Source organism: Silurus aristotelis (assembly GCF_946808225.1).
Source record: "Silurus aristotelis genome assembly, chromosome: 19".
NCBI lineage: Eukaryota > Metazoa > Chordata > Actinopteri > Siluriformes > Siluridae > Silurus > Silurus aristotelis.
The window spans coordinates 17974673-18263030 of NC_139592.1; the positions used below are offsets into that span (position 1 = coordinate 17974673).

At 36.9% G+C, this 288358-nt stretch overlaps 10 protein-coding genes and 1 long non-coding RNA gene across 24 annotated transcripts in view; 3 read left to right on the plus strand and 8 right to left on the minus strand.

The window, feature by feature from the left end:
* Nucleotides 1-21972, plus strand: part of plxna2 (plexin A2) — a 213387-nt gene extending 191415 nt beyond the window's left edge. Inside the window, exons 23-32 of the mRNA XM_083570462.1 lie at nt 560-626; nt 1252-1398; nt 1721-1880; nt 2832-2935; nt 10582-10681; nt 13950-14140; nt 14639-14808; nt 14954-15166; nt 15457-15607; nt 17681-21972. Coding sequence (XP_083426588.1) covers nt 560-626; nt 1252-1398; nt 1721-1880; nt 2832-2935; nt 10582-10681; nt 13950-14140; nt 14639-14808; nt 14954-15166; nt 15457-15607; nt 17681-17776 — 1399 coding nt within the window. The 3' untranslated portion in view covers nt 17777-21972. The remainder of the gene's footprint in view (nt 1-559; nt 627-1251; nt 1399-1720; nt 1881-2831; nt 2936-10581; nt 10682-13949; nt 14141-14638; nt 14809-14953; nt 15167-15456; nt 15608-17680) is intronic.
* A 25821-nt stretch (nt 21973-47793) lies between these two features.
* cd34 (CD34 molecule) lies at nt 47794-66437 on the plus strand. Its single transcript, XM_083570589.1, has 5 exons — nt 47794-48056; nt 57207-57347; nt 57666-57832; nt 60930-61073; nt 64193-66437. Exons 1-5 carry the CDS (start codon nt 47966-47968, stop codon nt 64379-64381), a joined length of 732 nt encoding a protein of 243 aa, XP_083426715.1. The 5' UTR covers nt 47794-47965; the 3' UTR covers nt 64382-66437.
* Nucleotides 66438-98341: 31904 nt separating this feature from the next.
* On the minus strand, nt 98342-113882 carry LOC310742042 (uncharacterized protein). 3 transcript variants are annotated; one of them, XM_083570597.1, is made up of 5 exons: nt 113275-113882; nt 112696-112784; nt 101829-101931; nt 99775-99840; nt 98342-98930 (listed from the first exon to the last, which is right to left on the minus strand). In XM_083570597.1, exons 2-5 carry the CDS (start codon nt 112760-112762, stop codon nt 98813-98815), a joined length of 354 nt encoding a protein of 117 aa, XP_083426723.1. In that variant the 5' UTR covers nt 112763-112784; nt 113275-113882; the 3' UTR covers nt 98342-98812. The 3 variants fall into 3 exon arrangements, 1 of the variants encoding a protein (XP_083426723.1); XR_014538121.1 differs by lacking the exon at nt 112696-112784; XR_014538122.1 differs by lacking the exon at nt 99775-99840 and having other exon boundaries at nt 112696-113882.
* Nucleotides 100530-141847, plus strand: LOC310742039 (ciliary microtubule-associated protein 3). Of its 4 annotated transcripts, XM_083570592.1 has the most exons (8): nt 100530-100924; nt 102528-102566; nt 103651-103682; nt 133826-133962; nt 134117-134215; nt 136037-136170; nt 141470-141587; nt 141712-141847. In XM_083570592.1, the coding sequence occupies exons 4-8, from the start codon at nt 133894-133896 to the stop codon at nt 141778-141780; spliced, it is 489 nt and encodes a 162-aa protein (XP_083426718.1). In that variant the 5' UTR covers nt 100530-100924; nt 102528-102566; nt 103651-103682; nt 133826-133893; the 3' UTR covers nt 141781-141847. The 4 variants fall into 4 exon arrangements, with proteins under 4 accessions (XP_083426718.1, XP_083426719.1, XP_083426720.1 ...); XM_083570591.1 differs by lacking the exons at nt 100530-100924; nt 102528-102566; nt 103651-103682 and adding exons at nt 131936-131964; nt 132931-133028; XM_083570593.1 differs by lacking the exons at nt 100530-100924; nt 102528-102566; nt 103651-103682 and adding an exon at nt 131920-131964.
* On the minus strand, nt 126674-130084 carry LOC310742052. Its single transcript, XR_014538132.1, has 2 exons — nt 129354-130084; nt 126674-129296 (listed from the first exon to the last, which is right to left on the minus strand). It is a non-coding gene; the product is annotated as an uncharacterized lncRNA (long non-coding RNA).
* A 381-nt stretch (nt 141848-142228) lies between the features above and the next one.
* On the minus strand, nt 142229-149765 carry taf8 (TAF8 RNA polymerase II, TATA box binding protein (TBP)-associated factor). The gene is made up of 8 exons (XM_083570579.1): nt 149551-149765; nt 146328-146487; nt 145673-145771; nt 145364-145426; nt 143854-143978; nt 143499-143646; nt 142930-143069; nt 142229-142708 (listed from the first exon to the last, which is right to left on the minus strand). Exons 1-8 carry the CDS (start codon nt 149596-149598, stop codon nt 142571-142573), a joined length of 921 nt encoding a protein of 306 aa, XP_083426705.1. The 5' UTR covers nt 149599-149765; the 3' UTR covers nt 142229-142570.
* Nucleotides 149766-151041: 1276 nt separating this feature from the next.
* Nucleotides 151042-151946, minus strand: g0s2 (G0/G1 switch 2). The gene is made up of 2 exons (XM_083570308.1): nt 151871-151946; nt 151042-151664 (listed from the first exon to the last, which is right to left on the minus strand). The coding sequence occupies exon 2, from the start codon at nt 151641-151643 to the stop codon at nt 151308-151310; it is 336 nt and encodes a 111-aa protein (XP_083426434.1). The 5' UTR covers nt 151644-151664; nt 151871-151946; the 3' UTR covers nt 151042-151307.
* Nucleotides 151947-158750: 6804 nt separating this feature from the next.
* camk1gb (calcium/calmodulin-dependent protein kinase IGb) lies at nt 158751-175550 on the minus strand. 3 transcript variants are annotated; one of them, XM_083570309.1, is made up of 14 exons: nt 171979-172041; nt 171577-171734; nt 169573-169684; nt 165811-165936; nt 165629-165703; nt 164777-164915; nt 164552-164675; nt 164387-164462; nt 163753-163865; nt 163595-163673; nt 163177-163264; nt 162635-162963; nt 160570-160671; nt 158751-159629 (listed from the first exon to the last, which is right to left on the minus strand). In XM_083570309.1, exons 2-13 carry the CDS (start codon nt 171698-171700, stop codon nt 160605-160607), a joined length of 1452 nt encoding a protein of 483 aa, XP_083426435.1. In that variant the 5' UTR covers nt 171701-171734; nt 171979-172041; the 3' UTR covers nt 158751-159629; nt 160570-160604. The 3 variants fall into 3 exon arrangements, with proteins under 3 accessions (XP_083426435.1, XP_083426437.1, XP_083426436.1); XM_083570311.1 differs by lacking the exons at nt 171577-171734; nt 171979-172041 and adding an exon at nt 175532-175550; XM_083570310.1 differs by lacking the exon at nt 171577-171734 and having other exon boundaries at nt 171979-172068.
* Nucleotides 175551-186813: 11263 nt separating this feature from the next.
* Nucleotides 186814-220911, minus strand: mical1 (microtubule associated monooxygenase, calponin and LIM domain containing 1). Its single transcript, XM_083570467.1, has 24 exons — nt 220764-220911; nt 210452-210725; nt 210129-210336; nt 207488-207598; nt 207295-207390; nt 206598-206753; nt 205840-205940; nt 204377-204634; nt 202789-202904; nt 202480-202606; nt 202238-202325; nt 201790-201937; nt 200706-200902; nt 197990-198087; nt 197767-197832; nt 196543-196726; nt 196184-196275; nt 194601-195498; nt 192708-192817; nt 192356-192463; nt 190194-190287; nt 189541-189634; nt 188993-189066; nt 186814-188080 (listed from the first exon to the last, which is right to left on the minus strand). Exons 2-24 carry the CDS (start codon nt 210710-210712, stop codon nt 187881-187883), a joined length of 3885 nt encoding a protein of 1294 aa, XP_083426593.1. The 5' UTR covers nt 210713-210725; nt 220764-220911; the 3' UTR covers nt 186814-187880.
* The window catches only part of kcng1 (potassium voltage-gated channel, subfamily G, member 1), a 106468-nt gene continuing 11155 nt past the window's right edge, over nt 193046-288358 (minus strand). Inside the window, exons 2-4 of one of the 2 annotated variants that reach the window (XR_014538120.1) lie at nt 278640-279507; nt 270975-272287; nt 193046-193055 (exon numbers count right to left, since the gene is read on the minus strand). Coding sequence is in view for 1 of the 2 variants with exons in the window: in XM_083570538.1 (XP_083426664.1) it covers nt 271523-272287; nt 278640-279434 (1560 nt within the window). In the remaining variant the exon portion in view is untranslated. Of the gene's footprint in view, nt 193056-269556; nt 272288-278639; nt 279508-288358 lie in introns of those variants that run through there. The other variant, XM_083570538.1, reaches the window with a different exon arrangement.
* Nucleotides 222019-261286, minus strand: src (v-src avian sarcoma (Schmidt-Ruppin A-2) viral oncogene homolog). 6 transcript variants are annotated; one of them, XM_083570533.1, is made up of 14 exons: nt 260890-261286; nt 260815-260851; nt 237522-237770; nt 235299-235398; nt 234286-234303; nt 232291-232389; nt 230713-230816; nt 228997-229146; nt 228075-228233; nt 227184-227363; nt 226816-226892; nt 225761-225914; nt 225480-225611; nt 222019-224763 (listed from the first exon to the last, which is right to left on the minus strand). In XM_083570533.1, the coding sequence occupies exons 3-14, from the start codon at nt 237760-237762 to the stop codon at nt 224555-224557; spliced, it is 1623 nt and encodes a 540-aa protein (XP_083426659.1). In that variant the 5' UTR covers nt 237763-237770; nt 260815-260851; nt 260890-261286; the 3' UTR covers nt 222019-224554. The 6 variants fall into 6 exon arrangements, with proteins under 6 accessions (XP_083426659.1, XP_083426661.1, XP_083426660.1 ...); XM_083570535.1 differs by having other exon boundaries at nt 260886-261286; XM_083570534.1 differs by having other exon boundaries at nt 237522-237765; nt 260810-260851; nt 260884-261286.

Below are 288358 nucleotides of genomic sequence, written 5' to 3' on the forward strand. Positions count from 1 at the left end.
TGATCCAAAACGCACTGCCAACACAACAAAGGACTCCATCAAGGGGAAAAATTGGGAGGTTTTAGACTGGCCAAGTCAATCACCAGATGTTAATACAATTGAGCATGCATTTCACCTCCTAAAGAGGAGACTGATGGGAGGAACCCCACAAAACAAAGGAAGAATGCAACAGTTTGATGTCAGTGGGCTGCCAGTTTTATTTTCTTGGCAGTTATTGCAAGCAAGGGAGATATAACAAACTATTAAGTGGTATTTACTTTCAATTACCTGTTCTGATACTGATCTTTGTTTATGTACTGCATTTTGCAAAGAAGATATTTTTGATTGACCTGAAAAACCATTCACATTTTTTAATCTTTGACACAACTTTCAATATATAGTTTTGAAACAAAAGGCTTTCAGCATGCATATGCTTCTCAATAAGATCATTGCCCACTGATGTTGATTGTCATTACTAGAAAACTTTGCACCTTTGTTAGCATATTTATTTTCCAGTCTGTGACTATCTCTCTTAAAAAAAATCACTTGTAAAAGTTTGCTTTTTTGACTTTTTTTTTAGGACTGAGTCTGTGGCTGAGAAGATGCTCACCAACTGGTTTGCGTTCCTGCTTCACAAGTTCCTTAAGGTAGTATCAGTAGCAGATTGATGCTGTTCTACACTTACATGAAGCAATATCATTACACACATACACTCTATGTTTAAAAATAATTGATTTAATAAATAAATAATGTTTATTAAATATTCAGTATATGACGTGGATCAATGTGCATGTATAAGTAAGATGGCGAATGAAATACGCATCTCGTATTGGAGTTCCTCTGGACACCAGTGGCCATGATATGCAAAGTTGTGGGTACAAATAACTTATCCAAACCTTAAACAATATATTATTGAATAATTTTGTATATGATTGAGATCATTGCGACATACTGTAGATCCTATATACACACCATTTGCTTCAGTGTCATGAGATGTAATAATATAGTAACAAAAAGTTTACAAAATATTGAATTAAGTGTTGTTGCTTCATAGGAACCTCCTCAGTAAGACGTGAATAAATGATGCATAAGGGTATTTTCAAACAAGATTTCATTTGGGTGTGGTACTAAATGCTGTAGACATACAGCCATGTGGACAGACCAAAGAAAGACCTGTCTAATCCTCATAAAGTAAACATATTGTTCCATGCACTTTCTCTCTAATATTACTCTCTCCTGCTTTTTTCTCTCTCTCTTTCTTTTCCACTGTAGGAGTGCGCTGGAGAGCCCTTGTTTATGCTCTATTGTGCTATAAAGCAGCAGATGGAAAAAGGGCCTATAGATGCCATCACAGGAGAAGCTCGCTACTCACTCAGTGAAGACAAGCTCATACGGCAGCAAATAGAGTACAAAACGTTGGTTAGTAGTCTAACACACTGTCCTATACATGGACTTTTATTCTTTGTGGCGAGTTGTTTTGACACGTATGTGCACGTGCCACATGTGTGCTTTCCCGTGTGTGTTTTTGTGCTCGGGCAGACTGTTCATTAAGCCCTAATACCCTGCTGAAGCTGAAATTGGGCTCCTGCAGTGGGTGTGAAATTAGATTTCTGGGCCCAGCAAATGGCCTTTCTCTCAACCTTGCCATGTACCCAAAGCTCAGCTCCATCAGAGCACTCCAACTGTGGATTACTCTTCATCCACATCAACCTCCTCCTCATTTGTTATCTCCCTCTTTCAGATTTTGAACTGTGTGAATCCGGATAACGAGAACAGTCCGGAGATTGCGGTGAAGGTGCTGAACTGTGATACCATTACGCAGGTGAAGGAAAAGATACTGGATGCCATCTACAAGAATATGCCCTACTCTCAGAGACCAAGAGCTGTAGACATGGACCTGGGTGAGCACTTATCGCAGCGCATTAAAGTGTACAGATGTGTGATTGGCAGATCTGCAGCAAGCCTCATTCGGCATTAACTAGGCATACAAAAAAAAACAAAAAACCTGCATGCACAGAAATGAACACGTGTGCACACATACACACACACACACACACACACACACACACACACACACACACACACACACACACACACACCTCAGCAAGCTGTCGTCGTTGTGGTAATCATAGTTATTTGTCACGGGCATTAAGAGGATAATTTTCCCCACATGCCATTGAGTAAATTGGCGGTCAGCTACCCCACCCACACTATAGGAGCTGAGAGGTGTCTGTGTGTGTTCCCCTTGGTAAAATATACAAGTGATTTCACATTGTTTAGTCATGGAGCCAGATTTCAACAATGACGTTTGCCTTTTAAACAAAAAAACTGACCAAATCTCACCTACTGAGTTGATCAGATTAAGACCCATATTTTCACCAAGCACCTGACGAAGCACTCATTTAAAATAAACCCTTAAATAATTTCCTCTATAATAGGATTTTTAGCTAGTTGTTAGACCCTGGCTTATGTTTTTCAGCATACAGGTGTGATTTTGATTAGGGAAAATTTAATCATTCCCAATTCCCTGCCTCATTTCTGGCACACATAATTTGCACATAAATATGGCACAAAAGCTGCCCATCAGTGGTTCAAACCAGCTTTCAAGCACCTTGGCCTGAACAACTGCTTCCATTCCAAGCTTTTTGGTGCCTGGAACTAGCACAGCTCTGCATTTTTTTTTCCTTTCACTCCCATCATCTGTGCATCTGGCAAGCACATGGCCTAATGAGGACCATTCAGTGGATGGGAAAATCGATGATAATTTTTTTTCTCCCCTGAACCTGTCTAATTCTCTCCATCAACACACTCTGTAGTATTTCTTCATTTATGCTTGTGTGGGTGTTTTCCAGAGTGGCGTCAAGGCCGGATGGCACGAGTGGTCTTGCAGGACGAAGATATCACCACCAAGATTGAGAATGACTGGAAGAGGCTCAACACACTCGTGCACTATCAGGTTTGTTTTTAAATCTAAAAGAGCTTATTGCTAGCTAACATATAACAAAACCATCATTATTGGTAAGATCATAATACAAACCTTTTTTTTTAGCTGGCACATCAAGCATCACAGTGGTAAAGACATTCTGTAACAGAAACGTTTGACTTTTTTACACAAATAATTTTATCCTTTTAGTCAGAATGGTCTTCTTGAACTGTAAAGCTTTGCTTTGTCCAAGAATACACCTGCTAGCACATACACCCTGCTAAGTTCTATGGATTCTATTAACTGATTTTATAGATAGAATGGGAACCTCACAGACCAGCAGGATCTGCCATTTAAAAGATTTTTGTTGTGACTGTTTTTCTGCCCAATAAAAACTTGTTCGGCAGTGAGATCATAATTCCCAAAGTTCTGAGTTGTGGCCTACTAAAGTGTAGATCAGACGGCCCACAAGCGACTGTCTGAGTGGCCTGCAGTAAGCAGCTTTGGAGAAAACCGATCAAAGCTTTTTTTTTCCTGCATCCTGTCTAAGTACTTCTCTCTCATTCACCTTCAGTAATGGATTTTATTAGTTGATGGAGCGAAGAGGTCTGTGTGAATGTGTGTGAATGAGACAGAGTGTGTGTGGGTTTTGACTAGCCTCTTGTCCGTCATGCTCATTTAACTGTGTCCTCCTGCCCTTTATTTTCAAAGTACTGAAGTACTGGAGTGTATCGTTCGCCCACCTTCAGTTCTAGACAGTGCCAAATGCAGCACATTACACAAATAAGGAAGTTGACGCAATGAAAGAAAAAGTGATTTTCAATCAATGTTCACTCCTGCTCATCTGTTTGTGCATCTCTCTACTTATCTCTCTCTCTCTCTCTCTCTCTCTCTCTCTCTCTCTCTCTTTCCCTCTCTCTTTCTCACTCTTTCATGACAGAGTAGTTGATTGTAGACTCATGTTTCTCTGTCTCAGCGTGCTTCATTTTGCTCGTCACCTTTTTATCGCAGTCATTATCAAGAATGAAAGCCGCATGGCAGAGAAACACAACTTGTCCCCGAGCAAAAATAATCCCTGTCTGCGGCATTAATGACGGATCTGAGGTGATTTGTGTTTGTGATGGTCTAAACTCTTAATACAGCATGAAAGGCTGTACAGAGAGGAGAACAAGGAAAAAGGAAAGGCACAGGAGATGAGAAAGTACGAGAAGGCTTTTGGCATCTTTTTTGAGCTACATGATCAAATTAAGTGTGATAAGTAGAACGGCTGTGCTGAACATCTGATTATGAGCCCACTTATACAGAATAACGATTACTTAAGGTTCTTAAAATACATTGCAGGTGAAACATAAGCAGGTGTAACAGATGCATTTAACAAAAAGCTTAGCTGCTAAGTTTCATGAAGAAAAAGCTGTTTTTGTTGTTGTTTTTTTATGTCATGGGTGAATATAGCACGTCCCCTCCACCCATCGCATTCACAGAAGCAACAAGTGCATATCTCTCTGTAGACTAAAGAAACACTATACTTTCCCTTACTATTTATCATCTATTTATTGACACTTGGATGTATCTTTCAAGAACATGGTATTCATTTCCATTGTTATGCTGATGACACCCAGCTCTATCTCTTTTCTAAACCTACTTTTGACCTTCCTGCATCTTCTTGGTTCTCAAATAATTTTCTTAAACTCAACAGTAGCAAAACTGAAATACTCCATGTGAGCACAAAAAATAATCTATCTAAGACCAGTAGTTTCTCTATGTGTATTGACAGTTCTACTATTTTTCCTTCGACACAGGTTAAGAGCTCAGGTGTTATCCTTGACAACACCTAGCATGTAACAAATACACATTACTATCACATCCGAAATATAAATGGCTTCAGCCCGGCCCTCTCAATGAGAAGCACTGCTATTATGGTTAATGCTCTTGTCATCTCATTCATGGACTATTGCAGTGCTCTTTTTTTTTCGTGTTCCCTATAAACTCCTACACAAGTTACAGTTGTTGCAGAACTCAGCTGCACGTATACTCAGTAGAACTCCTACAATGGACCACAACATTTGCACTGGCTTCCTGTTAAACAGCGCATTGAATTTAAAATCCTGCCTTTTGTTTATAAGACATTACATAACCTGGCTCCTTCATATTTATCTGACTTACTTCTGACATATACTCCTTCTCGAACTCTTAGATCAATGTCCTTATCGAACCTAGTTCTTCTACATATGCGTTTGGCAACTATTTTCAAATCTCATTTGAAAACTCATCTTTTCAGGCAGACATATCAATGTCTTCGGATCTCTTTTATTAACAATGTGTTTCAGCCTGCAGTAGCTCTGCACACAGGGTGGCGGTAGCTTATTGGTTAAGGCATTAGGCTTTGGATCCAAAGGTCATGAGTTTGAATCCCAATTACACCAAGCTGCCACTCAACCACATAGCTGCTTAGTTGTATAAATGAGATAAATGTAAGTTGCTTTGGACATGGGCTACCATAGTATTAGTCACAATGATGACACTTTTTCTTCATTCTGATGAGTTTGATGCGCACATTAACATCAAACTCTTGATCTGCATCTGCTTGATTTTTTGCACTGTGCTGCCGCCACATGATTGGCTAATTAGTTAACCGCATGGATGTGCAGGTGTACTGGTGTTCCTAATAAAGTGGACGTTGAGTGTCATAAAGTAAACACCTTCAAAAGGCGAAGAATAGCTTAAAATGTTAATGTGATGACATGAAGCGCTTCTGCTGATTACTTGACTAGAATTGCACACTGGTGATTAGTCTGTTAGGTCATCAAATAAGGATTTCATTAGCCTAGATAGCATTGCTCTCAATTTACATCTTTCTATTAATCTCTGTATCTCTGTCTTTCTTTCCAATCAGTTCGGTGAAATTCACTTATGTTCTGGCTAAACAGAAAACCAAATGAGTTCAAAAGTTTACGTTTAAAAGTTTATTTTTTTTTATGTGAAAAATCAGTCATTCAGTCTTTCTCACTCCAATCAGCAGAGGTGAGATTGTTAACCTTGCACAGGTTAAATATCATTTGCAGGCTTCAAGTGTGTCCCTGGGGGGCTGCTGTACTCTTGGGGCAACATATGAATTTCCAATTTCAAGGTTTTGAGTGGCATGAGAGATAAGAAATTAACAATTCAAATGTGCTGAGTGTAAGCTAAGTAGTGTGCCCAAGAGTGTGTGTTTGTTTTTGTGTGTGTGTGTGTGTGTGTGTGTGTGTGTGTGTGTGTGTGTGTGTGTGTGTGTGTTTGTGTGTGTGTGTGTGTGTGTGTGTGTGTGTGTGTAATGTGCTGAAGTGTACATCTGTTTCTTTGAGTGTCAATAGCAATGGATTCACGCCTAGAATATCTCTTACAGTATGCCACTTGGTTGTTGAAGAAGCAATTAAAAACGTGTTTTAAAACAGAGCACGGGGAATGAAATTAGTCATGAAGCATTCCGACACGTATTAAGCAATCGGGCTTAATCATGTCTCTGGAAGTTCTCTTTGAGTAACAGATGATAATGCACATCGATAACAGTGCTGATGGAAAATATGGCATATCATTGCAATTATCAGCCCCACTGATTCATGATTCTTAAATCTATTAAATGTTTTCTTGACACCTAGAGCACAGCTTCAGCTGTTTCTCAGGAAGAATGAACCTCTAACAGATTTGAATTTGCATGTGTTCATTTGGCAGACTCTTATTCTACGTGAATTACAGTTAAAGGTTAAGAGCCCAACAGTGGAAGCTTGGCAATTCTGGGATTCAAACCTTCTCAGCTGTAATCCAGGGTCCCAACCCCTTAGGGGGTTTAATACTGGTAGATTAGTCTGGAACAGAAATGGTTTGCATGTGGTACTGAACCCAAGAATAATTGCAGGAAGTTGCACTGGAAATGTGCCACAATTTGTGTGAATGTGAACGCAACTCTGATTCCAACATTAGATTCCACAACGCATATGTACTATATGAAGAATGAGATGAGGTGGGAAAAAAAATACAGGAACAATTCATCAAAACTTGCAAGAATGCAGACATACCTGCATTGTTAAGCACAAAAGTCTGGGTTCAGCAGAACCTATGAGCAAAAGTTCAAAAAACTTTTGGATGACAAGTGCCGTTCACCAAAATAAATATCTAAATAAATATAGTGAGTCACATTGTGTTCTCGATTGCTGTTTGCGTTTATTGTAGATGGACATAAATGCTTCGTGTTTTTATTGAATCAAAAAAAAATTTTTATATAATAACTATCCTATAAGCCCACCCTGCAGATATTTGTGATGTATTTATAAATGCATATTGTCTATATTTGACTTGGAAAAAAAAAATGATTATTCTGCAGTTTAGGATGAAATGAATGCAGGGCAGAGCATTGACTGCTTCACTTCCTGTTTGCTTGAAGGTGGCCTTTGAGTTAATGCTCTGCCTGCTAAAGGAGCTTTTGCTGATGCCCATCAGAGAGAGGCCATGGGGATCAGAGATATTGGAAAAAGGCTTGGCTTTTTGTGTTTGATTGAGGCCTTATCTCACCTAACGCTGGCCGTTTATCACTTCCACCCAGCCACTATCAGACAGCCTTCCCAGCCCAGGATTATCTCTCAAGGGCAAATCCACCTTCCTTCAATCATCTGCCATCTATCTCCATATAGACACTTCATGCTGTTTTTGCTGCTTTAGGAAATACTCAGGCACATATGCACACAGCAAGTGTAAGAAACAGGAATTTAGCAGAGATAGGGATGTCGAATTTTTGCTGTTTAGGATGTAGTAAAAAAAACTATTGTAGTCGTAGCAAGATGTAGATGTAAAAAAAAAAAGGCAGTTTTGCAAGCCTCAGCAATTTGAAATAATGCTTTGACTACACTTATGAGGTTTACACAAAGTATGTAACATCTAGTCTTTAAAAGACTAGAAAACGAAATGCTGTGCCTCTTAAACATCTAAACCACCCCCTGCCAGTTTTAATTTTTTTATTTTTATATTTAACACTGTGAGACTGTCACGAAAACCATTTTCCTGTGTTCAATTTTAACAAAGGACTTTGTGCAGCCAGGGAAAAAAAGAATGAAGCAGAATCTTCATATCTCTACATGACAACTACTAAATTGCAAATGCTAGAATCATAAACTATTTTAGCATTCGCAATTTAATAGTTGTTTCAGATCATTGAAATTGTCGAAAATGTCAGCATTCAGCATTTCAGGGGTGTGTGGGTGTGTGTGGTGGTAGTGGTGGGGGGAGTCAAATTTGGGCAGCTTTTAAGCATTTATCCTATTCAGGTGAGAATGTCGGGGAAAGAAAGAGAGAGAAAGAAAAAAAGACAATGGTGAAAGATACTGCTAATGGAGCCTTTCCTGGTGTCAAGGGTGGAAGGCAGAGATACATGAAATAGAGAAAATGGAAGCATGGAGAGCAAGAGGGTAGGAGTAAGAGAGAAAGGTTACTGTTTCTGAGAGTCGGATAAGCAGTGTCGACTCTGACATGATTTCTTTAACAGTCTTTTCCACTCCTTCGAGTGTCTCTCCAGCCAGGCCATTAGCCCCATGCAAGGTAGGATTCAAACCTGAACTGGACACTTGCTAATGGTCCTGGGGAGGAGGACTGGAGGAGAGAAGGAGAAAGAAGAGGAGTGGAGCAGTGCAAGGGGATTTCTGTCTGCGGGCAGCCTTTACACTGAGGCAGCGAGAGAGAAGAGATTATGGACTCTATTACTGCGATGAGAGAGACCTGTTTTTCCCTTTGTGAAATAGACTTTCTGAAGCTTTGACTATCTTAGGCTGTTGAAGTTGACCTCTCTCTCTCTCTCTCTCTCTCTCTCTCTCTCTCTCTCTCTCTCTCTCTCTCTCGCTCTCTCTCTCTCTCTCTCTCTCTCTCTCTCTCTCTCTCTCTCTCTCTCTCTCTCTCTCACTCACTAACACACCCTGCTAGTGTGGGTTAGTGTATTTAGCTAATGCTAGCCAAACACTTAAAGCACTTAAAATAAAGTGCTTTCTGGCTTCATTTTTGAAATCAGATTCCCTTCATTTTTACCAGCAATTATGAACCAGTAATCCGTTTCTAGCGGTTTATCATTAAAGACAATGAGGAGAACTCTGTAGGTATCCAAAGAGGTGGTGTGCTGAAATGGCCTGATTGAGAGAAGTAGTCTGAGTGCGTGGACTACTGAGATGAGATGAAAGAAAAACCAGGCAGGGAATTTACTAAATCCAAAGCCATACATTTTACAAGAAAACCGTCCAAATGTATGCAGGAAAACAAACTGTCAGGTTAAAGCATAGAGCTTGAATTCAATGTTCAGTCTCGGTTGTAAGCATGAATGAGGCTAATTATCCATTTTGGAGATCTGAAGAACCAGCACTGGCTTTCAGAGGCATGACAAGAAGCTCCTGTCTCCTGTCATTATTTTTCACCAGCTTTTTCTCGCCATCTTTTAGCTTTTTTTTTCCATAACTCTTTATCAGGTTCCAGATTTATACAAGACATTACATATCCTGTTCATCTATTACATACGGTACAGTTTGTATGCTCTAATTCGGCATGACTAGTTGGTTTCTGGAACAGTTCAGTAATACGGTCATATGTTAAATATTCTGCTAACCTATGAATTTGGCATGCTGGTTTGCAAACATTTATTAGCCCTTTTAGAATGAATAATAAGGCACATGATCAATTAACACATCATTTGACAAGCTAATTATTCTAGCCAGCTTTTAGGCTAAACTCCTACCTAGCTAGCTAATTCAACTAGCTAAATAGAGAAGTAAAACTGTACTAGCTAATTATTCTAGCCAGCTGTTGGTTTAAACTCCTTCCTACCTTAACATACTTATTTTGCTTGGGTAGCTATCTAGATCTTTCTCTAGCAAATGCTTTCATTCTTTTTCTATAGGAATAAAAAGATAAAGATTGAGAAAGTAAATGCAAATAAAAATGTATGTTTTGTTCGCTTGTAAAATAATGAGTACAGGCATTCAATTTCCTTAACATGTGCGTAATGTAAAATCTTACAAAATGATATTTAAGAAAAGTACTATAGTCTTTTCCAGGTCCCCTGGTGGTCTAGTGGTTAGGATGCGGCGCGCTCATCGCTGCGGCCCGGGTTTGATCCCCGGTCAGGGAACCAACCCCAGCCACTCTCAGTGCCGGTCCCAAACCCGGATAAATGGGGAGGGTTGCATTAGGAAGGGTATCCAGCGTAAAAACGTGCCATATCAAACATGCGAAGGATCTGCTGTGGCGACCCCTAACGGGAGAAGCCGAAAGAAAGTTTTACTATAGTCATTTCCACATCTGAGGACTAGAACAGGGATTGAAGACGACTCAAAGCGCTGCCTTTGACTGGGCTTCTGTTCTCTCAGTTGTAATGTATGCAGAGAACATTCACTTGTTTTATCAGCAGATAAACTATTTGCCTCACTACTCTCCTAATTGCCTCAAACTGCACTGACAGTTTGTGAAGTCAGTAACCGTGAAATGGCCCTCGACCCTTAAATAAAAGCGTTGAATGCAATTTCAAGAGCTTATCGTTTTGTATGCTATAGTTTTCTTCCTAATATTATGTATCAATGGTTTTGCTATTATTTTCCTTATGCTTCATTAAGCAATTGAAACTGAATGCTCCTTTACCTGCTACAATACCAGGCCATTATTTGTTTACTGTGCAGGTGTCAGACCGATCGGTGGTGGCGCTGGTTACGAAGCAAACCTCCTCCTACAACATTCCTCCCACAGCCAGCATCTCCCGCACATCCATCAGCCGATACGGTAAGTGATTACAGTTAGGGTTGCTACCAATCAATTATTTTAGTAATCGAGTATTCCAACAATTATTCCATCAATTAATCGAGTAATCGGTTAAGAAGTACTTTTCTTTATTAAGAGCAACACTAAAAAAGAGAGGGAAAAGTTATTTTTTTATGTCTTTGAGTGAGATAGCATTAAATATTCCTTTCACTTGAACTAGGAGACCCAAATCTGATCCAGCATAATAATGCCCTTGTGCACAAAACCAATGCCATGAAGATATTATTTACATGGTTTGGAATGGGAGATCTTGAGTGGCCTGCCATAGAGCTCTGACCTCAGCCCTATTGAACACTTTGGGATGAATTGAAATGATGCTGCTGCACCCCAGGCCTCCTCACCTCACCCACATCAGTACCTGACTTTACGAACACCATTGTGGCTGAATGAGCACAAAGTTCCAAAATCACACTCCAAATTCTAGTGGAACATCTTCCCAGAAGATTGGAGGTTATTATGAAAGTAACTAGGAACTAAACGTAAAATGGCATGTTCAAAAAGTACACACTAATTTATGGTCCAGAAACATTTGTCCATATAGTGTATATCACTATGCTGAATGCTTACTACACCATTTGCTAATTTTTTTTATTATTTTAGAAACTGCTCAGATTGAATTAAAATTTAATTTATAGAAATTCAAATTTACACACAGCATTTGTCATTTATCTCATTCATATAACTGAGCAGCAATGGGTTTAAGAGCCTTGACCAGGGGCCCACGAGTGGCAGTTTGCTGTGGCTGGGGCATTTGGATCCAAATGCCTTAATCACTAAACTATTACCTCTACCTCTACAAAAATAAAAAAAAAAAAAAAAAAAAAAAAAATATATATATATATATATATATATATATATATATATATATATATATATATATATATATATATATATATATATATATATATTTATTTATTTATTTATTTATTTTTTAATACTTTAAAATTGAGGAAATATTATTATTAATGAATTTTAAAGTAGAGATGTTTTAGATCTTAGAATACATATTTTATTTTATCTAGTTATAATTCTTTTTCTTCTTCTTCTTTCGGCTGCTCCCATTAGGGGTCACCACAGCGGAATCATCCGTCTTCATACCCCCATGTCCTCTACATCTGCCTTTTTTAAACCAATTATCTAGTTATCATTAATGACACATTTTGGAAATAATTTGAATTTGTAATGACAAGAAAAAATTAAAGCTCATTGGAATATTATGTTATATAGAATTTGCATATTACATTAACCTGATGGACAGCAAACTAGTAATGATTGTTTTTCAGGTAAAAAAGATTTCCAGGATTTAATTAGAAAGTGTTACTCTTTTAGTATTTAAATTGGTGTCTGGTGTTTACTATGAACCCCTTAAGTACCCCACCGCTTCATATAAATAATACAATTCCTATTGTCTGTGCCATTGCTCATGTGTGCTTGAGTGCAGTTTTAAATGATGGCTCCGGTGACAGTGTTTACTCGTGTGTATACTGCAGTTTGCTTTACAGCCTAGAGGAAGCCCTGGGGAGCCTACAGGCAAAGTGAAAGAGAGAGAGAGAGCATGCACAAGTGAGAATTGATAGCATATACCGAAATTCCCAATAATGCTGATACCTCTGCTGACTTTGGATGGCATCCATATTGGGCACACACATTAGTGCCTCAGGGCTCCCCATCTGGTCCTCTCTCGTTTTCCAGCAGAGAGCTGCAGGCCTTTCTGATTGCTAATTATGCGCTGCAAATGATAACTTCACACAGGGAGAAAGCTGCAAAAGATGCACAGCCAAATATTAGGGCCTGGATCGAATACAGACTGAATTGTCACCTAGCAACATGGACAGCTTTGCTCAAATATGTCACCCACCTTGAGCTCACCGCATGTGTGTGAAATCTGTCCTTACAAGTCGGCACATTAAAGCCTTGAGTTAATGGAGAGCCCTGGAATAAACTTGTCATTTAGGAGCAGTAGGCATAATTATCTCACCTTACCATTTACAAACAGAGTGACATTTAACAACATTTCAAAGGGGGAACAGATTAGAAACTCAATCAGCACTTATTTCATGATACTTCATGCCTGAAACGTTGACGCTTTTAAAACGCAGCCATTATTTGTGAGGTTCACACTTTATTTAGTTCTTCACATCATTATGTTACTTTTTGCAGCCTTTTAGGCGTTATGTAGTTAAATGGCACTTCGACTTGTTATACTACAAAAGGGCTTGTTGAATATTTTAGACATAAAAGAAAGTCATAAAAAAGGCCAGGAACCACAGATGAGGACTTTTTATGATTTTCTGTGTGTGTGTGTGTGTGTGTGTGTGTGTGTGTGTGTGTGTGTGTGTGTGTGTGTGTGTGTGTGCGCGCTCAACCGAAGTGCGTAGAGAACAGCTCTTGCAGCCGCCATGCCTATCAATCAAAGAGTGGCACATCTGCAGCCACTGATTGATTCATATCTATTTAATGCTCAACACTTAGCATTTCACCTGGATTTAGCATGCCAGCACCTTAGCCAAAAATAGCACATCTCTCACATGACCTTGACTGGTGCCAGAGAAGGAACACTGGGATTTTAGTCATATGCAGTAGCTTAAGATCACAATTCTATTTCACTCCTCTTGTACACACACACACACTCACACACACACACACACACACACACACACACACACACACACTCACATGTACAACCTCTTATTTCCAAATCATTGGATTCTTGTCTTTTGACTGCAATCTGGTTAAAGAATATATACAAGTCTCATTGTCACTGAGGCCGTGTTGTGTTCTCTTCTTTGGTAAGGAATATAAAGAATGAACTGTGCCTCTAGAAAGATTTCTCCAATTAAAGAGAAAAATACATAAATGTAATTTTGAGAAGTAAACACTAATAGGATTGAGGGTTTTTTGGTTGCTTTTTTTTTTACATTTTTGATACATTCATTAGATATAATGATCATCTCCGAAGCACAATTAATTAAAACAATCCAAATGTGAAACCCTTAACTACATACTATAAGTTTAGAGGAAAGTCCATCTTAAACCAGTCCTCCAGTTACACAGAGACCAACAAGATCAACTATTCCACTAATCAGATATTAACTTGCTTATATGCTTGACATCTGGCGTAGTGAATCGCATTTAGAATACGATCAGCTCCATGTGCTTCAATGTGTGTGTGCGTTTCCATACGTGCTTTCTGTCTCGATGCACTATGGACTGTGTCCTCTCTCCGCAGACTCATCGTTTCGCTACACAGGAAGTCCAGACAGCCTACGCTCCCGGGCTCCTATGATCACTCCAGACCTAGAAAGCGGTGTAAAAGTGTGGCACTTGGTCAAGAACCATGAACACGGAGACCAGAAAGAGGGTGACCGTGGCAGCAAGATGGTGTCTGAGATCTACCTCACCCGCCTGCTAGCTACTAAGGTGACTTTTAATAACAGAACCATATAAATTATTATCAAGTCCATTTGTCAATTTGCAGTAAATTCCATGAGCTTTCCTGGGATTTATATGCATGCAAAGGTGTTTTTTTTTACCATGCTGTAATTGGTTGTGCACATCGGTAGCTCAGAGTCAATACTATTTTTGTCCTACAAATTACATCTTTTAAATGAGCCCTTTACATGTATTAAGTGGTTTACTTTCCAAGTGCACTTGCCATTAATGAAGAATTAATTTAGAGACCCATTAGTATCTGGGAGCTTTCCAGCAAGTCCGTAAATGCAGAGATTTAGATTTAGAGCATTTTTTTTTCCCCATTTTAATTGCTAGTATATATCTTTGGATTTGTCTGTGGCACAACTAGTTCTTCTGTAAATAAATTCCAGCGCTTTTGTCCAGCAGTGCATTAGTATAGAAGTGTATGTGTTTTTAAGTGTGTATTCAATCTCTCGCTCGCTCTGTCTTCCTGGAACAACCTAGGGTACACTGCAGAAGTTTGTGGACGATCTGTTCGAAACTCTATTCAGCACAGTGCACAGAGGCAGCGCCTTGCCTTTAGCGATCAAATACATGTTCGACTTCCTGGACGAGCAGGCAGACAAGCACGGCATCCACGACATGGACGTTCGTCACACTTGGAAAAGTAACTGGTAAGTGGCAGAACAAGGCTTTCCCAAACATCCAAACATACACATGGTGATAAGTGAGCCTCTTATGATTCTTAATGCTTGCGTGGAACTGAATTTTAGACCATTCGTTTGCTGAGATCTTGTTGTCCGTTTTTCTTTTCTTTAGCCTTCCGCTGCGATTCTGGGTGAATGTGATTAAGAACCCTCAGTTTGTTTTCGACATTCACAAGAGCAGCATTACAGATGCGTGTTTATCAGTGGTGGCCCAGACGTTTATGGACTCGTGTTCCACTTCAGAGCACAGGCTGGGAAAAGACTCTCCTTCCAACAAGCTTCTCTATGCTAAAGACATCCCCAATTACAAGAACTGGGTTGAAAGGTGAGACGCTCTGGCCTGATTCCTCTTGCCTGCTTATAGTACAGTGGTACATCTGCATAAATCTGTAAACTTAGTCAAATATGGTCACAAAGTTGGTTTGGCATCCTGACCAAGCTCCCTATAGACCTGCTTCAGATAAAAAGTTATTTCAATAGTCCATCAGTTTAATGAAGATAATCCCTAAAGTAATTCAATTGATCAATCGATTAAGATATATGTTAACAGGCACAACAAATACAAGAACATTCCACACAGATCTGCTTATAACTATTGCTTTTTTACGTCTTCAGATACTACGCCGATATAAACAGATTGCCAGCGATCAGCGACCAAGACATGAACGCTTATTTGGCTGAGCAGGCACGGCTCCACTCCCACGAGTTTAACATGCTGAGTGCTCTGAATGAGATCTACTCTTACGTCAGCAAGTATAGCGAAGAGGTGAGCTGCAGCAAACACACACAAACACACACACACACACAGCACAGGAAGAGCAAGAGAGCAAACAGCGAGGATGAATGGAGCTGTGATGAGGATGATTATACACAGCCAGATCAGGCTCCTCTACTCAAAGTGCTGCCCTTGATGAAGATGTTCATTCACAATGGCAACGCAGCTCTAGTGCCTGACCTTACCGTTGCACAACATAAAAAGATGACATCGAATCACTTTCCTTCCTCTGTTTTATATGTCTGCTCCTCATACATATAGATGCAAACTTTATGAGGTGCAGGAGGAAGTGCTAAACCTATTTCACTGAGCTGTGGCTGTGCAAATGTGATTATGTATAGATCGGATCTGCTCACGGTGCTACTGCAAGCCTTGTTGCACTGCATGCATCTGTAAATATATTACCAGCAAGTGCAAAGATTTTTTTATTTATTTATAGATGATAGCAGTCATATAGTATAGCACATTATCTACAGAATGCTATAAGTTATGTATAGAACAACTTACACCATAGTCATACCAGCTTGTACACTAAGGGGCATTTAGCTTAAAGAATTCATGATACATGTGTGATGGAACGGAAGAATGAAAAACAAGCCCTTCATGTACATCAGAATGCCAGGGGCTATGATGCAGCAGCAGTGATGCAGAAACTTTTCTTTGATTAGTAAAATACATATCGTCTTCTCCGTTCAGCCTGGGGGTTTTATACGGTTTAGTAAATCCACATGCGATTCTTTCTTCACCAGCCAGTCATCAAGATCTTTATGAGTTAAATCAAGTGTTTTAGGGCAGCAGGAGAGAAGGAGCAGTGTGAGAAGAGTGCAGGAGGATTGGAGTTTATAACACACACACACACACAGACACACACACACACACACACACACACACACATATTATATATATATATATATATATATATATATATATATATATATATATATATATATATATATATATATATATATATATATATATATATATTCCTGCTCGCATTGTCAGACATCGTCAGTCAATCATTATTTAAATGTTAAATGTAAAAATTAAATCTATATCATATAGCATTTTCCTCAGACCTTGGTAAGAAACACATCTCTGACTTTTTGTTCTGAGACAACTGACAGAGAGATAGTAACACACTTTCACTGAGAAAAGCCTGTGTCTTACATTCCACTACAACGCCACTAATGGAAAAAAAATACATTTAATGGACAAACATTTGTGGACACCAGACTATGAGATTCATATGTGCTTTTTGAACAGCCATTCCACATTTTGTCCCTGTTTACTATTATAATATCCTCCACTCTTCTGGGAAGATGCCACCTCATTTTGGAGTGTGCTTGTGGAGATCTGTGCACGTTTTAAACTGAGGGTGATAGTGAAAGTCATGTATTAATGTAGGGCTTCCACTCCAACCCAAGTGGAAAATGGAACTGTGAGAGATTTTCTTTTGAGACAAGAAGACTGACACTGATTTTTCTTTTTAATGTCATATTAATGCATTAAGGTCTCAGAAAATGTCCAGAGTCTGACATGTGTCAGCGTTTCCGTCCACGGCCTACATTTTCTTTGACAGTGAGCTGTCAAACGTATATTTTTTTATTACTGTGTCCTGACAATATTCGAGTGCTTTCACACCTCACATCTTGTAGCTTATGGATTCCTGGTATCATATACAATAGCACAATGATGTATTAGTGTGACACGCATACGAGCAGCACGTTTAAATTAAGGAGACATGATAAAATAATATATAAATAATTTATATATATTAAATATATATATAAATATAAATATAATCAATCTCAATATAAATCCTTATTTGCAATGTTCTCTGTAATCACTTTTAGGTTTGTACAGTAAACAGGATTACTGGATATATAGTTCCTGCTTGCAAATATTTTTCTAGACTGACATCGGTTGTATTGCTGGACTGTTGTCTGATGCTTGATTTCTGTTCTTAGGTCAGCAATTAAGTGCTTTTTGATCATATAATTAGACTTTGTGGCATCAGCTGAGACATGGTCTACATGTTAATGAGTGGTTGATTTGTGTCTCCAGATCACTGCAGCACTGGAGCAGGATGAACAGGCCAGAAAGCAGAGACTGGCCTACAAAGTTGACCAACTGATTGCTGCGATGTCCCTGGAGAGCTGAGACACACACAAAGACATGGATAGAGCAATGGAACACAAATTCTCTGTGCCATGAATCCTTTATCCAAAGCCTGGTCCTGCGACCTAAGTGGAAACGGGATACAGCTGACTTAGGATTTTTTGCTATCTTGTAATTGGGATTTCTTTGAAAAGGGTCGAAACTGTTACCTCCGCAAGTCTGCACGTCCATCTACTTTTTGCCTTCCAAATGTATAAGGGGAGTCGAGTCAAGATTTCAAATTGCTTAAAACTGTATGCTGGACCCAGCAGCGTTCTCAGCGGCATCGTGCATGTTCGTTTTTGTATTTGTTTAGTCTTCGTTGGTTTTTATACCCACGAATGGCAGATGTGACGGAACTACAGCTACAATACCTCTTTGTAATTGTTGATTTTTTTTTTTTCTTTCTGGTCGCATGTTAGAATAGCAGAAGAAAGAGAGAGTGCATTGGATATTTATTTAATGCCTCAATTTAAATCCAGCGGATGGGTTTGACTTCCAAAATTTTATTTTTATACGATTATTGTTTTAATTTAATTTATTCTGTAGCGCTTTGTGCCTCTGGATTGTTAAAAGGCATAGTAACATTGATAGTCCTCTTTGTTGAATAATGTGATCATAAAATCTCTATAAGCATCTCTTTTGAGAAGCCGCAGTCCACACCGTGCTCATGTATGCACATCATACGAAGAACATGGACATTACGGAACTCATGAGCAAGCAGCTGTATTTTCGGAAAGCTTACCGAACTCTTGGTGTTCATAGGGGTCCAAGATTGACCAGCATGTCTCTCCATGTTTTCCAAGACTGCACTTAACCAATGGAAAATGCTCTGAGACTGTTTAAAAGGAACCCCCTCTTGCAAACTCTGTCTCTACGTCCTTTTTTCTACATGTAAGCCTTTGTGAATGTACTAATGTTCCTCTATCTTGTCTGTTTGTGTTTTCTTAAAAAAAAAAAAAAAAAAAACGAAGCAGAAGAAGAGGTCAGTTGAGCTGATCTCGAAAGCAAAATGGCCGAAAGGGCATCTGATGTGCTGCGTCAATTTCTTCGTTCTTGATTACATAACCAAAAAATGCTGTATCACTAATTCCAACCTAGATAAAATTGAAAGACTTGATTTTTTTTTGACTAAGACAGCAGCAAGGAAAGCCCTTTGGGTCATCTGTTAGGTGGAGGAACATTCCTTAGAAGGAGAGCACTGACTTGAGGTCAGCTCACCTCAGTACCAGGCAGTATTACGTATTACCTATGGTCCAGTGTGTGTGTATTTTGCATGCATTATAGAATACCTCATAAAGGAAGAATAATGTCTTTGTTCCCATATGTTCATCTTTTCGAGTGCCAGGGGTGTGGTGCATGTGACTGGATCAGAGGCGAACTGAGGATAGAGAGTTTCCCATCCTGCTAACCGTACATTTACATAGCACTAAACTAACTGTGGTGGCGTGTCATGATTAAGTGCCAAAAGGTCAGCCTGATTATCAATGTCAGAAACGGTTAATGCTTTATTAAGGGAGCGAACCCTTGGAAAAAAAAATTTAACATAGAGAACAGAGTGACACTGGAGATGAAAGAAAAAAAAATCATCAGCAGATATAGCTGCTGGGTTTGCTCTCCCTGCTGATGCCAAGAACCGGTACAGAAAGATAGTAAGCTTCTCATGCTTTTTGAATTGGTGTGTACGTGAGTGTGTGTGCGCGTGTGTTTTTTTTTTTTTCCCCCTTTCTGCATCATGAAAAATGTCAACAGCATGCATGAACAAGATATGACATAGCTTTCATTTATAATGCATGACCAAGTAGAGCTGCTTTTAAAGGTCTGCACAATTGACAACTTCATAAATGGTGACAGGCTAGGTGTGTGTGTGTGTGTGTGTGTGTGTGTGTGTGTGTGTGTGTGTGTGTGTGTGTGTGTGTGTGTGTGTTTTGTTGACTAATTTGCAAACCGTAGCCTGTGGCCAGAATCGTCTTCATTTTCTTCCATGAGTCTTTCAGTGGTGTAAAAAAATAAGTTATTTGTTGAAGTCGATCTAATACCTGCCTCGGCTTTCGAACTGAATTTGTGCGCCCGGAATTGACTTTTGAAACCTCATAAGCAGATTTAAATCCCCCTTTTTTCCATTTGTCTGTTTATATCTTTCATCTCTGTATTGTTCCTTGCTCCCAGCATCGGCAAAATCCGTTTAGTCTGAGACAAGTACTGAAAATATTGAGGCTGATCAAAAAAGAGGGAGAGAGAAAAAAGATGATTGAATGAAGGCGAAAGAAAGGTTAAAAGAGCACGGACAATGTCCAATGCTTAATTGCTGAGCCATATTGCAGTGAGTGTTTGGGAAGGATAGACTTGAGAAAAGGAGGGAGGGAGGAAGGGAGGGAGGGAGGGAGGGAGGGAGGGAGGAAAGGAAGGTGGGATTGCTAGATGGGGGGCTTTACTCTCAGTTTCCTGCCAGTGCTTTGAAGCTTGCCTTTGATCTCAGCTAGTCATTTGCACACAAAGATCAGGAGATAAAAAAAAAAGTATACATGGAACGCACACCAAAATCTAAGAGGGAGTGAGGAATAATGAGAGGGCTGACATGACTGACATGGGATTAATTTGTCAAGCTACAGCATGTTAGAAACACTGCAGGAATGCCGTTTGTATATAGTCATATATAGGCGTTTAAAATGCACTAAAGCATGTGAATTTCATTCATTCCGAACATCCACACATACACACACACACACCCATACACACAGAGATATACACACATGCATGCACACACTCAAGCACATGAACATAAGACATATGTCATATTTCAGTGACATCAGGTGATTTAAAAGCGCAACTTGCTTCATGCAATCCACAGGTCTTCCTAGATATTTTTTATTTGCCAGACAAGCCCATTCCAGCTTCAGCTATCTTTCCCAGATCTCACACAGTTTTCTTTAATCGTAATGGTAATGTTGATAAGACCAAGTTAATGGCTCTCTGTTTAGTCTGAAACTCACCATCACAGATAACGACTTGCTTAGACTTAAAAACAAAAAAGGTTACCTTCTAGACCAAATTGTTCTTAAGCAGATGCACCTGACAGATGCTTCTCAGTTCTGCTGGTAATTAATAACACTCAGTGAACAATGAACAATAGTTATTTACATTCATGCCACTGAGCAGTTGATGGTTAAGGGCCTTGTTCAGGGGCCCAGCAGTGGCCACTTAGTGATGCTGAGATTTGAACACATGACCTTCTGAGCCAAAGTTTAACACCTTAATCACTAAGCCTTCACACTGCTATTAATAGTGATGACATCATGATCTGGATTGGAATCAACATGTGATCAAGATCCAAAATAAAATCAAATATGAACACTTTCATAAATAGCGCCGGATGTTGCTGATCTATTATACCGTATATACACGGGTAAAGATTATGACCTATCCGGATCAAGTATATACATCTTCCATTGGAGCAAGTGCATTGACCAGATCTACAGATCAAACATTCCCCATTGTACCTTAATGCTTCTTGTAAGGTCTGGTTTAAGATCTTTTTTTCCTCTCTCACTGTTATGTGTAAAAAAAAACCTCAGAACATGAAACCTAGAAGTATGAATCCACAAACGCAATGTGCAGTGATGCATACAGTGCAGCCCCATTCCTACTATTTGGCACAAAGTGCAGTTTTGTGCACTTTATTAGCTCAGATCTTGCTATCACTGGTGGAATCGCATGCTCCAGAACTATAATCATGTACTCTTTACATTACTAATCCACTCATTCATTGGAGGAAGAAAATAAATTAATAAACGGGAGAGATCTCTGCAGTCCGAATGCTACCTGGTTAAATGTTACATTTACACAAAACCTTTATACAACATTTTCTTTCTTTTTTATTTTGATTTTTTTTGTTTTTAGACACTGGAGGTCTGTAATATAGTTAATACAAAAAATAATAATAATGATAATGACCATGATGATAATAGTACATATTGCTGTCTGTTATTGTTGTTTTATAAAAGTGTTGTGAAAACTGTATGAATGTTAAAGTATTTAAAAGAAAACAACAAAAAAAAGTTTGGTCTTTTTTAATTTGCTTTAGTTTTTTGTTAAATATTATTGTGTACCTATTGTAAATATGAAGCACACCTATTTTGCAAGCCAAGGATTCAATTTGTACTGTTGTTATATATAAATAAATTTTACTGGTTAGAAAATAGATTTTTTTAATTGTTTTAAGCCTTTGTCTCACCGGTGATTTGTCTTAGATCTTACCCCAGTTGTAACCTGTAAAAAAAATTATGTAAGTCTTATGAGTAAAATATCCTAATCCTAGTTTAAGGGGTTGACCTGGCCTTCAAGATCCCCCACAATAAATTCTATTCAATTCAGTTTTATTTGCCAGGCACTTTTAACAGAGATAAATAGGTTATAAATATGTATTTATATGTTAGGGCCTATAAGTTCAAACCTTATAAGTTTATCTTTAATGAGCAAGCCAGTGGTAACTGTGGCAAGGAAAACTCCCTGAGATGGTATGAGGAATAACCTTTGAGAAGCACCAGACTCAAAAGGGAACCAATCCTCATCTGGGTGACAATGAATGTCATTACAATTCCATCATTGTTGAGGTTCAGTATTCAGTAATGGGTCCCTAATTAGGTCTCCAAACTGCAGTCCTAAACCATTGTAGCAGAGTGTTCATATTAAATTACAATCCAATACCATCCTCATAGTTCTTGAGTTGCTCAGCAATTTCATGGATTTTCAGGCTGTTCATGGGGAACCATCCTCAGCTGCACAGATTGCTCTTTAAATAAAGAGAACTCCATCAATGGGTAGGACATTGGAAAGCATCAGGCGGATAGGATAACTGGACACAGGTACCTCAAGACCATGTTTAACTCAACAGAGAAAAAAGTTAGAGAAAGAGAGAGAGAGCGAGAGAGAGAGAGAGAGAGAGAGAGAGAGAGAGAGAGAGAGAGAGAGAGAGGGAGGGAGAGAGAGAGAGAGAGAGAGAGAGAGAGAGAGAGAGAGAGAGAGAGAGAGAGAGAGGGGGAGAGACAGAGAGAGAGAGAGAGAGAGAGAGAGAGAGAGAGAGAGAGAGACAGAGAGAGAGAGAGAGAGAGAGAAAGATGCCTGATCCATGGACGTCTAACCTCACAACTTGCAGGACTTAAAGGATTTGTATCTTATATTGGCAGACCTCAACAAGGTGGTTTAAATGTAATGGCTGATCACTGTATATTACTGTATAACTTATTTTAAAAAATGGTAAATGAATGACAGCTGGTAAACTATATTTAACTTATTTTCTGTGCCATTAAGCTTTCCAGATAGAAACAATTTTTGCTTGTAAGTGACATTTCTTTTGTAATGTTAACACTGTTATAACAGACACCACATTGTGAATCATTTTTAAAAAATTTGACATGCTAACTAATTAGTTCAGCATTGTCAACAGCCAGTCAAGCTAACTGATACTGTAACTGATTAAGTAGTCTGTTATGATTTTACATGCAGGCAAAACAAACAGCTAATTTAAAACATTCTTTAACATTTTTGATAATGATTTTCCGAGCTGTTATGTTTCCATTCTTTTGCAAGCAAGTAAGCACAGGAGCAGCCCTAACCCCACTCTCCACAAATGACAAAAATACAAAAGGCAGTTATTACAGCCAGAAGGGTTTTGATACCAATTCTACCACTGTCTCACCATATGCCCCCCTTGCAACCCTTAAGAACAAAAATGTCTGCCCATTTATCCCATTTAGACAGAGTTAATCCTAGTATGCAATTTAAACCCTGCCATCAGTGACTGCTCACACTTGACCAAGTGGCGTAACAAGATAAGCGATGCTGCAAATGCAGCCTGGGTATGCAGTTTGTCTTCACGGTCTAACATTAGGCTCAACTTGACACTTTCTCAACAGCCCTCGTAGCCAAATCGTATTACAGTGGAAATGAAGTAATGAGTACTGATCGGATGCTCGGGCAAAATACCTTGCAGGAGCCATTTGTAAAGGATTGCAGTAGATGCCACCGTTTTTTTAATCAATACAGAAAATATCTTGAAGCACAGGCATTCAAGTAAAGGAGGATGAGCTGAGGCAATAATATTCATTAGCCTCAAGGATTTGTACATGTTAAAAAATGTTCTTTATGAATATGGTATAAATAATAAACAGTATGTTTTGGCCGCTGAGGTCAATATTTTGAGTAAAAAATTTTTTTTTATATAATCTACACAATCTCTCTCATGCTCTCTCTCTCTCTCTCTCTCTCTCTCTCTCTCTCTCTCTCTCTCTCTCTTCTCTCTCTCTTTCTCTAAGCCAATATATTCTGTCACTGATACTCTCCATGTGGTCAATGTTGAATGCACACAGCCAGGTCTATGTCTAATTAGCAGGTCAACAGAGGTCTGATTTAGTCCATCTGGTCGTTCATAAGTTCACTGTATCAAAAATTAAATAAGCTGTGATAGCTGGACATAAATATTTCACCCTGTGCTACGGTGAGAGACCTTAATGGCAGGAAATAGTTCCAGTGAGAAGTGCATTTTACTTTTTTTTACATTTTACTAAATTTAGTATATAAAAAATAAAAAACACATCTCAAACTTTTGCATTTATTTATAGTTGCCTGATTTTACTAGCTACAGTAGTTAGCAGTATCAATGCTAAATTGCTAATAATATCTAAATAACACACTGTACACAGAACTAGTAAAAATGCCTTTTTAGCAATCTTTATGACAACTGAAATAGCAGAAACTGTAGAAAGAAACTACAGAGGGTGAATTAAGGTTATACTTGATTATAATCAGGCCTGGACAAAGTACACAAACCATGTACTTAAATAAATGTAGAGATACATTAGGTAAAATACTCCAGTAAAAGTAAAAGTGCTCCATTTAAACTTTCACTTGAGTGAAAGTACAAAAGTATTTGCCTTTAATGTACTTAAGTATCCAAGCACTATGATTTATTATTACTATAATGTCTTATTATTATTTTATCTCATCACAAAACTGTTAAATAATCAACTCAGTTTATATTAAAAACTCTTAGCAGACTAATCTAGTAATCAAATTATATTGATTAATTAAACACTGATTGATATCTATTCAAATGATCATGAACCCAAAATCTTACACAAATAAGCCATGGGTGTTGTGGCAAGTTAGAGTTAGGTGTTTCTTCCATCATTTATTCCTCTGTAAATGTTCTGATGCTGAACTGTATGTTGGTGCTAAGTTGCCGTACCATCAAACCATTAAAAGTTTGCTGTTGCCGTACCATCAAACATTCTAGCCATTGCGGTGCTTGCCATAAACTCCTTGGCTAGAAGTAGCCATAAGATACATACAACATCTATATCCTTATAATATATGTTTTTTAAATTAGTCTTTTAAGCTGCACTGAAGATTCCCCCTTACTGAACTCAGTTCAGGACCTCTTCAGTACAATCACAAAAAACCTTAATGACATCACCTCAATTAAAAATAACCAAATCTATAAGTGCTATTTAACCAAAACCCAACTAGACTAGTTAGGCTGTATTTATTTTTTTTTTGTTGCAAGATACACACATTATGATAAACTACACACCAAATAAAAAAATGTTATGCAGCTCAAAGAAATATTGCATAAAAGCATTAGCAAACAACACAGCATAACCTCAGTGATATAGCTATTAGCCTATTTCATTAAATGCATTAGTCTTTACTATCCTCATAACGAGATGAGCTGCATACACACTTTTATTTTTTTTAACGTTTTGTCATTATTTCTTCCCTCTTTTTTCTGAATTGGGCTCCTGAGGGTTAAAACTTTTTTTTTTATCCATAATTTTAATTTGGATTTAGCTTTGCTTACTGATGTGACGTCACTCTTTTCAGTTCTCCCACTGGTAACTCTGAAGGCTGAGGTGACGTCACCCAACCCACGCCTCTCCTTTCTGAGTGTATAAGTAAAGGTACTTCTCCAGGCGGTGGGCACACACTTCGAGTTTCACCAGGTTCATTGACCATAACATGACATAATAATTGATGTGAGCATGCAAATTAGTGGTAAAAAAAAAAAAACAATTGAATAATTTTTTTGTTTTGCTCGGATGCCCTGTGTCTGTAACCCTATTTGAGTATATATGAATTTACATTTTGGTACCTATTTAAATATTGAAATAATTACTTTTCTGTGTCAAAAATCACAGGCTTGACTGTAGAAGTTACTGAGCTGCTGAATTATGTTTTCATGTGTATTTCTTTTAATTTATATTTATAACCTTTGGCAGATGCTGTTATCCAAAGTGACTTACAGGAGTGCTACGAGGTCTCTCACATTACACAGGTCATGGAGTAAAATAGCTTCAGTCTAAACACACACAGACAACACATTATTTATTGTGTTGATTTGAGGACAGCTGGAGGATGTAGGGATGTAAAGATTCACCGATTCACATCTGTGCATTGGCAAAAAGTTAACAATGTGATGCATTGATTTAAATGATAACTCTGGAATGTTAAAAATGATGAAAAAATTGTGCATTGTTTTGAACATATTTACATAATTTTAAAACATATATATTAAATATATATATAATTATTCCCGTGGGCTCACCACCTGCAGGAGGGACCGTAAGGGACGGTGCTGTAAGGATTGGGCAGCAGTCGAAGGCGGGGGCCTGCTTAGACTGCTGCCCCCGCGACCCGAATTACGGATAAGCGGGAGAAAATGAATGAATTAATATATATAATTATTAGTAGATGCTCTACACATTTATTATTTAGAAAGTGATCAGCTAGTGTATGTAGATTGATTTCTCCTCGCTACACTGTTTCTCAGGTGCGTTCTCTCAGCACCACACTGCTTCTACACGAATATGATGTATCCCAAAACTACAGAGAATGAGGCATAATTTTTTCTTTTATTTCTTTGCTCTATAAAGGCCTGTTTTTGAAATGTGGTGAATTGTATCGTATCACACCAGTAGCTGCTTCATATGTACTGTATCTTTATTGTATCATATAGTTGGCTAAGCATCGAGATGCGAATCACATCAGCCTCAGTTATGGAGATGCACATCGATAGTCTTTAGGCATAATTGGAGAATGCTAGTTACTCAGATGTTTGGACATCAAGGGGACGTTTATTCCACCGCCTAGGAACAGTAAACGGTTTTGATGCATGTCTTCCATGAACCCTGAAAGATAGTGGGAACAGTTGATTAGTTTGATGAGTGGCACCGTGCATGTGAATTTTGTGGAAGGTGGGTCTGTTTTAAACTTTGTAGGCAAACATCAGTGTTTTAAATCTGAGTCTACAACCTTAGGAAGCCAATGGAATCAGTATAGCAATGGGCCGGTGTGTGAGGATGTAGGAAGGTTGAAAACCAGTTGTGCAGCTGCATTCTGGATCAGTTACAGAGGTCAAATGGCACAGACATGCCAGGAACAAGCTGCAATAGTCCAGTTTTGAAATGACAAGGGACTGAAGAAGCAGCTGAGCGGCCTGTGTTGACAGGAATGTTTGAATCCTAATGTACAGGAGAAATCGGCATGAGCAAGTAAGATTAGCAATGTGTGCGCACGTGCTCACACTTGCACACACACACACACACACACACACACACACACACACACACACACACACACACACACACACAAACACACACACACACACACACATTTACATAACTCTATTGTTATTGACGAGAGGGGGTAATCCTTGTCTGAATGTAATCCTGTACCACTGAGACCAATTCAAACCCACATGGGGCTTAATGCACTTATAATGCCATTTTGGGAAGTGGCAGGGAGCTGACAGACTAAAGGTTATGGATTATATTTGCCTGGATTAGGATGTAAATTCTAAAATAATTAATGCCAGTTGGCAAAGGGCATATTTTGAGATTTTAATTTTTAATTTCATTGCTATATTTTTTTCCCAGTGTGAAGGGCAAGACATTCAAGTTGGATCACAATGCTCACATAAAACTCTGAATGTCAATATTGAATTCTGAGCATGTGCATTGTGAAATTCTATCAGATTGTTCACACCACTGCACATTTCTGTCATGAAGAAAAATTAGCGATGCCCCTGAGATAAAAGGTGAGCCTTCTTCAGGATAGTTCAGTCACTTTGACACTCTAATAGACATTGCAAAATGAATTGTGCTTGTCCCTGTTTAACAGCAGCAGCAGCTGTGATTTTGTCTCCTGTCATCTTGGAATCTGGTTTTATGACACACAATGAGCTAAAAAACCCACCTCCTCTTCTAAATCGTCTTCCAGTGCTACCTGTCAAAAAGAGATAATAAAAAAAAGGGTTAGAGAGGGGGAATAAATAGAGAAATGGAGAAAAAGACAGGAATCACAGATCTAATGGATGGTGAGAGAATGAGAAGATAAAGAAAAAGCTACTGGAAAGTTATAAATAAATGGACAGAGGAATAAAAAGATCAATGCAAGGATTTACACTACATGGACTGACTGAAAAAGGAAAAACTAAACAAAAAATATTGTCAGAGATCGAGTGTACTGTATACTGTATATAGGGCTGTCAGAATTAAATTGTTAACGCAAATAAATTTTAGCGCCACAAATTTTATTAGCGCGCGATTAACCCAGCGACAGTTTTTATCATATATATATAAATAAATAAATATAAAAGAGGTGAAATTAAAACCTTCAATTATTTATGGAGTCATAATTGAAAAAAATATTTTCTCTCACTCTTGTGAGATACTTTATATATTCTACTATTGTTCCATGGAATTTTATTAATTTATTCCCAACAGTCTCTTCTTTTCATTTTGTAGTGTTTCTCTTGGCTGCACTGCTTCCAGTATGCATATGTGGATGTTAAATCTTTTGTCCAATCAGATTTCAGCCTCTATGTGCTGCCATGTCAATCTAATCTGCCCAGGGCCTTCAGAATCAGTAGTGCTGGCCGATGTACCTTAAACTATATTAGCAATGGGTCTGTTTCTTTAAACATTCAGTCTTTAAATTGGTGGCCTCACCAATTGGCCTCATTTTTCCGTCTTCTGATTGGTTGGTCAGAGGAAAACTGTTACAGCCAAGTTTGACTGGCAAAACACGTCTGTTGCGATCTGCACACATTAATGCTTTTTTATGCCCACAATGGCAATGACATGGGAAACTTACATTCGGGGTCTTTATTGGGGGTTAAAACTGAAAGTAAAAAAAGTGGGAAAAGTTTTCTGGTGCTCAGGAATAGGAGTGTGAAGTGGCTGGAGCAGGGAAAGGAGCGTGGCTTTCCCACCACACTCCTATGCCTCAGGTCCCGACAGGCAGCCTGGCTCTGCCCAAACAGAGACTTCCTGCCGCAAGGTCGAGGAGTCTCCCACCTTTACGTGGCGTTGCCAGGATTGGCGGAAATTCCTCTACCACATCTGCCGTCTAGCCTGTAGTGAGATAGGATGGGGAGAGAGCCACAATTAGCCAGGAACCAAAGGTTCTCCCTCTCACTGTCCTCCCGACAGCCTTTTATAGGCACCGCCAGCCTTGAAGTGAGAAGCCGCCACTCTAATTGAACTCCAACCGTGTCTCTTCACGACGCCACGCCTCCTTGTCCTTCACGCTGAGCTTGCCCCTTCATGAGGCAGAGGCCCATCGTCACATCATATATATGTATTTGTATGTATGACAAAGGCCCGAATACTCAATATAATGAATTAATTAAAAAAAAGACATGCTGTTTAACAAAGAATGTATAATCGTTGATATGGCTTTCTGCAAGATGTTTCTTCATGAAAAGGGTCTCTAATGTCAGTATTATATTACAGTCTGACATTTAAAAAAAATCTGAATATATATCCTTTTTCTTTCACAGCCTTATGATTTATTTACTTAAAGTAAGAAAAGTGTGAAAAGACTGTCTGGTATAGAATTTGACAAATGATAGCTGCAATAAAGTAAATGATTACAGGAACTAGATTGTTTTCATACTATAAATGGATAAACATTACAAGATAAGAAAAGATCTATTTTCTGTGTTACAGCAGCAAAGAAAAAAAATGTGCAAATATACAAATGTGCAAATATATATATATATATAAAAGTAGAAACATTATACAGTATATACAACACAATGTAGAAATCCAAAAGAAGAAAAAAAAGACCACAAGTAGGTAGTTACGCTATCAAACATATAAGGTAACAGTGCATGGTTTTAAATTATCGTTATTGCAAATTTATTGCATAAAAAACTTTGTTATTGTTATTATTGCACAGTTAAACAGTAATAACTGTGTATATTTTGGTGACTGGTTCACAGGGAGAAGCTTTGATTGTAAAGTCTAATAGCAGCAGGGAGAAAAGACCGTCTGTATCGCTCCTACAAACACTTAGGATGTAACAGTCTGTCACTGAAGGAGCTGCCCAGAGATGAAACTGTTTCATACAGGGGGTGAGAGTCGTTCTCCAGCAATGATGATAGTTTTGCTCCTTTCTCCCACCTCCTGTACAGTGTCCAGGGGAATCCCTTCTGATCAGTTGGTCCAGTCTCTTCCTGTCTGCAGTAGAGATGCTGCTGCACCAGCAGACCACACCATAGAAGAAGGCTAAAGCCACCACAGAGTCAAAAAAGGTCTTCAGTAGCTCTCCCTGCACTCCAAAAGACCATAGTCTCCTCAGCAGAAAGAGTCTGGTCTGTCCTTTCTTATAAATTGCATCAGTATTATCTGTCCAATCTCCTTTCCCTGAATGTTCACTGGTGTTAATAAAGTTTGTTTGTGCCTCCACCACCAGTTCTTTGTTTTTCCCTGCATTTATCTGGAGGCAGCTCTGTTTGCACCAGTCCACAAAGTTCTGGATCAGTCCTCTGTACTCATCATCATCATGCGTGATCAGATCGACGATGGCAGAGTCATCAGAGAACTTTTGCAGGTGACAGGTTGCCGAGTGCAGATAGAGGTGGGGCTGGAGCAGGTTGCTGTTAAAGAATAGATTCAGGTCTCCCTCAGCCTGAGAGCTGGGTTCCTTATGACCTTATGACCAGTGATGGTTTTGAGCCCCTTCCACATGCCGCTGACGTTGTTCTGCTGCAGCTAATCCTCCATATCCTCCATATCCTTCATATACTCCATAACAACATTTCCTGGTGAATTGCTTTTAAATTTCTATTTAATATAGACCTCCAGTATGCCTTTCACCTTTTACAATGTTAATATAAATATCTGCACACATCATTAGACTTAGCAATCGACAGAATACTGTGTACTTTCCACCACTGGAGCATTCACAAGGCTCAGCACCATTATTGTTTCTTTTTGTCATCTAAGCTACCTTAGTATTCCATCCAATATCAGCCTGGTGTGACACACACACACACACAATGCCACCTTGTGTGACAGATGCAAATGCTTATAGGTTCACTTTATGCCTATTTCTACTATGTCTAAATCTATGTTCTACTATGTAGAAATGCTCACTCGAGGGCTCATTGCTTGCGCATGCATCATGGACAGCTCAACAAACAGATTCAAGCTGTCTTCAAATGACAATGCTCATTTATGTATGCAGATGCTTACCAACACCTACGTCAACAGACGAGCTGGAATTGTGTTTGGCTTTCATTTCCGCCTCTGATTCGTGTTCCTCCCCCTGGCAGATGATGGAAACGATTGGCTCATACTCTTACTGCATGCCTTGTTTTTGGAAGCAGCTGCCGATCACCTTCTCAATCTCTGCTCTTTATTACAGAGAGGGAGTCACAGGAAAGGGTTTAGTGTGGCTTGGTATAAGCGGACTTGTATAGCAATCAGTTTAATGGAGCTAAATATTGATTGCATATCAGTTTAACGCTGATAAGCCTTTATATTTTTAAATACTCGACTGATCCTTTGTCTACTCGACTGATCCTTTTGCCTTGACTACAGATTAGTGTATATGATAGTATCTTCTGTTAATTTGCTTAAAAAAAGCAGAGATTTACTATAGCCACTTGTAACTGAATAAAATAAAACTGAATTTTTACTCTTTACCATTTTTGGCTCAATAAGAGTAAAGACTAAACTCCACATTTACCAATTTAGCGAGTGAAAACATCTTCAATATAATCGTTCCCATAGACCAATATAATGCTATTACACCTTAAGATTGAAATAGTTGTGCTCTTTTTGGATAATATTTTTTTATTAATATTAAGTATTTATTTCTAGAAAGAGAAAAAATATTTTGAAATAGTGCATACAGTGTGTCAGAAAATATGCATAATAAAATGTAAAAAAAAAAGAAAAGAATCTAGATAGATTTTTATTATATTTAAGATATTCTCAAGGTTAAGATGCCATTTGCAAAAAAAACCCCAAAAAAAACGTAAACTGCTAAACTGAAAAATAATATACTGTGTATCTGAAAAGTGATCTTGTACCAGCAATGTTAATCAGCTGCATTTCTCCTCTGTGTTCGTGAGAACTTGTGCATAACTGCATCACCTTTTAGCTTATTAATAAAAAACATAGAATCATAATCATGTAACATCTAAATACACATACTGTATTATACCACAACACTGCTAACATTTGAAAAATGAAATTGTTAGAAGGTGTTGATTACTTTTCTACAGCTGCAGCTCTAATAGTAGTTGGCTACAAGGCAAATGGCAGATTTAGATTAAAGTGCACTTCTAATATGGTTTCTATGGTAACCGCTAATTCTCACTGATTTTAGAACGCATGCTCAAAACCTAATAGATTAAAACATGCTGTTATTTAAAAATATTAATATTTTAAGTATTTATTGAACATTTATATAAAAAGTTCCATTTGTTAGAGGTTTGCAGCAGTCAGTATTAAGGAACAAGACTATCTTCAAGACATAACAAAGGATTTATTTTTTTAGAAAAGAAAACAATTGTTTATACTTGTTAAGCACCATCACAAATTTCCTGAATGTGAAATATTAAAATAGTAAAACTATTCGAATTATTTTAAAAAACACAATGTATTTTCTAAAGGTGCCTTTTTCTTGTCACAAGTACATTACAGCACAGGGAAATTCTTTCTTTACATACACCAATGCAGTTAGGAAGCTGTAGTCAGAGAACAATATCACCCGTGATTCAGCACCCTGGGAGCAGAGCGGGTTAAGGGCCCAAGAGTGAAAGTTTAAACCCTCAACCTTTCAATCAATAACCCAAGCGTTAACCACTGGGCAACCACTTTCCAGGAATTATAAGACACGCAATAGCAAATTGCTGTAGTATAATCCACATGTTGTTGATTATTTTCCAATAACAGTAAACTCACCTTGTTTTATAACGTTAACATCAGTTACAACATGTTAAAATTCTGGATAGATCTGAGGATTTGGGAATTTCTATGCTTTTCATGAACTGTTAAGAAACAGAAATAGCTGCCTTATACATCACAAAGAATTTAACAACAGACATTCTTTGGTCTGAATGAATGCTCAAAAATGTTCTAATAATATATATAGTATCTAATAGTATTTCACAAACACAGATGTACAAGACAGAATAACACAACATAACTGAAATAAATCATTGTCTATTTTAAATTTCTATTTCAAATACATCCAAAATTACTGCTCATACACATAAGCTAGCATCACTGGACCTGCACTACATTTTAACCAGGTAACAAAGTGCTTACGATTTCCTTGTAGGAAGTCCTAACAAATCATACCACTAGGCTCATAGACTAGCCAGTGCTGGAAGACATCATTTTAACTAAACCCAGGTTGTTCCTTGGCCCTCTGTCCCCATGTGCATGTCATTTCCGTTCCTCTAAATACAGACCATCTGTTTTCTGCAGTTTCTCTCTCTATCTCATTTTCTCTCACTCAATCTCACTGTCTGCATGTCTGAAATCATTGTCTATGCGAGAACGTGTCTAGGGTAGTAAGGCTTCGCTTTCAGGACACTTCTCTGAGAATTATTAAAGGCTTAAGGTTTGCAGCTGGATGAATATTTAATGTGTTGGACCTGGGAGCCTTTGCCCAAGCCCAGAGCAAATGCATCAGAGACAGCCTACAATGAGACAGACAGACACACATACACACCTGGACTCACAGGTGTGTGTTGAAATACAGCTGTTCACACACAATGCTACACTATATGCAGAGAGAGAGAGAGAGAGAGAGAGAGAGAGAGAGAGAGAGAGAGAGAGAGAGAGAGAGAGAGAGAGAGATCTGCAATGTCAGAATTGCTTTGAGTCCCAGATGCAGTCTTTATTCAAAATGTGTGTCCAGTCTATTTTATAATAATGGACGTAATAGGCTTTATTTCGTGAGGTTTTTTTTTTTTTTGTCAAAATTCTATTTGGTTGATGTCCAGAGTTTTCTGTGGGTTCTTTGTTATAAAAGAACCATTCAGAGTCCACCCACAAGAAGGAGCCTTTGCAGCACCAACCTGCTTAATCCTTCAGCTTTGTGTCGGATTTGGATTGATCTCTTTAAACAGGTCTTAGGGTTCCACCTAGTGGTGGCTGAAATAATGAAAATAAGAGCATAGTTTTTTACTTGAAATTTGTGCAATTTCTGTAAAACGCTGTGTGCAAGTTTACCCACAAGGGTAAACATTTTAAAGCGATTAAAAGTATTTGTCATTTCCTGATTAATAGTTTTTTGCTAAGTTTTTTGTTAAGTAACCATAAAAGTTATTCCATTGTTCCATTTCATTGTTGTCCATTGCTTTTAACCCAGCTTCCATTTAGCCTTTCAATGCTGGTGCTTGGGTTTACTAAATCTTTCTTGATGATAGAAAAAATGTAGTAAACACAGACATGTGTTGAATTTTACAGTTTCATTAGCATAATTGTATTTTTTCATAGAAGAAGACTATATAAATACATTTCTCTTTTTATAGATTTCTGAAACAATTAAAACAGTGGTTTTTCTTAGTTAAAAGCACTACACAAACTAAAACTTTATTTCGGCTTCTCCCATTAGGGGTCGCCACAGCGGATCATCCGCATGTTTGATTCGGCACATGTTTTTACGCTGGATGCCCTTCATAACGCAACCCTCCTCATTTCTCCGTGCTTGGGACCGGCACACTAAGAGTGGCTGGGGTTGGTTCCCTGACCGGGGATCGAAACCAGGCCACAACAGTGAGAGCGCCACATCCTAACCACTAGACCACCAGGGACTACACAAATAAATCTAAATTTAATTCAGTTGAAGTGCTCAGCACTAAAGCCTTTAGCTTACTGATTAAAGAGTTGAGTCTAAAAGTGAACACAAATTTTGGGGCACTGAGAAATTCCCCAACCCTAAACTGCTCTCATGGTTCTGCATCACTGTTGACCCTGCATGCTTCCTTCCAAGCTAAAATATGCTGAGAAAAGAAGTGTTCTTTCTTTTTTCCTTTTAAGGTAGAAATGTAGTTAATAAAATCCAGTGGATGAAGAAATATTTATTTGAGAAGACTCGGCTGCACAGCCTACTCACATCATTTCAAAATGTTTGCATGTTTAGATTCAGATTATGAACATGTCATGAATCCATTATTCTGTCCCATTATTGAATTGTTAACTAAATTGCTGAATACCTGGCCTGCATGGGCGCTCACAGTTTCTATTGTGTTTAACAAGCATTTCTGTTGTTTTTCCTGCACAGATGATGAATAATAAGAACTTTCTGAATTGAGAATACATTTTCTTTGACTCACTGCATACACTCCTGGGCATAAAAATGGACCAAGCCCAAAATGGCAAAATTTGAAGCTCGTAATATTCTTAGGCAACTTAGCTTTGGATTGCTTTCCCCTGACAGGTTCATTGAAATGCGGGTACATATTCTTTTTTTCTTTGCAGAAAGAAGAGTTAGTGTTGATAACTTCAGACAGAAAATGAGTAATTAAAAGCTGTTGTGAATCCAGACGTGGTGAATTTTACAGCAGACATTTTAGTCATGGTCATGATTTTACCTCCTTGTACAACACGGCTGATTTTGCCTGTTTCTAGCTTTTTCCCAAGAAAACAAGAGAAAACAAGCAAATGGTGGCACAGGACGTCTCGAGTGCATTTTTTTAAAATTGGTGACTAGTATATAATTCTCAGATCATTAAAAGCTTTATATTTCCCACATTATGTTGTTCAGGATTGTACAATGTGGGAAAAACCACAGCATACAAAAATAAGCAATTCTCTTGTTTCATGCCATTTTAAATGCCACCTTCTTTTTCAAGTCGTCCTTTTGTGAAACTCATTCAGTTCCACAGAAATAACAGCAGTGCATTCAGTTATTTGTATGACCAATCTGAGTGTTACAGATTAATGACAGCGAACTTGTTGAGATTCTGGACATCATTCAGTAATAGTCTTCTCAATATGACAGATTTTTCAACAGAGGGAGCTATAGCCTAGATACACTGTCTCCAAGCAGATGTGTGAAAGTTTGGACAGTTTGTCTAAAGAAATTGACTTTGCCTCCAATTACCAGCAGTAAAGCAGCATTATTTGGCTAAAGTAAGGGTGTTATTTACATTGTTGCTATGTGTTAGCATGGCACAGAACTCTACAGGGCAGTAAAAAAGGTCCAGATATCTGTGTGAATGTATGACATGCTCTTAAGTTCGTGATCTTTGGTAGTATTTCAGTTCCTGTCATCTTTTCAATATGTCTGCCAAGCCCCAAACTAGACTGATTCTGATTAGTGAGAAGGAATCATAACTATCAACAATCACGTCCTAAATCTGACGCCTAACACAATACGCTGAATATCAAAGATCATTTTATTTTAATGTGGGATTATTTCTGTTTTTTAGTTTAGTTTTTTTTAAGTGATTGTATTAATAACTGTATTGTTATCTCCTCTTAATAAAATATTTAAGTATTCTGTTAGTCATGCTTGTGCATTTTTGCATTTATGTGTTATAAGTGGAGAATATTGATGCTCTTGGGTTCATATAGGGTCAGAACTTTGCTGAATATGAGATATATTTTGTTTCTCAGACGTTTGGGGCCATGGTCACTGTAGGGTGTGGTGGGGTTTGGTTTATTAGCACTCGGAACTTTTCCCACTCGAGACAGCTGCTAAAGTAAAACATCTGCATCGAATCTGGTGTCGGCTGTAGATAATAAGGGTGGAGGGGTGCGAGAAGGAAGCCTGATAAATATGATTTTGGGGAGATAGTGTAAGAGTTCTTTGTGTTTTATTGAATAAAGAATAGAATAGAATAGAATAGAATAGAATAGAATAGAATAGAATAGAATAGAATAGAATAGAATAGAGTTTAAAAAAATTTTGTCGAAGTATGTTACCTTTGAATTGAGATTTTTTTTTTGTAAATTGTTTCTTTACAGTGGAGTGGACATAATAAAGACAGAAAACAATGACTTGTTATGACTGTTAATTAAGAAATCTTGCATTGTGCGTTTTTATACTATATTACCTCTTCATCAGAGTTTTAACAAAGTATGTGTATTGTGTGATAATGTACACAATAAAGTATGTGTCAGTGTCAGAATGAATTTTTTGATACAGACTTAGCTGGAATTTGCCCTGGATAAGGGTGTCTGCTAGATTTTATATGTAAATATAAATGTAGAAAAGCCTTAAAGCAGCTATGATCATCAAGTCTGCTATTCCCTGATGCCTCTCAGCAACTTATCACAAAATGAAGTGGGGGACTTCAGCTATATAATTTAATAATTAAACAGTAAAACAAATGTCGAATTTATCTACTGTCACATTTAGACTTTACAATATTTCAAATCTTTGTTGTGTGAAGCTCCCTAAGAAGGGTTTTCTGTGTCATGTGTTCAGTCAGCAGTAGTAAAAAAAAAAATGCAAATACTGTAGCTACACTATATGGGCAAACCTTTCCAGCCATACTCTATGTAGTTCTTTGGCAAAAAGTTGGGGGCACACAATTGTATAGCATCTCTTTGGATGTAGTAGCATTCAGCTTTCTTTTGACTTGAACTAAGAGACTCAGACCTGTTCCAGCATAACAATGCCCCTGTTCACAAAGTCAGCTTCATGCAAATATTGTTTACATGGGTTGGACTGGAAAATTTTGAGTGGCCTGCTACTAACCTCTGACCTCAACACTACTGAACACCTTTGGGATGAATTGGAGCGCTGACTGCACCCCAGGCCTCTTCAGCATACATCAGTACCTAAAGTTACTAACACCCTTGTGGCTAAATGAGCACAAATCTCCACAACGACCAATGCAAATATTTGGTGGAACGTCTTTCCAGAATGGTGGAGGTTATTAGAACAGCAAAGGGGACTGAATATGGAATGGAATGTTCACAAAGCACATGCAAATATTATTATCAGGTGTTCACAATATTTTGTTCATATAATGTATACATTAACATTGTTCTGAATTCTGTGCTTATTATATGTCAAATAATGACCAGAATAATGCTTCTAAGAAATGCAAAGTTTGGAAGACTGGATATCTTTTTTTTTCTGTTTAGTAAGTTTAGTAGGTTTAGTAAGAGTAAACTTAGACAAGAAATTAATGTGAGTAACACTTAGACACACAATAACATCTTCTTCTTCTTCTTCTTCTTTCGGCTGCTCCCATTAGGGGTCCCCACAGCGGATCATTCGTCAACATACCACCCTGTCCTCTACATCTGCCTCCTTCACACCAACTACCTGCATGTCTTCCCTCACCACATCCATGAACCTCCTCCTTGGCCTTCCTCTTTTCCTCCTACCTGGTGGCTTCATCCTTAGCATTCTCCTACCAATATAATTCATGTCCCTCCTCTGCACATGTCCAAACCATCTCAATCTCGCCTCCCTCACCTTGTTACCAAAACATCCTACATGCACTGTCCCTCTAATAAACTAATTTCTAATCTTGTCCATCCTCGTCACTCCCAACGAAAACCTTAACATCTTCAGCTCTGCTACCTCCAGCTCCGCCTCCTGCCTTTTACTCAATGCCACTGTCTCTAATCCATACAACATTGCAGGTCTCACCACAGTCCTATAAACTTTTCCTTTCATTCTTGCAGATACCCTACAATCACAAATCACTCCTGCTATCACTCGTCTCCACCCACTCCAACCTGCCTGCACTCTTTTCTTTACTTCCCTAACACACTCTCCATTACTTTGCACTGTTGACCCCAGGTACCTGAACTCCTCCACCTTCTCCACCTCTTCTCCCTGCAACTGCACCACTCCACTGCCCTCCCTCTCATTCACACACATGTACTTTGTCTTACTCCTACTGATTTTCAGTCCCCTTTCTCTCCAGCGCATATCTCCACCTCTCCAGGCTCTTCTCAACCTGCTCTTTACTCTCACCACAAATCACAATATCATCCGCAAACATCATAGTTCAGGGGGACTTCTGTCTGACCTCGTCCGTCAACCTGTCCATCACCACTGCAAACAGGAAAGGGCTCAGGGCCGATTCTTAATGCAATCCAACCCTTACCTTGAACCAGTCTGTCTTTCCTACTGCACACTTCACTGCTGTCACACTGTCCTCATACATGTCCTGCACCACCCTCACATACTTCTCTGACACACCTGACTTCCTCATACAATACCACAACTCCTCTCTTGGCACCCTGTCGTATGCTTTCTCTAAATCCACAAATACACAATGCAATTCCTTCTGTCCTTCTCTATAGTTCTCTATTAACATTTTAAATATGGCATCTGTGGTGCTCTTCCTCGGCATGAAACCATACTGTTGCTCACAGATGGTCACCTCTTCTCTCAGCCTGGCTTCCACTACTCTTTCCCATAGCTTCATGGTGTGACTGATCAACTTAATTCCCCTGTAGTTACTGCAGGTCTGTACCTCTCCCTTATGCTTAAAGATCGGTACCAGCACACTCCTTCTCCATTCCTCAGGCATCCTATCACCTTCCAGAATCTTGTTAAACAATCTGGTTAAAAACTCCACTGCCATCTCTCCTAAACATCTCCATGCTTCTACCGGTATGTCATCTGGTCCAACCAACTTTCCACTCTTCATCCTCTTAATCGCTGCTCTCACTTCCTACTTACTAATCCTATCCACTTTCTGCTTTACTAACTCCACATCATCCAACCTTCTCTCTTTCTCATTTTTCTTGTTCATCAGCTGCTCAAAATACTCCTACACACAATAACATAACCAAAATGTGTACATAAAGTCAAAATAATAGACTTAACTTATATACTTAAAAGCAAAGCCAGCTCCATTAAGATATGGTTTACGTGGGTTCAAGATCCTGTCTGGCCTGCTATAGAGTTCTGACCTCAACCTCCATTGAATACTTTTGGAATGAAATGGAGCACTGACTGCACCCCAGGCCTCTACTACAGGCCTTTACTATCTTCCTGGCATGACAATTGGTGTTAAAGAGAAGAAAAAGGTACTCTTAACTTAATAGTGCTATAATATTTTACAGTGTATCAACACAAAAGAACCAATTGTTTACTATACAGTACCAAAAGCATGCCTCTTAACCTGTATAATCAAATTCCCAATGCCCATATTGTGGTATAAGATATACCTTTATTAGTACCACAGTGGGAAAATATCTAATCCACTATCCGCATGTATGTATGTATGTATGTATGTATGTATGTATAGCTACAATACTATATGTATATATTTAAAATTTTCATTACTGCTGAATGAACACATGACACAGAAAAACCTGCTTCAGGAGCTGTACACAACTAAGATTTAGAATATGTATAGCTGCATAATTTTATCTCAAGGAAGATGAAGTTAGAAGGTTTGTTGTAATTTTAAATATCTTTAAATAAGAGGACAAACTGATCTGTTTTATGTTGTAACAGAAATAGCAATGCATCCTAATGTCGCCACAGCCCTGATTTTCTCTGTGTGTGGATAAGTGTGTGTGTGTGTGTGTGTGTGTGTGTGTGTGTGTGTGTGTGTGTGTGTGTGTGTGTGTGTGTGTGTGTGTGTGTGTGTGTGTGTGTGTGTGTGTGTGTGAAAATGTATACGGATTTCCTCTGCTGAAACTTACCTTGTGCTGTGATTAAGATAAACTTCACTTTATAAAGCACACACAGATAATGAATACTCGGAACTGGTGTATTCAGGGTGTGTTACATATGGAGTATTAGGAACTTCCTGGCACTTTCTCCTGACACAAGTTTGCATGACATAAATTTAACATGAACCATGGCCAAGCTTTAATGGCTGTGTGCTGCATAGTTTTAATTCAATTACACCTCCAAACTTTAATCAGTACCACAGCCACAAAGTGTATTTACTGACATTCTTCTGTACAATGCATTACTCAATTTATAGCATTTGTGCTTTATACAAAGTGTTTTTTTAGTTTCTTTCAAAAATGGTTTCCTCACGCTAGTATAAAGCTTGACCATGGTGTAAGAATGGCATCAAGCAAAAACCCTGAAGAAAAGATATTTATAAAAAAAAAATATTCAATTGAATATTTTTATCTGATGCTAATTTAATTTAATTCAACTCAATTAAATTAAATTAAATTTATTTATTTGTTCTACCACAAAGACTTGTCTTTATCTATCTTTCCCGAGCCATTCTTTTATATAAAAATTTGTGCAGGGCAGGGTTTGCTCATTACTTTCAGGAGACTAGGAATTGGAATTGTAGGGGAGACTCAGATTTCTGAGGCTGGCTTATAGAGGAGCACTATGTACAGTAAGTAATGTAGAAATCATTTTTAACATTTTCCGATTCTGAAATGGTGCGATTCTGCAATTAGATTTCACTGTCATAGTGAATCATATTATGGTCGCTTTCAAGTTATCCAGACTTTTTTATTTTAGATTGAAATGACACCTGTAGTATGGTGGGTAGTATTGCCACCTGATAGCTCCTGAGGCAATCCTGTGCTAAAAATGTTTATGTTCTTCCAGTGTCTGTGTGGTTTCCTCTAGGTTTTTTGGCTTCCTCCCAGTCCCCAAAAACCTGACAGTGGTAGGTGGGAATGAGTGTGCATGGTGCCCAGTAAAGGATTAATGTTCTATTCTAAAAGGATTTCGACCTCACATCCCATTGTTCCTTGGCTAGAGTCCGAATCTGCTGTGACCCTGACCAGGAAAAAAACAATTACTAATAATAATAGTATGAATAAATGGTGGGTATTATCGCCACCTAATAGCTCCAGGGTCACCAGGTCAGTCCTGAGATCAGATTAGGTTTTTCATGTTCTTCAAATGTCGGCATGGGTTCTCTAGGTTTTTTTGGTTTCCTTCCAGTGGCCAAAAACCTGACAGAGGTAGGTATGAATGAGTCCAAATCAACTGTGACTCTAACCTGTATATAGCAATTAATAATAATAAATGAATGAATAAATAAATGTTACCCAAGACTATAAGCATTTCATCAGCTGTATTTTTTGATTATGCAGTCAAATTGATAGCTCAGCAGATACCTGTGTGTGGTTCTCAAAAGTCAGTTTTGGAAGCTATAGATATAGAGTGAAATTGATAATGCTGCTGTTCAAAAGATGTAGATACCAGAATAATAAAACATATTTATTATTATGTTAAATATATTAAAGTGCATTTGCATTGAAAGGTTTTGGGTTGCCACTAGAAACCTGTACACAAAGGACTACAGTTTTCACAGGACTCTACACCAAACAAAACCTGAAACCCCATGTTCCCGAAAGCTTCACAAATTAACCACACTCTCTGATGCTGCTTCAGGAGCTTTTCCCTGCTACAAAGAGCACATCCCTGTTCTCAGATCAAATATTGAAATGGGAGTGGGAGTGCATTAACAAACAAACCTCCATGTGTCTGCCCCACCCTACTTTTCCATGCTAGATTTTGAAGGTTTAATCCATTCTAGAGCAAAATGGGATAAAATACACATATTCTAAAACAGTACTGCACACTTTATGATACAGATTGTGCTCTATGTAAAAGAGTGTGGATATGGGTGTGTTTCTTTTCTGAAAAGAACCATAATCCTTGAATTACCCTCTGAAAATGGATACTCTTTTTCAGTGGTAATTAAAACCATGTGGGCATTTAACTCTTTGTGGAGTCAATTGTCCACACAGCAATTGTGCATATCCACAGAGGATAGTGTGTGTTTTTAATGTCTTCCAGAAATCATAAAGAAATAATATATAAGTAGTAATATGCAGCTGTGTGTGTGTGTGTGTGTGTGTGTGTGTGTGTGTGTGTGTGTGTGTGTGTGTGTGTGTGTGTGTGTGTGCGTGTGCGTGCGTGCACATGTATGATTTGGTGTGTAAACAAATGGACAAAATAACATTCATTAACATAATGAGCGTCCTGTTGAACAGAGCCCCAAATAAGAGATGATAGAGTGCCAGGGCAATTCCCACTTCCCTCACCAAAAAAGGACAAAATCTTCCTAAAGCTAAAGGCGACTGTTACCATCTGCTAGCTGAACAAACGGTACATTCATTTTCTGTGATCTTAAAAAATAATTTTGCATGTGATGTGATGCCTGTAGGCATATTACAAATCATGAACAAAAACGTTGTTCATGCATCAGTCACAAAAAAAGTTTCATTGAAATTCTAAACACATTTATTTATGGTGAGCAACAGGGTCATGTGTAGATCTATACCAGTTTTTATATAGATTTTTTTTTATATTTTTAGATTTCATACAATCCATCAGATGACATGAATTTCATTGATCAGTTAAAAACTGCTTTCCAGCACATGCTATTGCTTTATAACGTTACCTAGTATAAAGCACTTCTGCATGCACTTAGCAGTTTATTTCTACAGGAAAGCATGTGGTGCCACTAAATAAGAGTTCTATTGGCTGAATAGTGTGTAAGTGGGCTTTCTTATTCCAACTGCTATAAAAGGTGACCTACAAACTAGACCTTTAAATACAATCAAAGGATACCCTAACACTCATGTAAACTCATGTATGAGACAACTTATCATTTATTTGCACTTATACAATCATATGCTCACTCTCTCAATTTCTCTTTAGACCTACGTATGCTCCTGAGATACTAATGATCCTTTCCCCTTTTGCTCTCTGGACCTGCCTGATCCATCCTGGAAACCACACACTGCTGCTGAGTTCTTTAATGGAACTATGCTGTAATTAATATGAACAGTTCTGCTAAAATGACAGGACTACAATAGCCACAAACAGTTTAGCATTTAAAAGGGAATCTTTAAGGATGGGTTCTCTACTGAGTCAGGATCCTCTCGATGTTTCTTATAATATTCAATTCAATTTAATTCAGTTCATATAAAATAAAAGAAGGTTATTCTTATAAGGTTATAAAATAATCTATATGTTTCTTTGTTGTAGGTTTGTCCCTATTGAGCAAACCAGTGGTGACTATGGCAAAGAAAAAACTCCCTGAGATGGCATGAGTAAGGAACTTTGAGAGAAACCAAACTCAAAAGGGAGCTCATCTGCAGTGTTGGGCAATAACGCATTACTAGTACTAGTACTTTTGACAGTAACTAATACTGTAACGCATTACTTTTTATATAAAGTAACTCTGTTACCGTTACCGTATGGTGCATTGTCCATTACTTTTTTAAATGAAATGATTTTGGCTGAAGTGTAGCCTACAGTCTAACCTGTTTATAGCAGAATCACTGTAAATACGAAGAAGACACACTGTGGGCGTGTTTCCGTTTATTCAAGTATGTCCGGCAGTAATGGTGAGTCGAGGCAAGAGCAAGACGAGTTTTTAAAAGTGGAAATATGCTCATTATTTCACTTTAGTTGAGCATAAAGACAAAAACTTTTTAGTCAAATGTAAGTTGTGTCTTTCTGGTTCGAAGGTCGTATCTACCGCGATTAACAGGAACTCCAATCTGACTAAGCTCCTCCAGAAACTCCATGCCTCGACGAAGCTAAAAGCTAACCCGGTGTTATGTTGTAGATTGTTGATAGTTTTCATACTTAAGCTGTCAAATGAACATTTTTAAGAGCTTAACACAACAGCTTTCATGATGCAGAAGCCACTTTAGTTTTGGATTCTGAATATATTATTCAGCTTGTTTTGTTATTTATTTCAGAAATCCTTGTGATATATTAAGTTTGTGCTGGTCTGACTTAAATAAAATAGTGTTTAAAAACTACTTTGTGTTTAAGTCAGTTTTGTGTTTGTATAGACCATAATGCATAAAAGGGCATTAATGGGAACATTAAAGAAGGTTCTTTAAAAAAGTAACTAAAAAGTTACTTTTAACAGTAACGCATTACTTTTTTAGGTGTAAGTAATCAACAAAGTAATTGAGTTACTTTTTGAATGAAGTAACATGTAACTGTAACTAGTTACTATTTCTTAGTAACTAGCACAACACTGCTCATCTGGGTGGCACCAAATGTCCATTCATTATAGTTTTATTATTGTTCAAATGTGCAGTGAAAGGTGATTATATGCAACTTGTAATCCTGAGCCATTGTAGTAGATGTCACCCTACACATCATATAAACTCACATACACTTAAATATCATATTATTTATATACACTTATACACTCACACGTGTGTATAAGATACCATATTACTCATATTGACATATAAATAGGATGTAGGTAAGACGTGACTGAGGCAAGCATCTTGACATGTATCAAGAGTAAATCATAGACAGATGTGGCGGAGAGAATCCAGTAATTTTCCAAAATAAAACATCGTTCAGAATCAAATAATAAATAAAACGGAAATAATGTAAGTTATGTATTCTTTCTGTGCGGCCCGGTACCAATTGACCCACGAACCAGTGGCGGTCTGCGGCCCGGAAGTTGGGGACCACTGCTGTAGGACACCATACCTATTGCGACATTCTATTCCATTACAGCAGAACAAACAGTTCGAAAGTATAATACAAGTAATTTAACAATTCTGAATTTAATAAATAAATATCAATTAATAAAATAGAATCATAAATAGAAAGTCAGAACAAGAAAATGTTCCCTCTATACCCGGTTACATGGAATGCAAAAGCCTTTCCCAATCTGAAATGGTACCAAAACTTCTAGATTGTTCTTAAGATTATATACTAACTTCCTCAATCAGAAGAGACACTCTGCTGCAGGAATGTTTTTCTATTATGTGATCATCATCATTAGCATGGGGTAAGATTAATAATAAAGAGCAGCCTTTCTTTCCTCCCAAAGACTTCAGTAGGAATAGGTGAAAAGCTCAATTGTATCACTTTTAGTCAAAATGTCACTCTTCTTTGTGTTTATGCTTCAAGAGTACTATCTGAGACTGATATCATGAACCTTTTCTGTAAGAGGTTCTTCATCATAGCAAAGGGAATATGTTCCCTCCCTTGGTTGAACCCTTGATGCAACAAACACAATAAATTATGAGGTAAGTATTATCTTATTTATTGAACGCAAAATCTCATGAAAACATCACATAATTCCACCTGATTCTTTACTATTACAGCAATAGCATTAAATATATCTTCATTATATCATCCATACATTGTTTAATAATTGCAACAACACTGTTCATATTTAACCAGATATTAAGAATATTCTGCCAAAACATTAGCATTAAGTTACTCATTAGAATGTTATATTGCTCTAAATTTTGACAAAACCTTTTTTTCTTTGTCTTTATGGTAGATATAACAGTTAATATAAAGGGTGTGGTTGGTTAAAAAAAAAAATAAATAAAAAAAAATAAAGCCTAATATGGAAAACTTGTTTTCTATTGGTCCTTAAAATGCTCCTCAAATTGAAGTTGCCTCATCTAGCCCACTTTAAAGGCTGTAAAATATTTTGTACAAATTGTAATGGGCATTACTTTTCTTAATGTGAGGATTTGATGACAGAACCCACTGCAGTCATTAAAATGTCACTATTGGATTTGATGGGCAGGAAGCAAGCATAAAAATTTGTGTTATTTAAATGAAAACATTTATGTATGTGTCAGTTTGTGCTTACGAGTTGGCTTTCTCATGGGTAAAAGGATCTAAGTATGTGCCCTTTTTTAACAAAAAAACTCAAAAATGAGTCTTGTGAGACACTTGTGTGTTCTGCTGTGGGCTCCCATTGCACCCATCTGGCCAAATTGTTTAACAGAAAACATAAAGCACAGCCCTATTTCCAGATGCTCTCTCAGCTGTGACCCCCCCCACACACACACACACACACACACAAACACACACTGCTTTGTGTGAAAACTCACTATCCTGTGTTGGGAGAAACAAATAGAGTTTTATGGTGACTAATTGGAATACACAAGTTGCATGTTTGCATTCTTGTGTTGGAAGGTAAAAGATGAAGAATTATGTTGAAAGACATCACAATGCAGTTTAGATATCTGCAAGCCTGTCGGCTATGTAGATATTATGAGAGAGATTTCAGAAAGCTCATGCTTCTTTGACCAGGTGCATCTATAAAAATGCAATAAAAGGACCGGAAAGATGTCAAGTAAAAAGAAAAAAAAAAAAAAAAGGAGTTGTTGAAATGTTACTGTATTTTAGTGTATATTAGTTTTATTTCATTGTGCATAATTATTGTAATCTATACATTTATATTCTTACTGTCAGCTTGTATTTAACTGTTCTTTTTTTCTTTTCTTTTCTTTTCTTTTCTTTTCTTTTCTTTTCTTTTCTACTTAGAGTCTTGTTTCCTCCATTAATTTCTACTGATACTTTAGCATTATTGTATGTAAACCATCAAGTTCAGAAACTACCTTGAGATTGAAACTTCAATTTTAAGTTTCTAATTTTCTTTCATAAGTGCGTTTAAGATTCTTGCAGTTTTAAGGTCTGGTGAGATAGTATGGCAATAATGAGTGTATAATGACATAATCTAATGAGTCATGCAGAAATTTAAAACTAGCAATAAAGGGGGGGAAATACCATAAATTCTAACAGCAAATACACTTACAGTCATGCCTCTCTTTTGTTTCCTTACTCTCAAATCTTAAAATATAAGGTGGTGGCCAGGCTTATTTACAGAGACATGGGCCGGGGAGCACTTACACAAGCCAGTGAGAAAATGGGTGTGGAGCATGAGTGTGTGTGTGAGAGAGAGAGAGAGAGAGAGAGAGAGAGAGAGAGAGAGAGAGGGAGAGAGAGAGAGAGAGAGAGAGAGAGAGAGAGAGAGAGAGAGAGAGAGAGAGAGAGAGAGAGAGAGAGAGAGAGGGAAAGGGGGTAGTGGTGGGGCCATATAAAACCAGCAGAGCACAAACCATGCTTTATCCTGCCAGTGTGTCCTGTGCAGAACATATTGAGTCACAGGAAACCCCAAAGCTCTCTGCCTGTACTCACTAAAGTACGCTCTCTCACACACGAGCACACTGCAGCATGCTCACAAAAAGGATGGCCATGAGGAGAATGAATGAGATGTGCAGAAGGATGGCTTTAACTTTAGTCTTCTATGTTCTGCTGTTCAACAGTAAGTACACAAACTTCAATCTTTATGAATTACTATGAAAACTTTTTTTAACTCTTATTTCACATGCTCTCTTTTTGAGCTATTTCTCATGAAGATATTGTCGGTTGTTCCTTAAAGGTATAATCTGAGCCTGTTAGTGTTAATTTTAGAACCATTGTTAGTACTACTAACATAGTGTTAGAGCTATGTTAGTTTTAGAACCATTCAATTAATTCATGTTAACAAAAATGATTAGAAGACTGAAACTCAGATAAAATTATTATTATTATTATTATTATTATTATTATTATTATTATTATTTAACCCATAAGACAGAATGATTTGATTATACTATAAGGGTCTTATACTTTATATACTGATATCAAAGGTATTTTTCATTAGATAGAAGAAGTAGCTGGGGTATGTATAACTGGAGTAGTCTGGTTTAAAAAAGAAGCGGGAAGTTGAAACAAAGACGGCTGGCTGGAAGTGGAAACTTGCCGTTGAACCTAATTATGGAGTTTATGCTACTCGTGGACTGGGTGGAGCCTGGCAGGCGTGTGTAGAAAAAGGTGTGTGTGTATGGGTGTGTGTGTGTGTGTGTGTGTGTGTGTGTATATGCATAATGAAAATATAGAAGACAGTAGGCAGTCCATTTTCTTTGCTTATTATAAAGCCATTTCAAAAAGAAACCTTCTTGTCTTTTTTTTTTTCACACTAAGGATGCAGTCTTTCCTGTGTTTACTTCATGCTCATCCAAAGGAAATGAGTGTTTACCTTAGCAGTCACTGTGATTGATGAGGTTTTGTGTTTGTTTTGTAACAAAGCAAGTGGCTGCATGTCTGTTGATTTAAAGAATTAAAATGCTTGAAAGTGACTTCATCATTTCGTTTCGTTTTGTGGTGCGTGGGGTCGCTTCCAGACTCTCCTACTATTCCCATTTCTACTGAAGGTGAGAGCAGTGGAACTAACAGTGCTTCTGGTAATTGCAGGGTGAGGTCTGACTTGGATGCTGTTCTACATGTGAAGGCCCAAATTTTTCAGAATAACTTCTTTAAAACTTAGTGGCAGCATGATGTAGCCTTTACTGGAAAGTAGACTTGAGAAATGTATGTTCATGGAAACACAGCAGTAGGTTGGAGCAGCACAATACCACATAAAAGGCATGCATTAATTGGATTTCTTATATTGAAAAGGAAATAAAATTCCACAATCTGTCTCTTCTCTTGAAGTTTGGCTTCAGTCACCCATATAATTCCATTTAAAGTTTTCAGGTACAGAATTCTTCAAGATGAAGTCTTTTTGCATCCTTCACAATGCTTGAAATTGCTCAATTCTACAGCAAAAAAATTAATAAAAAATTTTAGGCTAAAGAAGTTTACCAATTCCTAACCTTCACATAAATGTTCGGCTGCCCCTCCCTCGCCTGAAACACGGTCTATAATCATTCACACCGTTGTGTTACTTTGTTGACACTGGCGTGCAATTGACACTAATGTGACGGATTCTGCTTGGAGGTGGTCAATATTCACTTTACAGTGAAACCCCGAAAGGTCATGGAATTTTCAGAAGGTCAAAAGACAAGTAAGGTTCATCACTGTTTATATCATAAAGACGATGGCAAAAAAAGATTGGACAATCAGCTGTAGCTGGAAGAGTAACCGAATTAGCTAATTAAATAATAATAAATATGTGGAGAAGGCAGTTTTACTATTCCTTGGACAGTTTCACATCTTAAAAACCTACATTAAAGAGATTAAATTAATTAACTCTCAGCTGTTAGTACCGCAGGAGGACCAGAGAAGAAAATGGGGTGATCATAAATTTGTAGGCAGAATGTGTAAACAAATAAAATTCTTTTCACCCTTCTATCAAGACAATTTCAGTTAATTTTCTCATCATCTGGATTCGAGCCTGAATCTGAATTTTTCAGTCAGCTGGCAGAGGCGTTCTTGTGGAATTATTTTAAAGGAAAGCTGGACATCAGGCAAAGGCTTTCACCTTTTAAATTGATTTTCCATACTACCTACCAACATTCACACTGCATTGTCTTGCCTGTGTGGTGTATCACTTCCTGGTTTTGTATGAGTGTTTGCAAATGACCATCTGTCTGTTTTTAGGTTGCATTTTTTGGAAATTATTCAATTTGACTTTCTTTGTATAGAATCAGCATATAGAACACTTGTAAATATATACATTAGAAATAATAATAAGGAGTTAATGCCTTCCCATTAAATACCGTTTTCTCATTATTGTAGGGTCAGGGTTAATGCGAAAAAGTGTATGTTATTTAATTTTGTTTGGATACATTATTTTGTCTATTTATGTGTATGCTTAGTTGTGGTTTGCTTATTTTTTTGTCTTAGTCGGCTTCTGAAGATCGTATCCACACCCAGTGTGATCAGGAAGTTTCCATTGCTAATGTTGTTATCGCAACACATGAGGAGAAAATCTAGTCCAGTGCTCCAGTTACACACACAGCACCCTTTGGCAACAGCTGGGCCAGGGTGTAAAAACACAGCATTTAATCCACACCCATGCAAACCAGCTTTCCTGAAGTTTATTAGCCAGCATAGCATCATCAAAATATAGATTAGCCCTAACTGACATTTTTATAGGTCCCACTAACACAGTTCAGCTATTCAGTGAAGGGCAGATGCTAACTTCACAAGCTTTTTGCTGCACAAAAGGCACAAAATCTTGGCACAAATGGATGGGAAGTCTTTGGCTGCCAGTGTCTATGTACAATATTGTTTCACCTTTCTGTAATAAAACCAAGACAGATGGCAAATTTCTACACAAGAACCATTCCATGAGGAACAGCGTGATCATTATGCAGCCCCATATCATTCTGCCTCGCATCTGGAACATTCTCTCTGACAGTCAGTCAAGTCCCCAGCCAACTTAAATACGAGCCAAAAATTGCCATTCACTTTCTCATGGCCTTCAGCTATTCATTTGTGCAGTCTCAAACCGTTCTGGCAAAAATACATTTAGCATCACAAATTTTAAAATGTGGAATAGTTATGTAAAAAAGAAGTACATTAGGTGACCCTCTTGGGTTTTATGAGTGTGTTTTATCTCAAGAATCCTGATAAATATAGATATTGAGTAATTACTGATGTGAGGTGATTGATCACACAAGCAGACATAATTATTAATGAATTTATTTATTCACCTTCACTAATCGCTGTATGGTTGTGGATGGATCTTGATCCTATTCAGTAAATGTTGGTACAATAATTCTGAGTTAACAGTTGACGTATTGTCATGTTTTATTGACTAAATGAAACCCATGTAGACAAAACTCTACACCAACAGTAACTAAAGCTCAAAGGAATCAAAGGATTGAATTGAGGACCCCGGAGCTATTGAGCAGCATCTTTACCAACTGTGCCATTGTGTGGCCTCTGACTTATAATCACTTATAAGTAGATTTTTTTTTTATACAAAAACAAACATTACCACACCCTATATTCAACAACATTACGTAATTGGCAGTACTGATACATCATTTGCTATAGATTCAAAGCTAACAAGGGCACATAATATTACTAAGTGGCCATATCATTAATTTCTGTTTGTACAAAACAACAGCATGTGGTTGTAAGAGAAAACATGCGTGTATATTAATTTCTTCTGACTCAGTAATTGCTGCTCTCGTAATCCTTTGTTCCCTTTTTTGTTGGCACAGTGATACAATTTTACAGTTGCTAGGCGTTTAATGGAACACATGCTTGCTCCCAACAGTGCACATTTATTTCGAATGAGGAACTCTGGCAACATGCACATCCAAAGACCTAAGTCAAAACATTAGAGCGTAATTAGCCCAAAGATACATGCAGCTCTACTAGCAATGGAAAAAATAACAAGCAATCCGAGTCTAGTGCTCACATCAAATCCAGTACTTTCACCGCTATGGAAGTTTAGGTTAAAGATTAGAATCCAAAACCATTACAAATAGCTCATGTAACAAGAAGTTAGTTTCATTATTGAGGAATATTAAGGTATCACAGGAATATACTAATCACACACACACACACACACGTATACGTATATGTATATACATATATACGTATATGTGTGTGTGTGTTTGTTTGTTAGATATTGTGATCATAATAGATTTATCTTTCTTCCGAATAACTGCCTCATGCTTAAAAAAAAGAGTGCTTACTAAACAATTTTGCATCCATGCACTATGTTTGCCTGAGACATAAATGCATAAAGGCTCTTAAGGCCTGAAGTAATTGCCCCAGGTAGTTAATGGTGAACAAACAACTCTGGGGCTATTTGATCTAATGTTCACTAATTGAAAACATAAGATTGCATCCTTTTCCTGCAGCTTAGAGTACCAGGGCTTTCTCATGCCTGCTTTTCCCCATAACCACCATTTTAAAAAATCTCTGGGGATTTGTTATGGCTAGCCAAATAGAAGAAGGGTGCAAACCTCCGTCACAGTTTTCTTTTGTAAAAGAAGAAAAACGTTTTCTTGATGCCCCACAAACTGTCTGCTATGTCTTTCTCCAAAAGCATTGTGCAGGGTCAATTTGCAGTGAACCAAACATATAGATATCCAATGCTTGGATGAAGCTGTATATATGTTTAAAAGAACAAAGACTTGGATACAATCCATGCACATGAGTGCGGGATGGGGTGGTTGGGGGTTGTAGCTGGTATTCCAACCAAGAGCAAACTCATATCTGGGTTATAAACGGGGTTCTGCATAGATAAAGAGATTGAGGTACATCTTTGAATTAATTTTGTATGAGAACATGAGCACATTAAAAAACTTGTAAAAACGCATTCCATCCTAGATGCATACAGGAAGCCTGGCATTTGGTCTAACATATCTTAACTATCTGAATGTGCTAAAAATGCATGTTTAAATATGATTAACTGAATGTGCTCTGTAAAGGTTTTAACACAGTGCAATGTGTGGTTAAATTTAAAAGGGTTTGTTGGAATATGGGGAGTGCCTTAGTTCATTCCTACATGGCCAAGGCTAAGCATACGTAAAAACATTGATGTCATAGCTTGTTTAAGGACTCAAGGGACTTAGATAAAATTCCTCAACTGATGGTAATTTAATTCCTTTGTGCTGGTTTTATTTTGTTAAAAAACATTTAGATTTTAGACCCCAAACCTTAGCAGTTAAGCTTGTCCAGGTATATAAATAGCCATCTCACTCCAATAACCAATGAAATGTGTGGCTAACATTTCGGACAAAAAGTAAACAAACATAAATGTAACCCTTTCTTTGCGGAATTTGAGCCGCCATTTCAAAACAACGGTTCCTGATGGGACAAAAGAAAGTGCTGGACTGCTAAACAAACATCTGGAAGTAGGGGTTGACAGCAAGGATGTGGAAAGCTGATGTTCATTCTCAGATCATGGGTGGAGCAGCTGTGTGAGCTCCAGGCTTAGCTCCAAGACTGGGATTTTAGCGCAGAGTACACAAGGAGGAGAAAAAGTTCCATGGAGACCTCCAGATCTGCCATAGTGAAGAATAAACCCCTCCCTGCCAGATGCCACATGTTTAGTTCTCCCTTAGTAAAACAGAGGACTGATTACAAGACTAGTCTTCTTAATAATTGCCTCACTATGGCCTTTAATTATTTTATGGCATAGGTCATTTGTTTGTTTGGCTTTCTCAATTAGACCACTGAAACTGGACACTAAAGCAGGCATGGAATGTAGCGAGGGATAATGATTAGAAGCAAATCATAGCCATTTAATGAGAGAGAGAGAGAGAGAGAGAGAGAGAGAGAGAGAGAGAGAGAGAGAGAGAGAGAGAGAAGGAAATGAGACAATTACAATCATATAATTCTTTCAATTAATACATTTTTGTAAGATCTGATTTTTGCTTCTTATAAATGATTCTAAAATCAGAAGCCCCCTTTGACTTTTTGATAACTATATAAATATAATAAATAATATTATTATATTTAATAATATCTATAGAATACCTACTATAAGATGCTGTGGTTTAAATATTTTCAAAATCTAATTAAATAATTTAATCAGAGTAGTCTTCATTTTGTTGGCTACTTGGTCTGGTTTATATCTGACATCATTTCAAATTCCTCTGGGATTTTTGTAAATTCCTGGGAAAAGTTTCAGTCCTTTCAAGGGACCTCCCCCTGTCTTGAGACACGATATGAAAGAAAATGGGTGGAACGAGTATATTTTTCAGCTTTGCACTGCCTCCTCCATGTGCTGTTTCTAATCTGGAAAACACATTTAGACGTTAGTCTCGTGGTTTCTCTCGTGGTTTCTGAAGAACAGTGAGGCTCTTTGGGTCTCAAAGAGTCACACATTGAACAATGCTTTTAACTAATTGTTCTAGTATGATAGCTAAATTTAAACATCAGAAGATCAGTTTATGCAGTGTTTGAAAACAAAAAGTTATTCTTAATTAGAAACCTGATCTTGTGGTGACATTCCTGGGTATATTGTGACACAAGTTTAGACAAAGTGCTTAACATGTGCTAATCAAGCATGACAAGGAAAAGTTATTAGTGATTAGTGACATGTGACTGTCATGTGATGGTATAGTGGCTGATGGTAAGTAGTCCAGGGTCATATTCCTGACAACCACAGCTAGCTTAAATTTTAAAATGGTGTATGATCGTTTTAATTTAAAGAACATGAAGACAAACAAATTGGAAAGGCCTTTAGTTAGATTTTTTAGCCATTTAAATGACAAATATTATGTTTGTTGTGTGCCAAATGAAATGCAAATGTAAATGTATAAATGTATTTCTTCCCTTATAGTGAAAGATAGCTGAAAATACATTATCCCAATGTGAGTGCTCTTTTCCAGGATGCCCCATCCACAGTGAAACAGTGCGCACTAAATAATTTGATAAGTGTGGAAATGACATTAATAAGGTCCTCTAGCCCTCATAGTCACCAGAGTATGTGAATCCACTTTACCATGTTAGGCACGGGAAAGATCTTTTACAGAAATATTGTTCACCTTTCCAGTTCAGATCCAGAAAATTCAGTGAAACCACTTTAAAGGTATTATGCCAGCTCTTAGTGACCCCAAACCCAAGGACCCTTTGTGTTTCTTTTTTTGGCAAATTTGTAATAAATTATATGCTGCCACATGTTTTTATGATGTCCTGATGTGAAGTTGCTAATGACTTTTGATGAATCACATTATACTCTGAATGTGACAAGCGTGCTGTGCATTTATGGTGTAACAGAAGCACTCACTTATTTGTCAGAGGCTTTGCAAGAGTGTAAGCATTCTTTTTAAAAGTTATAGCTTCAATAAACATGCCAGCTTCTAGCTTAACATGAGTTAGTGTGCTTTGTTAGGAACAGCAGCAATTAGGTCCAGCTCTGCCAGTATGACACAATGTGATTTTTCCATGAGTTATCTTTAACTGGATGCCAGACTGGACCACAATTGTATACAAGGAGCACATTGTTTTAGGATTTTCACACAAACTTTCAAAGATGGATCAGGCAGTTAATATATGGTTTGGTTGATATATCCATTTAACGCAAACTGATTCCCTTAGTAGAGATTTTCCAGCCAGAAAGATGTGGTATGCCACCGTGTTCTCCAATTTTAATAAGAATAAGGCAAGCCACCCAGCATGTGTCCTAGTCAGCATTCTAAAGCTTAGATGGCAATGATTTTGAGGATCAGGGAATTCCATCAGGAATTGCTTTAGCAAAGCTTTTCCTTTTAGAAGCCTCAGTATCAGCACTGCATGTGACCTGCTGATAAATACATAATAATAATAAATAATAAATACATAATAGTATCTATAGGTTTTTAGCAAAAATCTTTGGATGAAATGTATAGACAATGTTAAATGTTGCATTTGTGCCATTTATTGTAATAATATCTAGGCCTCATTCATCAATGAAAACAGATCACTGCTTATTTTATTATATAAAGTTTATGTTCTCATTTCAGAACTGGAAAGAGTTTTAAATATACAATATTAGACTTTTGTTAAAAGATCTTATTCTACAAATAAATCAGCACAACTGTTCATTAAACAATGAACAGTTGTGCAGATTATCCTGTTTCTTTGTGATTTATTCTACAAATAAATCACAAAGAAACAGGATAATCTGCACAACTGTTCATTGTTTAATGAAAATGTAATTTTTAAGAAATTCTTACGTTATCCAATGCCAATGTTCCAACAATTAATGATTGTCTGGATTTTCTAGACAATAGGTTTTCATTTGACCCTTTTGCAGTTTGAGCTGAAGCACAATTTCACACATTTTGCCTGAAGGGAGATTTTGAGTGCGGCAAAGCTAAAGGTTGCGACCTTTTCTGGCTAACATTGATTTCCCTGGGTCGTGATGAAACTGTTAGTTTACAGCTTACTGATGGTTCTTGAAAAAATAAAAGCATGCCACAAGTTTTCTTTCACATCAGCCAAAAAGTAAACATGGCACCCTTGTAAAAGAAACTCTAGGGGGCCACAGCTCGTTACTTTGCTTTGTTTGCAGATGCTTTGCAATTGTTTCTGTGTTCTGAGTTTGATTTATAAGTTTGTAAGGGATGAGGAAAAATTCTTTTATGTCTTATAAGAGAGAGTTCTGACACAGCAATATGATACAACTTTTTACCAACAAGAATACCTGCATTAAAAACAACGTCTATATTTTCACAGAGTAACAACAGTAACTTTTATTGTCATTCCAACCATATATAGTGCAGTAAATATTGAAACGAAACAACGTTTAGCCAGGATTAAGGTGCTACATCATAGGACAACATAAGACAAAGAAACAGTAAACATAGTAACAGTAAACACAGTGACACTGTGGCACCAAACTATATAGTAAAGAAGATTTTTGCAAGTGGATTGTCCTTATAAAAATAAATATAGTAGATTAAGGTCTGATCTTATGATAATCAAAAGTTTTGCCTTTTTCTTAATAAACCTTAATAAACAGAAGAAATTCAGAACATTGCCTGAAAAGACAGTATTACGTCTGAATACCAGAGATTAGAAAAGTCAAATATTTAGAAACATTCTGAAATATTGATACATTATTTTTAAATGTGTAATAATAGCTATTCTATCATGTGTGTTCACAACAATGCTCCACTATTTAGTATTGCATTTACATTCTTTACTGGAAAATCCATTTTGTTTTTAATTTTCATTTTCAACAATTTTTGTGTAGATTGCCAGGGGCAGAGTGACTATTTATCACCACAACCAGAGATAAACGATTCAAACGTCTCGCTAAACAGCACTCAAATTCCCACTACGACCCTCTCAAACATCTTAACTAGTAGTGGTAATGTTGTGAACGCCACAACAGGTAAGAATGCAGCTAAACAAATCACTTTTCATTAACATATTCCAGGTCTTTTCCCGTGTTCATCTAATTTCAGTGTTTTAGTCTATGCATATTGAACATGATTATAAATATAATCAATAAGACTATATATAATCTAGTATAAATAATTTGTCAATATTCTGTAGAAAATTGTCCATTTAAAAAGGCCTACACAAAGTAGTTTTGTTTTGAGAGAATACATTAAGCTGGTGACTATTACTGAAATTTGGTGATGATTTAGCATAATTTCTGATGATTCATATGATTCATTTAATCACTTTATCTTTTTTACATTCCAAGGTTTTATCCAGAATTCCACTACAGACCTAAATACAAGTCCATCCATGACAACTTACATCACACAGACAAGCACAACACAGACATGGAATCAAACAACCCCAAAAGATTTTCCGACAGCCCACAAAAGCAATGTCTTGGAAACAGAAGATAACAATAATAAACAAAAGGTGAGTGATTGTTACATTCACTAAATGTGAGAATAACTTTAAACAATTACACAAAAACAATGTATGCTCACATTTTTACAATGGGTTTTTCTCAGAAGCTGCAGTTTCCACCCATGTTGCATATAACTTGGTTTGTAGCACTACTCAAAGATAGTTATGAAGGAATTAAGCAACAACAAATGAGAATTATTCATTAACACATCGTAATTTTTACTAACTAAGAACTATTGTTAGTGGGAACTTCAGAATGAATTCCTTACTCTTTGTTTTTTGTTTATTTGCATTGTAGAACATTTGTAGTGCACAATGTGACCACATAGTAATGTCTGTCATTGCCTTCCTTAAATAAGCATGTAATATAATGTAAATGTATGAAAAATCGCCAATTGCAACTGCTCCTTACTGAATTAAGAAGTTGTAATATCAGTAAAGTATTTTTGATTCCATGCACTTATACAAAAATAAATCACTTCAGGGTAGTAATGACCAGATGGAAACCAACATGAATTATCTTCTATAGTGTATTCCTTACTTCATCTAAAGTAATGATCTAGAAACATGTTTTTAATAGCAACCAAAAAACTACACAATATTGCACAATGCAATGCAATTAACAGTTACTTCAAAAATAATGGCTTTTTGTTGGACTGAAATAATTGTAAGGTTACATGCTTATATTGCCCTTGCTTTATTTTTTAATAAATGCAATAATCTATTAATAAGCACTTTAAAGCATTAAGACTTTAGAACATACGTAGCTAGAAATATGTTACTTTTCTTCAACAGCAACAGGATAGTGTGAGGCAATGGGAAGTTGATGAATTGTTTAATCTTTTGCAAGCTTAAAATGGATGTAAACATAGGTTGTTTTCAAATGAAATAATCTCTATCTATATAGAGATTTTGATAGAGACATATAGATATCACATTGCCGGGGAAGGAAGCTTCAGTTAGGAAAGATGAATGTGTGGGCGAAGTCGGTTTGGGGTGATTTAGCGTATGCTGTCAGACTACAGAGATCCTGTTCCACTTGTCACTTTATGCCAACAATAAATTATCTTATTTCACAACAGTTTAGATAGTGAATGAACAGTTGCTTCCACTGCCAGTGGCCTTGGGTTGTGACCACCAAGGCACAGGAAGTGAAGGGTAGGGTCTGTGGAGTAAGATGTGGAATCTGTAAAACACATTTTTTTTTTTTTTTTTTTGTGGATATACTATACCTTATAATATGTTAAAACTTCACATTGAGTCCACTTGATGTGGCAGATTTTAAATGTTCAATCAGAGTGTTATTTATTTATTTATTTATTTGAAAGGTCTTTCCTCTTACTTTTTCAAAAGCCACACAGACGTCCTTATTTAGCAATAGCAGAGGCTTTCCATATGAAATGCAGCACCTGCATTTAACGAAAAAAAAACTGATTTCTGTTGTTGTATCTCATATTACATTCCCCAACTAAGAACCACATTACAGACAGACCAACATTAAAATTATGTTTGGACAGACTGTTTCACATACAATGGTAATAATCATTGGATAGGACAATAAATAGGACAAAAGAGGGTTATTATGATAGGAATAGTGTATATTTCTTTATATACATTATATACAAAATTATTAGAACACCTGATATTTGTAGTCATATGTGGTTCTTCTCCAAACTGTTAACACAAAGTTGTAAGTTGTTCTTACTTAACAAAGCCCATTGAACAAAGCAAGGTCCGTGAATATTGCCAAAACATGGGTTAAAATGGAAGATCTTAAGTGGCCTTCTATTGATCTCTGACCTCAATCCTATTGAATACATTTGGGATGAATTGGACTACTGGTTGAATTTTAGAGACCCTTTACTACAGCATTTTATATTATTGATTAAGAGATAACTAAATGTTATGTTAAAGTCATAGAGATTTCAGAGACTCTAAAACGTGTACAATATTTTATAGAATGATTAAATAAAACAAAATTAAAACTATTCATTATCGTTTCATTATATGTACAGTAAACACGAATATATACGTATTGTGCAATTTTGGATATGTACTAAGCAATGCTAGGCAAGTCTTAAATGCTTACAAAAACCTACTAAACTGTAGTTTATTAGGTAGAGAACGAGGGTGAACTGTAGTATGCTCTGTCCCACCCTATGACTAATTAAATATGTGTCAAAAATTGATTTACTGTTGCTGTTTACTAGTCCATATTTTCTTGATCATAATTTTGCAAGTGAAAGAGAAGAATTAGGACAAAAAGGGAGAAATTGATAATCTGCCTACACTAGCCCCATAGATTTTCAACCCTTACGACTTCAAAAAAAAAAAGGGGGGGGGGGGCGGACATATGTCAGACATACATGGTGGTGTTTGTATTTGAAGTGGCATTAATGCCAATTTAAACACACTGCTTTGATAATTCTTACACATTAGGATATTTTAACACTTTATTCGGATAGTCTGCTGCCATGTGTATTTGCTGGTTGTTTTTTTATGGTTGTTGATATTTTGAGATGATGTATACTATTGTCCTTTTATATATTTAATGTAATTTTAAAAGGCACATAAAAATGTGGTTATAAATCAAATGACAGGAAGATCCTTAACAATCTAAATGTGTTTTTTGGAGAGTCTAACATTGACTTTCCAAACCAAGTAATACTGCCTACAGTAGTTTTTAATTACTTTTAAAACTACAGATATTAGGACACAATTATTATAAAAACACAATTGCAACAAGTTTCAACAAGTTCATCACTATAAATTTTATTCTAAAAGCTAAATAAATAATTTCTTCTTAATAAATTCCACACTTATTCTCATGTTCTGTCACTCTCAATTGTTTTTGATAAAGACTCCAAAGCATTTTTACATGCTTATCTAGATAAGGGCATCTGCTAAATATAGTTTTCTTATACATACATTTACACACACTCGAGTAAGATCCAAATATTTATTCAAATGTGTATAATTTTCATTAATACCAAAAAAATCACTTTACTAAAAGGCACATACAATTTACACATAAATCTATTTCTAAGTCAGTTCCTATAACTCCTATAAATGTCTGTAGCTAATTCATTTGTCATTTTGTGTACAGACTGCAGCTGAGAGTCCGACTCAGTCTGATCGAAACAACGTGTTTGTACCCCTACTGGTGTGCGGGTTAATCTTTGCTGCTATCCTGATTGGACTATATTTACGGAAGTACCACTGTCACTCAAAGGCAAAAGGCATAAAACTAGTAAGTACAAATCACACACAATCACAAACTCATTACAATATCCAGTCAAGTGTGGTCAGTCATTGAAATTGTGATAATTAGACATATTTGCTAATTTTGACAACTCAAAAAATAAATAAATAAATAAATAAATAAATAAATAAATAAATAAATAAATAAATAAATAAATAAATAAATAAATAAATAAATAAAAATTTTATATATATATATATATATATATATATATATATATATATATATATATATATATATATATATATATATATATATGTATATATATATATATATATATATATATATATATATATATATATATATATATATATATATATATATATATACAGTGAGGAAAATAAGTATTTGAACACCCTGCTATTTTGCAAGTTCTCCCACTTAGAAATCATGGAGGGGTCTAAAATTGTCATGGTAGGTGCATGTCCACTGTGAGAGACATAATCTAAAAAGAAAAATCCAGAAATCACAATATATGATTTTTAAACTATTTATTTGTATGATACAGCTGCAAATAAGTATTTGAACACCTGTCTATCAGCTAGAATTCTGACCCTCAAAGTCTGCCTTTAAAATGTCCACCTCCACTACATTTATTATCCTAAATTAGATGCACCTGTTTGAGGTTGTTAGCTGCATAAAGACACCTGTCCACCCCATACAATCAGTAAGAATCCAACTACTAACATGGCCAAGACCAAAGAGCTGTCCAAAGACACTAGAGACAAAATTGTACACCTCCACAAGGCTGGAAAGGGCTACGGGGGAAATTGCCAAGCAGCTTGGTGAAACAAGGTCCACTGTTGGAGCAATCATTAGAAAATGGAAGAAGCTAAACATGACTGTCAATCTCCCTCGGACTGGGGCTCCATGCAAGATCTCACCTCGTGGGGTCTCAATGATCCTAAGGAAGGTGAGAATTCAGCCTAGAACTACACGGGAGGAGCTAGTCAATGACCTGAAAAGAGCTGGGACCACCGTTTCCAAGGTTACTGTTGGTAATACACTAAGACGTCATGGTTTGAAATCATGCATGGCACGGAAGGTTCCCCTGCTTAAACCAGCACATGTCCAGGCATGTCTTAAGTTTGCCAATGACCATTTGGATGATCCAGAGGAGTCATGGGAGAAAGTCATGTGGTCAGATGAGACCAAAATAGAACTTTTTGGTCATAATTCCACTAAATGTGTTTGGAGGAAGAAGAATTATAAATACCATCCCAAGAACACCATCCCTACTGTGAAGCATGGGGGTGGTAGCATCATGCTTTGGGGGTGTTTTTCTGCACATGGGACAGGGCGACTGCACTGTATTAAGGAGAGGATGACCGGGGCCATGTATTGCGAGATTTTGGGGAACAACCTCCTTCCCTCAGTTAGAGCATTGAAGATGGGTCGAGGCTGGGTCTTCCAACATGACAATGACCCGAAGCACACAGTCAGGATAACCAAGAAGTGGCTCTGTAAGAAGCATATCAAGGTTCTGGCATGGCCTAGCCAGTCTCCAAACCTAAACCCAATAGAGAATCCTTGGAGAGAGCTTAAACTCCGTGTTTCTCAGTGACAGGCCAGAAACCTGACTGATCTAGAGAAGATCTGTGTGGAGGAGTGGGCCAAAATCCCTCCTGCAGTGTGTGCAAACCTGGTGAAAAACTACAGGAAACATTTGACCTCTGTAATTGCAAACAAAGGCTACTGTACCAAATATTAACATTGACTTTCTCAGGTGTTCAAATACTTATTTGCAGCTGTATCATACAAATAAATTGTTAAAAAATCATATATTGTGATTTCCGGATTTTTTTTTTAGATTATGTCTCTCACAGTGGACATGCACCTACGATGACAATTTCAGACCCCTCCATGATTTCTAAGTGGGAGAACTTGCAAAATAGCAGGGTGTTCAAATACTTATTTTCCTCACTGTATATATATATATATATATTAATAACCTAAACATCTGTGTTTATTCAAATTAATTGGAATTTTTATTGGCTTTGACTTTAACTAAAAATATATTTTCTTTAAAATCAACTTTAATAAAATAAAAAATAGAACAAGGGAGATCTATAGGCAATGTTTGTTCTTCAATGATTGATTGTGTTAACCATACAAATTGGTATCAATTACAGTTGGATAATGTAATCCGAGATTTCTGTGTTTCAGTGAAAATCAGTCGCAGTATCGACTGGCATGTGCTTTAATCAGATTACACCCATGTTGAGCTGCACAATTAAAGTGGATATTGATGTAGAAGTGGAAAAGTGTTTTTTGATTCAGCTTCATCCAAATGAATCCAGATTGCACCAATGCTGATAATGCTGTTAATAAAAAACCTTTAGCTTTTGTCCAATTAGAAACAAAATTTCAAAGCTGTGTTTATGCCTTGCATTGTGGACTAAATTCGATTACATATTTTTACACTAATTATGCAGTCATTTGATTCATTCAGCTAGAAAAATTTAGATAAAGTTGTACTTCTGTTGTGACTATTGAAACGTTGAAAGCTTTTTTAGTTTTTTTTTAGAAGGGGACAGAATGGTCAATTGCAATTCCATTAATTCCAAGAGATGAAAAGTAAATAAGCACATGAAAGAATCAATGCAGGCCAAAGCTTCTTACTTTTTTTTAAGCATGCACGGTATAAAGATGTTAACAATTTCAGACGTGATGTCTGGCTGCTCATTGAAACGTCTGAAGATGCCAGTGTAGACAGAGAGTTTTAAATTAAGGTTAATATGAAGCATTTAAAACTATATATTTCTTTTTTTAACAAGCATATATATCAAATGAAGTGTATTACACTTTCTTTTATCTCTGTGTCATACTGGAACACATTTTCCAGGCAGCGTAGCTCATTAAAAAGTGCCGGGCTCTTAACTAGGGTAAAGAAAATCAAGCTAAAGAACTTAAGAAATTAAGCTGCAAGTGTTTCTTCTGATTAATAAAGCTGCTGGAAGAATTCTAATTCTAACAATGTTTGCTTTATGTAAAAGCAGTTAAGGGGGTGGCAACAATGCATTTACTTGACCACATAGCTAATTATTATGAGGTATAGTGGAAAAAAAATTATTCTTTATCCAGTGCTTGTATCTGTTTTCTTCCAGGCAGAAGAGACATGTATGGCTGATGAGGAGAACCAGGGCAACACTCTGGTATCTGTGGCTCCTCTGAACCCACCTGAGAGCCCGGAGAAGCCAAGCCAGAATGGCGAGTCCCTAGAGGCTGCAAAGACCCAAAATCCTAATGGTGCCACTAATGGTCACTCAACCACCAAAGCTGACACAGAGCTGTGAGAGGCCATCTCAGCTACACAGGCTCTGAATTCTCCATCCCAGGCCTACAAACATGAGGGAACTGACCAAACAAATGCATAGGCTCCCTTTTCCTCTGTCTGTTTTAATAGAGTTAATACATAAAGAAGGTTATTGTACAAATTATGGTGGTGACAGGTATTAAAAAAACTCATTTGGACATAGCTCTTAAAGGAGATGATGACCAGGGTGGGTTTCCCGAAACGTTTGTAAGACTAAGTACTTTAACTCTTTCATTAAACTGGTCTTTGCTTAATAAGCATTTACTGAAACTCTTTATAATGAACATTTTCCCCTTTGTTAAAAAAATGTATAAGAAAATCTGACCTATTCATTTTTTACATTCAACAATTTGTTAATACTCTTATATTCAGAGCTTGCAAAAACTTCTACCAAAATAAAATAAAAAAATAAATGCAGTGGCTGCTGATTTATATACAAAGTTTTATAAAGTGACTGTGATCTACTAGCTTAATCTAAACTTGCTTAATTAGAATCTGTGCTGTTGGGAGAATTGGTCAATCCTAAGGGCTAATAGGTGCAAACCACAGCTTCGGTGGCTCTGTGAGATTGTACATTGATTTTTATTAATCATGTTAGCTATTCAACACCAAACAAAGCATTTAAAATTGTGTTCATGTAAATCAATCCACACTGAATCAACAACTGTAAGAAACTGTAAGACTGTGCTGACATAACAAATTTCATTTGTGTGGAATCAATGTACACATTTGTTCTTGTGTACACTGAAAAAAGGTTTAAACAATGCTTTATTTTATTTTTTCTTACAATCTGGCAATATCGGCAAATGCTTATCGTAAACCCTTATTAAAGGTGTCCGTTATTTACTAAAATGTATTGTTCTTGGGAAACCCACCCCAGTTTCTTATCTTGTAATCTGATCATATCCATAGCCCTCCTCACACACAATCAAACCTATTAAGAATAATTAGTTGGTTAATTCTACATTAAACAAAGTTACAAAAATTTAGTTGTTTGGGTAATTAAAAAAAAAAAAGCAACAGTTTAAATATTATAAAATAGTTATGTCTATAATAATGTGAAGTGTGATAGTGCGGTGGCTGTCTGAGCTGATGTTGACTGGCCATTGGTGGGTGTCTTTCAGTATTAATTGCTGACTTCTAAACAGTTTTGTTCAGAGCTGTCCCTGTTTGTGTCCCACTGTAGAAGTTTCTTTACCCTTCCAATGGCTCTCAATTCAAGAGCACGCTTTATCTTGGCTCAGTTAAAAATGAAATGATCAAAAATGAAACATGTGGCAGGCTGTTTGCTTGTGCTTTTTTTTTTCATAGATGTGTGAGTTGTATTTCTGAGGTTTCAGATGTCACATGTGAACTATTATTATGAGTAATATGATATTTCATTGTGTTGATATAAGCATGTGTGCCCATGTTAACAGTACTGCCCAAGCAAAGTTTATAAAACAATGTGACAATGTAATGACTTGGAGAGTTAATGTGATTGTACAGCACAGCATTGTTTGGTGCTGGACTTTATTGGATATCAATTATCACAAACTCCTTTTCATCACGGCAAAACACAGATCACATCGGACTTCAAAACCATGTAAAACAACCAGGGTTTTCTGTATGGGTGATTGATGAATGTGACCTTTACAATGGACCAGGACACACTTCGGAACTGTATATTTGTCTTATATTTTTTTGTAATATCGCTGGAATTGTGTAGTTGTTTAGCTATAGTGTCTTTCCTGAAACCTGTCCTACATCTCTTGTTGTTTTATGATGCAATCATTGATTGTTAATTGCCAAGCAGCTGAGCAGTTGACTTAATGTGTACATACTGTAGAATCCCATAGCAATAAGCAAAATGCTAGCAAATATTGTACCATGGCAGCCATTACTATTAGTGTTCTGTTCTTTTTATTTAATTCACCCTCCTTTTGTTTTAAATATTTCACTGGTTTAGATCTGTTCTCTGTGTACTCCAATTCTTATAAACTAAAGAACTTGTGTTGATGTAAGTTTAGAATTTGAATAAAGTTTTGGAAACTAAATGAATATACAATTTCTTCTAAACCTATATAATATTTGCAGTGAAACATATTTATGAATATCATTTTTGACTGTTTGCTTGCATGAAGACTTGAAAAACATAAAGAACACATGCTTATTTAACATAAAATGTCATAAAGTAAAAAAACCCTGCACATCTGGTCAGACTCTATAGCAGCTGGCCTGTACAAGTATGAACGATGACATCATATTGGAGAGATTTGTCTCCACAATGAACCCTGGTAAGACCTCCTCTGCAGGATCAGCTAGCCATGGGCGTATTGATCTGAAGTAACCTCTGAGATTTCTCCACTCTCAGAAACTGGGTATGGAAAACAATTTCAGCATCATTCATAATCTTTTCATTAATGATTTACACAGCATCCGGGAACATTTCCCCACAGTTTTTAATCAGAATAAAGATGCTTCAATAATATGTAAGACATACGGTTACACCCAAGCTGGAAAGAAAAAGCATTAAGCATTAATCATTAAGCCTTTATTTGTATTGATAAAAAGAAATCTCTGACCAGCAATCACAGGATGCCTACATGATTTTCAGATATTCCCCATTCCATAAATTTGCCATTCTCAATTACAAGAGCATATCACAAAAGCCTCTCTAAGGCATCAATCATTGCCTTGAGACACGTTAAAGCAAAAACAGATCAACCCTTAAAAGAAAATTCATGATTTTAATAAACAAGACAATAGGGGTTTAAAATTAGATCTGAAGCAACTGTGTTGACATAAAATAATAAAATGTATTTATATGATATATGAAAAATAATTATTGTGTGTGTGTGTGTGTGTGTGTGTGTGTGTGTGTGTGTGTGTGTGTGTGTGTGTGTGTGTGTGTGTGTGTGTGTGTGTGTGTGTGTGTGTGAAAATTAATGATCAGTGCAGAGTAATATGAGATTGTGGAATCACTGGGCTTTGTATAAAGCAAGCCAAACTGAAAATATGAAAAGAAACAGCTCAATATCACTAGATAAAATCTTTAAGACATCATGGATGAAACAAATGAATGCTTTCATATCACTACAAATATGTTGTGTTCCCTAATTTGTCCATCTGAACTTGGTTTGTTGGAATAGAATCACTGATATTCTGATAACCATAATGTTTGGTTTCCAGGGTTGGGCTGATTTGGGGCTGCATGTGTGAATGCAGGTCATATTAAAGGTGAGGAAAACACACACACACACACACACACACACACAGACACACACACGCTCACACAACAGGAAGGGGTTTTCTTATAGGGTGGGGGCCAGTACATGTTTTTACAGCTGTGAGACCTGTCATCTGCCATAGGGTTGGATGAAGAGAAAGGGATGTATGAGGGGCTGCTGAAAGTCTGTAATTGTTAAGTGAAATAGCAATTGAGAGATAAAGAGAGAGAGAGAGAGAGAGAGAGAGAGAGAGAGAGAGAGAGAGAGAGAGAGAGAGAGAGAGAGAGAGAGAGAAAGAGAGAGAGAGAGAGAGAGAGGGGTGGGGGAGATGCCGGGTGAGATACAGAGTGACATAAAGAGACCAAAGACTCACTTGGAATCTGACTGTGCCAAGGAGAAGCACGGATGGTAATTTCATCCAGAGGTATTCTGGCTTTAATACTCAGGATAAACCTGAACCTTACACCAGAGGTCTTGTATAATGTTATAGAAGTACAGTATACCCTCCAGCAGCTGATTCTGTGTCAGCTGTCATCATAACTCTGAGTAGTGGAATGTGAATTTACACTTTACATTTACATTTTACGGCATTTGGCAAACAACCTTATCCAGAGCGACTTATAAAAATGAATGGTCTCCACTGATGTTCACTCGGTAATCTGAACCCAGTGAAAGGACAACACACTAGTTTTACAGCACTGTATCAAAATACCACATCTAAGACATACACTGTGTCAGATTCATCACTGCAAATCACACTAAGGACAGTAATTATGTATTAGATCTAATAAAAATTTGACACTAGGTAATAACAGGACCAAGCATGAGTTTGGCTGGGAAAGCTTTTCAAACATGTTTAATATTACTATTCTTTTTTTAAAGATTTACGGTCAAATCTGATCGTAAAGTCTGGCCAGATTTACCACTATGTACTAAGGTGGCCTCTGTTCTTTTAGTACACTGTAAGAAAATGTTCATAGTTTTAACAGTGAGAGACTGTATAATAGTGACGGTAAAATCCTGTAAATTATGAAACATGAAATTACTGTTAATTTAACAGTTAAATACTGTTGATGTAAATACCAGTAAACATAATACTTTTTGCATTATTGCTTTAATAGAACTATTTCCTACATTAGTTTACTACTATAGTCCACTTGACAGAATGAATGGAAGATGCATAAATTCAGACGCTGATGAACACTGCTGTTAACAAGCAAAATCACACTGAAGGAAAGAACAAAAAAAGAAAACTACATACAGTTACAGCCTTAGTTGAAATCAACTGAATTAAAACAGGATGATTAAACAAATCCAAAAACACCATTACCAGCTTCACTTATTATAGATTGACTATTTCTGTCAAATTTCTACAAAACATTCTTTGAGACTTAACAGGGGTTTATATTTTCTTGAAATTGTTTCGTTTGACCTCACAATTTTTGAGATCAGTGGTTGCTTTAGTTGGGCTTGTAACCCTTGACTCTTTAACCTTTGTTTTAATCTGGTTGTTGTAACTATGTTTGTAAAGCACATTTGTTATAACAGGAAACATCAAGCAAAATTGTAATTTGGTGGTTTTGGTTTACAATTCATGATAATATAATAATCTTCTAATGAACTTGTGTTTTATATGGGTGGTTTCTAATATATTTCCAGCTTTATTTTTTATAGTAATTTGACAAGGTAAATTGACAAACGATTAAGGAATATGAAAAAAATGAAAAATATTTTATGCACAAAACGTTTAGAGCTATAGCACCATTTAGACACACAGACATCAAGAATCAGAACATGAAACTCTAGAATGGTGATTATTAACATACTCTAATGTTGCAATGCATGCTGGGCGCCAGACTAGTAAAAAAATATCCAACATGCATTGCAGCATAAGTAAATTATCCACTGTTCTCCTAATTTGGCTTTTTTAATTTTTTTTTTTTTTTATGTGATTTGATCAAACTGAGCTGAGCTCCAAACACTAAAACTAAAGCAACACTAAAGCAAACACTGATCTCCATTATGTTGAATTTAAATGAAAGTACACACACCTAAAATCTCAATTAGAGCTTTTCATAAGTGAAGCTGGTAATGCTGTTTTCAGGGTTGTTAAATCATCCTCTGCTGAAGTGTTGAAATATTTAATGTGTTAATTGATTTCATCTTTCAGCTTTGGCTGTAAGTTATGTTTCTCTGCTCTTGTTTCTGTTCCCGTCAGTGATCCTGCTCGTTTACAGGTGTTCGTCGAAGTTCAATCGTCATTTAATTAGTCACTTTATTATCTCATTAAACTTCATCACTGCTTCAGTGTTACTTCAACACTGTTGTGTGGATACATACGTGCTCTTTTAAAACTGAGGATTTTGCTCTGAGATTAAAGGGTTTAAATGTGTGAAATAAAAAAACACACTATGAAATGTATTATAAGTTTAATTGACGGAAGCAAATTGTAAAAAAAAAAAAAAAGACAGAGAAATATTGATTTTATGCTGTATGTTGCTTTGTATAAAGGCAGTAACTCTGCAGTTAGTTAATAAACAAATGGCCATTGGCCAATTTAAGTGCATTTAACTAAATTATTTTACCTGAGCTGACAGTATTTTACCGTTAAATTACAGGACAACTTTTTACAATGTAAAGTACAAGTTTAACCGTATTATTTCACGGTAGATTTCTGGCAACCACAGCTGCCAGCTTTTTCACCGTAAACGTTTACAGTGTTGAATGAATGTGCTATGTGCGGCTATGTTTTGGACAATTGGTTTCCACTGCAAATACAATATCAACCACCAGCTGTTAACCATTACCAAATTGTCTTCATTACATATTGTTTTTATCCATCATTAAATAATTATCATCTAACAAAGGAAACTATTGTAGAAACTTATTGGATTCTGCTTGGTGATGTCTTAATGGAACATGTAAACTACATGATCTATGTTCTATTGGTCTTTATTGGTGTCCAATAGACATAACCACAAATAGACGGCAACTAATTTCCAGAAAAGACCCAAAGTGTTTCAATTGTTCGATTAAAACAATTGTTTGATACAGCAGGGATATCCCCTAACTTCTATAGCGCTAGTATTTGTGATCCTGAGGGCCTTTTAATTCAACTTTCCACTTGACTTCTCAAATGTTTATACATTATTGTTTAATGTTTCAACATTAATTTTACATTTATACATATAGAAGGACACCAATCTGACAATAGTGCTGGCTCTAATTCATATTGCAGGTTCCTATTAATATGCACCTTCTAATACATTATATTCATTTCTATAAAGCAAAAACTCATTACCAGGGAATAATATGGAAGATAATTCACAATTATAAGAGTTGCATTGTGTTAAATATTGTTTTCTGTACACAGGACAATGTCCTCTTAAATGTTGTATAAGTTTAATGATAAAATGTATAAAATGTAAAAATTCTAAATGTATTTTAACAACAGCAACAAAAAAAGTTGGTGGATAGTGAACATTTATGAGTCTAACTTTTGCTAGTCAGTACTTTGTAGCATTTTCTGGCAAGGGAATGGACTGAAGATTTCCATATTCGGTTTTGCCAAGCTCTGTTCTTTGTTAAGAACAAAAAGAGACAAAAAGACTGGTGAAGAAAAGGCTGCTTAAAAGTTAAGAGCGTGGTATGCCATTATTGAATAAATATAAAACTTGTACTTAACAATTTAGTGTCATATAAGAGGAGTAAAACACTATGGGACATGCTGTTATTGGAAAATAATCAACTTTTTTGTGGGGTAATCATAACTCTGCTTTATGTCTGCATTGATTCTTTTCCTATAACAGCCTGTTATATTTTATTCCTAAAAAATAAAAAGAAGAACAACTGAACACTACATCTAAACAAAGATCTAATGTGCTGAGCAGTGAGCATGCTGTATGCTTTGAGCAGTTGTGCTGATGGGCTGAATTCAACACTTCCAAACTTCCTGTGTACTAGGCATTCCAGCTGCATATAGGCATGGTCTTTGTGTGTGCACTCAGGAAAAAGATATCTGTCTATGCTTAGACACATAAGCAGGAAGGTGCCCTGGAAGGTTTGTTTCCTCTACCATGTCAAATGCTATCTTGAGTATTCACTTTTCAAATAACAGGGAAGCAACAACATTTTCCAAAGTCATAATTTAGTTTGGCTTTATAAATCTGACTACACAAATAATTTGGCAAAAACATAACCAGGAATGTTGCCTCAACAATTATTGTTATACTGATTGAGAACTTAAATCAACTTGAACCATTTATTACAGTAGTCATAGTTGTACCATAACAGTAGTGTACATTGTGTTATTTACTAATTTTATAGCATTTCTCATAATTTTAAAGCATTAACTCATACAAAATCACTATCACCTTTCACCTTTTAATGGTACCAATCAAAGCATCAGTAATAAAACATAAATAAATACATTAAATATACATTTAAATAAAAAATATATTTTCACAAGCTTCTATGAGCATTGATTATTCAGGTATGGCAAAGCAATCCAATCAACATATCATGACATGGCAAATTGATTTCTCTATTGCTTTCTTTTATTTAAACAATGTCAGATTGCCTTGAGTTATGATCTGTTCCCTCAAGCGGGTGCAAGTTTATGGAATGCATGATAGATCAAATCTGTTTGTGTCTTTTTATTAGAAGAGATTAGGCATTGGGCATCGGACCGTTTTTACAAAGAAAAATATTCATTCATTCATTTTCTCCTGCTTATCCGTAATTCGGGTCGCGGGGGCAGCAGTCTAAGCAGGCCCCCACCTTCAACTGCTGCCCAATCCTTACAGCACCGTCCCTTACGGTCCCTCCTGCAGGTGGTGAGCCCATGGGAAGGCGGCACCACGCCACTCCGACGTCACGGACCTTGATATTTCCCTTGTAAGGGACCCCCGGAGTATAGAGGGTTAAGGGCCTTGCTCAAGGACCCAAGAGTGGCAGCTTGGCAATACCAGGGCTTGAACCCCAGACCTTCCGATCGGCAACCCAGCGCCTTAACCGCTGGAGCCACCATTCCCCAAAGAAAAATAATTCTTTCAATATTACAAATTTGCTTACATTTAATCAGGGGCATATAAACAATGCAGAATCAATATCAAATATCAAATATTTTTTATAAAAAATTTTTTTCTCTTTGTTTAAAAAAATAAAATAAAAAAAAAAAAAAAAGAAAGTTTATTTAAAATGTTTTTTTTTTATTTGGTGGTCTCACTCTTTTGGATCTCATATACAGGTATACACATTTGTAAATCTATTTATTCAGCAAACCATTTGGCACCAGATGGCAAAAAGTCAAACAGATGCAAGATAAGAGCTTTAATTAATGTTTACATCAAACATGAGAATAAAAAGAATCTGATCTCTGATTGTGGCATTATTGTTGGAAACAGAAGGGCTGGTCTGAGTATTTCATAAACTCCCTATCTCCTGGGTTTTTTACAGACAACAGTCTCTAAAGTTTTTCTTCTGAGGCAAAAGGTCACAGTACTCACATTTGTCTAACAGCTTGACTACCAGTAAATATTGCAACTAAGTCACACAGTGTGCCTGAATATTCCATGTTCATTTAAATATGCAGTGCCTGCCAAACGTTTTGGGAACATCTAGTATTTTATCTGTTTTCAGACACAGGCATGTTCCATTTTTCCATTGTTTATATGCAACAAACTAGGTGAAAGGCAAAAACAATCAAGAATTGAACATTAAATGACTGGAAAAGGTTCTGTAGGCAGATGAGTCCAAATTGTAATTTTTTGACTCAAACAGAAGAACTTATGTAAGACAGAGAGAAGATGTTAGCAGACTGCCTCACACCCAGATTCAAACATAGAGGTGGAAACTTAATGTTTTTGGGTTGTTTTGGACCAAGAAAGGTTGAAGACTTATTCCAGGTGAAAGCAATACTGAACCAACATGGCTACTATTTCATACTTCAATGTCATTCGATTCCATTCTGGACTGTGGCTATTTGCAACTATTTCACCATATAATAAGACAATGACCCAAAGCATATTTCCAAGCTCTGTAAGTGTTGCAAGTATTTAGAGAGCAAACAGTCAACTGGAGTATTATCTATCATGCAATGGCCTGACCATTCACCATACCTAAATCATATTTACCTGTTCTGGGACATTGTATTTGTAGAGATGTGTACATTTTACTTTTTAGAGTTTACTTTTGAATATTTGTCTTTTTTGCTGTATTTTTGACAAATATGAGATATACTCAAAAAAATTTTTATTTGTTAATCTAACTATGAAAAAAGAGAAGTACAGTATAGCAGGTGTCAAATACAGTATAATTATTTTTTATGTAGATATGAATACATATTAGAGTATACTAAACCCTCATATCTAATTATCATTTAAATTGTATTAATCATATATTCCACTAGGTGAAAAGGGTAGGTTTTGACAAGTTTCCTGAAATTTAAAGATTTTTAGAGAAACGTTTTATTATGTTATTAAATCTCCTGAGGTACTCGATGAAAGAAAAATCTACAAGCATTTCACCCTTTTATTTAGAAAGGTGAAGACAAAAATTTAAGTAGATGAGAAAAATGAAGGTGTTCAGAGATTAGGAGAGGTTTTTGCTCACAAACAGTCCTGAACGGATTTTATTGTTTAAAAGACCTTGATTTAATAGTAGACTCTACCGATTAATTGTGGGTTAAACAGGAGCTGAATGTCAGAAGACCTAAAAATATGCAGAAGTTTGTAGAGTTGAAGATGTTTAGAATGGCTCGAATATGCAAGAGTTTACATTAGATGCAAGTTAAAACCTCATAGCTATTGCATATAGATTGCATGTATTACATAAATGCAATATTTTCTTTGGAGATATCCATAAAGTGGAACATTTGAGCATTTCTGTACAGCATCCATCTGTGGTAGCCCATAGCTTGGATGTTCCTGCTTCACTAATTCACACACAACACAAACTCGAACACACAGACACCCAAACATACACATGCAACAGTTCAGATGTCCCTATTGGCACATTGAAAAAAGGCGTAAGTAGAATACTGTCCCTCCTAGCAATATGTTTTACAGACCTTTCAGTCATTAATGATCTCAGTGTACATGGGTGTGCCGGTAACACATCTTGGACACATACACATGCACACACACATTTGCACATACAGAACACAGGAAACCTACATGCACATAATCCTCTGTGTTACATCTGCTGGTTACTCAGGACTTTCAATTCCATTGTGTGTCTATAAATATAATATGGCTAGATTTATAGACGTCCATTGTTATATAGCCAATTCTTCATGTGTAAGACGCAATCACATGATTCTTTTATTTGGTTTAAGTTTGATTATCCATGCAGCCTATTAGTTGGATGCGTAAATCTTTTTGCATGTTGTGTTTCTGTTTTTTTTCCATATCACTGGAGTAGTGTTTTTTTGTATAAAGCAGTGTGGCAGTGAGAGTAACATTTGTAGTGTCCTAAGTAAATATTTTTGTTTTTGATGTTCCCTATCATTTATTGTGTGTAATTTTGTACACAGAAAGACCATCCGTGTAATTTCTACTACATGATGTACTTATATCTAAAATAAAATATATTTTATATGCATTAAATATTGCTTACTCTTAAGCTTCACTACACTGCATATGTGGTTAATTAGATGCTGTTTTTTTTAGTAATATACATTTTAGTGCAATAGCCCTCTTATATTTAGTTTTTAATTGTTGTCATGATACTGTTGCCCAACAATATAGTTATATAGTTATAGTTTGCTGCAAGGCATTCTCCAGCCCTGTTCTTTTGTTGTTTTTTCAAATACAAAATGTCTGATGTCATAAAACTAACAGAAAGTACAGCCAAGCGTGTGTGAATTAATACTGCAAGCCAAAATAATCTGGAAAACATGTCTCTCCTACATTTTCACCATGATGCAATGTGCTTTCATTTCCTGTTCTCTGCAACACCCTGAAGTCAAACGTCATTACAGCTCAGACCACTACAGCTCCCAATTCCTTAGAACTCATATTGTTTATGCATTTCAGATTTTATCCATCAGATCATTTGAAACATTGTGTATGATTTATTCATGTTACATAAGACAAAGACCAATCAGAAAAAAACTAGCAAAATGCATATAAGTATGTGACATATCTATAAGTACAATTTTCCACATTTATCTTATATTTTTTGCTCGGCTTGTAGCACTGACCCATAAGGGATTGATGAAATATTGGTTAGGCCTGCATTTGCTAAATGTCGCCCTCTGCAGAAGACACTTTTTTTGACTGTCAGAAGAGTCACATGGGTACCATGTGCAATGCCTTTGGATGAAGCTGAATTATTTAGGATTTTGATAATTAATTAGTTGATAATTAATAGCATCACCACTTTACAGCTTTAGGGATTCTGGTTTGATCCTGGGTTCGAGTTACTGTCTGTGTAGTGTTCTCCAAGTAGTTAAAGTCAGAGTAAAAGGCTATGGGAACTAAATAGTTTTAGTCTGGGACTAAAAAAAAAAGTCTAGAAATCTGACCAATCTAAAAACATCCCATTCAAAACTTCATGCATGGAAATAAAATCACCATCATTACATAATACATTGGAATAATTATTGGAATAATTATATGTAACATCATGAACATCATGTAACATCATGAACATCATTTTCAACATTTCTTCAAAAATATTTTCTACCATGGAGGTCCTTATAGAGTCATATATTATTAAAATAATATGGATGCTTAAGGGTCATGACATCCAGGGTTCAATATAAAAAGAATAATAGTTTTAAACAACACCTGTTATTAAAATGTTTGAGGTGCTGTAGATTTAAGAGTATTGTTGTTTGTTTGGCACTTTTATATCTTGGTGACCTTTTCAGCCAGTTTTTAATAATCTATAATAATAATCTAGTGACTGAAAATATCACTAAGGTACTAAAGTGCCATACAAAAAACTAAACAACCGAAAAAACTAAACATTTGTTTTGCAAACTGCACTATGGACATTTGGGGTGGGAATCCAGGTCACCATGGTGAACACAAATGTCTGTAAAGGCCGTATCTGCAATATGTGCATTTAACCATTCCCTCAGTTATTAAACACTCCACAATCTCCACATATTTCCTTTTTTAATTTTAATAATTATTTACAGAAGAAATTGCTTACAGGTTTTCATATCAATTGATGTTTGCATGGAATTGAGTTTGTGTTCTGTCATAGCATGTATGCCTGATATAAATATAATTTGCATGGCTCCTAAAACATTTTCTGCATGGAAATTACATTTCCTGGCTTGTAAGAGACCAATCAAGTGTTTTGCTGCAAGATCTAGTATAAATTGACATTCCAATGTCCAGTTCAACCGATGCTCCTATGAGATCACACAAGATTCTTAAAGACTTTTAACCTCATTCATATTGGTCACTTATTCACTGAGAGCACAAATGCAGCACCACAGAAACAGATATATTATGCAATTAAGGGGAATTTTATGTGTACTGGCAGAGACTGAATCTGAGGTTTAAACCTGTTGTGACTCCTCCTCTCAATAAAGCAAAGATTGACATTACCCTGAGCCAGATTACTAGCTCCCAATCATTCATGGATACAGCCAATTAGTTTTCCTTTTGTGCTAATAGTGCGGAAATTGTTTGTGGTAATGTCATTTATGTCATAATGTCGTTCTCTAGCAGAACCCTATAGTTCTTTTTGTGATCTTTGCTTCTTAAAGCAAAGACAGAAGAAAACCCATGTGCTTATAATTAAGTGAATTTCTCATATTGCCCATAATACCTTATAAGTATAAATAATAAATAATGAAGTGTTTCTATTTCTCATGCAGTTGACCAGCAATTATATAAGGTTAGCTATTTGCTTTGGTTAATGTTTGGTTAGATGTAGAATTTAGATATAGGACATAGTTTGTGTTGGAACCTGTTTGTGCTTTTGACAAATTATAGATCTCAATTTTACTTACACATCCTTTCTTTTCAATGATTCATAAACGCTATTGAAGTAGTGGGGGCTTTCTAATACCAATTTTCCCTGAGCTAAATTACTAGTTGCCAAACAATTAAAGACATACTGTATTTTTTTAATGAATGTTCAACAATACAAAGTCCTGCTAAATGTTTCTATATCGCAGATTTCTTAATTTTAACCCATCTCTCTGGTCTTCGTGATGTAATCCCTTGTGCTTTTTTTGCTCATGTTTTCTGCAACTAGCTGCCAAATTCTATTTTAGCCCATTGTCTTCAATTGTGTGTACTGTCTAATTAGTTAAATGTGTTATATATTGTTCACTTCTATTTTATTTATATTCCCAGTCTCTATTCCCAATTATATTGGGTTAGGTATTTGCTATGGTTATGGTTTGGTTAGATGAGGAATTTACCTAGGGTTATATATATATATATATATATATATAGAAAATCTCTTAGTGCTGCTAGATCAGCATATTTCTCCACCCTCATAGAAAATAACAAGCATAATCCTAGATTTTTATTCAGCACGGTAGCAAAATTAACAGGAAATAAAAGCACTGCACTCACATGCACACCATCATTAGGTACTAATGATTTCATGAACTTTTTTAATAATAAAATTGAAAACATCAGGCAAAAAATCCAGACGGTTAATATAAATCCAAATTATTTTATAAGTAACCCTGTAGACAGCAGTGTAATTATAACAGACAATCAATTACAAAGTTTTACTCCTATTCACGAGAATGACTTAATTTCATTAATTTCCTCATCAAAATCATCAACCTGCATTCTCGATCCCTTGCCTACAAGTTTCTTTAAACAGATCATTCCAGAGGTAATTGAACCTGTTTTAAAAATAATAAACACTTCCATTAGCACTGGTTTTGTACCAAAATCCTTCAAACTGGCAGTTATCCACCCCCTAATTAAGAAACCTGACCTTGACCCATGTCAGCTGTCCAACTACAGACCAATATCAAATCTCCCCTTCATAGCCAAAATTTTGGAAAAGGTTGTAGCACAGCAGTTATGCTCACACCTACTTATGAATAATATTTTTGAAATGTATCAGTCAGGATTTCGGCCTCATCATAGCACAGAGACGGCGCTAGTTAAGGTGGTAAATGACCTGTTATTGGCCTCTGATCAGGGTTTTGTCTCCTTACTTGTTTTGCTCGACCTTAGTGCAGCTTTTGACACCATTGATCACACTATACTACTTGCTAGACTTGAGAACGTTGTTGGAATAAAGAGAACGGCTCTCTCTTGGCTCAGGTCTTATTTGACTGATCGCTATCAGTTTGTTGATGTTAATGGTGAGTTCTCCACACTCTCTGAGGTAAAGTTTGGTGTTCCTCAAGGATCTGTCTTAGGCCCTCTGCTTTTCTCTTTATATATGCTGCCTCTTGGAGAAATTATTCATAAACATGGTATTAGATTCCATTGCTATGCTGATGATACACAGCTGTATATTTCAGCAAAGCCAGATGAGAGAGATCAGCTTAACAATGTTGAAAAATGTGTAAAGGACATTAGACAGTGGATGCTCGATAACTTTCTTCTGCTAAACTCAGATAAGACGGAAGTACTTTTACTAGGACCACATGCAGCTAGAAGCAAACTTTCCGATTACCTAACATCTCTGGATGGTGTTTCTGTTTCAGCGTGTACGGCTGTCAAAGACCTTGGTGTGATTATTGACTCGAGTCTTTCCTTTGAGGCTCACGTGAATACGTGAATAATATTACCAGGATCGCCTTCTTTCACCTTAGAAATATTGCTAAAATTAGAAATATGATGTCGTTACAGGATGCAGAAAAACTAGTTCATGCTTTTGTTACTTCTAGATTAGACTACTGTAACGCTTTAATGTCTGGGTGTGCGAGTAGGTGCATAAATAAGCTTCAGTTAGTTCAGAATGCAGCAGCAAGAGTCCTCACTAGATCTAGGAAATATGACCACATCACCCCTGTATTAATCAGTCTACACTGGCTCACAATCAAATCTCGCATTGATTATAAAATTCTACTACTGACATATAAAGCACTTAATGGTCTCGCACCACCGTATCTGAGTGAACTTCTGTACCAGTATGATCCTCCACGCCTACTTAGATCAAAAGGTGCTGGCTATCTGTTGGTTCCTCCAATAATGAAGATTACAGCAGGGGGCAGATCTTTCTCTTATAAAGCCCCGCAGTTATGGAACAGCCTTCCAACCAGTGTTCGGGACTCAGACACAGTCTCAGTGTTCAAGTCGAGGTTGAAAACATATTTATTCAGTCAAGCCTTTAATCAGTAGATTTTTTCTCAGGTAAAGGCTCAGATCTGGAGGGAACATTGATATAGAGTGTTTGGTGAACTGGGATATTTGTATGCTGTCGTCCCCTCACATTCACATGTTCACTCAGGTTTGTTGATGGTGGTGTGGTGGGCCGTCTCTTATCCCAGAGATCCCTCATGTCTGTGTTGCCTTCTGGTTCTCCCTTTTAGTTATGCTGCCATAGCGAGTCTTGCCGGAGTCCAAACTGCACAGTGACTTTAACTCTCATGCAACAATAGGTACACTTAATAATCCATATCCTTCTCTTCCTGTCACCCTCTTCTCTCTCTCTCTCTCTCTCTCTCTCTCTCTCTCTCTCTCTCTCTCTCTCTCTCTCTCTCTCTCTCTCGGTCGAGTTAAACATGCTCCTGAGGCTCCAGTGACCACTGTTCCTGCCCCTCTCCCCCCCGTGGATCTTCCCACTTCATCCAGGCCTGCCTGGATTGGACTGTAGTTGATGTCAACAGTCTCCTACACTGACTCAGAAATACACTTCGCTTTTGATCGTCATCACTGCACCCCGCAACATTGTATACCCGCCACAAATGGACATTCGGTGTAACCCAGATGAGGATGGGTTCCCTCTTGAGTCTGGTTCCTCTCAAGGTTTCTTCCTTATGCCATCTCGGGGAGTTTTTCCTTGCCACAGTCGCCAGTCGCCACCGGCTTGCTCATCAGGGACAAACTTACTCATAAAGAACATATTCATTTTTAATCACCGCATTATCTGTGTAAAGCTGCTTTGAGACAATGTTCATTGTTAAAAGCGCTATACAAATAAAAATGAATTGAATTGAATTGAATATATGGGCTGTAGTTTGTGTTGGAACCTGTTTAACTACAATTGAATTTTTCTTTTCTTTTTCATGCTGGATATCAGAGTAGCCCAAACTCGATCAAGTTACCAAGTTATCATGAGTCAGATTACTACTTCCTGATTAACTATAGACATAGTAAGGTGGTAAGGAGTAGAAAGTCATATTAAAACCTTCCTTAGTCTGGTTGGCTTGTCCTTGGACCATAAATACTTAAGTGTTTTTCTGCTTATATCTGACTTGCAAAAGCATCTTTTTTTAGGACTGCATAAAGATAGGTTAAGCTTTTGGATTACATAGTATTTTTAGATAGTCTTTTTGTTTATATGCAGCAGTAAAAGACTTGGTGTGCTTATTGAGTCCAGCCTTTTATTTTAATCTTATGTAGATATTATTACTTTTATTAATATTATTAATATTACTTATGTGTTGCTTTTATTAAAATTACTGAGACACATGTTCAAATACTAATCACAGCCCTTATCTAATCCTAAGCCAATTTTGCAACTAACATAGCATTAACCAAGGGCAAATATGTAACCCAATGTGATTGCTAGTCAAATTAATTAGAAAATAATTCATTTTGATGTTACAAAATATAAGAATTATCAAATAGGAGACCAAACACAAGGTGCAGATGGAAAAAAGAAATTACACATTAAAAAAACATCCAATAATATTAGAACAACCTGACACAATAAAGCATATGGTTTTTTTGTATGACGAACTGAATTATGTAAGTATATTATAACAAACAAGGGTCTATCAATTAATTATTTTGAACTAGTAGCACCACCAAGCTGCTGCTGCTGGGCTCTTCAGCAAGGCCTAGATAAGGGTGTCTGCCAAATGCCGTAAATGTCAATGTAAAATAAATATCTTGCCTCAGGCAAGGTTGCATTTGAATGGGTTGGCAGAGGCTGAGCTTGAGGTTGAAACTCTTGTCTCCTCAATTAAACGAAGCACAAATCTTAGCACAGCCTTACCCTGATCTAGATTACTAGTTCGCACATTCATAGATATAGCCTTTTCCATTGTTATTTATTTATTTATTTTTGTCTATACACAAGAAAATCACTTTTTACTGTAAAAACTAAATTAAAACTTATCAACATTTGATTTGCAGAAACTGTCTGCACTAAAATTGGCTAGCTGCTGTTTGTTTCTAATTTAATATGTATAATGTTTAAGTAATGTGAGAATATTAATACTGAGAATGCATTTTACTTAAGGGGCACAAAGAAAAACTTACTGAATCATGCATAACAGAAGCACACATTAATGTGTGATTGAAATTAGCAAAGAGACTCTCACTGGATCAGTACCTGCATAGTTATACACTTTAATACTACAGCTAAATCCTCAGCTTTACAATAGCACTTATGTGTCTACATTAGTGTTGAAGTAACACTAAAGCAGTGAAAAGGTTAGAGATAACGTTAGTGATGAACACATGTGAACATGCAGAATCACTGAAGGAAAGAGAAACAAGAGTAGAGAAACACAACTTACAGCCAAAGCAATAGATAAAATCAACTGAAAAAGGAACACATTAAATCTTAAAATTTCAGTAGATAATAATTAAACAACTCCCAAAACAGCATTACCAGCTTCACTTTTTACTAACCAGCATGACTTTAATTCTGCCAAATGTGTACAGAAAATCTTATTTGGATTTTTGGTTTGACTCATTCAGATGAAATCACGATAATGGTGATTAGAAAGTAGTTTTTCTTTGGTTGTTATAATTAGATGCACTTAATAAGCACAGCTTTTAGAACAGGAAAAACAAAAAAAAACTAAAGTTAGATAAGTTATAGACTAGACACTAGAATAGATATCAGTGTATGAGTCACACCTTCGGTGATCATCAAAAATGGAAAACAAGAACAAGTTCACCTCTGAATGTCACAAAAAAAGTCTACTGAAAAGTCACAAAAAACCAAACAACACCAAAATAAAGCAAATAAATTAAATAGTAATAACATTCAGCTGCAAAATGTATTCTTGCTGCAATGCATGCTGGGAGTTTTGTGCTGATTCTTGAAGTGTACATACTGCTGTAGCTCTAAAGGTTTTGTCTTAGAGTAAAACTAATGTTAACAAGTCAAAGGGCACAAGCCCAACTAAAGCAACCACTGATTTGCTTGAGTAAAGTAATGTAGGGAATAGTGAATGAGGGTGTAGGGTGTGATTTCAAACAGTCTCTAAATGTTGACTCTAAACACTGTTAATTCACAGTATATCTTCTCAGTATTTCTCAAATACAACAAAATTACCTAGAATCCATTGTTTTATAGAGAATGTAACTGTTTTAATGAAAAAAAAAAAAAACAGCTGTTACTGTCAGAATGTGGCCATTTTTTACAGTATACATTTGTGACAGCTATGGTTTAAAATTACATCATGACATTTCACTGATGTTCTACACGCATAATGTATGATCAGGATGTAATTTTAAACCATACCAGGACATAAAGGTACATTTCTATCACTAGCAGCAAATAGATGCTCTTTTAGAGGTACAAATACGTACCAATGTTTAGAGGTATATTGCTAAACATTGGTACATATTTGTACCTCTAGAGATACATTGTTCGGTTCCCTGGTGGTCTAGTGGTTAGGATGTGGCACTCTCACCACTGCGGCCCAGGTTCGATCCCCGGTCAGGGAACCAACCCCAGCCATTAGGGTTGCACAAGCCAGTGCACTCTTAGTGCCGGTCCCAAGCCCGGATAAATGGGGAGGGATGTGTTAGGAAGGTCATCCAGCATAAAAACATGTGCCAAATCAAACATGCGGATCATGAATACGAATGCTCTGCTGTGGTGACCCCTATGGGGAGAAGCCGGAAGAAAGTTTAGAGGTACATTGCTGTATCCTGCAATGGAGCAACAAAGCATTTGTACTCTTTTAGGTACATTCCCGACTTTTTTTGTGTGTACTTACAGTATACAGCTTCTACAATTGAAAATGTTTTGGAAATGTTGGTCTGAGTGTTTTAATATCACTGTTTTCTTTGTTTAAACTCATCGCCCTGGTCTTTGTGACATCCGATCACTGCCTGGTTCATCTTATTCCAACATACAGGCAGAAACTAAAATCTGCTAAGCCTGTAGTCAAAACGGTGAAGAGATGGACCAGTGTGGCAAAGCAGGAACTACAAGACTGCACCGATTGGAGTGTCTTTGAGGCTGGAACTGACAGCCTGGATGAGCTGACTGACACTGTGACATCCTACATCAGTTTTTGTGAAGACATGTGTGTGCTAACCAAAACCTTCTCCAAATTCAGTCAACAAGCCATGGTTCACAGCCAAACTGAAAAAACTTCGACATGACAAGGAAGATGCCTACAGAGGGGAGGACAAACCACTGTACAAGCAGGCCAGGAACATACTGACAAAAGAGATCAGAATAGCCAAAAGAAGCTACTCTGAAAAGCTGAAAAGCAGGTTTTCAGCTAACGATCCTGCATCAGTGTGGAAAGGACTGCAAGATATCACAAACTACAGGAGACCACCCCTCCCCACAGAAACAAACAAAGACCTGGCTGACGACCTCAACACCGTCTACTGCAGGTTTGAGAACAATATCTTCACACCTTTCATTCAACCCAGCCCACTGTCTGCCCTATCACACCTCTGGGAACCCCTCTTACAACTCCTTCCAGCACTCAAGTTGTCCCTCTATACGAACAGCTGCACATCAATTGACCCAACTGTGAAATTTGCAGATGACACCACGCTCATCTGACTCATCCAAGATGGCGACGAGTCTGCATATGAGCAGGAGGTGAAGCAGCTAGTGCTATGGTGCAGTCAGAACAACCTAGAGCTAAATACACTCAAAACTGTGGAGATGATAGTGGACTTTAGGAAACACCCTTTAACACCACTCCCCCTCACAATATCCAACAGCCCTGTGTCATCTGTGGAGAACTTCAAGTTTCTGGGCACTACCATTTCCCAAGACCTGAAATAGGAATCAAACATAAGCTCGATTCTGAAAAAGGCCCAGCAGAGGATGTACTTTCTACGTCAATTAAGGAAGTACAGTCTGCCACAGGAGCTGTTGATACAGTTCTACACTGCAGTCATTGAATCTGTCCTGTGCTCATCAATCACCATCTGGTTTGGAGCAGCAACAAAACAGGACAGAAACAGACTGCAGAAAACAGTTAAAACAGCAGAAAAAAAAAATCATTGGTGCTCCCCTGCCCTCTCTCCAGGACTTGTACCATACAAGAACCAGAAACCGGGCAGAAAAAATCACTACTGACCCTTCGTACCCGGGACACAATATCTTTCAGCTCCTCCCTTCTGGCAGGTGCTACAGAACTTTTGTTCACCAAAACTGCCAGACACAGGAACAGTTTCTTTCCCCAAGCAATCAGCCTCATTAACAACTGACCATAATTATATTCCCTGCTTCATATCTATAAGTACTGCACTATTAAAACTGTCAGTCATCACATTATCTACATATGCTACACACACTATGGCTGCTATACATTGCACCAAGTTCTATAGTAAACTCTTTACCATACCTGACGCACAATACTGTCATTTGCACTACCATGCACTCACACTTTATGTACATTACTGATTGGTCATATAATCTGTATCCCTATTTAATACTCATACTGTCTATATTGTCTTACATTGTCTGTATTGTCTTGTCTTGTCTGTTTTGTCTTGTATAGTACAAACTGAATGTATATAGCTGAATGTTTTTATTTATGTCTGTATTTTAAGAGTCAACAGCTGAAACCAAATTCCTTGTGTGTGTCAACACACTTGGCCAATAAACCTGATTCTGATTCTAATTCTGATTCTGATAGTCTTTTAGCATTTGCTTTGCTCCTGTTTTCTGCCACTAACTGCAGAATCCTATTTTACCCTATTGTTTTAAATGTTGTGTACTGTCTCATGTATTGTGTATTATCCTCTTCTATTTCATTAGCAGTTATTCAATTCAATTCAATTAATTTTTATTTGTATAGCGCTTTTAACAATGAATATTGTCTCAAAGCAGCTTTACACAGATAATGTGGTGATTAAAAGTGAATATGTTCTTTATAAGTAAGTTTGTCCCTGATGAGCGAGCCGGTGGCGACTGTGGCAAGGAAAAAGTCCCCGAGTTCCATCCTCAAAGCGCCCGTTCTTACTCCGGAATTACATGGAACCACCCAAGGCGTCGATGAGAAACCGTTCCAAGCTGCACAAAGTGGCCTCCAGTCGAAGAGAACACTATCCAGAGGCAGGCCTGGACGAAGTGGGAAGATCCACGGAGGGAAGAGGGGCAGTTATGTATATTGGGTTCGATATTTGCTATCGTCAGTTTTGGTTAGATGTACAATTTACCAAGGGTTAAATATGAGCTGAACTTTGTGTTGGAACTACAGGTAAATGTTCAATATTTAACTTTAATTAATGTCATTAATTAACTTGTTTTTATTTCATTATTAACAAGCATAATGTTGTATGATGTTAAGGATAACAGAGTGAAGTTGGCTGGATCTACTCACTTTACTATGAGCCAGATTATTAGTTCCTAATCAACTAAAGACATGAAAAAGACAATAATTTATTAGCCCTTTTAGATGGTGGGGGCTCATCATTAGACCATGAATACTTACTAAGTATCTTCTACTTATGTCTGACAAGATAGAGCATACTATCTCTGGATGGTCAAGCAGTGGTAAAAGACTTTGGTATGCTTTTGTTTGCAGTCTTTTATTTGAAGGCTGTATAGATACCATAACATTTATTAATATTACTAATATTGCTTCTCTCTGGTTCTTATAACAATAACTGAGACGTTTAAATACTAACCACAGCCCCTATCTAACCCTAATTTATTTCTGTCTCTGTTGTTAGAATGGAAATTGTTTGTGGTAGAATTTACCTAGGATTAAATATGGTCTGTAGTTTGTATTGGAAGCTGTTAAACTATAATACATTTTTTTTTCTTCTGCATGCTGTTAAGATATCAGAGTGCTCAATCAAGCCACTTTACAATGTGCCAGATTACTAGTACACTATCAACTATAACCAAAGCTGAAGAAACAAAAACTTATTAGCTTTTTTGGACAGTGGAGGTTTGTTATTGAACCATGAATACTTAAAAGGTGTCTTCCAAATGTTCAAAGAAACATATTAGCCCTTATCTAACCCTAAGTCAATCCCTTATCTAGCCCAATGTAATTACTGGTCAACCTTGCAAAACAAAAAATGGGAGTGTTGAATGAAAAAACTAAATTATTTTAGTACATAACCATAAACAACCCCTATTCTTACAATTGACTTTGTTTGCTGCTTTATTGAGGGAGGAGACACAATAGGTTTAAACCTGTTTACTATTATAGATTATTGACATGAAAGTATCTTGCATATATAATGTGTTTGTGCTCATGAACTGGCTTTGAAAGAAAGTACAAATCTTCAAGAATCTTGTGTGATTCTCAAATAGGCTCACATTATTGTTTGGACTGCATGCTGGTATGACCGGTCTGGACAACTACCCAGGTTTTTGAATTTTTGCACTTAATTGTGAAGCATTTAACCGTGGAAACAATGACAAAATACTATTCCATCAGAATAGTTGCAAATCAAACTAAGTTTAGTTGTTTGGTTGTTTAGTTTTTTTTTGTTGTTGTTGTTGTTGTTTGGCACTTTTCATTTTGATTTACAACACTTAAAAGCAAGTACCTTGATGAAATGCAGGTTTCCATATCAATTACCCAATTGCTGTTTGTGTTGTACTTTGTGTTCTGTCCTAACATGTATTCCTGATATAAGGATTTTTTGCATGGCTCATACCAAATGTTTTGCAAGGAAATTACATTTTCTGGCTTGTAAGGGATCAAATGTTTAGCTGCAAGTGTTATCTGCAAGATCTAACATCAATGGACATACCAATATCCAGTCCAAACAATAAAATGTTTTTGAAGACTCTTAACCTCATTCATATTTGTCACATTCATATTTTTTTGCACAAAAGCACAAATACAGCACCACAGAAACAGATTTATCATGCAATTAAGAGGAATTGTATGTGTACTGGTAGAGACTGAGTCTGAGGTTTGAACCTATAATGAATAATAGGTTCAAACTCAATAAAGCAAAGCGCAACATTAGCCAGATTACTAGCTCCCAATCATTCATGGATAGAGCCATTTAGTTTTCCTCCTATACTGCTAGTGTGGGAAGTTTTTGTGATAATGTCATTTATTTTTCTTGACAAGCAAATACTGCTTTTTGTGAAGTTTTGCTTTTGTTAGATTTTGCTGTTTAGTTTTTATGCTTCTTGAAGCAATGACATAAGTATAGCCATTTGCATTTAATTGAATGCAGACTTTTTACTTGGATTTAGTGCATTATAAATCTTCTACTTCATAATGTCATAATGAAATGCTTTTTTTTTTTCCATGCAGTTGACTATCAATTACATAATGTTAGGTATTTGCAATGGTTAATGTTTGGTTAGATATTGGCCATAGTTTGTCCTGGAACCTGTTTTAAATTATAGTTAAAAAAACAACAACAACATTGTCTTCTTTGGCCTTTTTTGTTTTCAACCTTTTTTGTTTTAACTTAAGTTACATTGCTCCTTTCTTTTTCATGAACTATAAAAGTGTAGAGGGGGCTGTCTCATACGACTTTTCCCTTAGCTAGATTACTATTTCCCAACAACTATGCACATATGCATTGCCATTATTGTTTAATAATGTAATGTATGTTGGAAATGTTGCTCTGACTCTTTCTGTATTACTGATTTCCCTGTTTAACCTCACTGGCTTTTTTAATTAAATTCTTTATTCTTTGCTCATAGATTCTGGTACTAGATGCAGAAACCTATTATTGTCTAAGTTTTAGTGTTTTTGTAGCCGAATGCATTAAACATTGTCCTCCTCTATTACATTAGCAATTATAATAGATATTTTTGCTATAGTATTTGCAATATTTAAGATTTCTTTCAGATTTGCTAGGGTTAAATATATGATATAGATATACCTGCTAAACTACAATGCAATGTTCCTTTTCTTTTGAATGCTGTAAAATATAACAGATCGGATTGTCTAGATCAAGCCACTTGACCATGAATCATGAACTAGTAATCTGTTTTAGGGTAAGGTTGCACTTAACTTTGTGCTCTGGCAGAGACTAAGGTTGAGGTTGAACCTATTGTGCCCTCCTCTAAATTAAACAAAGCACAAAGTTTAGCACAGCCTAACCCTGATTCAGATTACTAGTTCCCACCTGGTGGTTTAGATATTATGCTACTTGATGTAAAGAATGAGTATGGTTTTGTGCATATGATTAAAGCTATTTTAACAGTAAAGTATTGTAATATCATATTGATCAGAAATTCCTTTAACAGCAGAACAACCACAAGAAAAGCTTAGGAACTTTACATGAAAGAAGCAAATAATGTGATCTATTGATCTGACTTAGGGTAAGGTTGCACTTAACTTTGTTTGCTTTAGGGGGAGAGGAAATAATAGGTTCTCTTGTGTAAATAATGTGTTTGTGCTTTTAAACAAAGACTTTGGAAGAGGATAAGAATCTTCAAAAATTTTGTGTGAATCTCAAGTGAGTTCTCATTATAGTTTGGACTGCATGTTGGTATAACCAGCCTTTCATCTGGTATACATGTTATCTAAGAGTATAAACACAGTCACCACAATAACTGTAGGGAGCAAGATATGAAGCTATGGAAATCTGCAATCAATTTCTGATGTAAATTATTGCAAAAATCAGAAGAGTATCCCAGGAAATTGTGGAGTGCTTAATTGCAGAGACAAACAAAGACATATTGCAGATACTGCAAATTAGGCATTTGTGTGCACTCTGATGAGTTATCCAAAATTCCCATCAGTGCAGTTTGCAAATCAAATTAAGTTTTTTGTTTAGGTTTTTTTGCATGGCACTTTTCATCTTGCCTTTCAGCTAATTAGATTTGGTGAAACTGTCACACAGACAAAGCCCAAATCAAATCCAACACCTGAACTGACAATAACAAATTCCTAGCACTATGCAACTGCTAAGGAATATATTAAACGCAATGATTAATAATAGAACAAACAGCTAACAACAAATCAAACTGAATAAAGTAAAACTTTTTTGCACAACAGAAACTGCTCAAAAAAGAAAACTGAAAAAAGAAAAAGAAAAAAAACGAAAAGAGATCTGTTACACAGTGTAATCAGGGGCTAATGGTTACATGCATAGTTGACTGAAAACTACAGTAGTAATCTGGCTCAGGGTTAGGAGCTTGACCCAGCACCCTCCACCCTAAAAGCTTTCCTGCAACAGGAAATGTAAGGGATCTCTAATTAGTGAGAAAGCATGGCTTCAACACAAGCATTATCCCATATTTAACAGTGACAAATTAGACTATGTTAAGGGATAATAAAAATTAACAAAAAATAAATAAAAAATAAAACAAAGTAAGCTAAACAATAAAAAGGATATACCTAAATAAAGATATACCTTTATTCGTCCAACAGTGGGGAAATTTCTCAAGATGGAAAAAAGAGAGTGGTATGAATATTTTGTTTTTCTTTTATCCTAAATTTAGGTTTCAGAGCTCTGTTTTGCCATGATTTATAAAAGATAGCAGATTAACAGAGGTTGACTTATTCCCTTTTTTTCTTATTACTATTTCCCAAAATAGAGACATACTGTATGTTACTTTCAACATTCATCAGCATAAATTGTTTGGGAATAACTGACCTCTGTTTGCATCAATCTGTTTTTTTTTTTCTTTTTTTTAACCTGTCTCAGTTCTTTGTGATATTAGAAACTGAAAACTTACAGTTTGCTTTCTAAGCTGGTGTAGTCTTACATTAATTTCATGCCTTAGTTGCTGTTTTTTTTTTTTTTAGTTTGCTAACATTCATACTGTATATGGTAAGGCATTTGGTTTTGGTACATAGCTGGTCAATGTGTCATTGTGCAAATTATACTAAATTTATGTATGATTAGATATGGGTGTTAAATACAACATACTATTAGCAAATAGCATCAAATACTTTCATTAGTATTATTTTTTTCCTTATTTTTCAAGCTTTGTGTGTTTAAAATTAATTTATATTTAGATAATATTTAGATAACCATTTTAATATAATTTTTACAGTAATTTTACTTTAATTGCTCTTTTCTTTTGCATGATCTGTAGAGGATTTCAGGGTTAAAATGTCCTCTAAAAGCCTTACAATTAACCAGATTACTAGTTCTCAATCAGCTATAGTATATATGTCATGTGCATGTTTTACAGCTATAGTCTATTATGTTGTAATAGTAAAGTGCTTTTAATTTGTTATTTAGGTTTAGATATTTATTGTTAGTTTTGTATGAGGTAAAAATGTGGGCTAAAATTAGACTCTGAATCTATTTCTCCTGATTTCTGAATCAGCAGAGCACAAATCTCCCATTATGTTAATTTTTATTTTACACATTTTTAAACTGTATTTTAATTTGCAACGCTCTATAACAGATATCCAGGTGGAAAGGGTCGGGGTAAGGCACCTTTCCCTCAGCCAGGTTTGTAGTTTCCAGTCATTTATAGACATTGGTTCTTCTGCTATATAGTATATCTTGGAAATGTACATAATTGTGTGCTTGCATCATGCAACTGGTTCTTTCTTTTTTCTTTTTTTTTTATCACAAATCTTTGACCTTTAACTGCATGAAGTGAAAATCTGTTCTTTGATTAAATCCTTATTGTTTGCATTCTGCTAGCAAGCTCAGGGTTAGAGATTGACTATTGTTTCTACTACATGCGTATGGTTTGCTTAAATTTTTTTCACTATAATTTAACTTACATTGTTTTTAAAATTATTGTTTTTTTGCAAGAACGATGAAAGATATCACGGTGGAGTGGGTCAACTCAAATCACTTCACACTCAGTTAGATAACTAGCTCCCAATCAGCCATGTACAGAGACCCAGCTGTGAGGCTGTTGTTTGAGTCCTTCCCAATGCTGTTCTTTATGATGGTCTGCTTCTTCCTGAATGTCTTCTTTGCTGCTTTTTTTGTTGAAAGTAAAGATGCTGTGTAAACTCTGTATATTCAATATACTGTAGTCTCATGTATTAAAATTTATAATTCATTTGTTGTTGCTATACATTACATTCACATTCTATACATTTGTAGTCAAGGTCAAATTTGGTTATGAGACCATTCTTATTTATAAAGCTTTTAAGAATTAAAATTATCTCAGAGCAGCTTTACAGAAATATATAGTTTGAGAATAGAAATTTGTAATTAATACATGTATCCTCGTAAGTTTACTCCTAATTAGCAAAGAGGTGACATGAGGAGGAACCTTGAGAGGAAACAGACTAAAAAGGAGAGCCATTCTAATCTGAGTAAACCTGGTTAGTGTGATAATGAAGAAAGCTTTTGTGAAGTACTTTGAGAAGCTTAACAGCAAGGATTATACAGTATGTCCTATAATGTACACTGTCTTCAACAAGCAACAATGTCTTGTTCACTTAGATCATGTTAAATACTGTGGTTCACTTAACATTTCTGGATTTCCTTTTGATCAGTTGAAAAGATTGATCACACCACAAGGCCATCCTGTTGCACAGATTGTGTGCAGGATATCTAAAAGATCTAATGGTGGTTCCAAAACTGCCATTTCCAAACATGTGTGCAGAAAGAACACTGTGATTGTCCCACTTTGCCATTTGTTAGAGGAGCAGTGAGACAGTATGAAGAAATCTATCTCCTTGATTTCTATATAAAGATTTCGAAAAGAGATACCTGTGTCAGAATTGATAACAACAGCAGGTTGGTACAGAACATCAATATTCAAAATAATGATACATAAATATATATATATATATATATATATATATATATATATATATATATATATATATATATATATATGCATCATTATTTTGAATATTTTATATATATATATATATATATATATATATATATATATATATATATATATATATATATATATATATATATATATATATATATGTGTGTGTGTGTGTGTGTGTGTGTGTGTGTGTGTGTGTGTGTGTGTGTGTGTGTGTGTGCTGAATTTGAGTCTAATGACTACCCCCAATTTATTCTTGCAGGTTTGGGGCTTATCTCGTATCAAATATTCCTCAATAACATTAATGTGCAAAAGCTTTAATTTTAAATTGTATCCTTCCCTATTTAAAACGCTCGCACGCGCGCGCGCACACAGCAAAATAGGAGGGCAAACAGACGGCCACGCGCACGTGCGCACGAACACACAATGTAGCAAGATGGTGGGTGTGCGCGCGCAGTGCTCCGAATGCCTCTGTACGGTCCGTGAAAAATCAGATTGCAGCACAATTAATGTGTATTGAAAACTCTTATGCAATGTCACATAAAATGTTTGCATAGTTATCGTGCTTATTGCATATTACTAATATCATATATTAAATATTTTCAATACTAGTCGTACAAATGTATAATTATATGTCAAGTCTGGTATACTTATATATGGTATTTCGTACCTAAATAGTAATAGCTCCATATATAAAAAAAAAAAAATAATAATAATAATAATAATAACTACAAAGTCGCCTCGTATTACCGCACTTATTGCTTTCTAATCCATCAGCAATATACAAATGCCTCAGGCGTATCATTTTAATGGTACGCATTGGGTGATTTAGTGCATTTGGTCACCCCTCTCTGAAGAATTGTGGTATCGCCTATTCCCTTTCTCACAGGCCTGTCTGTGTGCAGCTCAAAATAAAGTCGCTCGCTCGCCATCTACTGGTCAGAGTGTAAAATAGCAGAAATGGTGAATTTAATCCACAAGAGTATTCCTGGGAAAATCAATTAAGAATTTGTGATCTTTATTTTTCATTATCACTTACTGCATTTTTATTTGTATAGATGCATCGCATAAACCTTGATCGAAACCTTGATTGATTTATCCGTCCTAACCTTCACTCCATCTCTCCCTCTTCTATAGCTTCCTGTACTCTTTCATCTCTTCCTGACCCTGACTTATTTTCCTCTTTACCCTTGGACGTTGCTACTGACTCCATTCTCTCATCTCTTTCCTCAACCATGGACCTCCTTTGCCCCTTGACTACAAAACCCAAGAAGACTTCTTGTCCAACACTGTGGCTGTCGGAGGTTTTGCGCAGCAATCGACGAGAACTCAGATCTGCAGAGAGGAAGTGGAAAAAAATCACAATTTGATGTGGACTTCGCATCTTACCGCACACTCCTGACCAGATTTTCTTTGGAGGTGACTTCTGCCAAAACTGTCTTCTACAAGGAAAAGCTTGAGGCCTATGCACAAGATCCTCGTAAGCTCCACAAAATCTTCTCTTCACTACTCAACCCCCCTGCTGCACCTGCTCCATCCTCCCTGACTGCTAATGACTTTGCCTCCTTCTATGATAAAAAGATTAAGAAAATCTGCCAGAGCTTCACATCCTCCCCAACAATGACTACACAACACAGCCAACAATCCACTACGTCTCTGTCAAGCTTCTCAACCCTAACAGAAGATGAGATACGGCAAATCATCTAATCTTGAAATCCCACCACCTGTGCTCTGGAGCCAATCCCTTCAACTATGCTTCAGACCATCACACATGATCTCCTGCCCTTCATCTCCATAATCATCAACAGGTCATTAACATCTGGCTATGTACCAACTACCTTTAAGCAGCAAGGGTCGTTCCCATCTTGAAGAAACCTGCTCTGGATCCATCAGACATCAAAAACTACAGACCGGGATCACTTATCTCCTTTCTTTCTAAATCTCTGGAATGCACAATTTTTAACCAACTGTCTGTCTATCTCTCACAGAACAACCTCCATGATCCTAACCAGTCTGGGTTTAAAGTGGCACATTCCACACATTCCAGACAGCCCTTTTGACTGTTTCTGAGAAACTGCATGCTGCTCGGTCAGCAAAGCTGTCATCTGTACTTATCCTCCTGGACCTTTCATCAGCATTTGACACAGTCAACCACAAGACACTTTTGTCAACCCTCAATTCAATTCAATTCAATTCAATTCAATTCAATTCAAGAGGCTTGGTATCCACTGAACAGCATGGGAATGGTTTGCTTCCTACCTGGAAGGTCGCTCATAGCAGGTAACATGGAGGGGATCCACATCTGCCCCGTGCAGACTCACCACTGGTGTCCCACAACCCTCGGTACTTAGTCCCCTCCTTTTCTCCCTCTATACTCACTCCATTGGTGAAGTCATATCCTCACATGGGTTTTCTTATCACTGCTATGCAGATGACACTCAACTAATCTTTTCTTTCCCTCCATCAGATACCACAGCTTCCGCTCGGATCTCGGCATGCTTGACAGACATATCTTCATGGATGAGTGCTCACCAACTAAAACTCAACCCCAGCAAAACAGAACTGCTGGTCATCCCAGGTGATTCATCTCCAGGTCAAGATCTCCAAATAACACTTCATGACTCTCTGCTCTCCTCTTCAGCCACTGCTCGTAACCTTGGGGTAACTATGGACAATGAACTGTCCTTCTTCCCAAATGTTGCTTATGTGCCTCGTTCTTGTAGATTTCTTCTCTACAACATCCGAAGGATTCAACCATTTCTGTCCACACAGGCTGCCCAGGTGCTTGTTCAGTCTCTTGTCATTTCAAGACTGCAAATGATCCAAAAAACGCAGCTGCACGAATTGTGTTTAATCTGCCCAAGTTCTCCCACACCACCCCACTGCTGCACTCCCTTCACTGGCTTCCAGTAGCTGCACGTATCAGATTCAAAACACTGATGCTTGCCTACAAGGCCAAAAATGGACCAGCGCCATCTTACCTCAGAGACCTCATCACATCTCGCACTGCACCACGCTGTCTGAGATCCTCCAGCACTGCTCGACTGGTACCACCTTCTCTCCGAATGAGAGGTAAGTATACTTCAAGGCTCTTCTCTGTTCTGGCACCGAGGTGGTGGAATGAACTTCCCCTAAATGTCCGTACAGCAAAGGTCCCTGATTATCTTCAAGCGATGACTGAAGACCTACCTCTTCCTGAAACACTTAAATTAGCCCTTTCCAAGTTTGTTGAATTCTAGGGTTATATTTATATTAAGTTTGTAATCTAGCGTACCAGTGTAGATTTATTCATTACTAGAGATTTAAAGCACTTTTGTACGTCTCTCTGGATAAGGGCATCTGTTAAATGCCACAAATGTAAATGTAAATTATAATAATCTTTTTTGTAGGCTAAGCTGTTAATTAGGCTATTTTCCTTATATTCTGGTTTCTGTTCTGGTAAAATAAGCAAGCAGGAGCAAAACCAGAGATATCCAAACTAGGGTTCATGGACCAAAGCTGGCTCCTGGTGACCATAAATATTTTTTTTTGTCATATATAGGAAAAGGAGAAAAAAAGGGGGTAGAAAATTATATTTGGAAACACTTTAGAAAAATAAGGCCACCTTCATGTCTCGTTAGGGGTCACTGAATAAATATATTAGGAATTTAACTAAATTATAGAATGAATTGAATTGAAATCAGATTTATAACATATTTATAACTGCTTTAGGACAATGTCCATTTTTAAAATCACTGTACAAATAAAACTGAATTGATTGTAATATTGAAGTTTCACTGAACTAGAATTTATATTTACGGACTACAAAATCATGCTTTCTTTTGATTTATTTTTGAATATTGTGACATCATAAATGAGAGGAACTATGGCAACTTTAATTCTGATATAATGTTTAGTACACAAAAAACATTTATTGTCATCCCATTGTCCTCAGTCAAGTTTGATTTTTGGCCTTTCATAGGAAAACTTTTGGACAATAAAATAAAAAGACAAAGAATTCTCGCCTTAGAACTATCAGTGTAATACTTTATTAAAAACAAACATTAGCTGATTGTTGTTTATATAAATGTAAAATAAAAAATATATAAACTAGGCGAATAAACCAGAGGAAGGTGTTGAGTGGATGTGAAAATTGGAGAGAAAAATATAAATGCAAAGTAGAAGAAATGAATAAACAATTAATTGCAAATGCAAATCTGCGAGAGTAAATACAAAGATTTTTTTAACGGTATCAAACAATTCACACAAGTCATTCAACTATTTTTCTTAGTTACCTAACCTATTTTACATCTTAATAAGACAGACATTTATAGCTTGCTATGTAATTATGGTACATTTTTATTTAGTTAGGTGGTGGCAAAAGTACACACATCCTTCACTCAAGTAGAAGTACAGATACTCATGTTTCTAAAGACTCTGATAAAAGAACTGACTACACTTTTTTACTCAAGTAAGACATTTACTTAAGTAAAAATTTAGCCTTTACTACTACCTGTTTTAGTGTCACACAGGTAACTGGACCTCACGTCATATATAATACAAAAATCTTCAAATTTTGTTAGTTAGTAAATGTATTCACACAGAACAACCACCATATAGAACACAAGCAGAGAAAAGATTGTGATCAAGTGTCTCTGTTCTCAGTCATGTTTACATCACTGACTCCATCTGTCTCATCCATGTTACTTTTTGTTGCCTTCTGTCTTGCTCATTGTTAGCTTCGTAAACTAGCCTACATCTGTGGTGTGAGATAGCCAGTAAATAATACACCAGTGGTTAATTGAAAAAGCTGCGCAATAACAAGAAATAGTTTGATGGGCTGAAAACGGAGTGCAATAAGAAGAAAAAAAAATAATGTCACCAAATAGATTAAAACTAAAGTAACAAGCCTGGTTTGATTAAAGTACAAAAGTACAAAATATCTGTATAAAAATTAAATGAGAGAAAGTAAAAAGTTGTCTGAAAAATAAATAATAAAGTACTGATACCAGAAAAGTCTACTGTACAGTAACAAAGTATTTGTACCTCTGATAGTAAGTATCTTGGGTAAGGCTCTAAAAGAAAAGCCCACGGAAGCTAAAGAGTTTAGAAAACGACAAGAGAAAAGATAGTAAAATTCACAAGTGTGATTCAGTATGTATATAATGCAGGAATATGGAAAGGCAAACTGTGTAGGATTATTCAAGCCTACTTCCCCTAGTGGGGCAAGACACCGACACACAGCATTAGGTTGGGCAATGATGAAGAGAAAGATGGTTTTAAATGTGGTTGAGGTCAGGGCTCAGTACAGACCACTTGAGTCCTTCTGTTACATCATTGGCAAACTATGTTGTTATGGAGCTCCATGTGCACAGTTACGCCATCATGCCAGGTCAAGATCAGTTACTCGTATCTTTCAACGTACACTGATTTTCATGCTGAATGCTTGTGGAATGCTCACATATAAGTGTTCAATTTAGATGTCCAATTATTTCTTGCATATAGTATATTTAATATTTATATGGACTACAGTGGTGTAGCCTTATATTGTAATACAAGTTTAATCGTTTTATTTAGTTATTTCTTCAACCACTTATTAAGCTCTAAGCGATTCAATAGTTTTACTGAATGGGTCACTATAGTTTAGTGGCATGTTTTTGGAAAGTCAGAGGAAAACCTACACACAGACCTCATCCTGACCTCAGTATCAAGTTAGAAAAAAACACTGTAATGCTTTTTTTTTTTTGTGGGAATATATTTCCTTCCCAGTCTGTCCCTGAGGATGGCTTCCTTTTCGAGTCGGGTTCATCTAAGGGTTTCTTGGTCATATTGTCTGAGGGGTTTTTTCCTCTCTGACTTGTGTAACAAAGATCTTACTTTAACAAAGGACACATTATGATTTCTTTTTCACATTATGATTTTTATTTTTATAGCGTTTTTAACAATAAACATTGTCTCAAATAAGCTTTACACAGATAAAGAGATGATATAAGCAACATCTTATTAATTTTTAACTGTAAGTTTGTCCCTGATGAGTGAGCTGGTGGCGACTGTGGCAAGCAAAAACTCCCTGAGATGGCATAAGAAAGAAACCTTGAGAAACCCCACCCTCATCTGGGTGGCACCAAATGTCCATTTATTACAGATAAACGATGTTGAGGTGTGCAGTGATGGTGATCAGATGTAAACTGTAGTCCTGAGTCAGTGTAACAGACTGTTGACATTAACTACAGTCCAAATCCCCAAAGCTCCCGTTCTTACTCTGTAATTTCATGGATCCCAGAGCATTGATGAGAAATCATCCTCTGCTGCACAGAGTGACTTCCAATCGAAGAGGACACTATCCAGAGGCAGGCCAGGACGAATTGGGAAGATCTGTGGAGGGAAGAGGGGCATGGTCACTCAGGAGCATGTTAAACTCGACCGAGAGAGAGAAAGAGAGAGAGAGAGAGAGAGAGAGAGAGAGAGAGAGAGAGAGGTATTTAAATACCTTTCTATTTCTTTGCAATAATTTTGTTAACATTGTCATTTAATACTCACAATAATTCCCGGCAACTCATTTTGCCCTGCCACCCTTGGTTTAGTCACTCCATGAATTATATTGGTGTGCACCCAGCAGTGCCCTATACAACAATGTATACACTTTCTGAATTTCATTTCGATGCTGGATTTTTTTTAGCTATACTGTCATTCTTTAATATCTATGTGTAATATCTATGTCTATGATTGAACAGAGCAATCTGCAATTGAGCATCTGCATGCAAGTCGCTGCAACTAGACTCTGGAGCCTTAGAAGGGTGATGAATCATTCTTCTTTATCTGGCAGTCTGATAGACAAATCTGAGTTTGGCAGAAGCCAGAAGAATGTTGTCGATGAATTGAATAGTGCTAACAATATTGGTAGCACAACAAGCTCGGCGCAGAAGGAATAATAGTCTGGGGCTGTTTGGGATAGGGCCCATTAGTTCCAGTGAATGGGTAATGTTAATGCTACAACATGCACAGGCATTGTAGACAATTGTATTGTTCCAGCATGACTGTGGGATGCAAAGCAATCTCCGATAAAATGTGGTTTAAATTGGGGAGCTTCAGTAGGCCTGGCTATAGGCAGCACAGGCAATTGCCAAGGGCCTCAGGCTTGGAGGTGGTGCCTCCAGTCAAGACGGGCAGCGTAAGACTAGGCTCTTTGTCCATTGTATATAAAATAACTGTTACTTACCTGAAGAGGAACCAGTTAGTATCACTGCTTAAATGTGGGTCCCCATCCTCTAAATGCATGAAGAGTCTGTGATGAATAAAATGCAACTTTTCTGCGTACTGATCCGATGGCACAGAAATAAATGCATCCTTAAGGGGCACAAAAAATTAAGCGCAGCTTGTGATGCAGCTATGTGAGCTGTCATTATATATTTTGGATTGTAATGTCCTATTAAAATAAACAAAGCCTTATTCTGTCGATTCGCTTAGCACCATTTGAATTATTATTGAGAGCCGGTTTATTCAGTTAAATCCACAATGCGTTAAGACTTTAAATTCACGTATGTATGACGCTTTGAACCTGAGCTGATCAATTGTACAGTGACAATGCGTCAGGAGCTGATTTTAAGAAAAAGTAAAAGTTTGTAAATAAAAACAGCATCCAGCTAGGTGGCTATTGCCAAGAAATAAGAAGAAGAAGCAGAGCTGGTCCAGATGACCAGCTCTTTCTTTTTTTCTTTTTTTTTTTTTTAATGTTGGCCTTGGTTAAAGTTTAAAGTTTAATTAATATGCACACGTAAATAAATATATAAAAGTACTGATAAAGTACTGATAAAAGGTTTTGTATAAATAAAAAAGGTTAGAAATTATATTTGTTTTGGGTTTAAATATATTTTTTTCCCAAGGTCTCCAAATGTCTTGAACCCTGTTTGAGTTTCAAGCCCCAACACTGCCAAACTGCCACTGTTGGCAATATAAGTCTAATGGAATGGAACTGGTGTACTGGGGTGCACTTTTGCGTAGTGCTGAGACCTAAAACGTGGTGGTAATGGTGAAGCCCATCATTAGACGTCTTGTCGGCTCCCACGCATGGCAAAATGGCTCCGCGACACGTGATCCGGCCGAGTGTTTGTAAACACGCGTTCTCGGCATGTGATTGTGATGACGTCTAGAGGCGGCGACGAATCGGGACGTGGGGGTGTGTGAAAGCGGGGCGGGGCTCAAATGTGGCGCTGTGGAAATTCTGATGCGCTCCTACAAGGTGTTTCGGACGGACGTCTGGGAAACGCCGGACGGACATTGAGACGGTGGCGGGAGGACGCTGCCGCTGCGGGAGTCAAAAACACGGACACGTGAAACGACACCAGGAATCACGTTTAATAAGAATTCAGGTGAGAGGGGCGAAATGTCGCTGCGGGAAACAGGGAATTATATTCTAACATCTCTGCCGTGTTCAGGAACGTGTTCATGACTGTACGCCGTAGTGTCAAATGTTAATAAAGTTTGGCTCGTCCAGGTACGTAGATGTTATTCTGTACTATTCTGTATGGTTTTAAAGAAGAAAAGAAGAAAAATTACAAGTATATATAAATTATTATGCGTTAAAATGAGTTTTGCCCTTTATCTAGCCTGTGTTTTGCCCTCTATATAGCTCTATATTTGCCGCATCAAAGTCAATGCGGAGCTGAAACCCACTACAGGTGGATGTGAAATGGACCAGTCAGTACTATAGGTTATGGGTTGAATGACGCCATTGATCAAGTTTTGGGTTTTACTTTATTTTTCTTGGAAAACATACATATAGGTGGGGTTTGCCACTGCGACATAGGTGTGTGTGTGTATATCTGTGTGTGTATATCTGCGTGCGCGTCGTGGTTTTGATGGCGTGTTACGCAGCTCATATTTCCCCCTCTCCTCACCTCACAGGACCATTTTTAACATTTTGCTCAGATACTTTCTTCATCAATCAAACAATAACCCAAATGCTGCAAAATTCTTTTAAGTAAATTTGTTTTCATTACATTGTTCTAATAGTCTGTTATTAGTTTTTACACACACACACACACACACACACACACACACACACACACACACACACACACACACACACACATATATATATATATATATATATATATATATATATATATATATCATTTTTTAATTTTTATAATAATAATTTATGAATCTATGATCTATGCTTTTTTTCTTTATGTAAAATTTTTTTGTACCATATGATTTTCACCCTGCATACACCAAATTGTCAAAATTCTCAATCCTGGCCAAAGTGCGTACCTTGTCTTTACGATGTCAACAAAGCCGGAGGAGTGCAGGACGTCGCTTGGCCGCCAGGTGTCGCTGATGCGCGTCACCTCTGACACACATTGCGTTACGTCAGCTTTCATGTGATAAAAAAAAAATACAAAACATCCCAGGATAAATGGCAGGAATGAGACAGCACTGATTCCACGAAATACAACCAAGGCCTGTATTCTGACACCAAAGACCTACTTTGAAAGATATCACTGTTCTAGATCAAGTCAAAGGAAGTCATCTTACTTTATAAAGTAATAAACAAACAAGCAGTTTATTATGTAAGTTTGTATTTCCTCTTAATGCAGACAGTGTGAAAAGTCTTGTGTGAGTTCTCTGTGTTCAGTCAAAACATTTATTTTAATCACGTATATTTTTTTCTTTATGGGTTGTCTGAAAAGTTTGTATCCTCGCACTGAACACATTTCTCTGTTCTCGTGTAAACCTGTTACAAAACCATTCGAAAAAAAATTTAAAAGAAAGGAATATCTTTTGTCTCGTTCTCCATACCTGACTTGAAGACGATGGCAGAGTTCTGACAGATATATCAAATATTACAGAAATGGTCACAGAATCCTTGAACTTTAATTCATTTAGTATTAAAACATCTGAAAAACATTCTCACACACAACTAATAAATAAACTATAAATGTTTCTAAATGTTTTCTTTCTTTTTTCCAGGGACGTTGGAATTTGTGCACTCGTCTTCTCTTCTGCCAGGTCTGTTCATCTTCTTCTTTTGTGCTTAAATAAAAAAAAAAAAGTGAAAATATGCAAAAAGGAGATGCATATTAATGTAATGACCCAATCAGAGTTGGAACCAGTCCACAAGCCTGAAGGTTCATATTTCAAAGGATGTCAGTTAGTTGGGTTTTCGGAAAGTATCTATAGAGTCTTAAAGAGGTTTAAAGAGTACCTGAAAATCAAACATGAGTAAAATTATATATACCTTACTAGAAAACGTACTCAGTTTCAAGTTAAAAGTTACCTATGACTGGAGTAAAAGTCACGGAGTTTCTGATTTTAACACATATTTAAATATTTTACTCATATTGAACGTAGGCTCAAAGATACACTAATCCTCAACAACAAGACACGTTAGTGAAAAACAGTTGTACAAATGTATACACCTCAACACTACATTAACCAATACAACACCATTAACATGCCAGAATAAAAAAAATGACAAAGTAGTAAAGCAATCTTCGATGAAGGTATCTTACAAATATTAACAAATAAAATCACAATATCATGCCAGAAAGTAGAAGAACCATTAGTATTCAATGAACAAATAAAATGTAAGTAAATCATTTTAGATCAAGTAAAACCAAATATTTAAAGAGGGGCAATATTTTTTATTTTAATTTCAAGAAATGCTGTTTCTCAAAGTTTTTGAAATTTATTCTCTTATCTTTTTGGACTGAAAATAAGGCCTGCAGTGATATAAAGTCACTCACAGGCAGCAGATGTGGGTAGGGGATTGTCGAGCCTTAATGACATCTTCAGCTGAGGTGCAAAATGTAACTGGTAATTAAAATAATAAATTATATATATAATTTTTAAAAAAGTGAAGTAAAAAATACATGTATTGATCCATAAACGTAGTTGAGTAGAGAGGAAAAGGTGCTTATATCTTTAATACTCAGCAAAACAAAAAAAGTAAACAAAAACTACTTAAATACAGTAACCGTGCACATATACTCTAATACTATACACCACTTCCGGAGCTGCACTTATGAGCTAAATACAAAGCTTGTTGGCTCCATTGTAGTTTGAATAGTTAGAAACACTTCATGTTTTGCAGTTAATGAAGAGCGGAGAGTGCCGGCACAAGGGGTAAGTGTGCTTTTAGAATGCGCCAGCAGCATTTTAGGGCTGAAACGATTCCTTGAATGAATTCAATAATTTAATTGCAATAACAATGTGATTGATCTTTACAGCACAGCACACAGACTTTAATTACTGTTGTAAAGAACTGCAGAAGGAGACGTTGAAAAAACTATGAACAATATGAGAAATTTGGAATCATTTCAAAACTAAATTATAAATGTACAGTGTGCATAGTGGGTGCGTATATCAGCAGCAGAGTGTGCACGCTTTGGCACTACTCAAACTGTACACCAACAAAGTAACTAGAAAGAGAGAGTTGGCTGCCTATTACAGTGGAGACTTTTATAAAAATGTACATTTTAGAATAGCCAGTCAACTCTGCATATCAGTAATATGCTGATATTAATATTATTAATATTAGCTGATATTGCTGATTGTCTGCTCATGCTGGCATGAGACTAAATCACCATCAGCCCCAGCGAGAAAGTTTCTTGCAGTCAGTTTGTGTGACCAAACTTGCTCACACAAAGACATGCAAATACATGCTGCTGTGAGAGTTTTCATTCCGTAATGACTGTGTAATCAATGTTTTCTATATGTGGCGTGAGATTTAATTGTAATCCGTTCATCAGTCTGACATATACGTGGCTTGAAGTGGAGCATGAAAGCGTAAGTCTCCTGGCGAAACCCAGGAGAGATCTCCAGAGCTCAATTCTTCATATTTATTTTGAGAACACGGAGGCACACTCAAATTTATTCAGTGTGCACCCTCTCCAACACAAACAGCCTGGCTACATGTGTGCATGCAACATACACACACTCCAAAATGCATATAAAAACATAAAGGTGGTGTCATGAGAATAAAATCTAAATAAACACCATTATGTATTACTATGTGTGTCATTTGTTTCAACATTTCTGGAGTGAAATATACCAGTGAAGAAAAAAGTCAAAAAGTTAAGGCAACAAAGTACTTTGTATATTAAAAAAATTTTTTTTTTATCCAATTATTAGAATTTTTTGAAAGTTCGTTGCTAGAATATCTCAAAGCCAATTCCAAAGTTCTAAAAATTTGCAGTACAGAGTAGAACAGAGTTTGTCATGTCAAAGTGCAAAGCAGGTACGCCTTGCTATGTGAACTTGTTTAGTGGCATTTCTTCCCCTATAGTTTCATTTATTCTATATATTTATGAAGCCTAATAAAGACTAATGTCACACCTTGAAATCTTTTAAATGTTTCAATCTGAAATGTTGATTGAAAACGCAATATACCATGGCTTTTCTGAATGGCCGAGGCAGAGACATTTCAAGTGCGTCATTAAGGTCTGAGCTTTCAGTGAGGCAGCAAAGAACTGCCTTTATTTTACCAGGCCCCGAGGCTCTTCTGCTGCTGACGAATTAAGTTGCAGGAAGTGAAACTCACAGGAGAGATGACACAGCTAAAATTAACCAGCCTGTCACCTCCTGCTGAATGACCGAGTATAGAAATAGCAGAAAGGAAAGGACCTGGGTTAACATGCCTCATTAGCTACCATGAGCTGCACCAAAAAAATCAAATAAAAACAAAAAAAATTGAACAGAGCACAGAGTCGGAAATGACCCACTGGGAGAGGGGAAATAACTATTTTGTACTAATTAGTGTTTTTATTGACAAGCAACTTAATAGAGGAAATACTGGGTCATTGGGTGACCTCATTATTATAGATGTTTGTTATTTCAGATGGAGGGTAAATTTCGTGTTTCTAAATAGCTTTGTTGGTAAAAAAAAAGCTCCTCGAAGGAAGCCTCCATCGTTGCAATAAGCAGTTTCATGTCTATATGGTCTGCGATGAAAGTAAATGAGGCAGGCTTGGCTCTTCATTTAGATGTCGAAGATCAATGATTCTTATGTGCAAAATAGGCCCAAGAATTACATTACTAAGAATTGTGCATTAACTCTCATAAAGTAATTCATAAACTTGTTCCAATACCACCTTCAGTTCCAAACTTGTTTTTTACTTGTCTGTAGTTACATGTCTTCTCATAAATATATCTTTTGAACAACATTGTTGCAAGATGGCAAGTTTACTATGGCAAATAAGCTCATATCCTGAGACTTTATGCATGTCTGAGCATGTTTTCACTATAACCCCTGTAATTATTTCGGTTGTGCTTGAATGTATACCATGTTACATGCTTTTGGGGATGCAGTTTTTTATGTATTCTATTCTTACATCCTTATGTAATACGGGGGTTCGCATCCATGAAACCCCTAACTCTGAAAAAGGAGGCTCGTGCAATCTTTCTGGCAAAAACTCTTGCATGCATCCAGGCTTTGGTTAGTTTCTATTCTGGAAATATATTCTACTGCACTTTAATAAAAGAAACTTCTGGATAGTTAAAGTGGACATTATTATTTATGGCCATAATGTGCTTGTTAATGTTTTACATGTTCATTAGGCTACTTTGAACAGCAGGCTATACACAGGGAATCTGTAGTTTCTAAAATGCAAAAATACTCAGCTGTTTTTGGTAGCTGTTCCTTAGTGTTAGCAGACCAAAATCAGTGTTGTAATAGTTTTGTTGTATCCGATATTCCTTCTTCATTTTATTGGTTGCCACTACTGGGAATTCAGCGATACCCAAACTCATCTTGTGATCATCCAATTACAGTGGAACCTCGGAGCTCGCGGCCTCAGCGCTCGTGACCTCGCATGCTCACGACTTTCATTCCGATCGGCGACTCTCATTCAGATCGGCTCGTGAGCAACCGCAAACTGCTCAAAACGCTAGTTTTAACATTTCTAATCAAGGTTTATCTCATTAAAATTGTCTAATAATTAAGTGTTATGGAGTGAAATAGTGTTATTTACTCATTTAAATCGATTTCGTATAGTGTTCTTTGGTTTTTTACTGGGTTGGAAAGGTCATATCAAAAGGTCGCGAAAATTCGGAACTCGCGACCGGTCTTGGTCCCTAACCCTCGCGAGCTCCGAGGTTCCACTGTATATGTTTTCAATGATGGGGATGAGTTTGCCTCTAAAGTAGAAGCCTGTTACTAGCAAACATGTTTCATCAGTGTGTTTTTCTGCTCTCTTAGTACCTTCCCACACACCGTCTTCCATTTTCTGGACACATAAATTATATATCATAAAGAGAATGTTATACAAACTTTTTACCAGCAACCTGTTTACTGCTCGAATGTTTGGATGTCTCAGACTGATCAAAAATACAGCTCTGTTGGAACATCAGCCAGAGTAAGCAATGTCATTTCAACAAGTATTTTTTTTTATATTTAAAAATAAATTGACATAAATTAATTAATTTTTATGTTGAAAGGATCCTGGTAATGACCCTGTGATCACCATTGGGCCTGCTGATGGTTGCTGTAAAAAAAATAAAAATAAAATAAATAAATATATATATATATATACAGTGGGTACGGAAAGTATTCAGACCCCCTTAAATTTTTTACTTTTTGTTATATTGCAGCCATTTGTTAAAATCATTTAAGTTCATTTCTTTTCCTCATGAATGTACACATAGCACCCCATACTGACAGAAAAACACAGAATTGTTGACCTTTTTGCAGATTTATTAAAAAAGAAAAACTGAAATATCACATGATCCTAAGTATTCAGACCCTTTGCTGTGACACTCATATATTTAACTCAGGTGCTCTCCATTTCTTCTGATCATCCTTGAGATGGTTCTACACCTTCATTTGAGTCCAGAAATTTTTGATTATACTGATTGGACTTGATTAGGAAAGCCACACACCTGTTTATATAAGACCTTACAGATCACAATGCATGTCAGAGCAAATGAGAATAATTAATGTCAAAGGAACTGCCTGAAGAGCTCAGAGACAGAACTGTGGCAAGGCACAGATCTGGCCAAGGTTCCAAAAAAATATTTGCTGCACTTAAGGTTCCTAAGAGCACAGTGGCCTCCATAATCCTCAAATGGAAGACGTTTGGGACGACCAGAACCATTCCTAGAGCTGGCCGTCCGGCCAAACTGAGCTATCGGGGGAGAAGAGCCTTGGTGAGAGAGGTAAAGAAGAACCCAAAGATCACTGTGGCTGAGCTCCAGAGATGCAGTCGGGAGATGGGAGAAAGTTGTAGAAAGTCAACCATCACTGCAGCCCTTCACCAGTGGGGCTTTATAGCAGAGTGGCCCGACGGAAGCCTCTCCTCAGTGCAGGACACATGAAAACCCGCATGGAGTTCTCCAAGATGGTGAGAAATAAGATTCTCTGGTCTGATGAGACCAAGATAGAACTTTTTGGCCTTAATTCTAAGCGGTATGTGTGGAGAAAACCAGGCACTGCTCATCACCTGTCCAGTACAGTCTCAACAATGAAGCATGGTGGTGGCAGCATCATGCTGTGGGGGTGTTTTACAGCTGTAGGGACAGGACGACTGGTTGCAATCAAGGGAAAGATTAATGCGGCCAAGCACAGGGATATCCTGGACAAAAACCTTCTCCAGAGTGCTTTGGACCTCAGACTGGGCTGAAGGTTTACCTTCCAACAAGACAATGACCCTAAGCACACAGCTAAAATAACGATGGAGTGGCTTCACAACAACTCTGTGACTTTTCTTGAATGGCTCAGCCAGAGCAATGACTTAAACCCAATTGAGCATCTCTGGAGAGACCTAAAAATAGCTGTCCACCAACGTTTACCGTCCAACCTGACAGAACTGAAGAGGATCTGCAAGGAGGAATGGCAGAGGATCCCCAAATCCAGGTGTGAAAGACTTGTTGCATCTTTCCAAAAAAGACTCCTGGCTGTATTAGATCAAAAGGGGGCTTCTACTAAATACTGAGCAAAGGGTCTGAATACTTAGGACCATGTGATATTTTAGTTTTTCTTTTTTAATAAATCTGCAACAGTGTCAACAATTCTGTGTTTTTCTGTCAATATAGGGTGCTATGTGTACATTAATTAGGAAAAGAAATGAACTTAAATGATTTTAGCAAATGGCTGCAAAATAAAAAAGAGTGAAAAATTTAAGGGGGTCTGAATACTTTCCGTACCCACTGTATATCACCTTGAACCCTAATAACTTTTGCCTCTCAAAGTTTCTGTGTAGAAAACAAACTTGAGTCTTTAACTATCAAACAAGTACTTTTTTATCTAAGAGTGTAATGTATCAGACAAACTTGTTTATTTAATGTCTTTTTAGGCATTGATGAATACACTACAACAGAGTGCAGAATGACAGCAGCGACAATGATTTGATGTTCTTTAGTATGTTATTCAGAGCCACAGCCTTGCCACACAGCAGACAACACACTTCTGGTGATGCTTCCTTTAAAACTGGCAGAAGTTATTTCTCAATTCACTGATGTGACATTGTGGTAATGAGCCCTTGGTGGGCTGCGTGCAGTGCCATATTTAAATGGAGCACTAAGAGGCTTATTGGTGTGTTATCTGCCTGCTGCTTGCCTCTTCTCTGAGCATAATGTGGCAGAGAGTAGCATGCTGGGAGAAGTAGTCATGCCAAAAGTATCATCCTCAGAGATGGGAGGGGTTTGTTTTGATTACGCCTTATACCATTTTACACTGACCAGCCAAAACACATGCTTAATATTGTGCAGCGTCTCCTTATGACTTCAAAACAGCTCTAAACACTGGAGGCATGGATTCCACAAGACCTCTAAAGGAATGCTGTGTTGTCCTGCACCATTAGAATCAGGTCCTTTAAGTCTTGTATGGTTTGAGGTAGGCCTCTCATAGATTGGACTTGAGATCTGGGGAATTTGGAGACCAAGTCAATGGAACTCTTGGAAGAACTCATGTCCTTCAAACTACTATGGTTTGCAGTATAGCAAGGAGCATTATCCTGCTGAAAGAGGCCACTTCCCTTTTTTGTATACCATTTCCATGAGGGTATGTACTTGGTCTGTGACAATGTTTGGGTAGGTGGTAAGTATCACAGTATCGAAGACTGGACACGCGGTTTTCCATTAGAGCATTGCCAGAGCCGCATCCCTTCCCCGGCTTGCCTTGTTCCCATAATGCATCCTGGTGCCATCTCTTCCCCAGGTAAACAGCACCCACGCACCCAGCCATGCACATGATGAGACCACCTTCTACAATTGCTCCATGGTCCTGTTGTGATGCTCATGTGCCCATTATGGGTGCCTACTTTGATAAACAGGGGTAAGTATAGGCAATCTGTAGCTACTCAGCTGCAATCTCAGTACTTTGTGCTCTGACACATTTGTATTGTAGTCAGCAAAAAGTTTGAAAGCAATGTTTGCTATGGTAGCTCTTCTATGTGATTGGATCTGACTGGCTAGCTTTTGCTCCCCATATACTTCAGTGGGTGAATGCCTTAAGCACCCCTGTCACTAGTTTTCCCAGTTGTCTTGAATTGGTGCAAACCACTGCATACAAAAGACCTGATGTTTTGAGATGCTCTGCCCCAGTCATATATCAATCACTTGGTCCTTCTAGGTCTTTTAACGCATGAACTTTAAGAACTGACTGTTTGCTTGCCTAATATAGCTGAAGTGGTGGCTTAATGGCTAAGGCTCTGGGTTACTCATCAGCAAGTTTCAGGTTTCAAGCCCAAGTACTACCAAGCTGCCACTGTTGGGTCTTTAAGCAGAGACCTTAACCCCTTTCTGCTCTATTTGCGCTGTACCATGGCAGAGGATGAGCTCTGTAATGCATATGTAACAAATACAGGCTCTCTTTCTTATATCCCAAACCTCTTAATTATTTCGTCAGTGATTTGTTAGATGTTTTAGCTGGTCTGTGTATAAGATTACAATAAACTGTAGTATAGTCTGTTTAACAAATGAGCATACTTGTCATCTATCAAAACAAAAACCTTAAAAACCTTTGTACTTCCTTATAACTGGCAGTTCATATGACTAATCGCTCGATTTTGTTTTAAAACTTTTGAAATCAACATTAACAAAGATATTCTGTGGAAAAATGAATATGTTGATATTCTTATGCAGCCCTTTGCCATGCAACAGTTTCATGGTTTCAGGACAGGAAGAGGAAGTCTATGAAAAGTTCACGGGATGTCCCATGGTAGCAGAGCTTCCCTGGTATTGACTCTCAGTGGCCTTGCCTGTTTCATTGCCTGTGGCAGAATGTCAAAACTGATACCTCCCACATCCTCTTTTTGTAGAATACCCATTTATATCCTATTCTTTAGGCACATGAGCATGAATGAAGATATTTTGCTCAAAGAACAGGATTTCATTACATTTTATTGTTATTATTTCCCTACAGAGCATTACCTGTGGATATTTGTGCAGTTTTCTACGAGTTTATTTCTCTCTGTTTGCAGTTACAAAAGTCTTTTATTCGTTCCCAAGCTGCAGTTCATAGTTAAGTTAATAGTAACAAATGACAGGTCTGATATTAACAGATTGTATCTGTCCTTCAAGGATGTGACCCAAGAGAGGGAACAAAATAAACAGAGCAGCCTATCTGTTACGTAATGGTTGCTCAGCTTAGCAATGTGCCTTTAAAAGCTGTGGGTTGTCAGGTGATCGGGCAAGCGCAGTCATCTCACTTCACCGAGATGTGTGTGCAATCACACAAAAAGATGAGACACTGGAGTACTGGAGGAAGAGAGGGAAAATAAGAGAAAGAGGAAGATAGATGGGCAGAGACCCAGTTAAAGCAGGGAAGAAGAGGACATGAAAGCGGAAGAAAGAGAGAGCGAGACAGGAAAGACGGAGATGGTCATGTCCGTTTAATTGTAAACAAGCGAACGCTCTCTGTTTTTTAACTTTCTCATTTTTGACATTGTAGCACGAGAGCCCATGCGATGCTGGATTGAGTTTCTCGTAAAGAATGTCTTGTGTAGCCATAACAGAGAGGAGAGAAAAGCCTGGAGAATTAAATGCTGCGTCACACTGTGTGCACAAGAGAGAGAAACTGTGTGTGTGTGTGTGTGTGTGTGTGTGTGTGTGTGAGACACACAGAGAGAGAGAGAGAGAGAGAGAGAGAGAGAGAGAGAGAGAGACCTGGAGCATGGGGGAAAGGCATTGTGGGAGCATGAGTGTTTGCAGCAGATATTAAATTGTTTGCTCGCAAAGACTTTGACATCTATTTGTATGGATGTGTATAAGTGGGAAGAAAACGCAAGTTATTCTGCTGTTACAAGCCAATGAAAATAGAGTGAGCAAGGAGAGGGAGGAGTGATTGTGGAAGGAGGGAGGGTGACGGAGAGCAGGAGAGACAGGGAGGGTACGATTTTTGGATTAGTTGCTACGTCACTTTTTCACATCGAGAGGAAAGCAGGAGCTAGGAAGACAGAAGTCCGAGTCGCATGCTTTTCTCCTGCCTAAGAGCGGCCGTGAGTGAGCCTCAGCCCTCTGTCTACTCGTTCGCCTCTCATCCTACTTTTTTTCCTCTCCATCCTCATTCTCAACCACTCTTTTCTCTCTCTGTCTCTGACGCCTGAGTCCGCACTTCGGAATCGCAGCTCTGGGTTCCGACACCGATGCTGAGGATGCTGACATACTTTTTCTTATCTATCTATCTATCTATCTATCTATCTATCTATCTATCTATCTATCTATCTATCTATCTATCTATCTATCTATCGCTCTATCGCTCTCTCTCTCTCTCTCTCTCTCTCTATATATATATATATATATATATATATATATATATATATATATATATATATATATATTTATATTTATATTTATATATTTATGTGTCTATGCAATGGCGTCGAAAAGTGTATTAGAAAGCAGTTGGGCAGGTGAGGGGTTAAAGACAGAGCTCTTGTTCTGGAAGGTTCCTATATCCGAGGAGAAAGGTGATGGACATCCTTCACAGACAGATGTACAAAACAGTGTACAAAATAACATCGCAAAACCTTCTCTCAGCATTATTTGGACCAATGAAGGAAACAAGTGCTTACACTTAGAGCACTATGTGTAAGTAGGTGTGTAGGCTGTACGAAAATAGGTATTCTTTGTAACAGCTGAGGTGGATCTCATCACAGCCAAGCGACAGTCCAAGTCTGTTGAGGAAAGAAGCACTACGTACTGCATATGGCCTTGCCGTGCAAAGCATAACCATTTTGGGCTGTGACGTTAATATCTTCGCTGGGCATCAGGTACAGGCTAGATGATGTTCTGTGGGGGGATATAATGGGTTGTAACGGGTTAAACATGCGAGTGTCAGAATTGTGCAGAAGAACTAAGCTACATTTGTGATCTCCTGGCACACACAGGAGGGCAGAATTTGCTGGTAAATCGGGGCGTTTCTGTCAGAATTACACTGCAGCTCGTTTTGTTAGCATGTCCCTCAACTGCACTCGCTGCATAGCTACTGGAAGCAGTGCGTGTGACTCAGCCATATCTGCTACGTTCAGACTCCAGCACATTGTGTATATTTTCCTCTGTCAGTTCTCATTCCCTCTGCCTATGTCTCTCTCTCTCTCTCTCTCTCTCTCTCTCTCTCTCTCTCTCTTGCTTTGTCCCTCTCTCCCCCTCCCTCTCTTTCTCTCTCTCTCTCTTGAATTGCAAGGATACCTTGAGAAAAAGAGACCATACTGCAAGGCTCTAAATGTCACGCCAGCAGATCAGGAAGAGAGACAGAAAGAGCGAGAAAGAAATTGTTTACCTTGCTCTCTTGGTGACTGTGCCCTGGCTGCCGGCCAGTTCACATGCGCTAGACCTCTGAAAGCAGCCACGTCAGACAGATGAGTGATAGCGCTCTCATCCAATAAGGTTGCCTAAGTGCTTTCACAGACGGAACTCTATTGGACAAGCTCAAACAAACAGGTGGAGGGATGCCTCTCATTGGCTGCAAGGTAATGTTATCGTTTACCGATTTTGTTTAATGGTTAGATGGAGAATTAAACAGAATTTTATACAGAATATGCCTGGTATGGTTTTTAAAGTGTTCTATGTTGTAGATCAGGCATTGTAATTAGCATTGCATTTTGGTGTGTCGTGTTACTCTGAAAAAGTTTGTGAGATTACAGGGACATCTTGTGACTGGTTTGGTAAGAGCGTAAGTGTAACGCAGTGCTGTTTTTGTGCTGCCAGTCACATGGCTGTGTGTGTATGTGTGCGAGACAGAGAGAAGCGTGACGCAGTTTATCTGTGCCTGTTGCTCTGGTGTTTATCAGCTCTTGTCTTCCTCTGCTGTCCGACCACTATGTTTCCCGAATGCTTGCACCTTGATTTCTTAGGATGGCATCTTTTATATCACTTTGACTGTTTGTTTCACAGACTTGTAGAGCATCAATATGTCCTCCACGTCTTTGATGGAAAAAGAAAAGAAGGCAGAGAGAGTTTCCCTCCCTACATCCTTGTCTACAGGAGTTTCTAGAAGCTTCCTTCTGACCAATATATGCTTTCTTCCATCCAACAGGGGACTAAAATAAAAACAAACATCGATCACAACAAAGCTTTTTTGTCCCCTTTAGGAAGCGGATTATTCCATTAGGAAAGGCGTAGTGCCACGTGCATCTCTGTCTGCAGGTAGGACACAGGTCTGCGTGGAAAACACTGGCCCGCAGTGCAGCTGTCGCTGCAGTCAACGCCACAGCCTGGCTTAACGTGGTGGCACCATGACCAGCGGAATTAAGTCATGCCTTATGGATGAAGCCAGACGCCGAAGCAAATTAACTTGGGTGGTTCGCTAGGGGTTTTGGCCACTGATGTTTGTATGGATGTATGAAGGAGGCTAAACATTTTCGTTAATTTTGGTACGATTATTCACTGCACCCATGACGTGTGTTTGTGTGTTCTCTTGTCATGATTTTGTGTTTGCCTTCAATTGTTTGAAGATTAAATGTGACATTGGAACTTAGTGAAGTAGGAAAGATAAACTGTATCAGGTTGGTAAGCATTTGATAAAGGAGCTTGCTATATTTCAAAAGGTAATATTTGCCAACGTTTATTATTTTCTTGATCCCTAGTAAGAACTATTTGTTTACAGTAGTTTACGGTAGTAGATGTTATCTACCTTCCTAGTAAGTGTAAGATAAATAGCATGCTTAGTATATATATTTTTTTCTTCTGCAAAAAACAACACTGTTCCTTTATTTTCTTTATAACATTTACAATTTAAGTTACTTTCAAATTAATGTTTTATCTTCCTAACGACCTGTTAGGTTTTCTCCATCCCGGTCCTTTTAAAAAGAAAAAAAACACACTTTTCTTTTAAATCCTTAATAAATATTACATAACACGCCAAGGGCCGGGCCATAACAAACAAATGCAGCAGCGAGAAACCAAGAGGGGACGAAGCTCCAGAAGCAACCAGATACCTCCAAACAGCCACTGTCACCAAGCTCCTCTATGTTCTGAGTCTGGGAAACTCCCTTGAACATTGTCCCATCCAGCAGATAAAGCCTTCAGTGTGCCTCTCTGTCCTTCCTTCTATTGTAGTGTCCAAAGCAAACATGTACTGTTTGAAAAGATCAGAGAAGGGAGGGGAAATATTTTCTGCCAACTTATACCACTTCCTTCAATCTCCTTTAATCAAATAGAGCAGTAAGCATGCTCTAAGCAGAAACTATTCTCAGGTGAAATAAAATTCTAGGAGGAAGTCAATGGCTTGGGGTGTGGTAAGACAAGTGTCCATTTACCTGCCAAAGTGGTTTGGCACTGTGGACATAAGGTATCGTGAGATTTGGCATTCCAAAGCATTCAGTTAAATCAGATTGGCTCCGGTGCACTAGTACCTGTCAGCACGCCTCTACAGTGCATTTTCACAGATCACTCCATTTTAGGAAGAACACATTGGACGTAAGAGCCAGAACGAAACAGTGCAACATCTGTTAGTGCCAAGTGCCTCAGGTAAGCTGAACTAAACTTTTTACCTTTTGGGGTTATTATTGTTTTTTAGCCTGATGTGTACGACATTTTGTCTGCATGCTAAGACATACTTGCCTTTAGTGTTATGTTGTAGTCTAGCAGCTGAAAGCCTGTCATACAGCCTTGCATTTCAGGCCCTGCCACAAGGCCGTCTCGCTTTGCTGCCTTAGTGATACAGATTATAATACAGTGTGTGTGTGCTGTAAAATTTATTTCAAAAGCTTATATTGTTGTATAGAGATTTCAAAACGTGGCACTTTTTAATTTTGAAATTGTTTTAGAATTTCCTTTGGTGCATTTGTATAATTTATGGTGGAATTATTTACATCATGATTTGTCAGGCGAAATAATTTTTATTGTTTATGCCTTGAACCTCTACAGAAAATTTCTCTTTGCCACCTTGTTTTCATATTCATTGAAAGCTCATAACAGAAAAACACTGCTTTCATACTGAAACTTAAAAAAACATCTGGAATTGCATTTCACTATGATCTCCAAGAAAAACAAATGCAGAAACTATGTCTTGAAATGAAATATTTGGGGAATTTCATGTGCCGTTCAAAGCGTTTTCCATGTTGTTGGGAAATTCTGGGTTCAAATTCATGGCCAGGAATCCAAGAGAGCGAAATTGGTCCTATTCTCTAGGTGAAAAGAAAAGCATACTCTCTCATAACTCTTTGTTAATCAGAGTAACACTAACCAATCTGTGGGCATCACATATGTAGAAATGTAGGATATATGTATGTAGGGTATATACACACTGTATATACACCTTTTCCTTGAAAGGTGTGATGAAGCATCAGCTGCATTAGAAAAGGGTTTTGGTGGTTGATTTTACTTGATTCGAAGGAAGCATGTGATTGTTCTTACCCTTCCCAGTTGGTATCTGTCATGTGATACAGAAGTGTACTAATGACCAAACTGGGGACAAAATATCCTGAATTTAGTCTTGTTGACTTGTGCACAGAAATATTTAGTACTCAATGTTTATTCAAGTCTCTCCAAATAAATGTAAATAAATGGACAGAATATGATTTGGCCAAACCAGTGCATCCTTTAAAAAACACATTAAAGTATTTCCTTATATCCAATGAACATTGTAAACTAGCTTCTCAGCTCGAATGTGGCCATTATCGAGTCTGGTGGGGCGGGCAATAACTAAGAACTGCTTATGTCTTTGCTTTTGCTAGAGTTGTACTGATTATTGTAACTGGTCTCAGGTTTCCTTGCAAAAGGGGTGGTGTGTTTGTGGGTGTGTGTTTCTTTTTTGTTGTCTAACTCACTTATATAGGACGTGGGTTTGGGTCTGACCTTCAGTTTTGTAAGAAGCCACTATGAACAATTCACAAAATGGAACAAAGCAAAAAATGTAGGACAGCAATAGATTTATTGGCAATTTAACTATCTAAAGCTATACTAGAGTTTCTTTGTTTCATAAGAATTACACAAGCACTTTTCCTCCAAATGGAAATCTGTTTTGCAGTAATAAATGTGATTTAAAGTATGTAAGACTGCATGGTCATAATCTGTTATGAAAATAGTCTGTTTAAAATGATTACATTCTTAATAGACTTCAGAAGTCCTTTGAATTTTATTTGCAATTGAATTTGAATTAGTAAGTTGAATTGGGTATTTAGTAGTTATTAAAATATTAATGTTAAATGTCATGATTTTCTACTTGATATTAGTGATAACATAGTTTATGCTTTTATGTTGAAAAAACTGTGGCAGTTGTCACCATGTTGTCAGTAGTACTAGATTTCAGATTTCTTGCAGTAATCTACTTTATAAAAGTGATTATGATGGTAAATCTGCAAATGCTAATAAGAAAAAAACAAAAGTTTGAGATCAAAACCATTAGTGCTATTCAGTAATTTTAGCATATGTCAAGGGGCAGGCCCTACGTTCTTGACATTATGTGGTGTGAGAAGAAAAAAAAAAAAAACAGAAGTGTGGGAAGCAGGCTGGTATACAAACTTGGCTAAAGGCTGACCCACCGGCCATTACTACTATTCTGCTTGCCAATGTCTATTCACTTGACAAACAAAATGGACTAGGATAAGCTCCTGAGCACAGAATGATGCTGCTCTTTTATTTTTCCAGAAATATGGATTCAAGACAACATACCTGACTTTATCTGGTTGGACCAACCCACTATTGGACGAAAACAGACCACGTAAGACTTGGCAGTGGTTTATGTCATTGCTTCTCAGTGGTTTGAGTTTTTAATGCTAATTGTGAGGTAAATTTATGTACAATTTTGATTGTAACAAAGTGGTTTTATAAAAATCCAGATATAGATTTAGATCCCTAGGGATCAAGGCACATTCTGCCACAAATTCCCGTTTGCAACCAGAGGAACAATTAAGTCGTACCAGTATGTGGCTAAAACCCCATCCCCATTTGGCTGGTCAGGCTCTATCACCTCTATCACAATTATACTAAATCCATCTCAGCAGTACAGGACTGCATTAATACAACCTGTTCCCTTTTCCAAAGAAGCAACTGTTTATGTCAATACCACCGACTTGGAGGAGTGCACATTATTTGGTACTGGCTACTGTCCCTGATTACATTACTGTAAGAACAAACCAAAAACTATGGGTAATGGCCAAGAAGCATTCTTAGAAGCAAATACATGGGCCGGAGTGACTACCAGTATTATTGTGGAGATTTATTATGATTTAAAATGTATTTATTATGTCTCCTAATGCTAGATTATTTTATTATTTTGTTATGCACTGTACAGGCAAATTAACATTATTTTTTCAAGAGATATATAGTTTATTAAAAGAGCATTATTGCTATCATGACATTTTTTTTATATTCATTGCTACTAATATCAAAACATTCACCTATTATGCATATGCATATGATTGGTGGATGTATCTAACAAATAATTAAGCTATGTTTAAAACTATAGGTCAAACGATAGTGGATTTTACCAATACCTATAGCTGTGTTTGATCGCCGATATTTGCAGATAGCCGATTAATCAACGATCATTTTTAAAAAGCAAACCTTCGAAAAGCAAACCACATCTCCAGCATTTGGGCCCATGAGTTAAATTAATTCTTGTCATTGTTTTAAGCACAGGGCAATGTACCTGCAGGGAAGACTACCCCCTCACATTGGGGCTAATTACTTACTCTATCTACAGCTAATCTAAAGAGAACTTTCTCCAGGCTTGATCACACAGATATGCTAGACATATCAAGGTCTACATCATGTATTCACTTCATCAATATATTCACATCTTATTTATTATCATACCATATTTATAGTCCATGTGAGGGGATGGACTAAAATTAGTTGGAATGTACTGCAGCTAAATTCTGGAAAATGGGCAAAAAATAAAATGTTTTAATGTAGGTTGTTTTCTTACATTACCTTGGCTGTCTCAATGCACAAATCAAATCAGGTAAAGAGACTAAATGCAGAGTTAATTTTTTTCTTTGTCTAAAGATGACAGCAGAAAAATATTTAAAAATGAAGTGTGGCTTTTGGAAGTCAGATTTCCCAAGTGACTTTTACTTCGGTAATTAAGCAGTGACTGATGCAGTAATTTAGGCTACAAATAAAACGGCAGGACAGGCGTCTCGCTAGTTTTGGAATTAAAATGGAATCCTAAAATGCAATGATTTTCCCGTTTTATGTTTGGTGAGAACTAGACTTTAAACACTATAATGTCTTTGCAGAAGAAATTAACATTAGTCAATAAAAAAACTGCTGTTTTCAGAACTGCAAGTATTTTGCTGCCCACTGCACATTATTCACTAATCAACTGTATCATCACAACTTCTGTCTTACAGAAACAACATAATGGACAGGTCACTCAATAAACACTGCATGTGCAGTGGTATGTATGTGCACTGTTCAGCCATAACATTAAAACTGCCATCCTAATACACTTCAGGCGCTCCTTGTGCCACTAATACAACTCTGACCATTTAAAGAATTTATTCCACGAGAGCTCTGAAAGTGTTACCAAGATCTGGCACCAATCCTTTAAGTCTATGGACTTGTTGGTCCCTCACATCCTACTGGGATCTTAAAGGCTAAGTCAACACCTTAAACTTTTTATGTTGCCAAAATTTCTGAACAACTCAGTTTGGCACATTATCCTTTTAAAAGAGCCCACTGGCCCACAGAATATGTTTCCCTGAATAGGTGTATTTAGTAGGTAGGTTTTACATGAGATTCACATGAATACCAGGACTATTGTTGTTTTAGCAGAGCATTGACATCATTAAGAAGGCAAGTTGCCTTCTTCCTATAGAGTATCCTGTTTCCATCTCTTCCTGAGGTAAATGGTGAACATGTATGCAGGTAAAACATGATTAATCAGACTAGGCCACCTTTTTAAATTGCTCCATGGTCCATTGAACTTCTATCGATTCGCAGTCCTTTATGAAGCAAGCAATGACATAGCCAGCATTAATCTCTTCAGCAATTTGTCCTATAGTATCTGTTCTGTGGGATTGAACCAGCCAGTATAGACTTCACTCCCACACACCTCAGTGAGCCTTGTGTTTCAATGACCCTGTTGCTTATTCATTGTTTTCCTTCACTGGAACACTTTATACATGTAGTAACAACTGCATACCGGGAGCATCCCACAAGACTTGCTGTTTTGAAAACGAGCCATTTATCTAGCTATCATAATCTGGCCCTTGTCACAGTTGCTTACAGTAGGTCCTCATGCTTGCCCATTCCTACTTTCCGCTGCCTAATAACTCTCATTCCTTGACAGGTGTCATAACCTTTACATGTATAAATATATTTCTAATGAGTAATCCAGAGGTGACAGTGGCAAAGAAAAACTCCCCGGTGTGATATAAGGAAAAACCTCAAGAGGAACTAAAATCAAAAGGTAACTCATTCTTGTCTGGGTGACACTTTGCTATTATAAACAGTTTCCTTGTGTACTATCAAAAAATGCAAATTTTGTTGTTAATGATAAAGACTTGAGCTTAAACCTGTTTGTGGCTAAAAGCATCAGGATCACTGGTATGTCAGTAATAGCATGTGTAGCTTGACAACTACTGACTGAGACTGAGAGTAACACAGATGATTAGGTATGTTTATTATCCCTTAATCCTATTGGAACAGGCCCACACACTTTGCCGAACACCCGGTTCTGCCAATGTAAGCAGAGGGCTGCTTATGTTGCACTTACATTTCATTGAAGTGGCTATCTGAAAATTAATGTGTTTATGTTAACACTCTAAATGTTCAAACTATGTCCTCTTTATAGTACCACCCCAAAGCCAATTAAACTTTTGGTACATTTCCAATATCATGGAAATCATCTAAACCTATTTTATAATCATATATATATATATAAAGAAAATGATACAGCTTGATCTTTGTTGGAATTAAAAAATAATTAACAATATCTACACTGCTGTTCACTAAAAGCTTATGCAGGTCTCATTTATAAAATTTTACAGGCAAACTTTTTATGCAAGCGGATTTGTGAGCATTTCTTAGCTGAATACTTACTCATAACCAGGTTCTGGTATTCTTTTATTTTGAGTTGCAATGATGTAACATGTAGTATGTTGCACAAATCACTGGCCATTCCTCATTCTTTTCCCCCTCAAAGCTGCAGGCAATACTATTGCCAGTAGATGATAATTGGGGGGAACAAAAGGATGATAGTATATCCCATATTTCTGTGGGCAGAAACTTCTTGCTGATAAGTTAGAGGAGAATGCCAAGACTGTTCTGAACTGACAGGAAGGCTATAGTAACACAAATAACTACTCTTAACAACCATGGGGTGCCAAAGAGCATCTCAGAACACAAATCACATCAAACAGAAATCCACATTTAGTTCCACACATTGTCAGCCAACAGCGATTATTTGTGAGACAGAGAGCATTATCCCACCAAAACAGGACACCAGATGATTGGGGAAAAAGATGGTACCTGGTCTAAAGAATCTCCTTTTTCTGTTGCAACATGCAAATAGTTGTGTCACAGTTTGACATCAGCAGCATGTACCCAATAGTACATTGAACAAACCTGTCTTGTTTCAAGTGTCTATGCTGCTCATGGTGGTGAGCATTGTTTTAAAAGCTACATATTTGATTATGCTTGCTAACCATATGCAAATCCCTTTGCGACAATTTCCTCATAGTATATGATATGATAATGTCACAAAGAGCAAAAGTCATTGAGTTCAGTGTATTTCGGGAGACTGAGTAAGTCTAAGTAGTACTTTTATTTTATTAATTTACTGAGAAACACTGAAGAAAAAGTTAAGGGAATTGACTTGTGTGCATTGAATCCATGTGAATAAATTAAAAAACATTCAGTATGATGATCATGATCTTTCATAGCAGTATAATTTGACTAATTACCCAGAACCAAGGTCCAAAGAGCTGTGAGGTGGTACCCTTTCACATCATAGTACTGCACCATGTACAATTAGCCAGAGATGATTTAAATTTATATCGGTTTACCACAGTCACTAATATAACACAGAGTAAGGTATATATGTTGTTTCGTTTGTGGAACCAAAATTGACCAGTTGAAGTTAGCCAAGCTGGTTTAAAATAAGCCTGACTTTTTGAGCTAGCTTGCTTCATTGACTAGCCCTCTGGCCTCAGAAACAATGAGGTATGAAATGGTTAATAACGCTTCCCACCAATTCTGCCTCAGTACAGGTGGTGGTACATTGATGTCCGTGGCCAGGCAGTAATGATAATGTGATCTTGTGTGATCACTTTGGTTTAAAATGAGTATATCTATGTAGTTCACAAAAAAAGTTTTAATAGTGTAATTGGTAAAACCAATGGCTTTAGTGGTTAAAATCGGTCAAGATTATGCAGGAGTGGGAAACATGAGTCAGAATTTTGTCTGAAGTGGGTGGGACATTGTAAAGATGTCCTCTTTAAAGTGTTTGGCTCTTGCAATGGTTTTGAGGACATACAGTATCTTACAAAAGTGAGTACACCCCTTACATTTCAGCTGCGATTTTAGAATATCTTTTGAAAGGACAATATTATAGAAATAAACCTTGGATATATTTTAGAGTAGTCAATGTGCAGCTTCTGTACAGATTTACTGTCCTTTGAATATAACTCAACATACAGCCATTATCAAAATAGCTGGCAACAAAAGTGAGTACACCCTAAGTGATAACAGCTGTATGTCGCTTAACCATGCAAAGCCACATGTCCTATTCATTATGTTCATGTTTTTGTCTGCTTGACAGGACCATATAAATTTGTGTATCTTGCAGTTAAAATTTGGTGCTTTGAGTACAATTCTCTCATACTGACCACATGGCACCTCATGGCAAAGACTTTTTGAGGATTTGAGAATTAGAATTGTTGCTCTCCACAAAGATGGCCCAGACTATAAGAAGATCAGTAACACCCTGAAACTGAGTTACAGTACAGTGGCCAGGGTCATACAGAGGTTTTAAAAAAAAAAATGGGTTCCACTCGGAATAGGCCTCACAAGGGTTAATAGTTAAATAGCTAAAAGTTGAGTCCTCATGCTGTGTGTCAGGTGCAGAAGCTGCTTCAAAAAACAGATGCATGAGTGCTGCAGCATTGCTTTAGAGGTTGCAGATGTGCAAGATTTGTTTGCAAGTCGGTTTGCATGGCCGTCATGCCAGAAGGACGCCTCTTCTGAAGCTCGCTCATAAGAAAGCTCGCAAACAGTTTTGCTGAAGACAACCTGTCTAAGAGCTTAAATTACTGGAACTATGTCCTGTGGTCTCAAAAGACCTTGGCTCAGAGGGCGTCCAGCATGCGTGACAACGCCATGGTGGGGGCATTGTCAAGCGAAAGGTGGAGAGGCACCATGTGTCTAACATTCAGCAGCTCTGTGATGTCACAAAGAGTGTCCCAGCAACAAACTGTGCAGATCTTGTGAATTCCATGCCCCGGAGGATTAAGGCAATGCTAGATAGCAATGGTGCTCACACAAAATCCTGACATTTTTGACACAGTTTTGACATGTTCATTTAGGGTGTACTTACTTTTGTAGAACATATACTATAATGGTTGTAAAATTTGAGGAGTGTACTCACTTTTGTGAGATACTGTCTGTAGTATACTGTCACTTGTCCAATGAAGAATGGAATAAAGTCTAATGGATGTTTCTAACACTAGAAAATGCAAATCAATGATACCAAAGTCAAACTAGAAAGTCTATTGTTGAATACAAATTGGCCATGGCATGCTCTGCCAGTCACAGTGACACTAGCCAATCATGGGCATCCATGAGCTTACGCATTTGGAAGTGGGTAGATTAGCACCTTCCACTGCCACCCCCTGACATTGCATTTCATCAAATTAGCTAGTCTTGGAGGATGTTGCTGTTGTGTGATAGGAGTGAGATGCCTGATAAGTAAGAATTAGAAGAATTGGCAAAAAATCCAAATAAAAGACAAAAAATCTTTAAGATGTAAGGCTTGTTACAACAGTCTCAGATAGTGGGGCCATAAGTAACTGAGGTTTACTTAAATTACTTAGGACAGATTACTTAAATCTGTCCTTAAATCTGTCCTAATTTTTTTTTCCTTTTGTGCTTCTTTCAGCAAACAGATGAGCAAGAGGACATAAAGCGGAGGAGGAGAAATGGGACTCCTCTTGGAAGCTGGTTTCAGATGGTGGCTTAGAGTGTTTCTGCCAGTGATCTAGCACCATTTGAAATCAGTGTTCTTGGGGTGGGAGAATCATCGTTCTGATTTTACTAACCCTTCACATTGATCTACATTCTGATCTGGGAATTTAAAGATTCAAGTATAAGCCTACTACTATAATACGAATCCTATGCCTAAACCTCAAGATCATGTCCTGTTACCAAGGCTGACTGATTTCTTCTGGTGTTCAGAGTCTTTAGGGGTTTCTAGCACCATTTGAAATCGGTTACAATGAAGGACAGAGACCAGCATTTGAATGAGAAAAAATTATCTATTTTGCTGCCTACAACCTTGAAGAGATGTTTAAGCGAAGTGGTAAGTTGTAAAACCATTACTCAGATTAGAAATCAGATGAATAAATTAATCTTAATCTTAATAAATTTATTTTTGTATTAACACATTAAATATAGTCAATCTCTTAATATCATCCAATGCTTTTTAATTTATAAGACTCTTGCAGGGATTTTTATATTTAATAAATACTTTTATATTCAAAAATTTATTTCAAATAATAAAAAAGGATTATTTTATACAGAGCTCTACTCTTATACACGTTGCTCAATGCAAAACCATATACTTTATAAGATCCACACTGCACTTTACCTTTTAGTCTCCTATACATAAGTAGCTACACTCTAACACCAAATGTATAGGAGATTGTTGGACATCCTATTCTACGCCCATGGGCATTAAAGTTGAGTTTGGCCTCCTGGAACATTGAAACTGAAAAATGAAGATGGTGTCAAAATCACAGATATTTTGTCATGCCACATGTCCACATAAAGTATAGGCCAAAGCATAATCATGCATGCCAGAGCATCATCAGGTACTCTATTAAAATCTCATTATTTTCTCTATTAGTAGAGAAGTTATTAGTAAAATGCTCAAACTACACTGGAAACAGGTCCAGCACATCAGGTTTGCAGGTAAACTTTATTTTGTACCAGACATGAGATTGTGACACTGTATGGATAATATATTCTTTTACCATTTAAATGCTGTATTACATATGCTGGGTTTGCTATATGACAAGTGATCTCTTTGGACCAGTAGCACTTACACTATAACTCGGATGTCATTTTTAACATCATATTAACACATAATTCCCTGAAGTTTTGATTCTAGGAAATACAGTATTGATTCAGACAATCGATGCAAAGTGCAGCGTAAATAGCATTATCCTAGATGATGTCTACAGAGACTGGGAGAAGATGACCCAAGATGAGGTGAGACATTGCCAGAATACAAAAATCTCACTGTAGATCTTTATAAAACTTTACCAGAATGACATTACGCTTTTTACAAAGCAACCTCAATAAAGTCATGGTTTGCAAGAACCTGCCCGGCCAAACTGAATTAATATTAAATGTAACTTTAACAGCATGCCATGTTTCTCAACTGACACTGGAGCCAATTATGCTATTCTGTCTTCTGTATATGCAACAGGGAAGTCCATGCTTTTGGAAATGGGATGTTAAGGGCAAATTCTGGTGTCCACAATTGTTTGACCAAATGGTGTAGTCGTAGAAGAGTAAAGCCAAACATACTGTGTGTGTTGGATGGCTGTTCAGTATGAGCATGTTGTAAATTCAAGTTTTCAGATAAGCAGAGGGCGTATTAATGAGTGCAAAGTTACAAAAAGACTTCTAGCCATATGTGTAAATGTCAACATTATTATTTATTAATTCATTCTTCCATTATCCAAAAGTTCTATTGCAAAGATAAAGTTTCAATTGATGATGATGAGTCTTCATCTAAAGAAAGAATATCAGAAAGAGAGTCTTCTTCTGGAACATTTAGAGTATGGACAAAGGAAAAGAAAACACAGCATAATAGTGATGTGGATCACTGACCCCAGACATGTAGTTTATAATGAGACTGAGATAATAGTCTTAAGATCCATCATAACCCTCATCAGGATAAAGTGGGAGACAAATGATGGCTGAGAACAGGAGTGAAACAAGGACTGACTGCTGGCAAACTTCAGTAATAAGGCTTTAAGGGAACAATACCAAAACTCTCCATGCTATCTGATAGAACTAAAGATTATGTATATATATTAAAAACAAGGCCAGAGCACATCAGCCTTAGTCAGCAAGAATAGAGATTAGAATTTGACGAATTATGTGGTCTAGTAAGAGGAAACAGAGAAAGACTTTTCTCTGGCTTTGTTTTGATTTTTGAGTGACTGGGATGTGATTCAATAAAATATTAGATATTATAATATATAGGACTTTAGAATCTCATTGTGCATTTGGGCTTAATAACTGAACAATACCCGAATGATGATGATGCATAGTTTATCATAAATTCAACAGCAGAGGTAATTGAGGTAATCAGGACCTGACACACTGTTATATTAATAGCTTATAAGAGAGTTGCATTTTTTTTCAAGTTTTCCCTTAGCTCTGCAAAAGACAAGCTAATGATGTGGAAATCTTTTAGCATTTTTTATGCATGTAACAGTACCAGCAGTGAAAGAAGGTGTGGCATCGATGACAAAAAGAAATGGCTTGTGGCATCAAGTGGAAAAGTCTGTGAAAACAAGGGCAAGAATGTTATCAGCATTATGGATTGACCAGGGCAGGAACTACACTGGTGGATGGCTCTTGTTAATGATCTATGACAGTGGACCATTAGGGTGTGTCTCTGTCATTAATTATGCCAAGAAATGAAAAATGTGCTTGCATGAAACAAGAGGACCTTGTAAATTTCTCACCCAACTCGACCTACCTATCAGTCACACCAGCCATGCTAGAAAGTAATCTATAGCAACAAAGGCAAAACTCTACAGCCAGTAACTGGACCATGGGACCAAACTCAAGACCTTAAAGCAAGGTAAACCCTTAACAACAAATAAATTAGTTTTTTCAACAAAAGATAGATTATTGAGATCCTAATGACAATTTACTGTTTTTCCTGATTAAGTTTATAGGATGATACAAGACTGTGTTATTTTGATATAAGAGAAATCTTAATACTGAAATTGTTTAAGAAAAATAAATACAACAAAAATGGACACAGTCCACAGCTTCACAGCTTTCTCTAGGATGTCTACTTCTCTGCCTTTTTTTCACTTTGTTGTGTATGTGATACTTGACATTTCATTTTAAAACTCTAACTAATCAACGCATTGTTTCCATACAAGATCCAGGACATGTCTATATTTAAGCAATTTAAATAACAAATGTGTCAAACTTTACTCCAACTAACAGCCATACAAAAATGTCTTATATCCTCAGCTTGTCTAAGGAGCAGTGGATGCATGTTCTCTTGAGTAATGAATCACCCTCCACACTCTGGCAGTCTAATCTGGGTTTGGCAAATACCAGGAGAACAATATCTACCAGAGTGCATAGTGCCACTATTATTGAAAAGGAAAAATGGTCTAGGGTTGTTTTTAGAAGGGTTGGTCTAGCCCTCTTAGTTCCCGTAAAGGATAATGTTAATGCTACAACAAGTGATGACATTTTAGACACATTGTGGCAACATGTGGGCGAAAAGCCCTTTCCTGTGTAGGCATGACTATGCCCTGGTGCATAACATACTCCATAAAGACATGGATTGATGTCTTTATGGATATATGTCTTTATTTTGTGGTGTTGAAGAACTCCAATGTCTTGCACAAACCCTTAGCCTCAAATCTAGTAAAAACCTTTGGGATGAATTCTAGCACTGTTTATCAGAGGTGGCAAAAGTACACACATCCTTCACTCAAGTAGAAGTTCAGAAACTCATGTTTTAAAAGACTCTGGTAAAAGTTGAAGTACTGACTACACTTTGTCACTCAAGTTAAAGTAAAGAAGTTTGGGCTTTGACTCGTACTTAAGTAAAAAGTAGCCATTACTACTACCTGTTTTAGTGTCATGCCGGTAACTGAACCTCACATCATATTCATATATGAATATAAAGGAATTGTATTCAGGCTGAACATCCACCATATAGAACACAAGCAGAGATGTGATGATGATGATCAGGAATGTTTCTGTTCTCAGTCATGTTTACATCGCTGACTCCCTCTGTCTCTTCCACGTTAACCCCATACTTCTTGTTGCCTTCTGCCTTGCTTGTCATAGGCTAGTTTACATCATTTACATGATAGCCAGGAAATGAAACACCATTGGTAGGCTGAAAAAGCCACGCAATGACAAGAAATAGGTTGATGGGCTGAAAAGGGCGCACAATGAGAAGAAAAAATATTGATCATGTCACCAGATAGATTACTAAAAACTAAAGTAACAAGCTTGTTTTGAAAATGTAGTAGAAAAAAAAAACATATTTCACTCATAAAAATTTTCTGAGTGAAAAATTAAAAAGTTGTCAGAAAAATATTGACTTAAAGTACTGATACCAGAAAAAAAATTACTTAAGTACAGTAACAAAGTATTTGTACTTCATTACTTTCCATCTCTGCTAATTATAAGCCAAGCCTCCTAGTTTAACAGCTGCACCTTAAAAAAATAAAAATAAATTATAATAATTTGCCTGAATAGGAACACTTTTGCATAAGATACACTCCAAAAGCTAGTAAAAAGTTTTCCACGAAGAGCGAAGGCTGTTATATCTTCAGAAATAGGGGAAGTGGGCAACTCCTTTGTCATATAAATTGTGTTTGAATGGGGCTGTCCAACAATCTTATATAAGTGTAATAACTAGGTGCTGTACTTACTTTCGGCCATTTGCAGAATTGTAAGTAGCAAACGAAACACAAGGAGGTCCACGTTTTAAAACCACTTAATGTGGCATTTTAATGTGGAAAACCATGTCTTATCAACAGAGCCTTTCTTGCATAAACAACCATCCTTTAATGGAGAATACTAGTAGGCTCTGAGAGACTTTTGTGCATATACAGGCTCAGTAATATCTGAAAAGGAGTTTGCTTCACCCTGTCAGTCAACTTGACTGAAGAAGTTTAGAAAATTTGCATTAAGCCTGTGTTCTTTTTATTAAATTTTTCCCATATTCTTGCTTTATATTTAACTAGTTGAAATCTCCCACAGTGACAATTAGTAACTTTAGTCAACTAATCTATGCTATTTGTGTTTGTGTGTGTGTGTGTGTGTGTGTGTGTGTGTGCGTGTGTGTGTGTGTGTGTGTGTGTGTGTGTGTCTATGACGGCATCCTTCTATTCTATTTTTGATAAAATAAACCTATATCTTTTTTAATATGATATAATATATCTCTTGCAGACAGGAAGCGAAAAGAACCCAAAGTCCCCCAAAAACAAGCTCTTTTTCCAATAAACAAAATTACAGTCGACTGTAAAAGTGGATTTTATACACGAAACATAAAAATATATACTTCGTTCCTTTGACCACCAGGTGTCAGCAAAAACCACTAAGAAGCCGAAAGAAAGATACAGTAAAAACGTAAAGCAAAGTCACTGACCCCTGCAATACATACACATACATACATACATACATACATACATACACACACACACATACATGCATCAAGGAAAAGCCTTCAAAATGACTTATTTGTCTAGATTGAGTCTAGATTGACTTATGGTTTAAGGAGTGGTTGTCTAGGAATTAAATTAGATTTAACTTTGTTATTGTGCAAGACACATGTACAGAGCCAATACAATGCAGTGTATAATGAATATAAATATAACCTAACAAACAAATGCTTGCTTTTTGATATCTGAATGTACATTGCTGTACTGTAGGTATGAGATTTGGTAACATAAGGCTCTTAGGTCCTGTTGTGAGCTGTGTTATTTTAGTGATATTTCACATTATAATATTTTTTCACAGTTTATTATAGTAATAATTCTAAATGCCTCTTGATTGAGTTTGGATACATAGAAATAAATAATTAGTAAAACTATAAAATGACATTTTCATGTCCTCCTGGTCGTTTCTGATTCAGCCCCTACATTACTACAGACTGATGAACTGGGATTGCATTTCAGTGTGACAGAGATGCATGAAGATGAAAAAGTAGCTCAGCAGAATAAAAACAATGAAACACGTCGCTTTTCAGTGTGGAATGTTTACTTCAATTCAATGTATTTTTATTTGTACAGCGCATTTAACAATAGACATTGTCTCAAAACAGCTTCTCAGAGCAAGAGGATATAAATTTGTATAAAAGCGCGTCTAAATTCAATGCCAAAGTTTTAAGTTTATCTCTCATGATCAAGCCGGTGGTTTAAAGTTTGTCATTAATGAAATTGTATTTCACACTTGGTGAAGTATCTCTCCTGATGCACATTCTGCATTTAATTCATCATAGTTTTTCATTAAACTGCTGATGTGAGCTAGAATATTTAGCCAAAAGTTTGCGGACACCTGGTCATAAGTATAAGCTTTTTGAGCAATCCACATTTAGTTCCAATTTGCTCTTATAATTCCCTCCACTCTTCTGGGAAGATGTTCCACTATATTTTAGAATATGTCTGTGAAGATTTGTCCTCATTCAGACTCAAGGATGTTAGTAAAGGCTGGTACTGTTGGTGAGGTGAGGAGGCTTGGGGTCCAGTCAGCATTTCAATTCATCTTGAAGGTGTTCGATAGGGTTCAGTTCAGAGCTCTATAGCAGGAGATCTTCCACTCCAACCCATGCAAAGCATATCTTCATGGAGTTTGGTTTGTGCACAGGGTCATTCTCATGGTGGAACTGGTTTGGGTCTCCTTGCTCAAGTGAAGGAACATGCTACTGCATCCAAAGACACACTTTACAATCTTGTGTCTTCAGCTTTGTTATAACAGTTTGAAAAAGAACTACATATGGCTGGGAAAGTCAGGTGTCCCTATACTTTTGTTCATATAGTGTATGAGCAGTGCATTGCAGGGTTGCTTTTTTATGCCACATTGTACCTGCGTTACAATTGATAGAGTTGCTTGTATATTACATTTTAGACTTCCTCTCAGTTTGACTGTGTAGCTGTGAGTGATTGCACTTACAGGATGTTCTTTCATGTACATTTGCTTTGTATCTGCTCAGTTTAGCCATCTTGCGGATCTCCTGATTCTCTGCTGTTTACTGATTGCAAATATTGCAAACATTGCTGCCAGATTGCTGGTAGTACCTGATGACAACTAGAGGTGAGAAAGTGATAAGAAGCTCTTTCTAGTCATTAGGACAGCCTATTGTGGCTCAGCTAATTCATTCTTCTTTGACCTGAAGTCGGCACATTTTCACAAGAGTCCTCCTTATACCCTGTGTGTTAATTGTCCTTCATTACACAGCCAATTTTAGGAGACATATACACAGTTACAGAAACATCTCCAAGTAATTCTACTATATTATTTGTTATTATTAGAGCTTTTTTTTACGCATCCGTGCACAGTGGGGTGAGAAGTTGTTTGAATTTTACACAGTATAATAGAAATGGTTATAGAAACCTTGTATAAAAACAATTAATTAATTGTTAATTAATTTATGATTAATTAATTAATTAATTAATCATAAATCTTAATTTAGTTTTTTTCATTTTTAATGTCCATTCTTTTATTTGTATTTATCTTCTTTTTTAAATCTACATAAGCTTATAATAAGCTAATAATATATGATATTATATCTTCCTAAATAATCTATTATTCTAAATGCTTTTGTTTTATGCCATTTTTAGAAAAGGAAAATTTCTTCTGTATACACTTTGTGTATAAATTTGATCGAATGTTTTGTGCTCATTTTCAGTGACCAACAAGAGAACACAACTACACTGTGAATAGCGAGGCCTTCTCTTGGAAACTGATTTGAAATGGTGGCTTGAAGTGTTTCTATAAATCATCTAGCACCATTTGAAATCAGTGTTCTTGGAGTAGGGTAACCATCCTCCTGTTTGAAGAATTCCACAATTTCCAGCTGGTATGTAAATTCTGTTAGAGAGAAGGACAGAAATTAACACTTGAATATCAAACTTTATCCTGCCTACTATCTAATTCAAGATATATGAAGTAATGGGGTAAGGGATTGGACCTTTAAGTCATAAATCAACTCAGTGAAAAACAATATTTTAGTTTTTATTGGTGAAAATTTTGATTGCCAGGAATTACTTTTTCTTATAAACTGTTTTATACTACTGAAATACAGATCAGTCACACATACACCTAAAATTGCATACTGTATATTATCATGTAGTAGTAATACTACTAATAATAAGACTAAGATGTCTTAATTAAAAACTGGCTGGCAGTGTTTGCCTGTTACAAGCAGTTATTTATTTGTGAATAGTTGTATATCACTATGACATGTCAAATTATCTCTGATTTGTTGATTTAGATGAATAAAGGAAAAATGTACAAAATTCTGTATATATTATAAATTCAGTATTTATTATATATATATTACACACACACACACACACACACACACACACACACACACACACACACACACACACACCTATATACTTTATACCTATATACATTATATATACTTTTTTGGGGGTTTTTTTTGCTGTTCTCTTTGAAATTAATGAAATGTTTATTTCTAAAATAAAGAAAAAAAACAAAACTCAAGACTAGTTCACTGTGTAAGATGTGTAAAAAATTATCAAAAGTGATTCCATTCATTCATTTACACACACACACACACACACACACACACACACACACACACACACACACAAATGAATGAATGGTATTAGAAATCATCACGGTGATTGGTCGGATCTCATGACACACGTGTGGAAAAGCACGCGCATTGTTATCGTGATAATGAACGTGATAAAGACCTCGTAAGTCTTTCGAACATGAATCTAATAAACTGCGCCCTTTTGTCGGACCTGAATGTCACACAGCTTTTTTTCTTTGTCACCGGATGACGGTAAAGGTTTGTGTTCTGAGCGCTGTGACGTTGTTTCCAAAGACACCTGGTTACCATGGTAACATGGTAACTAAACAGGAAATTAATGGCGGCACGCAACAAAGGTAAAACGGAATGAAATTATACGAAAAAAACTTAAATAATTAAGTAGTGTGTTTAGAGTTTTTCATTCCAGACATGGCGCTACACCGCATTTCACATATTTAATCTCTTTACTAATGATTTTATTTTATTTCACACGTAACAAAATACAAAACGTGCGCATGCTCTGTAGAAGCGTGTAGGCAGCGTCTGGGATCAAAATCAGTATTTACATTGATTGATCACTTTATCAGGAACACCTGTATACCCACTTATTCATGTCATTAACCAATTCTATTTTATTTTATTTTATTCAAATAGCACTTTACAAATGGACATTAAACCAAAGCAGTTTTATAAATATAGATTATTTATATACATTTTAAATGTATAAATTAGTCTTTAAGCCCTAACATGCAAGCCAGTGCTGACAGCAAGGAAAACCTCCCTAAGATGGCATGAGAAGAAAAACCTTAAAACAGATCTCTAAGATTAAGAGGAGAATCTTTACAATAATTATGCTATTAAAAGCATTGACCCAGCCATCAAAGCTGTTGCCAAAGTTGCTCAGACCTTAACGCTTGCCCATTTTTTATGCTTCCAACACATCAAGATCTTACTGCTCACTTTCTGATAAAATATTCCAACCTTTAATAGGGGCCACTTTAACAAGAGAATCAGTGTTATTCACTTCATCTGTCAGTGGTTTTAATGTAATGGCTGATCTGTATATATTTTGAAAGGATTCAAAAATCTACTGAAAATACTTTTTTAACATTCGAACACGGAAATTGATTTTTATGTCTTAAAAAAATTGTAGTTACTACTGTGGCCTTCGGGAGCTGCCAGGATAGAAAAATATTTCCAGTACACAGGACACCAAATCGTATGGGAAATGAAGATCTCACATTGGAGAGTTTACCAACACCTGGCCCTGGCAGCTATGATAACCATATGGTATGTATAATTGCTTTTGCAGTAGTCCCAAAGTCATAAATACATGGCTAGTTAGTAACAAACAAGTATTTTTTGTCCTATACCCTCAAAGATTTTTTGCTCTAGTTTAACAAACAGTTATTTTTTTAACAAATACATCTATTAATTCCAACAGGTGAATACGATTGTTTATAACCTCGAAAGAAAACCAGAGAGTAAGAAAGGCTATAGTTTAGCAGCCCGCACTTCGCCTCGCTTCATCCAGCCCTTCCAGGTAGAAATGAATTCTAAAACATTGTCCCTATTAAGACTTGTATCAGAATACATTCTTTATTCTGTTAACAAAATGACTGGTCATAAGACTGTAGTATTAAAGGCTTTACAAATGTTTTCTGTTCAATGATTATATTCATAGAACAGAATTTGTTTGTGACTTAATATGACCACATTACCTTTTTGTATTTGTTGCCAAACTTCATGATATTTCAGGGACTTTGTACCCGTAATGATTTGCCATTCAATGGCCTTCAAAATGACATGAGAGGGGTGGTATAAGAAAAACTTATGAGCTGATATAACATGTTTAGTATAATTGACTAAATAAAATTAAGGTAATTGTGGCATCTGAAAACACCATCAGGCTGCAAAAAGATGCCATCTATAGTGCTGTGCTGCGCTGTGCTGCGCTGCGCTGTAATAACTGCCTCAGATTAGATGGGGATCCATTTGTCAGTCATTGGGAAAAGGTTTAACAATATTTAAATCATTATCATTCACAAAAAAGTTTCCACGGTTTTGTGGGCATGAAAGTGCTGATGATTGAGGGGCTTTTTGCAATAATAGTATTAAAGATTATGGGAACACAAATGAATTTGCTGAGAGTGCCAGATCTCTCCATGCATTTGTAACCACCAAGGTATACAGTCCATGTGTAAAAGGAGTAATTGAAGCCAATGCCTTGTCAGCTTTCGGGGAGCATAAGCAGGGCTCTTGGCCTAGTTGCTTAATTTAGCATATAATGCAACAAATCTGTAGAGAAGAGAATAAAAGGAATATATTACACAAGGGAGCCAGTCATGAGTAAGAGCAGCTTCTCCCAATGTTCCATCTCCCAGGGAGAACCACAATCTGCAAAGTGTGACTTGGTCCTTGACCTAGATTAATACTACTGAGTGAGACGTCACTCCCCAAGGCATGTGTACCATCTACAGTGTATTTGCTGCACCTCTGTACAGGCTCTGCAGATCAATAACGATTAGGCTAAATGTGAATAAGCCCACAATCAATGCCCCATACTGCACCACTCTGATTGCTTATAGGGTTGACTGTCTGAGTGGTTCTGCATGGTAAAGTTTGATAGTAGTATTATCCCACCATAAGTTTTCCAGTGTAGTAAAATATTATTTTTTTTGTTATCCAGAGATTCAAAACTAACCCTATACATTTATTTAATTTTTAAACTCTGATTTTGGTAAATTCTATTATGTCACCAAAAATGCACACACTGGGAATTCCTCTGTGATTAAACTGTGTTAGTTCTTGAGGTATTTCCCATGAACTGGAAGTCATTACCACAGTGCATGAATACAGGTATTAGTAGTGTAAAATAATACAAATGTTTGTATTTTATGCATTTGCCTATGTTTATAAAAGCAATTATATATATATATATATATATATATATATATATATATATATATATATATATATATATATATATATATATATATATATATATAAAATAATAATATATGTTTTGTGTTCCAAAAATTCAATGAACTTTGCAGTTTAAAATGTGGTGATGGGCAAAGTCCTTTGGTTTGAATTGTCATGCTTCTGCTTGCAATCATGAATGTGCAAAGCCTGTAAGACACCAGTAAATATAAAAGTATACAATATTGCACCAATATCTCACACCACAAGGACAAAAATGTTTTAATGACTGCAGTCTGTTTGATAAAAAGTTCAGTTTAGTTCTGTCTCAGTTAAAGTACATAAAATGACACTTAAATGTATTATATAGAGGTAGCTTAGTTTTGGTTTGATCATTTATTGGAGTAATTGTTTGCCCAGCACTACTTCTCTTTTCTCTCAGACTGTCACTCCATCACCCCAGGAATACCAGCAGGACTGGAGCGGGTCAGAAAAATGTGCTCCTGGAAGAACAGCGTTCAACTCCACTGCACAGAGGTTTACGTCCAAGTCTACTACAATCAGCTCCAACCCTGGGTGAGCCTCTTTAAATACTGTACTTGTTTACATTGTGTGCACCCAAACTTTCATGTTTGGTTACTTTGGTATGTTTAAAAAGCAGAAACAAATAGTGCATTATATATAAAAGCCAGTAAATATTGGGATTAGATTTTTCTTGATGAAAATATATGTGAATTATGACCAGAATTTTTGAAATTATCTTTTTTGTTTTGACTTTTTTGGTCTATGCGTATTAGTTTTCTACAGTGTAAACAGGCAGTCACAATATTGTAAATATATGTAATGGAGTAGCTTACAAAAGTGAGTAAACCCCTCCCATTTCATCAACCATTTTAGTATATCTTCTCAAGGAAGAAGACTATAGAAATTAAACTTGGCTATATTTTAGAGTAGTCAATGTGCAGCTTTTATAGCAGTACAGATTTCCTCTAAAAGTAACTTAACATCCACCCATCATTGTCTAAATAACTGGCAACAAAAGTGAGTGAACATGTTAAAACTGTGTCAAATGTTTCAGTATTTTGTGTGAGCACCATTGTTATCCATCACTTCCCTAATCCTCCTGGAATTCAACAGAGCTGCACAGGTAGTTAGGCTCCTCTTCCACTCCTTCATAATGACATCACAGAGCTGCTGGACTTTAGACGCTCCTCCAACTTCCACTTGAGGATGCCCCACAGGTGCTCAATACGATTCAGGTCTGGAGTCATACTTGGCCACTCCATCACCAGGCAGTTGTAATTTTTGTGTTTGGGGTCATTATTATGTTGGAAAACTGCCATTCAGCCCAATTTTTGAAGAGAGGACTTCATGTTCTGCTTCAGAATGTCATGGTTTCACTCAATTCCCTTAATACAGAATCCATGTTTCCCTCAATGCCAAACAAGTTTATCTTAGTCTCTTTAGACCACAGGACATTGTTCCAGTAATCCATGATCTTAGACAGGTTGTCTTTAACAAAACCATTTGCAGTCTTTCTTGTGAGCAAGCTTCAGAAGAGGTTTCCATCTGGGATGACGGCGTATGATCTGAGCACAGGCAAGCAGATCTTCTGCTTCTGCAACCTCTAAAGCAATGCTGCAGCACTCATGCATTTGTTTTTTGAATCAGCTTCTGCACCTGACACACAGCATGAGGACTCAACTTCTTTCATTAACCCTTGTGAGGTCTGTTCCGATTGGAACCCATCTTAAAAAAACCTCTGTATGACCCTGGCCACTGTACTGTAACACAGTTTCAGGGTGTTACTAATCTTCTTATAGCCTGGGCCATCTTTTTGGAGAGCAACAATTCTAATTCTCAAATCCTCAGAGAGTCTTTGCCATGAACTGCCATGTTGAACATCCAGTGGTCAGTATGAGAGAATTGTAGCACCAAATTTAAACTGCTAATACAAGATACACAAATTTGTATAGTACTGTCAAGCAGACAAAAACATGAACATGATGAATAGTACATGTGGCTTTGCATGGCTTAATGATGTACAGCAGGGTATACTCAGTTTTGTTGTCTTTGTCTTGACAATAATGTCTGCATGATGAGTTATTTTCAGAGGACAGTAAATCTAAAAAGTTTTTATAACAAAGAATTTATAACAAAGAATTTCATTCTTTGTTATATTGCAGCCATTTGCTAAAATTTTTACATTTTAACATTTATGTTTATTTTTCTTCCTCATTAATGTACACATAGCACCCCATATTGACAGAAAAACACAGAATTATTGACATTGTTGCAGATTTATTAAAAAAGAAAAACTGAAATATCACATGGTCCTAAGTGTTCAGACCCTTTGCTCAGTATTTGGTAGAAGCACCCTTTTAATCTAATACAGCCATGGGTCTTTTTTGGGAAAGATGCAACAAGTTTTTCACACCTGGATTTGGGGATCCTCTGCCATTCCTCCACCAGTTCTGTCAGGTTGGATGATAAACATTGGTGCACAGCCATTTTTAGGTCTCTCCAGAGATTTGTGGAATCAGAGCTCTGGCTGGTCCATTCAAGAACAGTCACTGAGTTTTTGTGAAGCCACTCCTTCATTATTTTAGCTGTATGCTTAGGGTCATTGTCTTTATGGAAGGTAAACCTTCGGCCCAGTCTGAGGTCCAGAGCACTCTGGAGAAGGTTTTTGTCCAGGATATCCCTGTAAATGGCCACATTCATCTTTCCCTTGATTGCAACCAGTCATCCTGTCCCTGCAGCTGAAAAACACCCCCACAGCATGATGCTGCCACCACCATGCTTCACTGTTGGGACTGTATTGGACAGGTGATAAGCAGTGCCTGGTTTTCTCCACACATACCGCTAAGAATTAAGGCCAAAAGGTTCTATCTTGGTCTCATCAGACCACGGAATCTTATTTCTCACCATCTTGGAGTCCTTCAGGTGTTTTTTAGGGCTTTCATGTGTCTTGCACTGAGGAGAGGCTTCCGTCGGGCAACTCTGCCGCAAAAGCCCCGACTGGTGGAGGGCTGCAGTGATGGTTGACTTTCTACAACTTTCTCCCATCTCCTGACTGCATCTCTGGAGCTCAGCCACAGTGATCTTTGTTTTGTTTTTTTACCTTTCTCACCAAGGCCCTTCTCCCCCGATAGCTCAGTTTGGCCGGACGGCCAGCTCTAGGAAGGGTTCTGGTTGTCCCAAACATCATCCATTTGAGGATTATGGAGGCCACTGTGCTCTTAGGAACCTTAAGTGCAGCAGAAAATCTTTTGTAACCTTGGCCAGATTACTTCAGGCAGTTCCTTTGACCTCATTATTCTCATTTGCTCTGACATGCATTGTGATCTGTAAGGTCGTATATTTCCTAATGAAGTCCAATCAGTATAATCAAACACAGCTGGACTCAAATAAAGGATGATTGGAAGAAAATGGATAGCACCCGAGTTAAATATATATATGAGTGTCACAGCAAAGGGTCTGAATACTTAGGACCATGTGATGTTTCAGTTTTTCTTTTTTAATAAATCTGCAAAAATGTCAAAAATTCTGTGTTTTTCTGTCAATATGGAGTGCTATGAGTACATTTGTGAGGAAAATAAATGAATTTAAATGATTTTAGCAAATGGCTGAAATATAACAAAAAGTTTTGAAAATTTAGAAATTTGAAAATTTAAGGGGGTCTGAATACTTTGTGTGTATATACACTGGAGATCAAAATTAGAGAACAATTCATAACCAATTGAACAATCCTAAAATAATGTCATCTGCTCAACAGTTGAAAGGGTTTTTGTCCTGTCTATACCATGCTACCAGAACACCTTTTCCACAAATTAACTAAGGCATTTAAAAAAAAAAACAAAAAAAACATTATTTTGCAGAACAACAATGACTGTAGCATGGAAAAAGATTACAACTAAATTTTCTGAAGGTTATAACAGTCAGCAATTAGTTGGAAGTGTACAGGCCTCTGCTCTGAATGACTTCAGCACATCTGCGGCCACAGGACAGCACTAGTCTCTCACACTGCTCTGGTGTGATTTTGGTCCACTTTTCTTCCAGTCTCCTCCACAGTTCGGTGACTGTAGTGGGTTTCTTGGCCATAACTTTGTTGCCAAAGATTTTCCAGAGGTTCTCTATTGGGTTGAGATCAGGACTCTGGGCAGGCCATGTCATTATTTCAATGTTCTAAGCTTCAAGGAACTGCTCTACCCGTTTTGCTGTGTGACATGGAACGTTGTCCTGCATTAACACTGCGGGCTCATTGGGTGATGAACGCAGGGAAGGAACCACTTGTTGTTGAAGAAGGTTCTGATAAACATTTGCATTCACTCTGCCATGTAGCTGTACGCCAACTCCTGCTGCAGAAAACATGCCCCAAACCATGACACTTCCTCCTCCACTTTTCACTGACTTCTTTACACACTTTGGGTTCAGTCTTTCTCCAGTTTGTCACTGAACATAATGCTTCCCATCGGACCCAAATAAATTAAACTTGCATTCATCACTGAAGTAAACTTTGGACCAGTTCTCCTTTGTCCACACAACATGCTCCTCAGCAAAGCTTAGTCTAGCCTTTTGATTCTTTCTGCTAATGAGAGGTTTGGTCACTGCAGTGTGGGCTTTCAGTCCAAATGTTTTAAAACGTTTAGACGCTGTATAACGAGACAGATCCTTACCCTGTTCAGTGCTGAACTGGTGAGCAATTCCAGCTGCAGTGTGGAAAGGATTGCCCATTGAGATCCTCCGCAGTATCCTGCTCTCTCTTGTATTTGTTTTCCGTGGACGACCAGCCTTCTTGGCGGACTTGAATGAGTTTGTGATGCTGTAAAGATTTAATATTCTTGAAATCACAAATTTGGAACACCCAACTACGGCTGATAGGGTCATCTCTTTGGCCTTCATCTGGACAACCTGCTGCCGGAGGCTTTCAGGCACTTTAGAACGGCCCACCATCTTGCAGAGTTAGTGAAACTGGAAGTTAGGCTGCCAGTTAAATAGGGGTTGACAGATAATCAAGGAAATTAGCACCATGTACCAGATTAACACCAATAACTGGGAGGTATAGGAAAGTGTTCTCTAATTTTTATCAGTGTGTTTTCTGCAAAATAATGAATTTTTTTTCTAAATGCCTTAGTTATTTTGTGGAAAAGGTGTTCTGGTAGCATGGTATAGACAGGACAAAAACTCCTTCAACTGTTGAACAGTGAAGACATTATATCAGAATTGTTCAATTGTTTATAAATTGTTCCCCAATTTTAATCTCCAGTGTACACACACACACACACACACACACACACACACACACACACACACACACACACACACACACACACACACATATATATATATACATATATTTATTTATTTATTTATATACACATACATACAGTACACACCAAAAGTTTGGACACACCTGCTCATTCAAAGAGTTTTCTTTATTTTCATGAATATGAAAATTGTAGAGTCACACTGAAAGCATCAAAACTATGAATTAACACGTGGAATTATATACATAACAAAAAAGTGAACTGAAAATATGTCATATTGTAGGTTCTTCAAAGTAGGCATCAAGAGAATGCCAAGAGTGTGCAAAGCAGTAATCTAAGCAAAAGGTGGCGACTTTGAAGAACCTACAATATGACATTTTCAGTTGTTTCACACTTTTTTTGTTATGTATATAATTCCACGTGTTAATTCATAGTTACGATGCCTTCAGTGTGACTACAATTTTTAATAGTCATGAAAATAAAGAGAACTCTATGAATGAGAAGGTGTGTCCAAACTTTTGGTCTGTACTGTATATATATATATACACACACACACACAGGCATACACCTTTAATCTATTATTCATGTGCCATTCATTACGATAGACCAGGTACCTACTCGCCAGGTGGGCCATGCAATCGGAAGGTATCATGGCCAATGAAATTTGGCTCGCCAGACTGGTCCAGTGTGCCCATGCAGAAGAAAAAGGGACTTCGCACAGAGGTAAAATTAATTAATAAATAAAGAAACAAATAAATAAAACAATAATATTAATCATAACAACCTGTGTTGTGTTTATGTTGTACTAACTTAACATTATGTTTGTGTTTCATTCTGTATGTTGCAGCTTCCATGTGACAAGGAGCTCCGGAAACATCGCAACAGAGTAGCTTATCTACGATTGTACTATTCATGAGATTCCTGGAGCAATATAATGTGTGAATCTGACTAAGAATCCAAGCACACTGCTGAATTAAATCAAAAACAGAGACATTTTGTTGTGCGACCTGTTCTTGTGCATGCACACAGTACAAATCATTTGCTAAGAATGCCAGTAAAAATTTTATGTGCATTTTTGTTGCCATAAATCAGAACATAAATAAAACATGTATGCACTTTTAATAAGAAGCCACACACTGCCAACTAACACTGATACTAAAAACTAAATTAGACAATTAGAAATCACAATCTGTAATTTTTTAGCTCTTTAGACCTAAACTTTCATTAAACAGTGATTGCCGGCATAAAGTTTGTCTCTGGAAATGAGATCATTATAGGTCTGAGATTGTTTCTTGTTTCTAAAATGATAAACAGCACCTTTAAATAAGATGTGGACATGGAAGGCAAACATTTTCACGATAAACTTTTACAGATGTGTGGGAAGGGATTTATTTTCTGCCTTCATTCATTTAAACAAAAAAAGATCTTACAAAGGTTTTGTTTTAGGAACACTGAAAATCCAAGCATAAACCCAACCTAAAGTTCTATATATAATATGGGAGACAAATACCCACCTTTAGCAAAAACACTGCAGTTTAGTCGATCAGCCTCGGTATTATACAAAGCCAGCAGTTGTGAATAAACAAAGTCTCCTGTGCTGCACCTTTAAATGCATTCCCTTCTGTTCAGAGGCACACTGTGAACCCTAAGCAGTATTTTCATTTTTGACACAATTTCTTTGTATACTTGAGTCCCTGTTTTGCTGTTCATTTTTTCCTCCTCACTTTTGGTTTCTTGACTGGTCGAAGGTACGGGTTATCAATCATGTTTTCCTCGTTATTCTTCACAGAAGGTACACCGCCACCAGGTGGCACAACAGCATTCTCCTTATCTGCTCCTGTGCCCTGAATTTAGAAAAACAGAACACATTTCACCATTGTACAACTGTACATTTCCTTAAAACCCCATTGTTTCTCAAAACCCAATTGTTACTATTATACACAGCATATACTGATGTTAGACAGAATTCAATGTCAGCTGTACTAAATGTTATTGCATCATCTAAAGGTATGCTGTATTACTTTATAGTGACAGACAGAAGAGAGATCATACGCCGTTCTCTTACACTAATGTTGTTTGCATTGTTTTCTGTGTCTGTCTGGTCGTCCTGCTCGGACGAGTCTGTTTCTTCCAGCGACTGCAGCTCCAGTTCAGAGGGCAGAAGAGTGTTAAGGTACGGGATAGAGCTCAGCTTTGCTGCGATCACTGAGTATAAACAGGCAGAGGCATTAACATTTTCACACAATTTATTTTGACTCCTACAAACAATAAAAACAATGGATGTGAATGTTTGGGGGGAAAAAAGAGCTTATAAAAATGCTAAACAATAATAATATAAAGCAAATGATCTGATTTATAAAGTTAAAAAAATTATTATCCATTTGAACAATATTTAAGATCATCATTCACAATAGAGATTCCACGGTTTTGTGGGCAGAAAAGTAATGAGTGATGGGCTTCTGATTAAGTGCCTATTAGGTCTATAATTTCTAAAGGTTAGAGTGTAAAAAATATTACATTTGACTTTCTTACAGCTAAAATCATTTATAAATAATCATTTCAGGCAGACAGGAAAGCACAAGACCCCCCGGCTTTCTGATTTGAATCTATATTATTATTTAACACTGTTCTTACATGGAAAAGTAGTGATATCATCTTTAAAGAGACTTTGTGTGTCTCCAGTCTTTGCCATGAAACGTGTAAGCGCCCTTTCGACATCTCGTCTCTGAGATGCTGCCTTCTCCCTTAGCACCTGGTAGTCTGATACAGGCTCACGAAATGTCTGTACACAAAGGGGGGAGAAAAAAATAAATAAAAAAAAAGCATGCTCCAATCATACTGTGGTACTAAATATCATGTTCTAACATTTTCTTTGACCAAAAAAAAAAAAAGTTTCGAATTAAGTTTTAGTTTAGATTGCGCTGCGCACAGTCCTTCAAATGCGTATTATTTTACATCTGCATCAACACGGCAAGTACGGGTGTCTTACCGGGGTCTTGATGTATGTATGAGGATCTGGAAATTCTGGGAAATGGCTCGGGATGTAAGGAGGGTGAGTACGCTTCTGTCCCGCAACAAGAGCCTTGGGAATCACTGGAGAATTTGTCACTGGTGCTGTCACAAAAGCAAAAACAACAACAAACAGTTGCATTACAATTATAGGATCAAATCAATCAGTCTGGGGCTGTTGTGGTCATACAAGAGTACTTCCTGAGTGTGTAATTTTAGAGAAAATTCAATTCCAAGACACAGCTTCTAAAGCGGTCATGAGCACCAAGTGAAAAACAATACTTATCTGATGCCTGTAATCTATAACAGAGTTTGTGTTTGGAGGATTTTATAGTACAGGGGCTCTTATTTATCAAGATTATGATCTGTTGGTGGTTGTAGTGCACGTTTAGTCACAGCATATGATTCAACAGATATCTTAATGTTGAGTCAAAATTTTCATTAAACTGCATATTGGTCACATTGAGTTTATTTTTCATGTCGATAGAATTCATTGCTTGAATTAAAAGTCTATTTAAAACTTTCTTTCGGCTTCTCCCATTAGGGGTCGCCACAGCGGTTCATCTGCATGTTTGATTTGGCACATGTTTTTACACTGGAGGCCCTTCCTAATGCAACCCTCCCCATTTATCCGGGCTTGGGCCCGGCCCTAAGGCTTGTGCAACCCTAACGGCTGGGGTTGGTTCCCTGACCAGGTATCGAACCCGGGCCGCAGCGGTGAGAGTGCCGCATCCCAACCACTAGACCACCAGGGATAAAATGTCGTTCCTACAAACCAAGGTACATAGACAGTGACCAGTAAGAGTAATAGATATTAAGAGTAATAGCCAGTGAACAGTAAGAGTAATAGACAGTGAGAGTAATGGCCAGTGAACAGCAAGAGTATTAGACAGTAAACAGTAAGAGTACTAGACAGTGAGAGTAATAGCCAGTAAACAGTAAGAGTAATAGCCAGTGAACAGTAAGAGTATTAGACAGTAAACAGTAAGAGTACTAGACAGTGAGAGTAATAGCCAGTAAACAGTAAGAGTAATAGCCAGTGAACAGTAAGAGTATTAGACAGTGAACGTAAAAGACAGAAGATTGAGAGTAATAGAAAGTGAACATAAGACAGTGAACAGAAAGCGTATTAGACAGTGAACAGTGAGAGTAATAGACAGTAAGAGTAATAGACAGTGAACAGTAAGAGTAATAGACAGTGAACATAAAAGACAGAAGATTGAGAGTAATAGACAGTAAGAGTAATAGACAGTAAACAGTAAGAGTAAAAGTAATCTTAGATTTTAAATGGCAAGGTTAATAATTATCCACAGTATTTACTGGAATTTAGTCTGCTCTGGATCTGACGGGTTTTTTGCTCTTTTTCTCAGTACAGTTGAGATTCAAAACACAAAACAGTAAAATATAAATACTGAATACAGTTTTAGCACAAGTGTAGGCTATAGATAGAACATGAAAATGAAGGGAGAATGTTGATTCTGATCACTCACGTGCTGTTATGACCATCCTCTGTGATCTTTTGGCATACAAGGGGAGCGAGTCTACATTAAAACCTGTAAAGGTTATAACAGACAAGAGTCATCTTACATTGTATACATCAGGAGACATCAACTGACATGAAGCCATATTCTCACAGACCATAAATCTCCCACACATCCATGCTCCACTTCCTTTTAAAATTCCCTGTGCGAAATCCCCAAAGATTTTTTAATTCGCTGCTCATTTTTCACTGATCTACCCCAGTGAAATAATTACCCTGTAGATTGTACACAGCATCTGCTGTAACCAGTGAAGCTTACCTATTTCCACCAAAGTGATAACCACGTCTGAGAGGGTAGGGCTGCTTCTAGCTGTATGCTCACAGCTTGCTTTTGCACAACGTCCAACCTCAGTTATATCTGCAAACCATAAAATGGTTATCTGTATGGACGAAGGTAAATCAGAAATGCACAAATTCTCATTGTGATTTAGATAATGGGTTATGCTTCTCTGTTCAACCAACATCTAGATCCTTACAGTGTGCGCACACACACACACACACACACACACACACACCTTGCATCCAGCCATATGCTGTGTACCATAACAGGGTCGCTGCTTTAGATAATTTTTTCCCCCAAAAGCAGGAGAATTGAAACAGGAACAAGGAGGAAAAATCTCAACATTCTTTTGCTCTAATATTATTCTTATAATATGAATATGGTTTGTCTGACAGATTATCTTCTGTCCGATTGTGAGTTTATTTATTAAATGCAACGAGAGATGAGTCCAGGCCGATGTTGTCTATTTAATATTAATAATGACAGCTTTCAAAAATACAGTTATCGGTACTGATTATCGGCAACGCAGACAAAGAAAGTAATTGGTATCGGTTTAAAAAGAAAAGAAGAGGTATTGCACATTTCTCATGTTAAACCGTGTGTGTTTTTATTTTTTTCTTTCTATTTAACTTACAACTCTGCATCATTTCGGTTAGAGTTTCCACAGCTGCTTTCTCTGCGCTGTCGAAGCCACATTCAGTCAGCAGAGAGCTGACCACCACCTGCAGGGTGCGCCGCCGGGCCAGGTAATAATTCTCAGCAGGATTTGAAGTTGGTTTATTACCAACTGACCGCTACAAAGCAAAACAAACAAACAAAACAAACAGTCAATATAATTTGATGAGGTAGCTAAATTCATATGACCTGAATTGTGTTGGTTTGATGAGGATGGTTCCACATGACCACCCTGAAGATCTGTGAAGTTATTGGGAAACTCAAACCATGAGGATGGACTGTAATAATAAAAAAATTCTGCTACGATTGGCACGAACAGTTCTGCATTTAAGTGTCAGATCACTAAACAGCACTCCTCAATGGTGAGGGGACAATAAGTTAAGGACATTCAGTGCTATGCAGATTAGGATGGGTTCCTTCTGAGACAGCATTAGGAAAAAACCTTGAGAGGATCCAAACTCAGAAGGGAACCCATCCTCCACCATGATGGAACTATAATAAATGGACATTATTTGTCACCTAAATGTGTGATGACCTCCCATCCTCATCTGGGTGACACCTAATATCAATTTATAATAATTTTGTCATTTTTGAGGATGGGTTCCCTTCTAAGATAGAGATGAGGAGGAAACCTTAAGAGGGTTCAGACACGGAATTGTCTCAGATAGGTTCCTTCTGAGTCTGGATCCTTTCAAGGTTTCTTTTTTCCTTATACAATGTGAAAAAGTTTTCCCATGTTTATCAGGGATAAACATTTAGGCACCAATATATACATTTAGTCAGTATCAACAACATGTCAGTATCAACAACATGTCAGTTAGATCCAATTCCCACTAAACTACTGAAGGAAGTGTTATATACAGCTGGTGAGCCTCTTTTAAATATTATTAACTCCTCACTATCGTTAGGTCATGTCCCTAAATCCCTCAAGTTAGCAGTTATTAAGCCCCTCATTAAAAAACCTAATCTGGATCCAAGCACGCTATCAAATTACAGACCAATTTCAAATCTCCCATTTATGTCTAAGATTTTAGAAAAGATTGTCGCTGCCCAGCTATGTAACCACTTGCAGGAGAACAATATCTTTGAAGAGTTTCAGTCAGGTTTTAGGCCCCATCATAGCACAGAAACTGCTCTAGTTAAAATCACTAACGACCTGTTTTTAGCTTCAGACCAAGGCTACATCTCCCTATTAGTTTTACTAGATCTTAGTGCTGCGTTCGACACTATAGATCATGATCTTCTCCTCGATCGCTTACAGAATTACATCGGTATTCAGGGACAGGCATTAAGCTGGTTTAAATCCTACCTGTCCAATCGTTACCATTTCGTAGATTTAAATGGAGAGCTATCCAGGATAATGCTAGTAAATTATGGCGTGCCACAAGGGTCAGTTCTGGGACCCCTGCTTTTTACAATATACATGCTTCCATTAGGAAATATTATTAGAAGGCATGGAATTAGCTTCCATTGTTATGCTGATGATACCCAGCTATATATTTCATCCAAACCAGACGATACAGCTCAATTAGCTCGCATAACTGAGTGTGTTGAAGAAATAAGAGATTGGATGACCCATAACTTTCTGCTATTAAATTCTGATAAAACGGAGATTTTGCTCATCGGCCCAAAAAATAGTACACAGAAGCTCCAGCATCTCAGCCTGCATTTAGACGGTTGTTCTGTAACTACTAGTTCAACGGTAAAAGACCTGGGAGTTATTTTAGACAGCAACTTATCTTTCAAAAATCACATCAATCAAGTTACAAAAACAGCCTTCTTTCACCTTAGAAATATTTCTAAGCTAAGAAATATGTTATCTATATCTGATGCAGAGAAGCTCGTCCATGCGTTTATGACCTCTAGAATAGACTACTGTAATGCATTACTAGGTGGATGTCCTGCATCATTAATAAACAAGCTTCAGTTAGTTCAGAATGCCGCAGCAAGAGTTCTTACTAGGTCAAGAAAATACGATCATATAACCCCAATCTTATCGTCCCTACATTGGCTTCCTATTAAGTTTCGAATAGACTACAAACTACTGCTACTCACTTATAAAGCACTAAATGGTTTGGCTCCCATGTATCTATCCAGTCTCTTAACACGCTACAATCCGTCACGCTCCCTGAGATCTCAAAACTCTGGGCTTCTAGTAGTTCCTGGAATAGCAAAGTCCACTAAAGGCGGTAGAGCATTTTCACATTTAGCTCCTAAACTCTGGAATAGTCTTTCTGACAGTGTTCGGGGTTCAGATACACTCTCCCAGTTTAAGTGCAGATTAAAAACATATCTTTTTAGCAAAGCCTACACATAACACACATCACACACATCACATCATAACCTTGTGCTCCAGAACATCTGATCACATGCACATTATCAACTTGTGCTGTTAATATCATGAACAGCAGCTACGCTAATTCCTCTCCACTGCTTCTCTTTCTCTCCCCATCCCGAGGCATCCTGAGGTTTGGCCAGCTCCAGTCACGTCCCACCTCGTGAAGATTATGGACCTATGGATGATCATGGAGAAGTAGATGCCGAGTGTTTAAAGGCCCTGGCATGGAGAAGCTGATGCTGGATCTATGATGATCACAAATTGTTCTGTATTGTTGAAAGATTTATGACCAAACTCTTGATGTCACCCATATGAGGATGGGTTCCCCTTTGAGTCTGGTTCCTCTCAAGGTTTCTTCCTCATATCATCTAAGGGAGTTTTTCCTTGCCACTGTCGCCACGGCTTGCTCATCAGGGACAAACGCACACCATTCACCTTCACTGTTGTTTTCTGTAAAGCTGCTTTGAGACAATGTCTGTTGTGAAAAGCGCTATACAAATAAACTTGACTTGACATTTCATATTTAACCTATTCATCTCCGTGAAGCTGCTTTGAGACAAAACCCATTGTTAAAAGTGCTGCACAAATAAACCTGAATTGAAAATAATTTAATGTAGCCTTCATTTATTAGCCAGCAAGCACTAGCTAGTTTAGCCTTAACCGAAGACGGCTAAAAGGTGGGGAAAAGGCTTCTAACTTCCTCAGGGATGTACATATTCAAAAACAATTCGCTAAAATAAGATATAATTCTACAAAAGCGCCCAAAAATGTCATGCGCGACTACAGAACATTTAGCTACAGTTTATCTAGCAAGCTAACAAGCTAATAAACAGAGGCTAGTTACCAATCCGGCGCTTAAAGGTCCGCCGCCTGCCACCGCAGGGTCTGCCATCGGTGCGATTATTTCCTCTCTACCGATTAAAACGTAAAGGAAAAAAAAATAACAGTAATCTTGTGAAATAGTTAAAGCATTCTGTCTGTGTCTCCTTCTCTTTACCGAGCTGTGTAGCGATAGCAACTTTCGTTTTGTGCCAATGTGCTCTGTGTTAATAAGAGTCCTGGGCATAATACAAGTCTTTAAAAGCCAATCCCATACTTTAGATTCTGGGAAAGTTTGGGGATTGAAGAATTTGTATTTACAAATAATAAACAATTAAAAAATTATTAACAGTGATCAGAACAGGTACATTTATCTTGTTTATACAACTAGGGAGGTGAGGATTATGGTCCTTACTCAAGGGCCTAGCAAGTAGCAGTTTGGCAGTTCTGTGATCTCACAGTATGTAATCATACACAATAAACACTGGTCTACCAGTGCCCCATTGCTACCACTGTCTCTAAACTGCCAATGCCCCTAAGTGACCACTGTCCCAAAGCTACCACTGCCTCTAAACTGCCACTGCCTTTAAACTGCCACTGCGCTACCACTGCCCCCGAGCTACTAATTCCCCCTGAGCTGCCAGTGCCACACAGTTACCAGTAAACTTGTCTCCACAACCCAGCTTTGATCCCACTTCAGGATGCACAATCCAGTGCACTCTCAGTACCGATTCCAAGCTTGGATAAAAAATTGTCGCTTCAGGTAGAGTAACAGATGAAGGAAAACAGTCAGAGAAAAACAACAACATATTCATTCATTTATTTGTCAACTGTAGCTGCTTCTTTTTGGTCAGGGTCAGAGTGGATTTGGACTACATGTGATAAGAAGCACACAGAAATAAACTATGTGGACACCTGACCTTCACAGCCAAATGCAGATCTTCTGAATTAGAATTTCTGAAGAATTTCTGAAGCACAAGGTTCCTGCCTTGGTTTGAACTTTGAACAGACGTTTGTCTGGTGACCTTGAAATCACAAGTAAAATGATAATAATAAAAAGAAAAACAATGGAAAATGAGACAATATGTTGTCTTATGGTCCTCAAGATTGTGTGAGTGTGTTTGGGTTTATTACAAATGCTTCATTAACTGCCTTGCTGCAATGATATGCATGATTGCATTAATATTAATACGTGCACAACACCAAATCCTGTTGTGGCAAGAGAATGAATCTAGTAAATGTTTATGATAAAATACCGTAATTAAACCACTCCTGTTCTGTGTGGCCTATTGTACCTGATTACCCTATTTACCTGGCTATGGCTAAAAATAAAATCAGGGATATCCGGGACAAGGTGTCAGTTAAGCAAGTATTTTTAACCTCTTAGTCATCGGGGTTGCGCCAGCGCAACCGATATCATTGTTCTCAGGTGCATGCACTATACATGCACTATACTATATATGCACTATAAATGCATGCACTATATATTTAAGGTACAGCATGACACAGACCCTGGTTTTGCACAAACTAGACTTTATTCATCTTCAATAAGAGAAATCTCACTCAGTAAAGACTTGTTACATCCTTTATAAATAATGTTCACCCAGTATAAAATCATTACATCATCTTAACAAACTTACAAGTAACATTTGACATCAGGGACCCCCTATAATTACCAGCATTAGCTGTTCTACAGCATTCCATTCCAACAGGCACTTTGCATTTCCTTTCTGTCAGACATATACAACCCTCAGTGAAAAGGCAGTGTTTTAATGTGTATTTTTAAGAGGCATGGGCTCTGAAACTCATGCGCCGCTGCCTGAGCATGGGCAGTTCCTTAGCCTTGGCTTCCATCTCAGCGTCCAGTTCATCATCCTCTAGGATCATTGTTTGTGGCTCTTGAGCCTGAACCATCAATGTTACGGTCTCCTCGATCAGTTCATATAGAGTGCCTTCTTCCTGCTCGGGGAAGAGTGAACACACAGCCTCCACCAAGCCGCTTATGATGCCCAGGACTGCAAAGGTCCCTCCCACCAGATATACCTTCATGGTACCCTTTGTTGGCCGAACACTTAGCATTTCCCTTGCAAATGGAATTATCTCCTGCATCATCTCCATTGTGTTAAAAAACAGTTGTGTCTGTGATGAGAGAAAAGTTAGTTTAGGCTCTCTACATATAACACTACATTATTACTGTAACTGTTATACCATAAATGTTATACTGCATTAAACAGTTTTATGCATTAAAAAGACATAGATCAGAGAAGTCCAGAATGTTAGTTAAAAAAATTATAAGACTAAAGGCAAATAAAATTAGCAAATAAATGTTTGCAAAAAGTACTTACAAGTGCAAAATAAGCAGAAACCTCAGTTCTTTCAGCTGATTTCACTTGGCTTGATTATGTCCAAGTATCAACAGACAACTGACTGCAGGAGCATTCCCTATTTAAGCTCAGTGGCAGCTGTAGCCACACCCATTGAACATGAATATTAATTCAGAAGCACTGCTAATGTGCTTGTGCAAGGTTTTGTGTGCTTCAGAGATGCTAGGGCAAGTGTCTAGTCACTAAAGTGACCTCTGTACACCATCTCCTAGTCATGTGAGAAAACAGTTGTTCTCTATTGTACGTGAGTAATATGGTGAGTATGATGTTCTCGTCATACAGATCTTAGTTATAGCATGTTCATTATGTCTCAAAGTGATTTCTTTTTTTAATTTGTTCAGTGGAACACACACACAGATAAACAGAGATGAACATATTTACTTTTAATCACCACATTATCTGTGTAAAGTTGCTTTGAGACAATGTTCATTGTTAAAAGCGCTATACAAATAAAAATGAATTAAATTAAATTAAATCGAAAGTAATAAAGTACACATACTGTACTTAAGTAGATTCTTCTGGTATCAGTACTTTACTTAACAATTTATTTTTTTAACAACTTTTTATATCTGTACTTTCTATTTCTTACATTTTCAAACCAGGCATGTTACTTTAGTTTTCATTTATTTGGTGACATGATCAATATTGTTTCTTCTCAACATTGTTTCAGTCTTTCAATTTTTAACAGATTAAAAAAAATAGTATCTCTACTTCTACTTGATTGAAGAATCTGTGTACTTTTGCCATCTCTGTTCATGGAGGACAGTCTTTAAAGTAACTGGAAAGTAACTGTAATCTACATATTCCCTTTTATATATGGACATTCCATATGGGAATACCACATACCGACAAGTTGTCTTGGGAAGTGTCTTGTCTGTATTAATGATGCATATGTTATCAGGTGATACTTAGATTGAAGTCTCTATTGTATAACTCTCCTCATATATGCTATTAAGAACAACATTTCTGGACACCTGATTACAAGTTTCGTATGTGCTTTTTGAAAATCCTATTCCACTTTGAGTCCCTATTCGGTGTTATAATGATGTAAAGTTTTAAAGGTTTTGTGCTTATTTAGCCACAATAGTGTGAGTAAAACCAGGTACAGATGTGGGGTGATAAGGCCTGTGGTACAGGCAGCATTTCAATGAATCCCACCGTTTATTAGGGTTGAGGTCAGAGCTTTGTGGCAGGCCACTAACTTCACCACATTCAAAGACATCCTTCACAATTGTGAGCCTTAACATTTTGTGGAAACTCTTTGTGGAAATAACAAAATATTGCTGGAAATGTTAGGTGTCACATACTTTTGTCCATACAGTGTATCTACAATTTCTGAGCAGGAACTAGAAAGTTTTTACATGGGCCAAAATATATAAACATATTCACAATTGAAATATAGATTACTTTTTACCTCACTGAAAAACAAGACTGCACAAATAAGAAACAATGATTTGGTAGCAAGTTTTCATCAAACTTCTAAACCATAGATTAATATACCATCAGATTTCTAAACCAAAATGCATGATAATGTAAAAAATGTTATAGTTTATCTATTGTTATTGTTTATTTATGTATCACCATTAACCAAAACCTAGTGAATGTGGTGTAAATATAACAATATAAGAATTAAATTACAAAGTGTAAAAGTTTACAGTGTAACAGCCTTAAACACAATGACTTGAGATATCTTGATGCATTAAATTTATTTTGCACATTTTTATATAAATGTTCTTAATGGTATGTTAAACCTCTTAGTGTAAGCGTTCATCCGTAGACATTAAATATGTGCATGTAAAATGTAAGCGATACAAAGCCTTTCATTTGAAGAGCAGTACAAATTAGGACATGATAACAATCAGTTAACCTTACTCTAGTGGGTCCTCTGCCAACTGTTGCAGTGTCAATACTGTTAAAATAAGAAACCAGTAAACTAGTTTGTACTGAGATCAATAAGATTGCATCATGTTAAGGTAATTATTAGTGGCCTATCTACTGCACTGTGGCTGCTTTTATTTAGTGCTTGATAAAAACATTCTTTACTGGAATCTAAAAAAAGGTCATTTGCAAATCTTATGCACCAGATATTAAAGATATTAAGATATTAAATCAGACTTTACACAGATATGAGAATTGCATAACTGTATTCTTAGACTAGACATCATTTTCATACAATATTCCATGTTCACATTTATCATATTTAAAAAATAAATAAATAATAATAATAATAATAATAATAATAATAATAATAATAATATTAATAAATAAGCAATTTTATTTGGGAGGAAAAAAGCAAACAAGACAATCATATAATACAATTTTTGCACTGGATTATCTATAATATTTACCTACTTATCTATTATTTTAATGTTGACTATACTGTTGACCTTTTCCAGTCATTTGATAAAATCAAGTTTCCCAAAAAAAAAAAAATAAATACCACTAGTGCTGATCGAGTGAGCGTTTGTGTGTGAGGTGAAAGAGAATATTGAGCAACGTTATTTGTTTGACTCACTCTAGACAGAGCTTCTGCTGCACGGAAAGAAGCCCATCAGAGACTTCTGACCCACAGCTCTGATCTATGCCACAGCCTGTCCCCTAGATGCACAGACAGTGTTGAGAAACAGCCCAAGCATGACCACATCATCACAGGCTGCACGTAATACAAAGAAAAAACAAAAGAGCAGCTTCAGCAAAAAAAGAAAAGAAAAAAAAACACTGGAGATGATGACAAATTTTTTTAGTCTGTTCTCACGTCTAGCCTACAGATAGAATATAATTATACGTATTGGATGTTGAAGCATTAGATTTTTCCCTCAGATAAACTAGTCGACTCAAACCTGGTCTAGCACGACAAGGACCACGTGCACAAAGCAAGCTCCTTGAACATATGTTTCACATTCGATGAGGTGCAAGATCGTGAAAAGCCTGCTATTGAGCTCTGCCCTCATCCCTATTGAACACCTTTGGGATGAATTGAAACACTGACTGCACCATAAGCCTCCTCACCCTACATCAGTACCTGACTCAACTGATTCACTCCTTGTGACTGAATGTCGACTGAACTTCTACTAATGAAACATTGTAGAAGATTAGAGGTTATTTTAACAGAAAATGGGGACTGAATTTGGAATGGGGCGTTCAAAAAGCAAATACAAATCTTTCAGTCAGGTGTCCACAAACTTTAGTATTAATTTGTATTGGATCAGCTTTTTGAGTTGAGCTCTAATAAATATATTACAATCACATTTTCTTGTGTACACAAAGTCAATATTAAGGATGATGATGATGATGATGATATTAATAGTTTCTACTTTATTCTTCTATACAAGCATGTGTCTTAAAGAGATCTTTCTCCCTCATGGACTAGAATTAATATACCTACTTCTTGGTAAATAATATTGAGGTCAGAGAAGTTTGTGTGTCTGAAAAGGTCTTGGAAAAAAGTATTTTCTTTTACTCTATCTTACAGGAACTGCTGTGACTTATCCTTAAATGCACTGTATCCTAATAAAATGTCACCATGGCAACAACTAACTGCACAGTTTTACTAATTTACTTTATTATGTTAGCTGCAATATAGTATGCAGTTTTTTTCTACAATGCTTCTCAAGTCTCAGCTCTGTACCTAGAATTACAGTGAGGAAAATAAGTGTTTGAACACCCTGCTATTTTGCAAGTTCTCACACTTAGAAATTATGGAGGGGTCTGAAATTGTCATCGTAGGTGCATGTCCACTGTGAGAGACATAATCTAAAAAAAAAATCCAGAAATCACAATGTATGATTTTTTACCTATTTATTTGTATGATACAGCTGCAAATAAGTATTTGAACACCTGAGAAAGTCAATGTTAATATTTGGTACAGTAGCCTTTGTTTGCAATTACAGAGGTCAAACGTTTCCTGTAGTTTTTCACCAGGTTTGCACACACTGCAGGAGGGATTTTGGCCCACTCCTCCACATAGATCTTCTCTAGATCAGTCAGGTTTCTGGCCTGTGGCTGAGAAACACGGAGTTTGAGCTCCCTCCAAAGATTCTCTATTGGGTTTAGGTCTGGAGACTGGCTAGGCCATGCCAGAACCTTGATATGCTTCTTACAGAGCCACCCCTTGGTTATCCTGGCTGTGTGCTTCGGGTCATTGTCATGTTGGAAGACCCAGCCTCGACCCATCTTCAATGCTCTAACTGAGGGAAGGAGGTTGTTCCCCAAAATCTCGCGATACATGGCCCCGGTCATCCTCTCCTTAATACAGTGCAGTCGCCCTGTCCCATGTGCAGAAAAACACCCCCAAAGCATGATGCTACCACCCCCATGCTTCACAGTAGGGATGGTGTTCTTGGGATGGTACTCATCATTCTTCTTCCTCCAAACACGTTTAGTGGAATTATGACCCAAAAGTTCTATTTTGGTCTCATCTGACCACATGACTTTCTCCCATGACTCCTCTGGATCATCCAAATGGTCAATGGCAAACTTAAGACGTGCCTGGACATGTGCTGGTTTAAGCAGGGGAACCTTCCGTGCCATGCATGATTTCAAACCATGACGTCTTAGTGTATTACCAACAGTAACCTTGGAAACGGTGGTCCCAGCTCTTTTCAGGTCATTGACCAGCTCCTCCCGTGTGGGCTGATTTCTCACCTTCCTTAGGATCATTGAGACCCCACGAGGTGAGATCTTGCATGGAGCCCCAGTCCGAGGGAGATTGACAGTCATGTTTAGCTTCTTCCATTTTCTAATGATTGCTCCAACAGTGGACCTTTTTTCACCAAGCTGCTTGGCAATTTCCCTTTAGCCCTTTCCAGCCTCGTGGAGGTGTACAATTTTGTCTCTAGTGTCTTTGGTCTTGGCCATGTTAGTAGTTGGATTCTTACTGATTGTATGGGGTGGACAGGTGTCTTTATGCAGCTAACGACCTCAAACAGGTGCATCTAATTTAGGATAATAAATGTAGTGGAGGTGGACATTTTAAAGGCAGACTAACAGGTCTTTGAGGGTCAGAATTCTAGTTTATAGACAGGTGTTTAAATACTTATTTGCAGCTGTATCATACAAATAAATAGTTTAAAAATCATATATTGTGATTTTTGGATTTTTTTTTTTCAGATTATGTCTCTCACAGTGGACATGCACCTACGATGACAATTTCAGACCCCTCCATGATTTCTAAGTGGGAGAACTTGCAAAATAGCAGGGTTATTTTCCTCACTGTATGAAACACTTTTGGATTTTGGTTTCAATTTGAAACTCTGACACATAATTTATTCTGTCCCATTATAATTGATAAACTGTTGCTGTGCATAAAAATAGAGAGATCCTGCAATATTTGTTCTGATATCTATGTTTAAAAAAATTCAGCGGCAGTGTGTAAAACCTGCGTTATGCTCTTGCGCACACATGCCATTTTATGAAAATTAGGAACACAACATAAAGGTCCAGCTGTCATGTCTTTGAAAAATCTCAGAACTGTTGTGTGCACATTTGATGTATAATTTGAGCTTTATTTCCTGTAGTACCATTAATCTCAAGTTGGTTTTTAATTATAAGCATTATTGCACCAACATTTATCTAGTCATTCACTGTTCTTGCTTGCAGAACGATTAACCTCTTTTGGAACTTGTCTGAGAAAATCAACTTTTTCATTCTCATTAGTGCTTATCAGTTTCCTAATCACCATACAGTAAGCAGTACATGCTGTTCATTGTTTTTAATCAAAGTGCGATTTAATATTATTTGCTACAAGTGACTAGTAGAACAATAGTTTGAACCATGTTGTAATTTAATACAAGAACAGCTAAATAAACAGTTCACTATTTAATTTCCAAATCTGGTAATTCAGCTATTCCTGCTAATTTCATTTCTTTAGAGTTGGTATTCCAATCACACATTCATTCATACATTTTCTCCCGCTTATCCGTAATCCGGGTCGCGGGGGCAGCAGTCTAAGCAGGCCCCCGCCTTCGACTGCTGCCCAATCCTCACAGCACCGTCCCTTACGGTCCCTCCTGCAGGTGGTGAGCCCACGGGAAGATTCCAATCACACATACATGCTGTAAATATGCTACCTATTTATCTGCACTATATGCACGCTTGCTACTTTTTACACTTTCGTTGCTGTGTACCTGTACAATGCAATGACAAAGTTCTATCTATCTATCTATCTATCTATCTATCTATCTATCTATCTATCTATCTATCTATCTATCTATCTATCTATCTATCTATCTATCTATCTATCTATCTATCTATCTATCTATCTATCTATCTATCTATCTAGTTTTTGTCTGCACAAAAATCACAACATGGTACTCAAGCAGTCAGTGTCTAAATGTTGTGGAGGGTGAAAACAAACAATGTCTTTGCTTTACTGCCTCAGAATCAACTATCTCAGGGATATAACGTCATTACTACTCAGTCAGGTTGATGGTGTTAAAGAATTAACTTAGAATTAAATCTAGTCTCCGAGCCCCTTGACATAAATAGCTACACAGGTTGCATGTAAACATTTAAGCTCTCAGGGAAACACAGGAAGCAGAGTGAATAAAGGATTTTTAAAAGGATTGTACAAATTAATCATGGGAATGACACAACTGAGGACTTTTGCAATAATCTCTAACTACATTAAGTCAAATTCTCTTTTTTTCAAATTATCTTTATCCTTTATCTTTCAGAAAAGAAATGGGTTAATATTGGGTTATTATTTTTATTTGTAAGGGGTTTTGTGTAATTTATGTTTCCCTTTCCAGAGTTTAAGAATGCTTAACAATATAGAACAATCAGACATTTTAATCAAATTGACATATTAAACATTGCACAATAATAGAAGTCAACACAGACCTTAAATATTAGGACAGATTTATTATTTATCATTTATCATTTATATTATAAAATAAATATGAACATAAACATGATAATTGAGTAATACATTTCCAACACTTTTCTGGAGTATTACAATGGAAAACCATTATATAAAAAAAAAGGAAAGACATTCTTAAATGGTGGTGGGTATAGTTATTTCATTTATCATAAAACAAAATACATAAATACATTCTGCTTGTACACAGTATTCAGATATTCATTATAAAAAATAAAACTTTGGCGTTTTACGGTAGATTAAGCAAGAAAAAAATAGAACTAACAATATTTATAACAAAAAGTATATAACTGATAATTATATAACTGTATATTATATTCTTGCCAACCAAAGCCTCCCTATCTGGGCTCAGCAATGAAAAATCTTCAAATAAATTTTGTATTACTTTAAAGCATAAGCCAAAGGGGAGCCGAAACGATTCAGAGTTAAATATTACAGCAAATCACAGGAAATAAATAATAAAAAAGATCATATCTTCAATACTATCAATTTAATATGAAGCACAAGTTCTGGAAAAAAATGGATCGAAAGATATAATATACAGAGCTAATGTCACATCAGTCCTGAGGAACAAGCTCTTTGTGCTCTAATACAACCAGGTGACTAGCCATGCTGTTTTGCAGACGGTACTTCATTTCATTTTCCATGTATTATATATACAGTCATGTCAGTGCATTTGTGGGTGGGTATGATCATATGGAGGCACTCTTCTCAACTCCAGTATACTGAGTAAAGCCAACAAGCAACAGGTTTGCTCTCTTGTAATCACTCCATATCCCAAAGCTCAAAGCAGCAAGACATGTCAACTCATAGTTGTCAGTGGCCAAGAGACAGGCCACAAATCTGCAAACACATGGAAACAAAAGTGTGAAAGGTTACAATGTCTTTGTGAGAAGTAAAATACAGTACACAAGTGGGAAGTTAAATAAATTGTTATATCATTATTAGGTATAGTTAGTATAATAATTGCAGTTCATTACTACTGGTTCAATAATATTATTATTAAAATAATATTCACTATATGGCCAAAAGTCTGTGCGGAAACCAGACCATCACACACATATGCATACTATATAGACAGTTGTCTATAAGTTTTTTCTCATTTGCTGTATGGATTAACCTTTGCTTTATGATAACCTCCACTCTTGTGGGGAGATATTCCACTAGATTTTGGAGTGTGCTTTTGGAGATTTGGTCTCATTCAGCCACAAGGGCTTTAGCAGAGTCAGGTACTAATGTAGGGTGAAAAGGCCTGGGTGCAGTCAGCATTATAATTCAGTAGGTTAGAGTTCTATATCAGGCCACTGAAGATCTCCCATTTAAACCAATGTAAATCATATCTTAATGGAGTTAAAGTAAATGTAAAATGTAAAAATATCCTATACAACTGTGTGCCTTCAACAATTTTGTAAAAAAATAGACTATAAACCTCTTTTCCACACATGTAGTATTATTTGAATACATATATATAATATAATCCCAGAAGAGGAAGGATTCACCTATGGGCCTAGGGCATTTCTAGGTTGCTTCCTTCTGCCATCTGAAGAACTTTTTATCCTGCCATTAGTAACTTATATCTACCTATATCTTATATCAGGATTTTCTATAAAGCTGCTTGAAACAAATTTAATTAATCCCAGCCTTAACCTTTGGAACTTCATAGTAATGTAAGATAAATATCTTTGGTGGGGAGTGGTAGCCCAGGACTCTGCTCTAAAGATTGAAAAGTTCAAATAGATGCTATTAAATCTATTTTTTAAAAAAGTAATTCTATTTGGTTTACCTATTAAGGTCCATTTATAATGCTGCAATGGTCAGTCACATGACACAGCAGACACCAGTCTGAAGTTTCTCCCTGCTGCTATTGGTGCCTGTCTTGTCATACCTGTAGAGATCGAAGGAGATCATTTAATAGCCACAAGCCAAAGCATTTTTTAAATAAAATCCCATTGTTTATGATAAAATTGTATAGTGTGAATTTGCTTGGATATGATTGAGCTAAAGTGAATTCGGAAACTATTCAGACCCCCTCAATTTTCTCAGTAGCCTGATACTACAAATTAATCAGTAATTGAGCAATTGTTTAAATAATAAAATTTTCTTTCTCATTAATCTCATTAATTGTCTGTATATTTGTTTTCACATGTACATAAATATCATATGTACATAAGCATTCAGACCCTTTACTCAGTATTTGGGTAAAGCACCTTTGGCAGCAATTAGAGCCTCAAGTCTTCTTGCGTATGATTAGCTTTGCCAACCAGGATTGTGGACTTACTTGCCATTTGTTTTTGCAAATTTTCTCAAGCTGGCTCAGGTTGTATAGGGACTTTCAATAGGGTTAAAGTCAGAGTTTGGGCTGGGCCACTCTAGGACATTTACAGTTATCCCTAAGACACTCCTTTGTTCCTTGCTGTGTGCTTAGAGTTGAAGGTGAACCATTAGGGTCTGAGGTTCTGAGTGCTGTGGAACAGGGTTTTTTTTTAAGAATATCTTAATACTTTGCTTTATTCAGCTTTCCCTCACACCTGACCATTCTCCCAGTCCCTGTTTCTGAAAAACACCCCCACAGCATGATGCTGCCAACACCATGCTTCACTGTTGAAATAGTGCCTGGTTTCCTGCAGAAATAACATTTAGAATTCCCAAACCACTCAATCTTGGTTTCATCAGACCAGAGTATCTTGTTCCTTATAGTCTAAGAGTCCTTCAGGTGCTTTTGCAAACTCATCTGACTAGAGCTAATAGCTACTAGTGACTACTCCATAAAGTCCAGAATGGTGGAGGGCTGCAGTCATGATTGTCCTTCTTTTTCCAATCTCCCAACAGGATCTCTAGAGCTCAGGCAGAGTGACATTGGGTTCTTGATCACCTCTCTTACTAAGGCCCTTCTACCCCAATTGCTTAATTTGGACAGATGGACAGCTCTTGAAAGAGTAGAATTCTGTTTTCATGTTGCCATTATGGGGTACTGAGATTAAAGAGAAAAGTTATCTTTTAAATGATTCTAGTATCATGCTGAAACATAGCAAAATTAATCAAAGTGAAGGGGGTCTTAATCATTTCTGAATGCACTGTACATATGTATTCAGTTGTCAATTGAACTTAATTCATTTTATTTGTTAAGCATTTTTAACAATGGACATTGTGTCAAAGCAGATTTACATAAATAAAGTGGGAAGAAAGTTTGTCCCTAATGAGCGATCTGGTGGCGACTGTGGCAAGAAACCCCCCCTGAGATGACGATAAGGAAGAAACCTTGAGAGGAACCAGACACAAGAGGGAACCCATTCTTATCTAGGTGCCACCGAATGTCTATTATTACAGCTAAACGATGTTAAGGTGTGCAGTGATGGTAATCAAATGCAAACTGTAGTCCTGTGTTAGTGTAGCAGACTGTTGACATTAAGTACAGTCCAAATCCATCCTCAAAGCTAATGGCCTCCAATTGAAGTTGTCAACATGCCGTGGACAGCCTTCATCTCAGGCTTCAACAAAGCTACATAGAAATTGCATATTTCGAGGTAAACCACCAAAATAAAGCACAGGAGTACACAGGAATGGACATTCCGTGCCACCCAGATGAGGATGGGTCCTTGCCACTGTCGCCACTGGCTTGCATTTATAAGGAACTAACTTATAAGCAATATTTTTTTATAACTTTTATGATTTAAACATTCTTTTATATACACTTATTACAGCTTTATTTGTGTAAAGCTGCTTTATTCTATACAAATAAAATTAAATTGAAAATGTATTTGAATTGAGTAATGATTACACAAGAATACAATTAGATATTATAGTTAAAAAAAAAAATGTTCCCCATTTCAAATCGAAAAGCTTAGTACCCATTTAGGTTTCCTGGTTCGGAGTGGTACACATGCTTGTTCTTCTCAGTAACTGTGAGTGTAACACTGTGGCTGCCTTTCGGCAGTAGGTACTGAGTCTTTGCTTCCATGGAAACAGATGGCAATGCGATATGACTGCAAGGCAGGTTGCCATTGGGTTCTAGGTTGTCATAAGCCGGGTTGTTGTTTGTTGCTTCAGGGTGAGAAATTACTTTAATATCAGGCAGCTGAGTTTGTGTGTGTGTCTTGCTCTGTTTGAGCGAGGCTTCGCCATGAGCAAGCTGTAACTTCTTCATATGGTTGATGGCCACTGTAGCATTAAAAGCTTGCTGAAAAACACAAAAAGATAACTTATCTAAGAAAAACAGGTCCAAACTGGAAACAAATCACACAGAGGGCACATTTATGAGTGTTTGAGCAAATGAAATAATCATTGCTGAAGCCATGTTGTGTAACCAGGCCAGAGATCAAATGAATTACCCCAGTGAGCAGTGAAGGCAAACTTTTAATAGGCAGAGCCTTAAGAGACTGGGTGCCTTTACCTTCCACTTGGACTTGGCAAAGTTCTTCTGGATCTGCACACTGACAGAATAGTAGATATCGCGGCTTTGGGCAGTCTTTCCAATGATCCTGAAAACAAATTTAAAAACAAATCTGTTTCCTAATCTCTTGATTTATCATAGGCAGTGGCCACAATCTTAAGCAAAGCAATTATATCTGGCAAACCTGAAGAGAAGTAAAAAGGACAGACATACAACATGTATTCTTTGACTGTTAGTTGATGTATTATAATGCTGTGTAAGCAACTTAACCTAAAGGGTGATCTTAGTTAGCATGCAGTCAAGATAGATAATGTTTTAAGAATCAGAACATGCAAATATAAAGAAATTATAAAGTAATATCAGCTCTGAAGCTCTGACTAACCTAACCGTTGTATAATTTGCTGTTGTATAATCTTACCAGGGATGTCTAAGAGCTTGCTCTGTTGTGTAGCGCAAATTAGGATTCTTTTGCATCATGTTGCGGATGAAGTCCTTTGCTGAAAATAAGCATAAAAAATGTTTAATACAAATATAAATATATCATTAAGTCATGTTGAGAGGAAAAAAGACATTCACCAGATTCAGAGATGTCATCCCAGAAGGGAGAGTCAAACTCATATTGGGCTTTCATGATCTTACAGAACAAGCGAGTCTCAGATTCCTCGTAAAAGGGGGGGTATCCACAGAGACTACAGAGACACATCATTGAACATAATCATTGTCTGTTTGGTTATTTATTACATTTTAATATTCATAAAAAAATGCTGTCGTGTAATTCTCATTTTATTTGTAATATATTTCCTTAGTAGCGCAAGTGTACAGTCAATATGTCTGTGTATTATATGTTGAACTGTTAGAAGTTCCTCCACAAGGGGGAATTATTTTGCATTGTACTCTATGCTCTGTATACCGCAACAACCTCACTGCACTGTTAAGTAGAGCTTAACCTGGCTGGAGTTCAATGACAGGCTAAAAACAGCTCATTACTCCGATTGTATAACGATCATGATCTAAACTCTTAACAAGTCAGGGATCTTCATTTCTATTTAATATTTTGTCATCCAGTGGAACTGTAATAGGTCCTATTACAATAGGTCACATGTGTGACAAACTGTATGTAAGCTGCTTTAGTTTAAACTGTACATGTAACAGTAAAAATAATACCAACAATAGTCAAATAAATAGAAGAAGTATAAGATCAAATTCTTACAGTATGTAGGTAATGACTCCAATAGACCAGCAGTCAACTGCTTTACTGTAGGGCTTCTGAGCTAACACCTCTGGAGCTATAGGTTAGGAAAAAAAATACATATTCAGTACAATTTTTTACATAAAAATTCTCATTTTCTTTTTTCTTTTCATATGACCTACTTACCGACATAGCCTGGAGTGCCACAAGCTGTGGACATGATGCCCTTGTCCTCCATTTTTGAAAGTCCAAAGTCACTGATCATTATCTTAGACTTCTCATCAGGACTATAGTACAACAAATTCTCAGGCTTTGGGGAAAAAAATACAATTGTACTAAGGTAAAGAAGCACACAATTTACACCCATGATGAATTTTGCTAGTAAAACTGTGTGTCTGCATGTACAAATACCTTGAGATCACGGTGTACTATGCCATTCTTATGCAGGTAGTTCACTCCATCGAGTACCTGTCTTATCACTAAACTGGCATCCTTCTCTGAGTACACTCCCCGGTCGAGGATCCGATCAAACAGCTCTCCACCTGAGACGCTACCGAAATAAGAAGACAAAAGATATCTGATAAAACTACAGAATAGAAAATAAGGTATAGGCTTTAATGGGAATAAGGTCTCACTTGTTTTATTTAGTCTTTTTTTATTTGATGGTTAGAGATATCTAGATACCTGTAATATCTTTTTTCCTATATTTTCTGATATACTGAAATACTTGTGGTGGACTTTTAGCAGCTAGAAATTCGTTTTAGTACTGAGCTTTATAAAGCAATAGAAGTTCATGGCCAGTGCAATGGTCCAAACCCTTGGACTCATCAGTCAGAATATAGGCAATTGACTAGTTGCTTAGTAATGGTTTTAAGTTTTCCCTTTTGTTTATAAATTTTTTTGATAAACAAAATCAGCAAAAAAGCTACCGATTTGTGGCCAGGTTACAATCTTGATAAATTAGATAAGAAATAAAACACAGAATAACCGTAGTGCTACAGAAATACATTTAAAACCAAATAGTTTTGATTGAATGTATATGATGAAGTGCAGACTGGAGTGGTTTCTGAAGGATACCTAGCATAAGTTGGCTTGTTGGCTAGTTATCATCCACTTGAACGATAATGCTACCCTCTTGTGAGGTGGCAGAACTAAACTCACATGAATGCAAATTATAGTCAATTTACTGTGATGTATTTTTTGCACTTGCAATATTTTGTAAGATTTAAGTTGTTACATGTGTAGGTTAAAAACTCTACTTACAGCTCCATGACAAGGTAGTAATGAGTGCGACTCTCGTACAGGTCTTCCAACCCCACAACATTTTCATGTTTAATCCTAAAACAAATGGGTCATTTGGTAAATTATTTATTTATTTATTTATTTATTTATTTATTTATTTATTTATTTATTCATTCATTCATTCATTCATTCATTCATTGTACCTCCTTAACACGGCAATCTCATTCTCCAAGTTGATGTCCCTTTTGTTCTTTTTCTTCACACATTTAATGGCAAAGAACTTTCCTGTTTTCCTCTCCTTTACCATGAACACCTCAGAGAATGCTCCCCTAAGAGACACAGAGAGATAGAAATGCACACAGCAAAAGGAAGTCAGGTGATGTTGATCAATTATTAAGATGTAAATTTACCTCCTGCTCTGAAAGAAAGAAACAGACTGATTTTTAAAAAGAAAAAACTGATACATTCTTTCATTCTTTCATACTTTTAATGAGAATGTGTTAGTGACCTTTTAAAGCCCTTTGTTTTTTGGCACTTCAATCCAGCTCTGAATGCATCTGTTTCATACTGCCTAAAGCCTTTTTTTTGCAGGATTTAGGTAGGAGGTAAGAAAATAGCTGAAGAGAATCTCTTTAGTAAAGTTTTCAGCTCTGGCTCTCATACTTCATCATTTGTGAAAATATCTACCTGCTATCAGTATCAAAAGATTGAATTTTATGCATGTTTTTTGTGCTCCATTAATCAAAATCAGGATCTTATGTTTGAAGGAAATCAAAAGCCAACACATTTTTTAATAATAAAATTAAATGTTATTGCTGTAATTTAATTTATTGTTCTCTTTGGCTTTCACATTGTCTGAAGCTGTAACCTGGAATATATGTCCTGGCTGGGGATTAAAGCCTCAAAATCCCCAATGCAACGGAAATAGTAACAGCTCAGGTATCCAGGTGTGGCTCTTCATGCAGGTCACTGAGCTCTCAGAGAAAGGATCAAAACCTTCTTTTTTAACTGTTTGTGAAATCCATATTTGAAGTACAAGGGTTTTTTATGCAGATTATGCAATTTTCAATATAGACCAGATTCATTTCATTCATTCTGATTCATAATATTCATTCATATATGGTGTATGTAAGCTGCTGTGACTTTCCTTTCCTTTAATATTCTGATAAAACACATTCTCAAGGGTAAAAATTATTTTACTCTGGGCTTTGTAACAGGACACCCACTTACAATGCCCTGTCTCCCACTGTCTTCCACCCACACAAAAACACACATTCATGAAGAACATGAAGCTTTACAGAATTGCTCATAATTGCCGCCCCCGAGCTCCTATGAGGCCAGCACATGCTCAGTTACTGAAAATCTGCCTCTACAATTTTATGTCTGGATATAAATTCTGTGAAGCAGAGTTGGTAGCCATGCACTGCATCAGTCAGTAATTATAGTGGAAGAAGTGTTCTTGGCATTATTATGTATGATCTAATGGCTTTTTATGTGGAAAAGACTAGACCAGTAATTATGCACACGGCTCATGTCTTATAAGCAAGATCCTACATGTCTCAATGATACTACATCCCAATTACAATCGTTCAATTGTTGCAATTTCATGCACCATTCATTTTTTGGGCAATGACATATTCTGTCCTCTTAAAGTTCTATTGAGGGATATTGGGATTTGGTTCAGGTTGTTTTTCACACAGGATATGAGCAGGTCATCTCCCCCAAGGCAAAGCTTTTCTCACTGGTCCTGCTGTTTTCGTTTTTAGAGTTTGCATCAAGGATTGCACTTTGATTGCAAGGCGGAGACTAAACAAACTTGCGGTCCGCCACTTAATATGTTCCTGAGGGAACTCAAATTTTAACTATGTTCCGCAAGTACTGTAACAGTTAAAGAAGGATTGAATTTGATACACATTTATCCGATTGCATCGGATAAATAAAACAAATTTAAATGCATAGTAAACACTTTTAACACACAGCCTGGTTTCTCAGTCTAACAAAGGATTCATGTTATCATGCTATAATATCAACTTGTGCTTATGTTGTATCTAAGACAGTAATTCCTATTAAAAAAAACTATAGATTAATTTTTTTTTCTTTATTATTTTTTATTTAAATGTTTTAAAGAACTTGACTCCTTTAGGTTAAACTACACATTTTTCAAATGATTAAAAGTTTTGGAACATGTGACTGACTGGGGTCTTTTTGCCCAGGTGTGTTCATTTAGATTAATTATTGAAGTAATAAATAGCTTGGACTATCTACTCCAGGTATTTTTTACTGGATGTTACCTATGAAGAATGCATTTGTAATTAAAAATGACAACCCATCATTAAGTGCAGAGAACTGTCTGTGAGACAAAAGCAAATAATTTAGAAGCTGAGATAAAAGGAAAAAAATAGCTATTGCACAAACATTGATTATACCATCTGGAATGTTCTCAAAAAAAAAAAAAAAAGAAAAAAAAAGAATGGTTTACTAGCGACGAAATATCAATTAATTAGCCACAAATAAAAACATTGTGAGTGCTGTCAAGAAAACACCCGAAACAACAGTCTACAACCTCCACAGGGCAGGCATGAAGGTATCACAATCAATTATTCAATACTTCAAGGCCAGAAATATAGAGTCTATTCCACAATATTTTAATCACATCTGCAATGAAATATGCCTCAAAAGTTTCGGGAACTAAAATTAACCTCCACCAATGAAAAGTCCACAGTATGGAGAAAAAAGGATCTGCTTATGATCCATAAGGCATAAGCTCATTGGTTGATCACATTGAAGTTTGTTATTTTGGGTTTGCATTACACACTAATCTTTACTGATGATGCAACTTATGATGGCAAAATGAATTCAGAATGATTTCAGACATTCAGAAGCATTCTGCCCCTCAAATGACAAAGAAATGTACATCCAATCTAATGGGAGGAACTTAATAATATAGCAAGCAATGATCCAAAATATTTTGCCAAGTCAACAAAAGACTTAATCATTTGAAAAAAAGTGAATGTCCAGACCTTAACCAACTAAGCATGCACTTTACATCTCAAAAAAATCAACAGAAAACGCCCATCTGGCCCTTGTTAATAAAAGCTGAAATATTATTATTCTCCTCCTTTCACATAAATCACATAAAAAAGTGTCTTATTGTATAGCAATATAATTCAGTCTAGCCACTGAATATGTGATGTTTGAAAAACCAGATCCTAATTGGACATATAGTATCTTTACACTGTTTAATGTATACATGGATATATATTTTTAGAATTACCAAATCATTTTTTCACTGTTTTTGAAGATCATAATATTCAGTATTTGTAGTTTAGGTATTTCATTTTCCTATTAAAGATTATAATCCTAACCGACTGCATTTTTCTGCATTATGTATTACTATTTAGATTTTCCAATGTCATTAAAGCATGAGCTAAGCTTGTTATTGAAAGCCTAATCTTTAAATCTTCTGCGTATGCTAAAGTTCTTCCTCTCTGCCTAGGCGTCATTCACATCACATCACAGATTCTCAAAATATGTCTATATTACAGACTAATGATGGACCAGTAACACTCACTAGGCAAAGTGTAGAAAGGTCCTATACTTTATAGACAAATAAATGTATTGTTTATTTGCAGTATAAACTGTGTATATAAATATAATCACTAATTTTCAAAGGGCGCCTTCCCGTGGGCTCACCACCTGCAGGAGGGACCGTAAGGGATGGTGCTGTGGGGATTGGGCAGCAGTCGAAGGCAGGGGCCTGCTTAGACTGCTGCCCCCGCGACCCGGATTACGGATAAGCGGGAGAAAATGAATGAATGAATGAATAATTTTCAAAGATTGTCCTGTATGGTGATGTATAATGATGTCATGCATATTGCTTTTACTTTTTAATACAATCAAAAAGTAATAATACCACCGATATTACTGTTATGGTATTAATTATGAAAATACTGTACAGTACTCACGATCCGAGCACTTCCATGAAGTCGAACACCTCTTGAATGTTATCAGTGCTCTTCTTCCAGTCATAGTCGGCTTCTTTGCGACCCATTTCAGCGTAATCTTCTCCAGGGATTTCTGCAACACAGGAAGTAGGACTCAGAGATCAATATTAACCTAGTAAGCTAAAGTAACTTATCCAGTTTGAGCAGATAAATGCAAATTACACAATGAGAGCTCCAGAATATTATGTTTGTTGGAAGGGAACGTAACTCATAATATTCCAGGAACCATGAGGCATTTGGCACAGTGTGCAGTCAATTTAATTAAGGTTAAATAACAATTACTTCTGTTTGACGCTGCTCATGCTCATCAGCTCGCTGTCATCTCTAAGAGTTTTCCATCAAATCGAAATGCAGGTGCACAGATTTGAGCCCATAAAATAATCAACAAATCTGCATCGGAAAATGTTGCACACCAACGAAACATGCAGTGACATACAATAAGTTTTTTTAAAAACATGCTTGCTTATTTATATGATTATTCTTCTCTCCAATTTACCCTCATATATCTATTTTTGTCATATGAAGGAAACCCTTATAAGTAATAAGGCTGTACGTATAGAGTAGATATTGCAGGAACTTGTTCAAAATTATCTCTTTCAACTCTGCACAACAGAAAGAATAGATAGTGTGATGTCCAGGGAACACTAAATCCTCAGGGATGTAAATGGGTTATCCAATCAACACCTGAAAGCACTGGAAAGGATTAGAAGTCAATCAGCAAGCTTGGTCTGTCTTTAAGACTTGGCCTCTTTCCTGTTATATAACAGAGTAAAGAATCATGATTCACTTAACCCTAAAGGAATTAACCCCCACACAGTTTAACAAGTCAGACTTAGGACATACTTGGATATTGTGTAAGCATTATTTTATATTGCACTAGTGCATTTATTTAGTCAGTAAGTAAATGAATGAATGGACTAGAACAGAGTAAAAACAGAAAGAACATCCAATAAGGTGTCACTATTTGGGCAAATCTCTGTGAGTCAAACAAAGTTAGGACTAATCTAATTTCACACAACATACTTGTAACATGTGACCTCCTCCTTAAAGTAAATGTGTATAAGTTATGTATTGTCTCTATTACCTTATGTTGGAGAGCATGCTTATTGATTTTTTTTTACTGTAAAAACAATATACCTTGTATCTTGTGTAACTTCCTCGTTCCTTGCTTAAATGTACAATTTAACTCTCTCTCTCTCTCTCTCTCTCTCTCTCTCTCTCTCTCTCTCTCTCTCTCTCTCTCTCTCTCACACACACACACACACACACACACACACACACACACACACACACACACACACACTAAAATACTGCAGTTCCCAAATCAGTCCACTGATGTTTACCATGCACATAGATTCCTACTCATTCAGACCCTAGAGCAATCTATGAGTAATTAATACACCTGCATGCATTTTTGTGGGGGTTGGAAACTGAAGAAGAAAAAGCTGAGGGAAAATCTACATTGGTTCAATGTTCTTCCCAAACACAGCAGGAACCCTGGAGCTGAGAGGCAACAATGCTACCAATTGCAGTTATACTTATAATTGGCCAGTTATACATTTATAATTGAAAATAAATAATCCCAATAATTCCAATTAAAAAAAAGTTTGAACAGTAATATTTGTAAAATATTCACATAAGTTTAAGAGTGTCTTTTTAGTATTTGTCATGTCAACTTTTTTTGCACCTGTGTGGTCCTTGACAGTTTGTGTAAAAATCCATTTTAGATGAGATGCAGACTATTTGTTCAAAGCAAATGTATTTGCAAATACAAGATGTACTTCTTATTTAAGTAGCTGTAGTAGATTTCTAATAATCTAGCTTCTTATTAAAAAATTTAAGAGGATCATAAACAAAAACATATTTTCGATCTATTGAATATACATATTTAATAATACTTTACGCACGATGATTGCATGCCCAAATAAGCCTCAAAGAAAATAATTTGTATGTTCTTAACCTTACCTTCTGGTATGTAAGAGCTCCAGGAGTTTAGAATGGGAAGACAGGGACAGCAGGGACAGCAGGGACTGAGGACAGCGCGAGAAAACCGGAGCAACTGATGCGCTGATCTTAGCGCCACGAACATGGGACCCAGAGGCGCGTGCACTCGGAGCGCATGACTGTGCAAGAGCAATGCAGTAAAGTACAGTACAGCAAGGTGGGCTGTTACCAAAAAAATGCCCACACTTTACCTTTTTATGTTCCCTAGAGAAGGATCGATCACGGTGAAGCAATAATGCAAACGTATATAAAATTGTGCCTAAAAAGAAAAAAAAGGACGCTTTCCTAGAGCTTGCAGCAGCTCGCGCGAGTCTCTGCGTTATGAATGAAGCCGAAAGCAGCTTACGTGCAGCTTTAACTTACCTAGAACCTAGGGGGGTGTGAGATGCTCCGCTCAGACTCTCCTGCCAAAGGCTTTAGACAGATTGGGAGGCAAGGACAGAAACGAGGATAGAGCCTGAGAGGGGAGGGGTGGTGGGAAAAAGTGCATCACTCTCTCAGGTGTGTGCTCGCCCAACATAGATCTGTAAAGGGGATGTACTTTGCAAGACATTGTCATGCAATTCATAAGAGCAAACCTCAAAATGATAAAAGACTGTCTGTTTACTTAAATGCATGCATTATTTAATTCATTCATTCATTCATTCATTCATTCATTTATTTATTTATTTATTTATTTATTTATTTATTTATTTATTTATTTATTTATTTATTTATTCATTCTTCCTGGTCAGGCCACAGTGGCTCTGAACCCTATCCCAGAAACACTGAGCACAAGGCATGAATACACCCTGAATGCCATGTCAGTCCGTTTTAGTTCACTTTTCTCACAAATTCATCCTCATTCAGATCAAGGCGCAATTTATAAGTAACAGTTTATAAGGTTGGAATTCAAAGGCAACCTACGTGGACAAAAGTAGTATAGAGGTCTAAGGTTACCTGGTGCACTGTCAGCAAAACAAGGTGAACAGTGACAAGCAGGTGAGGCGGCAAAGGCTCAGACTGCATATTAAGTTCTTCAGTCAATCAGGATTACTGTATCATGCGATCTAATTGATACGACAGCATAACTTGCCTAATCTTGTGTTTCTCTGGAGACAAGCACGCATACTGGGATTTATAAATAATGAGCTTTTACACTGCTTTTACAAACTATATATTAATATTTTTGTCCTTGCCCAGCAAAATATTTATTATTTTTCAGTAACTGATTTATTCTGGGAACCATCGTAGTGAATCTGGAGTCTATCCTGGGAATGAACAACGTGAGGAGGAAATTCACCCAGCAACGCAAAAATCATCAGAGCAGGATCTCAGTGGGAGTTTTCAAGCAAATCTCTACATCCTGGAGAAGCACAGTCTCTGGTGAGGTTACTGTAGTGGTAAATGGAAACCCATGTGAAGATGTTAATTACAAATTTGTATGTTTGATGTTGCTAAGGAAGGGAGAATGGAAACTTAAAATAGAATTCTCTAGGTGGTTGATAGCAATGCGAATAGAGATGATTGTTGTTTTCTGTGGACATAAAAATACACTGACTAATTCAACTTTCCATAGATCAGTAAGCAAATTTTCCCCTGAAAAGCTAAGAGATTTATAAAGAAATGTATTGCGAACTATTTTTGTTTATTGTAATCATTGCAAGCTAATAGAAACAAGGTTCTTCCTGAATGACATTTCCCCATCATCTGCCAATACCCATCCTACAACAACTACAAAATATGAGTGTGAAAGCTAACTTGTACTGCATTTGCTGCTGATGCATCACACTGCATCACATGGCAGTGTAACACACCACCTCTCCCCTCTTCGTCTAAAGGATCTTTTGATATTTTTATTGCAATGCCTTTTTTAAAATCTTTTAACAAACATCATAACTCCAAGTTCTGCTACCTTTTTTTGCAGACCACTAGGGCTGTTTGGTTCTGATGTTGTGTAGTTTTTTCCCCCTTGTTTCCTTATTCAGTGGCAACAGGAAAGCTAGAAGTTTGTTATGGTGACCATGACTATGACAGTGATGTCATATGTTTAGCCTATAAAAGGTCTCCACTGCTGCATGATTCTTATTTTGACAGGTGCCATCTTGTGAAGGAGGTGAACAAGTTGATAAAAATCCAAGATGCACTGACACACAACATGGTGATGGTAATTCTGGTGTGGTAATACGTTACTGTTGTTTCAAGTTTGAATAAAAACAGACATGTGCCATAACTTTCCATGGATTGTTGAACTCCATTGACCTTCTGCACAAAGCAGACAAACTGTTACACTGTGCTGACTGTACATTATTCCTTCCTTTCTTGCTGTATGGACACAGCAGGGAGTGAAGTGAACCGCAGCTGTGAAGCCCTCCAGGAACAAAATGGTAAGCAATTCTTTGGCGTGTTGTCACGGCAGGAACAAAAATAAAGTATATGACTCAGCTCCTCAGACTCCTTGAATGGGAAGTGTGAGTGTCTTTACATTGAAGAGGAGGTAGCAGTGGGCATAAGGGCAAATGTAAATGCTGTTAGCAATTCATGAAGTGCAGAATTGAGAGGTGGTTGGTACAGCTCCCAGAGACCACCTCAGATGTATTCTAGTGGCTGCTTCTTATCCTCTTCATGCACTTAAATAATTAGCCTGCACTAGCTGGAGTGCTGATAGCTGCCATCAGAATGCTCTGATCATTAGAGTGTAAAGCACGAGCGAGGCTCAAATGCAGCAAAGAATTCAAGCTCATTTTAAACCTAAAAGTATCTTCCACTCGGCATAGCTGAGCAACTGCTTAATTCTACAGTGGCTTATCAAATAAGCCCACAACTGCAGATCCCACTGGCAACAATGCCCAAGCAATGGGAGGCAGCAGTGAATTGCTGGGAACCTGGTGATACATGTGGTAACACATGTAGCAGCACATTCAACCTGAATGGGATTTCATTGCACTCAGTGCATTGCAAATTATAATTTATTTCATATCACTGACTTACTGTATGCACAACGTATAAATCTTGTTAAATCACACCTACTAAAAACAAAATCGCAAGAAGTGATACTGTCCTTCTGCTGAAGACACCTGTGTCAGTAAAGCTGAAGACAATAATCAGAATGTATATTTAACTGCATTTGACCAATCACTGCTCTACACTACTTGTACCAGGGCAGGAGGGGCACCATAATTCTGCAGCCATTTTATACTTAGGTTTAGAGCCATGGAAATAGCAACCACATTGGGGTATATGGGTAATTTGTTGAGACATACCAAACAACCCAATGCAAAATGATGTGCAAGTTGCTGTCTGCTGGGTAGCTGCCAGATACAAATGACCTGTTCTGTCTACACTAGTACTGAACCTGGTTAAAGGATTCCTTCATAGACTTTTAAATGGCATGTTGCTTGCCTGAATGCCATGCAAGCCTTTTAGACAGAAGACCTATTTGCCTAGTAAATGCAACTCTATTAGTAAAGCTGGATGTGTTGCAATCCTTCACCAGATCACCTTAATAGATCACCAGATCATTCAGGAACCTCCAGTGGGGCCACATATACAAGCAAGGACAGACATTGAACACCAATGTTAAAAAAACTACTAAAATAATGAGGGCAGGCAAACAAGCCCTGTAACACATAATAAATTAACACCTGTCTAAAGCATTACCTACATATCAACAAATCGGTAAGAATAGAAATTCTTATCCTTATCGAATTGTACTGTAAATGATCATGTTCATGTTTTATTAAAAATATTATAAACCCTGGACACATTTTCCTCACAAGTATCAATGCATTTAAGTCTTTTTTTTTTGTAAATAATGAATAGTGAATAATGGCAATAGAATTATTTATAAGTGCTGTGAGTAATTGTTTGATGGGTTCCAGTATACAGTAAGTACTTGGTATAAGCTTTTATGACAGCTTTGATATATGACCTCCACCTGTTCAGAAAGAAACTGCTCTGGTGGTTACCTCCAGGCCATCTGGGGTTCTCACCACAATAAGACCTGCCAGAGAGCAAGTGTGATGCAATGGTTATGATTAAGTTATTGCTTGACAAGGTGCTATTGGAACATAGCAAGGAAACAAGTTTTGAAGAATATAGACAATTTACTTTTTTCTCTTACTAAGAAGAATTTACAAGAATATCCATTAATTTATTAATTCATTCTTGAATTCATTCATTCTGTACCTTGAACTTTGGTTACCTCCACAGTCAAAAACAAGACAGTAATGAAGCGTATGCCACTGATCCAAAGGATTAGTAAGTCTTATACCGCGTTAATAATGTCTTATATAACTAACACATGTAGAGAAAGGGTGGGTGGAAGAGGTAGTGCTGCATAATCCTTTGTGTTTACTCCACGTTGAAGAAATTTCAGATCACAAATATGCGGTCAATGAATCACTTCTACTATTACTATTACCGCAATTTTCGGACTATTAAGTGCATATATATATATATATATATATATATATATATATATATATATATATATATATATATATATATATATATATATAAGATTTATATTTTGAACATAAATAAGACGCACCTGTCTATAAACCGCAGGTGTCTACACTAAAACGAATGAACTTTACACAGGCTTTAACGAAAGACAGTGTCTGTCAGTAATGGGTGAAATATGTTGTGGCTCCTTTAAGAGCAGAGTGGCATTTGGGGAATAGCCTGCCGCCGCATTTTCTGGTATTACTGCATGTGTGCAAGAACGAGGAATATGTCCTTATTATTTTCTGATGGTCATTTCTAAGTTTCTTTGACTAAACCGTAACGCTGTTGCCAAGAAAATAAAAAAAGCATGAGTTTTGGAAACCTGTCTGTGGTTATATGATTTCTGTTGCAACTGGAGTTTGCGAGCTCTCCCATGACCCTGATACAACGCGTTACAACGGCTTGTATCTAAACAGTAGCCGACCAAGAAAGTCATTGTTCACTGTCTTCCTCCTTTCTTTCACAACTATTTCTCTTGGGAGTTTATCTTTTGGCATCGTCGTGCGTTTAAAAAAAAAGTTTTTCTCCCGATGCTGGCAGCTCAGAACACAGGTGAGGTGCGTTTTTTCGTTTCCGTTCGTAAATTTCATTGGTCTAATGCTATGTCGCTCAGTTTTTTGGCTTGAAGTTTGTGAAACCGGGAAAAACCCAGGAAAAATTAATAAATTAGCTGCTTCGTTGTTTAAGCCGCGGGGTTCAAAACGTGGGAAAAAAGTAGCGGCTTATAGTCCAAAAAATACGGTACTCTTAAGCTATGCATTGTTGAATTATACTGAATTGCAGGCCATTTTTTTATGTTTACACTTAAATTTGCAATATTTAGTAGTCACCTTTATTCAGAGTAACATCCTAAAGTGCCTTGTAGTCTCTTTCAAAAAATACATCTTCATGCTAACCCACTAGCAAGCAAGACTGAGAATATGATCAGACTAAAAACCTTGTTGAAGAGGTTAGTACAGTATAAAATGAAAAGATGTTTATACTGACAGACAAGCATGGTGAAGCTTGGTCTTTAGTCTGTGTGTAAAGCAGGCAGTCAAGAAGCCAGTGACTGCTTCCACCTAGGGCCAAGATTCATTAGAACGTAAATGGCGTCAAACAAAATGAACAGTATTTCAAATAGCATGGAAGGAGAGCCTCTTAAATTATAGAAAATCTCTTAGTGCTGCTAGATCAGCATATTTCTCCATCCTCATAGAAAATAACAAGCATAATCCTAGATTTTTATTCAGCACGGTAGCGAAATTAACAGGGAATAAAAGCACTGCACTCACATGCACACCATCATTAGGTAGTAATGATTTCATGAACTTTTTTAATAATAAAATTGAAAACATCAGGCAAGAAATCCAAACGGTTAATATAAATCCAAATTATTTTATAAGTAACCCTGTAGACAGCAGAGTAATTATAGCAGACAATCAACTACAAAGCTTCACTCCTATTCATGAGAATGACTTAATTTCATTAATCTCCTCATTAAAATCATCAACCTGCATTCTCGATCCCTTGCCTACAAGTATCTTTAAACAGATAGCTCCAGAGGTAATTGAACCTGTTTTAAAAATAATTAACTCTTCCATTAGCACTGGTTTTGTACCAAAATCCTTCAAACTGGTAGTTTTCCACCCCCTAATTAAGAAACCTGACCTTGACCGATGTCAGTTGTCCAACTACAGACCAATATCAAATCTCCCCTTTATATCCAAAATTTTAGAAAAAGGTTGTAGCACAGCAGTTATGCTCACACCTACTTACGAATAACATTTTTGAAATGTATCAGTCAGGATTTCTGCCTCATCATAGCACAGAGACGGCGCTAGTTAAGGTGGTAAATGACCTGTTATTGGCTTCTGATCAGGGTTTTGTCTCCTTAATTGTTTTGCTCGACCTTAGTGCAGCTTTTGACACCATTGATCACACTATACTACTTGCTAGACTTGAGAACGTTGTTGGAATAAAGGGAACAGCTCTCTCTTGGCTCAGGTCTTATTTGACTGATCGCTATGATGATGTAAATGGTGAGTTCTCCACACTCTATGAGGTAAAGTTTGGTGTTCCTCAAGGATCTGTCTTAGGCCCACTGCTTTTCTCTTTATATATGCTGCCTCTTGGTGAAATCATTCATAAACATGGGATTCGCTTCAATTGCTATGCTGATGACACACAGCTGTATATTTCAGATGAAGCCAGATGAGCGAGATCAGCTTAACAATGTTGAGAAGTGTGTAAAGGACATTAGACAGTGGATGCTTAATAACTTTCTTCTGCTCAACTCAGATAAGACGGAAGTACTTTTACTAGGACCACATGCAGCTAGAAGTAAACTTTCCGATTACGTGGCATCTCTGGATAGTGTTTCTGTTTCAGCGTGTACGGCTGTCAAAGACCTTGGTGTGATTATTGACCCGAGTCTTTCCTTTGAGTCTCACGTGAATAATATTACCAGGATCGCCTTCTTTCACCTTAGAAATATTGCTAAAATTAGAAATATGATGTTGTTACAGGATGCAGAAAAACTAGTTCATGCTTTTGTTACTTCTAGATTAGACTACTGTAATGCTTTACTGTCTAGGTGTGCGAGTAAGTGCATAAATAAGCTTCAGTTAGTTCAGAATGCAGCAGCAAGAGTCCTCACTAGATCTAGGAAATATGACCACATCACCCGTGTTTTAATCAGTCTACACTGGCTCCCAATTAAATCTCTCATTGATTATAAAATACTACTACTGACGTATAACGCACGTAACGGTCTCGCACCGCCGTATCTGAGTGAACTTCTGTACCAGTATGATCCTCCACGCCTACTTAGATCAAAAGGTGCTGGCTATCCGTTGATTCCTCAAATAATGAAGACTACAGCAGGGGGCAGATCTTTCTCTTATAAAGCCCCACAGTTATGGAACAGTCTTCCAACCAGTGTTCGGGACTCAGACACAGTCTCAGTGTTCAAGTCGAGGTTGAAAACGTATTTATTTAGTCAAGCCTTTTATCAGTAGATTTTTTCTCAGGTAAAGGCTCAGATCTGGAGGGAACATGGATATAGAGTGTTTGTCGAACTGGTATATTTGTATGCTGTCGTCCCCTCACATTCACGTGTTCACTCAGGTTTGTTGACGGTGGTGTGGTGGGTCGTCTCTTATCCCAGAGATCCCTCATGTCTGTGTTACCTTCTGGTTCTCCCTTTTAGTTATGCTGCCATAGCGAGTCTTGCTGGAGTCCAAACTGCACAGTGACATTAACTTTCATACACCAATACGGACACTTAATAATCCATATCCTTCTCTCCCCGTCACTCTCTCTCTCTCTCTCTCTCTCTCTCTCTCTCTCTCTCCAGGTCGAGTTAAACATACTCCTGAGGCTCCAGTGACCACTGTTCCTGCCCCTCTCCCCTCCGTGGATCTTCACACTTCTGTGCAGCTTGGGACGGTCTCTCATCAACACCTTGGGTGGTTCCATGTAATTCCAGAGTAGAACGGGTGCTTTGAGGATGGATTGGACTGTAGTTGGTGTCGGCGGTCTGCTGCACTGACTCGGGAGTGCAGTTTGCTTCTGATCATCATCACTGTACCCCGCAGCATTGTATATCTGCTTCAATTGGACATTTGGTGCAACCCAGATGAGGATGTGTTCCCTCTTGAGTCTGGTTCTTCTCAAGGTTTCTTCCTTATGCCATCTCGGGGAGTTTTTCCTTGCCACAGTTGCTCATCAGGGACAAACATACTTACAAAGAACATATTTATGTTTAATCACCACATTATCTGTGTAAAGCTGCTTTGAGACAATGTTCATTGTTAAAAGCGCTATATAAATAAAAATTGAATTGAATTCACATCTTCCTTGTACCACGAGAGAGACGTGGGTCCAGTCTAGTACTGCCTAAGGCTTAAAGGAAGCACAGAGCAGAACATCTTTATGGTAGGTGGGTGTTGATTCATTTTTTGCATTGTAGGCATGCATCTGTGCTTTAACTTGGATGCTGGAAATAGTGAAAAATACAGTAGCAGTCAGGTGGTTTGGGGGTGGTTTTAATTTGAAGGTTGTTAAGCTGCATTCTGCACCAGTCACAGGGGTCTGATGTTGTGCAAGGGCAGACTGGCAGAAGCTAAGTGCAGTAGTCCAGATTAAAAACATATCTTTTTAGCAAAGCCTACACATAACACACATCACACACATCACATCACAACCTTGTGCTCCAGAACATCTGATCACATGCACATTATCAACTTGTGCTGTTAATATCATGAACAGCAGCTACGCTAATTCCTCTCCACTGCTTCTCTTTCTCTCCCCATCCCGAGGCTTCCTGAGGTTTGGCCAGCTCCAGTCACGTCCCACCTCGTGAAGATTATGGACCTATGGATGATCATGGAGAAGTAGATGCCGAGTGTTTAAAGGCCCTGGCATGGAGAAGCTGATGCTGGATCTATGATGATCACAAATTGTTCTGTATTGTTGAAAGATTTATGACCAAACTTTTGATGTCACCCATATGAGGATGGGTTCCCCTTTGAGTCTGGTTCCTCTCAAGGTTTCTTCCTCATATCATCTAAGGGAGTTTTTCCTTGCCACTGTCGCCACGGCTGCTCATCAGGGACAAACGCACACCATTCACCTTCACTGTTGTTTTCTGTAAAGCTGCTTTGAGACAATGTCTGTTGTGAAAAGCGCTATACAAATAAACTTGACTTGACTTGACTTGACTAGTCCAGTTTAAAAAAACCAAAAGAGACTGAAAAAACAGTAACTAGCACAACACTAGTAATTTTTTAGTATAGTTACTAAAAGATAGTAACTAGTTACAGTTACTTCATTCAAACTCAATTACTTTGTTGATTACTTACACCAAAAAGTAATGCGTTACTGTAGTCATTTTTATGTTACTTTGTTAAAGAACGTTCTTTAATGTTCCCATTAATGCCCTTTTTTGCGTTATGGTCTATACAAACACAAAACTGACTTACCGTAATTTCCGGACTATTAAGCGCACCCATATATAAGCCGCACCCACTGAATTTTACAAATATTTTTATTTTTAACATAAATAAGCCGCACCTAACTATAAGCCACAGGTGTCTACACTAATGTACTTTACACAGGCTTTAACGAAAGACACGTTACATACGGTGTAACGGGTGAAATATGTTGCGCTTCTTTTAGGAGCATAGCGGTATTTTGGGAATAGCCTGGCATGGCATTTTTCTGATATTACTGTGTGTGTGCAAGGCTGAGGAATATGTCCTTATTAAATTCTGATGCTCATTTCTAAGTTTCTTTGACTAACCCGTAACACTGTTGCCAAGAAAAATATAAAAGCACGAGTTTTGGAAACCTGTCTGTGCTTATATGATTTCTGTTGCAACTGGAGTTAGTGAGCTATCCCATATCTAAACAGTAGCCGACCAAGAAAGTCATTGTTCACTGTCTTCCTCCTTTCTCTTGGGAGTTTATCTTTTGGCATCGTCGTGCGTTTAAAAAAAAAGTTTTTCTCCCGATGCTGGCAGCTCAGAACACAGGTGAGGTGCGTTTTTTTGTTTCCGTTCGGAAATTTCATTGGTCTAATGTTATGTCCCTCAGTTTTTTGGCTTGAAGTTTGTGAAACCAGGAAAAACCCAGGAAAAATTCATAAATTAGCTGCTTCGTTGTTTAAGCCGCGGGGTTCAAAACGTAGGAAAAAAGTAGCGGCTTATAGTCCAAAAAATACGGTAAACACAGTCATTTTTAAACACTATTTTATTTAAGTCAGACCAGCACAAACTGAATATATCACAAGGATTTCTGAAATAAATAACAAAACAAGCTGAATAATATATTCACAATCAAAAACTAAAGCGGCTTCTGCTGTTGTGTTAAGCTCTTAAAAATGTGCCTTTCACAGCTTAAATATGAAAACTATCAACAATCTACAACAGAACACCGGGTTAGCTTCTAGCTTCTAGCGTCGTCGAGGCATGGAGTTTCTGGAGGAGCTTTGACAGATTGGAGTTGCTGTTTATCGCAGTAGATACGACCTTCGAACCAGAAAGACACAGCTTACATTTGACTAAAAAGTTTTTGTTTTTATGCTCAACTAAAGTGAAATAATAAGCATATTTCCACTTTGAGAAACTCGTCTTGCTCTCGCCTCGACCCGCCATTACTGTCGCACAGACCTGAATAAACGGAGACATGGCCACAGTGCGTCTTCTTCGTGTTTACAGTGGTTTATCCTACAATCCTACAATGCGTCGCTGCTGTAAACAGGTTAGACTGTAGTCTACACTTCAGCCGAATTGTATTCATTTAAAAAAGTAACGGGTAACGCACCATACGGTAACGGAGTTACTTTATTTTTTAAAGTAACGCGTTACAGTATTAGTTACTGTCAAAAATAACTTTGTTACAGTAACGCGTTACTGCCCAACACTGTTGAGAGGGTTCTATGGATTAAAAAGGGTGGATCGTCCTGTGGTTTTAAAGTAGAAACCAGCATAACCGTGTCAGTTAGTGATTGGATTTAGAGTAGTTAGTTGTCCAGGAACTGTGCAGGCACATTCTAATTCCAGTTAGTGACATTTGTGAAAGCTGAGCACTCGCCAAAGTGTGATTGGTTTTCTACCAGACATGCAGAGATTAATCCAGAAACATGAAATGTCTGAGGAAGGCAGCAGAAGACTGACCACACTGCATTGAGAAGAGGACTACAGACACAAATTGAAGAATTTTTTTTTTTTATAAACAATATAACGTGATTATAATATACATAATAATAATGATAACATTTATAACAATTATAAAATATACATAATGGGGGTTTAAGTATATAAAATGTATAGAGAACAAGTGCTTCCAATACACCTTCAGTATATAAATGAATTCAAAATGCAGTGTGATTCAAAAACCTGTAAAATTACAGAAAGACGTGGGAAGTTGGAAATAAAGGCCTGTTGAATAATCACACCAACCTTCTTTCCTGATTTTCCAACACATGCCAGTCTTACATTCTCAAATTTCAATGCTCTATTTAGTTTTAATACAGACTCATTGTGATTTAGTCTTGTTGAGGCATTAAATAAGAGCGTGACAAGACTGTGATTTACTGTGCTAATATTTTTTTATGGATTCTATGATTCAAAATACATTGCGCTAATACAGATATTAAATATAATAGTTTTACATTGTGATTTTTTTAAGGTCCCCAATGAACTGCTTCTCTGTAACTTGTAAAAGAAATTTCAATAACAAGGATTTAGGGGAAATCGAAGAAAAATAGAAAAAGAAATAGAAAGAAATATCGTTTTCTTTCTGTAGAAATTAAAAATGTTAATCATGTGCAGTCAAGCTTGTAATGTATTGTTACTGCAAACACAAATGTTTAACACATTAAAGAAGCATCAGGATTATTTTTCCTAAAAATATGGTCCTGATTAATGATTTTTCTTTTAGTATTAAACTAAAGTGTTGGGTCATTTGGCTTACATAAACACCATAAGACTATAAGACATAAACTTCAGTTGGGGGATGAATCAGTTCCCTATGATCTTACATAAACAGCACATAAACTCTCCAGTGTTGTACGTCAATGCACATTACAGAGGCTTAGAATGGTTAGTGATGTTCACAAGCGAATCAGCTCTTTTTAAGTGAAGATCAAAAGGACTTGATGATATCATGTTAATGCAGTCATTCTTACAATGTAGTTTTAATCAAAATGATTTTGAAGGAAACCGCTTTTTTTAACATCTGGGCTGTTAGCATGACTGAACAGGCTTTTTACATCTCAGTGTATTAGTGTGCAGCATGACAGGTAGGGTCAATATTTCACGTAAAATTAATAAATAAGTGCAGTGTAAGCAGATGTTATAGTGCTTTGCATGAACATTTTTTACTTAATTTTTATAGTTTTTTGATAATTTGCGAATTTAAATAAAAAATTTAGGATGAAAGTGTACAAATATTTGTTTTAATAATACACCAAGATTGATTTAATGAAAATATTTGTTTAATTGGGACACCATGATTGATTTAATACAAATATTTGCTTAATTGGGACACCAAGATCGATTCAATAAAAATATTTGTTTGGTTGCATAAGTTTTTCCACTCATGGGTCAATGCCTTGCACATCTGGATTCTGATATTTCTGCCGGTTTTTCTTGGCCAACCTGCTCATGCTGTTAGATTGGATGGAGAACATTATTAAACAGAAATATCAGCCATAAATTCTTGATAATTCTGCCCTTAAATGGACTACTGACACAATCAGGTTTTGTTTAAGTATAGTGGTCCTGTTGGACACTAAACCTCTAGCACATGTTTTCTTCTTGTGTACGTAATTAGTAAAGTAGCTAGCTTCCTGGACAAAAAATGTGCATGTGTAAATTCTTTGACAATACTTGGTTACTACAAGCAGTAAAGGTTTTTTTCCTGAGTGTACAATTCAGCTACAGTCTGTGAGTGCATTTGTGTCCTTTACTGTTCCATATTCTATGGGATTGAGATCTGGAAAATTCACACACAACAGTGTCTCCTGTACACTGAACAAGTGACAAACAGATATACTCCAACAGATGTTCATTTTGGTAGACAGAAGTGAAAGAGTTTTGCGGTGATATGAATCACAAAAAAAAAAAATTTAGTTGTTTAATGCTATCCCATAACAATGTACTGAGGGTTGCTGTTATTAATGGATTTGACAAATTGTATAACTGCTGAGCTTATAATCATGTCACATAGTGTTTTTCATAGTATTGCATTATGGGCATTGTGTCTTCACTGGTGTAGTTTTTAAAACCTTGCATACTGTGGCACAGAGGTCTAAATAAATGCACCTGCATTTGTGGCTAATAGAATTTCATACATGACCAAAAACAGTGTACAGCGTGATTTTAGAAATGGATACTGTGATGATTCCCCAGGCTCCATCTTGCTTGATTTCCTTGTAACACTTACATGGTGTGTCCTCTAGTGGTGGTGTTAAACAATGCAGACACCCAGAGTCACAGACTATATACTATAATTTACTTTTGTAAAACAAAAGACTGAACTAAAAAAAGTGCCTAAAATCCCTAAAAAATATGGTGATAATCATGAATCTTTTAAAATATAACTAATTTCTTCAGGACCTCATGTATAGATAATGTTTTACTGTAGGTGTTTGTTTCAATTCCTATGTATTAGAAGGTTTTGACAGGTTTTTATTACTTATGTTACTGTTGCTTTTTGTTAACTGTCTAATACAAGAGAAATTTGTGAATGCAGAAGAAATTGGGTGTGTGCCTTATATTCATAATGTGTTTTACAGGACATACAGTATGATATGCTCACACTGACCCTGAGCCCTTCAAATACAATACATTCTTAGGTGTTTGTCTGGCATTATTTAAATTTAGCATTTTGGGCATTTGTCATAAATATCATTAACCAAAGCGACTTACATTTATCTCATTTATACAACTGGGGGGGGGGGGGGGGGGGATTTATACATTTGGGGGTTAAGGGGCTTGCCGAAGGGCCCAGCAGTACATGATAGTACTTGATATTAAAATTCTGTAAAGCTGCTTTGTGACAATGTCTGTTGTGAAAAGCACTATAGAAATAAACTTGACTTGACTTTGAACTCACAACCGTCTGTTTAGAAGTCCATCGTCCTTACCCCTGAGCTACAACTTCCCCATCAGTTTTTCTTGTTAATGGTCAGCTGTTTATTGACAGCTGGGCTCAGTAAATGCTAACTGAAGAACAAGTTTGTTTATATGAGGCCAGAGAAGAGCAAAATAAGTATTTAACCAGCATTTCATATAACAGTAATACACACAAGTACCAGTCATTTCTCAGCATATAACAGTGCCAGGTCTTTTAGTGTATGCATTTCATGTAATAATTGCATATCCCATTTAACTGTCTGAATGTAATAATATTTTAGTAGATAAGTCACCTTAATAATAACTGTGGTATAATTCAAATTAAGGCAATCCAGGTGTTGGTGTTTTTAAAGCAAAAAAAATAAAATCATCATAAAGATTAGGATAGGTTGCACTCGATCACACAGACTATATAATCAGTGCAGCAGGATATTTGACATAGAAAAGTAATTAAGAGCATCCATTGTGAAACCCAGTTTCCAGATTGTGCCACTTTGTGTTGTTCAGCAACCATTACAGCCAGTGATTCATAGTTTGAAGGTCTTCTAAACACACTCAGAAATGCTGCTGCTGTTATGCAGAATCACTACTGTGAGAATGAAGAGTGTAGGCTACAGTAGCAAAAGAAGAAGAATGGAAAGAAGAAAGAGAAAACGCCCATTCTGATCATTGTAAAAATAAATAATTAAAAAAATAAATAAAATAATTGTGGATTGGGCTATTTGCTCATTTTTATATTTTTTTATGTGCTGTGCCAAATTTCTATAACAAAATCACTATGCTTTCTGCCATGGATACACACTGGCAAAGCAAAATGGTGCACTATAAAGTGTAAATATTTAAGACATAACACGGGTCATAAAATAAGTGTTCCTTTGTAAAAACACAATGTCATTGCCTCCTACAGAACACCTTTACTCCTGAAACCTTTATTTTTAGTAAGCTGGTCTGGAAGTACAGCAGCCTTGTTTTCTGCCTCCTGCCCAAAAAACGCCTTTAGGATTTTATAGCTCTAGCTCAGGTCATCTCAGCAATATCAGGTCACAAAATCCCACAATATAACAATAATACGCCACACATGTAAATATTTCATTTATACACCGTATTTATTACTGTATGAATTTCATGTGATTACAATCATGGCTAAAAGAATTAAAAAAAAAAAAGGAAAAAAAAGGAAAAAAAAAAAAACCCTGGAAGTCTATGACATGGACTGTTTTACACCTGTATGAGCAACGAGTTGTAAATTACTGAATGTAACATACAGAAGCAACACAACCAACAGTCCATTCAAATGAAAATATAGCTATTATTTCATGTTATTTTCAGAGTTTCAACATCAACTAATTTAAGACGGGTTTCCAAGAAAATAATAATAATAATGATATACAGAAGACAAAAGAAAAACAAGGACTAGAAGTGAAAGATAAAAAAAAAATGTGTGTCAAACACATTCATAAATATTAGATGGTTTATGATTTTAAACAGTTTTTTTCTTTTTTACAGCTTTTTGCATTGACATTTTAGAATATGGCGTGTTGTCAATAAGCAGCAGCAAAAGGACTGAAATACTTTTTCTAACAAACGACACATTTAAATTAGTTTTATAATGACACTATGAACATTTAGCTTTTCAGAATAGCTATGTGCTTGCCAGAGATCTGGATAAATATGCGAAATATAATAGACTAATACACATTCAAACCCTTTGTGATACCTACACCATAATGATGCAATCTTCCATACTTTCACTGTGTGAAACAGTGTGTGGTACATACTGTATGTATGTATTTATGTCTCTGTGTGTGTGTGTGTGTGTGTGTGTGTGTGTGTGTGTGTGGGGTGGTGGCAGTCGAGCTACATAATGGGGCTTCCACTGGTCTCTTTATAAGCTGTGAATGGGCAGTGAAGGCTTGGGTGCTCGTAATAAAAGTTAAGAACAATCTCTGGTGTCTTCCTTGTGTAGCTTCTGCAATTGATTTGATAGTTTAAACCCCACTACACGCTCTGAATCTCCAACCATGGATCCTGAGTGTGTCCAAGTGCACACAGTAACAAGTCACTGGCTTGTATGCTTTAAAGTCTTTGGTTTGAGATGTAAAAGCCGAGGGGCAGAACGTGGTGACGAGTGTACCTGCAAGTATGTGTTTTCTCTCAGGCCCAGTGTACCTGAGCTCCTGCAGTAGACAGTCTCTTGTTCTCCATCACTGTGGAGCCAATGTGCTCCTCCTCCATCTCTTTAATCCTCTTCTCCTCTAGGAAGGCCACAAGAGAATTCCGCATGTCCACCACCTCCAGCATCTGCTGTAGGATCTGCTCCTCTTCTGCCTGTTGCTCTGCAGTTTTTTCAGAGTCTACAAACACACACAAGACACACACACACACACACATTTTTTAAAAACAATATTTATGATATTTTCTGCATAAAGGTACACAGACAATTCATACCACAAATCTCAATATAGGCTAATTTGCTATCCTGTTTAAATATCCTTAATACATTTTAAACCATTACATATAGTTTCCAACTTACGATGGAGATGCGTTCCAACAACCCCATCGCAACTTGAAAATATTATAAGTCGAGACATAGCCTAGCCTACCCGAAAGTCTTTAAAAAAATGATCAGTTTGGGGAAGTACACTGTAATTTGTTAATAACAACATATTACAGTACATAATTGAGCAAAACATAGCATTTTACAGTACTGTAATGTATAAACCTTACAGTATATATGTATGTGGCAGAGCGGGCGCGCTGACGAGATGAGACTAATCAATATGTTCTGTTTAACTGTCTGGTGACACCAATAAAAAAAGGAAAAAATCTAGCTCCGACACAGAGACAACTGAACCCTGTTGGCCGCTGATGAGAGTAAGCCATGTCAAAGTGCAGGAGATGCGCAAGTCCTGGCAGCCTCCCAACGCATTGTACCAAATACATGCAACTACGTTTGCCCGGCACACAAAACGTCATTGTAAAATTGAAAAATTGTTAAGTTGAACCATTGTAACTCAGGGACTGTCTATATATAGAATATTATATATATTAAAAATTATATAGAACACTATATAGTAGTGTTTTATAATTCACATAATTGTAATAGTACTGCATCCAACTAAATAGCTGATAGACATCGAAAATAAAGGTCTTCAGCAGCAGGTACCGTCGCATCCTCTGATCGTTTTTAAACCTACACAGAAAATCAGCTATGAATTAGTTACTTCAATGAGTGACCACAGCAAAAAAAAAATGTTCCATAATACCTTCTATCTCCATATAGCGGCGTAGCTCAAGCTCCAACATGCTCTGCTTGTCCTCGAGCTCCAGCTGTCGAGAGCTAAATAACAAAAATTTACATCACATTAGTATTACATGTGGAACTCAATAAAAGGGGTGGGGTAAGGAAATGTCATGGTATGCATTATTATTATTATTATAATAAAAAAAAAAAATAATATATATATATATATATATATATACACACACACACACACACACACACACACACACACACACACACACACACACACACACACACACATATATATATATATATATATATATATATATATATATATATATATATATATATATTATATATAAAAAGGCAAAATCTACAGCATGCTTAAGGCAACTTCAAATAAATCAGTCCCCTATATTCATCATAATAAGCATTAGGCATTTTAAATAAATGTTGCCAGGAGCAACGGCAGAGAGGAAATTACATCCTGAATGTCTTGTAATAATTATTGTAGAAATAACTGCTCCATATATAGAACAGCTGGTATAAGCAGGGGCAGGCTTGACTTACGCCACCATGAGATCGGATTCCTCTGAAACTAGAGCATTCTTCTGTTGGACCAGTTCAATCCACTGGTCAATCATTACTGTAGAGGCATCAGAACCTTGGGAAGAAGAACAGAGATTAACACGACCAGAACAGAACTCAGAATGGAACAGACATTTATTCAGTAGATAGACAGATATGAAGCACATCATGAACCTGATTGAATCACTGACTGACTGACAGAGCCCAGTTTACAATAGATAGAAAAAGTAGCAGAGGAACCTTTTGTTATATTATTATATTTCTTCTTTTTCACTTATATTTTTTTCATTTATATATTTGTATTAAATATATAAATGAAAATAAAATAAATCAAATTGATGCAATATACTTTATTATATTGATTAAATAAAATTCAATACATGGAAAAAATGTATTAACCTACCCAATTGTTACACCCCATTTGGATAATATAAGTGTGTTTTACATTTAATATTTAATTTTCTAAAGATATGATCTACATAACTGTTCTACTTAATACAATCCTGGGGGGATTTTAACTATGTACCTCACAATAAAAGGATTGCATTCGGTAAACATGTGCACTGAACTGAAAGTCCTGTACTGAAAAAGTTGTGTATCCTGTGAAGAATGCGTTAAAAGTAAAGGAGACACACCAGCCTCTCGTCTGAGAGATCTCTCTAGCAGCACTCCCTTTTCCTCCAGGTCTTTAAATGTCACCTCAATCTCCTCCAGCCTTCTCTGGATAGACTAAAGATCACACAGATACCAGAAGGATGATTACATTGAATATTCTAAGATAATAGTAGTACGGCATGGCATAACCGAGCAGATTCTAGATTTTGTTTTTGCTGCATACGATGAAAGGACCATTGCAATGTGGGGGCGAGAAGATGCAAGTAGGGCAACATTTTCACACATAATACGCTATACTGGTGCAGCACAAATCTAATCTTAGGTTACAGAAAATAAATATAATATTTTAATAAGAGGACTGTAAAAATACAGTGAATAAATAGATTTAAATATATAGAAAAAAAAAATTTGAATACATGTAAAAGGTAATGAACCTGAACACTGGTTTAACTGCTAGGAAATGAGGGGAAATAAAAAAAATAATAATAATAAAAAATAAAAATAAAAAGTACTGTAATAAAGAAACGTTGACATTTCTTTCTAATTCTTGTGAATTAGACTTATTTTTCTATGTAAAAAATGTTTTCAGTTAAAAAGACCACTAATTTCCACTACTCAGGTTTAGGCAGAGAAAGCGAAGGTGTATCTTGGGTTGTTATTAGCTGTGTAGTTGGGAACTGCTTCCTAGCAGTTGCAGGTACATTTTCTACAGTACATAGTTCTTTAGCAAAGTGTCTACATGGCTGACTTTTCATTATCTGCTGCTCGAAATCAATTTCAATAACCAGTGATGAAAAGCAGCATACCGTATTTTTCGGACTATAAGCAGCTACTTTTTTCCCCACGTTTTGAACCCCGTGGCTTAAACAACGAAGCGGCTTATTTATAAATTTTTCCTGGGTTTTTCCTGGTTTCACAAACTTCAAGCCAAAAAAACTAAACCTTATACCATTAGACCAATGAAATTTCCGAACGGAAACGAAAAAAAAAAACGCACCTGTGTTCTGAGCTGCACGGCATCGGGAGAAAAAACGTTTTTCTTAAACGCACGACGATGCCAAAAGATAAACTTCCGAGAGAAATATTTGTGAAAGGAAGGAGGAAGACTTTCTTGGTCGGCTACTGTTTAGATACAAGCCGTTGTAACGTGTTGAGTCTGGGTTAAGGGAGCGCTCACTAACTCCAGTTGCAACAGAAATCATATAAGCACAGACAGGTTTCCAAAACTCATGCTTTTTTATTTTTCTTGGCAACAGCGTTACGGGTTAGTCATAGAAACTTACAAATGAGCATCAGAAAATAATAAGGACATATTCCTCGGTCTCCACACATGCAGTAATAGCGGAAAAATGCGGCGCCAGGCTATTCCCAAAATACCGCTCTGCTCTTAAAGGAACGCAACATATTTTACCCATTACACCGTGTAACAGACACTGTCTTTTATTAAAGCCTGTGTAAAGTTCATTAGTTTCAATGTAGACTTCAATGTGCGGCTTATAGGCAGGTGCGGCTTATTCATGTTTAAAATAAAAATCTTTGTCAAATTCAGTGGGTGCGGCTTATATATGGGTGCGCTTTATAGTCCGGAAATTATGGTAATTACTTTCTAATTATCAGAACCTTTAACATTACTTGCATTTTTTTGAGCCATAACTCGTGTAAATTGCACATGTCCCATAAATGTCATGTTGAATGTCATTTGATATTTTGTCAGTGTAATATCAGGAAGTGATGATGAAATTGCACATTCATAGTAGCAGTACTTGTGTGTCATTGTGATCTACAGGCAAAATAAATCATAGGACGTTATCCAGTTATGAAAAATGTGGTGTGCGATTTTTATTTCATAAAAGCAATTTTATTATATTGTTAGGAAAAATGCCAGGAATTAAATTTTTTAGTACCATCTTTTCAACTAAAACAGAAATCAATCATATTTTTGGCTGTAGTCCAATGATTGGCTTAGAATTTCTCAAAATCATTTTTGGGCTGTTGGTGGAAATCATTTGAAAAGGGATAAATTTACAGTTACTGCAAAAACAAAATGTTATGGGTAATTAAATATATGTTCGCAGTGTGATCTGTTTAAATAAAAAATGTGTATTTTTATTATTTTATATTTATCCATATTTTTTAGATGCTTGGTCTGATGTTGTGCCACATGTCATGGGCTATTTCTAACCTGAGCTTTACGCAAGCGCTGAAGTTCGCTCATCTTGGCCCGTCGTTCCAGAGTCCTCATCTTCATTAGCTCCTGTTTCTCTTCCTTAGACAGGTTCACTGGCACAGCCTAAACAAATAAATACACACTGTAACATTAGCAAATTCAGCCACAAAAGACGTAAGGATTACACATTTTTCTATTCAGAAGCTCTATTAACAGAGTCCACATTCGACTTTGGGAAATAAATTAAAGTTTAAAATATGCATATCCTGTATCATGAGCATGTATTCATTCTTCAAGGGCAGATCTCCAGTCAGCACCTGCTGAGAGGGAAAAGCTTATGACTACTAATTAGCTTCCAGCATCTAACCTGGCTATCCATGAAACGCTCCAGAGTAAAATCCTCTTCATTCTCTTCTTCATCTTCATCAGCATCCTCATCAGCATCGACCTCATCATCCAAATCTGCCTGACATAGTCCTGATTATGAAGTTATAAAAACATCAGTCACAAAATTCAGACATGGGTTCTGATTTGAAACATACAAAACCACATAATCCTGTGTCACAGATCTACAGAATCTACACTCAGATACAACATTAACTAACCATTAACTAAGTAAAAGCATTTACAATTTTTAGGAAAATATATTAACCTAAATATATTAACCTAAAAAAAAAAAAAAAAAAAAAGTGTGTGCTAGCATTCAAAATGTAGTCTAGTTTATTCTTTAAACATGAGAAAAGGTAATGATGTATGTAACTTAATAGCTGCACTGACTATTTTATGTTAGCAAAAATGTACTTGTTTGTTTGCAGAAGTGAAAGTAAGGGTCTCATTAAGTGGTCTTTTTGCAACAACATAATGAATACACAGGTCTTGGACACTGTTTTAGTTCTTCCCCTCTGTACTGTAAAGCAACTGAGTGCCTATATCTATACCGATATAACAAAATGCTAAGACCAGATATTCCTGCAACAGTACGAACATGAACCATATTTATATTTTTTCTGAGACAGAACAAACACCTTGCAAGCTATATTTAAATGACATATTGCATTTTTTATATTTTATATATATATATATATATATATATATATATATATATATATATATATATATATATATATAAATGCAATAAGTGCAAATGAAAAAAAAAGACACAAAAAAATTTAGGTGCTCAAACATGAATCTGCTCAAAAACCAGCAATAATTTCAGCTTTCCAGCCAATGTTTAAAAAGTTAATTAACTTCATTTCCTGCAGTCAGTGCCGTGCTACATGAAATTCCTTATTTTAGTGCCTTTCACTGACTTTCTAAGAGATGATGGTGCTTGCCAAAACACAAAAACATATTTCTCATTAACTACCTTTTTGATTAACATTGGATTAGCTTCGAGTACAGTTTTTAAATAAAGGCTTTTGCATGCACTAATAAACTATTCAAATAAAAATAAATCACTAGGGAAAATAAGATACTTCCCCTCCCCCCCCCAAAAAAAAAAATTTAGACCTTCTATTGCGATTAGTTCTTATAATTCATTATTTCACTTATTATTAGAGCAAGGAAGGTAAGATTCACCGATTCACTTCGGTGTGTTGGCATAAAAGTTAACCAATTATGACCAACAATTTGTGACCAATATTTTAAATGTAGATTAAAACTGTTTTTCAAGCACATTCTCTCGCTGCTTACTTAAATATGATACATCACAACGCTGGGAAGACAGAGGCGTGTCCTGAGAGTCACATCATTTATAGATAAACATGGCAGAAGTAGAGCTGCATCTTCCTGGCACTTGATAGATGTATGATTTGCTGTCTTCTGAACCAAAGAAATAAAACCGAACTACGTTTCTAACATGTTGAATTGCATAGCATAATTTTTTTTTTTCATTGCAACGTATCGCATTGAATCGCATTGTGTTCAATCAAATGGAACTCGGATCGCACTGCATCGTAATGGGGTGAATCGTATCTCATCAGGAGCTGCTTCATATGTATCTTCAATGTATCATTTTGTTGGCTATGCTTTCGAGATTCTAATCACATCAGCCTTAGATATATGCACATCCCTAGTTAGAGCCTTTATATAACAGACCAAATGAAACACAGCTTGAAAATTTTATTCACCCGATTTATTCCATTCACCACCCCAGATTTAACCCTTATTTAATCAATCATTTAATCAATCAATCTGTCAATAAATTCCAAAGTGAACCGTGTTAAATCTGATACAAGGATAAGCAGTAACATGTCTATACCTGAAGGATGTATTCGTAGCACACTGAAGCGGTGCTGCAGCCTTGGTGAAGACAGGTTCCAGGGTGAAAACTTGGATCTAACTCTTCCCTGTTGAAGCTGACTTTCTCTCTGTCCATCCTCCTTCTTTCTCAAACCCCGGCGAAGCTTTTTCTGTCGAAGGTTGCTCCACAATGATCCTCCACTTGAGTAACCCTCCTCCTCTGCTCCTCCTCCGTCCTGTGGCCTGGAGGATGAGGATGTAGATGAGGAGGACGCAGGGGTCTCAGAGTCGGAGTCCTGGTTAAAGGTAAAGTCTGTCAGCTGTGTTTTTTCCTCTGCTGTTAACTGGAGCTTCTTAAGTGAAACTTTGGGTTTGGATTCAGTGTCTATTTTCAGGCCATTTTCTGTCTGAGCAGAAAAAGTTTGAGAGTCGTAGTAATTTTCAGGAAGGGTTTTCGGCACAGATATGACGGTAGTGAGGTCTGGTAAAGGATCTTGATTCTCATCCATGTCAGTGGGTGATGAAATGTTATGAATGGTGCGGGGTTTAGGGACAGGCACTCGAGAACCACGTGGTGCTGGCACTGGGGTAGGAACAGGAATGGCACAATCATCACCTATTTGGATATCACTGTCCTTTGACTGTGTCTGGCATACCGGGTCCAATTCAGGAGTGGCGTCTTGGACACCAGTCAATCCCAGCTGGTCCTCAGGCTCTGTAAAACTGTTGGACTCTGTGGTTTCATCACATTCTGAATCTATTGATATTTTATAGGAGCTTTTTCTTTTTACAGAGCGACACATCTGAGGAGTCGCATTAAAAACACTTTCTTGCTTTCGCTCATTTTCACTTGCTTCATTTTCCACATTCTGTTCCTCACTCTGCTCAGTGTGACTGCTCTGGGTTCTTTTAAGATCCTGTAAAGATGGGGGAAAAAATGGCAATGCATTTAAACTGACATGCAGCCTTTTAGAATACTCTCAAATCCAGCCTCATCGCATCTAAGAGAAAATGCAAGCATGATGATTATATCTGGTAATGATCTGGGAAATCAATACCAATATCGGCAGAAATTGCTGCATCAGATAAGAGTGGAAAAAAAAAATACTATGAATGGCTGTGTTTAAGTGTTTGAGCAGTTTGTGCATGATCATTTTAGATGGCCAATCTGCTTCATCCAATAAACAAGACACCTTTTGTAATCTAAAAACATTACTGATTTAGTACTGAACTGTCGTGTTAAATCCTAAAATATAATCCCACATGCGAAAGGTCTTCCCTTACAGCTCTCGCTCTCTCTCTCTCTTCTTTATAATCTCTCTTCTCTATGCAGCCACTATGTTACACGATCAGCAAAACGCAACCAAGCGTGCAGACACACAGCCCAGCACAATGCTTCGACCAGTGTCGCAATAATACGTCTGCATTCTGTATAATGTAACAGGAAAGTGATCTTTCATAATGAGCCATGATAGTGCAAATCTTCACCGAAATCCAGAATGCAAATTTGCATTATTAATCAGCATTGTGACACTAATAGAGTACATTGACAGTGATGGGAGCACTAACACCCTGTGTAATTAGCTGCGATTTGTTCCATACCTCTGCACCTGCAGATTGATCCGATTGCTCTACGTCTCGCTTCTCCTTATTCTCCTCCTTTGGCTCGGAGTGCTGCTCGCAGTAAAACCTTCCTGTGGATAGAGCAAAGAGTAAACAGCTGAAGCTGGCACAATATGCTGGCATGCAATCATACTTCTCTACAGAGGAAAGAAAAATAGAAAAGCTGGAATTATGCATGCGTTTATGCAAATGTGTCTTTTATTTAACTGCAGAAAAAAAACAACACTAAATAAAGCCTACAATTAATGGCCTTATTTTCCATAAATATATAAAAAAAATCAACTCATTTAAATACTGCTTCCCACTTGACATGACAACGCCTAGAAAATTTTTTTTACCTGTTTCGGCATGAAAGGTGTATCCTCCCTGGCGCAAGGTAGTACCACATTGCTGGCATGTGAAGCAACTGCGGTGAAAGAACTTGCCCTCAGCGCTGCCTCTCTCCAGCACATAGAGCTGCTGATTGCAAAAGTAACACAGTTCGCTGCTTCCGCTGTCTGCCACCGGCACTGTGGGCACGAGCTGTGGCATGAGACAGAACAAGTATGATGATGTCTTCTCACCTACTGGAAGGTAAACCAACTGCATTGCTTTTTATGCCAATTAAGGAAAAATGGTCTGCCACAGGAGCTGTTGATACAGTTCTACACTGCAGTCATTCAATCTGTCCTGTGCACATCCATCACCATCTGCTCTGGAGCACCAACAAAACAGGACAGAAACAGACTGCAGAAAACCGTTAAAACAGCAGAAAAAAAAAATCGTTGGTGCTCCCCTGCCCACTCTCCAGGACCTGTACAATGCAAGAACCAGGAAACGGGCAGAAGAAAATCACTACTGAACCTTCGCACCCTGGATTCAACCTCTTTCAACTCCTCCCATCTGGCAGGCGCTACAGAACTTTGTTCACCAAAACTGCCAGACACAAGAACAGTTTCTTTCCTCAATCACCATCAGTAAAAACTGACCTTAACTGTATGCCCTGCTTCATATCTATAAGTACTCATTATCAGAACAGTCAGTCATCACATCATCCCCATATGTTACACACACTATTGCTGCTGTATATTTTACACAAGTTCTAAAGTAAACTCTTTATATTACACGAAGCACAATTCTGCTATTTGCACTACCATGCACTCTCACACTTTATGTACATTACTGATCTGTTCTAAACTCTGTATATTGTGTTCTATTTAATACTTGTATTTTCTATATTGTCTCATATTGTCTGTTTTGTCTTATATAGTCTAAGCTACATGTATAGTGTTTTTTATGTCTGTAATTTTGAGTCACCAAATAAACGGGCAATAAACCTGATTCTGATTGCCTGACATCTCATAGTGAACATTTATAAAAGATCTTTAGCCTATAAACACATCATCCATATTTATAAGCCTTATTTTTTTGGCAGTTAAAAACAAAATCGTAAAAGAAAAAATGCTGCACAGCAACATTGTGATGACTGGAATTGTCTTACACATGGGTAACAAATGTTCTACTACACAAGCACATACGCAGACACGCAAACACCCTTTCCCCATTAAAATAGCAGTACTCACGTCTTTCTTTTTCTCTTCCTCCCTCATATCTCTTTCCTTTTCCTCTCTCTCAGCAGCCAGACGCTCCTGGGGGAAAAGTCACATGACCTCATTTGTGGCTTATGTTATGTAATTCAAGCAGACATAAACAATGAGTTTAATTGCATTCGCAACTGCTGTTTGGAAGGAAAAATAACAAGCAGGCAGTGTACTACGTGAAAATGGCCTGCTGTTTGGTGCCCACCTTGCGTCTTTGAAGGGAGTTGTGCTTCAGCTTATTCAAGAAAAAGACTGCGGAGCGGGTTTTAGCTAAGGAAAGAGATTTTCCCAAGCTGGCCTGCTCTGTGAAGCACAAAAATGACAAAGTCAGCTACGTAAATCCCTTTAATATATAAAACCAGAATCGAGGAACCATACTGGTAAGCAACTTATTATTTTTCTGTATCTAATCACATATTAAAATTGCATATTTATATTAAAAAAAGCTCTACTGTTTTTTATTTTTTTACCATTCCACACTATGCTATAGTGTGTTACCACAGACAACATTTTTTACACCTTTTCTCTAATAAAAACAGAACAGGTTCAAATATGCAACTGGCTGAATCTGGAAATAAATGGTTTTTATAATGTCTTTATAGTACACAACCAAACTAAAAAATAAATGAGGCAATAGCTTTTAGATTATTTTATAGCAATGATTTGATACTTTCAATAATCACTAAAACTTTCACTTATTTGTGGTTGGGTGCTTCCTTTTTACACCCACTCTGAAACCAAACTGTAGCCAAGATAAGCATTAAAAGAGCATTAAAAGTGTTACATGCTACAAAATATGAATTGCTTTTTGTTCCTTTGATTTATTTTCATCATTGCATTTAAATCAATATAATGACCCATATCATAAGACCATTACACCTTAATGACCAAAGTTGCTCTTTTCCATCACTGAAGTAATTCATTTAACATGCATTTTGACCCATACAACTACTTTGGAAATGCTAAACCACAAATATTTCCTTCTGAATGCACAGTTCAGATGGAGTGTGTAAATAAAAAATACATGACTATAAAATTCATGAAAAAGTTTTCATAAATATGAATTGCCTGCCCCAACAGCTGCCCTTGGACATGCGTTATAAGATTTATTCTTGGTACATGGATATGTGATGAAAGCAACTTTATTAAATGGAGAAAAATTACTAGCATCAGATCCTCGATTTCTTTGTAACTTTTCTGTGATAGTAACCTAATCCTAATAGAATCCTAATAGTAACCTAATCCTAATAGTAACCTAATCCTAATAGGCCAATAGTTTTGGGGGGAAAAAACGTCATAGCCATTCAATTATATATTTCACTATTCTAAAGTATAGAATAGTGAAAGGAGTACTTATATAACAAAATAATTAACAGTTAAAATCTAAAGAAAAAAGTACATAAATCATGCTTGAAACAAATCACTTGTGACTCATGTCTGTGCCTTAAATAATTTTCACATTTATAAATGCAAATCTGGATTCTTAATTAATTTTCAATAATACTTGCATAATCAAAACATGAATCATCATTTTAGGTGAATACAAGAAAACTCTTGACTCCATAACCCATTCCCACCAGATGTTATTCTGTTCTCCTGAATGCATGCACACCTCCACACATCCATCATCCTGCTCGAGTGACAGCTCTACACATCTGGATAAGATTCCACATGAACGCAGCATCAAACCCTGAAGGCTGGACCTTGCTTATTTCTCAGCATGAGAAATCATTTCTTAATACCTTTTTGCAGCTTCGACGACACCAGATTCCCCTCTAATGGAATGGACGAGAGTGTGTGTGTGTGGCAGCTGTAGCAGGGTTGGGAGAATCCCACCCTAGCCCTGACAAGCTATTTCCCATTCGAGTTCTGCGTTTCCTAAATGCTTCGTGTGCTGGTGCAGCAGCACTTACAGGCAGCACAGAACAGCCCATTCACAGCAAAGCATGATGGGAAAAGGGCTCTTAAAGAAACAGTGACTTCATAACAGGACATTCTTGCTTGTACGTTTAGGTTTTATCTGCAAAGCTTCCAGCATTGAAAACCAACTGCCACCACACACACACACACCCCCAACACAACCTGCAACATAGTACGTTACCTCTTACTATGATCTTTCTGGACTGTTAATCTGCACCCTTATCTATATACATTTTGATGCTGATATTTACTATGCTTTACAATGACATATTTTCATATTCAGTCTGCTCACCTTCACACCTTCTGCTGTCCTCTATAATTCTTGAATGTAGTTATGTCCTATGTATTTATGCGATTCTGCCTCGCTTGTCAACTAAAGCATGTTTTCTACATTTCTTTTAATTTGACATGACTGTAGAACATATAGTCCTGTTAATAAAAACCATGTAATGTATATATTATTTTGCACACCCAAGTGGTACACAGCGGTCCAACTCTTCATGAGATTTCCATATAAGGAAATGGCAGTGGTCTGTATATATAATTATATTTAATTAAAGACTATAAATCCCAATTATTAGTCATAAAAACCTTTTTCTGGAGGTAAACTCCCAATATGCTCATTGTGAACATTAGACATAGCCAAAAGTGCATTGGGTACTATCTTTTTAGCCATGAGAATCGATACAAATAAGCTACAAGCTATGAACAGTAGCTATCTACAACTCTGAGCAAAAAGCAAGAAAGATGTGCTCTTTGTGTGACCTTTTAATATTTGCATGGTTTTGTAGTTTTCCCTGCTGCTGTACTCATTTGGTTTCCTGCATAACCTATGAGCGAAAGCTCTACTGCCAGCCTGGGTGACTTGATGTCGATAAGAGTCACATTGATGTGTGACACCAGCATATGTTTCAGCTGTAAGAATGTGGGTTTTTTAGCTTTTAAAGCACAGTTTAGTAACACGGAGTCTACATTCAATGTTGTGCTAGATAGACATCTACCTGCTGGTTTGGGAGACTCATTGAAAGCGTTGTGAACCTGAGTGAGGTAAAGGACCATAGACAGCTGATCAATCTCCTTGCTAGAGGCAAAGTCACTGGCAGACATGATGGGTGTGATGCCAAACTCCTTCTGCAGAATGTCAAAGGCCATCTGGTTGTTGTATGTGGCATTTTTTTCATCCAGAGTGGACACGTCTCTGCAAGAGAATAAAAGCATCAGCTCGGAAAATAGCAGATGGTGCAGCTTGGGGGTTTTGAACATGACAAAATACTTGCGTCAGTGCTTACACATATTGTGGGCTGTCAAATGCTTAATATGGGGGAAGAGTTTCACAACATGGCATTAATCACACAATGCTGCTGCTGTATGAAAATAATCAACAATGGAGTAATGTGATGTGATGCTGAGTTACTGTTTATTACCCTTAGAGGATTATTTTTCCATAATGCCACATCCTGTAGTGTTTTATTGCGCCTATTCCACTGCAATTATATGATTAGCAACGTATAATTTATAAAAGAACGATGATTAAGTTTACAAATGAAATGAATATTCTGCCACATCAGTAAAAATGGCTAGTATAGAAAAAAAGAAAAAAAGTATAGTAGCATATTATGCAGAAAGTTTCACCACATCAGTGGAAAAAGTCTTTGTTAAATATCTGCACATTTTTAAAATCCAATTTTTATTAGGTACGTGTGAATAAAAACAAGTGCATTAATATAAACCTGTGTTTTGCCTTGCAGCCAGCACAACTGCCAGAGCCACTGCTGCTCGACACAAATTACATTCAAGAACACTGCTGTGCTATAACCTATTATAATGACAGTATATACTGAGAATACTTAGTCATGACGTGTGGTTGTGCATGTCTGTGTGCCAAAGACGGAAAGGGTAAAAGGAAAAAGTATTTCATTACACATTCGGTAGAACAAACCTTTAAGTAATACATTTTGCCTTTCATATTGTAATTACTACTGTATTATTTTAATTTATTGTTTATAATTACAGTTAACCATAAGGTGTTTGAACAGTGTTCATAATTCATTTTGTCATATAAAAAAAAAAAAAGGGACGCCTTACATGAGTTTGGGTCTGAAGTGCTGGATCAGAGCACAGAGTGCCAGGCCAGATCTCCAGGACTGACTCAGGTCTTTAACCCTGACCCGCTCACACCAGGCTGTGTGTTTCTGACACCAGTTCAGCAGGTCCACCACACGTCGCAGGGAAGCTGCACACACGCGGATTTCAACATTTAAGGGTATTAAAGGTATTACTAAACAAAGGAAACTCTGCACCAACCAAACTGTAGCTATACTGTCAATTACTGTAATGAAAATGCTATTAGAGGAAACTACTATTCAGAAATAATGATAAATCATGTAATGAGATTTTAGGTCAAAAAGCCAACTTTACTACCCTATTATGTAGTGTATTGTTCGCTATGAAGATGGACCGAATTTGAACTATACAATATTTATACACTGTCTTGTTATCGTATCACTGTATTTTAATTGTGTCTTTAATGTACCTTGATATTTATTACATATTGGAGTTTTTTTGTTTTGGCTTAATTTGTTGGAATCCAAGTGGTCCTCAACACTGTACAGATGCTGCACCTGAAAAGCACACAAAAAACCTACTGACGCACACTGCTACAGAAATAATGCAATGAGCCGAATAAATTCCACCATGCAAACAGAATGCATAATCTAAAACAAATAACAAAATAAACTAACATTAGTGAGCAAGGTAAATATTAAACACACTCACTTGTGCAGGTTTTATGGAAGACAAGTTCACATTGGGGTACCGGGTGCTTGGATCAATGCTGTAGGCTTGGTAGTTCTTGCTTGTGTTCTCCGGCGTGGTCTGCGATAGTAACTGATACATGCTTTCCCTGTTTAAATCAAATGATAAGCAAGATAGATGATCAGTTTTTCCTCTTACCCAGAATACTGCTGCATTTTAGCTATTAAGTGGTCTTTTAAAATCTTCACACTATCTCTTCAGCTATAGCTAAGTGGTACATGTGGCACTTATTATAAATAAATGTTATGTATTTGCATTGCTCTGTAGTACCTCTCTGAAAGAACCTGCAGATGTGGCATTCCTTTACCCCAGCTCCTCACCATCCATGCAGTATCAAAAGCAGCCAGGAATCCTCGTGCAATTCCTGTTCCCAAGGGCCAAAAGGGCTGGAAAGATCAAAACTTAATTATTTTAGATGGAAAAAATGAGCTGGAACTACTGTGTAAAATGTTACAGCATCAACTAAAGTAATTATATAAAATTTGCAGTTTACCCAAATGTGGCAAATTATATCATGATTCTTCATCACATATGTTTTGGGTGAGTTTGCTAATAATTTACAAACAAAAAAGTAAAAGAAAAAGTGATCACTAATTAAAAAAAAACCTCTAGTCTATTTTTAATTATTAAGCTTAAATGTTATATAGAAACAACATTATTAATGATAAAACGTTCAAAACATTGTTATTTGGTAATTTATTTTAAAATCAAAATCTGCTGCTTTCAGTCTGTTTATTATAAATTACAAAAACCTCATAAGGATATTCATTATATCTTCTAAATAGGCATTTTGACATTCATCACAATATCAATGCCATATTGGCATATCACAAAACTTCATCTATCCATTTTACAACTCATTGTTAAAATACTAAAATAAATTTGTGTTTATAGATAAAACTAGAGAATATGGCTGTCAGAACTTTGGAAAAGCCTACATTTTTATGATTTTTGACAGACACATGCATGTTCCATTTGATAATATGAAACATACTATGCAATTTAATGGTATGAAGACTTACTTTGACCAAACAAATATACAGTATTGTAGCATATTAGGAGGTTATTGGAAAATCCTCCTTTAGAATGAACATAACAGCTTTACACACTCTTGGCATCCTGGCAGTTTCCCAAGACATTCTGCTGAAATACTTTTTCATGCCTCTTATAAAACTTGCCAAAGGTTTTCTCCACTAGTTTTTCTTTCTGACCTTGGAAAGTTCATCCCAGAGCAGTTTAATAGGATTAAGTTGGAGTGACTGGGCAGGCTATTCCAACACAGATAACACAACAGCCCACTTTTTGCTACTGTAAAGGACGTGTGCAAGGCTTGGATGTATGCTTTGAGTCACTAATTTATTGTATGGCAAAACTGTTTCAATTAGCCACAGTCCAGACTGTGCATCGCATTGAAGTATGGAATGCACTATGTTGGTTCAGCATTTCTCTCACCTGGAATAAGTTTTAAGCCTTTCTTACTTTAAAATGAGCCCAAACCAGCTTCCACCTCCATGACTGTGGTTTAAACATATGAAGTTTCCATCTCGCTGCATCTCAAATACAATGCAAATAAATAGTCTACAAACCCCAGGCAGATTTTAATAATGTAATATATGAAACCAAGATAAATCATGCCAGGACATTTTTCACCCTAAGTGTGAAATTGCAATTGATAAAAATTAAAAGCTGAAACTTTTTTAGAGGAAAAAGAAAATATTGGTCTTGGTTTAATCTTTTGCCTCACAATAACCTGCCAATTTACAGGGGTGTGTAGACTTAGTTTTTTTTTTCACAATAGGTCAGAAAAAGGTCAGACTATACTGTGAGGAAAGTGTGTATGTACATATTTGGCACACACCTCCACCAGGCAGTCTCCAACCAGGCCAATGAGGAGTTTCTTGCCTTTGCGCTCCATCACCATCGATGAATTCTCAGCACGGTGCATGCAGGTGAAGTCGAACATGGCTACATCTGCCTTACCATTGTAATTCCTTGCGAATTCAAGATTAGGAAGTTTGTGGGCCGTGGAAAAAGCGGCAGCGTCATACGCGTACTTCAATAAGGCCTCCCCATTAACGTTAGCAAGTGCTAACAGCTGTTCCACATTAGCATAGTCCTGAGAGAAAGAGATAACACATGAAAAGAAGTACATTTGTTCTTACAGTTTTTCTCAGTTGCTTTGGAGCATTGTGTTTTTAAAACAATTTGTACAAACAGCACAGCACAACACATTGCATAAGTACTTGTATCAATAAACTTATCATTGTCATCAGAATGACAAGTCCTTTTGTCATTGTTCACAAACAAGATCTTAAAAATGTTGTGTCATGTTGCCAGTATGACGCCACACAGTTTTAATAAACAACAGTTTGGATTACAGTAATTGAAAATGCACACGGATAACTTATTCTGTATTACATTTTTGAAATTTAACAGTAATATATATTTATTTAATTGTGTATTTCATTTATATTGATTGCTGTAATAGTGTCCATTCATTTCTTGGTTGTTTATCCATTTTCAGAAATTGTAATTCTGTGTTTTGCCTGCAAAAGTCTGTACACGCCGCAAATTAAAGGTTCACGAGATTCACCTTTGAACCATTTTAAAGAACTAGTTGATTATTGTTTGATCCTATGCCATACACTTGCCTTCATAATTACAATTCGAGATTCATCTGCGCAATTAATAATTTCAGGATACATTTACAAAAAAAAAAAAAAGAAAAGAAAAAAAAAAAAAAAGAAATTTCAGCTTGACGGATGATGACAACAGTTTGCATTTAATGGCTTATTTAATAAACTGATGCCAAGATGTTTAGGGGCTTAAGACTATTCAGATAAAAGTAGTACAATACATTAACACCACGATAACTGATAATGTAGAAAACAGCAGACAATTTTACACAATCAATTAAATGAATGTACCAAAGCATCTGCAATTTGATCAAAACAACAAGAATTGCTTTTATGATGTGCACAAGTTTCTAAATGATGTGGAGGTTGAACACCTGATCTGATCTGAGAAATGCTCCAAAGCAACTAAGAGAAACTGTAAAAGCCATCATTAAATGTGTTCCTTTTGCATTTTTTTAAGACTGAGACAGTGTTTGCATACAGATGTGTCTTGCTTGATGCTTTGCATTTTTGATTGACCACCGTTATACTTATAGGATTTACGGACTAAATAAAAGAGAGAGGCTTTTACTTGTCTCATATGCAATACAGCACAGCAACATTCTTTCTGCATTTATCCCCGTTTGTTTGGAAGCTGTGGTCAGAAAGCAGGCTCAGCCTCAGCTACAGTACATTTTGGCCTTACTTGCTTGATGACTCCTTTCTTTAGAAGACTGTTTTTCTTGGCAGTCATGACAAAGTAGTGAGTGTCATCTTTGTAGTAGACAATGTTCTCCAGATCAATGCCTGGGAATTAAAAAAAGAATTAAAAAAATGTAAAGGCAGTCACTTTTAATATCTTCCTGACCACATTTGTGATGTAATTTTTATAGAATTTGATTTCCTCACCGCGTCTTCTAAGTTGTAAGTATAAAGTTTCTTTATATTTAATGTTTTGTATTTTTTTTTTTTAATGTTGGTGTACACTTATTCACATCCAACAATTCATGTTTTTTAAGTAGAGTAGGGTTTGTGCTTTTTTTTTTTTTCCACATCAAGAGAAAAAAAAAAATCAAGAGATAATTGCTCCCAACGTCTTCAGAAAAATGTGTTAATTAAACTCTATTAATTGGGTTGAAACTGTAAGGCAATTTCATCTATAACTTTTTTTCAATGGAAAAAGTTTTCGGAAAATCCCTTGCATACTTCAACCCTATTAAATATTAAAAACTAATATGCTTTTTCCTACATTCTCTACTATATAATAAAAACCTGCAGTTAACAACTTTTATTAAGGAGTTGAATTATAAAACATATATCTGACCTCCCCTAATAAATGATAATTATTATTGCTGTTGTTAGTTTGTATTATGTACATATTTTAGAATTAAAAAAAGTAAATGTAAGTTAGAGCGTGCTTTTATCCACATAACTCCACATTGGCACACTGTCCTGCTTTCATACCCATCTCTGTTTGGAGCTGCTGAAAGAATTTCTGGTTGTAAATGCGTGCCACGCCACTGATCTCAGGAACCTGAGCCTCGGCTGCAGTGCGGTGGTTAACAAAGTTAGCCGTGATGCCGATGGCCAGCTTTCCTCTCAGCTCCTTTCTCTTAAACCCTGCGGCAGAAGCATAAATACAGCATGTATTAACAGAATGTGATGACTAATCTATGAATACACACTCATACTTCAGATTAGAGATGTGACTGTACATCAGTGGGATGGAATATCATGATAATAAGCATGTAAACAGTCCTAGAAATGTTTTGTAATGCCCCTCATAAGTCATTTTATTTATTCAGTAGCTGTTTATACTTTTCAGGGTTTCTATCGATCCTGAACCAACGCAATTCAAATTCCAAAACATATTTGCACTACATAACAAAAAACAATTATTGCACAAGATATTCAAATAACTTAAGTGTCCAAACTGTACTCACTCACAAATACACTTTCAGGATATATAATTTTATTTTTAATTAGTCTGATACATTTTGAAACTCGACATGCACTCCTATTTTAAGCTACACCAAGAGGCAGTCATTACATCACTTATACAAGGAGAACATTTAAATGCTGGCTTTTTGTGTTTGAATATGTAAAAATTATGAAAATCCAAGTAGCATTTATGCTTCTAGTCTTTTCTAACAAACCTTACCATCAGGTACAAATCTTCCTCCTCCGGCAGAGACAAAAACATCAAACTGATAGGAAGATGCAGGATGAGACTCAGGATGCAACAAAGCCCTCCAGCCTGGAGGAGAACAAGAGTTACTTTGTTTTCAGGTCCCACTTTGCCACAAACACCAGTAGAAGTGAAGTAAGACTGCATAGAAGCTATGTACACATACCGGTTCCTGATATTTGTGGTTTAACCAAACCATTGTAAGTCACTCCAGTGTGAACCTCAACACCCAAGATAAGAGCCAGCTTCAGCAAAATTAACTGCAACTGGCGGATACCTGCACATTACAACCACATATGCAGACAGATAAGTCAGAAAACACATTGCTATACACATGGTGGTAACTGTGCAAAAGTTTTAGGCAGGTGTGAAGAAGTGCTGTAAAGTAAGATTTAAATTTTGGCAAACTGCAAAGTGTGAAGACAGAAGAACCCTTCGTCTTAAACCAGCATCACGTCGTATACTTGCACACTTGTTTTCTAATATCAGAGTCAGGAGTATGATTAACCTATTTATATGAAATACAGTCATTAAGTAAAACAGAAACAGCTGTTTGGGAGGCTTAAAACTGAGTTTGTGCAAGACAGGTCCTACGTCATGGCAAGACTGAGCACATCTGGTAGAAGACACAGGGTAGGTTTTAATGCATCAGCAAAGCCTCTCCCATGCAAAGATTTCAAAACAGACTGGAGTTTCAAGATGTGCTGTTCAAGCTATTGCAAAAGAAGCAGAAAAGAAACGGCTGATGTTGAGCACTGTATATGCAGTGGTTGGCTAAGCAAACTTAATGCAGCTGATGAAGAACATGTCATGCTTACTAACATTGTGCTATCAGCAAAGAACAGGCAAAAACCAATAAAGCCCAGGTACACCCATTACTGTCTAGAGAAGTCCATTGTGGCAAAAAAGCTATACCTCTGAAGTGAAATTAAGGCTACTGTAAATGACTCAACTATATACAAACACATAGGAAATGGGGTGCACAAAGATGCCAGCAGGCGCTTTGGCTTGAGGAGTCAGAATTTTTTAATATATGGATGTAGCAGGAGGCAGTTTGTTCGCTAAAGAGTTGAAGAGTGGTACACTAATGAGTGTCTGCAGGCAAAAGTGTAGCATGGTGGAGGTGTAGGGCTGCATTTCTGCAAATGGTGTTGGAGATTTGATCAGGATTAACGGTGTCCTCAATGCTGCAAAATATAGGCTGATACTTATCCATGAAGCAATACCATCACTGAGGCATCTGATTGGCCCTAAATTTATTCTGCACCCTAAACATACAGCCAATGTCATTACATTACACACAGTGGGGCAAACATGTATCTAGTCAGCCACCAATTGTGCAAGTTCTTCCACTTGAAGGGATGAGAGACGCCTGTAATTTTCATCATAGGTACACTTTAACTTTGAGAGACAAAATGAGAAAAAAAATCCCTAAAATCACATTGTCTGATTTTTAAAGGATTTATTTGCAAATTTGGGGCTGTTGCTGGGCAACACGGATTTTCAACTCCTCCAAAGATTTTCTATGGGGTTGAGATCTGGAGACTGGCTAGGCCACTCCAGGACCTTAAAATGCTTCCATTAAAATACGTCCAACAAGCTGCTTACCTATTGCAGATTCAGTCTTCCCAGCCTGGTGCAGGTCTACAATTTTGTTTCTGGTGTCCTTTGACAGCTCTTTGGTCTTGGCCAAAGTGGAGTTTGGAGTATGGCTGTTTGAGGTTGTAGACAGGTGTCTTTTATACTGATAACGAGTTCAAACAGGTGCCATTATTAAAAGTAGCAAGTGAAGGACAGAGGAGCCTCTTAAAGAAGAAGTTACAGGTCCGTGAGAGCCAGAAATCTTGCTTTTTTTGTAGGTGACCAAATACTTATTTTCCACCATAATTTGCAAATACATTTTTTAAAAATCAGACAATGTGATTTTCTGAAAAAAATTTTTTCTCATTTTGTCTCTTATAGTTGAAGTGTACCTATGATGAAAATGACAGGCCTCTCTCATCTTTTTAAGTGGGAGAACTTGCACAATTGGTGGCTGACTAAATAGTTTTTTGCCCCACTGTACATTCAGCATCATCTTTAGTGCAGAGAAGAACAAGATATACTGGAAGTGATGATTTGGCCCCCCACAGTGCCCTAATCTCAAAATCATTGAGTCTGTCTGGGATGACATAGAGAGACAGAAGAATTTGAGGCAGACTACATCCCAAAAATGCATTTGGAACAAACTACCTGCTGAGTTCCTTCTACAACTTCCACACCAAATAATGATTTGAATGCATTCTTAGTTTACAGCATTTTTCTCACATGCCTAAAACTTTTGCACAGTACTGGACATTCATTGTAAATAGATACTCACATAAATGTATTACTATATTAGATACTTGTATTGCCTTTACCCATTAACACAAATATATATATTATACTATACATGGGAAATTAAATGTTTGTTAAGTGAAACAAGAGAGTACATCTTTTTATTTTTTTGTTAATCCATCTTAATTATTAGTTACTTCCGGTTTACAAATATAACTGGATGAGCAGCAGTTCAATAAAACAAATAGTCTGGAGAGCACAGATTTATTTGTCTACACATCTCTCTCATATCATATCATACACACACACACACACACACACACACACACACACACACACACACATACACAAATATATACACTATTAACCTGGAAATGTCTACTTGCTGTAGTCCTGAGCATCTTGCATTTTATTTATGTGCATCAAATAACACAAGGTATTTTGATGCTTACTTGATTTACAAGAGGTACTTTTTAAATAACAACACTCACTAATGTGGTCGAGAGAACCAGAGCAGAATTTGCCATAGAACTTCTTTGCACCAAGATTACGTAAATCTCGGATTGTGTATGGCCAAAGATGCAGGACATTGTTCCTGGAGAATGATGTTCTCTTTTCCAACAAAACAACCTGTGCACCCAACAGAGCCAACTCTATAGCAGTCCTCAAGCCACATGGGCCTGCTCCCAAGACTAAACACTGTAAAAGAGGAAAAAATTTATATAAAGCCATACATAAAACCATAAAAATAAGCAATTTTGAAAAGCAATTTCAAGCAACTGTAAAAAAAATAGAATTGTAGACAGATTAATACCTTAGTCTTGGCACAGGGTTTGCCGTGCTCATAATCAGAGTGTGCTGCCCGCTTGTCAATCTTCTGCCAGAGTTCTTTTGCTTTCCAGTAGTTCAGCCTCTCTTTCAACTTGCTGTAAAACTTGCTGTAGTCCTGAGCATCTAACTCTAGGTGGCGACAGAGCTCAGTAAAATTCTGCTGAACCTCTTTGCAGGTCTGAGCGAGAACAAAGTGGTCAAACAAGGCATGGCTTGAATTGACAGGTTCCTTCTGATCAGTCATGCTGTAGGATAGTCTAGAAGAGTGAGAAGCACATGAGATGATTTTACATTAGTAGGTGCTAAATGACTGGTGTTCGGCTGTGAATTGTGGAACAAGCAGGCATAATCATCATTAGAGGTCATTATCATCCACAGAATACACTAGAAAACACAATGAATAACTGAGAATGATTTGAACACGTGCAAGAAAGTGACAAGCAAAATAGGAGTTACACAGTGTTGAGAATAAATCTTGCACACAGACACTGACCTTTAACCTTTGCAAAACAGGTGTAACAACTGTTTACCTAAACTTCCTTAAAATGACAGATGGCAGTAACTGATTTTTAGAGGTTAGACAAAGAAAAACTGGAAGTATTGCCCTATACACTTTCTAGTTAATTCTGTGTATGTCCCCAGAAGACTCTGTTCAGCTCAAATCTCTCTTATACAGCTTAACTATTCGCCAACCAGGGTAACTCATTATAAGTTGCCTGAGCCATGTCAGTTAAATTGACAGCAGCTCCACTTCGTTCCTTTACTGGATTACAAAGCTTTTAGTCATAAAAGAGGGCTGATACCAGCAATCAGATAATACCAGAGGAACCTCATGTGCCTGTTCTGCATGTACCTTCTCTCTAATTTTTGGCCCCTCTCTCATATAGCATGTGTTCATTGTCGATCATAGCACATAGACTGACAAATAAAACGTTTATCCAAAAACTGAGCTACTGTTTCATTACCACAAATGAGTACAGTGATGATACTGTTACTGCTGCTCAAATTTGTTTATTTCACACTCACTTTTCATAACTTGATCATTGTCACAGTGAGGAGGTATATCTTAGAGCTGTACCACTGGGAACCTAACATTCCCTAGACAGCCACCCTTTGTGAACAGATCTAAGGGAAAAAGATTCAAATGTCTAAGTGTTCACAAATGAGTGTCTGGTAACTGGGCCACCCATGTAGACTTATCATGTGGACATGATCCTAAAACTTGGTGCATGACAGAGCTCAACTTGATGCACTTTTAGGGAATTTTATTATAGTTTTGCCAACCCAAGCTTGGGTTTCCTGTCTGGAGTGCTGCGAAATTCTTATATTTTCTATTACTTTAAAATCTCAAGGTACAATAGTCATACATAGGAAATAACCTGAACAATTAGCATCTGAAACAGAACATAGTACCAAACAAAGAAATTCTTAAATGCAGATACGTTAGATCTGTTATTCACTTAATGCTACAATATAAAAGTCACAAATCGATCAAATAAAAAGATTAATTTTCATATGAAAAAGGAAAATGCCCTAAATAAGTTTTGTTTTTTGCCTTAAACACACACATACTTCGGAAAACATTTCTTCCTATTTAAAACAAGTCACCCAATGAGTGTGCAAAACTGCACTACTGCACTGAATCTAGATGATTGTATGAACTACTTTATACTTCACCCCTTGCAGCAGGACAAGTTAATGCACAACCGGTGAAACTGCTTTCTATATTCAGCTGTACAGCCCAGTACCAGAACACATTAACAATGTGAAGCATCTTAAGGAGTAAGGCATGATGAGGTACATATAATGGAAAGAGCTTGACATCTCAAAATTATGCAAAAGGGAAAAACCTCAGACGTTTCAGCTTCAGATGTATTTGGATTCTGCTGACTTCCTTTCCATCGTTATTGGGGAAACAGTCTACTATAAATCAGCATGGTCTCTCAGGACTTACCTCTGTTCTGTGTTGATTATTTTCACAAAATGAATGTAATTAAACAGTAAGGGGTGCAGAAGATAAAAGAGCGTATGGATTTTCAAAAGGAATTAGTTTGAAGGTGCAAGCTGTTTTCAACAAGTAAAATCACTTCCTATCCTTTTACTGCTGTTAATGGAAACAGCAAAAAAAAGAAAAAAAAAAAAAAAAAGGTTTGACAAGCTGAATGACCTCAATGCTGTAATGAACAATAAACCCACAATATTCCACAGGCCAAAAATATACTACCAACACTTTGTGAAGGTTCAGCTACATAAAACAAAACAAACACGACCGAATAGTGACTTAATGGTGATCAGATTATAAGTTCATAGCTGTGAATAAAACCTGTAATTCAAAATGTAAGTTGTGTTTTTTTGCACTAGTATTTGATTAATGCCACAAATTATGAAACAGCTGAAACATCTACTTTGAAATTGAAGCAAGATGAATAAACACATACAGTGGGTACGGAAAGTATTCAGACCCCCTTAAATTTTTCACTCTTTGTTATATTGCAGCCATTTGCTAAAATCATTTAAGTTCATTCTTCTTCCTCATGAATGTACACACAGCTCCCCATACTGACAGAAAAACACAGAATTGTTGACATTGTTGCAGATTTATTAAAAAAGAAAAACTGAAATATCACATGGTCCTAAGTATTCAGACCCTTTGCTCAGTATTTAGTAGAAGCCCCCTTTTGATCTAATACAGCCAGGAGTCTTTTTGGGAAAGATGCAACAAGTCTTTCACACCTGGATTTGGGGATCCTCTGCCATTCCTCCTTGCAGGTCCTCTCCAGTTCTGTCAGGTTGGATGGTAAACGTTGGTGGACAGCCATTTTTAGGTCTCTCCAGAGATGCTCAATTGGGTTTAAGTCAGGGCTCTGGCTGGGCCATTCAAGAACAGTCACAGAGTTGTTGTGAAGCCACTCCTTCGTTATTTTAGCTGTGTGCTTAGGGTCATTGTCTTGTTGGAAGGTAAACCTTCAGCCCAGTCTGAGGTCCAGAGCACTCTGGAGAAGGTTTTTGTCCAGGATATCCCTGTCCTTGGCCGCATTCATCTTTCCCTCGATTGCAACCAGTCGTCCTGTCCCTGCAGCTGAAAAACACCCCCACAGCATGATGCTGCCACCACCATGCTTCACTGTTGGGACTGTATTGGACAGGTGATGTGCAGTGCCTGGTTTTCTCCACACATACTGCTTAGAATTAAGGCCAAAAAGTTATATTTTGGTCTCATCAGACCAGAGAATCTTATTTCTCACCATCTTGGAGTCCTTCAGGTGTTTTTTAGCAAACTCCATGCGGGCTTTTATGTGTCTTACACTGAGGAGAGGCTTCTGGTGGAGGGCTGCAGTGATGGTTGACTTTCTACAACTTTCTCCCATCTCCTCACTGCATCTCTGGAGCTCAGCCACAGTGATCTTTGGGTTCTTCTTTACCTCTCTCACCAAAGGCTCTTCCCCCGATAGCTCAGTTTGGCCGGACGGCCAGCTCTAGGAAGGGTTCTAGTCGTCACAAACGTCTTCCATTTGAGGATTATGGAGGCCACTGTGCTCTTAGGAACCTTAAGTGCAGCAGAAATCTTTTTGTAACCTTGGCCAGATCTGTGCCTTGCCACAATTCTGTCTCTGAGCTCTTCAGGCAGTTCCTTTGACCTCATGATTCTCATTTGCTCTGACATGCATTGTGATCTGGAAGGTCTTATATAGACAGGTGTGTGGTTTTCCTAATCAAGTCCAATCAGTATAATCAAACACAGCTGGATTTAAATGAAGGTGTAGAACCATCTCAAGGATGATCAGAAGAAATGGAAAGCACCCAAGTTAAATATTTGAGTGTCACAGCAAAGGGTCTGAATACTTAGGACCATGTGATATTTCAGTTTTTCTTTTTTAATAAATCTGCAACAATGTCAACAATTCTGTGTTTTTCCATCAGTATGCGGAGCTGTGTGTACATTCATGAGAGAAAAGAATAAACTTAAATGATTTTAGCAAATGGCTGCAATATAACAAAGAGTGAAAAATTTAAGGGGGTCTGAATACTTTCCGTACCCACTGTACACTATACTATACACTATAATGTATGTGGCAACCCGATCATGTCGTGTTTTTCAGTGGTGGTGGTGGAGGTGATGGCGTTAAGATCGGGGTCTTGTGCTTAGTGGTTACTTGGTGCTTGCTGGCATTGTCATGGTAAAAAAAAAAAAAAAAGTCAGTCAACATCAAAGACATTCTAAACACTTTTGTTTCTTTAAATGATTTGTTTAGCAAACTATGAATGACCCAAACTGGATTTTTCTGTCTTAAATGCTGTAAATTCTTATATTTTATACTAGATTAGAATGTCAGGTACAAGAGTCATACATATTAACTCAGGAGTTCATTGACAACGGATGGTATCTTAAAAACAGAAAAAAAGGTGAGAAACCTGAACACTTCATCACAAGCAGAACATGGTACCTATAAGCAATGTAGTCTAATCTGTTGCTCAGTAAACGCTACAACTGAGAATTTGCTTAGACTCAAACTATGGCAGAATTGTTCATTCTACTGGTAAATACACAGATTCTCACCTTTTCCTTAGTCCAGCAGCATGTGAATGTGAAATAAGCAGTGTTCACTTAGTGCTTAGGGGCATTGTCATGGTGAAAAGTTTAAGGGTCCACATATTTTTGGACATATAATGCTTTGTCTTTTTTATTATAATTTAAATTTTTGTCTTTTACTAAACCAGTCATGGTGTCATTTAAAGTATGTAATACACATCTTCAGAACAGGACCTTTTATCCTTTGTTGAATAGTTTGATCAACTGAAACACAAAATAAGCTAAACATTGTCCATCTATTGACAGCCTCTGAAAAGACAATGAATTCTGTTCTTAATATACTGCACTTTGTAAAATAAAATGTTGCTTTTTGACTGAATGGGATATTTTGTATACTTTCTCTGCTCCAGATGTTTCTACTGGATGTCCTAACAAATATCCAACAAACAAGTCACGATCATAAACCTGTGCTACACTATTTCCGTAATGGTTTTACAGCAAAACCATTTGTATCCTTATCCAAAAAAAGCAATAAAATTGAGCAATTCTGTATTTCTTTGTGCGTGTGCCATTTTTTTTTAAAGGAAGCAGTGTGGTAAGTGTATAGTGGGTTTCTGTTATCTAGGTATGTGGTACATACCTATTAAATGCTAGCTATAAAATAGAAACACCACTTCCTGTAACAGAAAATGTAAGAACATGGTAAAGATGTCTTTGTGTGTCTCTCAAGTACCTCAGGTTAGAGAGATCTGTCCAAGGGGGTTCAGGATAAATATATGAACTAGAACACCCTTTTTTCTTAATGAGATGATTCTACAGACCCGACATGAAAATAAGGAAGCATAAATGTAAGTAAACCATGGCACAGAGATAAGCAACATCATACCATGATGACACATTGCCCTATGGCCTTCCAAAGTATTTATTTTTTAGTGAGGAGTCATTATGACTAATTACTGCCATCCATTTTTGTCTTAAAGGAAAAACAGATGGGTTTAAGTCAAGTCAAGTTTATGTCTATAGCGCCTTTCACAACAGACATTGTCTCAAAGTAGCTTTACAGAATTTAAAAAATTAAGGTAAGCGATGTGTATTAATCCGTGATGAGCAGCCGTGGCGACTGTGGCAAGGAAAAACACCCTTAGATGTTATGAGGAAAAAACCTTGAGAGGAACCAGGCTCAAAAGGGGAACCCATCCTCATTTGGGTGATATCAAGAGTCTCACATGAGCACCGGAATATAAGATTATGAGTAATGTCCTTTCTACAGTCTTATACTGTCATTTAAGTTTATAGAACCAGGAGCTACTAAGCAACTTAGAAAATAGCTCAACATTTCAGATCATCATACAACCAACAACCATTTTAATAGCAGAAAATATTTATTTGGTGTTTATTAAAAGTCATTGTCAAGATCATGAGTGGATTAATAGCAACTTGAAGTAGAGTCAAGATCAACACCAAAATAACACAAAATCTGAGTCAAAACTGTGACAGGATATTTTGGTGGCCTGCGAAAACCCTTCACATTGCAAAAAGGGCGACAGCTTCTTAAAACTACAAACGTTCATGAACTAAAACATGCTTCTTCCACCATCACATTACCATCAAGTTGTATCCAATATTCTGACAGACAGTATGCAAGTACAAAGTTGCCTATTTGGCTTATGCAAATTTCACACGGACATGAAGCTATTCAATCTGATTGAACTGCAACTCATTCCAACCATATACAGTGCAGTACAGAGTAAAACGAAACAATTTTCTACCAGGACCAAGATGCTATATCAGACGACATTAACAAAAAGGAACATGGAACTACGCAAAACTCAAAACTAACAACATAAAGTGCACTTAACAAATACACACTAGCAAAATAAATAAATATAATATATGTTTTTAAATAATATCACTTTTGTTAAATATAAGTATGGCCTTTTAAAGTATATGCATCAAGGTTTGCTACAGGCATAAAACCACAACTTTGTACAATAATTTTAATGCCAAAAGAGTATAAGATTTTTTTTTGTTTTTAAACTTCAACTAAACATGGGTTTCTGTTGTTCTAGCAGCCATGTCCAAATTTAGGACAGAGGTTAACTTGTCCAAACCTTCTGCATTACAATGTATAATATTATAACTTCCACCTAATAGTGGCAGCAGACTGTGTCGAGCCATTTAGCTCAAAATCATGAGCCATTTTTTTCTTTACACCTTTAAACTTGTTTACAGAATGACATTTTGAAAAACATCTATAAGACAGTTGAGAAAACAGTTGGATAGCAATACAATAAACCTGGTTGTATTCATAAGTGGATTTGCAAATGTTAAAAATTACAATTTGTTCATTTGTCAAGATACTTGGTGGTCCCTGAAATAGAAAGGGACCACATGCATTAAAAATGCTATAATAGACTCTATGCACAAACACAGCTGACACAGTATTTCTGGTAGAATCCCAGCTATAGATTTATAGATATATAAACAGACAGCATGAGAAGACTCACCCTTAAGGTTATAAATTCCTGACTGCCTGATCTGATTAACGCCATTCATGGTAATCCGAGCTGCACCGGATGTAACTGAAATTGCTGAGACAAAAATATGGGATCGATCGCCACCATATTTCAATTCATGTCGTAAATTCAGTTTGATTGTAAAGGGCGCTTGAATTAGTTACATTACATAACTATCGGTTTGAAACAATCAGGCCATTCTCCTCTGACAAGTTTTCACCCACAGAAATCCCGCTCACTGAATGCTTTTTCACACTATTCTGTTAAACCTCTAGAGACTGTTATGAGTGCAAATGAATTACTGCTACCAACAACCACACTACTGTCATTGTGATCTGAGATTTATTTCCCAATAATGGTGTGCTCACAGTGTCTGGTGTGTGCCTGGTGTCTGTTATTCAGAGCAAGAGCTTCATAAATCACAATGGGAAAAACAAAAAACATCACTTCCACAGCAGAAATTTGTTAGGCTGATAGTAGCCTTATTCTGTGATCTAGCAAACCAATTTTAGGATGTATTTATTAGTCAATTTAACTACAGTAAAATGTTATGCAAAGAAAAACCATGTGTTGTACTACAAATACAGAGATTTACAAACCAGCATGTACACTGCAAAAATTGCAACTCCAGAGAACAATGACACGCTTAAGTTGCTTTCATGTCAGCTTGAACCAGTCTGGAGATTCGGCATCAACAGCCACACTTTAAAAAAAGTTACTGAGCTCACACCTTTTTTTTAATTTGAATATTTGTTAGTGGTAATATTTAACATTTAATAGCACCTGTTAAAAAATATTACATAGAAGCAGATATACCTAAAAATATTCAAACACTATTTTTACTTTAGCCTTATATGACCATCCATTTCATAACTTGCTGCTCGGTTTCTCTGTTGTGTGCCACCGTGTACCCTGGGGCATTGTTTACCGATTGGTACATGCAGACCAATGATTCAGCAAGGAAGGAAGTATGTTTGCCCATTGTTTTTTCACTTCGACCAGTTACGGCATACTGTTTACCTAAATTTAAAAAAAGAACACCTTATCGACCCTGATCAAAGTGTCTATGCCAAAAATCTTGGAAAAATGTCTGGGCACCTGGTTAACATTTAAATAGCTACAATACTGAGAATATTCCTAATTTTGAAAACATGGAAAGGCTCTGAAATGAATACCTGAAGAATTGGCCAATATGTTACAGACATGCTCAGACAGACACTGACTTGATTTAAATGTTTGCGATGTCGCAGAAACCCTCTATTCATGCTTCATTTCCAAAGGCTAAAAAAATGTGGTTTGTTATCATGCTTTTAACATATACTTGTGGTCAAATAGGGCAAATTAAACATTTACTTTAACATTCACCTGTGAAACATCTTATGTCTATAATCAAATTGTGCACAAAAATCAAATAACTATGTTCAAATTACATACTATCCAAGTTCTTCCAAACCAACCTTAGTAAACAATGTTTGAATTGACTTTGCACCCCGGGGCATTGTTATGTTGAAACAGGTTTGGGCCTTTTAGTTCTAGAGCTATATAATTCTAAAATTGTAACTCTACAGCAAAAAAAAAAGTATTTTAGACAATCCAAAAAAAAAAAATGGGGAAGTTTAAATTACGGAGGTCTTACCAAATGAGTATCACATCAGAAATTCAGAAGCTTTGAGTGCTTTCGATAATGCAAATGCACTGTGCAAGCAAATGGTGCAAATACAGAAACAAATACAGAACCAATGGCTTACACATAAGGAATTAAAAAATGCAATAATACTTAAACTAAATAACTTAAATGAACAGTTAGCAGTTACCTTTTTATAAGAGCTGCCATGCTATATGTTCTGATAGGTGTGATGATGACAGTGATGCTGGCTAATGAACTGAAATTCAATGGACAAGTTGACCTCTATAAATTACATTCCTGACCAAGCCTAGGCACAATATGCCATTGAGAAAGAAGTGACATTTTAAAATTTAGATCCAAATCTGTATATTGGTTTATAGAGTCTGTTATTGTGTTCGGTTGCCAGTGTGGCCGTGCAAACGACAGAATAAATAACACTTTCTTCATCCATTGCTGGACAAATTAAGTCATAGATATGCATTACCAAGAAAGTATAAACAAAGGCTATCCAGAAGACATGGCCATAGCAACAGTAACAAGTAGCTTAGCAACTGACATTGTTAGATGCTAGAATGTGTTAGATGCACTCTAGGGGTGTGTTAGATACCTATAATATAATTCCAACCTGTAATACATTTCATACAATCTGCACTTTTTAAAAAAAAAATCTCATAAAACTTATATCTTGAGATGTGGCTGAACCAAACATCACTTAGGAATTCATAAAATGCTTTCTAAAATGTTTTCTACTCATAGATGGTTTGTTGGTGGTTTAAGTCACTCTGTGCTTCAGAAACCAAATATGGCAAAACTTTTCAAGTTGATAGCATGCAGAAGCTCCAGAAACCGTTCAGTCACAAGTTTCTTACTTTTTGCAGAGCATAGCAGCACCTAAACTGTGACTGCAACATGCTTTGTTGCCTTAGTGGTTAACAGTTTATTTGACACTTTGAACCTGCAAATTTGCTGAATTTGGAACAGGTTCTATAGATGAAAAAGTAAAGTAAAGTAAACTAGTTCCTCATTGCATACAATATGTGTGTGTGTGTGTGTGTGTGTTCCCACAAAAATGTTAATATGACAGTTTCAGCCTTGTAAATACACTGGGCTTCTTGTATTATTATTATTTTATTAATCCCCACCCCAAACTACATCTTTTTTTAAAATCTACGATTCTTTTTAGTTACTAATGTGGCGGTTGGGTTTCCGTTTACTTTCATGATGAGCATGAAGTTGCTGCATTAACAATAAAAGGCTTTTTAGAAAGTTCTTGATTATTAAATAAGAAGTAGATAAGGAAGGCAAAAAAATGCATTCAACGCTTCCTCAACTGAATGATAAAGATCATTTACAAATGCATGTAGTCTAAAGGGCAACATTTCTCAAACAGATACGAAAGTAAACTAGCGTTATGATTTACGTCTAATACAACATTATTAAAAGCTGAAACCCCATTATATATCTTTTAGAGGAGGTAAATGCAAAAAAAATTATAATAATAAGAAAAATGCACAAAGAAAATATAATAGAAACCGATATAAACGCAGAAATATTTTGGTCAAGTCTCGGCAGGTATCACAGCATCGCTAAGTGAGATTCTGAGTTAAAGCCAGGCTCTTACCTTAGTCCAGGGGGGACCACTTATCGACCATCACGCACTCGAAATCAGCCCGATACCTAAAGTCGGACACCCGGATTCACGTGAACTTAGACCGCACAAAGAAAATTTGCCAAACTCTTCCGGCTTCAGAGTTTAAAGGCGGCACCTTCTTTACGGTTACGTAGCTGCAGACTAGAGTTCATTTACAGTAAATTCACTTGGCTGGTAAACAATTTTTTATTTGATCCAATATTTGATCACATATTTAATTAAGGGACATAATCTATAAACAGAGTACTAATGTTTATAATGATGAAACTAAGGAAATGATTATTATCTAGGAAATAATTCACTTCATTCCGTTATTTTTCCAGCAGTCTGAATAAGGGAAAAATACATAACAGGTTTTAAAGCCAATCCAGGGATTTGTGGGGAAAATCTAAATGATGGAAATACATTTATAATATCGAATAATCAGAATTCAGTGAACTTGTGTGGGCCTGTGTTAATGCTTAATTTAAATATAAATAAATATTTAGATATCTACTAAATTATTTCCTATGTAATATGATTATATCATAAACAGAAGTTTGTGTGTTCGAACGATTTTTTTTAGCTACAATTTTGTCAATTAATAACTAAAGAAAGGTAGCTATTGCTTTTCAAGTGTGTGGCGACATCTAGTGGCAAACATATGCTTTGCAACAATCATGTAGGTACAAACCCGATTTTTACAGCTGTGCTATTGCTCTGCTTATGAAATGTGCAATAAATAAAGATTCCCCACCAGGCAATGCATACATTAGCGTGAATCCTCCAACACTACTTTGTTTAATTGTCCAACTCCTGTCTGTCTGCCTCTGTCTGTATTTATGCATGTATCCATCTATCTACAGAAATAAAAATGTATATTCTTAATGTATTTAAGTACATAAACATACTTTCTCTTATATTAATCCAGCCACTCATTCCTTTATTTATTTGCTCAGTAGAAAGTGAGAATGGCTACTTTTCCCATTGTTAGCTATTTCCACACAATAGTATGTCATCCTGTGAAGGGTAAATTCCCCTGCCTTGCACCGTGTTCCTGGGATATACTGATCAGGGGGTGGGGGGGAACAGTTACTGAATGAATTGGCAATGGCATTTTCAATTTGACTTATATAATCATTGGTTCCTTTCTAACAGGTGAATGCACTGAACATACTAAGCAAAAGCTTTTTTTATATATACAAGGCAAGCAAACATAAAAAAAAACATAACCACTTCAAAATACTACATTTAAAAATGTAGTTTATTGCACTTAGAAAAAGATATCATATCAACAGTATACATCTCTCAAGTCTTTACATAGAAAAACAGAACTGTACAATATGCTGTAAGCAAGAAAAATGCTCAAGGGTGGGAGGGGGGATATTACATCATGGCATATAAGAAGACAACAGCTTAAAACTCATCTTTGCTATATTTGCTCTTAATTGCTATAAATGTAGGAATATTTGGTTAGAAAGAACAAATTTGAAAATGCAGTGATGATAAATATCATCTAGTCGAAAAACTAACCATCACCTGTACCACAAAGATCAAATCACAGTGCCAGACCTGCTCCCAACAAACGAACTAAATAACAGACTGCACAAGAGGGAAAATTTTTTTAAATATAAGTAAAAATATGGAGCAGTTTTAGAGAGAACTGATTTCTTATGCAAATTGATGAAAAGTCGGTAGTGAGTGATTTGTGAGTAGTCGAGACAATCATGAGACGAAATAAAAATCTGAGCAATATGAATATTTATATTAAAAGCATGAACAGAAATTATTTACAGCAAACCATCCAGTGTCATGAAAACACTTGAGTGAGAAAAGCAACCAACCAAAGATGTACTATAGGAACTATACATTGACTTACCTACTCCACCACCATTGATATTCACAGACCCAATCAACATTCCTTACGCATAAATATGCCCTAAAATTCCTACAAACCTTGTCAACTCACCACAAAAATAAAAAAAGAAATATATTGAAGGCAAATTAGAAAAGAAATCTAGGTAGAACTCTCTTCTTTATGTCTATGTATCATCAGAAATCCAGTGATGAATAGAGTACCAAGTTTTAGATATTTCAAGTGTTCTATTGTTGGCCTTAGAAAAGCATATGCAGTGTTAATAATTGGTAAAACATTGTAGCATCATTTGAACTCAAGTTTAAAAACTTTCTTGCTTTTTAGAACATATAAGCAAAAGCACATATGCATCTTCCCACACTAACACAACACTAAACCACATCATTTGGTGATTTGAGGAGTCTGAATTGTAACTCCTAAGTTACAATTCAAACTAAACTAAAAATTACAATCTTATAACAAACGATCAATAAAAATACCATTTTTATATAATAGAATTGTACAAAAACGTCTACAGCTGTCAAACAAAACAACAGTTGTAAAAGTCTATCAGTAGATTGATTTCTTATCAGAAAACAGTGGATAATATCAGAAAAGTCAAACGTAAAATTTAAAGAAAGGAAATCAGAAAGAAATTCAACTGAAGCTGTATTAAAGGCAGCTGCTTTATTTTGAAGTTTGTTCTCCAACACTTCATTTCTACAGGTTATTCAATAGTCCATCTGTCAGGTGATCTTGTGAGTATGATTCAAAAATGACCACTGTTTGACAGTCTTTGTCCTTTTCCAGTTGATCCTAGTTCAGGAAACAGTGAACCAGGAGATCGGAAGTCATCTTCCATGCAACATTCAAAGGATTCAATCAGATGTGTATTGGAAGACAGTGACAGTTTAAGACATCTTCTTGTCTAAAAGAGAACTCTAAAATAAAACATAAGCAGGTGTCTTAAAAGGTCTTCTCCTGATGCCTGGTGCTGGTATACCTTGTGAGTAATAAAGGGATGGGCTAATAGCATATCCTGAATTGAGGGAACAGGATAAAGGACTCAGTTGAGGTGTTTAAGTTGAAGATGTAATAGAAGTATTAAAAAGGAAGAAAATGATTGATCTCCACTGACCTATAAAACAGCCAGGGCAAATGAGAAGCAACAACACTGTCTCTATTAGTTGCATTGGTTTGACAATCTTTTTTTTTTGATAGGAAGTGAAGAGTTTTTTTTCTCTGTTTTGTTTATGGTAAGCATTCTGAGGCAAAAAACGTGCATGAACTGTGCAAAGTAGAATGGTATAGCACAGCCTCTCTCTTTTCTAAAGCCCCCTTCCTCCTCAGAGCCTACAGTTACTACAATTGTAAAATATTACATATAACTGCTTGTTAGAACTACATCAATGTGTGACAGCTTCTTTAAATCATTTCCAACTATTTTAAACCTGCAAACATAATATGAAATATAAACAAATGGCAAATATATTAGAATTAAAACAAACAAATGGTTGCCTTTGCCTTTAATCACATATGTGAACGGTAACCAGACACTTGCGTTGTTTCTAATTGCAGCATATCATCAAACCTTATTTTCCGCATCTGTAAAATTTAAACGCTGCTTTGCTTATGTAATGCCGAGACTTGATTTTAAATATTCAGTTCTTATGTACAATTCTCTTTAATTATGTACACTGGTGGAAGCAGTTGTTCAATTTGCTGTCATTCATTGTCCAGCCTGCTGCGGTTCCCAAAATGATCTTTGGGACTTAAACATAGTGATTACCTAGTGTTAGCACTTGATTGAACATCGCTGTGCATGTAAACGGTCATTTTAACTCTCATACTCTTTTTAAGAAGCACAGTTCAGGAAGCCTGATTCATCTCTCCTGTTCCTGGATGAAACCACTTTACTGGATTTTCTTTACAGGTTTTCTCCTGGCTGGTACTGTGGCTCTGTAGAGGTAAAATAGTCTTCCAGGAAGCCTTGCAGGTACTCAAATGTGGGCCTCTCCTCAGGTTCTTTTCTCCAACATGTAAGCATGAGCTCATGCAGTGATTCGGGGCACTCAGCTGGGCACGGCATCCTGTAACCACGCTCCACCTGGTCCAGCACCTCACGGTTTACCATGCCTATGCAGGAAGCAGTTGAAAAACAGGTTCAAAAAGGAAATATTGGCCATTTAAACAATTATTTTGTTTGATTTTGCTTTTGTCTATTTTCTCTCTTGTTTTTTGCATCAGTGATGCTTTTCTGACATGAAATGTGAAATCTCTTTTTTATGCAAAATCTTAGCAATTTTTTATAGTAAGCCTGGTTATGACTGGGGAAAAAAAGGTGGGTTCACTTTTTTTTAAAGAATTTTAAAGTTTAGTTTGATTATTTAAAAAAGTGCTAAAAAAAAAAAAAAACTCAGCAATAACATCCAGGAACAGAAATTTGGGGTGGATTTATTGTAAAAATTACATACAATAATCCCCTGCTTTACTATAGTTCAAATCTTGTGCCCCCGGTTTATACTGGAATTCAATTTGCCACATAAATAATTTGTTTAATAGCACGATAGACCAAAAAACTGTTGTTTTTATGGAGTTTTATGTAGAAATAATGAAATGTATTGAAACAAATATAATTACTGTATTTTTTAAAATGTTTTCAGTGTGCGGTTTTTCGGTTATCGCGGACGGTTTTGGAACGTAACCATCGGGATAAACGGGGGATTAATGTACATAAATGTCAAATCAAATTCGCTTTTATAAACCATTCAAAAGCATTATCTAATACAAACTCAGGTCCTTAGCCTAAACACTGCGCTCACTAATAAAATATAATCCATTCAGACGCGTACCTGGATATGGCACCCTGCCTTTAGTGGCCAGCTCAGTGAGTAAAACCCCAAATGACCAGACATCAGATTTGATTGTGAAGCGTCCATACAGAGCAGCTTCTGGCGCAGTCCACTTTATAGGAAATTTGGCACCTGTTCATAGATGAGGAAGATATATGGACATAAAATGAGCTGGTGTAAAATAAAGGGGGAGAAATAAGTTTGCAAGCAAATATATATACTGTGCACTCTGCATTATATAAAGAGAAAGAAAAACAGAGGTCTGTAGCTGTCTCACTCACCCTGCCTCGCAGTGTATTCGTTGTCCTCTATTAGGCGAGCAAGGCCAAAATCAGCCACTTTACACACCAGGTTCTCTCCCACCAGGATGTTGGCAGCCCTGAGGTCTCGGTGGACATAATTCATTCTCTCCACATACGCCATGCCAGAGGCGATCTGAGGACAGCAAAACAAGCAACAAATTCAACACACTGCTGTAGAACACACTGAAGAAATGATCATAGCAGAAATATATATATTTTTTTAAACAAAAAAGCTTGGTTATTTGCATAAATAGTTGCTGGATCAAAAAGGTTGGGCCATTTGCTGGTTAATATAAGATGTTACCAGGAAAAAAAAACATTTGTCCTCATCTTGATCTATTCCTAATATCATTTCTAGACCCCATTTATGTGTTGGCTAGTATTTGGGCCTGTTTTGCTGAAATGTCGATTCTCTCCTATTGCTTTAACCGAACAGACTGCAATTTTTCAAAATTTAGTCATATGCTTCGACTGGATGGTCAGATAGCGCACTAGTCAGACTCGCAACCCGCGTCTGTAGCAAACCGCACAAGCTCAAATGTATTTGTGTGGATTTAATATGAGTTTTTTTTTACTAGTTTAATATTAATGATTCTGCTAGGAAAGCTGTATGTGGTGAAGCTGTAGCTGCAGTGAAAGGAGACTCACTGCATGAGATACCGGTCTATGATGCAGCACTCTGTTATGACGTGGCATCATAATGATTGTATTAAGAGGTGTATTGATTCAGGTAGAACACCACTGGATGCCAAGATGTGATTTGCATGGCCTGCCACTGCTCAAAGCATTACTGGCATATTTATGAATGACTGATTTTATAGTGTTTTATTGTTACTAGGAAAGTCTTAATACCAATATTAAAATGGCCGGTGTTCAGACCAGTTAATTTATTGTTCTCTAATTGTATGTTTATTTATGTGTATTCATATTTCATATTCATTTATTCATATTTATATGTATTTATTTATACAAAGTTTATTTTGTTTGAATATATTAATTTGATTTGTTGTCTAGTTGGTTTGAGATTCCATCACCTGTGAGGCCATGTCTACAAGCTGAGGTAAGCGCAGCATCTTCCCCATTTCTCCTTTTAAGAAGTCCAGCAGACTACCTGTGTGCCACAAACCAAGAAATAGCAGAATTTATGCAACAAAATGAACATATATTATGTCTGTTTTGCGTATCTTTATATATTTGTGATACGTGTGGTTCATTTAGATGTGCACTTATATTGGAAAATATCTTTCTGCATTAGTTAAAGATAGAAAAAAATTAATCGAAAACAAAAAAATATATGTGAAAAGATAAGTAATTTCAGCTATATGCATGTTGTGTTATTAGTATTAATATTACCACCACCACATTATAATTGCTGTGGTGGGAAGCTGAGAAAGACCCTCACCTTGGCTCATATACTCAGTGACAATATAAATGGGTTCTTCAGATACCACAGCGTAGAGTTGCACCAGCTTCTCATGTCGTAGTTTCTTCATGACCTGAGCCTCCTGCAAAAAAGCTTCTGGAGACATGGTGCTCGGCTTCAGAGTCTTAATGGCCACTCGAGTTGTCCCGTTCCACGTCCCTAGCCAAACCAAATACGGACCAGACACACCAAATAATGAGCTAATCTATATTACAACAATAATAGTAATTTAGGTAAAGGTTGCTTTTAAACTCAAATTCTTTGGGGTTTCCCTATAGATACGCTATAAGGAAAAAGTATTGTATTTTTTCAGTCATACATGATTCTTGCTCAAGCTGTTACCACAAAGTCAGAGGCATGAATAGATGGCTTACATGGTTTGGCATGAAATATCTTGAATGGCCTGCTATAGAGCTCTGACCTCAACCATATCTAATGCCTGTGGAGTGAACAGGAATTCACAAATCTCCAGAAGTGCATTCCAAACTCTTTCCAATAAATGTACATTTACAGATTACATTTATTATTAGATTAGCTGATAAATATGATAAACAATATGCTTATACAAATAACATAAAAGTTCGCACAGAAATATTTAGAATATTGATTGTATTGGTATACTTTACATGTGCACTTCCAAAACAGAATTTATAAATGGTTATATTTAAGGCTAATTTCAATGATATACAATATTATTACTCAAGGTGTTACTAAGCCAATGTTAGTTATTTAGGGTAATATATCAGGGAAGCAGTAAAAAAAATTAATTTATGAGCTACTAAACAAAATGTCTTTTAGCATAAATAGTAAAGTAGTAAGAATTGGTGTAAAATATAAACCTGTGCGATTAAAAGCTATAGTTGTTCTTACCCATCCAGACCTCTCCAAAACAGCCCTGTCCCAGTTTTAATTCAAGGCGCAAAGAGTCACGGGGGATTTCCCAGGCATCTCGAGCCAAACCCTGAGTCTGTGGTGGTTTCAGCACGGGACACACATCGGTCAGGCAGTGGCACAAACCATCAGCATGTTCTGACATGGAAGAACAGATGGGAAAAAAAAATGACTGGGAGAAATGTCATTATTGATAATGTCATTGTTGTTAATTAAATTGAAATAAAAAACAATGCAGTCCTCACTGCAGCCAGAACAATGCATTTGCTAGAGATATTGAGTTTTGTATATTCTTTTTTATAGTTACTGATTGCAACTAGCATGTATAATATAAAAATAAGCATTACCATTATTTCTTTCTGTTCATACATAATGCAACCGAAATATGTAAAAAAAATTTACCTATTTAGACCAGTGAAAAAGCAGAAAATGTCACACAGTGAAAAGCAAAACCTTTATTGCTCTGCTATTGCTTAATTTCTGCATTGAAAAATAATCAGCAGATTATTGCTTTTAAAAATGTCCATGCTGATTTTGTGTAAGAAACGAATGTAATTCTGCATTGCACTGCATTTCATTTTCAAAAGTCATACTGGTAGTCATGCTGCAAGATACACGATTTCCAACAATAATTACAACACTGCCCAATCATATGCCCATTTCATAAATATGAAACTGCTAATTGCTTCACTGGTTCTTCATTCCATCTTAAATAAAAAAAAAAAAAATGCAGATTGTCATGACCTTCAGGTCACAGATCAAATGTCTTTTTTGAAATTTTGCATATACCGTACTATCTCTGTATTGCATTTGATGGTTTTAGTGCATTTTTCGGTGCCTTAACTTTATTATAGAAATTACTACTGTCATATTTTGAAAGTTATTGGAGACAGTGACTTACTTCGGTAGTGGCTGACAAGGTGCTGAAGGTTATTAAACTGTGTGCGAGAGGTAATGTAAAAACCGCCACTGTCCAGCTTCCTGATTTTGTAATGCTTCACATTCAGCCCTTTAACGTTGTCGTAGTCCAGGACAGACAGACAGTAGGCCCCTAGAGAGTTGGTTTGATAAAAGCAGAACAGTGCCTTAAATAGCAAATTACGAAACAGACTAAATCATCATGTATCTCTGCAAGAATTTCAATAGGGGGCAGTGTTCCAACAACAATGGAATTAATGCTTCTCCCAAAAGCACACGCGTTCTCTCATGGCTTCTCAGAGTTTAATAATATTCTGTCTCTTTCTATTTTTCTTTTCTTTCACTCTCTGTTTTCCCCCAATTACTAGTAACTTTAGTCACATGACCATACAGACCAAATCAAAATAAAATCACTCAGGATGTAATATATTACAGGCATTTGAATATACGTTACCTCATGCCATTCTCACTTAGTCCCTGTTATAACTAGTCCTGCTGGAGGCTTTTGCAGCTTTTCCATCCATTTCAGGACATTTTATTAGGTCTCGCTTTCCTTGTCAACCTACATGTTGCTTGATGGCTTGCCCTCAGGACCTGCCTGATCCATCCTGATGTTCCACTTCTGCTTGAAGCCTCCTTCACCACAGAATCACCTACCGCAGAATGCCCCATTTGGCTAGCCTAAAGTTTGCTGCAAGATTGCTGTGGATAGTTTCACTCTGAAAAGCTGTCTATGGATGTTCTTACATGCAAAATTGTGATCTAAATGCTGCACATGCACAGTTTATGCCTAAGACTTAGTGAACATTAGACAACTTTACAACTTGTTTAAAACTCTAATAATAAAAAAAAAACCCAGGGCCTCATGACTCTATAGGTCACAGCTGTAGATGGTTAATGATTCATAATTGTAATATCCAGTGTCACACAGAAAAGGATGGGTTCTCTTTTCGAGTGTGGTTCCTCTCACGGTTTTTTCCTCATAACATCTTTCATAGGCACTGTTGCATATGATTTGGTTGACAGAAATACTTTTAAAACCAATACTCAGATTTCTGTAGGAGCTTCATGATCATGTTCATTGTTGCTCAAAGAACTATGCATGTGAAATTAAATTAAATTTCTATACACCATATATACCAACCAGGGATAACTTTATGGTCATCGATCAGGGACAATATTATGACCCCCTGTTGGTCCTTCTTTTGCTGCCAAAACTGTTCTGACCCTTTTAACATTAACGGCATTGACCTCTTTAGCAATTTAAAGTAAGGGGACTAAATAAAAGATTGAAAGTTCAACAAACACATATGGGGTGACCATAGGTCATAGAGGGTAAATCAGCTGATTAATGCTGACAGCATGATGATAATCTGCGTTATGCTTCCAGTAAACACCCTGTTCTTGTTTCACCCAGAATAACCCCTACCTTCCTCCCACCTCTTCAAACGCAATCAATCAGAAAGCACAACTATGCACACCCACATACACCAACAAACTGACTGATCTTTAATAATGCCTGTTGGTGTACAGAGTAGAGGAAAAAACAGGAATGTTTTATGTCAATTCAAAAAGCTTTGTGCTCTTTGTGGTGTAAAGCTTTCGATATAAAAAAAAAAAAGCCTTACCAAGCAGTACTGGTATTTTTTTATATTTATACTGTAATTTTCAGAGGAAAAAAAAAAACATCTATACTCACCTTTGGTGGTCTCACTTTCTCGAACCAGGAAAGTTCCCCTTCTGTTCTCAAGACTCAACAGCAACCGTTCAGAGTCTCTACGAGTGATTTTTCCAAAGAACCACCTGCAATAATAGAGGGAATGACAGAAACAGTTTATACTGCAGCGCTGTTAAGCTCGGAAGGTTTGAAATTATTTTCTATAACAGCAAGACGCATAATAGTTCTTGCTGTAATAGGAACAAATATAGTATAATAAGTTTGTAAAGTAACATGGACATGATGCTAATTAAAAAGAAGGAATAAAAGAGAGGCAGGTGAGAAATTAGACATTCTGCAAGATTAAATACAAGTGATTGTATAAAAAACGGGCATGCTGAGATCACACCACCCTGTGGTGGTGGTAGTTTTTTTTCACACGAACAGCATTATTTTGTATGTTTCTGATCTCTTTAATAACTACTGTATGAACTAAGATAAGATGTTCTTTCAGGTCTGTCACATCCTAAGAAACTGAATTGTAAAAAGTATTCTATAACTATATTTAGAAATTTGTCAATGTACTGCATTTATTTTTACTTCCCTTTTGGTTTCCTTTGGAAAAAAAAAAAAAGGCTCAAGTACACTAGCTTCCTGTTTAAACATTTGTCTCAGTACAATATCTAAAGTAGCTAGATATTTCAGTAACTTGAAATAATGTACTTCACAAATGTTGGCATAGTAAAACATGATAGGGAGCAAGAAAATCATTAAAAAAAATTACACAAAAGTGCATGATAGATGATGAAGACACTCCTGTAACTCAAAATTAACTAAAAAACTTTTGAATAAAGTCTAAAAAACAGAATAAAAGTTCAGGAAAACATTTCTTCAAGTTCTTTTGAGCTCTCGAGGGATCATGTTTTTAGAGTGTTTTGGAGTACATGGATGTTTGGATACTCTCATCCCCCCACTCTCACAGGGTTCACTCAAGTTTGTTGACAGTGGTTTGACATTACGTCTTCCGTTAAACTGCACAATCTCCTTACTGTTATGTAACAATAAAGACAACTAATAATGTATGTTTGTCCCTCTCACTCTTTTGAACATTTCAAAGATCCAGGATATTTCTTTGGAAGGTTAAACTCAAGAACCATGAAGAAGGATTTGGACTGTAATTAATATAAACAGTCTGCTGCTACAATGGCTTCGGACTACAGCTGCCATGAACATTTTTTGTAATCAAATGTCCAGTGAGCAGTTGATAATCTCAGGAACTATAATGAATGGATATTCTGTGATACTCAGATGAAGATGGGTTTGTTTTTGAGTCTTCTGAAGGTTTTTCCTTTTACAGTCTCAGGGAGAGTTTCCTTACCATTGTAGCCACTGGCTTATTCATTGGGGATATCACCAATATAAGGGATAAAGTTATAGTGACTGACTTATACATTTAAAAGTTGGATACGCAATCTGTTTACTTCTGTAAAGATGCGAATTTAAATAAATAAAAAAAACAAAAATGAAATTGAATTGTAAAGTAGAAAAAGCACAGTAATTAGGCAGAAAACATACAAAGCAGAATTAAGGGAGCACTAAAAGGGGTAAAAAATAAATTACTCTTCAGCCTGAATGGAGTCAGAAGGAGCGACGTAGTTGCTGGGGATGTAGCCACGTTGTCCTGTGGTAAGTGAACAGGCTAGCCACCAATCTCCTTCCCTGAAAGACACATGCACATCGGTGTCACTTCTCAGAATATTTTGCGGGCGTTCTCATAAATCCAAATTCATAATACCAGACTGATAAAAAAAAACATTATTTGAAAAAATAAGCTAATCAAATGTCAGTGCAGTCTAAAAACTGTTGGAACGCACTCATTAGTACTTATGTTAAGGTGTTGATTGATGTTTTATGACAGCAGCTCTGAAAATTTCTCCGTTTTATATTACTCATTCTAATATTACTCATTCTAATATTATCAATTGCTGATTAACTTTTATGGCAGAAGCTCTACATTAACTGATTAAAAGCATGTGAAATGTTCATATGGTCAGGTTTTATATGAAGAGGCGCTTATTTAGTAGTTTTGCAAGAGCACTTTGCAACTGTAGGGATATCTTTGGTTTCTAGGGAACATGACAAGCAAAACAAACAAAAACAAAAAGCCTAGCAAAAGAATGTGAGTGTATCCATTTTAAACCCAGTGATAACAGGAGTGAACATGTTTCATATATGTTTCCTGACATAATTACAATAAATAAATAAATAAATAAATAAATACAAATGTATAGACAGTGAATTGCTCTGTACTATGCCATACATGCCTAACAAGATTTAATGAGATACAGTGAAACTGAACAGACTACAATAATGAGAGTAATGGATTTTTATACAAATATTGACTTGACATACCAGTCATTCTCACTGATCTTAAAACCATCTTAATAGATCTAAATATGGTGTGAAGTAGCCTATGAATTTGGTTGGGATTCTTACTCATATACTTTAATGTCCCCCTCACCTTCATTTTAGTCTCTGCTGTCATTTAAGCTGTGAATTATTAACATCCTTATTGAATTTAGAGAAAAAGGGGTTGCTGATTTAGCCTCAGCCTCCTCTGGTTACAGCAATAATGCAGGCATTTTCACATTGCAGAAAACTGCTGACTCAACACACAACCTCCCAAAGCCCATGAGCAACCTCCTACATTCTTAAAACTGATTGCAAAAGCAAAAGCAAAAAAAAAGCCCATTACAGCTTGATTGATGACAAAAACCACATCAATGTGATTTGGTCACAATGTGCAAATGTCATGAGGTGTTCAGGTTATAGGACCTTTTCTTTACAGTAGTGTAAAAACATGACAATGGTGAAAATGGTGGGATATAAATGTATTGAATGCCACTTGGTTGGAAATAGCAGAGCAGAACAGTGAATGAAGAAATTAGGAATAAGGAAAGCCTGCACACTGAAGTTCTCAATTTAATAGGGAAAAGTAAGATGGCAGCTCCTGGTAAAAACTCTGCAGACACAATCCTATATATATGGAGGTCTGGGAAATACCGTTCAGTTTTGAAGTCTGGCTGAAAGCAAACATGAAAAGGTGGAAAACTGCATTTGAAGACTATTTCAATAGCAGTGTAGAAACATCAAAGACATTTAAGACAGCTAGTCTTTGATTACAATCTAAGCCGGTTAGACTTATGTCCATTTTGTAACGATCAAATCATGACAGTCACAGTGTGAGGAAATTACACTCCGCTAAAAAGCTTTTGGACAGGTTTAAACAGACTGACTGTTGATACCAACATATTTGCTTATATAGACCCTCATGTACACCGCCTTCACAGAAGCGTTCCTTCTGCTTCAACATGAAAAACTAAACAAAGTATTTTGAAATATATTTTGCTTTTTAATAACCGTCAAGTTTTTTATAGCGTATGCCTCGTATTCTCCAGAATCCGCCCCACTTTTTCTTCCCCATCCCAGTGACACGCAATCTTTTTTCTCCGGAAATGAAAAACTGCTTTCGACAAACAAATGAGCATGAAAAGATGATGTCAAAGACACGCGCATTGAGCAAGAGAGAAAAAAGAGCAAGCAGGGTTTACCTACCTGCAGTTCAGCTTTCTCCTGTTTTAAAGAGAGTCCGGATATAAAAGGAGATATAGGAGAGGAAGTGTGAAATAGATTTAGGATTAAGACAAAACAGACAGAACAAGAATTAGAGCAAAGTCACAGAGCTGAAAGACTGAAGAGCTTAAAAAATGGAACTCACAGCTGACCAGGTCAATAAAAAAAAACACACACACACACACACACACACACACACACACACACACACACACACACACACACACACACACACACACACACACACCCTATTTAAAGCATGTGTCGTTATCAAAGCTTGTTGAAGTGCAAAGTAAAAAAAACCTAACAAACATAAAAATAACCAATATAGTGGCACGTGCACAAAAGATAATCAGTAACAGTACAATGGATATGCTATTAAAATATCTGGGACACTGTGTGTATTTGTGTACATGCGTGTGTGTGTGTGGGGGGGGGGTGTTTAGCATTATGTTCTGCTCATTGTTCACATTTTTGGCTTCACCCTTCTGTTGAAAAAGCCATTTTTAATAATTACATTGAACTGTAATACTACCACAAATATTTGTTTCAGGTCCTCGGCTCAATCAGAATTAACAAATCAGCGTTCATGTTTTTAACTGAAATTTGAGTGATTATGGTCATTGTCCCATTGTCTTGCTTTCTTTTTGTAACCCACTAAAAGATCATAACACTATTTATAATAACTGTTTCTATTAAATTTGTAACAAGGGATTTTGATTTGATTGCTTTCTTTCGAAAACCCAAAAAAGGAGTGTAGTGAAAGGAAAAAAACGGCAGTGAAAAAAGTAAACAAAACCAAAAACACCATCTTCAGCACATCTCTCGCCTTTAAAGGGGGACCTTGTTCCTATCGTTACCGGACATTGAAGGAGGGGGTTGAAGGGGGGAAGGTTGTACAGTCCTTGTGTTAGCATGTGGACTTGACTAAGGGAGTATGACATGATGCGTTATGATGACTATATACAGTACAGTGTGTTTATGTGCTCTCTTACGTGTTGTTGACTATCTGAAGCCGTTCTCCTTTCCCGAATGACAGATCAGAGGCAGTGCGTGATTCATAGTCATACAATGCCACAAATGTAGTCACGCCTCCTACAAACAAACAAAAAAATGCAGCAATTTACAATCAGGGTGGATTTCATTAACTTATTAAGATAACACATTTTATAGGGGTGGAGGAAAACATTCAGAAACTAGACCAGGATACAAGTGAAATCACCAATGCTCTCATCAAGTCTTACGGTACGGACAAACATCGCACTTGATTGAGGGCTATAGGCCAAAATTAAATGCTGCTTTATACGAAACTGTTTATTATTAAAATGAAAGCTGCCATGGTTTGCCTCATTTATGATTTCATAATATTTAAGAAAAAACTAAAACAAAATATAGAATAATAATTTTAACCTCTTTATCATGTGATGGACACTCACACTTTATGTACATTACTAATCTGTCATATACTCCTTAAATTGTGTTCTTATTGAATCTGTATTGTCTGTATAGTCTTGTATTGTCTAAGCAAAATGTATAGTGTTAATTATATCTGTACTTTTGAGTCACCAACAGCTGGAACCAAATATCTTGTGTAAGTCAACACACTTGGCCAACCTGATTCTGACTCTAATAGAAAGCATGACCTGTAATCTGCTTAACTAATGCCACTTAATTAAGGCTTCTAGTTAAATACTTATACTACGATGAAAAACACACCACAATCTAATTTATAATACAATAGATGCCTAATACAGATATCAATTATATAAATAAATACAAGAGTCCTGATTATTCTAAATTAGCCTGAATCAAACTCACTGCTCTATACTAAATTTCAATTTACACATTTTGCAAATTTGAAATGAAGATGTCAGCCAGTTTCCCTCTTTTCCCCCTTGTCTTATATCAATGGACCAAATCAAAGGTCACCACAGGCCATCTCTGGCCCCAGGCCCTAGTTTGGGCATCTTTGATCTAAATAAAAGATGACTATGCTATGTTAGCATTAGAATTAAGGTTTGTGCTGTATTATAATTTTTTGTTTGTTTGTTTTAGTCGAAGTTTCAACATCTCTTTATATTCACGATTGCTTTGCATCAATTCAAGCTAATTAACATGCCTAATGAAAACAGTTTCTACCAACAGCCGGTCCATGTCCTACGTTTTGTGTGGGTAATGCAGCAGATGGTCAGATTTGGGAAAGTGTAATGCAACTTTCTTGTCTCGGGGTCCTGGCCTAGCTATGTTCCACCTGCTGTAGGTAGTTTTAGCTTCCGATTATAAAAAACATTATGTGTTAAATGGTTCTACGAAACAGTTTTAGGATGGAAATGTCAATCTTAAAAATTCCCAATGTCAGTCCAATAAGAAAAGCAAACAAACGCTTTACAGCCATTCCCAACAGACCATCTAAATGTCTCGTAATAGGTCACATCGAAGAGGCATCAATCTGAAGACATTTTAATCACCAAAGCCGTGTTCACACACACACACACACAGCAACTTACAGTGAAAATGTGACCAGAGACGATTCATTTTGAAATGATTACTTCTGGTAACATGAGCCACAGTGACTGTAGATGACTAGATGTGGGTCTGTTCAGCGACACGACAAAGGTAAAAAATGTTTATGCAAATATAGAGCGCCATGGTGCAGTGATTACCAATGGCGATCAAGAAAGCAGACTGTGTGTGAGCCAACAACCAATGGGATTGGAGAGAGTGAAGGGCATGTCAAGAATACGGATGTGATCCGTCTTCTGATTTGTGGAATGTTACCTGAGTCACCCACTGATAAATGTAAGATTGTCGACTGTCGACTTCTCAGCACAATGACTGGGAATTTGCAATGATAAAATCACTGCATTCGTGAGCATAACTTATACCCATCTCTAGTGAACTGTTTTTAACATATTACACAAGTAGGTTCATTCGCCTTCCCTGCTACCTTACTGTTATCTCATATGCCTTATCCCACTTAAAATAAATATATATTTAAATTTATTTCAATCACTTATAATCCAGATCTGGACGAATAAATAAAATAAAAATACAAAACACCCCGAACAGATTTTCAATGTAAAGCTTCTCTGAGGAACCTTTTCTTATCTAGAATGCACTTCGATCTACATCTAAATTTTTTTGATATCCCTATCAGCGAAAGAGTGTGTTCATGGTATGTGCTAAAGCAGCCATTGTTATTATTGTTATTTTTGTACCTGCTGTTAATGTGAGGCTGTTCACTCCTCCAAACAAGGGCAGATCCGAATTATTGGTTAGATTTTGGGCGCCATGCCGTGAGCTATCCAATGCAGGGTTCCGGTTGGGTGTTAAGTTTTGCTGGCACAAGCTGAGGTGATGTCCGACAGTGCTGCCACCCCCACTGTTCATGCTAACGTTACCATCCAAACTCCGGGAGTGCTGGCCAAGCTCTCTGGGTTTGCTCTTGTTTCCCCCCATGTCCTAAGAGAAAGAATACACACATATACAAACTTGTGCATACGATACAGCATGTCAAAATTATTGTTTAATAAGCATTTTTTTTTTTAAATCAATTAATCAACCAATCAATCAATAAATGAAAACAAAATTAAAAAAAATATATGGTGTGGTTAATTTTTTTTAAGTTAAAATTGGTAAAAGGGAAAAGAATGTGCTGAGGAAACAATGATTTGGGTGTGTGTACACGTTAGAAATTGTGGGTGATGTACAACACACTCTAGACTGAGCTCTGCCATACTGTACAAGTGAACAGCTGCTTCTCTTTACACACCACTGCCAGCTGTTGCAATCAGATCTTCATGCTATGACATTTCTTCAGAGCCATTTTACACACCACATACCCACACATTCTCATTCTAAATACCTGTTCCACATTCTACACACACACACACACACACACACACACACACACACACACACACACACACACACACACACACACACACACACACACACTTATTCTTTGTGCAAACACCCATATCCTCCCACACCACCATCAACCCACCCACCACACACACACACACACACACACACACACAGACAGACAATATTCTCATGTCTCTTCACTCTGGCAGTCTGATCAAGTCTCTGCTTGCTAGTGCTACTTGTTAATTCTCAGAGCTGAAAGTTCTTCAGAAACACAATAAAGGGTATATCTATTATTTTCTACAAAAGACCATGCTAAATTTAAATATAACGAAAAGTAGCTATTTAAATATACAACAATATACATTTAAAATACATTTCTGAAAAAAACTAAAACATAAAACAGAAGTCACTACATAGCCAAACGTTTGTCAAAAAAAAACTGGCTATCACCCATATGGGCTTTCCCCAAACTGCTGCCAAACAGCCAAAAGCAGACAAAAGTGTCACACAGAATTTGTTTGTATGCTGATTGCTTATACTGGCATCCCAAAATTACAATGCAGCTATGCACGAAACAAGGTTTGCCACAGTTGGTGTGGAAGAATTGGTTTGCACCAAGCCCTAACCTCAACCCCACCAAATACGCTTGGAATTACATGGAGGATCTTCTCTGTGGTCAACCTCATTAATGCTTTTGTGAATAAATAAGACATCCCACATCCATGTTTAAAAAATCTATTGGAAAGCCTTTCCATAAGTGTGGATACTGTTAAAGCAGCCAAGGAAATCAGTTCTGGAATGGGCTCTTCAATAAGCACCTATGGGTAAGATGGTCCATTACCTTGAGAATTCGAAGCTATACAGGAATGTGTTTCTAGTTTTGAATAGTTCAAAACAGTTTTTATAAGAAAATCTTTTTGCATGCGTGTGTTTTTGCCAACGGTTGTAAATAGTTACCCTATAGTTTGTTAGACGCAATTTAATTTCTGACTGACTGAAGCTGATCGATTATCAAGACTGTCCTAGCTAGCAGAGTGCATGATAAAAAAAATTCAGAGAACCCAGCCAATGCAAACAAGGTATGTACAAGTTTTGGTTACTGAAATATGTTTGTGGAGCAGAAGGTGATTAATCATCTAAACAGCTTTGTGCCAGAAAAGCATTGTTTATTTTATGAAGCTTGTTAATTATAAGCCTGGAAGAAAAAAAAAAAAAAAACGAAGAATATGAAGAGTTGCTAAAATATGATGCTACAATAGCAGACTTTAACAATCAACGATCATCTACTCCCAGTGATGTAAAAGGCAGGTGTTTGTATGTACATTTATAGCATGCATTTATTTGGCAGAGGTACTTATCTAGAGAGAGTAAAAACATTGGCTTGTACTAATCATAAAAAAAAAATCTATCTTTATGTATTTAAAACTTAGGTTTAGATTTTTTTGGCTCCTCTTGTGAGTGCTAAGTGAAAATGCGAGTTCATATGAAGACAGCCAGTGACTTAGCAGTCAGGACTGCCAATAGAAGTAAAAAAAAACAAATGCATGTCTTCCTTGGCATGGTGGGTCCAGTTGAGCTGGACTAGTGGCTTGGAAAGAACAGGGTGCTGAGCAGAATTTGATAAGAGCCTTCGGGTAGGTGGGGGCTGATATATTTTTGAGCTTTATGAGCAAGGATCAGTGTTTTAATGGGGTACTTTGGGAGAATAAAAAGTGGCATTCTGGATCAGTTACTGGGGTTGGATGGTACACTACAGAGTAAAATCGAAGCTAGGAGTAAGTTGCATTACTCCAATCTAGATGAGAAAAGACTAAACAAGTACCTAGACCAAATCCTCTAGATGGTATAAATGAGAAACTTACATGACTAAATGTAGCAATATGAGAAGAGGATGATGGACTGGGCATTGTTAAATGGCTTTAACAGAGTTCTCCAAGGAGATCACAAGATCTTGATGTGAGAAGGTATCTACAGGGATTTACAGCAGCTCGGTTTTTGTGGGATTTAGTTACAGTTGATGAGCTGTCTCCATGACGACATGTCTGCAAGCTACAAGCTGAGATCCGTGAACAAACATGAGTGTCTGAGGGAGAAAAGGAGAGCAGGGTTTGTGTGTCATCAACATAGCAGTGGTGTAAAAAAAACGCTGCATAGAAGGAAAATTTAAAAGACCGGGCACTGGGAACTGTGGTTCACCATTGGAGAGATGGCATGCTGCTGATGTATATCCCATGTATATTGATATGACTAGTGCTTCTTGTAGCAAGCAAGCCACTTAGGACAGTTAATTTCCTGGCTCGAAAGGATCAATAATAGTTTGCCTGGTCTAGCAGAATTTGTAAAAAGAACGACAACTGATTATAAAACTTCTTCAAAAGAGAAAGAAAAGAGAGATCTAATACCAGCTGGTACTTGCACATGTTCAAGTTTTTTGGGCTTTTTAAATAAGTCGGTGACCAGAAGCTCATCTGGAATCATTTGCAGTAGAAGCAATGAAAGTAAGATGTTAACAGATATTCTGGAAAATTGGGCATGGGATGGAATTGTAGGAGGAGATAATTCACAGCAACTCCAGTAAAATGGAAAAATGACAAAGAGGTAACAAAATAGAATAGCAGCATAAATGGGAAATAGTGGCAGAAAATGTTCGAAACAGTTAGTGAGGAAAGTGGTAGAAATTCCCAACTTACTGATGTGTGTGTGCGTGTGTGTGTGTGCGTGTGTGTGTGTGTGTGTGTATATAAATATATAACATATATAACAAAAATAGCATGGAACCTGGTATATAGTAATGTTTGAGACTTACTGCATTACATGTCCCTTCCGAATTATAACCAGAACAAGAAATGTTGAGGTTCTGATTTTAAGTGATTACTACACTGATGTAAGGTATTTAATACTAACCCAACAATAGGTTTCCAGCTGACAGAAGTGTGGAACTACAAAGTATTTAATTCCCTGTTCTTGCTAATTAGTATTCCCAATGGCATTTTCCTAAAATCAACATAATTCATGTGCTATTGCCACTAGAACATTTGCATTTGTGCTTTATTGCAAAACACTGCACAGCAGCTACCATAAATCCAGTGATGCTGCTGTCCTTAGCTGACTCTGCTGGAGCTGGTCCATATAAACTAGAATCAGCACTGACTAATCGAACATTATCTCATGCAGGAAAAACTTATAGCCCCAACTACAGTTATTCATTTAGTGAAGTTGTTCTTTATAATCAGGATGTTTGGCGTTGTTTTCTATTATGTTCTGTAATGAAACATAGTTGTAGTAGTTACTATCAGGACAGCAACATGCTGCCACACAGAAATTATGTTCACAAACACTGAACACACAAATCACAAGTGAATTATTAGTTTTATCCAGGCACAAATGAAAAACATCAAATCTATCACTGCACATTAATAGATTCAGATGCCAGCAATTTAGAGACAAGTTACAATGTAACCTTCCACATTCAAGTTTTCAGCCAATGAAAGTGCATGTCTCTAAAATGGTAGTGACAGTAACAGTCATGGTTCATTCAGAACATTTGCCTAAATGGCTTGTTCTGCTCCAAATGTGCTTTGTTATTTCATTGAAGCAACAGATTTAATTCAGTAACTTTTTTGACAAATGGTCCCTCATTAATTAATGATTTGAAAGTAAAAAGGGGACGGCACCTCTTCAATTTGAACTAGTGCAATGCTTGATAGAATTCTCAGTCATATGAAAAGCTGTCCAGGAGACATCACCATCATGCTTTCCCTCTTATCTGCCAGGTGAAGGGATTCCATTGGATCAGACATGCTGAGTTTCATGGCTCCAAGCAGCTGTTTTGAAACGGAGCAATTTGGGGGTTGGTGCATATTTTCAGTGAAAGGAATTCGGAAATGGGGCATGTTTCTGAAAGGAGGAATTCTGGAGCCAGTGCATGTTTCAAGCTGTATGATTACATGATATTCTGTGATCCATCTTGAGAGTTAGTGTAGGGGAGAGACAGCAGAGCAGCAAAAGATGACTCCCTCAGATGTTGATAATGGTATGTATTTACTGGCATATCTTGCAGGACTTTCTCCTTGTCTAAAAGCCTTCATCAGTTGAAGACCGCTGGCCAAGTTTTGCTAATACTAGAGACATTTCAACTTGGATGAATGAAACCCTTCACAGACAAATCTGTATACAGTCACATATTTACAGTGTGTGTATAGATATATGGACTGGCACACGCATGAATAAAAAAGAAAGTCCTTCAACCCACACAATCTTCAGCATTTTGAATTGGGCACCTATTCACCATTATATACAAATTTATATAACAGATTCTTCGACATGTTATAAGTATAATATTGTTTTAAACTATGCTAAGCTTTAGAAGAAAATTCGACATTCATTTCTGAGCTTTTTTATTATTATTTATACCTTTAGCTACTTGAGCGGGGGTGGAAAAGGTAACTAAAGACTTAAGAATTGTTTCTCTCAACTCAAAACAATGACGTCAAATTCTTCTGAAACGTGACCTCTCTGTAACTGTGGAATAGCGATTTGAAGGCCAATTCAATTCAAAATAGCTTTTGAAAAAAAGCTGTTTGTTGTAGCCTGATCTACAAAGTCAAACTAGAAATGGCAATGCTCTAGCCCTTACAAAGCAGAAATATATATAAAAGTTATCCATTAGGAAATATACCAATTTATGTCAAACACAATGTGTAATATATTGGAAACATCTGTACTCCTGTTCAGTCATGCAATTATCCATTCGCCTAATCAGAATTGGCAGAATGGGGGAAATCCAATGGGGGTTGAAACTGCCTATTTGTAGAATCTAAAAAAAATAGGTAATTTTTTTTATTTTGTCCTGGGGTGAACCTGTGCCCACTGCATCCACAAATTCCTGCTATCTGGCTGACGGGCTTGAATTTTTTTATATAACCTTTTTGCTCACTTTGGTTGTACATAGAACATTCATTTGACTTAGTATATTGCTGAAACAAGACAGGAATTCACCCTGTATGTGATGCCAAGGCAAGTTTCTTGAAATGCATGCATTATATTCAGAGGTGGGAAGTACCGAAATTTAAATACTTAGTTACTGTACTAAAATTTTTCTGGTATCAGTAATTTACTTCACTATTTATTATTCGGACAACTTTTTACTTTCACATAAAATTTTTACACAAATATCTGTACTTTCTACTTCTTACATTTTCAAACCAGGCTCGTTACTTGTGTTTTTTCTATTTCTTGATATGTCAATATTTTGTCCTCTTATTGCGTGCCGTTTTCTGCCCATCATTCTATTTCCTGTCATTGCGAAGCTAACAATGAGCGAGGCAGAAGGCAACATGAAGTATGAGGCTAACGCAGATGAGATAGAAGGAGTCAGCGATGTAAACATGACTGAGAACAAAAACACTCCTGATCACCTGATTACCATCATCTTTTCTCTGCGTATTTGCTTTATGTTGGTATTTCAGCCTGGATGCATTCATTAGGTAACAAAATGTTTAATTCATTTTGCATGAATATATTAATTAGGCCTGTCCAAATGAACGCATTAGTAACGTGTTAACGCAAATCAATTTTAACGGCTCAAATTTTATTAACGCGTAATTAATGCAGCACACGTCTGTTTGAACATTTTAAGTAAAAATCTAAATAATTAAGTATAAAAGAGGCGAAATTAAAAACTTACACGCAACACATTTATTCACGAAGTCCTTTCTTTACTCTGATATAAAGATGAAAAGAACTCCACCGAAATTTTTTTTATCAGCGTACCTTTGTATTATTTATGCCGCAAGTCTTAAATAAAGTACCAAAATCCACCATGATGCACACAGTTAACCCTCTGGGGTTGATAAACGCGCCGGCACGATTTGTGCCATTTTTGTTGTCTCAAACACCAAATACATTTTTTTTTTTTGTTGTTGTTGTTTTTTTATCGTACAGAGAAGAGCAGTACATCATTTGAATCTGTAAAGGGTCTTTTATTTGTATACACAACAAAACGCTGTGCTTTTGTAAAATAAAGAAAACACACAGGGCTTGCTCTCTGGCGTCTCTGAAATCTCTATTCACAGACACATAAAACAACAGACAGAAAACATATACTGTATGAATAGAAAGCTCAAAATGTCTAGTTTTAAATAAACCAATTCACTTAAAAAACAAATATTCTCTGATTATGTAATCCGTATGGGAATTAGAAAAGGGTACTGTTTCTTCAGTATCACCTCATTAAACGTGTGGAAACATAGCAAAGGTTCCATTTGGTGTCCTGGTGATTTCAAAATTAAAACACCATAATTACTTTTAAACATTTAGAGAGATAGAGAGAGAAAAAAAACTCAAAGCAGAAATAAAAACTGCAGCCTTCAGTAAGTAAAAAACAAAACCTCTATTTTGACTCCATTAGCCTAGCTGTCACAGTGTGCTTGTGACATTTAGAGAAGCGCAGAACACTATAATACAAGGTACAAGGCTGTTCGAGATAGCCATCTTGCGTTTCTAGCATTTGCATTGATTCCACATTAAATGTGCTACTTGTCTATCTAAAAAGGGCTCCTATAATGAGCTTTGTGGCATATTAAACAGTTTATTCCACATGCTTGGCCATCAACTTAGCATATCAGGGTCAGAGGGTAAGCACTAAAAGCACCCCTGCAAGTCTTTACATGAGCTTAATGCCAAGTACTCTTCAGACAGAATGAGACTTCCAGACATATGTCTGTTAAGTAATGTCACTGGACAATGTCTATAATTACTATGTCTGACTTGCAGGAGTGTCTGCACAATGTACATGTTGTCATCACAGCAGGAAATACAGTATACAATATTTTTGGGTTATTATAAACTACAAAGTACCACATTTATAAGTTATACTGTATTCCTACACAAATGCATATTTAATTGCAGTTAATTACCATTATGCCTTCAGGAGTATGTTAGTATTTCATGAAGCTAAGCTTAATCGTTATAGAAAGGGAAGCATGCAAAGATACCAACAACATTTCTAAAACCACCAAAAATGTTCTTCTTCCAACACCATTCTGAACTGTGTCTATTCATAACAATTTCATTGTTCAGTATTTGGAACTTAGACAATTCTTTATTTCTGTTTCATTTTGGCAAATGGCAAGTGATAAGAAAGCTTACTAGAGTGTCTCCATCCTTAATAAAAAATAAAATAAAAAAAGTGTGGAAATATTTTCCCACAGGATATGATGGAATCTTTCAGACAGACAGGATCTTTCTTAGGATTTCCACTAGTTATTAATAGAAAGCAAAAAAATACAGCATAATCTTTCCCTACATTAGCATTTCGCCTCAAAGCTCCGGGGTGCCCAGGTTACTGTCTGTGGTGGTTTCTTAGAGGTTCCGCGCTATCCAAAAACATGCAGCTAGGCAGATTGTCTATGCTAAATTACCCAATATGTGCGTTTATGGTGCCCTTTGATGGACTGTCATCCCATTTGGGATGAATTATCCCAGTGTAGCCCAGGATAGTCTCTGGATTCGGTGGAACATTGTATGGTATGAAGAGATCACTGAAAATGAAGAAAAGTAGGATGCTTGGATGCCATGCCACAGCGGTCACAAAGCTAATTTAAATACATGCTCTATTGAGATTATGAAACATTTAATTTCTATAATTACATTCAACTATCATTGTCATATTCTATCTGTGTTCTGCCAAATTACACCAGGTTTGACACAAGCTTTGAATTCTAACAATTTGGCAATTATTGCATGCAGTATTTCGACATGAACATTTTACAGAAGCATTGCCACAAACATTTACGCAAAAAGAAAAGTGTGTAAATATTAGTACATTAATTACTACGTTACTGAATTCATGTTTGGAGAGTATTCAAATGGCATGGACCTGTACAAAAGCTGAACAAATAGTAATATGCACACAATCCTGTTTCATCCACACTATCCAAAGAACCTACACACACACACACAGTACTGTAAACAGAAGCCTTCAATGTTGATAAAGTTAGCTTGTCCAACTCCCACTCATTCTGAGCACTTTTCACAGACAGACACAGGTCAGTCCCAGCACTTTCTTTTACATTATGTAACTCTAACTAGATGTCTGTACACTTTGCTTCTTTTAGAAAGCCCCAAAACCGGCATAACAATAAACGAGTTATAGATTTGAAAACGAGTCACTGCTTAGTCAATTATTAAACCAAGCCTGAGTGAGCAAAGGCAGAATACCAAAACCAAACTCAATTTGTGATCAGTCTGTTATACAGTATCAGAATCAACACAAAAGACACTGCAATTCTGATGTACAAAGCAGTTCCATCAGCCAACTTTAAAAACAAGAACGTTACTTTTGGTGCACCAAAGACAGACATGTCTACACAGTGCTGAATACAATGCTGAGCACTTTGACAAGGTTTACTGTGTCAGGAGATGCAGGAGTCAATATTTACTCCAACAGAAGCAGGTCACTGGTGTTGCCATGAACATGAGTCTGTGCATTCCTGGAACTAAGCACTTGCTGCTCTTTATGAGAACGATGTAGGATAGCAGAGATATGGGTCAGCATGCTACATTCATGGTTCAGCGCATTAGAAGGATTATGAAGACTGATCATCTGTCTCTTCCTCTATTACATGTGTTTTCTTTTTCTAAAGGATGTTTAAAACGTTCCCATGCATGTCGTAAGTTCAAAGGTCAACAGCTGTGAGCTTTTGAACTTGGACGCCAGCAATCCATAATGCAATTTAAAGCATACTAACATTCTCAGACCATAATAAAAAAAATAAAAAAACACAATATGTTTCAACTTCTCATATTTGGTTTCTATTATGTCTGACAGAATAACAGAAAACAGTATGGGCCATAATTAACAGCTGTTCACCAGGGACATTATTTCACATACTTGAGTCAATGACATATGAAATAATTAGGGTTTATAAAAATCATCTGGGCCACTTGCAATAGCATTCCCATGAGGAAACACACTTCTATTCTTCTCCACATGTTCCATCTAGCAGTACCTTTCCCACCAAGAACACATCTGCATGCAAATGAATGTCAATTTCAAATCAGTCATTAGACACAAGCTTGTTTCATACCTTTATCCTGAAAATCTATTCAGTGTTCAAGAGCAGCTTTGCACTGCTTTCAGCGACATCATTTTATGATCGAGGATACTGTGACACTATGATACTGTTTATCAAACAGTAAACAAAATTCCACACAATACAAATATGATGCAGTTGGATTACAGCAGATTAATATAATACATTACTGTCAAATTTTGCCTAATCAGGAATTAACCTTGATCTCTTTCAAAGATCTGCAAAAATCCTGGTATATGTATGGGAATAAATCATGGACAGGACTTGCATGGAGAGAAAAGTGGGTAATGCACACCACAGCGTGACAGGACATCTGTGGACAGCATCACAAAAAATAATGTTAAATTCAATTTTATTTGTATAGCGCTTTTAACAATACACATAAATAGGTTTTATTATATGAATTTACAAAATGCAAAAAAATCATGCTGGATCCCGAGGTGCTATAAAGGTTCCACTGAAATCATTTGTGGTGTTTTTACCTTTTACTATACTGATTTTCAGACCATAAATGTAAAATTATTTGTGTTATAATCAAGAATGAGATGCTGCATGATTTGAAGTGCAATTTATGCAGCAATACATATTAAAGTCCATATACATATAACAATTTTTATACATTTTTATACATATAAAAGTCTATATGTTTATCCCTATTGAGCAAGCAACTGGCAACAACCTGGGTGATACCCAGGTCTGCTTATTATAGTTTCATCATTGTTGAGGTCTACTGTTCAGTGATTAATGCAGAACTGATCATGCAAATTGAAGTAGTAAATTATTTATATTAAGTACAGTCCAAATACATTTTTATGGTTCTTGAGTTGCACAGTTGCACTTCTTCACTCTTTAGGCTGTCCGTGGGAAACCATTCTCAGATGTATTGCATTGGGATAAAGCAGGCAGATGCATAAAAAAGAAAGGAATAGAATCACTGGTACCTCATAAAGTGAATTCACATGGACATGGTCAACCAGTAAGGAGGTTTGATTGTATTTATGGACTTTTATATGTATTGCATATGTACAGCATCTCTTTCTTTATTATAACACAAATAATTTTACCATTTCAGGTCTGCAATCTGAAAATCTGTATGGTAAAAGGTAGAAATTTCAGTGGAACCTTTATAGGACCTCAGGACCTAGCATGTTTTTTTGCATTTTGTTTGCAGAGAGTCTTGCTGTCACTGTTAGGGGAAAAAGAGGATGTGGACTTATGAATCATGTCTACTTAAAAAATTACTCACCACCCCAGCTGGCTGAGATTCTATTTTACCTGTGGAATCTGAACCAAGTGACCTCATAAAACCAAAGGTAGCTCAAAACAAACTTGTTTACAATACCAGAGTTTATATTTTACTCTATGACATTGTTTTATATAGAGATTTTTTTTGACATTTTGCCTCTGCACACCACCACAAGGATTTGAATTAAAGGAATCGAAATGTGATAGAACATCTTAATAGCTTCATTTTAAATTCATTTAACTGAGAAACCTCAAATGTGGCAAAACAGTCACATATTTCAAAAATGAAGTTCAAGGTCTTTAACAGGTCAAAATTATTATTATTATTACTGTAGGAGAGCTGATGTACTGCAGTTGGTAGCCTTTATTAAACAGGAAAGCTATCCTACTTTGCAATACATTTAAATCCCTACCACCATCATCATCTGCAAACAATCATACTACCACTTCTCCATCTAAATATGGTCATGGTGTATTCAAAGAGCAATGATCTGTGGTCATGCATGCTAGGGGGATGAGTAAAAAAACAGCATATTGAAGGGTGTGTGTGTGTGTGTGTGTGTGTGTGTGTGTGTGTGAGATAAAGCCCAAGATTTTCCTCTTCTCTTTTTAAGTTTACTCATTACTAATTTGGCCATAAAGATTTCCCAGTGGAAAGAGGAATACAAAAAAGAGAACTACGTAATTTCACAGCCAAATTGGACTGTTGCTTTAAAACTTGAAACATACTCAAACAAACTGCCATACATTAAACCTTGGTGGGTTTAATGCTTTCAGCAGTAAAGATGTAACTACGGTAGGTGACATTAATTAACAGTAAAATAAAAAAAAATAAAAAAAATGCTTATTTTAAAATACTCCTAGATACTCATAGGCTGTGTTAAAGTTTCAGTTGTCTTCATATGCTAAACCTACAACTAGCTTTAGAATTACAGCTAAGTGCTGCAAAAATGTGTACCAAGTGGTCAAAGACAGTGAGTGAGTCATCCCTGTCCCATCTCAGGGATGCATACCTCACTAAAAGGACAAGTCTGGACATCTCTCACACACACCCAGAGCAGCTAATATACTAGTGTGTTAACTGTCACACCACAGCTATACATATATTAACCCAGGGGGGAAGCATTCTTCTCTTAATCAGGCTTCAGCATCTATCAACAAGTGCTGAAACAAAACCATTTATTTGATTAAGAACCAAAACAACCAACCCTAACGGGGGCTACAGCGGTCCTGTCCATCGTCGTCACTAACAAACGAAAACCTAAACATCTTCAGCTCTGCTACCTCCAGCTCCACTTCCTGTCTTTTAGTCAATGCCACTGTCTCTAAAACATGCAACATAGCAGGTCTGGCTTCCACTACTCTTTCCCATAACGTCATGGTGTGACTGATCAACTTTATTCCCCTGTAGTTACTGCAGGTCTGCACATCGCCCTTATTCTTAAAAATTACAATTCTTAAAAGCACACTCCTTTTCCATTCTAAAGGCATCCTCTCACCTTCCAAAGTCTTGTTAAACAATCTGGTTAAAAACCTCCACTGCTATTGCTCCTAAACATCTCCATGCTTCTACTGGTAAGAGTGTCTACTGGTAACAGGTTATAATCTAATGCATTCTCGTACATCATATACTTGACAGAAGCCAAAATGCATTGTTTTACACACACACACACACACACACACACACACACACACACACACACACACACACACACACACACACACACACAGAGACTAAATATCACGTGGCTAGTGATCAGGGCCATATTCACTATTTATTTGAAGAAAGTTCTCTATATTCAGAGTCGAGTTGCACACATTTTTCTGGGCTGATTTTCTCTGCAACACATTCAAATTACTGTTTAAAGTTTTTTTATTAATCAGCAGTTTATAACATATCACTAATTGTAGCACATTCTTATATTTGCTTTTTTAGTTTTATATTTTGTTCTGCAGTGGACAAAGTATACAAACCATGTACTTGAATTAAAGTAGAGATACACTAGCCAAATTGTACTCCAGGAGAAGTTCTTTCTTTAACCTTTCACTTGAGTAAAAGTACAAAAATACATGCCTTTAAATATACATAAGTATCCAAAGTACTATGATCTACTAAGTGCTATAATATTCCTATTATCTTTTTTGTCACAAGACTCTTGTTTATGTTAAAAGACTCTAATGTTACTCTTAGCACACCAATCTATAAATAGAATGATATTAGTCAAAAATTGACATCTATTAAAAAAACGATCATGAGCCGAAAACTTTATTTTCAAGTACTTCAAGAAAATCACACAAATAAGGCAATGGGAGTTTCTTCAATCATTTATTACAATCATAATGTTCTGCTTGATGTTGAACTGACACTGAACTGCATGTCCGTGCTAAGTAGATACCACCGAGCTGCAATCAAAGCAAGTTAAAAAACAGAGCACGTGCTACCATACTGTAATTGGTGGCTTGCTGTGTGCTTGACCAGTTACATTTTTGTCCACTTATGAATAAAAAGGAACGACCGATTTCACAAAATGTAGCTGAGTAAAAAATAAGATATTTGCCTTTGAAATGCAGTGATGTCTCCCCAAATGAAAATATTTCAGTAAAGTACAGATATAAAAAAGCTACTTAAGTACAGGAACGAATTTTATATACGTCATTACTGTCCACCACTGTTACACTTCACACACCACTAATACAGCCACAACACATGGTCTGTAGGTCAGGCACTGCTATTGAAACTAGTTTTTCTAAGTCGATAATTTTATAAGATAATTCGAGAGTTAAGGTTGTATAAAAAAAACTCATTGTTTAAAGCTGACTGAGAAGAAATCTGATATTACAGCTATGTCTCTGGTTTTGAAGATCTATGTGAAGAAAAAACCTTTCGGAAGAATTTAAAAAGGACATAATACTCTACCTTATCACACTGCATTCCATAGCTTCTGCATTTTACAGCCTAGAGCATGATATTATGTGGTTATGTCACAATGTCAAATTGAGCAAGTTGAGTTGAATTGAGGCTGAGGTCACAATACAGTGCATTGCCACAGTCGCCACCGGCTTGCTCATCAGAGACAAACATACACATAAAGAACCATCTAATTCATTCTTTATCATCGTATTAAGCGCTATACAAATAAAAATGAATTTAATTTAATTAAATGAGACTGACTTTAAGTAAACTCTTCCCCTGTGCAACTCCTGTGTAACTGTCGATAGTTGTCTGAAGATCGATATGTGTATTTTCCATATTAATGCTGCACTATGTATCTGTACATTTTTATATTTTATAATATTATCAAATATTATTAATATTATATAAATGTATGCAACCCAAGTTGCTAACGTGAGAAATGCAAAATACAGAAATTAACTTATTCTAAAGAATATATTTTTAGTGTTCAGTTCTCATGACTATGACAGAGTTGCCAGAATTTCAGAATGTCTACATTTTATATGCATTGCAGTCACTCTATAATAAAAAAAAAATACATTGATAATTTCTACCTTTTGTATGTGTATTTTACTGCCATTGTCACCTTAATCTGACGACTTATCAGGTTCGGACTAGTGTTACTTGGAGAGGTGGGAAACGTAATTATTACCTGTATGTCTCTAAAATTTTTGTCCTGTCTGGATCTGTTATGGCAGTATTATTATATGCCTGTCAGGACATGCATCTAAAAAAATGACGAGATTTTTTCCCTTATATAAAATGACTCATGCTGTATACATCCAGTGTGAATTGTTTCTATTTCTTTCCTTCAATATAATAAAGATTCCTGTATATACAATGTGAAAAAAAGAGGTTCATGCCTCTGCCACTAGGCATTATATTTTCAAGTCATCAATTAGTGCTGTCATTAAGTGATGAGCGTTTGTGGGCATTAACTCAAGATAGACTGCGTGAACATTTGAAGGATTCGAAATTCTGAAAGTTTTCTTTATTCCTGTTTGAATTGTATTTTAAGGTACCGTAATAAAATACATTATCCGGACTATAAAGCGCACCCATATATAAGCCGCACCCACTGAATTTGACAAAGATTTTTATTTTAAACATAAATAAACATAAATCTGTTACACGGTGTAACGGGTGAAATATGTTGCGCTTCCTTTAGGAGCAAAGTGGTATTTTGGGAATAGCCTCCGCCGAATTTTTCCAGTATTACTGCATGTGTGCAAGACCGAGGAATATGTCCTTATTATTTTCTGATTCTCATTTCTAAGTTACTTTGACTAACCTGTAACGCTGTTGCCAAGAAAAAAAAAAGCACGAGTTTTGGAAACCTGTCTGTCCTTATATGATTTCTGTTGCAACTGGAGTTAGCGAGCTCTTCCATGACCCTAAATCAACGCGTTACAATGGCTTGTATCTAAACAGTAGCCTACCAAGAAAGTCATTGTTCACTGTCTTTCTCCTTTCTTTCACAATTATTTCTCTCGGGAGTTTATCTTTTGGCATCGTCGTGTGTTTAAAAAAACAAAAAAAATTTTGCCATGCAGTTTAGAACACAGATGAGGTGCGATTTTTCGTTTCCGTTCGTAAATTTCATTGGTCTAATGTTATGGGGTTCAGTTTTTTGGCTTGAGGTTTGTGAAACCAGGAAAAACCCAGGAAAAATTCATAAATAAGCCGCTTCGTTGTTTAAGCCGCGGGGTTCAAAACGTGGGAAAAAAGTAGCTGCTTATAGTCCGAAAAATACGGTACACAATATGGACAAAAGTTTGTAAACACCTAACCATAAGTTTAATTTTATTTGCAGGTCCCATTCCAAATTTAGTCCCCTTTGGGATAATAATATCCACTCGTCTGGGAAGACATCCCACTTGATTTCGGAATGTGGTTGTGGAGATTTGTGCTCATTTAGACAAAGGTATTTAATAGGGTTAAGGTCAGAGCTTTATAGAAGGCCACTCAAGCTCTACCTCTCCAATTTAGGCACTTCTCATAATAAAATATGTCAGTTTGTTTTAGAATGCAGGGTATGTAAATGTTAGTGTACTATAAAGTACATAATAATGACGAGCCTGCATACACCATGAAGGCATTTCCAATTCTGTGATTAATACAGAGACCAGTTATTCTTTGCGTATCAAATGTAATTCCTACACACATATCCTTTGTAGACCATCCTTATACCATTGGCAACCTTACTTAGAGATATATGGAAATCTTATCCTGTCTAAATGATATCTTAGGTTATTATGAACTATGAGAAAGTGCCTTGAAATGCTCAATCTAATCAATGCACACTGACTACGCTGACCATTACTGTAATTGCTAGATTTAAATTACCTTTTCCTGCTCTAATAATAGGTTACATGCCAATAAAATCTAGAGAGGCTACACCTGTGCTAGGAATTGTTTTTAATATTGGATTTACCTGATACAACAGCAAATCGAATACAGGTGACAGCCAGAGTTACTGGTTGTAACGTTTTGTATTACTCTGTAGGGTATGTGAACATGCAAGAAACTCAACAGCAAAAGAACGAGCACATTCAGGGTCACATTCCTTATCCTGCCATTGGATTAATCAGGCCTGGCATTCAAACTGAAATACAACACAAATGGTGTATCAGAATAAAGGTCAGCCATCAAGATGGAGCCAGCAGTCAAATACCCAAATCACAAGGTTCTTTCTTGTAATGTACAGTGTCACGCTCAGTCATCAAACTGACTCACACCCCTTAGATTTCCATACCAGTGTGTAGTCTGGCAACTGGAGCAGAGCTTGATTCCATCATTGTTCTGGTTTAAATTTCAATATACAAATCATTTCCTTCAAATTCATGCTTCTGTTAGCATATTCTCTCACACTAAATGTTATGGTTTAATGAACAAATGCAGACAACATTCAAATATAGTGTTTGAAGCACTATTAAGGGCTAAACCATTGGCTTATTATTATATACACCATGCAAGGTTAGTTTAGGTCATTTTTGGAAGAAAGAATAAAAATATTATTATTTTAAGTAACCCACAAAATTTGTACTGTTCTGCTTTGTTCACAGACTTGCCATATTGGTAAATTGTTTATGCACCAGCATGCCATTTTTTTTACTTCATTCAGTAGGAAAAACATGGTTCAGGTTGGTTAATGGTTCACATAAGAAAGACTTCATTTGTAACAATATTCTAGAAAGGTGCTTGGGTCAAAGCATGGTACCATGCCCCTGGGATAGAGAATATTAAGGCCATTCTGTGACTGTGTATTAACGTATTAATTAACCAGTGCGTAACCACAGCCACATTGAGATCATCTAATAACATGACTTATCCATTGGATTCCAGTCAAATCTAACTATTATAACTGGAACACTGAGGAGAAAAGTTCATTCCTGTTATCATTTACATTAACACAGCCATATATATATATAAAAATACAAAATGCAGAAAGTGCAAGATTTTCCAGTGCCTGAAAACTAATATTGACTGTTATACAGCACTGGCACAAAGAGACTCTTTCCAAAAAACGTTCAAGAAAACGTTTTGTCTAAGAATATACACTGTTACTATAGAAACGTAAATGTATTATAACTAGTGCATGAGTTCACAGAGTTCACTGATTTGAATTACAAGCACAGTACTGCCAAAGCCGCTGTTTTAGAAAATTAAATCAACACAGGCTGGCCTGATCCAATTGTAGTCCATTTTAACCAATTTAATTCCAGTCAAATCTAATTCAACAATGCTGTAGTAGAATATACTGTATAATGATAATGTCCATGCTAAAAGCATTGCGTGGGCAGGATATCTTTAAGAATATAGCCATGTGTTGTGATTTTGAGACCTTGATTTAGTATATTAAGGCCAAGTTCATGCAAATAATGTGCACAACTAAAACAAAATGCAATACACAATATTTTTCCATGTCCTCTCCAGTGTTTCATAATAATTTTTGAAATTCCTGTGTACTGTGTAAGTATTTTGTGCTGGCTGGAAATCAGTGGAGTGAGTAATAAAATAACCAATGCATTAGTTTATATTAATAATACAATCATATTAATAATGACTAGGAAATGAGCTTATGAGTCATGCTCATGTCATTAAAGCTCAGACAGGACAAACAAAACAAATTAAATATGGTTTCACAGCAAACAGGTGAGCTAGAAGCTAGTTCTTCTGGGTGTGAAAATATACCTTAGAAATAAAACAAAAAAAGCTCAAAACTCTTCTGGAAATAAAACATCAAAAGGTGAATTTTAGAGGTATGAATTACGATCAACAGGGGAAACAAAGTTTAGAAACTAAGTTACAGAAATGATAGTGGCAAATAAAGTGTAAAAACATGCAAATCAAAGATAGGACATTTTTTAAATGGAAGTCAGATAGCAGCACTTTCAGTTCATCCACATCAACCCAAACCGAATCAGCTACAAATGTTAATGAAAGGCATTTCATCTGAAAACATTTTTCTTAACCTAATAATTTTAAAGTTTTATCATCAAGTGGTTTAGAATTTCAGCCGCTACAGTAAATATCAGCCTACTCTCGTCATCAACCATGCATTCTGAAGACATTAATACTAACCGGGTCTTAATAACAACATGGCCTTGAGTTTGAGCTACAACCGAAACGCCATAGCCTTTTTTAGACAAAACATATGAAAGCACAAGTTAAACAGTTTAACTGTGGCTGTATTTCAGATTATTTATGATACTGTATCACATGAGGAAGAAGCCCACATAAGGGATCCTTACTGCACAAGGTCTCCTCCAGCAAGACATTTGAACAACAAGACAAAATAAGGTTTCTGTCACACTAAATCTCAATCTTGTGCTCCTTTTTCATGTCACCAGAGTGCACGAGAGGTGGGAAAAAAATTCAGAGGAAAAAGAAAGGAGAGAACAGAGAAGGAATTGAGAAGCGATGTACAGATTCTGTGGCTTCTCTCTTCTCCCGAGCTGACAGGAAGTGAACCTAACTCTCAGAGGACAGAGTCACTCTGTGTTTCTTATAGAGGAACTCTCACATCACATCTTCCATTCTAATGGAACAGACATGTGTATTGGTGCAGGGTATCAGATCTGTGGATGGTAAGCCACATCATCCATCTGACGTCCTTTTCACCTCATAATAACATCCCACAAGTATTACAATTATTTTAAACGTATCCTGTCTCTTTGTCTTATTAGTTCTAATAAAAAAATGTTAGTAGACAAAATGTAAATGCGCATAAAGTGAAGTAGTACAACAATATAAAATGATGCACATTGCTGTAAAAACTTGATTTTTTTTAATTGACATTTAATATGCTCCATTTTAGACTAGGCTCCTTCTCAGGTTAAAGGAACTGAACACTGAAGTTAACACCCCTCCAGTGACTGGTACTGAGCGAGCCTTGCCCTTCTTCCCATACTCCAGAAGCCTGCCCTGCCACAAAAACCGGTAGCATTTTCCAAGTCAGCTAAGTGTCCTTGAAAATCACACTGAACTAATTAGAACCAGAAGTGGGCCAGTGTGACAGAAAATGATGAGGCAGTCACGTATGCTGCCAGGAGTGATATGTCACAAGCTCTTTGTAAGACTGCAGAATTTCTCTTCTGGTGGTTTAAACTGAGAAAAAAGAGAGAGTTTACACTCGTACGTTCACATTTATGACATTTGTGATATCAAGAGCGACTTACAACTTAGCAGTTAAGGGTTAAGGGCCTTGCTCAGGGGCCCAGCAGTGGCAGCTTGGTGGTGCTGGGATATAAACTTGTGACCTTCCAATCCAGATCCCAATGCCTTAACCACTGAGATGTGTCTCAGTGCCACCATCTTTAGATGTCTTAAATGATTTAGAACGTGGCACCTTTGATAGCAGATCGCTCACATTTTTCCGCAAAATTATCGGAACATACCATTTTAAAGTAAATTAAGTAACTCACACTTAATATGAGGTTACTTGTAATCTCCATTCAGTCCGCCAGTTTAACCCTTCAGAGGCAAAATGCTCAATTCAGTTACGGTCTGGTTTGTAACTACCAAAATCCATGCCACAAACATGGTCACGAAGATAACACTTTTTGTTCATTCTCATTTGAACATTAATTGAAGCTCTATGCCTGCATGATTTTACACTACTGCCACGTAAAAACTGTTATTTATAGTTATTTCATTTGTTTCCAGTCAACAAAGCCATGAACTTCCGTACAATTGATACAATTGCCAGAGAATACAGAGTAAACGAAAAAGGAATGGTCATGCTCGAAGTAGCAGCTAAGAAAGCACTGTAACCTGATTGCACAGCCAAAGCATTTTAGTAAAAAGATTCTGGTCATTTTGTCTCATTCTAACTGTGTACAATGACAAAAACTGTCCTAGAAAACTATTATCTAAAATAATTAAAATAAAATAACATTTTGGCACTGATAGCAAATGAATGAGAACTTATGAGGCCCTCATATGAATATCTACTGATATAATTGTATTAAAAATGTTTGAAGTAAAATAAAGAATAAAACATTTGATCAAGACATTAAGGTATTTTAGTTTTAGGTTTTACTTTTTAATTACGATTCAAAAGTAAAAATACTATATTATACTTCTTTGGGTAAGAACTCTGATTCTAGTTTAAAAAAATAATGAATGTATAAGCTGTCATTTGCCAGCATTGTTAAATGATACACATGCTAAATCAGTCATTGATGCAAAACTGACTAAAGGGATAAAAATAACAATCGAGTTATTAGTATTAGAATTTTTTTTACAAATAGTTGATAGATATGTAAGTGTTAATTATGAGCATCTATGCTGCATCTATAGTAGTAATCGAGCTGTTGATTATATTTATGCTCTCCATTTTGCCAAATTCACCTTGTGCCTTGGCCTTTTTACCAAAATGATTTATAGATAAAATGATATTAGACATTAGAAAATATTTTAATTAACTGTGTCACACTGTATGCAACTGTTCTTATTGTTACTGTGGTTTTAAAGCTAAACATTTATTTTGAACAAAGATTATATTAATCAGAACTACCTGTGCGTTCACCGGATTTAACACACACCTTACAGCCAATCAGAATTAAGCACTTAGAGCCTTTAGTTCATTTGGACACAAGGACTGTTTAATAAAATTCTCAATTTCCCAGAAGCTCCTTTCAGTTTCTTTCCGAGAATTATTTCCTAGAACTTCCTTTCAAGACCTCCCTCATACACATCTTAAGATGAAGCCACTTTTATCCTTTTGCCAGACATCTAACAAAATTGGGGGAAACAGCAGAGCCATTGATTCTGTGGCCTAGTGAATCCATGGACAGAGAGTTTCACTGTATTTCAGACAAAGGCTCCAGTACATTGGCATGCTTCCAAATTAACAGGAATCTTGCCTTCAATGGCTGATTTTCCAGTGATCTCATTCGAGGCGGGTGAAAAAAACTTGCATAGCTCTCACTCTGAAGCATTCACAGAATTCCAAGCGGCGTTAATTGGCTCTTCACGCCCCGTTTTCTAAAAGGTCCGTACTGGCTTGACAAACTCTAATGAAGGACCATTAATTAAGTTTCAAAATGGCATACACGCAGTTTCCACAAGCTGTCAATGTGCAGGAAAAGAACGATGCCTGTGGCAATATGGCATAGCTTTCATTCTGTAATAGTTTTTCCTTCAACATAGATTTGAAACAATGCATTTGAATCATTAAACATTCTTCGCATGGAAACACTTTCTTATCGGTGCTTGAAAACTTGAACGGTTGATCTTTAAAGGGTTGCGTGCAATGGGATAAGATGACCGATCTGACACACATCTGCGCTCATTCCTTATAACCCTGCTGAAATCCAGCTGCCAGCTGCCAAAACACGGGCCAAGCTGGTAGACCATCTTTGCAAACTGGTAAAAAGGAAACAGTGTCTGAATTTCCTCTACTGATGATTTATTGTATATTGTACGCAATTTAGTCAAGAATTAGTACACTGGAATACAACACTACTGTAGCTATCAATTTTTCTTTTTTTTTACAGACGACCTGGACTTTTCAACAGGCAAACAAGCATCCAAATATCACAATAAGCATCACAAAATCTAGTGTCAGCTGCACTATTAGGCTCTTCAAGAGTTCCTAGGATGTTTTCTTCCTAATGGGTGGCTACTTTTCACTTTTAACCAAACACAAATACAAATTTACAGAGTACATTAACATAGTAGTATAATCTATATTGTAATATATTTCTGAAGAAATGTCCATGAAGGCATAAACACACACACACACACACACACACACACACACACACACACACACACACACACACACCTAATATTACATATCTAACTACATATAATGTCAATGCATGAATATTGCTAGTTTGGGAGCTTCTGGTTTAGTTTCTGAAGTGTTTTATTGCTCTTGTGTTGCAGTACTTTTCCCAACATTAACATTTCTTTAAGGGAAAAAACTATTCAGATTATCTTTTTAAAGTGAAATGTTAATGCTACTAACATCAATGCTCGCTTTTATTCCTCCTAACTTTATGTTTTTTAGATTAGTGTTAATTTTACTAATGATTGATTTTAACAAAGAAGAAGAAACGAAACACACACACACACACACACACAAAATGATGAGTTCCAGTACATAATCTCCAGTACATTTGCTCTTCTAAAGGCTTTAAAGTACATTTCAGAAGCTTTTCAGGTTATAGAAACAGAAAGCAGATCTTTTTTTTAATCTTTCAATCTCAGCTCTGTAGTCCTAAAACTCTGTACATGTTACCGGCTCTGATTCTTAAGCCAGCTGGAGAGAAAAAAAACAAAAAAATCACAGATGTTTATTTTGAGGATGTTTTGAGTCATTTAGAGTGGGAGCTTAATCATAAGCACATGACAGTGCAGAAGAGAAGTTGCTTCTTCATTAATAAGAGATAAAAAAAAAAAAAAAAAAATACCCAACCAGTCCTACTACTTTACTGTCCAGGAAGTATAAATAAAAATAAAACTGCTTGAGAATAAAAATAAAAAAACAATGGGCTTTATATATTAAAAAAAAAACCCTGCTCTCAATTGATCTTGAACTCTTTCTGCATGATTTTTTGGAAGATGAGCGAAAGAGGAAAGTCTAATAAAGGAAAGAAGTCACTGTGTCGGTAGTGCATGTATAATGTCTGCTGAGCGTCTGCATGAAGTCTCTGAACACCTTGTTTCAAAAGAACAAGCGACACAAAGTATAGGTGCATCGCCTACCTTCTAAACATCATACTAAGGATGAGAAAAAATAGTATTTTGGGTCAGGATAGTGGGCTACACCACCATATTTAACGCCATGCCTTGTCTTGTCTTCTAGGTGGAAATAATTAAAGCAACACACACTCACCCCGGCGTTTTCCTCTCGCGCTGCACCGGTCTCTCGCTTCACACACACACACACACACACACACACACACACACACACACACACACACACACACACACACACACTCACACAGAATAGTTCCAAGAAGAGCCAAAGTCAGATTCCCATTGTCCAGAATGCACAAGCAACAAAAACGACATGCGAGACAGAATTTCGCAGAAGGAACAGGGGAGGGTTTGTGAGGTCATAACTCTCCAGCTGCAAACATCCTAATTATCAGCAGTATGGCGTAACGAAGGGGATATCCACGATTCCGGTAGCTGGCATCCTACTTTTGAGCATACACACCTACATATTTATGTATAGACCAATATATTTTGCAATTCCTTGCCTAGCCCCTAAAAAAAGATTACTATGTGGTATAAATAACCGACGCCGAACAGAAGAAACCTGTTACAATGAGGCAATGAGGGACTGCCCACAATGCTGAACGTGAAAGGCATGGAAAAACTAGGAGGGGATAAAGGCACAGAGAAAGAGACACTTACAGGCTATCAGCAGCAGGAGGCGACAAAAACCAATTCTTATAAGGAAACGATGTTATACAGTACATTAAGGTCCAAAGCCCTGAGACTACATTGATCATTTCAGGTTTCATTTAAGATTTGAAAAGTTTTTATTATGAACACATATATAGTCTAGTTAATTAGTTAAATATTTAAGATTCTGCATTATTAGAGTCATTCTGCACTAGCTCCTTATTAAAATACACAGATCAGGCAAAACTTAATGGCCACCGGCCTAATATTGTATACCCTTTTGTTGCCGAAACAGTCCTGAAAACCAGTCCCTTCGAGCATTAACAGCATTTACTTTTTCAGCAGTTTGAGCTAAAGGAGCTCGTCTGGCACCACACCAGCTAGCCTTCAATCCCCATGTGCATCAGTAAGCCTTGGCCATTCATGACCCTGTCGCTGGTTCTCCACTCTTCCTTCCTTGCACAAATTTTGATAGATACTGACCACTGTAGACAGCTAAGACCCCACAAGAGCTGCAGTTTTGCAGATGCTCTGATCCAGTTGTCTAGGCATCACAAACTCGCTCAATCCTTACGCTTGCCCATTTTTCCTGTTTCAAACACATCAGCTTTAAGGTCACAGTGTTTACTGGCAAGCTTGAGTATACAAGTCTTAAAAGAAGAAAAAAGGGGGACAAATCAAATACTACGTTTTTACTTTCACTCACGTTGTTGGCAATGCAATCATTTGCACAACAAAAAAAGTCAATATATTAGAACTGATTTCAAAATTTAAGTATTTTTAAAAAGGGGCTGTTCAGGTCTACCAATACCCCTACAGTACCTGCGTGAACCTAGAGGATAGCCAAACAAACATATACAAAGAACATGAAAAACTCCTCACCGACAATAACGTGAGCTCTGACAGTTCTCAAAAAATTGAGAAAGTCAAGTTTCCATTAGAATTACTGTTCCAGACTCTCTGTATATACTCCAATAGTAAAACCTACCAGCCAGCTTCTTTATAAAACTGCAAAAATTATACCTGAGACTACTGACATTTTTAAACAAATAGTTTGTCACACTAAATGTTAACTTTGTTTAGTTTATTTCTGTTTACTATTGATTTTCTTTAGAAATAAATATAAGTAGAAATATTAATTTAAAGCACTCAGTTAATAATCAAATCCATTATTAGAGTGTGACCTCAGTAACTTTGAACATGTCATGGTTGTTGATGGCAGGCTTTGGGTTTTTCAGACATTTCAGCACTCGCTTGAGTCCACACACATTCAGTGAGCAGCAGTTTTGCAATTCTGATAATAGAGATCAGAGAATGGCTTGACAGGTTTGAGCTTGCAGGAATGTAACAGTAACTCTAACCATCCAATAACCATCCTTTATAAACATAGAGAGCAAAAAAGCATCTCAAATTGCACAACACACATTAAACTTTGAAGTGGATGTCCACATCAAGTTATACTCATGTCAGTCAAAATCTGGGTCAGAAATGAGCAAAACAGAACACATGAATATTAGAAAAATGCCACATGGAAAGAAGGTACAGTTGCTTCAGTATAAATATGATTGGTAATGTTACTTCACTTCATATTGTGAAGTGAAGGAACATCATCTCTGCTGTCTACCTGTTACAGAGAGCAGTACAGAACAGTTAGTGTTTCCCATTTGAGTACTATGAGTATATATATATTGTTGTGCCATTGACTTTGTATTATTAGTGTCCATGGAGGTGTGTAAAGAAGGACACAACAAAGAGAATCCAATGGCAAAACTTTACTTATTAAAGCATAACTTTACAACAACAGGGTAATGCTCTCACCCAGTGCAGATGGGTTTTACTACAACCGTCCGCACCGGAACCTATTAGCATACTGCAGCTAAACATAAACAAACAGTGAACTAACCCCTACGTAATGATGTAATAACTTCTGATCAGACGATACAGAACTCAGCATTAGCTCATATAAAATAATTGTAACTTAACTTATAACTAATTCACTATAACAGTATGATCTGTATGATCTGCTGTTTACTGCTTCTTTCTTGTTGTGCAAGAGATAGAGTTCAGATCCTGTTTCTTCAATGCAATTAATTCAATCTACTGTTAATTTATGTACGACATAAGGAATTAGTTTTGCAGGTATATAATTGTTGGATGTAACTTATCACAATTATTGTCATCCTCTACTATTTTCATCAGTTCTGATATTTATTATGGTGGTGGTCCATTCTCAGTTCAACAGAGACATTGATGTGTGTAAGTATGTGCCCCTGTTGCAATTCTAACAGGTGCATGAGCTCTAATTTGTAAACACTATTAAGATCTGTTATTTAGAGTTTTATATCTACCTTGTTACAGTTTGTTTGTTTAGAAATAGAAACTATAGGGATTGTTCCTTTTCAGTTTGTACCAGTTCAGCACAAGGATTCTTAAACAGGCTATTTACCTTGTGTTGGAAGGTTGTAATTTGTACCACTAAAGCAAAATTAATTTAAAACATAATTATGGATGCCTGGGTATTATTTTCCCCACCTTGGACCACATTTTAAGAATCAGTGTCCTAGCTCAGCAGTAGTGGTGTTTTTCCGACCATGGAACTACTGTTGGATTGATATTTTTGCATGGTGGACAATTCACATTGCAGCATCAATAATAGGTTCTCAGCACACTATATAGATATAGACCAGATATAATGAATGCTCTTTGTGTTCTTTTACAGTTCATAAAACTACACAGCACAGCAGATTCTGCTCATGTCTACTGAAAAGCTTTAACCGTGTTAAAACAAGGATGTAAAAATGTGCAGGTGGTAGGGGTGAAAGGGGTGGCAAATAGATTTTTTTTTAAATAGATTCATGTGATCCATAAGAGGAAATGCTTACACTGGCATTTGGACAACACTATTTTTTTTCACCTCTAGTGTCTACCAACATTTATTTTCCACAGATATCTCCCTATCAACAGATGTCACACACTCCCATACCACTGATCAATGAATGCTAGGTCAAATGAGGTCAAAGTCCGGGCTGGTTGCCACAATTGAAAAAGGAACAGCTGCTCCACTGATTGTTGAATTATAAAGTTGTTGGTTTGGCTTATATGAGGAAGTAGCTTTAAATACGTGAGATGCTCATTCGAAATTGTCAATAATATTTTACATAGGCTAGACATTTTTTTTTTTATTGTTAACTAGCAAAGGTCAAATTGTAATTTATATAATTGTCCTGGTATATTAAGTTCAGAGTAAGAAGTCATAAATAAGTCCTATTTGACTGCTCTTTGCTATTATGGACCAAATCGTCACCTGCTTCAACTCCTATCTCACTTTATTTCCTATTTTTAATCTCAAACAATTGCTATCAAGAGTTTCAGGTCCAGGATACATATCATTTAATTTTAAGGTCCTTGACACACAAAAATACATTAGGTACACTATAAGGTAGGGATTGTGAAATTGGGAAATATCACTATGTTTCTGTTGATGTTGTAAAAGAATATTGGTACTGTTTAGAGCAGGATTCAAATGAATTTTAATAGCTTTTTTTTTGCTATTAGCTTTTTCCAGAATTCACATACTTTTTAGCAAGAACTATAGTAGCAACGTGAGTTGGTGCTGCCCTCTGGTGTTCACTTACAACAACTCATATGCTTCTTCTCCTTTTTCTTCTTCTCCTTTTTCTTCTTCTTCTTCTTCTTCTTCTTCTTCTTCTTCTTCTTTTTCTTCTTCTGGCTGCTCCTATTAGGGGTTCGCCACAGCAGATCATCCATCTCCATACTACTCTCCCTGTCTTCCCCCACCACATCCACAAACCTTCTCCTTGGTCTTCCTCTTTTCCTTCTTCCTGGTGGCTCTATCATCAGCATTCTCCTGCTGATGTACCCCATGTCCCTCCTCTGCACATGTCCAAACCATTTCAATCAGGCCGTCTCTTTTACTTTGTCCCTAAAACGTCCTACATGCACAGTCCCTCTTATAGGCTTATTTCTAATCCTGTCCATCGTCGTCACTCCCAATAAAAATCTCAACAACTTTAAGTCTGTTACCTCCAGCTCCACATCCTGTCTTTTAGTCAATGCCACTGTCTCTAAACCATACAACATAGCAGGTCTCACCACAGTCCTTAAAACGTTCCCTTTTACTCTTACAGATACTCTTCTCCACCCACTCCACCCTGCCTGCACTTTTTTCTTAACTTCTTTAACACACTCTCCTTTATATTGCACTGTTACTCCAGGTATCTGAACTTCTCCACCTTCACCTGCAACCGCACTGCACCGCACCACTCCACTGCCCTCCCTTTCATTTTCATGTGTGACCTCCTACGGACTTTTATTCCCCTTCTTTTCAGCACGTACCTCTTAGTCTTAGTCTTAGTCACCACGTAGTCTTCTCAACCTGCTCCCTACTCTTACCACAAATAACAATATCATTCGCAAACATCATAGTCCATAAAGACTCCTGTCTGACCTCGCCCATCTATCTGTCAATCACCACTGCAAACAAGAAAGGGCTCAGAGCTGATCCTTGATGCAGTCTAACCTCCACCTTAAACCAGTCGTTCACTTACAACAACTCATATGCTTCTTCTCCTTTTTCTTCTTCTCCTTTTTCTTCTTCTTCTTCTTCTTCTTCTTCTTCTTCTTCTTTTTCTTCTTCTGGCTGCTCCTATTAGGGGTTCGCCACAGCAGATCATCCATCTCCATACTACTCTCCCTGTCTTCCCCCACCACATCCACAAACCTTCTCCTTGGTCTTCCTCTTTTCCTTCTTCCTGGTGGCTCTATCATCAGCATTCTCCTGCTGATGTACCCCATGTCCCTCCTCTGCACATGTCCAAACCATTTCAATCAGGCCGTCTCTTTTACTTTGTCCCTAAAACGTCCTACATGCACAGTCCCTCTTATAGGCTTATTTCTAATCCTGTCCATCGTCGTCACTCCCAATAAAAATCTCAACAACTTTAAGTCTGTTACCTCCAGCTCCACATCCTGTCTTTTAGTCAATGCCACTGTCTCTAAACCATACAACATAGCAGGTCTCACCACAGTCCTTAAAACGTTCCCTTTTACTCTTACAGATACTCTTCTCCACCCACTCCACCCTGCCTGCACTTTTTTCTTAACTTCTTTAACACACTCTCCTTTATATTGCACTGTTACTCCAGGTATCTGAACTTCTCCACCTTCACCTGCAACCGCACTGCACCGCACCACTCCACTGCCCTCCCTTTCATTTTCATGTGTGACCTCCTACGGACTTTTATTCCCCTTCTTTTCAGCACGTACCTCTTAGTCTTAGTCTTAGTCACCACGTAGTCTTCTCAACCTGCTCCCTACTCTTACCACAAATAACAATATCATTCGCAAACATCATAGTCCATAAAGACTCCTGTCTGACCTCGCCCATCTATCTGTCAATCACCACTGCAAACAAGAAAGGGCTCAGAGCTGATCCTTGATGCAGTCTAACCTCCACCTTAAACCAGTCGGTCGTTCCTACTGCACACTTCAGTGCTGTCACACTGTTCTCATACATGTCCTGCACCACCCTCACATACTTCTCTGACACACCTGACTTTCTCATACAATACCACAACTCCTCTTGCAGGCACCCTGTCATACGCTTTCTCTAAATCCACAAACACACAATGCAACTCCTTCTTAATTTCTCTAAACTTCTTCATCAACATTTTTAAAAGCAAATAATGCTTCTGTGGTGCTCTTCCTCAGCATGAAACCATACTATTGCTCATAGATGGTCACCTCTTCTCTCAGCCTGGCTTCCATCACTCTTTCCCATAACTTCATGGTGTGACTGATCAACTTTATTCCCCTGTAGTTACTGCCGGTCTGGACATCTCCCTTATTCCTAAAGATCGGTACCAGCACACACCTTCTCAATTACTCAGGCATCTTCTTACCTTCCAAAATTTTGATGAACAACCTGGTTAAAAACTCTGCCATCTCTCCTAAACATCTCCATGCTTCTACTGGTATGTCATCTGGCCCAAACGACTTTCCACTCTTCATCCTCTTAATTGCTGCTCTCGCTTCCTCCTTACTAATCCTATCCACTTCCTGCTTCACCATCTCCACATCATCCAACCTTCTGTCTCTCTCATTTTCCTCGTTCATCAGCTGCTCAAAATACTCCCTCCATCTTCTCAACACATTCTCCTCACTAGTCAACACATAGCCATCTCCATCCTTTATTGCTCAAACTTGCAGCAAATCCACTGGAGCTACATTGTTAGCTATATCATTAAATAGCTGTACTGTATGTAAAGATCTACACCAACACAAACAACTTAAAACAAATGTACTCATTATGTGATTAATGTTTTTAATGTGATGACTGTAGCTTAAGGGGATTGTGATTAAATAGCTGATAAAATAGGAGAGGAAATGTCTTTAGATGCTTTATATTTAGATTGGGCATTGTCCCTAAGGTAACACTGGCATTTAAAAAAGCACTATTGCCTTACCGCTTGTCACTATCAACAGTGGCACTTTCTCTCCACAGATATTTCCCTAACAACAGATGTCACAAATTCCCATACCACTGATCAATGAATGTTAGGTCAAATGAGGTCAAACTCAGCCTGGGATAGTTGCCACAGGAAAAAGAACAGCTGCACCACCAATTGATGGAGTATGAAGTTGTTGCTTTGGTTAATGTGAGAAAGTAGTTACAATAAGTGAAATTCACATTTGAAAGAAGGAATAATTTGTAAATCATATGCAATTATATAACTGGCAGTTAAAAGTCAAACCATAGCTAAGAGTTTATTTATTTTATACAGTAGTGATGACAACATGCATACATCAAGCCACTGACTCAAAAGAAAGTTTGCTGTGATGAAAAAAAGCATTTTGTGGCAATGACCATCGCATCAAGTGTTGTGCTATAATACAATGGGACAACAAAAAATATATACATTTTTAGTTTCTGACTGAATTTCTCTAATAATCCTGAAAAAAACAAAATGACATTTTGATCACACAGATGTTTTCCTTCTGCAGGCTTCCTTCTGGGATGATGGCCTGCAAATCGACTTGTTGCAGTGTGCGGCGTACGCTCTGAGCACCGACAAGCAGACCTTCCGCTTCTGCAACCTCTAAAGCAATGTTGGCAGCACTCATGTGTCTGTTTTTTGAAGCAGCTTCTGCACCTGACGCACAGCACGAGGACTCAACTTCTTTGATGGACCCTTGTGAGTGGAACCCATTTTAGAAAACATCTGCATGACTTTGGCCACTGTACTGTAACTCAGTTTCAGGGTGTTACTGATCTTCTTATAGACCATCTTTGTGGAGAGAATTCAAATTCTCAAATCCTCAAAGAGTCTTTGCCAAAAGGTGCCATTTTGAACATCCAGTGGTCAGTATGAGAGAAATGTAGTCAAAGCACTAAATTTTAACTGCTCTAATACAAAATACACACATTGTATGGTCCTGTCAAGCAGACAAAAACATGAACATGATGAATAGGACATGTGGCTTTGCATGGATTAATGACAAACAGCTGTTATCACTTACGGTGTACTCACTTCGTTATTTTGACATTAAGTTCGAGTTGCTGTATGTTGAGTAATTTTCAGAGGACAGTAAATCTGTACTGCTCTACAAGCTGCACATTGACTACTTGAGAAGATATACAAAAATGGTTGCTGAAATGTCACTATCATGAGATTTTGTAGATAGATAGATAGATAGATAGATAGATAGATAGATAGATAGATAGATAGATAGATAGATAGATAGATAGATAGATAGATAGATGCCATAGCCTGCAGTGTAGGTTATTGTGCAGAATAGCACAAACATGAACAAGTTTTTGAGTAAGCATGGATTATACTGCAACCAATGCCACTTCACTCTGTCTGATCACCGAGATCAGAAGATGTTATTTCGTTTATGTTGTGTGCAATTTTAAATGCTGCATGCATAAAAACTTGTGTTGGCACTTCATTTTCAGGTCTTTGATACATGATAGATTTAAAAATATACAATACAATATACCTTTTAGAAAATTAACTATTGTAGCAAAGTAGAGATTATACTGCCCTCTGGTGTTCACTCACAGCAACTCATATGCCATTATCCATAAAAGAAGCAATAACAATTCCCAAAAGAACATGTAATTAAAGCAAGCATTATCAGAGCTACATTGTACCCTGTATTCGTATAAAGCTGTATATAAAGAGTAAATCTGCACCAGCACAAATCAAAACAAATTTATTAATTTAATACTTCAGGTGTATTTAAGAAATCAATCCAAGCCATTATACAAACTGTGAATTTTGAATTCATTCATCAGAAACTTGGCAACAGTAACAGAATAGTCCAGTGATCTCGTTCCTTAAAGTGTTTAATGTAGCTTAAGGGGATTGTGCTTCAATAGCTGATAGTTTAGGGCAGAAACTTTCTTCAGATTTAAACTCGTGCTTTGAAATTGCCAATCTTTTAGAAATGTTATGAAGAATAAATACATACATACATATGTACAATATAATAGATTACAGATAATTACCATTTAAGCAATAAGTAGTTTGCTAAATTACTTTTACATTGGACCCCCTTATGTGTTTTTTATATCATTGTAAAGATTAGAAAGGAGAACAATGTACAACCCCAGGTAAAAAAAAATTAAGATGCTGAGTAAAACGTAAATAAAAACAGAATGCAACGATTTGCAACTCTCAAAAACCTATATTTTATACACAATAGAGCACAAAAAACATATAAAATGTACCAAATTAAGGGAAAAAATATAAGTACATTTTGACATCAAAATTCATCAAAAGTTTTATCTTTTATTTAACATGAATATGTTAAGATTTAAAATATCTCATCATCTACAGTACATAATATAAAAATATAAAATAAATCTGTCCTTTAAATTTCCTCAGTTTGAACATTTCATCTGTTTTTTGGGTTCTATTGTGAATACAATATGGGTTTTTATTTACGTTACATTTTTCCCAATGTTTTTGAAATCCGGATTGTATATTAGTGTCATGTGCATTTTAATAGGGTGAATTCAGATATATTGGGACAGTTTTTCCCTCTTGAACGTTCAATCTTTCTTCTATTTAATAAAACAAAAATTCCCTGCTCTTGAAACTGTTGACTTTCTATGTGTAGCAAAAAATATTTATCATATTTGTTTTTAAATGCTTAGCATTGTGTGACTATTTCTTAATGAGATGTTTGTTTATTTTGGACATTTGGAACACATAGACTGTATCCCCCATGCTACTAGAATAACTTTTACTGTTCATGGAAGACTTTTCCCTATATTTTGGAGATTGGCTGATTCAGTTAAGAGATTTACTGAGACCTGGCAATAATGATTAGTGAGGAGGCCTGAGGTACATTTCATTCAAACATGTTTCAGTGGGGTTAAGATAAAGGCTCTGTGTATGTTACTCAAGTTCTTCCATTCCTACTTTGACATACCACATCAGACCTTGCACAGTGACACTGTTATGCTGGAAGATGCTTAACTTTTTACTTCTTCCAGCTAAATCTTAATGCTACAGTATACAAAGATATTTAGTGAAGACTTCAGTGAAGATCCTCATGTGGGTGTTATATTGAGGTGCACAAATAAGTTTGAAAATATAGTGTATGTTAACAGGGTTTGGATAATCTTTGATATTTTTCAAGTTCAGTTTCAAATCATAATATAATTGGGTTGTATTGATGTCATGTGAATGATTTCAGTTAGCAATTAAAAGCTTGTATGAATTAAATTTTGTATAGAAATAGACCAGAATTATTAGGTTACTATAAAATCACATTCAGTTTAGTTTCAGATACAGCTGAGTGGTTAAAACATTGGACTTCTGATCGAAAGGTTATAAGTTCAAGCTGCCACAATTAGGCTCTTGAGTAAGTCCATTAGCCCTCGATTTGTTTCGATGTTTAAAAGAAAATATATTGTAATGAGAGGTGAGGGGTGTCTGCCAAATGTACTGTACGTCCTCTTACCACATATTTTGTATTTCCTGTGTATACAAAGTAAGAACAAAAGTACAAAACCGCTATTTAAAGTAAATTTATCTGATATACCTGAATTCACCCTGAATCCTGAAAAACTGCTGAGCACACTGAGCCCAGTTTCATAGGTTTCACAGGTTCATTGTCACGCCATGTTCTTTTGATTTTATTCCAGTCCTGTTTTTTAGTCATCAAAGCCTCTCGGATTGGACGAGGTGCTGGGAAACAGGACGTCACTTTCTAGTGATGTATTACTGCCAAGACCAGGCACACGTCCACGAAGGAGGAAGTGAGTCCGCCGCTGCAGGAGGCGCTGCTGCTCCTGTTTTAGCTCCACGTAGGACCGAGAGAATGTGTGGAAGATGGATGTCACAGGAAAGGCCATCAGTAAGATGCCGCTCAGGATGCTGCTGAGCGCCACCACCTGGCCAGGTATGCTGCGTGGCACCATGTCACCATAGCCCACTGTTGTCATGGTGATCACCGCCCACCAGTATGTGGCCGGGATGCTGCTGAACTCTTGCGTGCCTGCTACTTCGTTTTCGATAAGGTACAAGAGTGGGGAGAAAAGCGCAATGGCCACGCAAAGAAACAGCAGCAGCAGGCCGAACTCACGCGTGCAGCGTCGTGCGGTAAGGCCCAGGGTCTGAAGGCCAAGTGAATGGCGTGCCAAACGCATCACATACAGAATGCGCAGAGCCCGCAGGACACGCAGAACAAGCCCGACTTTGTCCAGATAGCTGCTACCCGAGCCTGTGGAGGTGCCATCCACTGCCAGGGTGATGTAGTAGGGCAAGATGGCCACCACATCAATCAAGTTGAGAGGCCGACGTAGGAAGGCTAGCTTGCTGCGGTCCTGAATGAAGCGCAGTGTGAACTCGAGAGAAAACCATGCCACACACACGGTCTCCACGATGAAGATGTTGTAGCACATCTTGGAGCACTTGCCCTATAACATGCAACAATGACAAATTAGTGGTATATCGCTTTCAAATAAAGCATTATCTTTTACAAATATTTGAAATTCATCCTCATAAACATTGCACCTCCATGCAACACCTTAAAAGTTATAGGAAAATAATTGTTATTATGGACACTATATTGTGTAATCAGTAATACTAAGAAAGTAAGAGGTGTTCTAGAAAACATAGCACAATTTAACTTCAGTCAATCAAGCTATCAGATAAAAAAAAAAATACGTGTTAAAAAAATCCTATTATTATTCATATTATTATTATTACTATTTCACACCTTATTCCCATGTGATTATATGAGTAACATATGATCACCTATAACACATGAAAATGCCTTTTGCTCTCATACCTTGTGAACCCAAGTAAACACTTGGGTAATCATATGAATAGATTATGTACACATGTGAAGAAAAACATTTTGCCTCCTGTGAGACTCAAGAATGAACAAATAATAAGAAATAAGCATGTGGATTTATGTCACGTGAAAATAATTGACTTGTGGTAAAAAAAGAAACATGAACATGTAACAAGTCCAGTACATGCATGAAATGTCTGGAACAGAATGAAATGTCTAAAAAAAACCTACATGGGAATAATGTGATGGATGTGACTCATGTGAATGATCATTATTCTAACGTGACGTGTTTATAAGGGAAATTGTAGCAGTGAGTAATAATTTTGGATTCGGCTTCTCACAGTGCAAGACTGAGCACTCAACAGCAGAGGGAGATAGTATTACAGCTACAACCATCATCCAATTCAGTTTTTATTTAGTCTTAACCAGTGTTATTTTCACACCTTGCATACATTCTGTTTCATATTATCAGTGTCCTATACATTTTATTTGACTTTTTCCAGAACTCTATCACTGAACGATATAAAGTCAAATAATTACATGCATCTGTCAATATGCTATCGTCCTGTATATGGAAATGTTGTCATACCTTGCACAGTGACACTGTTATGCTGGAAGATGCTTAACCTTTTACTTCTTCCAGCTAAATCTTAATGCTACAGTATACAAAGATATTTAGTGAAGACTTCAGTGAAGATCCTCATGTGGGTGTTATATTGAGGTGCACAAATAAGTTTGAAAATATAGTGTATGTTAACAGGGTTTGGATAATCTTTGATATTTTTCAAGTTCAGTTTCAAATCATAATATAATTGGGTTGTATTGATGCCATGTGAATGATTTCAGTTAGCAATTAAAAGCTTGTATGAATTAAATTTTGTATAGAAATAGACCAGAATTATTAGGTTTAGTATAAAATCACATTCAGTTTAGTTTCAGATACAGCTGAGTGGTTAAAACATTGGACTTCTAAACAAAAGGTTATAAGTTCAAGCTGCCACAATTAGGCTCTTGAGTAAGTCCATTAGCCCTCGATTTGTTTCGATGTTTAAAAGAAAATATATTGTAATGAGAGGTGAGGGGTGTCTGCCAAATGTACTGTACGTAATCTTACCACATATTTTGTATTTCTTGTGTATACAAAGTAAGAACAAAAGTACAAAACCGCTATTTAAAGTAAATTTATCTGATATACCTGAATTCACCCTGAATCCTGAAAAACTGCTGAGCACACTGAGCCCAGTTTCATACGTTTCACAGGTTCATTCATTGGAAATGTTGTCATATGGGTATGTTTAATTCATATGTCCAAATTAAGAATAATGTGCATAATATATGGACAAAAATTCTATAGACTCCTGAAAATAAAATTGGTATAAGCTTTCTGACCATGCAATTCCACATTTAATCCCAAAAACCATTCTTCTGGGAAGACGTTTTACTGGATTTTGAAGTGTGGTTTTGAAAATATGTGCTCATTCAGCCATAAGGGCATGGCATAGTTTATATGCATTATATCAACAAAATTATTGGTCCACCCAACCTTTCTATTAATGCTATGTCTGATAAAAAAAAAAAAAAAAAAACAGTATGTAGTTCTAGAATGAATTTCAATGTAAAACTCATACATCTTCATTCATATCAATTTCCATATTGCCTGAAATCAATGATAACCCATTTATTTCTGCAAAAATGTGTATGTGACCATTACCGCATTGGAAATGTTAGGAATGACTAAGCATATTGCCATTCTAATAAGGTTTCCACAGATGAGCACAGGACGTTGTTATTACATGTCTCCCGGGAAGAAACCGCAGATCATTATCATTCGTAATTCTAAATTGAGATGAATTAATCTTGCTGTCCTTAAAGATATTACAGCCGAACCTGCACTTTTCGATGTTCACTTTAAAGGAAAGACTTCAGCATTACGAAACAAACTCCCACAAATGCAGAATCAGGCTAAGTGGTACTTAAGTACTAAAGTGATGCATTAAACTCGATGCATTTACAAGTACTATTGAAGAAAACGTCAAACATAAAATTCAATATGCATATTGAAAGCTTAGGACATAGTCTGAAATATATGGATTATTATGTAAAAGCTGTAATAGATATATTATACATGAATTAATGTTATCTGATATGATTACAAGGGAAAATATGTAAAAAACTCTTTAAGCTAAATGTCTTTAGGCATATTTCATTCTTTTCTATAGACACACAGACATGAATTGAGATATGCATTAATCACTGTAACATGCATTTCTAACAGGTTCACTATGTAGATCTGTATTTAAATAAAATCTAAATAGATTTCATACAGTATACACTGAAAATACAAGCTGTATATAACATAGAGATGTTTCATCGATATACAACATTATATATTATGAATTACTCAAACAAACTTACTCAGACATAAGCTTTAATTACATTCCCTGTTTATCTCCATGAATGGGCAGCCATTCATATTCCAGCAGCATCAAAATTCAATTAGCATAAGAGCATGCTGAATCTGTAAATCAGTGTAACTGCAACATGTTTCTGGTTTTGATCAATCTGTCTTGTAAGAGTGCTGTGTTCTTAGAAATGATATGCATCCTTTGATAAAATCTTTTCTGATCTATCACCAAGAACACTGAACAACAATAGTTTATGTCCCTGTTTATGACTTTCTGTAGTTGAAACACATGCGTGGGCCTTTAAAGGATATTGTGCCGTGTAGGTGGAAATACTATAAACCATTAAAATGAGCTATTTGTTTGCTGTGTCTGCAATAACAATAGGCCAAAGGGGATTAATTTCCGCAGTGAATACACGATTAGCAAACAAAGACTGTTTTTATTGATCACAAATTACAGTTTCCTGAAATTTGCTAGCGGGTGTTGCTTAGGCAACATGTAAACAACGTACAGAAACTGACTCATACTGCTGTAAATGTTAGTATTTCTCTCAGGTGCTGCTCTAATGCCTTTTGGAATACATTAGTTTTTTGGTTCTTCCAATCTGGAATCAGCAAATCTGATGAAAACATTATTAGTTATTTGTGATTATAAGGAAAGCTTGCATTTCATAGTAATATTTGAGTTGTGCATGATTTCTAATGAAGCTCAAAAGAAACTTTTTTTCATAAGGGCATGGCATAGTTTATATGCATTATATCAACAAAAGTATTGGGCCACCCAACCTTTCTATTAATGCTATGTCTGATATAAATATAAAACCGATAAGCAGTACCGGTAAGCAGTATCTGTACCGGTTTCCATAAAATGTAAACAATACCCATATAGCCATATAGTGTCCATATAGTGTATAATTATTTCAAGATTGCTACCAGCTATACTGTAGTTATTGGTGTCTATATTAACAATGTCCAAAGCCTTGGATCAGGACAAAATGTGGCTTGTTAACAGATGCTAAATGCCCCACGCATGGCATCTGTATAAGAATGTAACATTAGTAGGGATGGGTATTGTTTACATTTTATGGAAACCGGTACAGATGCGATACTGCTTATCGATTTTATATTTATATCAGACATAGCATTAATAGAAAGGTTGGGTGGCCCAGTACTTTTGTTGATATAATGCATATACACTATACCATGCCCTTATGGCTGAATGAGCACATATCTTCAAAACCACTCTCCAAAATCTAGTGGAACGTCTTCCCAGAAGAATGGAGGTTTTTGGGATTAAATGTGGAATTGCATGGTCAAAAATCTTTTACCAATTTAATGTTCAGGAGTCTATAAAATGTTTGTCTATATATTATGCACATTATTCTTAATTTGGACAAATTTCCCTTGGAAAAGTCACCATCAAAAGGAAAAAGTCAAAACATCACTTTTTTTGTTACTCTCGAGGGGTCATTGAAAGTAATTCCTATATATATAGGAGTTACCTAGCTTGGTGCAAAAAGACATAATGTGAAAAGATGTTAAAAATTTCTAAATATTTTATTACTGCTAAAGCTTAGTACTGCAGTTTACAAATGCCTCTAAGCAAACAGAACAAGGCACATAACAAAGCACATTTATTAAAATAAAAATTCCCTTTAAAGAGGGGGAAAGAAGTAGAGAGAGAGAGAGAGAGAGAGAGAGAGAGAGAGAGAGAAAGAGAGAGAGAGAGAGAGAAAGAGAGAGAGAGAGAAGGAAAGAGAAAGAAAGATTTTCTTATTTTACCACAGCTCAATATAATTGAACAGCATGTGCATAGGAGCACAACAAAATGTAATAGAGAATTATGGTGTCTCTAGCAATTAAGCTAACTTATCTATTGCCTACTATACCCAAACCAGCTTGACGCCAGTGTTGTGAAGAGCAATAAATCTGTCACTATAAATTTTGTGACAGCCTTAAGACACTGCCGTTTTTTCAGGGGTCATCTTCCCACACATATGAATGTGCAGCCCCTGGGTGTCTGAGATCACGTCTCTGGCTTATTCTTCGCTGATGGTGAGCCTAGCCTAGCCTAGCATTTCCTGTGGGGTTATTTATATTCAGTCTGACATTTTAAAACCGATGTGATGTCCCTAAAGGCTACTAGTACTAACTAAAGACTTATAATAAATGTTGCGTTCACAGGAGGCAGTTGCAGTCAGAGCCGGGACACGACGGAGAGTAACCCCAGCGCATTGCTTGAGGTAGATGGAGTGTTCTGTTTGTAAATGTTTCATTATATTACTTGTGTTGCCTCATTCACTGTAACACTACTGCATTTATTGCATCTGACACTGGTGTTGTTCAGTTTTGTAACGTGACCCCACACTTTTAAACGTTTCATCCTTGCAGCCATGACTGTCTGCACACAAACACACACCACAGATGTGCATGGATATCACACATATGGCAAGCAAACATTGACCACATGACGACATCATTCAGGTGGGGAAAATGTTCGCCATATAATTCGCCATTAAGACTGAAGTATATGGAGAAACAACGCAAGTATCGATAACAGTATAATTTGTCTTGAAGCTTATTGACCCAATTATGTATCCTTCCAAAAGAATACCAGTTCTCGGTAAACATACCTAAAGATAAGACAGGCCAATTTTTCAAGACTTTGTTAATACATTCAGTTAACATTTTTAATTCAAATTAAATTAAAGTATTTTTATGTTGAATACAGCTGAACATAAATTTTCAGGATTTTTTTCTCTGCACCTGCCCTATATTCTGGGACAATTACAGAAGTGATAACAATATTAAAATTATTATATTTTATAAAATGTTCTTGACTGTAAATTTAAGACTTCTATATACTATAACTTTGAGGGTTTTTTTCCTATTCTAATGTAAATAAAATTCACCTGGCCAGATCATTGAAGAGAAAATTCATGGGACATGAAAGATGTGTGTAGCAATTACTTTTGGAATTTAATGATTTTTTTTTAGTAATCAGGGTTTTCAATCAGATCTCTCACACTCATTGTCTTAATACAGAACATACTAAGGTCCATATAAGCATTGTGACCAATCATACTATTTTTCATTCAAAATGGTATATATTTGTATAAGAACGACTATAGTACTATAGTGCTTAGGCTTTAAAACTGTGGTAGAAAATTCAGCAATTGATGGTTATGGGTGTAAAAAGACAGTAAAAGACAGAATGTAGTTTTTGTTCCTTTGACATTTGCATAATCCAGGGAATCCTCCAAGCTGCTTAGTGGGAGACATGATATTTTCCCATCCGTTTTATGATGAACTCAGTTCAGTTATTTACTTTTTTACTAGGTTGTAGTAAATCAAATGAATCTAAATATTCAATTTTTTTTTATTATTATTTTTATGTCTCATCTTCTAATTTTTTTTGTATACATTTAAAAACCTGACTATGTTTGAAATACTAGTGAAATCAATTGTACAGCTCTTAAACACTGAATGCCATTTGACAAATTATGTGACATAATTTATGTATTAAGTAACCTTCAAAAACAGTGATGTAACAAATTCAGGAACTTACAGCTTCTTCCTCCTCCCTCATAGCAGGCATGGTGCTTATGGACAGATTAATTGCTGTGATAGTGACAAAGAGCACTGAGAGGCAAGCAAAGATTTTTCCAGGGAGACCTGAGTGTGGCCTCTCCACCATATCCCTAAGCTTGACCATGCAGCGACCAACACGAGATTCTTTTCGAGATTCTTTTTCCAGACCTCCTTCCCTACCACCCCCATCAGTCTCATTATCTTCCTCTTCCTCGTCTTCCTCGGCCACTCTCTCCAGCTCGTCCCGCTCCTCTATATGCTGAATCAAGCGCCTTCGGCAGCACCACTCGAGCTTTTCCTCTGGGACACCCCAGTACAGCAGTTCTTCTTGGAAAGACAGAACGCAAGTGTCCCTCAAAGCCCGCAGCTTGCCGGCACGCAGGAATGTCAGAATGGCACGGAAAGCACATGGGCTTCGGTCAAAAAAGAATTCATTCCGAGCCACATCGTAGTCGTCGCACACACACATGATTTCATCGAAGCTTGTACACAGACGCAGACGGCCCAGACGGGAGAGCGGGAAGTCATCCAGCGTGCTCCATGGCAACTGGTAGCGCAGACCACCCACATTGATGATAGCATGTAAGCGATGGATGCCAGGCAAGAGGCTGGCATCTACATCAGGATCCTTAGCAAGACACCGGGCACGCTTGTAGTAAACACCCTTAAGGGCCTCGCTATCCTGGATGGGTGGTGGGTTGAATGAGATGTCGGAGATACAGCTCAAGGCACTGTAGTCATAGTCGGAGCCATCACCAGCCAGTAAAGTCATCTTTCACCCAGACGCCTCCAATCTCAGAGTGTCTCACATGCCTGGAGGCCAGCAATTATTCACTAGCCCTCACCTGCACAACAGAATGATGAACAAATGGATTAGTATACCATCCATATGTTTGATTCAAACTGATTTAAACATTAAAATGTACATACATACATACATACATACATACACACACATACACACACACATATATACATATATACATATATATATATATATATATATATATATATATATATATATATATATATATATATATATATATACACAGTACAGACCAAAAGTTTGGACACACCTCATTCAAAGAGTTTTCTTCATTTTCATGACTATGAAAATTGTAGAGTCACACTGAAGCATCAAGGGCTATTTGAACAAGAAGGAGAGTGATGGGGTGCTGCGCCAGATGACCTGGCCTCCACAGTCACCGGACCTGAACCCAATCGAGATGGTTTAGGGGTGAGCTGGACCGCAGAGTGAAGGCAAAAGGGCCAACAAGTGCCAAGCATCTCTCAGGGAACTCCTTCAAGACTGTTGGAAGACCATTTCAGGTGACTACCTCTTGAAGCTCATCAAGAGAATGCCAAGAGTGTGCAAAGCAGTAATCAAAGCAAAAGGTGGCTACTTTGAAGAACCTAGAATAGGACATTTTTCAGTTGTTTCACACTTTTTTTTTATGTATATAATTCCATATATAATTTCACATGTGTTAATTCATAGTTTTGATGCCTTCAGTGTGAATCTACAATTTTCATAGTCATGAAAATAAAGAAAACTCTTTGAATGAGAAGGTGTGTCCAAACTTTTGGTCTGTACTGTATATATATATATATATATATATATATATATATATATATATATATATATATATATATATATATATATTTATATATATATATATATATATATATATATATATATATATATATATATATATATATATATTTATATATATATATATATATATATATATATATAGTATTTGTACAAAAAAACCTGTACTTTTTTGAATGCTGTCAACATGAGGATAATGCTTTTATCCCATTGTTGTTGTGAACATGTGATTTGCTAGATATTGTATTCTAGGCTTGTTTGTGTTTGCCTATTTCTGGGTAGTCAGGACATTTTTTTGTTCACTCCTGAGTTTGGGTTATAGTCTGTGCAAAGTTTTACTGTATGTTCTCCTTATGCTTGCATCGGTTTCTTCCAACCTCGCTAGTTTTCTACCTGTCCACAATGCAGGCTTCTTTTTTTTTGCCTGTCTCTGGGTAGTCTGAAAAATATTTTCTATAAAATAGAGTTTGGATTTCCATCTGTAAGTTTTCTGTTCCATTTCTGTTTGCATGGGTCCTCCATCTTATTTTTCTCTCCACCTGTCCATGATGCAGGTAGGCAGACCATTAAAGCTAAATTGTTCATATGAGTGTAATAATGAGTGTGTGAATGTGTGTATGGTGGCCTGCAGGGGTCTGTTACTGAGGTACTGTGGAAGGCACCAGATTCAGTCGAATGCTGAACTGCTTAAAAAGTTACTGAAGATAAAGGAATAAACCAACTTTACTGGTTGAATTGGAGCACTTGAATTAGGACCCTGAATAATACATATTTTTTATATCTGGATGTTTTTATTGTGGATTTCTGAACATAGAAAATAATCTTTGCATTTGAAACAAATAAATACATTAATGTTCTTATTTTTACGTAATTTATTTAAATGCAATATTTAATAGTGAAAGTAATAGTCAGATCTTTATGTATGCTTCCATAACAGGGCCTCAAATATAGTGTAGTGTATAGGTTATATAAAAGCTTTTAAAGTCTTTTAGATATTGTGAGGTTTGCCGCAGAGTACTATAGTCTACCAATCCTACTGTAAAAAAAAAATGAGTGCTCTCTTAAGTGGCCACTGATCGAGAGCATAAAGACTGGACTCTGGTGGAATAGAAAAATGTCATGTAGTCTGGTGAGTTCAGATTTACCCTATTGCAGAGCAATGAGTGTATCAGGGTAAGAAGAGATGTGGATAACATGATTCACCCATCATTTTCTGATGCCTTGCATACATGTAGGTGGGGGAAGTGTTATGATCTGGGGATGCTTCAGTTGGTCATATCTAGGTTCAGTAATGATATATGTCCAAAAATGTTATTTTTTTTCCATTGATTATTTCATACCTGATAGCACAGGCATATGACAATGCCTTGATTCATTTGGCTCAAATTGAGAAATATTACTTTTTTTTCAGTCAGTGTATTTATACTTTTATAATATATTCTTGTTGTCTTTTGAACAAACAATATGAAGAAAAGGCTTTTATCTCATCATTGTTGTGAATATTGATGGCATCGATATTTTAGCCCAATCCAAGAAACCAGTATTTAAAATCACCATAAAGCAAATATAATTTATAGATATTTCTGCTAAATAATGAGTTCTAATTGTAATATTAGCAGGAACACAAACTGTTACGTTCCAATCATGTTATAATCATGTAATAAATGTCAGTTTTATAATCATGAACCTTTCTATATATACAACCATCTGTTGCTAATGGACATGAAATCAACACAAACTTATGTCAATGATTGTTCAGCAGTAATGGAGTAACATAGTAATGGGTACTTCCTGTTATCAGATACAGACATTGTGAATCCAAATACACACTTTAAATAGACAGGGCTAGAAGCATATTAATGACTAGAATGTCCTCTCTACAAAGAACATTACGGTTGCTCAAATAAACACTGTAATCTGTAATTCCTATCTAGGGCTTTTATAACCCAGGCTGTTCTTGAATATCTAATTTTATTTTGCTAATTTGAATTTACCAATCAGATATTCAATTTACCATTCAGATATTCAATTTACCAATCAGAAATTCAATTTAGTGCAAATATAATTTTTCCTAGATATACTACACACTACCTTTATGGGTACACAACATTTGAATGTCATGCTGCCTAGTACACAGGTTGTCAAATAAAAGAAACATTGAACTTCATTCATTCATTCATTTTCTCCCGCTTATCCGTAATTCGGGTCGCGGGGGCAGCAGTCTAAGCAGGCCCCCGCCTTTGACTGCTGCCCAATCCTCACAGCACCGTCCCTTACGGTCCCTCCTGCAGGTGGTGAGCCCACGGGAAGAACATTGAACTTATAATAACAAAATATAAATATCTACAAAACACTATAATGTCCAGAATTACAGTATGTGGACACCTGACCATCATGACTCAGTGAGCTTTCATCAAATAGTCACCAAAGTTTGTATAGAATGTCTTTGTAGGCTGTAGCATTGCAATTGCCCTTCATTAGAATTAAGAGGCTCAAACCACACCTACATTCTCCAGGGCCATTTACATTTATTTCATTTACACAACTGAGCAAGTGAGGGTTGAGGGCCTTGTTTAAGGGCCCAGTGTCAGCTTGCTGGTGCTAAAATTTAAACTCAAAAAAGTTACCTCAAGGAAAATAAATAATGTTGACTAGTTGAACTAAGGGTACTTGAATGCGCAGCCTTTTTTTATATCTGAAAATTTGTGAAAAATTAAAACTGAATTTTTTTATTATTAAAAATGTAAATGCCTGAACATAGAAAAAAAATCTAGAGTTAGGGTTAGGGTTAGTAACAAATAAATACAGATTTTTTAAGTAATTGATTTAAATACTGTGAATTCAATTGCCAACTAAATCGTCAGATTTGTATGTCTTTCATAACAGGGCCTCATATATATAGTATAGTGTATAGGTAAATAAAAGCTTTAAAAATCCTTCAGATATTTTGAGGTTTGCCGCAAAGTACTATAGTCTCCCATTTCCTTTGTAAAGGAATGAGTGTTCTCTTATGTGACCACTGCAACTCTAATTACCCACCCAAAAGGGCTCATGGAACAAACAGCTAATGGTATTATACTGAGTGCTCAGCTGAAGGGATCTGCTTCCTCCATAATGCACCAAAAAGCACTTTTCTAATAGGGGCCACTGCCCTTTAGCTCAGCAGCAGTGCTACTGCTGGCCTTTTAGGGAAAAGATTGTGAATCAGCGTCTTTGAAGTTGAGTGACCGGAGCATCCTTAAGTCTTTATAGGTTCTTTGCCATTTCTTTTAACCATTATTGTTAATATAAAGCTATAAAGCTTGGTTACAGTAAGCCAACAGATTAAACTGACATAATGCAACCAAGCTTTATAGTTTTATACTAACAAAAAGCTTTGAAAAGAGAGATAATTTAACTCAGTTGAAGATTAACCAGCATTTTCATCCACTCTCTCTCTCTCTCGCTCTCTCTCTCTCTCTCTCTCTCTCTCTCTCTCTCTCTCTCTCTCTTCTCTCTCTCTCTCTCTCTCTCTCTCTCTCTCTTACTCAATTCCTCACTATCACACCAGGTTGTATAAAAAAAAAGTAGTTCTTTAACATAATTGCATGTTAAGTAAGAAATGTATATGTTAAGTACTTCTAAATGCTTCGAACATCACATTAATATCTGCAGTAAGAGATATTATTTGTAATGATAATCCTTTTTATATTATTCTTTTTATTTTATTTTGTATAAATTATACCATTATTTATTCATGTTTATATATCCTCTTGATAGCACAACTAAAAAAATTATCATAAACAGACTCTAATATATTCACACATCTTTAGCAACACATTCCGGATCATGGTTAAAAAGACATTTCACACCACAGTAGCTCAAGCACTCGGCCCATGTCCAAACTAATTAAGTTAATTACTGTGATTAAGAAGCAGTTGGTTCACAAGTCACAAATTAGTGTCTGTATCACAGCACATTCATGTTCCAATCAGGGATTAAGATAGGGGTCTTTGACTGACTAAATCCATGGTAAAAATGTGTCACTGGATGCTTATTAAGCACCTGCACTGTCAGTCAGCACCAGATAATGATTACGCTTTTTCAGGGCCTTTTGTTTCCAGCCCTTTCAAATTAAACCCCCTGTACTGTTGGAAGGGTCTGCTGTCTCTACATGCTCCCATTACTCGCTTTTTATGCCACCTTTCCATGCTACAGAGAGCTGTATGCAACAAGAGAGGAGCAATTACACAGGAGGGAAGCATAGACACATACTAATCATAATGTGCATCTAAAGAACAAGGTCTCAGCAGAGATTAACACTGTGGTTAAGATAAACAAAGTATTCAAACACTTATTTAATCTTTCTAGTAGTAGTATGTAATGCACCCAGGACCATGTATATTTATATACTTGTTTCCCAAACTGGGAATTCACGTTCAAAAGGAACACCTATGAATTAATGGTATTATCCGAATTAGCTAAACATGGGGCATATACTTATGCAGATGCATGTCAAGAACTTCAGTTAATGCTTACATCAAACATCACATAACAACAGGGAAAAATGTGATCTCTATGTGTTTGACCATGCCATGCTTGTTCACACCACATGAAAATGCTGATTTTTAACACTGACCAGTCTCTAGTGTTTTAACACCGAATAGTCTCTTGGGTTTTAACACAGAACAGTGTGGGATACAAAAAGATCCCAGTGACTGGCAGTTCTGCAGGGTGAAATGTCTTGTTACTGAGACAACAGAAGCTAATGAGTATCATGAACAGGATGCAGAATCTCAGCATGCATCAAACTTTAAGGTGGATTAGCTACAATGGCAGATGACCACAACAAGTTTAACTCCCGTCAACAAAGAATAGGGTTCTAGTGCTATAGTGGACACAGATTCATTGAAACTAGTCAGTTAACTGGCAAAAAAAATTTCCTTTTTGGGCATGAAAATTCAAGGAGCAGTAGCTTTTGAAATACTCAAACTGACCTATCTGGCACAAACATGGTCAAAGATACTGCCACTGACACAATTCTACAGTTCACTGACTGAAGACCCTTTATTTGCATGATTTCCTACTGTATAATGTGCATAGTTGTTCCAAATAAAGGGGTAGGAAAGTCCCCCCACTCTATGCATGTGTGTGTGTGTGTGTGTGTGTGTGTGTGTGTGTGTGTGTGTGTGTGTGTGTGTGTGTGTGTGTGTGTGTGTGTGTGTGTGTGTGAAAGTATCAAGGTCATTTCCCTGCCACAGCTGCTGGGTTTTGCTGCTGAGTCTGGCCATTTTGTTTTAAATCATGCCTAATAATAGCTTTAGGATAAATAAAATTGCCTGCACAGTCATTCAACTTATCTGTAGATGAATACATTGAACAAGTAATATTGTTTGACAGTTTGACAGGTTTCATTAACATCAGTTCACGCAACTTATTAATGAAAAGTTTTAAACACTTATTCACTGAGAAACAGCTAAACTGCACTGAACTGAATAAGACAAATAACAACCAATAATATATGCAGCATTACATTACATTACATTACATTTGCGGCATTTAGCAGATGCCCTTATCCAGAGCGACGTACAAAAGTGCTTTAAATCTCTAGTAATGAATAAATCTACACCGGTATGCAAGATTACAAACTTAATATAAATATAACTCGAATTCTACAAACTTGGAAAGTGCTCATTTAGGTATTTCAGGAAGAGGTAGGTTTTCAGTCGTCGTTTGAAGATAATCAGGGACTCTGCTGTACGGACATCTAGGGGAAGTTCATTCCACCACCTCGGTGCCAGAACAGAGAAGTGCATGTAATGTCCAACCTGTTAAACTATTAGTAGTACAGTAACAATTAACTCTAAACTTTACTTTCGAATGATTGTGGAAAACATGTTTACTGTTTACAATGTGTTTTGAAATAGTTCAGAACTGTGTCACTTGCTTGAGACAATAGTAACTCTTTAAAAGCTATGTGATCTAAAAAGGAAAAAAATGCATCCACTTTGTAACAGGAAATGCTGTTAAAACCAACACTGTGATTAACACATTTAAAGAAAGGGTGTCGTACACAAAGGTCGAAGCTCCCAACAGTTTTCACAACCCCACCCCCAGTCATTAACACATTTTTACCTGCCAATTGGTGTGGAAGTGGGCGGAAGTGCTTTAGTTTTATAAGTTGACTTTTACCCTTGAGAAATGCCTTTCCAGCACGCTAAGGTATTACCAGGAACAATGCACAATTCCCTGTGTCTGTAAGCTGTAAACCTGTACAGCATTCAGAGTTTGTTATGCTTTCATATATTACACTGACAAGATGCGTTTGTTTTTTTTTGAATAGAATAAACTTTATTTGTCACATATACATTACAGCACAGTGAAATTCGTTCTTTGCAAACCCCAGCTTGCTCAGAAGCTGGGGTCAGACTCTTCGGACAGAATGCACACTATGGTACATTAATGTGTGTTATTAGAAAGAGTGACATTGCAGGAATGTAAATTTGGCAAAAATATGCTCATAACAATAGAGTTAAAAGGACAAAAGAACAAGATACAGAACATAAGTACAAATCACAGGATAAAGAGTAAAGTAAGGATGTATATTTCAATAAATTGCATAAGGAATGATGGATAAGCAGATAGGACTGGTTGGATTGTGATCAGTAGGACTAGTGGGGTCATAATCAAAGTCCTCACTAGAGACAGGGGAATGTGGTTATAACAGTCCAGGTCATTGTAGGTGCAGCTAAATGTTTTATATAAATGTGTGTGTGTGTGTGTGTGTGTGTGTGTGTGTGTGTGTGTGTGTGTGTGTGTGTGTGTGTGTGTGTGTGTGTGTGTGTGCGTGTGTGTCCATGAAACTGAAATAAAATAAATTAGATTGGAGGGCCACGTTTAGAACCCTAATCACATGTAAAAAGTAGCTCCTCTTAAAACTCTGTATTAATTCTCATGCTGCAGTAGCAACATTGCTCAACGGCTTATCATCTGCATTGGCTTTTGACGCACAGAATTGAGATTTTGTTGAAACAACCAGCATATCTTCCCACCTCAGACTGATCCACTCACAGATGGACTCTGGCTTCATCTCAGTGTTCATGCTGCCACCTCACACATGCTCCAGGTCATTCACACTTACTGCTGCCTACCAAAAGGTGCCAACAAGATTTACTGAATTAATGCTGAAATATTTGGAAAAAAAAAAACATTTCAACAGCCTAGTCTGTTCAATACACCATTCTGTATGTATAGTAAAGATAGTCAATAAGGGTGTTTTCTTGTGAAACCCAAGCATGATTGCTTATTGACCAAATATATATTTTTTTCTCTTTTGTTGTGAAGTGCAGAGTGCCTTAAGACCCTTAATAATTATAGTTTATTGATAATTTATTTATTAATTTAGTCATCATTATGTCTTTAATCCTAACCAGGGTTGAAGTGGATCTAATGCCTATCCCAGAAAAGCTGGGTGTCAGGCAGAAACACTCAGTGGATGGGGCACCAGTCAGTATCTGGCACATTCATTCACACCTTGAGGCAATTTTGCATAGACAGTCCACCCACCAGCATGTTTTTGGGATGTGGGAGGCAACCGGAGAACCTTGAAAAACCGACTTAGTCATGGTGACAACATGAAACTCCACACAGAGTTCAGGATCAAACGCTGGAGCTGTGAGGCGGAACCAGGTTCTGCTGTGCCATTGTAGTGCATTGTGGTGTGAATGTGAATGATGTAGATTTCATGTGGTGACGATTTTAAATATGCTATAGTTTTGCACTGGCAAGTGTCAGGCAACATATAAAATAGAGCTATCTGGGTTATTTTGTTATACAATATGTAAAGGCTTCTATGGCTCTCGTGAATGGCATGCTTTAATTGATGTATTCGACATATACTGTATATGATTATGTAGTGCTCTATTACAATGGCCTTTAACAAACAATATCCTTTCAGACCTTCGGACACACTCAAAACATGCCGTAATTAATTGACTTTCTATACAAGCCATTTTCACTGCTCATGTATTGTTTCTGGTTGCCATGTCTGAGGCTGAAACTCAGTTCTATTTGGACACTATTTTTCTGCTTCCTGGTGAGAATGC

Bases quoted from the DNA above. Each gene is read 5' to 3' on its own strand.
- cd34 (XM_083570589.1), top strand. From the start codon at position 47,966: ATGCTCACAAAAAGGATGGCCATGAGGAGAATGAATGAGATGTGCAGA. The intron at 57,348-57,665 runs GTAAGAATGCAG...TTACATTCCAAG, and splicing joins TGTTGTGAACGCCACAACAG to GTTTTATCCAGAATTCCACT. The intron at 57,833-60,929 runs GTGAGTGATTGT...TTTTGTGTACAG, and splicing joins ATAACAATAATAAACAAAAG to ACTGCAGCTGAGAGTCCGAC.
- LOC310742042 (XM_083570597.1), bottom strand. From the start codon at position 112,762: ATGCCCAGCGAAGATATTAACGTCACAGCCCAAAATGGTTATGCTTTG. The intron at 101,932-112,695 runs GTACGTAGTGCT...ATCACATGAAAG, and splicing joins GCACGGCAAGGCCATATGCA to CTGACGTAACGCAATGTGTG. The intron at 99,841-101,828 runs GTACGCACTTTG...TATTCATCACAG, and splicing joins GTTGACATCGTAAAGACAAG to ACTCTTCATGCATTTAGAGG.
- LOC310742039 (XM_083570591.1), top strand. The intron at 136,171-141,469 runs GTGAGCCTCTTT...TCATTACGATAG, and splicing joins ACAATCAGCTCCAACCCTGG to ACCAGGTACCTACTCGCCAG. The intron at 141,588-141,711 runs GTAAAATTAATT...TGTATGTTGCAG, and splicing joins AAAAGGGACTTCGCACAGAG to CTTCCATGTGACAAGGAGCT.
- taf8 (XM_083570579.1), bottom strand. From the start codon at position 149,598: ATGGCAGACCCTGCGGTGGCAGGCGGCGGACCTTTAAGCGCCGGATTG. The intron at 145,427-145,672 runs GTAAGCTTCACT...TAACCTTTACAG, and splicing joins TATCACTTTGGTGGAAATAG to GTTTTAATGTAGACTCGCTC. The intron at 143,070-143,498 runs GTAAGAACAGTG...GTTTATACTCAG, and splicing joins TGATATCACTACTTTTCCAT to TGATCGCAGCAAAGCTGAGC.
- g0s2 (XM_083570308.1), bottom strand. From the start codon at position 151,643: ATGGAGATGATGCAGGAGATAATTCCATTTGCAAGGGAAATGCTAAGT.
- camk1gb (XM_083570309.1), bottom strand. From the start codon at position 171,700: ATGTTCGTGGCGCTAAGATCAGCGCATCAGTTGCTCCGGTTTTCTCGC. The intron at 165,937-169,572 runs GTGAGTACTGTA...TGTGTCTCTTAG, and splicing joins TTCATGGAAGTGCTCGGATC to GGGAGCATTCTCTGAGGTGT. The intron at 163,265-163,594 runs GTAAGATTATAC...ATTTGTTTTCAG, and splicing joins CAAGCTCTTAGACATCCCTG to GATCATTGGAAAGACTGCCC.
- mical1 (XM_083570467.1), bottom strand. From the start codon at position 210,712: ATGACTGATCAGAAGGAACCTGTCAATTCAAGCCATGCCTTGTTTGAC. The intron at 210,337-210,451 runs GTATTAATCTGT...CCTCTTTTACAG, and splicing joins AACCCTGTGCCAAGACTAAG to TGTTTAGTCTTGGGAGCAGG. The intron at 196,276-196,542 runs GTAAAAAAAATT...CTCTATCCACAG, and splicing joins CACCTTTCATGCCGAAACAG to GAAGGTTTTACTGCGAGCAG.
- src (XM_083570533.1), bottom strand. From the start codon at position 237,762: ATGGGGGGAAACAAGAGCAAACCCAGAGAGCTTGGCCAGCACTCCCGG. The intron at 227,364-228,074 runs GTAAGAACAACT...TGGTTTGGCTAG, and splicing joins TTTTGGAGAGGTCTGGATGG to GGACGTGGAACGGGACAACT. The intron at 225,612-225,760 runs GTGAGTGAGACA...ATCTATGAACAG, and splicing joins CGAATACACTGCGAGGCAGG to GTGCCAAATTTCCTATAAAG.